Source organism: Lynx rufus, unplaced genomic scaffold (assembly GCF_022079265.1).
Source record: "Lynx rufus isolate CCGP_SWC_20201006 ecotype Redwood Valley unplaced genomic scaffold, mLynRuf1.p SCAF_11, whole genome shotgun sequence".
NCBI classification, from domain to species: domain Eukaryota; kingdom Metazoa; phylum Chordata; class Mammalia; order Carnivora; family Felidae; genus Lynx; species Lynx rufus.
Genome location: NW_025814825.1, coordinates 34,702,491 through 34,968,992, shown reverse-complemented (window position 1 = coordinate 34,968,992; position 266,502 = coordinate 34,702,491). Strand labels below are relative to the sequence as shown.

Genomic DNA, 266,502 nt, shown 5'->3' with positions numbered 1-266,502 from the left:
AAGCATTATTAGCTCATAAGTCCTCGGAGAATCCTCAGAACATCTTAGATCAGCCAGGCGAGTGGCAAGTCGAAGTGATTCTTCCAGAAAAATAACGGAACACGAGCCGCCATCCGCAGCAAGAAGAATCATCGATAATATATCCATTAATGATATTACATTAGCATCGATTGACAATTTGACTCATTTTTTCCATGACAGCTATATGAAGTGAGACTATGAGACCTTGGAAGTGTCTCCTTATTTGTACAGCAACTTTAATGAGCACGTAGGGGAGATAGAAGCATTTAGCATCCATGCAACATAAAATGGAATATTAATCTTTCCTTCTCTTAGAAGTCCTATGATCAAACAAGTTGCCTGGCCTACTTTCTCTAAAACCTTCACCTCTCAATTCCCCTCATTTAAAAGCTTGACCTCGGTAGTGTTGTAAGGGAACAAACCTTAATCTTATTCTAGAAAGGTGAACACGGCAAAACATTTGCCTGGGATCCAAGCCTAATCAAGCCACAACTTAAGCAATAATCCTTGTCAACAGACATGATTGTAAAAAGCAGCCCATGCAGCTGCTAACTGGGTTTTCCTGCCATGCATATTAGTGTGGATTTTGTTTTGAATAGTAATGGCCAGACTCGTGCATTTTTGCTCCGAGACACAGTCTGTTAAATCTAGTGGATAAAACCTGTCTTGTCGGTTTCTTGGATCTCCAGCATCTCAGGGGAGGGGGTGGGGTGTGGGGGGTGGGGTTGTGCGTGGAAAAACACATAGTACTACTTAGTTTGGCTTAATGTTCAGTTTATTAAACTTTTACATCCATTAAGCACACTTTCCCAAATATTTAAACACTGTTATACAACTAATAAGTCAAACAACATATTTCATGAACTGATTTCCTTGAATTTTCTTTTTTTCTTTTTAGAGAGAGAGAAAGAGAGAGAACTCATCACGAGGAGGGGAGGGGGCAGAGGGAGAGAGAGAATCTTAAGAAGCCTCCACGCCCAGGTCGGAGCCTGACTCGGGACTTAATCTCACAACTCTGGGATCATGACCTGAGCTGAAACCAAGAGTTGGATTCTCAACTGACTGAGCCACCCAGCCGCCCCCAATTTCCTTGAATACTTAAATGCTGATTTCAAAGGTAGCCAAGGTCTTTTAAGCATTTAAAAAAAAACTATAAACTTTGTAACAGGTTCTCTTGAGTGAGCCCCCATGTTACAGTGACTCTAGAAGTTACCGTTAGACCCACATTTAAGTCTACTTCAAAGATAGCAACCCTGTGCGTTTCATTTACTGTGCTAAACTTAAAGCTTACCTTGATAGAGTGATAACAGTCTTACCGAAAAAGGAAAAGACATCCACTGAGGTCACAGGTTCTACGTCAGGAAATGAGAGGGTCCTGGTTGGAACATGGTTTTCCCAGAAGAACCCAACTCAGACTGGCACTTGTTGAGCTATTGGCTTCTCATGGAGTTCACTTGCTACCTCGAGGGGCCCTGCAGAGCACACACCTTCTGTCCTCCTCTGCCTAGTCTCAGGAGAGTCTTCCTCAGAGTGCTGTTTACTTCAACATCCTATTAGCATCTCATTATAATCAGAGTAATGCAAGGGTTTACCTCTGAAGAGAAAGAAGCTGAGTCAGCCCACCCCTCTCATGGGACCCTCACCTTCTCACAGTTTGGACACTTCCTACTGAAAGAGCAGACCTAGGCTGGCCGACTAGTAACTATGTCCCCGACATGGCCTCAGAAAGAAGTTCCCGCTCAAACCTCAGGCCACGCCTCCTCCCCTTGAGTAACTTTTGTTTTCTAAGAAAGCAGGCTATCAATTGATGCATTCCTCCGAAGTCTAAGGTGGGAGGAAGGGGAGTGTGAGAGGCATGGAAAATGTGAGTAGAAGAGGGAGGGCTTCTCTCAGGTAGGGGCCAGAGGCAGGAGCCCTCATCCCTGTCCAGGCTTAGAACGACCTGGGAGCATTTTTACCCCTCCCCAAACCAATTAAATCAGAGTCTCTGGGGATGGTGTTTGGTGCTAGGTATTTATATAGCACAGCAAGGCTGACAGCCAATGGTTAATAGGTGACCAGTGAGAAACGTTCTGTATACACTGAGGCCAAACATGTTAGAGACCCTCAGACACAGTGGTTCTTAAACTTCAGGTGCATCAGAATCTCCTGGAAGACTTGTTCAAACACAGATTGCTGAGCCCCACCCCCAGAGTTTCTGATTCAGTGGGTCTGTGACCACCAGGCCCAACATTTGCATTTTTAACAAGTTCCAGGTGATGCTGATAATTGCTGATCTGGGACCACACCTTGGCAGCCATTGTTCTATCCTCCCCCAGCCAATCGGCTGAGGCCACGACCCTTCCCCAGCCAATCGGCTAAGGCCATGATCCTATAAAACCTTTGTGCTCTTGAAACTCTCTCCCCCTCCCCCTCCCCCTCCCCCTCCCCCTCCCCCTCCCCCTCCCCCTCCCCCTCCCCCTTATCTCACCGCTGCATTGGTGCAGGTAGGGGATTGAGCTCGAGCTAGCTCGAATAAAGGCTCTTTGCTTTTGTTTTTGTTTTTTTTTTTTTAATTTTTTTTAAAATTTTTTTATTTTTATTTTATTTTATTTTATTTTATTTTATTTTATTTTTATATATATGAAATTTATTGACAAATTGGTTTCCATACAACACCCAGTGCTCATCCCAAAAGGTGCCCTCCTCAATACCCATCACCCACCCTCCCCTCCCTCCCACCCCCCATCAACCCTCAGTTTGTTCTCAGTTTTTAACAGTCTCTTATGCTTTGGCTCTCTCCCACTCTAACCTCTCTTTTTTTTTTTTTTTTTCCTTCCCCTCCCCCATGGGTTCCTGTTAAGTTTCTCAGGATCCACATAAGAGTGAAACCATATGGTATCTGTCTTTCTCTGTATGGCTTATTTCACTTAACATTACACTCTCCAGTTCCATCCACGTTGCTACAAAAGGCCATATTTCATTTTTTCTCATTGCCACATAGTATTCCATTGTGTATATAAACCACAATTTCTTTATCCATTCATCAGTTGATGGACATTTAGGCTCTTTCCATAATTTGGCTATTGTTGACAGTGCTGCTATGAACATTGGGGTACAAGTGCCCCTATGCATCAGTACTCCTGTATCCCTTGGATAAATTCCTAGCAGTGCTATTGCTGGGTCATAGGGTAGGTCTATTTTTAATTTTCTGATGAACCTCCACACTGCTTTCCAGAGCGGCTGCACCAATTTGCATTCCCACCAACAGTGCAAGAGGGTTCCCGTTTCTCCACATCCTCTCCAGCATCTATAGTCTCCTGATTTGTTCATTTTGGCCACTCTGACTGGCGTGAGGTGATACCTGAGTGTGGTTTTGATTTGTATTTCCCTGATAAGGAGTGACGCTGAACATCTTTTCATGTGCCTGTTGGCCATCTGGATGTCTTCTTTAGAGAAGTGTCTATTCATGTTTTCTGCCCATTTCTTCACTGGGTTATATGTTTTTCGGGTGTGGAGTTTGGTGAGCTCTTTATAGATTTTAGATACTAGCCCTTTGTCCGATATGTCATTTGCAAATATCTTTTCCCATTCCGTTGGTTGCCTTTTAGTTTTGTTGGTTGTTTCCTTTGCTGTGCAGAAGCTTTTTATCTTCATAAGGTCCCAGTAATTCACTTTTGCTTTTAATTCCCTTGCCTTTGGGGATGTGTAAGAGATTGCTACGGCTGAGGTCAGAGAGGTCTTTTCCTGCTTTCTTCTCTAAGGTTTTGATGGTTTCCTGTCTCACATTTAGGTCCTTTATCCATTTCGAGTTTATTTTTGTGAATGGTGTGAGAAAGTGGTCTAGTTTCAACCTTCTGCATGTTGCTGTCCAGTTCTCCCAGCACCATTTGTTAAAAAGGCTGTCTTTTTTCCATTGGATGTTCTTTCCTGCTTTGTCAAAGATGAGTTGGCCATACGTTTGTGGGTCTAGTTCTGGGGTTTCTATTCTATTCCATTGGTCTATGTGTCTGTTTTTGTGCCAATACCATGCTGTCTTGATGATTACAGCTTTGTAGTAGAGGCTAAAGTCTAGGATTGTGATGCCTCCTGCTTTGGTCTTCTTCTTCAAAATTCCTTTGGCTATTCGGGGCCTTTTGTGGTTCCGTATGAATTTTAGGATTGCTTGTTCTAGTTTCGAGAAGAATGCTGGTGCAATTTTGATTGGGATTGCAGTGAATGTGTAGATAGCTTTGGGTAGTATTGACATTTTGACAATATTTATTTTTCCAATCCATGAGCAGGGAATGTCTTTCCATTTCTTTAAATCTTCTTCAATTACCTTCATAAGCTTTCTATAGTTTTCAGCATACAGATCCTTTACATCTTTGGTTAGATTTATTCCTAGGTATTTTATGCTTCTTGGTGCAATTGTGAATGGGATCAGTTTCTTTATTTGTCTTTCTGTGGCTTCATTGTTAGTGTATAAGAATGCAACTGATTTCTGTACATTGATTTTGTATCCTGCAACTTTGCTGAATTCATGTATCAGTTCTAGAAGACTTTTGGTGGAGTCTATCGGATTTTCCATGTATAATATCATGTCATCTGCAAAAAGCGAAAGCTTGACTTCATCTTTGCCAATTTTGATGCCTTTGATTTCCTTTTGTTGTCTGATTGCTGATGCTAGAACTTCCAGCACTATGTTAAACAACAGCGGTGAGAGTGGGCATCCCTGTCGTGTTCCTGATCTCAGGGAAAAAGCTCTCAGTTTTTCCCCGTTGAGGATGATGTTAGCTGTGGGTTTTTCATAAATGGCTTTTATGATCTTTAAGTATGTTCCTTCTATCCCGACTTTCTCAAGGTTTTTATTAAGAAAGGGTGCTGGATTTTGTCAAAGGCCTTTTCTGCATCGATTGACAGGATCATATGGTTCTTCTCTTTTTTTTTGTGAATGTGATGGATCACGTTGATTGATTTGCGAATGTTGAACCAGCCCTGCATCCCAGGAATGAATCCCACTTGATCATGGTGAATAATTCTTTTTATATGCCGTTGAATTCGATTTGCTAGTATCTTATTGAGAATTTTTGCATCCATATTCATCAGGGATATTGGCCTGTAGTTCTCTTTTTTTACTGGGTCTCTGTCTGGTTTAGGAATCAAAGTAATACTGGCTTCATAGAACGAGTCTGGAAGTTTTCCTTCCCTTTCTATTTCTTGGAATAGCTTGAGAAGGATAGGTATTATCTCTGCTTTAAACATCTGGTAGAACTCCCCTGGGAAGCCATCTGGTCCTGGACTCTTATTTGTTGGGAGATTTTTGATAACCGATTCAATTTCTTCGCTGGTTATGGGTCTGTTCAAGCTTTCTATTTCCTCCTGATTGAGTTTTGGAAGAGTGTGGGTGTTCAGGAATTTGTCCATTTCTTCCAGGTTGTCCAATTTGTTGGCATATAATTTTTCATAGTATTCCCTGATAATTGTTTGTATCTCTGAGGGATTGGTTGTAATAATTCCATTTTCATTCATGATTTTATCTATTTGGGTCATCTTCCTTTTCTTTTTGAGAAGCCTGGCTAGAGGTTTGTCAATTTTGTTTATTTTTTCAAAAAACCAACTCTTGGTTTCGTTGATCTGTTCTACAGTTTTTTTAGATTCTATATTGTTTATTTCTGCTCTGATCTTTATTATTTCTCTTCTTCTGCTGGGTTTAGGCTGCCTTTGCTGTTCTGCTTCTATTTCCTTTAGGTGTGCTGTTAGATTTTGTATTTGGGATTTTTCTTGTTTCTTGAGATAGGCCTGGATTGCAATGTATTTTCCTCTCAGGACTGCCTTCGCTGCATCCCAAAGCGTTTGGATTGTTGTATTTTCATTTTCGTTTGTTTCCATATATTTTTTAATTTCTTCTCTAATTGCCTGGTTGACCCACTCATTCGTTAATAGGGTGTTCTTTAACCTCCATGCTTTTGGAGGTTTTCCAGACTTTTTTCTGTGGTTGATTTCAAGCTTCATAGCATTGTGGTCTGAAAGTATGCATGGTATGATTTCAATTCTTGTAAACTTATGAAGGGCTGTTTTGTGACCCAGTATATGATCTATCTTGGAGAATGTTCCATGTGCACTCGAGAAGAAAGTATATTCTGTTGCTTTGGGATGCAGAGTTCTAAATATATCTGTCAAGTCCGTTTGATCCAATGTCTCATTCAGGGCCCTTGTTTCTTTATTGACCGTGTGTCTAGATGATCTATCCATTTCTGTAAGTGGGGTGTTAAAGTCCCCTGCAATTACCACATTCTTATCGATAAGGTTGCCTATGTTTATGAGTAATTGTTTTATATATTTGGGGGCTCCAGTATTCGGCACATAGACATTTATAATTGTTAGCTCTTCCTGATGGATAGACCCTGTAACTATTATATAATGTCCTTCTTCATCTCTTGTTGCAGCCTTTAATTTAAAGTCTAGTTTGTCTGATATAAGTATGGCTACTCCAGCTTTCTTTTGGCTTCCAGTAGCATGATAAATAGTTCTCCATCCCCTCACTCTCAATCTAAAGGTGTCCTCAGATCTACAATGAGTCTCTTGTAGACAGCAAATAGATGGGTCTTGTTTTTTTATCCATTCTGATACCCTATGTCTTTTGGTTGGCGCATTTAATCCATTTACATTCAGTGTTATTATAGAAAGATACGGGTTTAGAGTCATTGTGATGTCTGTATGTTTTATGCTTGTAGTGATGTCTCTGGTACTTTGTCTCACAGGGTCCCCCTTAGGATCTCTTGTAGGGCTGGTTTAGTGGTGACAAATTCCTTCAGTTTTTGTTTGTTTGGGAAGACCTTTATCTCTCCTTCTATTCTAAATGACAGACTTGCTGGATAAAGGATTCTCAGCTGCATGTTTTTTCTGTCTAGCACACTGAAAATCTCGTGCCAATTCTTTCTGGCCTGCCAAGTTTCAAAAGAGAGATCAGTCACGAGTCTTATAGGTCTCCCTTTATATGTGAGGGCACGTTTACCCCTTGCTGCTTTCAGAATTTTCTCTTTATCCTTGTATTTTGCCAGTTTCACTATGATATGTCGTGCAGAAGATCGATTCAAGTTACGTCTGAAGGGAGTTCTCTGTGCCTCTTGGATTTCAATGCCTTCTTCCTTCTCCAGTTCAGGGAAGTTCTCAGCTATTATTTCTTCAAGTACCCCTTCAGCACCTTTCCCTCTCTCTTCCTCCTCTGGGATACCAATTATGCGTATATTATTTCTTTTTAGTGTATCACTTAGTTCTCTAATTTTCCCCTCATACTCCTGGATTTTTTTATCTCTCTTTTTCTCAGCTTCCTCTTTTTCCATAACTTTATCTTCTAGTTCACCTATTCTCTCCTCTGCCTCTTCCATCCGAGCCGTGGTGGTTTCCATTTTGTTTTGCATTTCATTTAAAGCGTTTTTCAGCTCCTCGTGACTGTTCCTTAGTCCCTTGATCTCTGTAGCAAGAGATTCTCTGCTGTCCTGTATACTGTTTTCAAGCCCAGCGATTAATTTTATGACTATTATTCTAAATTCACTTTCTGTTATATTATTTAAATCCTTTTTGATCAGCTCATTAGCTGTTGTTATTTCCTGGAGATTCTTCTGAGGGGAATTCTTCCGCTTGGTCATTTTGGATAGTCCCTGGTGCGGTGAGGACCTGCAGGGCACTTCCCCTGTGCTGTGGTGTATCACTGGAGTTGGTGGGCGGGGCCGCAGTCCGACCTGATGTCTGCCCCCAGCCCACCGCTGGGGCCACGGTCAGACTGTGTGTGCCTTCTCTTCCCCTCTCCTAGGGGCGGGATTCACTGTGGGGTGGCGTGGCCCGTCTGGGCTACTTGCACACTGCCAGGCTTGTGATGCTGGGGATCTGGCGTATTAGCTGGGGTGGGTAGGCAAGGTGCACGGCGGCAGGAGGGGCAGGCTTAGCTCGCTTCTCCTTAGGTGATCCACTTCAGGAGGGGCCCTGTGGCCGTGGGAGGGAGTCAGATCCGCTGCCGGAGGTTTGGCTCCGCAGAAGCAGAGTTGGGTGTTTGCGCTGAGCGAGCAATTTCCCTGGCAGGAACCGGTTCCCTTTGGGATTTTGGCTGGGGGATGAGGCGGGGGAGATGGCGCTGGCGAGCGCCTTTGTTCCCCACCAAACTGAGCTCTGTCGTCCGGGGGCTCCGCAGCTCTCCAGCTCCCTTTGTCCTCCAGCCTTCCCGCGTTCCGAGCAGAGCTGTTAACTTATGACCTCTCAGATGCTAAGTCGCGCTTGCTGTCGGAACACAGTCCGTCAGGCCCCTCCGCTTTTGCAAGCCAGACTCAGGGACTCTGCTTGGCCGGCGAGCCGCCCCTCCGCCCCGGCTCCCTCGCCGCCCTTCCTACCCTCTTCCGTGGGCCTCTCGTCTGCGCTTGGCTCCAGCGACTCCGTTCTGCTAATCCTCTGGCGGTTTTCTGGGTTATTTAGGCAGGTGTAGGTGGAATCTAAGTGATCAGCAGGACGCGCGGTGAGCCCAGCGTCCTCCTACGCTGCCATCTTCCCTCCAAGGCTCTTTGCTTTTGCATCAGACTCGGCTCCCTGGTGGTCTTTGGGAATCACAGATTCTGGGCATAACACCACCTAGTTCTTTTGTGTGCCTACGGCACAGCTCCAACTTCTGCCAAAAGTATGTTGTGTACTCACAGTTCCCTAGTTCCATCCTTCCCTCATAAGCAGAGAGGAAAAAACACATATCTATATTCCATATGCAGATACATAATAGGAAAAACAAAATACCCACAGATGTTAACATTCCTCTACTTATAAAAATAAAAATTAATTTAAAAATGAAACACATTCTATTATTGCCACCATTCTTTATTTTTGCTTTTATAATTACTCCTGATTTGTGATTTGCTCATTCTTTCAACATGTCTATTGATTATCCATCACAAGCCGCCATATTAGCCTCCGTGGTAGAGACTTCATGTTCCCCCTCTTCTTATTCTCTCCTCCTCCTCGTTATATGAGGTTATTCTTTCCTGCCCTCCTCCCCTATAGGGCCACGTGATCAACTTTGCCTATGGGTTGTGGACAGAAATGTCTCTTTCAGGTAAGAACGATTAATTGCCAGCTTAAGACCCTCTACTCTCCATTTTCCTGCTGCCACATCAGTTCCAGATGGAGGGGCCTCCTGATTCCAAGTGAGGATGTCCTGGAACAGAGCCTCCTGCTGACCTGAGATGGGACGTGTAGCATGAGTGAGAAATAAACCTTTCTTGTTTTTAGCTCTGAGAGATGAGGGCTATTTGTTACTGCAGCACATCCAAATCAATCCTGACTGTTACACTTCTACTCAGGGGGGATGCAGGCAACAAGTAAGTCTTGATCCCAATTTCACACACACTTGTGGTATAATACGGGAGTTAAAAGTAATACATAAAGAGTTGTAAGACATGGAACAGAGCATGATAAATGCCAGAAATGAGGTACATACGTATGGCTATGAGAGTTCAGAAAAGGGATTAATGGGTGGAGATGGGGAGGAAATCGAGTGTGTTCCAGATGGTAGTCACAACAGGAGCAATAGCATGGGGTGTAGAGTAACGGGGAAGAGTGAGAGCTGAATATGAAAAGGCAGGTTGGGCTCAGATTACAGGAGTCTCAGAGACGAGGCTGAGGATTTTGAACCCTGGTAAGTTTGGGGGGCAGGAAAAAACATTATGAGGGTACTTTTCCACAAATCTAATCTAGTAGTGCTTAGAAAGATGAGGTGGAGGAAAGAAATACTGGACATAGGGATACAGATTAAGCAGCTTTATTGCATTTTGTTCATTATCAAATACTCTAAAAATGTGTATAGGCTTTGACCCTGCAATTCTGCTTTTATGAATTTATCTTGCAAAAATAATTAAGATTGTATGTGATTAATGTTGTTACAAGGGTGTTCATGAAAAGTACAAATATAAAAGATCAAAAATAGATATTCAACAATAGGAGTTTGAGTAAGTAAATGGCATTGTATCCACAGAATAGAAACTACATTTATTAATAACCCTACTGTAAAGGCCTGTTTATTGACATGAAGAAATATTTACGATATGTAGTAAACTGCAGGATAGTTTTGCCATACAATTCCACTTATATACACATACATGGAGGTGTGTATACCAGCATGGTAACAGTGATTATTTCAAAGTGATGGGATTTATCACATTAAACTTCTTTTTTTTGCCTATATGATTTTTCTCAAGTGTCTATAATGAACATATATAATTTGTGTAATAAATTCATGCATTCATAAAGTTAAAAAAATTTTTTTTAACGTTTACTTGGTTTTGAGAGAAAGCAAGAGTGTGAGCAGGGAGGGACAGAGAGAGAGACACACACACAGAATCCAAAACAGGCTCCAGGCTCTGAGTGGTCAGCATAGATCCCAACATGGGACTGAAACTCCCAAACCACGAGATCATGACCTAGGCCAAAGTCTGAGGCTTAGCCAACTGAGCCACCCAGGCACCCCAATAGACAAAATTTTTAAGGTTATTTTCATAGGCTATGGGTGAGGTTGCTTGGGAATTCTAGGCATCAATTGACAGGAGCAGGCAATTGTTTAAGTTAGAAAAAGCAAGTGAGGGGCACCTGAAGGGATGTCAGTTAAATATCCGACTCTTGATTTCAGCTCAGGTCATGATCTCACAGTTCGTGAGATCGAGCCCCGTGTTGGGCTCTGTGCTGACAATGCAGAGCCTGCTTGGGTTTCTCTCTCTCCCTCTCTCTCTGCCCTTCCCTTCCCCCCAACTCAAAATAAATAAACTTAAGAAAAAAGCAAGCAAGGAAAGAGGGGTCACTGGGGACTACTTTGAGTACTGCATGGCATTTTATACAAAGATTTTTTTTAAGGGAAATTCTGAAAGCCTGCCTATCTCTCTCCTCCTGTCTTTGACCAAGTCCTATTGTCTTCACTGCCCTTGTTGCTCAGGGTGGTTCCTGCAGAGTCCCTGGCAAGTGCTGACAAGAACTTTGTGTTACTTATTGGCTGCTCAGTACAAGGCACTGAAAAAAACAAATGTAAGAAAATAACAATATTTTTTTAAATCACCAAACATACTACTTAGAATGAATTAAAAATTTTTTTAAATGCTTATTTTATTTTTGAGGCGGGGGGAGGGGCAGAGAGAGAGCGAATCCCAAGCAGGCTCTGCACTGTCAGCACAAAGCCTGATGTGGGGCTCGAACTCACAAGTAGTGAGATCATGACATGAGCCAAAATCAAGAGTCAGACGGTTAACTGACTGAGCCACCCAGGCACCCCTGAGTTTCTAATACTACACAATACTTGTTGACTTTGTTGAACTTCATTGTTTAATTTTTATGTCAACATTTCTAAGATATTACAGACATTAATTATCATTTATTTAGATAAAACATCTCTGAAACAACAACTAGGTCAATGTGAAAGCAACATTCCACTTACTCAGAATAATTTTAGAAATATAAGCCGCAAGGTATTGATAATAAAAAAGTGATCATAAGAATAGCTAACATTATAATATATAATCGGTGCCAGGTACTCTTCTAAGACCCTTACATATATTAACTCATTTAATTCTTACAAGAACTTAAGGAGGTAGGTACTGTGATTGTCTGTATTTTACAGGCGAGAAATTGAAGCACAGAGAAATTAAGTTAACTAGCTCAAGGTCACACAGCTACCCCAAACTGCCAGTTTAAATAGGATTAAATGAAAAAGTGTACCCACTGGTACACAAGACCCCATACTAGCTGCTGTAGGGGAATATACAAAGACACTTCCTTTAAGGAATTATATGCACACACACACACACACACATATATATATATATATATGAAAATGTTATTAAACACCAATTTAAAAAAAGTTAAATAAAAATTCCAGGAACTCTTTTAAAAGCCTACAGATGTACAAAAGAATCGTTTCACTTCCTTAAACTTTCTGCTTAACAAGTTTGTGTTTCTCAGTAGTATACTATACTAATAAACAGATGTAATACTTCTATTGTTGCTAACATTTTCTACTGCAGTTGACTTATTTCTACAGGAAGCAGTGCTTATATAATAGCCAAGTCATATGCACATGAGATTGAAGCACCCACACAAAACTAGCAACAATACCCTGGATTAACCAAGTACGTTTCAGATCATTCTACTGAATACACTCTTCAGTTCCACCTCAGCCAGGTTCTCTGTTCCCACTATTGGTCATCACCAAAAGGCACCCCCCAAAGGCAGGGATTTCAGTTACATCCTGGCAGCCAAGTGCAAAGGGCTCCTTTCACCTTACACATCTGCTCACAGGAATCTCTGTACACACCGAATTGATGGGTGGGACCAGGTGTCTCAGGAATAATTCACTTGGGGGGATCCATGTTATTTTCACCTAAATTGAGGACACTGACTGATGACTTTGTAACCACTGAAAAGAAACCTGTTGAAAAAATTAGTTTGACCCTTTGCACCTGAAAAAGTTGGCCGAATAAGTAATCTTTTCATTTTCCCACCAATTATTTTGGCATCTTTTAAAGGTAGTCGGAAGATAAACGCTACCCAATTTCCTTGTTTTTCATTTTCCTTGGCCTTTCTGTCAGGATGTGGATGTAAATGTCAGTTTGCATGAAATGGAGTTGGTTTGAAATGCTTAATTGTTACGAGGGTAAGGACATAAAGTTCTTTGCCTTAGCTTTTCTTTCAATTATGGTAAAACATCTTTCCATATTTCCTAGGAGCTAGTGACTTGCTTGTTGCTGTATTCATTAAGGTTACACTATTCTGTTACAGGTAAACCCCCCAAATCTCAGCAGCTTAACCCAACGGAAGTTTATTTTTCATTCTCAAAAAAGTTAGTCACTGGTGGGGTCCCGGGTTGTGGCGTCTCTGCCGGCTGGCAGATGAGGGAAGAGAGACGGCACGGATGATTGGACAGGCAGCTTTTACAAGCCCTGTCTGGGACTGACACACAGCACTTTTGTCCACATTCCATCCACCAGACTTAGGCATGTGGCTTTATGGAGCTACAGGAAGTGGGGAGGTGCCTTCTGGCAAAAAAGTCTCTTCTCCACAACTCTCCACCATGGAAGAGGAATGCACATTTTTTGCTGGAAGACTAGCTCCCACCTCTGCGATAAGCGCTGAATCCTGAGAAATTATACTGTAGAAAGAATGACCTCTGGCCAAGTCTTTTTAAATAAATCTTTTATGAAGCCTACCTAAAGTGATTCATTTCAATAAAACAAATGAAGTCAATGTCTGTTAAGTGAGTACCTACTAAGTGAAAGTCTCTTAATAAATCTCATGGAAAAGTTGGGGGAGGGGCAGATACCAAGATGAAAGACTCATGGTCTGCCTTTTCCATGAAGTATGGCAGCAAATGAACTTTTGTGTATATCATCTATGATCCATAATTTAAAACATAACTTTACTTCTGGGGGGAGGGAGAAAAATGTTTGTAATGAGAATATTTGTTTTGTTTTCTGATTAAACATTTTCACTCTAGGAAACTCTGGAAAGTACAAAAAGGTACAAATCAAAAAACAAAAAACAAAAACAACCTTCAAATGTCCTTAATCCTATCACACAGAGGTAATCACCATGAACATCTTTTCCTGTTTTTATTATATAGATACACGAATATTTGAAAAAAATTACTTTATGAGGACAAATTTCAAAGCACCAATGTTAAAAACATCAGTTGACCTGTATTCACCTATTTGCAGTCAGGAAGAAATTTGAGAGAGAATGCCAAAATAAACTGTTTTTCTTTGCTGGTATCTGGGACACCAAGGTTCACGACAGATCAATAAAAGAGAGAGAGGAGAAGGAACAGTTACAGCACCTCTTACACATCTAACACATGAAAAAACATGTGGCAGAAACAATCGCCATACAGTGCGCTGAAATTCCCTGCATTTATTCAGCACGTAGCGTGTGCAAGGACCACCAGCACATGTTCTAGGGGAAACAGATGAAAGGGATGCGGTTCCCAGGAGAACTTTTCTGGTAGTAATAACCATCCAAGGGCAGTTACACTCGGCCAAGAGCTCTCCCTCCATCACTGGACCTGTTGGAGAAGAAGCTGGAAGGGCTTGACTCTGGAATGTTGAGGAGGGGGTCCAAGCACTGATTGGACAGGAGAAAGATGCCCGAAAGTCATTTCCCACCCGGGGTGCACATACACTGCCACGTGTACCTCCCCCCACACGGGCCCTGCAAGGGCAGCTCTTATTTGAGCTATTTGGGATGATTCGTCCTGTGATAAAACTGGCCTAACCAGAACATCTCCTAAGTAGCCGGTTGGCCAGAACAGGGCTTTCCTCCCTCTGGGGCAGTAAGGAGTTAAATGCATCATCATTGGCTCTCCAGAGACACCCTAAAGAGTCAAGTTGGGGGAGGAGGCAGGGATGGAGGGCAAGGTGGCAGGTGGAAGCAGAGAACCAGGCAGGTGGATGTCCAGAGAGTTCTAGGAAGGCGCCTGCTTCTTCGACACACCACTAACTCTCATTCAATCAAATGCTGCATCCTCTGACTTCTTTGACCCATGCGAGGAACGCTAACTTTGAAAGATACGACAAAAACATGGTCAGTAAATGGTACCATCAGGTAGGCAAAATAGCATAACGAGTCACAGCATTTTGCCTCAATTGACCATAGAATTTTGTTCGCCTCCCAGCTCCTGTCCACTCTTCAGCGAACTCACCTTAGGTATTTTGAAGACAAAACAAAATTCCACTATGGCTTTGAAATAAAATTGCATCATAAACAATTGGTAGACGTGTTTCAAAGCGGTTTGAGCGAAGTGCCACAGAGTAAGTAGGCGACCACCGAGGTTGCTCAAGTATTTCCTGCTCTGACCAGGGTTCGTTTCTGGAGAATATTTAACAGGGAGGATTTTAATGCTTCTAAAGATGTTGAAACTAAAGAACAAATATTGACCCAGAAAGTACCACAACTCTCCCGAAAGAGAGTAAAATACGTCCTTTATAAAATGAAAAGCTCCTTGGCCGAAATATCCCCAACCCCCTGCACAACTGGCCGTCGGAGGTTAGAGAGGCCAATCTGGCACGGGCCCGGGGCGCGGGCGCCGAGGCACCGGCCAGCATCCCGGGGTCCCCCCTCCCCCTGGGAGAGGCCACGGTCTTCCCGCCAGGCCGACCTGCGCCTGCAGCCAGAGCCACCGGGCCCCGAGGCCACCCCAGGCCGCAGCTGGCGGTCGCTGGCACGAGTGCCGAGTGACCAGGCCAGAGCTTGTATCCGCGACTCGGCCGAGGCCACCCCGCGCGGCAGCCCCACCGCCCGCGGCGGCCCCGGAGGTGAGGCTCCCGCCCAAAGGGACCCTCCCTGCCCCGGGCGGCGGTGAGTCAGGTCGCGTTATGCAAGTGCTGGCCGGCCGGCCCGGCGCCTCCCCTCGGTCTTTCACCCCCGGCCGTTACGAAAGCGCGACCCCCCTCCCGCCGGGGCTATAAAGCGCCCGGGCGGCCCCTGCGGCGCGCTCGTCTCCCTGGCTCCACGCGCACCACGCCGCCACCAGGCTTGCGCGCAGCTCCGGGCGGTGAGCGGCGGCGGGGCGGGGGCCGGGGCCGGGGCCGGGGGCCGCGAGCCGGCCGGGGGTCGCGGGCTGGCGGGCGGACAGGGCCGGGGGTCGCGGGCGGGGGTGGCGGGCAGGGCCCGGGGGTCGCGGGCGGGCGCTCACGGCGCGCGGTACCCGCAGGACGGACTTCTGGGCACGATGGCGTGGGTGTGGGCGCTGGTGCTTCTGGCCGCGCTGGGCAGCGCCCGGGCGGAACGCGACTGCCGGGTGAGCAGCTTCCGAGTGAAGGAGAACTTCGACAAGGCTCGGGTAGGTATCTGCCGGGCGGTCCCCGGTGCCCCGCGTCCTCCCTTCCCGGAGGCCGGCCCTGCACGCCGAGCCTCCAAACCCCGCACTCGCCTCTTTCGCAGTTCTCCGGGACCTGGTACGCCATGGCCAAGAAGGACCCCGAGGGCCTCTTTCTGCAGGACAACATCGTCGCCGAGTTCTCTGTGGATGAGAATGGCCAGATGAGCGCCACGGCCAAGGGCCGAGTCCGTCTTTTGAAGTCAGAGCCTCCCTCAGCCCCCCATCTCCAGCTGAGCACCCAACCCTGACTAGGGAGGGCGGGGGGGGGGGGCAGCCTCCGGGTGGGATGGTGGGAGGAAGCCCTTTGTCGGCCTGGCTCAGGATCTCTTTGGCTTTTGCAGTAATTGGGACGTGTGCGCAGACATGGTGGGCACCTTCACAGACACTGAGGACTCTGCTAAGTTCAAGATGAAGTATTGGGGCGTAGCGTCCTTTCTCCAGAAAGGAAGTGAGTAGTCAGTTCAGTAGGACTCTCAGGGGATGGGGGGTCATACCTGGCCAGATTGCCGAGTTTCTTCTTCAGCGGCACCCTTGGAAAGAATGGTCTGTAAGTGGCAGGAACCCTGAGCAGGGCCTGAGGTTGGGGAGGTGAGATTGGGACTGACCAGGCCCCCTCCCTGCCCACTTTCCCTACCTCCAGCTCAGAAAACCTGGCCCAAGCTCAAAAGGACTTTGGGCTTGTTAGGTGACCTCCTTCTGCCATTTTCCTATCCAGCCACTGTGCCAAGGTGTGTAGCCTTCTCCATGCTCAGACTTCCCACCTCCCCAAGACCCATCCCACCTCACCATTCACCCTGGTTTTGTATTTCCTCCATTTCATTGGGCTGAATCCCTGAGACAGCTTGGTTACTTGGGGCCCCAGCAGAGGCTGGGAGACCTTTATCCAAGGATGTGGGGAACACTGTGCATAGGGTTGGCTGACTCCGGGGTGCCCTGCCTGCAGATGCTGAGATTCTGAGCCAAGCACAGTGCTCTGGGTGGCACTGATCTCTCTGCTTTCTCCCAAGCACCAAAACTCAGATGGGGGACAGACAGGGTGTCGAAGACTCAGAAAAACATCCTAAAATCTAGGCTGATCATAAGAACACAACATTTACCTGCCTTTTTGACTTTCTTTCCATTTCTCTTAAATTTCACATCTGGAATCCATTTGGTACCCAGGAAATAATGCAGGCCAAGGGGGACATATCATGGGATCTTAGGGAGTTACCCCTACAAAGGGGGTTTAATATACAGATGAATAAACTGAGACCAAGAGAAAGTATTGATTTGCCCACGGTCATACAAGCTTGTGGGAGCCAGTGTCAAAAGCCAGGGATTCCAACTCCCAGGTAAGTAGTAAAAAAGTATTTTAAATAATGCAACAAAACTTTCTAGAGTGATTCATTTAGTGTGAAAGATATGCTTTTCTGGTAATGAATTACAAAAATCAATACTGGGGGTACAAGATTACTAATTTTTAGTAAATGTAAACACATAATGCTCTGTTGCATTTTGAGATCCACTCTGGAAAGAACTAGGATTCTGCTGGTAGTGCATTTGGGAAGAGTGGGAGAGAACCCGATGAGGAGGTGGGGTTTGCTTCTTGTGTCCTACCCCCTCCTTTGCTACCAAACCAGATTAGTCTTGCTTTTACCTCTGGTAGGTTGAGATTCTACCTAGGATTTCATCTGGAGGCAAAAAACCAAAAACAAAAACAACTTAAAATCTTTAAAGCGATGGCTATAGATATTCAGTGAGATGACTACAATATGGAAGGCTCAGAATTCAGTTCCTTGTGAGATTCCCTTTCAGGAAAGAAGCAGTGCTGGATAGTGGTCAAGCATGCAGGGTTTAAATTTTTTTTTTTTAACGTTTATTTATTTTTGAGACAGAGAGAGACAGAGCATGAACGGGGGAGGGGCAGAGAGAGAGGGAGACACAGAAGAGGGAGGGAAGCAGGCTCCAGGCTCTGAGCCATCAGCCCAGAGCCCGACGTGGGGCTTGAACTCATGGACCGTGAGATCATGACCTGAGCTGAAGTCGGACGCTTAACCGACTGAGCCACCCAGGTGCCCCGAGCCTGCCGGGTTTAAAAGTTAGACTGCCTGAGTTCAAATCCTAACTCGACCCACTACCTGTGGGAACTCAAGTGTGTTCCTTATCCTGTCAGTGCCTCAGTTTTCTCCTCTACAAAAGGAGGTGATCATAACCCTTGCCTCATGGAGTTGTCTTCTGGATGCAGTAAGTTGACCTGCAGAAAGTTAGAAAAATGCCTGAGATGTGTGTTCTCTGCAAGTGTAGATTATTAGTGCTTCGTTTTCTCCCCAGGCATGAGTTATATTTCATCTTCTGGGCACGGGATGGGAGGTCCCACAGAGACCATCAGTTCAAGCCTCTCATTTTACAAGTGAAGAAACTGAGGTATCTTTTAGAGAAGTGACTAGCCCAGGGCCACGTGGCTACTTAGTGGCACTTAGTGATACCTCTTTGCCCAGGGCATGAGCTGCCCCAGTGTTTTCTAAGTGTCCCACAGACCGTATGATTTGTTGTTTCTACCTTCCTGTCTCTTACATGCTTTGGGGCCTGGGGAGGTGGGGGGCTTTTGCAAACTCTACCATCTCTCCTTGTGCCAATTTCTTTCTTCCTTGATCTTGGTCTGGCATTAAACCCTGACTTGGTCAGGAGGGTCTGAAGCCTCAGAGAGTGACCTGCATTCTTAGTCTCTCCCCCTCTTCACATGCTGCATTTCACCAAACAGATGTGTTTAAAACGAGGTACACTTATGCAGAGAAAATAGCTCAGGAACAAAGGCTCGCTAAATTTGTTGTCATGTTATTTTAAAAATAAATGCAGTAAATCTCTCAAGTTGAATATTAAGTGTCAGTGTCAGCAGACTCCAACATGGCTTGCTGCCCCAGCCTTGGGCATGCTCTATCCTGGCCTCCTTCTGCCCCAGCTCTGCCAGCAGCAAACAGGATGTCTCAGGGGTTAAGGAATGCCATCATCAACCGATCTCGGTGGAATGTAGGCTTTACCATTGACTAGCCTCTCTGAACTTTGATTTCCTTAACAGAAATGGGGATAAAGAATAGTTCCTATTTCATAAGATTGTTGGAAGGACAAATTAAGGTAATGCATGAAAAATGCTTAACCTGATGCATAATGAGTGCTCAGAAAATATCAGCTTTGGTCATTATTGTTTTGGACCATTCCTGAAAGACCTGGACAAAGACTCTCCTTTGTCTGTCTTCCAGATAAAGTCTATCACTCTGCTGGTAAAGGAGCCTGTGCAGGCTACATAACAACATTATGTACATCAGTTCTTGAAACCTGGGTCCCCAGACCACCTACGTCTGGATCAGCTGGGTGCTTGTTAAAAGTGCAGACTTGTGAGCTCAAACCCAGACTTTCTGAATCAGAAACTCTTGGGGTCGGGCCCCAGAGTTGGCAGTTTTGGTATGGTCCTTAGGTATGCTCCTTCTGCACAGTGAAGCTTGAGAAACTGCTCTAGATAATTCAATCCAAAGATTATCTTTGCTTACTCAAGTTTCAAGGTCTCAGACTCCATTCACTTTGTCAGGGCCTGCTGGACTTTGGTGGGGAGTGGGGGGGGGCAATTAGAAATAGCATCACACCCACCATCCGGCTCTACTGGACTATTAGACCGAGAACTGGAGGGAGCTTTTCACCTGTTTGTTCACTTTCGATGATGGGAGGACACAGGTGTAGGATGCTGAAGGGACCTGTTCCTGGCCCACTGCACTGAGCAACAGATCTGCAAGGGAACCAGGTCACTTAGACAGCTCCGTCTACTGAGTGTTTTCTTTGTTTTTTGGACTGGCATTTAGTTAAAACCTCTAAACCCGTCCATGTGGGTACAGTATAGAGGCAGCTGCGGGGGCTCCTGGCCATATGGCCGCTGCCTTGATCACTCTCCCTCCCCAGCTCTGTTGCATGCAGACAGCTACTATCCAGAAATGTCTGGGGGATTCTGGCTCTACAGGGTGACCCACCCCCAGCTGCTGGGAGGGAGGAGGCTGGAGGACCAAGTTTATTCTTTCAAGTGGCGCTCAGGCAGTTCATCTCTTGCCTTAGGAGGGAGAATCTGGCAAGGATTGTTAGGATTTAAATTCTTCTTCTTTGAACTATTTAGCCAAAAAGAACCTGGAGATAAACCAAACCAACTTAGGCCTTTTTTTAAAAAAAAAAGTCAAGAACAGTAGTCAATTTTCTTAAAACCAAGCATTGAAAACTATTTAGTTCTTAAGTCAGAATTCACATTCTGGCAACAATCTTGGAAAAACAAAATTAAGCTGCAGATTTGCTGAGCTGACAGCTGCCTCGATCTCGAATTGGGGCAGCATTTCAAAGGAGAGCACATTTGTGTCTGAGGGGTTGGCCGCTGGGGCACCTCTGACAGACACACTGAGCCCCATCACCAGGGAAGAAATGACTTCATTTGCAGAGGAAGAAGACTTTGCCCAGAGGCTGGGGAGCCAGTGAGGGAAGGCCCTGGTCAGGGTGAGGCCCAGCAGCCGGCCCCATGGCTTCTGTTCCTGGCCCAGCTCCTGTGTCTGGGCACCCTCAGCTGTGGCCTCGGACCCTGTCCCGTGGGAAAGCCTGGAGGTACAGCAGTGGCTCACTCTTCCTCCTGGAGAGCCTGGAGTGAGCTGAACTGCGGGTCTGGATTCACACTGAAGCTGTCCTGCGGGTCTGGATTCACACCATCCTGTGGGTCTGGATTCCCACTGAAGCCCTCCTCAGCTGGCACTCTCAGGGTTCTCCGAGCTGAGAGGCACACCCTGAGGTGGCTTAGGTGGGTAGTAGAGGTCCCCCTATGCTTTCTGAGGCCGGGGGACCCGGGTTCCTCTGCATTCCTCTCGTATGGAACCAACATAGAACAGGGACCATCACCTGCTTCACGGCTTGGGCAGGAAAGAGATGGAGACACAGAGGCTTTTCGTTTCTTGTTTCTTGTCCCCTCTTTCCCCAAGTTACCTACTGCCTGGAATTAATGTGGTGTAGATGTTAGGCCTGTGGGCTCCAGCTCTGTCCTGCTCTTTGTGATCTTGGGTAAATTATTTAGTTTCTCTGTACCTCAGTTTCCTCATCTGTAAAATAGGAATAACAGTGTGGACTTTTGGGTAGACGGGAGGAATAATTGTTTACACAGTGACCGATGCATAAGTAATTGCTCAGAAAGTCCTAGCCGTGGCTACATGTTAATGAGAATGTTAAATTAAGTAGAGATGTGGCACTTTTTAAAAAAGTTTTATTTTTAAAATTTTGTTCCTTTTTTAAAGTTTATTGATGTATCTTGAGAGAGAGAGCATGCCCGTGCACACAGGAGAGGCAGAGAGAGGGAGAGAGAGAATCCCAAGCAGACTCTGAGCTGTCAGCATGGAGCCCAGCACAGGGCTTGATCCCATGAACTGTGAGATCATGATCTGAACTGAAATCAAGAGTTGGATGCTTAACCAACTGAGCCACCCAGGCACCCTGGAGATGTGGCACTTTTTACCAAATATAAGGTATTCAGGTAAACCTGAGCATTCATTGTTGTTTCCCCAGTCCAAATCTCTCAAACATAATTCTTATTAATGTTATTTCTCATCCAGCCTTTGTTGACATTTATACCACTTTGTGTATACTTCTTCATGGCTTATTACCTCCCAGCCTTAGGGCTAAACAAAATCTAAATTCTTCAAGGGCTCAGCTCTGCCTCTGTCAGGGGAGATCCGAAAAATACAAGCTTCTAAGAATGAATATGTGATGTCAGAGGGTGGGCACCTTGTGTCCTCAACACAAAAATTACTCTCTTTTGCCAGCATGAAGAAGCATGTCAGGTTTCTAAGCCAGAATTAGGGTGTAGCAGAAAAGCCGTGAAGGGGATCATCAGAATGGTGTCCTCCAGTGGATCGGGGGGCGGCAGGGCAGTGAGAAGACATCAGCCACAAAGGCACAGACATTGTTAGAAAATGGATGGAGAAGACAACAGTAGAAAGGTCTATTTTGTGGTTTTCGATGGGCCCACATTCTCTGTGGTTCTTTGGATAGATACAATCACATTTATTGTCAGGGTGGGAGATAATCGTTGAAGTGAACGCGGCCCCCCACGCCCTCAACTCCAGGGTTCTTTTCTGCAAAGAACAAAGGCTTTCTCATTTTCCCAGCTTTGTAAAAGCCATCAGAATTCTCTGTAGTCTCCTGTTTCCTAATGAAATAAAACCAGTTTCAAGAAGTCACCAGTTTCTTGAGCCTGCTCGTCAGTTTCCCTGGCACCTGAGTTGGCTGAGGGAGTGGCACTGGCAGTGTGGCTTTCTGGCTTGCAGATGATGACCACTGGATCATCGACACCGACTATGACACCTACGCGGTTCAGTACTCCTGCCGTCTCCTGAACCTTGACGGCACCTGCGCTGACAGCTACTCCTTCGTGTTTGCCCGCGACCCCAACGGCCTTCCCCTGGACGTGCAGAAAATCGTGCGGCAGAGACAGGATGAGCTGTGCCTGGCCAGGCAGTACAGACTGATCGTTCACAACGGTGAGTGGGTGAGGGTCAGGGCACCGCACACTCTCCTGAGGGGTCAGTGGGCAGTGAGTTTGGGCCACATGCCAGTGAAATACGGTGCTTCTGCCAGAGAGAGAAAACAGGGAGTCTCAGGAGCCCTGTTGGGCCCAGTTTGGTCCTTCTTGACCAGATCTTTCACTGGCCTTATCATGGGGCTGTTTCAGGAGGGATGGGCAAAAGCCCTTTTCCAAAACCCTGGCACTTTTAATTAAATCAAACTGCAGAGGACAGGCTCTTCCTTTATATCTGCTACCCCAGGCCCAGTCTGTGTGGCTACACTGCCCAAAACACCATTTTGACAAAATTAATATTGTTTAGGGAGTCAGTAGCCCCAGTGAAGAGCCGGGCAGCAAATAATGGCCATTGCTGCCAAAGTTAAAGAGAGGGGTGCCTGGATGGCTCCGTTGGCTAAGCATCCGACTTTAGCTCAGGTCGTGATCTCAAGGCTCGTGAGTTTGAGCCCTGTGTCGGGGTCTGTGCTGACAGCTCAGAGCCTGGAGCCTGCTTCGGATTCTGTGTCTCCCTCTTTCTCTGCCCCTTCCCCACTCACACTCTGCCTCTCTCTCTCTCTCTCTCTCTCTCTCTCTCAAAAATAAATAAAAACAATTTTTTTTATAAGTTAAAGAGAGACTTCACCATAGCAAGTTTGAAACAGAACCATTTCAACAAATGCTCTTTTTCTCATATGGAACTAGAGTGCCATGAAATTGACTAGCTGGTTTTCCTCACTTATGTTTTTTGAGATTCCCCAGAACAATCGTTGAATCTTTTTATAGATGTTACTCTTATCTGATCTTTTTTTTTTTTAGCATATGTGCTGCCTAAGCGAGCACTACCCCTGTCTGATCTTGCTTTAAAAACCAGTAACATTTTGGAGGAAAGTGTGCAGTCTATTTTGAAATGACACTCACTCCCACGGGAAACTGAGTTTCAAAATCCAAATAGGGTAATGTTAACATGTAGAAAAAGAGAACAGAACTGAACTCCTCCATCAGTCATCTAACTAGCTGGCCCATACCACACCAAACAGATATGAACCTAAACCAAACACATTAAAAAATAAGATTTTGATGCTCTACCCTGGGGGCAGCCTAAATGGAGGGTGCGCAAAGGATCTCACCACAGCCGGGCCCCACACCAAGTCCTTTCCCTGAATTATGTCACTTAATCCTCAGAGACACCTCATGAAGTAGATACTCTCATGATCCACATTCTACAGATGAGAAAACTCAGGCTATGAAAGATTACACAGGTTGCCCCAAACCTCCCACAGGTAATTGAGTTGGATGCAAACCATGGTTGTTCTGTGACCCCGACCCTCCTTGTAGAACCGCCTGCTGACACGTGACAGAGGACATGGTGGACATTCTATAGAACCACCCACAGAGTGACTGAGGCCAGGCTGATTTGGCCTCCACTTCCTGAGATAGGAGGATATGCTCCCGATCCTTTGAAATGCAGTGAGGCGGGGCACCTGGGTGGCTCAGTCAGTTAAGCCTTCAACTTTGGCTCAGGTCATGATCTCATGGTTGTTGAGTTTGAGCCCCATGTTGAGCCCTGTGCTGACAGCTGGGAGGCTGGAGCTTCTTCAGATTCTGTGTCTCCCTCTCTCTCTCTCTGCCCCTCCCTAACTTGCACTCTGTCTCTCTCTCTCTCTCTCTGTCTCTCAAAAAAAAAAAAAAACAGCAACAACAACAAAAAAACCCCACTAAACATTTTTTTTAAAGAAAAGATTCAGTGAGGCAATTTAAGGGCACGTAAAAGGAAAACTTTAAAACAGCAGCTCCTATGCTGTCCCCTCTGTCTTGCCCCCGGAGAAATTCAAAGGATTTCAGAAAGCCTTAAGGATGCCAATGAATTACAGATGAATTACTGCCACGTCTAGCTGTAACCCTACAAGAAACATTTGAATAAAGCTGAGCCCTAAGGCCATCCTGACATACCCCATGTACTTTTAACATTGGGTCCAACTTTCTGTCATTGACTTTGTTTTCTGTATTTCAGGTTACTGTGATGGCAAATCAGAACAAAACATTTTGTAGCAACGTGGAGTTTCATTGGAAAAGTTCCCATTAACTCACTCAGCCTTCAACTCTGTCTTACCTTAGGAGTTTAGTTTCCCTGCTCTGCTCCCCTCCCCTCAGCCAACATGGAACCTTAGTACACATAAAAATATATGAGGTGGTAAGTGAATCTGCACTCGAATGAATGTCTGCCTTCCTGGAGTGTCCTAAGGAATCGTTTGAGGCTTAGGATTCCAGACTTTGATTTATTAAAATATAGTCACTGGTTTGCTGTGATCTGGGTTTTTATTTGTGTTGTGTCTGTGTCAAAGTGAGAAGTCCTGCAGATGGTTGGGTACGGTGTGCTTTAATATACCAGGAGGGGCTCTTGTCTCCCAGCTCTTCATGACTTTTGGCCTGTTCTAGTGCCCAATCTCCATTATTAATGACTGTGGCTTCTCTTGACTTCCTGAAAAAAACGGGTTTCCCCATTAAGTGAGAAAGGCCTTAACTACTAGCCTGGCCAAGGCACTGAGGCCAAAAGAGGTGAGTGTTGGTAGGCCAGGCCAGCGAGCCGAAGGCCTCAATGTACCCAAGGTTCATGAGGTAGGTAAGATGGTGGGCTCACCACCAACCCTTCATTATTTCTAGCACTTAATTTACTTCTTTTTATTTTTTTTTAATGTTTATTTATTATTGAGAGAGAGAAAGAGCACGAGCAGGGAAGGGGCAGAGAGAGGAGGAGACACAGAATCCAAAGCAGGCTCCAGGCTCAGAGCTGTCAGCACAGAGCCTGATGCAGGGCTCATACCCACAAACTGCGAGATCGTCACCTGAAGCGAAGTCAGATGCTTAAACGACTGAGTCACCCAGGTGCTGCTTAATTTAGTTCTTATTTCAGGCATGGCCAAAATATTGAGGGACAGGTTGCTGTGGGCTTCCCTGGGGGAGTTAGGAGAGGGGGCCCTGGAAAAGAGATCTGTGGGAAGATCATGGCGCCCCCTACTGGAGTGCCGGGAAGGGGCTAGCTGGGATAGAAGTAGTGGGGCTGGAATGGAACACCAGTGTCCCACACTGTTAGTAGCACTTGTGAACACAATGCCTAACCTCATTCAGAGCCATTTGCCTTCATTTCCCAGGAGCTCCCAGGAACTTCAGTTTCTTATTTGGAAAAGGCATCAAGGCTTTGGTACCAGAGTCTTGGTTTTAAGTCAAAATCCAGCTTAGATATGTATTAGCTGTGTGATTTGGAGCTGGTTATGTGACTTTTCTGAGCCTCACTCTTCTCTTGTGAAATATGGGGAAATAGTATTTGCTTGATAGGGTGCAGTGAGGGTTCAGTTAGACCACTCAGGAACTGTGCAAGCCCCGGAGATGATGCCAGACTGATGTTCATGAACTGGGTCTGGAGGTGGGGAAGGGCACATATGTGTAGAGATCTCTGCTTGGGGGCTGGCATATCACAGAGCCAAAAGGGGCTTCCGGGTCCACCACTTCACTGTGTGTTCTCCCATCAAAGAGGCAGATGACAGGTAACCCCGTAGGGGTAGTCCCTGCCTGTCGTTCACACGGAACAACAGGTGTCAGAACCGGGCTCTTCATCTTCAGTCTGATGATTCCAGACATCCATAACGTAGCCACACATCACATCAAAAGACAGCTTTAATTTACCAAATCTGTCAACCAAAGATGAACAAAAGATCCCTGTCCTCTTGTTCTCAAGCTTGTGATCACCATAAATCTTCGTTCGGAAGCAAGCTACTCAATAAACTTTGTAAGCAATGGCAACCAGAGGCACTGATTTACTCTGCAACAAAGATTTGTTGAACACCTACTGTGTGCCAGTACCTGAGCTCTTGTGCGGTCCTGCCATTGCCCAGACTGTAAGTGATGGCATATCCCTGGGATCTCTTTGGCTCTTGTTTCTCCCCTCCCCCCTCCACCGCCTCTTTGTCGCAGAGATAATTCATAAAAATGGAGACCTGTAAACACAATGTGATGACTCCTAATGTTGTATCTTTGGGCCCAAGTTCCCCATCCCTGCCTCCAACTGCCTACTTTCCATTGGATCTCATTGGGATCTCAAATTTATCCCCAAATGAAACTCCTGGCTCTCTCATCCCCCATTCTTCTCCTAGTCTTTCCCCATTTTTCTGGCCTGCTGGATCATCCAATCATTGTTCATCCAAGAGTCACCTTCGAATCCTCTCTTTCCCTCATGTTCTACATCCTGTCTGTCAGTAAATCGGGCTTACTCTGCCTTCCCAAAGTAGTCCCAAGATCTTATCTCACAACCCCCTACTAAGGCCACCCACCTCTGACTTCCCATTTTTTTTTCTACCTCAGCAGCCACCTAATTTGTCACATTTTTATTCTTGCTCTTCAAAGTCCATCCTTTGCACATCAGCCAGAGTAATATTTAAAAATAGATATTAGGTCATATCAGTCTCCAACTGCAAACCTCCAGTGGTTGCCCATTGAACACAGAATAAACTCCCTATGTGGCCTCCCAGGCCCAACATAGTTCAGCCTTGTCCCTTCTCTGGTTTCAATCAATGGGCTCCAGCAGGGCACCCTTCTGTCCTGGCATCAACAACAGTGTGTAACACAGAAGAAGATCAGTCAATAGTTTGCTTTGCCTACACCAGTCTTCTTTCTGTTCCACAAGTATACCAGCCCCTTTGCACCAGGACCAGTGTTGACAATGTCTGCAAAGCCCTATTCCCCTGGATTCTGATGGTTGGCTCTTCCTGGTGGTTTATCTTTTGGCCCAAATATCAACCCCAGAAAGGTCTTCCTAGACCCCTCCCCCCATCCCATCCAAATTGCCATCAGTGTCCTATTTAAAAATTTTTTTCGTGTTTATTTATTTTTGAGAGAGAGAGAGAGACAGAGACAGAGCATGAGCATGAGCAGGGAAGGGGCAGAGAGAGAGGGAGACACAGAATGTGAAGCAGGTTCAGGTTCTGAGCTGTCAAAACAGAGCCTGACACAGGACTCAAACTCATGAACCGTAAGATCATGACCTGAGCTGATGTTGGACGCTTAACCGACTAAGCCACCCAGGTGCCCCATCACTGTCCTATTTTCTTCATGATGTGAATCCACTCTATAATGCTATATTATTTACTGATTTCTGTTTAGTGCTTCTCCCCCAAAATAGAAGGTAAGTAAGCCCCATAAGGGCATGAGCCATGGCTGTCTGGTTCACCGCTGTGTTCCCAGCACCGAGAACACTGGCCACACCATGGGCTTAAGAGGCACCTGACAGGTGGATCCATGGAGGGAATCACTTACGCTCTCACTCTCAATGTTTTGAGTCATTCTATCTCTTCTCTGATTCCATAACATGGCTTCCCCTAAAGAGGTACATGGCATTTCTTATAAGTGAAAAACTAAAGTCACTTTAATTTTTTTGAATTTCTTTGGAAATTCCTCAAGTTTTGTTGACATTATTGAATAGTCTTGAGGCCTCGCAAGTCCAGGGTGGGGACCTACAGTGGTAGTGAACCTTCAGGGAGAAACCTGAGTATCAGATCACTTTCAAGACTCACTCCAGAAACCAGCATGGTGTGGCTTTATATGTAAGAGATGTGATTGCTGAACAGCTATAAATAAAAATTTATTAAACTCAATCATATTACAAACACACTGGAAAAAGTTCATATTTAAAGGGAGCCCATAACAAATCCTTTTATGAAGGGTAAAATTGTCATACTGAATGATCACCCCTTAATTTACTGGTGCTATAAATGTGTATTTGCATAGGTTACATTTTCTTAAAGCAGGCTACAGTGATGTGATGGTCCTGGAAATAAACTCCCTTTGAAAGCGTATCCTAGCTTTCCAGAGGGTGATAAACTCTGCCTATAGAGAAAAATTTAATTAGTTGGAAATAACGGACAGATCATTTCTTCTGACAGATGTATCTGTAAACATGGCTCCCTTTTCTGGGTAGAAGAAGCAGTGGAAAATTTTCCTCCATTCATTCCTAAACAGTGACATGTTATAGAGAATGGGGTTCAGGGCTGAGTTGGCAAACGTGAAGGCCACCACCCAGAAGAAGAGGGATGGCCAGATGACCAGGTCCTGCTTGAAATTCTGGATCAAGATGAGGAGGATGGTGATGATGATGGGGCTCCACATAATGAAGAAGGAGATCATGAGCAGGAAGAGGGTACGGAAGAGCCGGAAGTCCTGCTGGGACACGCGGATATGGTGGCTCTCCGAGGAAGCCAGGTTCACCGTGAGCCTTTTCCTTGATGCCTTTGTGATCTGCAGGAACACAAAACAAAGCCAGAGCCACAATTTACTGCAGGATGTAGGGGGTTTGGGCTGAGGAGGAACAGAGCATCTGGGAGTTGGAATCTGCCGTCCCTGCTGCCCTGGGGCAACTTTGGAACTTTGTGTGGAGAGGGCCGGTCTCGGTGGCCTCGCAACTGCCCATACTTAGGATGCTCTGGGGAATAGGGCCCCTGGCTGGCCCCCTGGATATACGGCCCCCATCCGTATTGTAAATAGAGTTGATGCAGAGGAGTGGAAAGGCTGAACTGAATGGTCTAGAAGAGAAATATGTGAATGGAAGCACATTGCTGTGGTCTGAATGCATCCAAGTTCATATGGTGGAACTAACCCCCAAGGTTACGGTATTAGGAGGCAGGGCCTTTGGGAGGTCATCGGGTTATGGGGACAAAGCCTTCATGAATAGGGCCCTTAAGAGATACGTCCCAAGACAGCTCCTTCAGTCCTTCCACCGTGTGAAGACAGCAAGAAGCTGGCAGTCTGCAGCCAGAAGAGGGCTCTCATCAGACCTGACTGGGCTGGCACCCTAGCCTTCAACTCCAGCCTCCACAAGTGTGACAAATAAACTCCTGTTGTTTTTAAGCCACCCAATCTGTGGTATTTTTTATGGCAGCCCAAACAGGCCAAGACACACATTTCCCCTATTATTGCTTTTTTTGAAAGTGGTAAGTAACTGTATAAAAGCAGTATGTGTTCGGGGCACCTGGGTGGCTCAGTCAGTTGAGCGTCTGACTCTTGATTTCGACTCAGGTCATGATCTCGCGGTTTGTGAGATTGAGCCCCGCGTGGGGCTCTGTGCTGACAGTGCAGAGCCTGCTTGGGATTCTGTCTCTCCCCCCCCTCCCCAGGCCCTCCCCCACTCATTCTCACTCTCTCAAAATAAATAAACTAAAAAAAATTTTTTTATTTTTTATTAAAAAAAAATTTTTTTTAACGTTTATTTATTTTTGAGATAGAGAGAGACAGAGCATGAACAGGGGAGGGGCAGAGAGAGAGGGAAACACAGAATCTGAAGCAGGCTCCAGGCTTCTGAGCCATCAGCACAGAGCCCGACGCAGGGCTCGAACTCACAAACCGTGAGATCATGACCTGAGCCGAAGTCGGACGCTTAACTGACCAAGCCACCCAGGCGCCCCCCTTTTTTTTTTTAATTTTTTTTAACGTTTATTTATTTTTGAGACAGAGAGAGACAGAGCATGAACAGGGGAGGGGCAGAGAGAGAGGGAGACACAGAATTGAAACAGTAAAAAAATTTTTTTAAATAATAAAAAAAATTGAAAAGCAGGTGGTGTTCAAGGTATAAACTCAAGCAATATGATGCTGAAGGAGAGCAAATTAAAAATATAAGCAAGGCTTCTAGCTTCCTGCACCATCCATGGTCATTCCCTGGAAGGAACCCGTGACCAGTGTCCTGTCTGTCCTTCTGGGAACGCTCTCCCATCACACACATGCCTAGCAATGGGAACACAGACGTCTGCACTGTTGCTTTTCCCACAAATGGGACCACGCCATGCAGCCCACTCTTAACCCTTCTTCCTTTCTGCTCAGCAGCAGGCCTTGGTGCTCATTCCATATAAGCCCAGACAGAAGGCACCTCATCCTTGTTATCTGGCAAGTGGCCGCATAGGTTCCACACTGTGGCTGCACCAGGATTTATCTAGGCCCCTATGGATAGATATTTTACTTATTAGCCTTTTTGGGGGGGGGGGCGCGAGGGCCCTGGTTTAAGTGGCAGTCCACACACACTTGTCCCTTTCTCCTCCCCTCCAGGTTGTTGGGTGGCAGAGAGGGCAGTGGGAGATGGCGTGAGGGTGTGGCCAGTCTGGGCAGACAGGGAGCACTGAACCCCCACATCTGGTTCCTCTCCTTCCACAAGAGCAACTGAAATGGATTCTAGTCTTGCCGCAGGCCGCTGAGGTGGGGCCATGGAAGGCGGCCGAGACTGGAGGCTGCTCATCTGCCAGGCCACCTGCTGCCGGGAGCCAGCCTGAAAGCGAAGCTGCTCTGGGAAGGGCCCACGATGCCTGGCGTGCACGCCATTTGGGAATGAGTCCCTGATCAGTAGGGTCTGTTGGCACCACCAGCTACATGGAGACCTGAGGCCATGACCAACCGAAGAGGACGGTCACCTTACAGGGGGGACACATAAGGGATGACTCCATTAGCGGCCTCATCGTGTACGCTGTCCACATTGCCCTGCCAAGAAGGATGGAGTCCCTCATACCGTGTCTTACACATATTTTCGAATGATGTTGATGTAAATTCATATTTATTGAGCACTGACTTTGTGCCAGGCTCTGTACATATCACTTGGCTTATCTCTTTACATTCTCCCAACAATTCTGGGACATAGGTACTTTGATGATCCCCATTTTATAGATGAGAAAACTGAGGCTCAGAGCGGCTGAGGAACTTTCCCACCAGTACCCAGCTAAGCAGTTGCAAAGCTGGGCTTCAAACTGGGCAGCCTGACTCCGGCCCATGCTCTTTTTTTTTTTTTTTTTTTTTTAACGTTTATTTATTATTGAGAGACAGAGCATGAACAGGGGAGGGGAAGAGAGAGAGGGAGACACAGAATCGGAAGCAGGCTCCAGGCTCTGAGCTGTCAGCAGAGCCCGACGCGGGTCTCGAACTCACAAACTGCAAGATCATGACCGGAGACGAAGTCGGACACTTAACCGACTGAGCCACCCAGACGCTCCACTCCGTGCCATGCTCTTCATCTTAAACGAGTTTCTTCCTACCCTCTGCTAATCCCCACCAATGGAAATCCTTCTGCCTGGCCTATAACTCCATGCTCTGATGCCAGAAACTCTGAGAAGCCTTCCTAGTTCATCTCCCACAAGGCATCCTGCAGTACTTTGTCTCCAGCATTCACGTGGCCCTTGCCACGTGGACCATGTGGTAGGTGCTGAAGCGTCATTGTTACCTCAGCCACCAGACTGCAGGCTCCACGGGCAGCCCTGTGGCTTCTGTGGCCTGGGGCTCTAGCAAGTGCCTGACAGTGACTATGAACAAACAGACAGAGAAATGGACTGACTCATGGGTCGAGTGAATAAGTGGTCGGGTCTGTTTTTAGCACTGACTGATGCCACCGTTTCCTCTGCCCATGGTTCCCATGACTTTCAGGGCGTGAGAAGGAAAACGGGCTCATTATAATCCAATGTGGCTCCTTGCTGCTTCCCACCCCACGTTAGATGACAAGACTGGGTGACTTTTATCCAGGCTTTAAAATGTCTCTGTCATTGCACAGAATGCTTCATGTGTTTTAGGGGAAATGAAATGCTCAGCTAACTTGAGGATTAACTTTAATCCTTAAAACAAGCCTAGGGGGCAGGTCCTGTCATTACCCGACTTTGGGTATGCAAGATGAAGGCTCTGAGAGGTGAAGGAACACGCTCAAGGCCTCATGGTCAAGGTGGAGGAGAAGTGCCCCTCTGGGGAGGCATCTGAGCTCTTCATCATGGGGCTACGGGGGAGCACAGTGCTCCCAGGGATGTGGTCCATGGCCACCTGTGTCAGAGTCACCAGGCGAGCACTTGGGACCACCGTCAGATACTCACTTTTGTGGGTCTGAGTGGGCCCAGAAAGCTGTACTTCTCACAAACTCTGAGTGATCTTTGCTGACTGAAGTATGGGAACCACTTATACAGGACAGCAGATTTGGAATTGCCCCACAGTTCTTCATAAAGAGTCACTTTTTAAACAGTCCTTTTGAGATGGTCCTGAGGGAACCTTCTCTCTATCTCACACCTCTGCCACTCCAGGCCACCACACCACGGTGCTGACAGGTGGGTGCAGGGGGAGGTGGTTCCTCACTGACATGCTCGGGACCTGGGGGTTGGCTCTCCTTGGGGTGCTGCTTGGTCAATCAGCAACACACAGATTGAATCTTCAGACAACAGACTCCATCTTTCTAGAGGGCCCACCTCCTTCTCCATCACTGCAAGCAGGCCCCAAACCTGGGGAATGAGGGCCAGGCATGGAGAAGGGGCTGAATGTTCATTACCTAACACCTTGGTGCTTAGCTAAAACAGAGTTCATTTCTCAGTTGAGCCCTGAGATGCATGAAAGTTTTCCAACTTCAAGCAGTACCCTCATTCTCTCATGCGGCAAATATTTATTGAGCCCCTGCCATGTTGTGCCGAGTACTCTCATAGGTGCTGGATATACAGCCGGAAAGAAGGGAGCCCTGCCCCACCCCGCCCCGCTCTCCCATCCTAGTGTGTACCTGGAGAACGAGGAGGGGAACAAGAAAGGGTAGAAGCATCTCCTCTTGCCATGGCAGTGGTTGCTGGGTGACAATGTAAACCAAGCCCCAGAAGCTAGCATTGCCAGCCTGATTGAAATCACTTGGGAGTGACTGGGGGACTATTACCCTGGGAAACTATTGATTGGAAAAATCCACTGGAGATGTATAGCACGCTTGAGTCATGAGGAAAGAGGAAGCAGGGAAGGCAGAACCGTGGATAAGGCCACTGCCCTGAGCACGTGAGGCAGCTTTGGAAGGGAAGCGCCCAGGTGAAGCCTGCTCTCCAGTCCTTGCCCAGGGCAGAGCCAGCAACCCCGGCAGGGACTTTAGAGCAGTGTTTCCCGAAGGAGACCCATAGAGCATCAGTGCAAAGAGATGCTCTGTGGGGAGAAGGGGGTCTGTGGTCAGATTTAGTGGTGCTGCCTCCTCTATTCCTGGGTTGGAGACTCTCAAAGAACATTAGCCTGAGGCCTCCCAGACGTCCTGCTGCAAAGACACCTATTTAACATTGACTCATTGGTGGTTCCTAAACTCATTTGATCACGGACCCCTTTTTGATATCTAACAGCCCATGGAGACCTAGAGAGTGCTTTAGGGGAGATGCTGCTTTAGAGGAATAAAAGATCGGGGTGATTTCAAAGAGGCACTTCTCACGCCTATAGATGGAAACTGAGGCAGAGACAGTACCGACAGGTAAGAGGTAGACCTGGTGGGAAAGGGTTGGCGGATGCAGTTATGTGTCTTATGGTTTCTGATGATTTGTTAGTTGGGTCTCTATGAAAACAGCTGATTCACGCTGATGGTCAATTCATTTTACAGAGTTACGCTCATAACAGAAAAATTTCAGCTGGGAAGCTGATCCAGTGTCTCTGAGTTATGAGTATCATAACGAGTATGAGCTCGTGGGGTGGAAAGTCCTTTTTTAAAGTCTTATATTTGCATTAACGTGATTTTCAAAATCACATTACATAGCTTTCAAATTCAATTCTAGCAGCCTGTCCAAAATATTATCATATCTACACTCTCATTTTACTGTGTTAAACAACCCACTGAGGCCTGTCGACCTCCAGACAAAACTGAGGCCCGCAGTAGTTAAATGACTTGCCTGTGTTAAAGTCACACAGGAATAAAGCTTGGACTAGAAGCTAGTCTTAGGACTTTTTGTTCAGTGGTTTCCCCACTGTGCGAAAGGAGAAGGTAGAGTTGGCCGTTTCACTGTGTTCCAAAGTTTGTCTTACTCATTCAGTGAATGTTTGCTGAGTATCCACAATGAATAAGCCAGGCTCTGTGCTAGGCATGGAGCTACAGCAGTAAACATAAGAAAGTCTCGGCCCTCATGGAGACTGCATTCTAGTGTGCAAAACAGATGCTTTACAAATAAATACACATAAATGGAATATGACAGCCATGGTAAGTGTACAGAAGAGAAATATATCAGGGTAATGAGGGACTAGAGAACGATGAGAAGGCACTCTGGGGAAGAGCCTTCTCAGCAGAGACCTAAATGGAGTGGGGGAGTGGCCCACACAGAAATTGGGGGAATGGAGATCCGGGAGAGGAAATCACAGGTGCAAAGGCCCTGAGGCAGCTGTGTGTCGGCATGTGTGAGGAGTAGCCGCCAAGGTGGACACAAGAGAGAGTGAGAAGATGGTGTGAGAGGGCAGGCAGGGGCCAGATCACACAGGGCATCAAGGTGAGGGCTTTGAGTTTTGCTCCACACATGAGGGAAGTGATGGGGTCTAAATGGTATCTTCGAGTCACTACTGAGAGCACTGTTTCATAACGGTGAGTCATGATAGATATTCTCTTTCACCCAGGAGCTGTCTTGGGGTCTGTGACAGGAGGAACTGAAGGCTGGCCATGGGTTTATATCATAGTGTCCGGAAAGTGATGAACAGGAATCTAAAGGCTGATGGATATGAGGACCCCTCCCCCAACTCATCAGGGCTCTTGGGGTCTCCCGGAATGTTTCCGTGTGGGCCCTGGCCTGAGAAAAAGATGGAAGAGGGTGGGAAAACCTTTCCGTGGAATAAGTCAATCCTCCCTCAGAAGGCAGCTGAGTCATCTCAGGTGAAGTGCAGTGGGGCAGACCGGAGCCCTCGTGGCCTGCAAGGAACTCAGGAGCGTGACCGCCCTGCCCTAGCGTCGGCTCCTAGCTCTTGCCATGCTCCAAATCTGGACTCTGCAGTTTATTCTCTCAAAAAAATCTCAGGGGTACCCTTTCCCAGCATGCTCTGAGGGTAGGGTCAGAGGAACAGCCATGCCTAACAAATAACAACAGATGTAGTCTACTCACCCCCCGCTACAGGCAGGCACGGCTCTGTGGGTCCCCGGTAGTATTCCTGACATGTCTCCCAACAACCCTACACCATCTGAGTTATCATCACCATTTTGCAGATGAGGGAGCAGAGGTCCAGAGAAAGTGAGTAACTTGCTAAAGGCCACACAACAAAGACTCAAAAGCCAGGTTACTGGAAGAGCCCTTTATGTCTCCATGTCTGCCTTTCCTAGCCCTCTCCTCTTCTCTCTTCTCCCCCTTATTCACTTCTTAAGTCCGTGCAGTGTTCAATGGTTTGCCAAGCATTTTCACACTGAGTTCTAGCATCACTCTGTCCTGTGTACTAGAGGCTCACCGCATCGAGCAGCAGTCCTGTTGTCTGTCTCCCCTTCCCCTTCCTGTGTTGGAGCTCCTTCTGAATAGAAAAACGTGACCTGCTCACTCTTGACCAATCTCCACTCCCCACCAGCACTTTGCAGAGAGTAGATCCTCAACAAATGTCTGAGGAATTAAAGTGTTGGGACGCTGGGGCCAGACTGCCTGAGTTCAAATCCTGATACCACTGCTTATGAGCTATGTGATCTTGGGCAAGTTACTTAGCCTCTCTGCATTGATTTCTTCATCTGTAATTCTTATTAGGATTAAATGAATTCATTCCTGACACATTTTAGATACTACACAAGTATTTGTTAAATCATTTTTTAAAGGATTCATTTTAAATTTCTCTTCCTTATTCCCTCACTTCTTTTCTTTTAAGGTAATAATAGCTAACACTTACATAGCATTTACACATGCCAGGCCCCTACTGCAAGCGCTTTTACAGACCTTGGCTCCAGGCCTGAATCTGCCTCATACCCTTGAACAAGCCCCAGGCTGGATGTCACTAAAGTGGGTCACAAGTCAATCGGTGGGGAACAGTCTAGGGAATAGATTGGGGATCCATCTCCCACAGGACCCAGGATTAACAGACCCGGATAGAGGCTGGCCTGGTTCTGAGCAGCTAAGAAGGTTCTAGATCCTCAGCTACAAAGAAAAGGCCATAAAAAGTAGCCAGATAACAAGCAGGACCTACAGGGCCCCGCTTCGATAAAATTGTTTGCCAGATGATCTGTAACATGCAATAAAACCAAGATTCAACAACTGTAAACCTTCAGGAGGACTCAAGGTTTTGCATGAAATCTTCTGAGATGAGCATAAACATATATGTACATGCTACTTGCCTGAGCCAGAGCCATACATGTGAATGGGCCACCTCAGGAGGTGGGACACAGGCTGGCAGGGTCCTTTTTACATCCCTGTACATACCTCCAAAGTAGACATTACTTCCTGGCTCAGCGCACTTTTGAAAAGCACCTTCCCTGGGAGTGTGGGGTAGCAATGGGAAGGTACCAGGAAGGGGCTTCTGGGAATATTCTGTGTCTCGGTCTGTTTCTGGAAGCTGCTTCTAGGAGTCAGCTGTGCACGCATGCTGGGGATGCTTTTCTGGATGTATATTATACTTCAATAAAAAGTTTTTAAAAGTGTATGTTCTCTATCACCGTATTGCTATCTATGATGGGGTAACAATGGACTCAACCCAAAAGCCCATAAAGTGAATTATATCACATCTGTATGATGGAAGACCATGAAGCCATTAAAAAGAATGAGGCAGAGATATAAGAGCAAACATGGAAAGATATTCCAGTATAGTGTTAAGCCGATAAAGGAAATTACAGAGCAAAGAGTGTTATCTCAAATCTGAAACAAACAAACAAACATTGGGTTGACCCATGGTGAGTAGTTGATATTCGACCATTTTATATGGTTTATCATACATATATAACATACATTCATTATACTCATGGCATAAAAATATGCATATAGGCACATCTATAAAAAAAGTAACCTGAAAAATATACTTTGAACTGTTAATGGGAGTAGATGTTTAGTTTCTGTATCACACATTTCTATATGTCTTTAATTTCTTTTAATTTTTTTTAAGTGTATTTATTTTGAGAGAGAGCACAAGCAGGGGAGGGGCAGAGAGAGAGGGGAGAGAGAGAGAACTCCAAGCAGGCTCTGCACTGTCAGCGCAGAGCCCTGATGCAGGGCTCAAACTCACAAACCGTGAGATCATGACCTGAGCCAAAATCAAGAGTCAGATGCTTAACTGACTGAGCCCCTCAGACGCCCCTTTAGTTTAATTTTTTATAATGAACTTTGTATTACTTTAGTGATCAGCAAAATTAATAATAATAATAATAACAATCACAAAGATATAACTTTAAAAAAATATTACATTCTCACTCCTTGGTGTTGCAGAGGGGGTAGACCTGGGCAGCGAGCCAGGCTTGGACCAGCGTGAACTCTGAGGTAACTTCGCCCTGGAAAGGCTAAGATTCCATCTGAAATACCCCCGGCTTCGGTGCAGTTCAGCTGTGGCCCTTGAAACACACATACCTGTAAAATCTTGGAGTAGCTGATCACAATGAGCAATCCCGGCATCAAGAAGTTCAAAGTAACAAACGACACATCCCAGGAGATTTCTCCAGCGATGCTGGGCCAACTCAGTGTGCAAATCAGAATTTCCTGGTTACAAGAAGGAAGAAAACGTCAGTTAAGTGGTGGCTTCTTGTTTGGCTTGAGCTCAGTCCCAGCAGGAGGGTACCTAACCCTGTTACACTGTTGTGTCACCATTACACAACCAGGTTGACAGGAAACCCCCGCATCCTTTCCCCTGCCCACACAAACACCCCTACAGGCCCTCAGAATACCCGCAATTATTACTCCCGTTCTCCAGGAGACTCAGCTGGGTGTCAGGGTCCCATGCAGGTAACAGCTCAAGTTAGCTGCAGGCAGGACTCCAGGCCCAGTGCTCTTTCCCCTCCTGAACTGAGCTGCAAAGAGCCCTTGAGCCTTCTCTTCATTTTACAGGTGAGAACCTGAGCCCTGAAAGGCCACACAGACTGGAAGCGACACGCATATGAAAACAGGCAAGAGGTTCCGGTGCAGTCACACTGGGACTGCTGAAGGCACCAGAAACAACATTGAGGCGCTGAGTGTTCATTTAGGGGAATGACGATGTCTAAAATGTGTCAAGCCGCATCAGAGAAGGCTGGGGCTTACTCCAAGACAATACTGGTGCCCAGACTTGGAAGCTCTTTCCTCCTGTGTCCCTCCTCCAGGGGAGCACGCTACAGTCTCATACAATTCTCCATCATTCAAGATGTAAAACCACTGGAAAGGGGTGGAAAAGCATGCTTTGTGGCCTTTGCTGCTGTCAGTAGGCTGGGCTGAATTCAAACGTTTGACAGTAATTACACACCTTGAAGCATATAGGGACCTTCTTACATGGTTACTAGGAGCTGCTGGAATAATCCACTCCATCGATAGTCAATGGTCGGCCTGTCTGTCTGTTTGTCTGTCTCTCCTCCCAAACAAACTCCTCATGCATGCTTGACTGTAGGAACAGAACTTTAGAAAGCAAGTTGCCCTAAACACTTCTGAACATGTAGAACAGACTTTTAAGAGCACATTTTGTGTACAAAGAGCACATTATTGACCTCTGGTGGACAAGGCATCTTAACCAATGGCGTAGTAGTATTTTTTTAATGTTTATTCGTTTATTTTGAGAGAGAGTGAGTGAGCAGGGGAGTAGAGAGAGGGGGAGAGACAGAAAATCCCAAGCGGGCTCTGAGCTGACAGCACGGGGCTTGATCTCATGAACCATGATATCATGACCTGAGCAGAAATTAAGAGTCAGACGCTTAACGGATTGCGCCACCCAGGCGCCCCAATGTAGTAGTATTACTTATAGCATCATTCATTTATTCATTCAGCCTATATTTATTGAATGCTACACTAAGTAAAGGCAAAGAACTTTCATCATGTATATCACAACTGAGTGGTCAAATTCAAAATGCAGCCAAATAGTCGCTTCTTTTCCTATTAACAGAAAATAGTAAGTCTGATATTCACTGAGCACTTATCTAAGCCAGGAAACACTTTAAATACATTACCTCATTGAATGTTTGTAGCATCCATATTGAAATGCATATTACTATTTTTCCCACTACACCGAGCAGAAAACTAAGGCTTAGAAACACCCTCCTAAAACAATAGTTTAATAGTACTTTTTAATCATACAATATCTTCCCATGAGAGCTAAGTAGTTATAAAAGAAATCCAGAGACATACCAAGAAAACTCTAAGGCAAGTCAAGCAGGGAAGAATGCCCAAGGGCCCCCAACTCTTTCCAAAAGCCTTCTCCAGAATGTCTACCAAAATCTCTCCAGGCTTAACATGATTTTGTAGAAGAATACGTAATGATAGAGCTGGGTGTTCTCCCTTCAACAGGGACAAAAAACTAGATCCTCAAACAATCTGCTTTGCCCAGTGCTGTTGAAGAAAATGTGTAGGTGTGAATGAACAGATATACACCTACGCACGTGCACACACAAACACACACACACACACACACACACACGCATATGCATAGAAAAAAGACTGGAAGGATACAATCCAGAAAATTAAGTGTCTGTTTCCAGGTGGGACTCGAGTTATTTTTGTTCTTTCTAAATCTTCTAGAATGTGCCAAAAAAGGGCGATAAACGTTAATTTTTTTAAAAAAATGATGATCAAACATGAAACCATGATAGTTTAGCAGACCTAACCAGCTACTTTTTCAACAAAAACAATGAACCCATCCCAATTTCATGACTCTGAGGAAGATGCTCTTTCACCTTTTGATTTGTAGCACTCACCCCAGGCCCAGAGTGTGATAAGGAAGTGAGATAAGAACTTTGCACAGCACCTCACACATGACCGAAGAGACAGTGTGGCTGGCCTGTGTGGACTGAATCATTTATATGCTCTTTAGAAAGCTTTATATGGTACCATTGTTTACGCGCAGAGTTTATTCTCATTAAGAAATTTAACAGCAGGCGCCAGGCCCAAAGTCAGTGAGCTGGCTTGGTATTATAATTGCGTTTTTGTGGGAAAATCCATCTGACTTACGTTATTTTGATTCTAGGTATTCTGACCCAGGCTGTGACTTAAGAGGGAGTGTGGCAGTGAGTCAACTCTGGACGGTGGAGACATGAGTCTTATAATATTCTCTGTACTTTTTCTGCACATTTTGGAAGTGTTTCCTGATTTTAAACAGGAAATTTGAAAACCAGAAGTGCTAGGCCCATTTATGACTGAGCTACAGAAGCAGAGTGGCCAAGTCAACAACTCTCCTTTAATTGGTTTGTTCAATCACTCACTGACTCCAGCCACAGTGGCAGCCACAGTGAGGATGGGCAAGGTGAGGCCCCTGCCCTCGAGGAGGCTATGATGTGCTTAAGGAGAGAGAGAAGGGCTAAGAAACTTCAATACAGGGCAGCGAGCTGGCAATGCCCAGAGCTACGGATGACAGGAGAGCACAGTCACCAGGGAGAGTGGCCTCCCGGAGGGGTTGTGTTCACTGTGCCCAGAGGCATGGGGCTTCGGTCAGGAGAATGGGGAGGCTGGAGCTCAGGACAGGACAGGAAGGGACAAAGTCAGGAGGCCACGTACAAGGGTGTTATGTGGTTAAGTGTGACTTGTATCCCCATCCCAACCTCTACCTCTCCCTGGCAATCTCATCCATTGCCATGGCTTCATTTCCAAGTTGCAGCTGCTTTTTCCAGCCCTGTCTTGTTCTGTCTTCAAAACAGGTCCCAGTGTCCTGAGGACATCTCTGAAGGATGCCTCACAGGTATGACAAGGCTCCAATGTCCCACCCCAGAAGGCTCCACCTCCTGCCGTCACTGACTCAGGGCCTGGAGAAGCCATTCCCAATGCTGCCAGCAACCTGAGTACGGGCCTTCTGCCTTCTCCTCCCTACCTTCTGCCTTCACAGATACTCAGTGGACCCACGTATTTCATTCTCACCGGCCCACCCTTCCCGGACCTGGTCCATCTCTCACCTTGGAAGTCCAAACTCTCTAAAGGGCCACAGCTGGCCCTTCTCCAGCTGGCCTCCACCAACCCTTCTGGCACCATGTCTTGCCAACCTGTGGACTATTTCCTCTGCTTGTAATGTCCCTCCGGTTCCCCACGTCCTTGTCTGGCTAACTGCCTTTTGTCTTCACACGCAGCTGAGACATCACCCATTCTCTTCTAAGAAGACCCCCGGTGGATGGGGGTATCTGTCTACAGGCACCGCTCCACGCTGACCCCTCTCCACACTGGCTAACTTATTTGCAGATGCCGCCTGATTCCAGCTGTTCCCCATCATCCTTCTGTAATGACGCTTCTTGGAGTACCGTCGAGGATCCCTTTGTAAATCATTCTCCCTATTCCACCTCTTCAAACAAAATGGGAGACTTCGAGATCACTTGAAGGAACTGGGAATCCTAGTGGATATCTCCTTGTCTCTCCGCTTCCCAGCCAGAAAAGAAAGAATATATCAGTGCACGAGATGAACTTTCTTATATCTTAAAGGATCCTCTACTACTAACAAAGGCAAGCAAATTGCGTTGATCTCCTCAGCTAGTTTGCACTCAGCAGAGACACCGTGACCTGATTGGCCTGGTGTTAAAATGGGGCAGGGCAGAGCGTTAGGACCAAGGGCTCCCAAGGAAATGTGAACTTGCAGGAAATGGCACAGGAGTGGGGTGGGGGGAGGTAGAGGAGGGACACAGAGCCAGGCTAAATTCTGGTTCCATCCCTTGCCTGCTCTGGGACTTTAGGCATTTTCCCCTTCGGAAGATGAACAAACACCTGTTTGTAGGATTTCTGTGAGAACCAAACTGTGCCAGGATCCGAGACCGTCTGCATTCTCATTACCTGCACCTCCTGGAACAGGACAGTGTCTCGGTCACATGACTCATGATGAGGGCAGGGGGCACGGGTGCTCAGTAAATGTTTGTACAATGAATGGGCAGCACATTCTGGCTGGGGTGCACAGCCCCCCCCAACCTGCCATTGAGGCCGGCGCCCCGCCGGGGCCACAGCATACACAGGCAGGAATCCCACTGGACCAGGCTGAGGTGACCTGGCTGAGATGTCTGTGTTGCCAGGATGTGCCCACCCCCTTAAAACGGCAGCCTATTATCTTACTGCAATCAGAAGAATTACACTATTTGAAGAATGTTTGAAATATTTATAACCAAAGATAAGGAAACTAATAATAGCTGGCAATTCTTGAGTGCTTAACTGTGTATGTGCCAGGTGGTGGCCCATTTACCGAACATTAGTCCCCATGGCAATCCTATGTTAGACTGTTATCACGCCCATTCTGCAAATGGGGAAAGGAAGGTATAGAGACGTGGGACCGCTTGCCTCTGGCACACAGTTCCTAAAGGGCTGACATTGGAATTCAGACTCAGAACGTCGGACTCCAAATCGCACGCACGCTCCTAATACCGAATTATCTAGCGTTTTCAGCATGCCTATTATTTCATCATCCCTTCAGGGAAGGGTTAGAGAGCCTGGTCACCCTGGATTGTGGGCACCCGCTGCCCAAATGGACAAAGGTACTCATGTTCCTGTTTTGGGGAGGAGGAGGGGTGCTCAGAATAGCAGAAAGCTCTGAGACGTACTGTTTCCCTGGCCAGCGCTCCTTGAGAGGAGGCAGCCAGTATGTGCTTGGGGTTACTTAGTTTCCTCGGCCGGTGGTTTGGGTAGGAAAGTGTCTCCCATCCAAAACCTCCATATTTAGTGTCCAAGTGGGAAGGGGCAGGCAGAATCTAGACAGGAAGCTGGGAATAGAGGATTGAGAAAACAAGCTTTTGCTAATTTTAAATGTGAGACTCCATTCAGTCTAGCCTAGATCCTTCTCTCTTTTTTAAAATGGCCACACTCTGTCCCCCCCCATTTCTTATTCTTTCCAACTTATTTTTTCAACCCTTCATCCTCAGTTTGCTCACCTATAAAATGAGTTGTTTCGTACATGCTCAGGTCACAGCCCTTGAGGGACAGGGGAGTTTTTCTGTTCCTTGGCTTACTGGCAGGTGCATGTGGTGGGGGTGCAGGTGGGGCAAAGACAAAGAGGATGGAGAGCTGGAAAGGACCATGCTGGTTTTTCATTCCAAGCTCCCTGACCCCACTTCTACTAATGTCAGGGAAGAGGGCTCCTGCGGCCGACTCACCCGGCGCCCAGTCTTCTCTGGTGCTCTCCCAGTGGTTTTGTCCAATCCCTCTCCCTCTCTTATGATCAAGGAGGTGTTTCTGCATTAATACAAGAGGGGTCTGTGTGCTCAGCCCCAAAGGAGACGGAGTGAAAGCCACCACAACACGAGTCTCCATGGAAGCACTTTGCAGCACAGCTCTGGTCATCCCGGAAGTGCTGGAGAGGGCTCTGACCAGAGGTACTTTCCACCAGAGGTACAACTACACAGTGACCAAACAAGGAGGATCCCTCCATCTGAGCGAAGGCCTTCTTGCTCAACAACCACCTGTGTCCATGTAGGCAAGCAGTTACAGTCTGGGCTTTTGGCTGAGAGGGGCCAAGAACCTCACTTTTTTAGTGCTATTTGCCAGTTAAGTATAAGTGTACCTGAAGCAATTGTAAAAGGCAAGGGCATAAGGCATATGTCTGGAACATGAGATGCCCGTAAGATATATTCAATTTGATCTTTAATTTCCTGAGTGTCATTTTGTCTGTAAGAAGAAAATGGGGAGAAGTCCCTCAAGATCTGTGAAAATGCAGAAACACTGTGACTCAGTGAGAGAATAACTTAAAAAAAAAAAATCCAAAGATTGAGGGCAGAACCTTAGCCTCCAGCTGATCCAGTGGATCTGGGGTGAGCCTGGCCTTCCATTTATTCTAGAAGCATCTAAGTGATCCACCCTGATTCTCAGGTATAGCTGGGTTGAGGAGGACAGGGCTGCCCACTAAGTTAGGGTCCTTGGCCCACCACACCAAAGGCACCCCACCAACTCAGCCGATCCCAGCTATCCTGGCCCCCACTTGAGGGGTATGGCCACAGGCTTACATGTTCTTTGATGAAGTGCCATGGGCCTGACATGGTTCCTGCCTATTAGTCATTCAAGGCCTTAAAACAAAACAATCAAATAAAAAGCCCACAATGTATCCCATGCAAAAAACAAACTATTAGGAAAGAGACTTGTAGATTTCATCTGTGTGAAAAACAAAAAATAAAAAAGGATAGTGCTTATACAGGATGCAGAGTTCTCCCCACACCCCACTAAGAGGAGTGTGTGACAGACTGGTCTGGAGAAAGCCCCAGAGAAGCCCATCTCTGTGTCCATGCTCCAGAGGATACACCCAGCGGGACATCCCCTGGTGGGACTGTCCACTTCCGTAGTGAGAAGCCTTCCCCCCGGTTACATCTCATCCCCGTGCCTTCCTACCTTCTCACTCCCTTCTGGTCACTGTGCAGGCCTCTCTTTGGGACTGTGGTTTGTGAGGGTTTTGCTCAGGCCAGAAACCCAGCGAGTTGTAGAGAAAGGGAGGGGGTGAAGAAACCAGCTTAGGGCAGACCCTGTGAGAGGCTGAGCCCGGAGCAGGACTCATCCCTTCCTTTACGGTGCACAGACCTATGTCCTCTCCCTGTCCCTCCCCATGAGGTGTAGAAAACCCAACACACTGGGATGACAGCCAGAACAGGCGGCCACTGTCCTACACCCGGCCCGCGCCCACGAGTCATGAGCTGAATCAAACTGCAACAGTACAGTGGGGCAGCAACGCCGACAGACCTGGACCTCGATTCTGGACTGCGCACCTGGAGTCACCCTCGAGCCAATGTCATGAACTGTCCGCAGAACCTTTGTCAGGTTGTGGACCCCCACTGAGATCCTAATGACAACTCTGGGCATACTACTCAGAATAAAGCTCTGGCAGCCTCTGGAACCTGCAGGACGTTTGGGGCGCCCAGGGTACTCTGAAGCCACCTGTCCCCCAAGGCTCCCAGGGCAAGGTCTTGTGGTCTAGTGTAATCCTTCTGTCTTGCAGTTGGAAAAGCTGAGGCCCTGGGAGGGGGAGTCACAACACCCCTGGTGGCAGTGTTGGGTCTGGGGTCCCTGGGTCTCCAATGCCCTTTCTCCCTGACTCTGCAAAGCAGGACACTTACCCAGCCTGTACTGAATCTGCCGTGCACGATCTCAACTCCAACTCGCACCAAGGATGACATACCCTGAGCAAGTCATTCCCCTGTGTGCCTCAGCTTCCCCATATGTAAAGTAGATGTGATAGCAAGAGTACCGTAGCACCCTGCCAGGAAGCAGAATTCAACATACAGCAATGCGATTAGCCATTCCGGACCCTCGAAATTCCATCTGGCTGGCCGCTAAGCTCTCCGTTATTTCACTGACCTCGAAATGAAGGGTGCACTTTACAGGCATTTGGGGGACTCCACTTACAAGGTTTTGGAGGGCGTTTATGGGACCTACGTCGCTGCGGTGAAATTTTAAGAGCTAAAACTTCAGAGCGCCGGGCACAGTGTCACAACTATTAAGCGCAACAAATGGCCTGTGATTGTTTTGTTGTTACTGTTATTCATCGTCCCTGGTCGCCGTTTCCGTCGGACCCCCGCCTGCCGGCCCGCCCCAGACACCGGCGGGGCGCGCACCGCCCGGCGCTCACCTGGTCCCGACCGGAGAGCCGCTGCGGAACGACTTGGAAGAAGACGCAGAGGGGCAGCGCGGCCAGCGCCGAGTAGCCCCAGATGAGCGCCAGCAGCGCGGCCCTCGCCCGCCGCCCCAGGCCCCGCACGCCCCGCTGCAGGCGAACGATGCACACCATGCGCTCCAGGCTGACGGCCGCCAGCGTGAGGATGGTGACGCTGCCGCTCAAGCTCATCACGTAGAAGAGCAGGTGGCAGGCGACCGGGCCCAGCAGCCAGGCCTCAGTCCATCGCACAGCCAGCACGGGCGGGATGGCGCTGGTGAAGAGCAGGTCCGCGCAGAAAAGGTTGAGCACCAGGCAGGCGGTGGTGCCGCGGCGCCGTCGGCGCGCCACCAGCACCAAGGCGCACACGTTGCCCAACAGCGACACCGCGAAGATGAGCGCCAGCACGACCGTCTCCACAGCGGTCAGCACCAGCCGGTGGTCTCCCTTGACGTCGGAGAAGAATGGGAAGCGGGTGCGGTTGGCCCGCTCCAGGCTGCGCGGGGACCCAGTGCCCGCCGCCTGCGCGCACTCAGGGGACATGCCCTGTGCCCGGCGGCCCGCAGCCGTCTGCTAGCGCGCTCATCTGGGAGGCGACTGAGCGCCAAGGCGGGGAAAGAGGGAGGGAGGCGGTTGCGACATCTCCCCTCTGGCCCCCTCCCGCCGCAGGAGCGCCGGCGCTGGGCGTTGTGAGCTGAGCCTGGGGCGCGCGGGAACGAGGAAGTGCCAGGCGTCGCCGCTGGAAACACCCCGGCCTGGCGAGAGGCGGCGGCCCCTGCGGAGGCCTCACGCCGTCGGACTGTTGGGCGAGCGCCCGAGGGTCCTGGAAACCCCACTTGGAGAGCCCCCAGAACCCCTGCAGGACCTTCCCAGCTTCCTTCATCCTCCAGGGGCATCCTGTGTCCGAAACCTTGAAACCACCGATTTAGGTAAAATTGATTTAAGAGCGTCAGAGCTGGACTGTGGAGATCATTTTGTCCTGTGTTGCCCAGACTTCATCAAAGAAGCCCCTCGGGTCCGGGGGTGGACTCCAAAGCACTTTGCAATGGGGCCACACCTTTTTTTGGGGGGGGGGAATCGTTTGTTTTAGCATTGCTTAGTAACATGTGACATTGGGGTGAATTATTTTATTTCTCTGTTCCCCAGGGTTGTTTTTTTTTTTAATCTATAAAAAGAGAATAAAATATCTCATCGAGTAATTGTAAGGATTTTATAAAGAGATTAACACTTGGCATATAGTAATTGCTCTCACACACAATTATTATTTACTATAATAAATTATTAGTCTTCAATTATTAGTTATTATAATAAAAATGCATGTCAATTTTGCATTCTGAGCAACGAGCGATGATATAAAAATGCTCTCGTGTAAAAGGAAAAATCTTGAATAAACTTGACACCCCAGAAAGGCAAACTATCCTAGACCTCGAGGTGTATACACAGGCTGTGACTATGTCTCAGCACCCCAGTTTGAGAAGCACTGGGCAATCCAGGGCTTACAGATAAGGAAACTGAGGCATAGCAAGAAGAGACTTGTCCAAGGTGGCCCCTGGTTAGTAATAAAAGCCAGGACCCCTGCCCCTACCCTGCGAGTTTCCACCACACCCGTCATGTCTAGTTTTCTGTTAAATTAGGCCGTTAGAGAATGAAAAATGTGCCTGTGGCCCTAGACCCAGTGACCACTTCCCTGGCCAGCCACCCCCCCTCCCCTTTGCCACACTGCTAGGCCTCTCCCAGTTGTGCATTCTGTCTTGTAGTTGTCTGTGTACTTATTAAGGATTTGGCACAGCAGCCTGAGGTGCTGTGTGGGGAGGAGATGCAGTCTGCTTATCGCTGTGTCATGTGTGTCTCAGTTGACAGTGTGACCTCTGAACTGAGGATCTGTTTGATTGCAAGTCAGTGGAAGATGTTCAACTGGAACCTTGAGTAAATTCAAGTTGTAAAACAGAACGAGTTTGTTTTCTGACACTGTTGGAAAAGGGCAAGAGATTGAAATAAAGGGAACTCATATGGAATTTGGCAACTCTCTGGGGTCAGGGTATGTTAGCTTTTTGTGTGAGGGAAAAGGGAGTTGTCTGTGTTGAGAGGGAAGGAGAGGAGGGGGGTTGGCAGAAGTGGGGGGGATCCCATTATCATAGGCTAATGTGCCACGAGGACAGGATAGGTTTCCTCAGAGTGGGCAACCGGGGTGGGGTGTCAGGGCTAGAGGGCTTTCTCCATAATTACTCTCCAGAGTTCTTCCGATGGCAAAATGGTGAGTGCAAAGCTTCCCAAATTTTCTCCTTTTACATTGCCTTCATGGCACCCCTCAGGCCAAAAGAAATACCTAATTTTTGAATTTATTAAGCAGCTGGATCCAAATGACTTACTAAGAATTTATGTCTTAAGAGCTCAGTAGCCATCTGTGAAAACCAAAAATAATTTTTTGTTTCATTCTTAAGCAGACATGGTGACTTCCCAGTGGGATGAGCGCACCTGTTGAGCTCTACAAAACTGGGAATCAGATTGGGCACTGCCACTCTCATTTCCTGCTCCACACTGACTTTCATGTGTCTGCTTTTTATCACAGTACCTCTGAAAACTGAGCTTTTTAAATGGGCTTCACATTGCAGCTGTGAATGACCTAGAGCTAGTCGTTCACATGGAGACCAATGGATGTTGAGCAGCACCGTGTTTCCCTGGGCACCCAACCAAGCACATGTGGGCATGTGGCTAAGAACACAGACTTGGAAACTCACCTGCCAAGACCAGAATTCAGACTGTACAACTCACCTTGGGATGTTGGGCAAGTTAGCTTCTAGTGTCTCAGTCTTTCCATATACAAAAAGGGAATAATAATAGAACTGATCTTGCTGGGTCTTGAGGGGATTAAATGAAGCTCCTACAAGTAAAAGCACTTAACACACAAGTCATCCAGTGCTCGACACTGTTTATAGACTTAAGGACTGACCACACATCCTTGTTGGCTGAGACAGTCTCCATTTATGAAATTATTATTAGAACCCTCATTCTTTCTCAAATTGCCCTGGTTTGGAGGATAAATTCTGTGACCATGGTACCCTTACATTTATTAGCTCGTTGGGTGCTCATTAAGTCACCACAGACACTGGGATTTAAATTTAAGTGGTCTGACTACGGGACCCCTGCTCTTAAACACCAGAGAAGTGCTTCTTCTTTTTTTTAAAAATGTTTATTTATTTTTTGAGAAAGAGATACAGTGTGAGCAGGGGAGGCACAGAGAGAGAGGGAGACACAGAATCTGAAGCAGACTCCAGGCTCTGAGCTGTCAGCACAGGCTTGACGCGGGGCTCGAACTCACAGACCGTGAGATCATGACCTAAGCCAAAGTCGGACACCTAACCAACCGAGCCACCCAGGCACCCCCAGAGCAGTGCTTCTTAACCAGGGGTGATTTTTAAATACACACACACACACACACACACACACTGTGGCTGTAGAGACATTGGTAATGTTTGGAGACACTTTGGTTGTCACAACTCAAAGGTTGCTACTGGAATTCAATGGGTAGGGGAGAGGTGGGAGCTACTGCTGGACACTGCACAAAGCACAGAACAGCCAATTGTCCAGCCCCCAAATGCCAATAGTGTTGAAGTTAAAGAACCCTGTAACAGGGGCACCTGGGTGGCTCAGTCGGTTGAGCGTCCGACTTCGGCTCAGGTCATGATCTCACAGTCTGTGAGTTCGAGCCCTGCATCGGGCTCTGTGCTGATGGCTCAGAGCCTGGAACCTGCTTCCGATTCTGTGTCTCCCTCTCTCTCTGTCCCTTCCCTGCTCATGCTCTGTCTCTCTCTGTCTCAAAAATAAATAAAAACATAAAAAGAAAATACAAAAAAAAAAAAAAAAAAGAACCCTGTAACAGATGCTATTGCCTCACCAGACTTGACTTCTGTTGTAAAGTCCCACCTACTGGCAAAAGCCAGAAATGGTATTATTTTCCTTGTTGAGGTTTCCTAGGAAACTGTAATCCCTCTAACCACAGGTGAGCCTCAGCTTTATGCTCTGGCCCCAGGTGTGCATGGCTGCAAACTATCCTTGGTCCGTGGGACAGGATGTGAAGTCGTCAGGGTGAATTGACCTCACAAGTTCTTCAGAGTCAACATGGCCCGAAACTACAGGCTGAGCCCTCATTATGAGAGTTGCTTTTATTGCTCATGGTCATTACTTGCTATTATTACTATAGCTTTGTAATACAGCTTGAAATCGTGATGCCTCCAGTTTTGTTCTTTTTTCTCAAGATTGCTTTAGCGAGTTGGGTCTTCCGTGGTTCTACACAAATTTTAGGATTGTTTGTTCTATTTCTCTGAAAAGTGCCATTAGAATTTTGATAGAGATTGTACTGAGTCTGTAGCTTGCTTAGAGTAATGTGGCCATTTTGACAATATTAACTCTTCTAATCCATGAGCATGAACTATCTTTCCATTTATTTTTGTCTTCTTCAATTTACTTCATCAATGTCTTATAGTTTTCAGTACATAGGTTTTTCACCTCCTTGGTTAAATTTATTCCTAGGTATTCTATTCTTTTTGATGCAATTGTTAATGGGATTGTTTTCTTAATTTCTTTTCCTGGTATTTCATTGTTAGTATATAAAAACACAACAGATTTTTTTATATTGATTTTGTATCCTGCAATTTTACTGAATTTGTTTCTTAGTTCTATCAGGTATTTTTGGTGAAGTCTTTAGGGTTATAAATAAAATAATGTTGTCTGCAAATAGTGACAGTTTTACTTCTTACTTTTCAATTTAGATGCCTTTTATTTCTTTGTTCTGGCTAGGACTTCTAATACAATGTTGAATAAAAATGGTGAGAATGGGTGTCCTTGTCTTGTAGTGGTATTATAGGAAAGGCTTTCAGCTTTTCACTATTGAGTATGATGTTAGCTGTGGGCTCGTCATATATGGCCTTTATTATGTTGAAGTACATTCACTCTATACCCACTTTATTGACAGTCTTTATCGTAAATGGATGCCAAATTTTGCCAACTGCTTTCTCTACATCTATTGAGATGATCATATAATTTTTATCCTTCATTTTGTTAATGTGATATTTGATTGATTCATGGATATTGAACCAGCCTTGCATCCCTGGAATAAATCTCACTTGATAATGGTGAATGATTCTTTAATTTATTGTTGAATTTGGTTTGCTAATATTTCGTTGAGGATTTTCACATCTATGTTCATCTAGAATAGTGTCCTGCAATTTTCTTTTTTCATGGTGTCCTCCTCTGGTTTTGGTGTGGGATAATGCTGACCTCATAAAATGAGTTTGGAAGATTTATCCCCTCTTCAATTTTTTGGAAGAGTTTGAGAGGGATAGGTTTTAAATCTTCTTTGAATGCTTGGTTGAATTCACCAGTGAAGCTTTCTGGGCCTGGACTTGTGTTTGTTAGGTGGGTTTTAATTATTAATTGAATCTCCTTACTAGTAATTGGTCTAGTATAGATTTTATATTCCTTCATGATTCAGTCTTAGATGATTGTCTATTTCTAGGAATTTATGCATTTCTCTAGTTGTTCAATATGTGACATATAATTTTTTATAGTGGTCTCCTATGATCCTTTGTGTTTTTTCAATAGCAGTTGTAACTTCTCTTTCATTTCTGATTTTATTTATTTAAGCCCTCTTCCTTTTTTCTTAGTGAGCCAAACTACCATGTGATGTGGCAATTCTACTTCTGGGTATTTGTGGGAAGAAAATGAAAATTCTAATTTGAAAAGATATAGGAGTGCCTGGGTGGCTTAGTTGGTTGAGCATCCTACCCCTGATTTCAACTCAGGTCATGATCTCAAGACCTATGTCAGGCTCTGCACTGAGCAGGGAGCCTGCTTAGCATTCTCTCTCTCTCTCTCTCTCTCTCTCTCTCCTCTCTCTCTCTCTCTTTCTCTCTCTCTCCCTCTCCCCACCACCCTCCTCTCTAAAATAAAAAAAAAGTAAAGATATATGCACCCCTATGTTCACTGTAGCATTGTCTACAATAGCAAAGATATGAAAACAACCTAAGTGTCCATCAATGGATGAAGTGATAAAGAAGATGTGAAAAAAAAAAAAGATGTGAGATACACACGCACACACACAATGCAGTACTTCTCAGCCATAAAGAATGAAATATTACCATTTGCAACAACACGGATGGACCTTGAGGGTATTATGCTAAGTGAAATTAGTCAGACAGAGAAAGACAAATACCAAATGATTTCACTTATATGTGGAAGCTAAAAAACAAAACAAATGAGAAAAACAAAAACAAATTCACAGGGAACATAGTGGTAGTTGCCAGAAGGGAGGGGGCTTGGGGAGTGGGTAAAATGAGGGAAGGAAATCAGGAGGTGCAAATTTCCAGTTATAAAATAAGTAAGTCATAGCGATATCATGTACAACATGGTGACTGTAGTCACCAATATTGTATTGCCTGTTTGAAAGTTTCTAAGAGAGCTGAGCTTGAAAGTTCTCATCATAAGAAAAAATATTGTAATTAGATGATGGATGTTAACTAAACTTATAGTGGTGATCATTTTGCAATGTATACAAATATCAAATCATTATGTTTATACACCCAAAACTAATATATTATTTGTTAATGTTATTTTTTAAATTTTTTTTAATGTTTATTTATTTTTGAGAGCGAGAGAGACAAAGTGTGAACGAGGAGGGGCAAGAGGGAGGGAGACACAAAATCCGAAGCAGACTCCAGGCTCTGAGCTGTCGGCACAGAGCCTTATGCGGGGCTAGAACCCAGGAACCGCAAGATCATGACCTGAGCCGAAGTCAGACGCTCAACTGACTGAGCCACCCAGGCACCCCTGTTAATGTTATTTTAATAAAAAATAAAACAAAATGGTATTAGGCTTAAAAAATACTATTATTATCACGCTCCTCTGCTTCTTCCACTCTAGATAAAATGATAGAAGTGGAGACGAGGATTGACCAAGTGTAAATATGAACAGTCTGGTTTTGGGGCTAAAGGGAAGACCACATTGAAGGATGACTTCTGTGCCTGTTTATTTTATATTTTTAACCAGACAGGAGCAGAGGACTTTTTCTGCATGTGGTTTTTCAAATTTTCCTCTAGAAAAAGTTTACAAAGTTTGTATAAAAATGCTTGCTGGCCCATCGCTTCCTTTGCAAACCTCTCCTGTGAGTAGTCTATCCGTCATCCGTCATCCGTCATCTCCCTATTCACCTGACTGTATCAATCCGAGTTGAGACATAAGTCCTTGCAGACATCAGAGTGTCTCCTGCAAAATCAGGATCTACTCCAGAGCAGAATGCAAAGGGTGTTGCCCTCGTGTAAAGATTTTAAGTCTTCCTCCTACCTCTGTTATTCCTATCCTGCTAAGGAGGGTTCCCGCCGCACCCCAGACCCAATTGCCCTGACCATGCCCAGCTGGGTAACCGCCTTGGCCAGGCCAGGCCAGGGTGGGTGGGGGAGGTGAAGGCCACCTCGTGCTCTGAGAAAGGCCCCTCGTGCTCCTTCTTCCAGGCCGCCCCAGAGTTCCCAGGTAGACAAGTTCTGAGCAGCATTCCGGCACATCGGAAGGCGTTGGAGACCAAGCCGCACCTGGGAAAGGGCAGGTGCTCTCGTGCGCCTCAGGCCTGTGGTCCTCTCCACTGTCCGCCTCATACCTGTGAGATGGAAGAAGGAAGCCCAAGTAGGAGCTGGAAAATGGAAACGCTAAACCCCAGAGGGACAAGTAATCAGCCCCCGGTGGTGAAATACTCACATACCAGAGCCCAGGGCAGGGATCTTTAAACAAGATCTGGTGGCCCAACCACAGCTAGCACATGCAATGTGTCCTATAAATTAGAAAAAGTGCCCCCTCTGAGCAGACGGTTAGGAAAAGGCACCTCTTCCTCAGGGTTGATGCAGCCAAGGCTCCGGGCTTGGCAAGCGGGGCCTGGCTGGGTTTCAGCCTGTGCACGCGCCCCTCAGGCAGGCATCCTCTGCAGGGAACAGCCCGCTCGTTCATTCGCTGTGGCTCTGCCTCAGAGCATGTGGGCTTGTGGCAGCAACGGTCCTTCCCGCTGGCTCTTCCTGCCCACTGGTTTCTGTCCAGGCTCTCAAAGGCCACCCCCTACCCTATCACCAACTGGGCAAGGCCCCGCGTGTGTCTCACTGGGCCAATCAGTTGCCCGGGGAATTTCCTCCAGCTCCCTGTTGCGGGTGTCTCTCCTGAGGAATTGAAGAGCAGGAAGCAAGGGTCGGCCTTGCAGCAGCTGTGAGGACTGAGATGTACAAAGGGGCTGACTCCCCTGTGCTGAACAGCCAGGCCTGACCACTGTCATTGGAGTCTCAGCGTGACTCTTTCCTGAGGTAGATAAAAAGGGTGGGACCGGTCCGAAAGCAGCTCCTGCTTCCCTGAGGGAGACTTAGGAGCCAGTAAAGTCAAGGATCACCTCCACTTCTGAGGTAACTTTGGAGGAGGACAGTGAGGAACAGGCCGACTGGCAGGGTGGGTGGGGGAGAATAAGAATATTACTACTACTACCAGCAATCAAACATCTATGTGGTAATTACCATATTCTAGGCGCTATCCTAAACACTACTATTAACTCATTTAATCTTTGTAATGATTCTGTGAGGTACTGTGGTGGTTATAAGACATGGCTGCAAATTTTTTCATATACCTCCCTTCAAAAGGTGGAGGCTAATTTTCCTCCCCTTGCACGCTGGCTGGACTTACTTTCTTCTAAAGAGTGACTATAGCAGAAGTGATGTGATGTGATGTCACGGGCTAGGTCATACAAAGGATGTACCTTCTGCTGGCGCTCTCTCCAGTATCTCTTGCTCTGACAGGTGAGGCAGCCACCATGTTGTGAGGATCCTCAAGCAGCCCAGTTAGGGAGAAACTAAGGCCCCCTGCCACCAGCTGGCACCAACTTACCAGCCACAGGAGTGAGCCACCTTGGAAACATCTTCCAGCCCCAGCTGAGCCTTCGACTACTGTATCCCCAACCTACCTCTGACGGAACCTCAGGAGAATTCGTGACAGAGTCGCCGAGCTAAGCTGCTCCTGAATACTTGACCCGCAGAAACTGAGGTAATAAATGTTTATTGTTGTTATAAGCCACTGAGTTTGGGGGTAATTTGCTTCATAGCAAAAGATAAGGAATGCCAGCTGGTACTTTTATTATCTCTATTTTACAGATGTGAAAACGGAAGCATAGAAAAGTCATGGAATTTGCTTTAGGTCCTGGTAGATGGGATCTGAGACCAGGCGGTCTGGCTCCAGGGCCCGTGCTCTCAAGCCCTACGGTAAATCTGTCAGGACTCAACATCATAAGAAGACTGAGACCTGTGGCAGAGACACAGCTCGGGGGACTCAGCAGTGGTCCCAATGGCTTGGGTCCTGCTCGTTTTACCAATGGGCTCTAGTCTTCCTGTCCAAACTGGGAGTTACCAGAAGGCTTTCCAATGCATTTCTTGCTTGCTTAAATTGGCCGGAATGAACTCCTGTTGCTTGTCAGCAAGAAGCCTGATGAATGGGAAGAGACCTATCCTCCCCAAACCCTGCTGCTGTTTTAAGGACAGAGACTTTTCTTTCTTTCTTTCTTTCTTTCTTCTTCTTTCTTTCTTTCTTTCTTTCTTTCTTTCTTTTTTTTATGTTTATTCAGTTCCTGAGAGAGAAAGACAGAGCATGAGCAGGGGAGGGGCAGATGGAGAGGGAGACACAGAATCTGAAGCAGGCTCCAGGCTCTGAGCTGTCAGCACAGAGCCCAATGCAGGGCTCAAACTCACGAACTGTGAGATCATGACCTGAGCTGAAGTCAGTTGCTTAACTGACTGAGCCACCCAGGCACTCCGAGACAGAGTCTTTATTTTAATGGCAGCGGGAAGAAGGAATGTTGCTGGTTACCTCATTCCAGGCTTCTGAGGAGAGAAGCAATCAAAGGCTTCAGACACACAATTTTAAACTCAGAAAGGAATGCAGTTTAGGGATGGCCCATCCCTACTTAAGTGGCAGCTTTTCTCTGTGGTCCCCTCTTGGCCAGGAGCCACCCTGGCCCTCCTAGGAAGGAAAGTGGTCCACTCGGCACACACAGATGGGGCACTTACCGCAAGCCAGACACGAGGCCCAGCCCGAGAAAAGCAAAGGCAGGAGATGAGTGGTGCCAGCCCAAGCCCAGAAGAGCCTTCTACAGTCCAGGATGTGGCTTCACTGAAATTCTGCAGGTCCCAAGGAGACCGAAGTCTCACACAGAGGGTGGCATAATTCATCTTGCGTCATTTTTCTTTCTTTTTTTTGGCTACTTTATTTGTTCTAGGTTTCTGATTACAAAACAGGAAGATTTGGAAAATGCAAGAAATAACTCAGAGAAAATAAACCCAGACATCATTCTTCCATACAGAGATAACCCCATGGGATTTTGCTGTATAGCCTTCTGGTGGTTTTTTGTTTTTGTTTTTGTTTTTGTTTTTGTTTTCTGTGTATTTAAGGCTGCCTGTTGGCATACAGGCACTTTACAAATTGGGGGGTTGGGAGTTCATTCATGCTGCACATGCTATTTTTTTTTAATGTTTTTATTCATATTTGAGAGAGAGACAGAGCACAAGTGGGGGAGGGGCAGAGAGAGATGGAGACACAGAATATGAAGCAGGCTCCAGGCTCTGAGCTGTCAACACAGAGCCAGAGCCCGACGCAGGACTCCAGCCCACGAGTGGCGAGATCGTGACCTGAGCCGAAGTCAGACGCTCAACCAACTGAGCCACCCAGGTGCCCCTGCACATGCTATTTTGTAATACACATTAAAAACATTTCCTGGAACTCATTTTTCTATTCTGTCCTTCAGTTCTCTCACGCACGTGGCTGCCCCATGACGTGTTTAGTGCACCTCTCGCTGCCCAGGGAGGGCTTGACTGCAAGATCCAAGAGTGCCCCTGTAAACTACATACACTCTCCAGCGACGGCTCCCAGAGGTCAGTCCTTGCTTCAATTCCCACTGATCTAAAGCGAAATGAAAAAAATATAGACCACATAGTTTTGTGGGGCTTTTTAGTTTTTGCTATTTTTAATTTTAGAGAGGGAACGCACGAGCAGGGGAGAGGGGCAGAGGGAGAGAGAAAGAGAGTCTTAAGCAGGCTCCACTCTCGGCGCAGAGCCTGACTCAGGGCTGGATCCCACAACCCTGGGATCGTGACCTGAGCCAAAATCAAGAGTCGGATGCTCCACTGACTGAGCCACCCAGGTGCCTGTTGACTGCATAGCTTTTCACGAGGCTAAATACATCCACTTTTTTTGGAGGTTATATCCTGCCTACTTTTGTATTAAACTTCTTTTTCTTTTAGAGCAGAGTATTTATGGCAGTCATTTTTAAAAGGAAGCAACGCCATGGAACTCATGGAGATTCATAACAAAAAATTATCCTGACCTGTGCAGTCCTGAAGGCTAGGAACAACTAGGCCTCCAGGGGACCCAATCAAAACACAGCAGCCCAGCTTGTGGTGATAATGAGGACACACGGATTATGTAAGGGCACGTTCACACTCATGCTCTTATCTCATCTTGAGGACAGCTCTCCGGGACACGAAGTATATTTTACATGGGATACTATAGTCTTACAGATGAAGTCTTATATACTTACAGATAAAGCAGAAGGCCATGTGGCAAGAGGAGAGGGTCCAGCTCAAGCGGCTTGTTAGGTCCCAGTCAAGCAGACCCAGGTCCCTGACTCCCATCCCAGTGACCCTGGAGGGACTCTGAGCCACAGCTTTGAGGTGATGCTGGGTCCCACACAGAGTACTAATACACAGTTGCAGAATTGAACTTGTTGGAACATTCTAGAATTCTACTTTAGGAGCCACAAAGCTATAACATACTTAAGTGAACACAGACCCAGGTCTGGAGGTCTCTGCAGCTCTTGCTCATCCCTTGAGCCTATGTGCTTAACTGCTCCCCAGCTGCCTGCGAAGGTGCAGACTCTGGGAGGATCCTGGGCACAAGCAACCACAAGCCCAACAGTGAACTTCAACAGAAATGCCTGACCATTTGGGTGGCCGCCTTCATGGCTTGACTCCTGGTTCTGTAACTCAGTCAAGTGACGTGATTGTTCTAGACCTTTGCTTCCTCATCTGTAAAATGGGAATAATAACGTCTCCCTCACAGGCTTGTATAATAAGGATAATGACTGTCAGGCCTTTAGCGTGGTGCCTAGCACATAAGTGCTTAAAGGCTTAACAGACATAAAGATTATATATTTTTTCAGCACCCGACACATAGACGATGCTTAAAATATTTTTTAATAATTGAGTAATTAAATAGATGAATGAACGAACGAATGAAAAGGAAATTTTGAGGTTTTCTGTGCAGTCTGGATATCTCCCTCTGCTAAGGCATGGACCTCAAGAGTCTGCTGTGACAATGTGTGGACAGCCAGGAGGGAAGGGAGTGAGCCATCACCATATTAGCATTCTCTCCAACACCCCCCCCCCGCAACACACAAAGAGATAGAGGAAATTAAAAGGCAGGGCTAGAGGACAAGGTACACAAGAGAAGTAAATTTGAAGAGGAGAAGCATAGTGTAGGACATGCTCTGAGCGTGGGGGCCTTCTTTTCCTGAGAAATATAAGCTCAGGTGATGAAGGTCTAAAAGGACAGAAGAGACATGTCAAGGAAAGAGGGAGTTTGGTGGGGGCTCAAGTCACCAAAGATGGGGTCCCGCTGAGAGGCTGGAAGACACAGTTGGCCCTCCCTGAATGGCGCACTCAGTGGTCCATCTCCTCTGTGATGCACAGGTTCACCACCAGGGGCCGACAGGCAGTCCCAGAAAGGGCTCCAGGGGTACAAAGCTGGGGGAGGATTACCAGCATGGGGGCTGTCAGAACCCAGGGAGCTGGGTGTTCCGTAAGGGAAAGATGCCAGACCCACTCAGGTGGCCAGCTCAGGAGCTGTGTGTCCTTGCACAAGCCATCAGGCACCAACTCCTCTCGCAATGAAAATGTTGAACAAAATAAGCTTCTCTGGAAACCTCACCAGCCAGGGTCTGGTAGAAGAGTTTGGGAAGACCTTGAAAAGCTTCTCCATACTGCCCCCTAGTGGCACTTGGCTCCAGAAAGTTTGTCAAAGCTCAGGCGTCTGTCTGTCCCACCCACCCATCCATCCATCCATCCATCCATCTTTCCTTCTTTCCACTCAAAAACACTCTGCCAGTTGTTGGGGACCCCATAGCAAATGATATACTGTCTCTGTCCTAAAGGGAAACTCACAGAACATGGATAAATATAAAACCATTAAGTAACTATTCCACAGGGATCTTAGACTGAATGTTGTGGGAGGTTGACGGGGATGGTAGCTGGCTCTCCTAGGGGCGCAAGCAGAATTCACAGAAGAGCTGGCTGGTCATTCAGCAGACAAGAACTGAGTGACAAACAGAAATGCCCTGGGGCGGAGCATGGCAAGTGCTAACTCAGGCAGCACATGAACATCACCAGAAGGTGAATAGCAGACCCAGGAATGCAGTGGGAGGGTGAAGCAGGGACCACTCTGGAGCATTGCCCTAATCTGCTTTCTAGGCTTTTCTTCCTCCCTTCCTTCCTTCCTTCCTTTTCTTTCTTTTTTCTTTCTTTCTCTCTCTCTCTTTCTCTCTTTCTCCCTTCCTTCCTGCCTTCCTTCCTTTCTTTTTTAAATTTTTATTTATTTTTGAGAGAGAAGGAGAGAGACAGAGACAGAGACAGAGGGCTAGCAGGGGTGGGGCAGAGAGAGAGGGAGACAGAATCCTGAGCTGTCAGCACAGAGTGTGGTTCCAACTCATGAACCACGAGATCATGACCTGAGCCGAAGTCGTATGCTTAACCCGCTGAGCCACCCAGGTGCCCTTAGGCTTTTCTTAAGGAAAAAACTATTAGAGCAGTTTCTCAACTCTCTCCCCCCAAATGGGGTTTCATTTGGGACACACAAAAACCCAGTGTTTAAAAAACATTTCTTCTGTCCTGGTATCTTAGGTTTGGTGGCTGAATTCACTTTTGAGGCCACTTTAAAAGGTCTTTGTTTCTGCAGAGGGAAAACCAGAGGGAAGTCCTAAGGGGTCTGTGACAAATCAGAGCCAACTCCTCTGGTGTGTTAGGGGAAGTGTCTCCTCCCAGGGGCCTGGTATGTCTATGAGGACTGTTTCAGCTCTCCATATGGAGGGGGGTGGGGGAGGGGGGAGAGGCCAGGGTCCATGTCTTAGGGACAATAATGACCTGAAAGAGCAGAGCCACAAGAAGAAGGGGGTGACCAGATGGTCCCTGGAGCTGCATTTGAAATTGGAACTCAGAGGTGCTGAGTGACACCCAAATGAACAGACTGGGCTCTTGTTGCTGGTGGGGCCTCAAATGAGTTTTTAAGGACGAAAGCACCTTAGAAAGGGGACGTGGAGGCGCGGACCATATGCACTCCCACACACTATAGAAACGCTGCAGGAGGATGCATACATCCCTGTTGGTTGTCCTTTCCAACTCCATCCTGTGACTGGTAAATTTCCCACATTATGAGTCCCACCTCCCAGGATCAAAGGCTGATTGACGCTGGCTTTCCTAACTCCCTTGTACCAAGGCATAAACCCTAGGCTTACCCATTCAGACATTCGGGATAGACTTGGCCTCCAGGGGAGGACAAGAGGAACTCGAGGCTGCATGGACTCCGTTCTGGGGTAAGGGTTAGGGCACAGTTGTGGGGTTCCTAGCATCCAGGGGCCAGCATCAACGGTGCAAGCCAGGCATGGTGCCTGTGCCCTGGGGTAGTCCCCGCCGTGATGGCGTTGTCCCGGGCTGGAGGTCTGACACTGGTTGTCTGGCCCTCCCCTCCAAGACCCTGCGAGCTGCATAATGCCTCTGCTGATGAATCCAGCCGACTGGGCTCCTGCGGGAACGCTGCCCCCATTGTGCTAACACACACACACAGGTTTGCTCAGCCTCAGAGCCCTGTGGACTGGCTTCATCCCAGTCCCAACCGCCTGGGAAAGCAAGCAGCCTTAAATGAGCATTTTCTGAGTGCAGGCAGCGTGTCCCTTCTTTCCGCAAGCGATGCAGGAACGAGGCTAAGAGGCCTGGCTAACTTTCTCCCAGTTTGCTTTCCCTCTGTCCAAACTGTGTTGCAAAATCAGCCGTTTCTGTCTTGCCAACCACTCACCTCCCCTTTCCCCTCCTCTCTGGCAACCCTTGCTGTTTCTAGCAATTGCCAGCAGAATGGGGCCCAGCATCACCTGGCCTTGAAGAGGGGCCCTGAGGGAGTGTGTGAGTGAGTGTGGGGCAAGGTGGGGGCGCTGGCTCACACCCCAGGAGATGGTGGCTTCCCCAGGCTGCCTCTGCCTGACCACAAGTTAGGAAAGAGCATCTCCCTGGAGGAAGTTGCTGACACGGTGCTTTCTCTTTTCTTATCCTGGCTTCTCTATGGTTTTATGCATGGGGCAGTCTTGTTCTCTTTCTTCCTTTCTGGGATGGGAGAATGAGATTTTCTGGATTCAGTTTCTTCTACCTCCTTAAAAATAACACATACCATTTACTGCCCTTCATGGTGTGACAAGCACTATATGTGCACCCACTGATGTAAATCGCATGACAATCCTGGGTGGGAGGTGATCGGTACCATTAGCATCTTCATTTTACAGGTGAGAAACGGAGATGGGAGACTGCACCTATCAGGAGTCTTTTGGTTACAACTAATAAGAATCCAACCCAACTTGAACAAAAAGAAGGGTAAGGAGGAGGGCGAGGGGAGAAGAGGGAGGAGGGGGAAGGAAAGAAAAAGAGGGAAGAGAAATGTACCAGCTCAGGTAAGCAAAAGCCCAGTAGGTAGATCTAGCCTGAGGCACACCGGGACCCTGGTGCCCAAATGACCCTTTTGGGCATCTGTTTGTGCCTCTTCTTTTTTTTTTTTTTTTTTCTGATTGACTTTGTTTCAGGCAGCCCATCAGCCCCCCAGCAGGAGCACAGAGGCCCCAAGCAGCTCTTTCTACTTCCTACCAACTCATCATGCTCCTTTCTGGCACTTTGGGCAGAATTCCCAAAGATGGCTGTCATGGGCTGGGTTGGGGTCGCATGCCCAGCCCTGGGATCGGGACTGAGACTGTGGGAGGGCAGGTTCCACAGAGAAGAGTCAGAGAGCTGAGACCAAAGACAGGGTCGGGGGGGGGGGGGGGGGGGGGGAAGGGGGTGGTCCACAGCAGGGGATGGTGGTAGGGGATCCGCAGCACCGCGGGGGGGGGGGGGCTTACAAAGGGGGGAAGGGGGGGGGAGGGGTCTGCAGCAGGAGCAGAAGGGGGGGTGGTACGCAGCAGGGGGTGGGGAGTGGGGGATCCGCAGCAGGAGGTGGAGGGGGGTCCGCAGCAAGGGGTGGGGGGGGTCCACAGCGGAGGGTGGGGGGGGGTCCGCAGCAGAAGGTGGGGCAGGGGGTCTGCACCGATGGGGGGGTGGTCTGCAGAAGGGGGGGTAGGGGTCTGCAGCAGGGGGTGGTAGTGGGGGATCCGCAGCAGGGGGTGGGTTGGAGGTTCCGCAGCGGGGGCGGGGGAGTGGGGGGAATCTGCAGCAGGGGACAAAGTGTGTGACTGAGCATCTGCTGCTATGACTTCATCTCAAGTCCATGAACCACCTGGGAGAGCCAGACTCTAGTTCTGTTTTTGTCACTAACTAGCTGGGTTACCCTACGGACTTCACCATTTAGAGCCTCACTTGCCTCCTTTGCAAAATAAAGATAATACATCTCCAACCGTCCTCACAGAGTTGTTGTAGATATCAAGTTAGACCTTGAATTAAAAAGCACTTTGAAGAGTTAAATGTAAAGTATCATATTATTCTTTTGTATATCTTCCATTTGGTTTGTTGAAATTAGCTTAAAACTTTCTATATTTTCCTAACTCCCCTTTCTTATTTCCCTTTTTAAAAACTCATTGCATTGGGGTGCCTGGGTGGCCCAGTTGGTTAAGCGTCAGACTTGGGCTCAAGTCATGATCTCACAGTTTGTGGGTTCGAGCCCCACATCAGGCTCTGTGCTGACAGCTCAGAGCCTGGACCCTGCTTCAGATTCTGTGTCTCCCTCTTCCTCTGCTCCTCCCCTGCTCACACTCTCTCTCTCTCTCTCTCTCTCTCTCTCTTAAAAATAAATAAATATTTTAAAAGAAACCTTTTTTTTAAAAAAACTTGTTACAAAAGCAACCTACACTACAAGCAATTTTTAAAATTAGAGAATAAATTAAAGGAAAAATGACTTATAATCTCACTGTCTTTAAATAACTACTAACATTTTGGTATTATATCTTCCTTGTCTTTTTTTTTTTTTTCTGTGTGTAGGGACACATGTATGTTTTAAAACAAAAGTGGCACATTATAATACCCTTTATAAATCTGCTTTTTCCCGTAAGGAATGTTGCACACATTGATATGTGGCATTAAATATTTTCCCACAACATTAATTTCATAGCAGAATGGTCTTCCATTTTTCAGCAGAACTCCTCTTGTTACACATTGGGATTATTTCTAGTTTTTCCCTAATAACAAAACTACTACAGAATACATCCTAATAACTAAATACTTGTCCATATTCATGACTATTTCCTAAGAAAATTTTCTAGATGTGGAATTTCTGGGTCAAAGATTTTGCAACACTCTCAGGCTTTGGCATCTATTATATACCCAGAAACGTACCAACTTATGCCCCTGCAAATTGGAGATCTGTGTTCATTCCTGCATCAGCTATTACAATAGGTGTTGTCATGTTTTTTTTTTTTTAATTTTTTTTTCAACGTTTATTTATTTTTGGGACAGAGAGAGACAGAGCATGAACGGGGGAGGGGCAGAGAGAGAGGGAGACACAGAATTGGAAACAGGCTCCAGGCTCCGAGCCATCAGCCCAGAGCCTGACGCGGGGCTCGAACTCCCGGACCGCGAGATCGTGACCTGGCTGAAGTCGGACGCTTAACCGACTGCGCCACCCAGGCGCCCCAAGGTGTTGTCATGTTTTAAAACTCTTACAACTTTGATATCCTTTTTCTTTTTGAATTTAGATCCATGATTACTTCCCCTTGATTACTTTCTGCTGGTGGGAGGGCCTCAGAAGACCAAAGTTCACACCCACGTTTAGAAGCTGTATGACTTCTAGTAAGTTACTTAAAATTTTTTTAACGTTTATTTGTTTTTTGATATAGAGAGACAGAGCGTGAGCAGGGGAGGGGCAGAGAGAGAGGAAGACGCAGAATCTGAAGCAGGCTCCAGGCTCTGAACTGACAGCATGGAGCCCGACGCGGGGCTAGAACTCACGGACCGTGAGATCATGACCTGAGCTGAAGTCGGATGCTCAACCGACTGAGCCACCCAGGCGCCCCTCTGATAAGTTACTTAATTTCAATGAACAACAGTGTCCATGTCTATAAGATAGAAATCAAGTCCTGCCCTTGGCCTGCTTGCCTCACAGGCTATGAAAGATCAAATGAGAAGTGGGTGTGGAAGTCCCTTTGAAGAAGTCGGTTCCTGCACACCTGCGCAGGACGCTTCATATTTACGCATTTGTCCACGAGGGAAGTCAGTCTCCCAGATGGCCCCGGGGAGGGATGCTTCCTGGTACTCATTCTCTAGTGTGTAGGCATCTCCCCTTGAGTCTTGGCTGGTCCTGAGTCTTATTTCTAAGTGGTAGGTGCAGTAGAGGTGACACCGTGTGACTCCTGAAGCTGGCCACGAGATTATCTAAAATTATAAAAGCGTCTTCAAGAGAGAACCACCCAGCTGGCCCTATCAGTCCACAAAACCATGAGAGGTAGTAATAAATGTTTGTTTTAAGCCACTAGGTTTAGGGCTGTGTTGTTACACGGTAATGATAAGCGAAACATCTGCCAAATCTTCCAGTACTTTGAATCTGGGAGCAAGTCTAAAGCTTAATGGTTAAAAGTGGCTTTGGAACCAGACAGCCTGATTCTCAATTTTTGCCAACAATCTGTCTGCAGCTACATCATCTTGGGTAAATTATTAAACTCTCTCGGCCTTACTATACCAATCAGTAAAATGGGCATGACAATAGGACCTGCCTCATGGCACTGTTGAGACCATCAGATCAGATAATGCACATAAAGTCCTTAGCACAATATCTGGCACATGGTCCTCATACATTTCAACTATAATGGTGGTGATAATCCCTGCTGATGAAATGCCTCACTTACTTGGCTTCCTTAATTAAGTTTCTTAAAGAGTATATATCAAAATACCCTATATTTTTATCCCCCACCCCCCACCTGAACCACCATCCCTGTGACGTCTTCTCTGGGCATTCAGGGAATATTCAACATTTCCAACCTTGGAGATATAGTTTGGGTTAATGTCCCAAGACCAGACTGAAGGTATTTCTAAATGAGTTTCCAAAAATCAATTTCCTTAAAGAAATGTTTTACGTTTGTTGACGTCATTGATCAAATATTTACTTGATTTATGGTCACATTCTTGAAGTCTGCTCTGCATTATCTTTCGCACCCATGTTTGTTTAAGGGCTGAATCATACTTCTTGTTCCTCAGTGATTCTTCTGCAAATTCTAAAGTTTAGGTATTTAGGGATAAGCCAGGTATTTCTTAAAGACAGTCAAACAGCTGTTTCTAAAAGGCCCTCATTCACTTGGTCTAAAAACATCTATTGAGCACCTACTACGTGCCAGACCCTAGTCTGGGCATAAGAGATGGAAAGGGATGATGACCCAACCTCTGACCTTAAGAAGCTCACAGTTTGTTGGGGGTGGAGTAGATGGAGGGAGAGAATGACAGGCAAATGAAAGGTAATCATAATACTGGGAGGAAAGGGCAATGGAAGAAAGGCATAAGAATCATGGAATCCCAGAGAACACTGATGGGGGGAGCAGATGGACATGAGACCTGGTGGCAGATTCCCACCCAGCAGCCATTCCCAAGCCTCTCCTTCTCTGGCATCGGGGGGGGCCTTTAGCAAAACACAATGCTCTGTGTTCTTCACACTGTTTCCTTTGTGGGGCCAACTGTCCTTCCTAGCCATCTTGCAGGTGGGCCATCAGATCAAGTTCAACTAATAGGAATGTGAACAGAGTACGTCCCAGTTTCATGCAATTAAGAGCTGGTGCCCTCGCTTTTCTCCCTTTCCCTTGCTGCAGTGACCTTAGAGGTCTCATGGTCCCAGGGGTTTGGCCACAAGACAAAGGAGGGCCACCAGCTCACAAAAATTGTGAGGTGAGCAAGAAGTAAACGTATATTGTGTTAAACCACTGAGATTTCAGGGTTTACTTGTTACCTAAGCTTCGCCTGGCCTGTTCTAATATGCTATGCAATCCCATGCTAGTTAATGAGATGTAGGAAAGTGCACTGTGCAGTTTCTAGATGGATATTTCCCTTTCCAATACATTTTCTTTTATTGGAAAAAGGAGATCGGCATATAGGAGAACTCATTCATTACCCAGGCTAGCTGTTTCTTGGTTTTTGAAAATACATCTCATTAGAGACATGTGATGTTTGGAACTGCAGCAGCCATTCTGTGAGCATGAGTACAAGACCAAGGGAATTATAGAGATGACAGGCCACAGTCTTCATATTGTGAACCTGGAATTGTCTGGTTCCATATTTCTTTTAAAACAAACAATAAATGTCCCGATGGTATTAGCCTTTCTTGTTACAAATATCCCCACTTTTGAAAGTTCGTGTTACAGCCACTTTGCTTTCATGAAGGACCAACTTTAGTATCTGTTTTTGATGACTGAAAGAAAGCCATTATAGAGGCAGCACACCCCCCTGAGCAGTGAGAGTGGCACCACCAGGAGCTACACTCAGCATCTCGGCATCATGCTGCCAAAACTTGCATCTGGGAACATCTCCGCTCTGTCTCAATTGATTTTCTGCATCCGTTAGCAGGATGTGTCCTAAGGTGTCAGAAAAGCCTAAGAAAGGTTGTTTTTTTTTTGTCTGGGAATGCTTAAAAAAATTTCCATATAAATTAATGGTAATTGCTTCTTCACTTACCACCATTTTGGCTTAGGAAAGGTTTCATAGGGCCCCTCTACTTTTGGAAGTGGGGGAAAACCTGTATCTGCATCTGGATGCATCTGCCCTGATACTAGTTGCAAATGAGGATGAGGAGTTGGTTATAATGGATAAGTAAAACGAATGGAGGTTCTTGGGGGTAGGGAACGTCACTTTCATCTCCTGTCTTCTCTTCATCCCCATCCGCACCACAGTCATTGCTGAAAAACAAAAATAATCCCGGACAGTATTTCTCCAGCTGTGATGTGCTTTCAAGTTCATTTTCTGGCTTTAAGATGAGAGAGGAGTGGCAGCATTATGTAGGGGCTAAGAGCTCAGTCTCTAGAGGAAGACACAGTCAGGTTCAAGTACTGGCCCTGCCACTCTCATTGCTGTGTGACCTTGGACAAGTGACCTAAGCTCTCTAAACCATAGCTTCCTCATCTGTATAATGGAACGATGATAGAAACTCCCATATACATAGTGTTACTGTGAGGACAAAATGACATCACACATAGGAAGTTTTAGCATATTGCTTGGGACACTAAACATGCTTAAGACACAGGATTCCTTACAATAAATTGGACTTTGGTTTTGATGACATCCTAGCAGGCCGGCTAGGGCAGGTGCTGCCATTCCTAACGCAGAGTGAAGGAAACTGAGGCTAAGGGAGGTTAAATGACTTGCTCTAAGTCAGAGCCAGATTTTCATCCCCCAGTCTGGTGCTTCCCATTTCGGGGGTCTTTCCGTACTAATGCGCTTCGTTGAAATTGCCAAAGACGTAAAACCAAATAAGATTTAAATGTTGAGATGCTTCATTTTTGATTTCCAATGAACAGAATCATTTCCATGAAGTTCACTCTTTCAAGAGAAGGGAGTTTTTCCCATAGCATATGTGCAAATGTGAGGTTGTCAAATTTATATTGAAAAATAATATACTCTGGATGTTGTTCTTAGTCCTCCAGTATCAGCTCCCCGCCACCTACCGCCACCTTATAAAAATCAAGAGAAAACGCACACCTTCGCAAGAGTCTATGAAAGGAGGCAGAGGTGCTGTCTGTAGAATTTGTGAATCAAACAGCAAACCTGCCACTTTTCTAAGCCTTTTTCTTCTCCTTCATTAAAACCTTTGTTTATTATCTCCTTCGATATTTTATCACTCGAAACAGTCTGCTTTCTGTGGCTTTTGTGGCTACGTGACTCTGGACAGCAAGTTAGGAGGATATGAAGGAACGCCTTTTACTGCGTCAGAATCTGGATCCACGCTCCTGCCCTTCCTCTACACCCTCACCCTTTGTCATCAGAAAGTGACCAGTATAACCCAGGCCGTTTTCTTTAAGTTCTGCTTAATGATTCACTTTCAACATAAGTCCAGGAACAAACACTATTACAACTTGAATATTATTTGTTTTCTTAAACTTAGCTCAGTCATCACCTCCTTTGGAAAGTCTCTCCTCTTTCCACAGTGGGTGACTTCTAATGGGGCACTGACGTCACTGTGCTGTAATTGATCTGCATTGATATCCGCCCTGCCTTGGCTCTGCTAAAGGTGGGCCCTGCCATACCCTCTCTCCACCTCTAGTGTCTAGCAAGGCATCTTACCCGTTGCACATGGGCTAAATGTTTGCTGAATCAAGTAAGGAGATCAGTGCCTAGTACATCCCCTGAAATGGGTAAGATTTCTTCAGGAGACTTACCTGTAATACCTGTTAAAACATTGTAGCGGAAGATGTGCTGATCCTGGGGTTAAATCAATATACTGAGTCTGGTAGGTAAGAAGGTGAAGGTTATTATCAGATGCGAACTCATTCTCTAGGGTGCATACCATTCCTTCTTTCTCTGGTTGCTTCGTTTGGGAGATACAACGTTAATTAGATTCTCTCTGAGGTCTCCTGTCTCTTTCTGGACTGCAGCAAGCTCCCCAGGACTCAGTGTTCTTTGATCCTTTCTTCCTGTCTCCAGATTCTATGCAAATCCTTGACCTTTCACCCTTGGTTGGGTGCCACCACTAAATTGGCCACTTGGATGTCTTGCCAGTATTTCCCACTGAACTGTCCAAAGCCAAATATCATTAGATTCAAAGCAGAGAGCACAACACAGAGATAATAAGGAGAAATAAAGACACTCAGGCCAACAAACCACTGGATTTGCCTTAGGAAGACAGAGCATTAAAGATCTTGGAAAGGGTAATTTTGCTAGAATCACAGTACACAAGCCAAAGTGGTAAGAGCTCTCATGACCACTGCCTTTGAAAGCTGGGCCTCCCTCGCTTTCTTGCCAACCCACTATGGACAAGCTAGTCCCCTCTCTGGGACTCTGTTTCATCAGAAAGTCAAGATTGAACTAGATGAGCAGTTCTCAGCCTTCAGTAAAACACCACAATGCCCTGGACAGCTTGTTAATAATGCATATTCCATGCTCCCCACCCCCAGACATTCTGATTTAGGAAATAGAACTAGGAGAGGCCAAGGATCAACATTTTCAAACACGCTCCGAGGGTGAGGTGATTTTCCGGACCAAAAATGCTCAAGTAGATGATCTCCTAGTTCCCTTCCAGCCTGGACATTCTCTCAGTTGCCATGTTTGGGAAGCAGAGGGTAGCAAGGAAATGCTGTCAGCCAGCCAGTTCTGTTTGGGAAAGTAGCCACAAAAAGAAAGCCAGATGGCACGTGGAAGGAAACGGTCAGGGAGGGCCATATTCCCTGTGTCTAAGAGTGCCTGTTTGAACAGGACTTGGGGAGACAGACCTCAGTCTCAAGACAGCAGACAGGACCAAAAGCCTGCCTTAGCTTCCTGCCTATCTCAGGCTAAGCTAACCACCACTTACTTCTTTTGCCCCTTTGAGATGCTCTAAACAAAGTTTACGGACAGGAAATGTGGCCCACGTAGTGTTGTTTTTAATTTTCCAACATTTAAAAATTGGAAGGTTTCACATTTAAATATTCCAGATCTCTATTGGAAAATCTGAGAGAACAGCTACATTTGACTCACCTGCACAAGACATTGGCTGGAGCGGAGCAGCGGGTACCTCCTTTCCGTAAAGGCACCATTTTCCGGTCTCGTTTCCGGCTGGCCAGCTGCCTCACTCACATGACCCAGCTCCTGTCAGAGGGGGCTTTTGAGTCGGCTCCCCTGACTCTAAAATTTGCTCTGGGATAAGCAAGAGCAGCAGAAAGCTACGTACTGGGAGAGTAGGACATGGCCTGCCCTCGAGGATTATGGAATGGCCTCTGGGCACGACCTTCTTCCCCAATGCAGAAGAACACTGGTGAGAAAGCAGCAAGCTGGCACCATTGCTGTGCTTATGGTGACATTGTGTTGAGGCTGTGGACCTCTACCTTACATGGTTTCTTCTCCACAAGCGCACACGGGAGAAATCTCTTTCTACAAATCTCTACAGCACCAGGACCACTGTAATGGTGTTTCCCTCAGAGATCAGCTCTTGTTTAAATCACGCGAATGGCGTGCAGGACTGTAGGTGTGCAGGACTGTTGCCCTGTGCTCAGCACCAGGCTCATGGCTCAGAAGCACTCCATGGCCTGCCTTTCAGGGGCTACCCTTAGGAGTGGCTCCATTTTACTTCTTAGTCTACCCTTACTCTTTTTCCTACTGTTTTTTTTTTTTTTAATCTTCATATAAGATTTGCATCTTTCAAGAGTAAGACCTTGTCTTCATTAGAATAAGGCAGTTTCTGGGGCACCTGGGGGGCTGTTGGTTTGGCTCAGGTTATCCCAGTGTCGTGGGATCGAGCCTGGCATCAGGCTCTGCACTGAGCGTAGACCCGGCTTAAGATTCTCTCTCTCTCTCTCTCTCTCTCTCTCTCTCTGCCTGTCTCCCCTGCTTGCGTGTGCATTCTCTATCTCTCTCTAAAATTTAAAAGCAAAAAATGAATAAGGCAGTTTCTGTACCCTCCATATACCTTGATTATAGCACCTCCTACATGTTATATGTATCTGTTAACATGTTGGCCTCCTCTACTAGATGCTGAAGATGGGGCTGCATTTTATTATCACTGTGTCACTAATACCTAGCCTCGGGACTGGCACATAGATGGTGTTTAATAGGTGTTTGGAGAATGAGATTAAAGATGTTGGAGAACTGGCACAGCAGAGACCCATGGAACAGGTGGAGGGGTTCGACAAGGCAGGACTTCTCAGACCAGAGGGATGGAAGAGACCAGTTGGGATGTTCTGCTCTGCTGTTTCCCTAACTCAAGGAACATTCCATTACTCTGGTTATAACATCACCTGACGTGTACTGAGTTTGGAGAATTCACAAAAGTTTTCTGGCAGGGTAGAGTGAAGCTGGGCTTTGGGGCTGATTTGGGAGTTTGAAACCCGAGAATATGTTTCTCTTTTAAGTGATTGTGGGGATTTTGCTTTATCTCTCTGAGCCTCATATAGTTTTTGGTTCCCGTGGATCCTTAACTCTCTTATCCCTTTACACTGAAGTGAATCCGCTGTTCTCTGGCACACCCCTCAGGACAGAAATCTTAGACTTCCTGTGTACATATACACAAGACATATTAAAACTTATTAAATAATTTTATTCTTTTCTCCTTTATATTACTAACAGTAGCCCATATTCAGCATTTTAGAAAATCTGAAGAAATAAAAAAAATTGGGGGTTTACACACACACATATAAAAATATATATTCAGATAAGCAAATGTTCATCACATTGCCCAACTTTAAGAGTGCCAAAAATAAATAAATAAAATACCTGCAAATCAAATGAGAGGGCTAGATGGCTTTGTTAAAATTCATTTTAACAACTTTAAGTGAGCAACCTGTGCTAATGAAATTCAAGTTAAAGTTACAGCCAGTTAATATGAAAGAAAACATTGTGTGTGGCTACTGAGGAGTGTTGCTTAAGCAGAATCTGCCTTGTGCTTCTATTAGAACACAGCTCTGCAAAAAAAGACCAAGAAAAATTCCAACTTTTCTAATAACCGCCTTATTATAGAGAGGAAAAAATGTAAAAAGTATTACCAGCTTTTAACAATGGACATGAAAATTGGAATTGTAGGTTTATGAAGTTTGAATAAAAAAACAAAAAGCCAACAAAGATCCTGGGTAATTAACTTTGACTTTTAAAAACCTACAAAAAACATAAAATATTTGCTTGCTGGTGCAACAGATTAAGCCCACAAGCAATAACCTGAACTATCTCGTCCTTATCAAGTACTTTAACAGTGCAAAATGTTAGTTGTCTCAGCTCACCTCATTCCGTCACTGAAGCCTGAAGATGAACCATCTCAGAGAGGTATCACTACCAAGGAAAATGCAAAGCAGCCAAAAAAACAAAAAAAAAACAAACAAAAAAAACAATGATTCACCCCTATGCCAGAGTCTCAAAGGTAGAGAGGCAGTTTCTTATAGAAGAGGTGAAATAAGTAATTCAAAATGTCCATAAGCTAACAGAAGATACAGTATTGAATCTTTTGCCACAAAAACAAAGAATAATTATATTGCTATTTTGAACAGTATTCAACGTGGACAAGTAGATCTCGATGCTCGGTGGCTGGATACTGTATATTGCACTTGGGACATTCCACCAGGCTTTCATTTAGTGCAGCAGTGGGACTTTTTGGTGAGGCAACTTTTACCCTGTTTTCGGACTCTCCTTGGAAAGTGACTAATGGCTCTGTGAAGGCAAATTCACGAAGCTGCTTCTGAAAAATAAATGTATACGAGGTAGTTATAAATTACCCAAATTACCCACGAAATACCAGGATTGGGTATTTACATGGATAGAGTTTATTAAAATGCTTAGAGCCAGGGATGCCTGGGTGGCTCAGTCAGTTAAGCATCCAACTTCAGCTCAGGTCATGATCTTACCGCTTGGGAGTTCGAGCCCTGTGTCAGGCTCTGTGCTGACAGCTCAAAGCCTGGAGACTGCTTCAGATTCTGTCTCCCTCTCTCTCTGCCCCTTTCCTTCTCATGCTCTGACTCTTTCTCTCAAAAATAAATATATGTTAAACCATTTTTTTAAAAAATGCTTAGAGCCAGATATAAAGGTAGACCTATATACAAAGGCTGACAAAATTTGATAGTTTTGTAAAAAAAGGGCAAGTTCAGCAAGTAAAAAAAAAGGAAACTACATAGAATTAAGAGTAGCAAAGAATGTTAGCAGATCAAATAGGTTACACATAGAAATCATAACAATATTGTATAATATCTTTGTGACTTTCCTTCTTTATGGCTTTTTCCTCCCCTGAGGAAGTCAGAATAGTCAATACAGCTTTAAAATGAATATTTTACAGCATATTCTAAAGATGATGGACAGCAGGAAAACAAAGAAAAGTACAGGAAAATTATGGAATCTTTTTTATACCCTCTGGCTTCCTATACTTTAAAAAATAGTCATTAACAGAAATGAATTATAAACTTCAATTTCAAATATTATATGTGGTCAAAATGAATGACGTACTACTAAAGAACAGAGTCAAGATATATTTTGTCTTTTACTCATAAAGAAGCTACAAATGATTTTTTTAACAATTGTTTTTTTCCTCTTCCAAAAACTGAGGAATTCTATTTGTTACATTTTACCATCTGCAAATACTCTGCAGTACTAGGCATGAATAAAATATGTGCCAGGGTGTGTGGGTGGCTCAGTCCAACTTCGGCTCAGATCATGATCTCAAGGTTTGTGAGTTCCAGCCCCATATCAGGTCCCACACTGACAGTGCTGAGCCTGCTTGGGATTCTCTCTCTCCCTCTCTCTCCCTGCCCCTCCCCCACCCATGCACGCACGTGCTCTCTCTCCCTGTCTCTATCTCAAAATGAATTAAAAATAAATAAAATATGTGCTAATGGGACATAATATGCACACACAGTTACCAACAGGTTTGGTTCAAAAGCTTCTTAGTGAGATGAAAATAGTAAGTCAAAAATCACTTCCTCATAGAAACAATCTTATTTAAAAGGTTTATGTTTTAAAAGATTATGTGTTCAAGGTAACCCACAAAATGTGCTTAACTCAACATGCCTGCAACAGTGTATTAACAGAACCATCCATTGTCACTAAAAACGACATTTCTTTCTTTCTAAATAGAAAAACACAGTTTCAGTTCAGGATTTACAACTGCCCTCCCTTACCCCACCTTGCCCCAGGCCAGCCCGTTTAGTGAGTCCAGAGTCACAGTAGGGAGAGGTGATCCCGGGCACCAGTAATGTCATTGTTACACAGAGGCACACAGGGCCCCTCCTTCTAGTGCTCTGGGCTGATGCTCAAAGGGCAGGTGCTTCCAACGAAGCAGGGTTCTGCCTGTTGATTTGAGAAATAGCCATGCTTGAAGCTGTATCCTCTCAGTCTGGGCACTGGTTTGATATATAAATGGGAAAATGGCAGCCAGAGAAAGAAGAAAATAAGTTTTAGTTTAACCATTCCAGACTCACCAAGGATTCCAACTGTGTTATTTGATTTCTTGCTTTTCGCAGTTCTTTAAGAATTATGTGCAGTTGGTGCTGCATATTTTGACGGTCAAGTTTTTCATTTTCGAAGTCTAAAGTACATGCGTGCATCTGGAACAAATACCCAGGCCGAGACAATTATGGTTAGTATATACTGTTGAGTTCTCTTGACTGGATGCTTGCATTTTTTTTTTAGCACAAGAGGCAAACATTTGCTGTGCCTTCACAGCAAGAATTCATCCGAGTACAGTGAGATGTTGATAAATAGAAAAGCTTCTGGTTGGGGGTTTGGTTTATCCAAGGAGCAAAGCCAGGGCTTGAGGTGAGTGAGGAGCAACTTAAGAAGTTGCTGGTTGGGGTGTGTCCTCCCTGAACCCCCTTCTGTTCTGGGGCAGGGGGAGAAGGGAAAGAGACAGCTGTTCCCTGGTTTGGAATACACTAAAAATCTCTGGTCTATATCCTGAGAACAAGTGGTATCTCTCTGAGTTCTACTTGAAGTTATAAGATGGCCCTCTTGGGGAGATCCTGCTCACTTGGAGTAGGGACTACAGAAGCCACACGGGGAACAGTAAGATTTACCGAGGCAAACATTACCCTGTCAAAACAACTGCCATCCCCCCTCAGGATCTGGTTTAGCCTAAAGATAGGAATAAATGGCAAGCACAGATGGTCACTTATATTTTTTGCTGTGGTTGTTAAAGTTTATTAAAAACATTTTTCATGACTTTCAAATGGTTCTTCATAGACTAGTGTAAACATGAGGAACAATCCCATTTTCTAACAAGTTAAGCTGAATTTAGAAGCAGCCCCAGTCAGTACCTGTTGTTCCAACAGAGCTACCCTTGTTTGTTCTTCCTGATGCTTTAACAGAGATGTGTAAAGAAACTGGACCTGTAGGATGGAAACAGAGCCAACGCTGTCATATCCACTCTTCTACTGCTTGACTTGGGATGCAGGGGAGGCTCACAAATCCATCTCTATTCCAGACGACACCTGCTAGTTGGGGTGAGTCCTGGCAGCTGGTTGGTTGATGGCTATCTGTACAAGGGGCTGAGCAGCACCACCCTGGCTGAGGGTTCCCTGAGGCAGAGACCATGAGTCCATAAACAGCACTGAACTCTGCAGTGCACACACCACTTTCCTGGAGGTTCTGACATCTGCTAATATTTCTGATAGGTTAACAAAGCTGGAGGTGCCCTGCCTCCTTGCCTGCAGAGTTGGAACAAAATTCCCCACCATTTCTTTTTAAAAATTTTTTTTAGTGTTTGTTTATTGTTGAGAGAGACAGAGCGCGAGCTGGGGAAGAGGCAGAGAGAGAGAGGGAGACACAGAATCCGAACCAGGCTCCGGGCTCTGAGCTGTCAGCACACAGCCAGATGTGGGGCTTGAACCCACAAACCGTGAGATCATGACCTGAGCCAAAGTTGGATGCTTAACCAACTGAGCCACTCAGGCGCTCCCTCTCCAGCATTTCTGGTTAATCTTTTGTAAAGATCACTGCTCACACCTGCAGGCACAAACCAGGGTGGTAAAGACTAAGAAGGCAAATGTTACAGACTGCTTTGTTCTCCCTCTCAACTTCTGGATGATTAAAAAAAATTACTATTCTAATGGCAGCAATAACGAACATTGACCCCAGCCCTTTATTTTACAAAGCACTTTCACATTCTCTCAGTTGACCTTCACAAAAGCCCTACGAGGCAAAAAAAAAAAAAAAAAAAAAAAGACTGCTGTTATTAACTTGGCATCAATAATCTTCAAGTCAGGGAAGTTAGCTGATTTTCCTAAGGCCATACATCCTGAACTAGAGACCAGGTGTGGACCCCAAATAATGTTTTTTTCATTATTCCATGCTGCCAAGAAAGATTTAAATTAATGAGTTTCTGTTGAAGTAGTATTCAATTCTAACAATCCTAACTTAGTAACTCCAATGTTACTGGCACAGATATCCTGGCAGGAGGTCATGAGCGCAATGAGAAGGTGGACGGTATCAGGTGAAGGAATTAACTTGAGCACGGTATCATCCAGATCAAGGTGCCTGCCTGGGAACCAGCACCAATTCCCCTCTTTGCTTCACACCTTTCGGCTCCTCACACATACCTGCCTCCTCTTCCCCGAGGGCCTCCGTACACGAGCTCCTCCACAGGAGGGAATTCCCAGTCACTCTCTTCACAGGCTCCTTCTTCCCAAAAGACCTTCGTGCAAATACCGTCTCTGCAGTAAAGCTTCCCCCGGCCCCCAGTTCTTGTGTCATATTGCCCTGCTTTATTTTCCTGAGTTTACTTGGTTATTTAGGTACTGGTTTATGGTCTGTTTCCATTCTAAATAAGAATCCTAGGGCAGGGCATTTGTTCCTTGTTGGTTCCCTAGTGGTTAACATAGTTCCTGATGCTTGGTAAGTACAATGGCAATTCTGAATTCTGAATCACGGAAAGTCTTACTAGTTAGGCTCACCTGAGATAAGAGCTCCTCAGATCTCTTCTTCTCTTCTTCAAGCTTTTCCCTCGCAATATCGTTCTCTTCCTTAAGCCTTTGTATTTTCTCTGTCTTATGCCTATCGTCTTCCAGATGTTGTACATCTGCCTTTCTTTGTGAACACAGCAGTTGATTTAAATCTTGGACTTCTTTCTGGGTTTCTTCATATTTTCTTCGAAATTCACTAAGTTCAAAGCTCAACTGAGTTATGGTCTGTCGTTCAACCTCAAGATCTTTTTTTGCATTTGCCAAGAGATGGTTGTAATATTTTTGCTTTTCTTCTTGAAGATAACCTATGACAAACACATTGGGTCACAACTCACTTTATAAAACATAATAATCCTGAGAAGTTAAAACTAAACACATTTCTGTAAATAAGTTCTTATGAAACGAAGAGTCAAGAGATAGGGTAGACATCCGATGGAACAAGAAACAGAAGCTCAGGAACATTATTTGAAGTTAAACTAATAAACAGAAGAACTGAAAACAGTAATATAGCTATTCTATGGGAAGGGAAAATCAGCAATGTCTAAAAAAGATAAATCAACAAATAGAAATATAAGCTCATTATTTATAGGTATACTCACCAAAATCAAAACCAGAAATGTTAAAAGCGGCTGCCCTAATGGCAGGAGGAAATAGCAACTGGGATGGACTATGAAGAGTGGGGCAAGCCCTCTTATACTACTATTAAATTACTTTAACAAGAGCTTACATTACTCTGATAAAACACATATACACATAGAGAACATATTGCCAAAGAAGAAATTAGACTTAGCCCACAACTAAAATCTTACTTTTATGTGTAATAAACTTATAAAGGAATTACAGTTAAGTAGCTTTGTGCCCAATTCCTTTTATATTTTCTTTTTCAGCATTAGCTTCATTTTAAATATTCAAATGTGAAGCTCCAAGATTAGGAGTCTTGTCTCCCTTTCTTTAGCCTTCTGTTTATATAATTCAAGGCTTCAGTCCCATTAGGGCCATCAGTCTTTTTTTTTTTTTTTTAGGATTTTATTTTTAAGTAATCTCTACACCTAATGCGGGGCTTGAACTCACAACTCGGGGATCAAGAGTCGCACACTCCACTGACTGAGCCAGCCAGGCGCCCCGTGCTATCCGTCTTTTAACAAGTGCTTTGGAAGGGGGTTTCTTTTCTCTTCTTAGCTCGTCACCTGGAGCTGCTGAACCTATCTTCCCATCTGTAAAATGAGAATAATGTCCCCTCCTGCCCCACCTCTTAGAGTTCTTGTGAAACTCAATGTCAGAGAAGCTGCGAGGAACTTGACAAAAAGATTGAATCATCCTTAGAAGCCTTCATTTCAATTCTGTGGGAGACTCACAAGACTGAAAAATCATCTATAAGAGGTATTCTTTCTCCTGGGATTGATATGAATACATGCAAGGAAGCAGAGTAAAAAGCTAATCAGTAACAAGGCTGACCCTGGGGGAAATAAAGCTGGAGAAGATCTTTGAAGGCTGAGAAGGACATGCATGAAGGAGAAAATTTAATGTGCCTTCAGAACTGCCACAGACCCATTACTCTGTGGCTGTGCCCCCTTTTATCAAAAAACAATGAGAAAACAGACTTGGTAACACAATATTTCTTACTTCAAGGTTAGAAGATTTGCTTAATTTACTTTCTAACACTTATTTATAAAAATCTAAATTTGATGAATCTCTCCTTTTGGAAAATGTCAGGCAGGCCTACCCCAAAAGAACATTTTTACACCAGTACCTTCTGATTCAGCCTTTTTTGTCTGCTGTGGGAGTGAATGAGCAGCTGTTTCTGATTTCTGTTCCAACTCGAAGATCTTGGCTAAAAGTCCTTTTACGTAGACCTCCCGCTGCTGATCATACACAAGCCACTGCTGATTTTTCTCCAGAGCCTTGAAATGAAAATGAAAGCAAACCATTAAAACGAAAAACCAAAATCTTAAAATGGAGAAGGGAGCCAAAGTGATGTAGCCTTTCTCAGTGCACAGTCTTGTGGTTCACATAGAAGTCTGGTCCGCCACCGCATGGCTTGCAACCTCGAGATCCATTCGAATATCAGGCTCCTTCAGAGCACCTAACACCATGGCAAAGTCATGTTTCCATGGGGTCAAGTTCATTTCTCTGCTGTCTCCTATACACAACTTGCTTTGTATCTGTGTCCATGTCATTCTCTGTAAACTAGGATGCCTCTGTGGCAGAGGTGAGGTGCACTGCTCGGGCTCCCTTTGAGAAAGAGGGATTTCCACTCAACACATAACTCTGCTCAGGAGCTCTCCATGGGGACATAGACCCTGTCAGGCTTGCAGCCTGGTGCTCCTGCCCAGTCCTGCCACCTTCCTTCTACTCTCACAGATGTTGCTGCCCAGTAAACTGACCTCTGAACTCCATCTCAGTGGCTGCTTCTCGGAGAATCAACTTAAAGAGCCGCCCCCCTTTTGATCACCAATTTTCATCCTTTACATCTCTTACAACTCAAGCAAAAATCCCAAGCTGGGATCATTCACTTGGTTTGTATAGGGGCTTATGAAGTCAGTTGTTACATAGATCTACATATTTTTAAAAAGTATTTTACCAAACATCTTCAGATGTTCATCTGTGCTTGCTATGTCTTTCAAATAGTAAGTTTCTTGAAGTGGTAGACCATGCTCTTCTCAGAGGATTCCTCTGAGGAATCTGCTTTTATGTACAATATGTATACTCAAGAAATTATTTGAGTGACAGGGTAATATTAATAAAATAGGCAGTGTCTATTTAAGTTAGCTGGTAACAAGGAAACTGATTCACTTTACCATTATGGCTAACACAAGTTTTTCATTTTGGTTACATCTTTCCCTCAAGAAACTAGATATGCTCTGATAGCCTTACCAGGCTACCTAGCTTAAGTTTGAAAACCTGACCCCACCTGATCTGTGGCAAGACACTAGCAAACACTCCTATAGGAAGCTACATTAGCTTTAGTGGGTAAACAAGCGTTAGTGGGTAATACATGGACAAAGGTATGCAGATTTCTAAGGTGGTTCATTATTATCAATCAGGACAAGTTCATATCCCCTCTGATTCTAGCTCTCACTGTTCTTAACCACTGGATCCTTGGAAATTCAGTGAAAGGCAAAGGAGTCTGCCAGGACAGCCTAGTATCCCCAGCAATCGCACACTACCCCACCCCCTTGACCCCTGCCCTAGTTTTGCCAGGGGAGGTGGCAGTTTTGTTCATGAAAGTGGGGCCCAGATTCAAGTTGAAAGCTAGGAAAAAAGATAACTCATCTGCTGGCACTGGGGGGAAAAGTCTAGAAATTCTTAAATAGCACCGCTATGCAATGAGATAACTCTTCTCTCCTTTCTAATCTAGAAGTTCAGTCCAAGAAGACGGGACTGTCCCTTTCTCGTTCTTTGCTCCTAAGAGGCTGGCTAGGGAAACAAGTCTCAATGACTATTTGTGTAGAGACGCCGTGCATTATCTAAACCTGATGTCACCTGTGCAAAATGTTACAGATGAAGGGTCCCAGAAGGGGGCACACACAGAGATGTGAACATCTGTTTCTGATAGCCAAGCTCATTTGTACTGAGTCCTCTGGCCCTGGTGCTCATGCTATGACCTGTCTGCCCCTGTCGGAATGCCTACTTGAGCAATTATTCACTGTTGGATCTTGGTAAACCCTGGAGATAAGAGGATTAAGAGAAAAAAGAAAAAAATGTGTCCATTTTTTGCTCAACAATAAAGATCCTCAGTTTGAAAGTGATTTCCCCATTAAAAGAGTATGAAGAGGCACAGGTTAGCACCAAAAGCTTCAGGTTAATCAATACCATGATTACTCTGTGTTTTGGGGAAAAACAGCTACTCCTAATAAATTCAGTTCAACCTTTCCCTTGGTCCCCCAAAGTGCTAAATTGCTTTAATTATATTAGTAACAGAATTTTTGAAAGCTTCATAACACCATTTGCTAAAACTGAAGCTATGTTCCCTTAGGCTAACATTAAAATGGTCCACAATTTGCCTTTTCCCATCTCTTCAAGTTACAGCCTGGCCATTTCTGGCCTCCACTGCCACCTTGCTGTCTACAGAACTATACACACTCTGTGCCTTGCTTAAACTCTTCCTTCTGCCCAGAATGCCCTAGAACTCCTTCCTATATCACCTGCTCACTTAAATCCCACCTTTTCAGCAAGTTCCAGTGTATCCGGGCTTGTCTTTCAAGACTCCTCACCGTAACTGCCCTCACCAAGTTCCCTCTCCTTTGTAAGCCAACAGTGATTTTAATGTCTATTCAATCTATTTGGCATCTTACACTCATGATCTTGATTGCCTCCTGACAATAGTTCTTATCTGAACTAGAACATGAGCCCCCAGAAAGCTGAGCCCAGGCTTGTTTAGAGTCCATAGGTTCTACTCATGTGTTCGATGTTTCCATAGCAAGCAGCTGCCTGATGAATGTTCATGAATGATGGTGACGACATGGAGTGGAGAAACAATGATTGACAGAATCAGTCAAGCATCCAAGGAGGCTTTTAGACTCAGACTGAAGTTTGAGAGTATTCAGGAAAGGGAGGAAATGGCATGAAAGAACCTAGTAGAAGTTCCTTACACACAGTAGAACAATCCATTTAGAATGATTCAAAAAGAATCAAACACCCTCAAGAATCTATTACTCATTAAGGAATGTATGAAAATGTAATCAAACCTCTTTGTAATGGAACTATCACAGCTATTTCTGTGATTTTAACAAGTGCATAATATATACACCTTGTGTCATAATTCATCCCAGACCTGTTGGAATTTACTATTATCAATGGTTGAAGTGACAGCCAGGATGTAAAATTTCATATCCTCTGGGGTGCCAAATAAAGATGGTACAAACGTAAAGTTCTTGACAAAAATGTTGCATGGTCCAATCAGACTGAAGTAAAACATACATACTGGAATACATCTTCAAAAGTGCTCAATTCTTTTTACTCACGCTGCATTTGTTGTAGGTGTGCTGAAAAAGGAGGGGCTCCCCTTCCCTACAAGCTGGCATCTCCCCCGGGGAGCGAGATGGGAAAGGTGGTAAGGAACATACTGGACGTTTTTGGTTGTATATCAAGGCATCTTCTTTCAGATAAGAATTTCTATCTTTAAAGACATAAACGACTGAGTCTCAAGTCTAAAAAGATCTCTCTCTATAAAAACCCTTAAGTCTATAGAGTTCCTCTAAACTTTGCTAGGCTCTTTCCATGAGCATCCTACAAACTCATGAGCATCTAGGCATAGGGCTTAAAGAATTTTCAGTGTCTTGTTTTCTGTAGAACTAAGAAACGGATTACAAAGACAACGATAGCATCTGGAATCAAAGACTTAGTCCAGGGCCCTCCAGTCACTTGACCACACACTTTTCTCTCTGCACCTGTCATGCAGTTACAACATTAATTCTCCTCACAGAGCTTAAAAGCTCTGTACTATATACTCAAATTTAGTTGCCGAAAGAGGTATGACTCAAAAAGCAGGCACATATCCAAATACTTAATAAATCATATTAGTTAGATGCTAAAGATAACCTAATTTTATTTCAAATTTTAAATTAGTCCATCTTTAAGAAATATTTCAATATAAATAATCCAAGTTAACATTGGATGGTCATGAAAATTTTCTTCTTTTAAATGAACCCAGGACCACCTAGGTGGCTCAGTTGATTGAGCGGCTGACTCTTGATTTTGGCTCAGATTATGATCCCAGGGTGATAGTATTAAGCTCCACATCAGGCTCCGTGCTAAGCATGGAACCTGCCTAAGATTTTCTCTCTCTCTCTCTCTCTCTCTCTCTCCCTCCCTCCCTCCCTCCCTCTACCCATCTCCCTTGCTCACACTTGCTCTAATATATATATATTATATATATTAGTATATATATATTAGTATATATTAGTATGTATACTAATTAGTATATATACTAGTATACTAATTAGTATATATACTAATATATATAATATATATATAATAAATGAACCTGTCCATACATTACTTAAGTATGAGAAACAGAACTACAGGTTAAGATTTGAGGTGCAATATTCTAAAAAGCCACGTGGTGGCAATATTACTTTATTAAAGTAGCAAACATTTCTTTACTCGGGCCTCTTCTCACTGACTCTGCATTTGCTTTCTTCTCTAAATAGTATCAATAATTAATAGATTTGATGGCTATCAATAAATGCTGATATTAGTTTTGCATCTTTAGAGTCATCATTATATTACTATCTCTTCCAGCTTTGTGTCTTCTACACATTTCTAAGGCATCCATATAACATTTCTACTCAAGTTATCAATAAAAATATGGGACAGAAGTGGGCAAAAGAGAAGCCCTGTGGAATGCTACTAAAGTTCTTCCTCTTGGCTTCCCAGAGATGCATTACATAATTCTTGGCAAAAACTGAAATGCAGGTCGAAAAGTTAGCCTATACTGGAGAAATAAAAAATGTGGGTCAATTGACAAAACTGGAATATGGGTGGTAGATTACATAGAAGTATAGTGTCTTTGTTAAATTTATTAAAGTTGCTATCTGTACTGTAATCACATAAGAGAACATCCTCATTCTGAGGAATATATATTGAAGTATATAGGTTTAAAGGGCTGTAATATATGCAACTCACTCTCAAATGGTTTAGAAAAAAATATTATATGTGGGGGGGTATTGAAAGAGAGGTATAAGGTGGAACAAAATGTTAACAATGTTTGAATTCTCGTAATTAGTATTGGGTGTTCTATGTATCGTCTTCATTCTTGTAACTTTCCTGCAAATTTTATTTTTTTCCAAATAAAAAATTAAATAAATAAATATTACCTATGTTCCCTAAATTGTTTAAAAATCAGATTTTTAAAATTAAGAGCAAGAAATGCCTATTCCAACTGCCTCTTAGCTATTTGATTTGCAAGTTAATGACATTGTATGTTTACAGAATGAATGCCATGTAATTATTTCAAAATGTCAGCCAGACCTAAATGGCAGCTGAGAAAATGATACAGCTAGGTTTTAAGAAAGGTAAACATGAGTTTTTAGGGCTTCTTTTAGCAAAACAAATACTGATTCTTAAAATAGGTGGGCAAAGCACTCCAGGAAGCTTTGCTCCAGGAAGCTTTGCAGGAGACTGGAGGAACGGTGAGGGATTGGAACTGCTAGGCTCTCAAAGCAGAATAATGCCACAGTGCCTATGCTCAGAGGAGTGACAGGTCGCTTTCTGCGCTCCCTAGTCTCCTCCTGGGCTCAGAGACAATCAGAGCTAAACCATCTCTTGCTCCTCAAACATGTAAGTTAATACAGCAGCAGCTGGGAATTTGTTGGAAATGCAGAATCTCAGGCCCTAACTCTGACCAATGAAATCAGAATCTGCATTTTATAAAAATCGCGTAGTCTCATCTGCACATGACAGTCTGGGAGGCATTGCTCAGTCTATTCAAGGTGAGTTGGGTTAAATTTTACTCTACTTGTCTAAAAGCCTTTTTAAGGTAAACAGAGCAGAGAAGTACAATGTGATCCTTAAGTAAGCCAGGAAGATAACACAGAACAAAAAGACTGGGTATACATGCATAACATTTCAAAGTTACTTTAACATAAAGAATTGCCATTATCTAAAAGTAACATTAGCTGATATTTGAAGCAGTTGGTGCTGAGACACCTAAAAATTACATAGAAGTTTAAGATGATAGCATATTTTTTCAGGTACTAATAAAATTCAAATGTTCTAGATAATGGGGATATAGCAGTGAAAAAAACAGAAATCCTTCCCTCATAAAACATATACCAATGTATAGACAATGGAATATTACTCTGTGATCAAAAAGAATGAAATCTTGCCATTTGCAACAATGTGGATGGAACAGAATGTATTATGCTAATTAAAATGTTAGAGAAAGACAAATATCATATGATTTCATTCTCATGTGGAATTTAAGGAAAAAAACAGATGAACATAGGGGAAGGGAAGGAAAAATGAGATAAAAAGAGAGGGAGGCAAATCATAAGAGACTCTTAAATACAGAGAACAAACTGAGGGTTGCTGGAGGGAAGGAGGGTGGGGGGATGTGCTAAATGGGGGATGGGCATTAAGGAGGGCACTTGTTGGGATGAGCACTGGGTGTTGCATGTAAGTGATGAATCACTAAATTCTACTCCTGAAACCATTATTATACTATATGTCAGCTAACTTGAATTTAAGTAAAATGAAAAAAATATATATACCAATGTAAGAGTCATGTAATAAAGTGAGTAAAACATATTATAAGTTCAACAGTTATAGGTGATGAGGGGAGAAGTTACAAAGCAAGAAAAGGGAATAGGAATTGTCTGGGAGCTATAATTTTAGAAAAATGGCTAGGTAAACCTCTGGCCCTACTCCCCACCCCTCCCCCTTCCAAGAAAGTGACAATTGAGTATTATCTGGTGAGGTGAGGAAGTGGGTCATGAAGATATCTGAGGGCAGTGAGCCGGGCAGAGAGAAGAGAAAGACAAAAGGCAGTGTAATGCAGGAGTAGCTAGAAAGCCAGCACAGCTGGAGTGGAAAAAGGGGAAAACTAGAGGTGGGTAGGTAAATTATTCATAGATATGTGCATCTGGTAGGTACTGATATACACAGAATGATAAAGGTCAGGGTAACATACAACACAAATAACTTATTTTGATAGATCTTTAAAAATTGTGTTTCTTCTTTATCTTAGTTACCTTTAGGTAAATTACTTTGATAAGGCTACTATCGTACTCTGCTATAAAGACACTCAACAGATTTAAATTCTTTTGAAGATCAAATAGACTGCAAGGTACACATGCCAGATGAAATAAAACAGGAATCTTAAGAGCAACTTAGAGCAGGGCAGACATGCCAGTAATATTTCTGGAATCAAAATACCTACCTACTGGCCTAATAATTAACTCAAGAATTTTATACTTTGTGTACCTGATATTAAAACTCAAAAAAATACAGTCCTGAATTTAGTCAATTCCTAATGAAACACTTCTTGTATTTAAGACATAAGTTTGAAATAATATAGCTTTACCATATATGTAGAATAACCTCATATCATATTCTACAGAAGACGTACTGAGTATACTAAGAATGTGTTTCCTTTTCAAACTATGAAAGCAAATCCTGGTTCCAAGGGAAGAATTTTAAATGAATAGGTACATCTTGCATGGATAAACAAAAAGAGAAAAAACTATAAATTAAATTATACCATAATAATAAAATAATTGGGCAAATCAGATTGGGTGTTTGGGTGATTTCTAGGGCTTTCTAGCCTATTCGTGAGACCATGATTAGAGGAACTGGCCCTCTTGAATGTCTAGAAACAGATTTAAAGATAGTAACCTAGGGAGATGATCTCAAACCATTCAGTTCTCCGTCTTAACAGATTGTTTTTAAGCCACAGAATCAATGCTGTCAATTTCCATGAAATTTAAGAATGAATGAATCAGACCTCTTTTCCCATAACTTAATAAAAGGAAACTGAACTTACATCTTTCAGCTGTATTTCCATTTCATGAATATTACTCATTGATGAGTTGAAGCAGCTTGTGGCCACAGTCTGAAATAAACCAGTATTAGTTAATATCACAAATTTAACAACAGAAGTTTCCTCATTATATTTAGTTCTATAATAACACAGTATACTTCACAAGGGCATCCCAAAAATCCAGATCTAGTATATGCTGATGAGCCATCATGTCAGGTCATGAGTACCAGAAGAGAATGAAGATCTGGAAGCTTCCTCAGCACACTGGAAACCCTGAGATTTCATAACTAATTTGACTTCTTAGGGCCTCTGGATCACTAGAATACCTCAGTGCATATGAATTGCCCAGTGCTTTTCACCAAAATGAGATAAAACACATAGAAGTGGGCTCTTAGATCAAATCTGGAAAATACTAAATTTTCAAAAGATAAAAGTTGTTTTCTAGAATTATATTTATATTAAAAATATTAATTAGTATTAGTTAAACAGATTTTACGAAACTCAAAACATAATTTCTCTCCTCTTTTTTTTTCATTTTCTTATAGAGGAAAAAAAAGAGAGGAAATAGATGGTTAGGTACCCATGCTAACCAACAAAACTCATAAAAAGCTATATTTCACTCTTTTTAACAGCTTAAGGAAACAGATCTGTGTGAACACTGGCAACAAATCACAAAATATTTTTCTCCAAAGGTACTCTAGATACTCTAGTGTGTGGTCCTTCCTCTCTCTCAATTTAGTCCTCTTGGTAAAAACTAGGACAGAGATAGCTCACCAAATCCCTTTCCATTTTTCCCTGGGCATACCTGGACTTCACATTCAGCCTTCGCTGTGCTTAGTGAGGCCATAAGACTGAATTCTGTCCAATGGAACGTGGACAGAAGTGAAATATGCCAATGCCAGGCCTGGCCCCCAAGCCCTCGCCTGATGCTCCACACAGTCTTTCTAGCTTACATAGCTGTACATAAAGGATCTGGTGGAAGGACGGAGAAGCCACTAGAAGGAAGGAACCTGGATCTCAGTGACCCTGTGGAGTAAGGCCTCCTCCACTCTAACCTGCACTAAATTGTGACATGAGGGGAAAAAACGAACGTTTATTGTGTCAGACCGTGAGATTTGGAGGTTGTTTGTTACGGCAATAAAACAGTCTGACTAATACAGAAATTAATAGTGGACAGCCTACACAGTTACTATAAGAATACATTTTTTTAAAGTTATAGTTTATACCAGGGTTTGTCTTTCCATATTTGAGGGCAGAGAAACTAATTCTTGAGCTTTAAGGAAAAGTATTAGGCAACCACTTTGGATCTGATTATAATTTTCATGAGTTTTAGCTGCATGGAAATTCTCTAGAAAAACTTAACCTCTTTGAATTCACCTGTAAAAATACTCAACTGCCATTCTATGAGAGGGCACATAAAGGTGCATAATTACACATAAATGTATATGTCTGATCACTCTGACTACTCTAAATGGGAGAAAAAGTGCAAAGACCCCAAATAACATTGAGGTATTATATCTGAAAGCAACAGATTTTCTTCTATAGGTGGTATTAATAGTTGTAACATTAGTATTATCCAAGTGTCCAAATTTATTAAAGAATCAAAGATCTGATCAACAAGAAACTATTTACAGAGCACTTTCTATATACCAGGCACTGTGCTAGGGGATTTAGATATATTATCACACTTACTTTATTTTCTTTTTTTTTTAATTTTTTTTTAATGTTTATTTATTTTTGAGACAGAGAGAGACAGAGCATGAACGGGGGAGGGTCAGAGAGAGGGAGACACAGAATCTGAAACAGGCTCCAGGCTCTGAGCTGTCAGCACAGAGCCCGACGGCTCGAACTCACGGACCACGAGATCATGACCTGAGCCGAAGTCGGCCGCTTAACCGACTGAGCCACCCAGGCGCCTTTATATTATCACATTTAATCTCCAGTATTCTTTTGCCATTTTAGGACCTCTTTATCTCCATCACCTATTTTAATCTCCAGTATTCTTATCTTGATTTTACCACTGTGGAAACTGAGGTTAAGGAGAAGGGTCTGGTAAATTCTCTCTAGCACTGCCTCTAAGACTAGAAAGGTTACAGTCACACAACTAGCAAGTGGCAGAACCAAAATCTGAACTCAGACCTGCCTACCAACAAAGTCTTGCTCTTTCTGCTACACTAGAAACTTTAAAACAAAAGAGGGGAGCAAAAGCACTTGTAGTTTCAAAAAACATGCTTGATATTATCATTGTATATCTCAAATTTGAAAACAATAACAAAAGGAAGCCTATTGTCTTCATGATACAAACTACAGAAAAAAAAAAAAAAAAAACAGCCCAAAAAAATCTTCTTGGATGTTGTAAATACACAGTGGATTCTGTATTCCGAATATTCCCTTGTGCAAAACAATGGTCTGGGGAATGGAGGGAGCCATGTTAACTATTTTTGCTTATGGAGAGGGTATCAGGCTATAAACAAAAAATAACCTGTTGGTATACTATACTGTTTCAACATTTGACAAGTGTGTTTTAACAAACTCATTCTTCACAAGAACTACAAATTGTATCAGAAAGGAAAAAAAAAATCTGGATTTAAAGAAATGGCAAGTACCTGTGATAAATGAAGTGTACTGGCTTTGCTCTCAAGTTCAGCAAGCCTTGCAGTTGTAGCAGACAACTGTTTTTTCAATACATCTGTCTCTTCAGACAAGGATTTCAACAGCTGTTCCCTCCTTTCGCCTTCCTTTGTTTTCTCTTCCAGCTGTTCAAGCAATGCGGTACTACTGTATTTGGCTTTCAGCTGCTCTCTGAGCCGCTGTATTTCTTTGTCTTTCTCTGTGAGATGATAAGCATTCTTCTGCCTCTCAGCTTCCAGGACTCGAATTTTCTAGATATAAACTAAGAAGAATCTTAGAACAAAGCCAGGTCAAACATGGAAATAAACAACATCCAACAAGCATTTACAGAGGGTTTATCACACATCAAGTCAGCATTACACTAGACACCAGGGCCAAAAAGAAAATGAAGCCAAGGTCTTGTGCTCAGAGAGCTCCAGAGAGGGAAACCAATACATTAATGCAATATGGTCGGTGCTGTAGTTAAGACACATATAAAATGAATGGGAGAAACCAACTCTGTCAAGGGTGGTAAGAGAAAGCTAACGAAAAGCTGGCTCCCACATGAGTATGTGATAATCACCCCTCCATCATACCAGTTCCAATCATCTTAAAGGCTAAAAGTGAGTCCTAAAAGAGATACATGCTCATTATTGAACTCAAAGCAACAGAACCTAAAAATTACAGAAAATTACAGCTGGATAAAAATGCATTCATTAATTTGTTTTTGTTAATAAATGATTTGGTAACAAATCTAAAAGCTGATCTTCAAAGGACTGTTCACATTTCCAAGGATTTAAAAGATAAAGAAGGCACACTTATTAAGCGGCTGCTGACAGAGGCGGGAAAGCATCTATGGAGAGTCCATAAAAAGTTAACTGACTTTACATGCTAACAAGGTAAAAACAACATAAAACTTCAAACTTGCATGAGGATGAAGGGGAGAAGCAGTTGTTCAAATATAATGGGGAAACTGAGTTAGGTGACCTTGAGAAAATGAGGGGATTTAAGTCGCCTCAAGCTTAAGATAAAGCAGTAGTATGATACAGTTACCAAAACAAAGCCCACATAATTTTAGGCTTTTGTAGAAAACAACATCCAAATTAGTAGAAATAATACTGCCTTTTCAACCCGTGTTCGCCACTGTGCACGATATTGGGTGCATAATTCAGAAGGAATATGAACACGTCACAAAATGTTCAGGAAAGTAACCAGGATGATAAGAAGCTAGAAAAGCTGAAGAAATGGGATTGGTCTACAGAAATGTAAGATGAGGGCTGCCTGGGTGGCTCCCTCAGTTAAGTGTCTGACTCTTGACCTCTGCTCAGGTCATGCTCTCACGGTTTGTGAGTTCGAGCCCTACATCAGGCTCTGTGCTGACAGCTCAGAGCCTGCTTGGGATTTTCTCTCTCCCTCCTTCTCTCTCTCTGTCCCTCCCCCATGTGCACACACGCTCACTCTCTCGCTCGCTTTCTCAAAATAAATAAATAAACTTAAAAATATATATTAAAGAAAAGTAAGAGAAAGCAAGATTTCCTCAAATATCTGAAAAGTTGTCAAATGGATAAAAAAATAGACTTGTTCCATGCAGCTGTAATAGGTACAATTAGAACAAATTGGTAGAAGTTACAGGAAGTGTAATTTCAATTGATTACAAAGGAACAAAGTTTTGACAACCAGTGCTTGTTTAAAGTGGAAAGAACTAGAAAGAGATCTCTCAGAGAAGCTATTAGATTCCATCACCAGATTGCAAAATAATCTTTGTGTTTAAGAATTGGAGATAGAGACGCCTGGGTGGCTCAGTCAGTTAAGCATCAGACTCTTGATTTCGGCTCAGGTCATGATCTCACAGTTTGTGAGTTCAAAGCCCACTATTAGCACAAGCCTGCTTGGGATTCTCTCTCCCTCTCTCTCTCTCTCTCTCCCTCTCTCTTTGCCTCTCCCCTGCTCACACTCTGTGTCTCTCTCAAAATAAATAAATAAACTTAAAAAAAAATCGGCGATAGATCATTTCTCAATGCTTCAATAAGTATTTACCTCAATATGTGTTGTTAAAGAAATAAATTATTTGGTTTTAGGTGTGCCTATAAAATAAAATTTAAAGAAATCCAATGATACGATTTAATATAGGTCATTTATTTTCTAACTATGAACAAGGAAACAGCTTTTGCAAAATAAAACTGCTTTATTGACTAGGCCATAACAAACTGTAAATTAGAGAATCTGAAATATAGTTTAACAGAATGCAAAATGCCAATATATGTAATGATTTTATCTCAAATATCTGAAAACAAGGATTATTTGGAAAGCAACCAATATATACGATAAAATGAGTTTTTAAGCATTCACATTAAAATTTGAACTCCATTAAACACTTTGAAATTACTAGTTTTGATTTTTTACATTTAGTGAATGAACAGAATAACCAAATTACATAATTACTGGGAAAATACTTTCTCATCTCCTACAGTAAGGCTTATTATACTTTAAAAAGGTTTATGCGGCACCTGGGTGGTTCAGTCGGTTAAACGTCTGACTTTGGCTCAGGTCATGATCTCGAGGCTTGTGAGTTCGAGCCCGGCGTTGGGCTCTGTGCTGACAACTCAGAGCCTGGAGCCTGCTTCGATTCTGTGTCTCCTCCTCTCTGCCCCTCCCCTGCTTGTACTCTGTCTCTGTCTCTCAATCATAAATAAACGTTTAAAAAATAAAAAAAAAAAAAAAAGGTTTATAAGGCCACTCACCTCCAAAAGTCTGTGTTTGTCTTTATCAGTCAGCTTTCCTTTTCCACTTGTGATTTCATCCACTGATGTTTTTAAGGCTGCAATTTCTCCCCTAAATTTTTCTAATGCAGTTTCTGATTTGGAGTTACTAGGCTTCGATCCCCATTTACCTTTAATTAAACTTTTGGGACTTCTGGAAGACATCTCTGAAACTGTAAAAATAAAAATACAATTATACTTTATTAGTCTAAGTTTGAAAGGCTTGGAAAGGTAATAACCTATTTGCTAAATAGAAGAACTTTTCTATCTCAATAGAAGAGATACAGCCAAACCAAGGCACTAGGAAAGGCTTCTGGCTTGCTGGTAACAATACCGATTCTTTAATCTGGGTGGTGGATACATGGGGAGAATTCACCTTTTAAAAATATGTCAACTTACCTTGATGCTCACTGAGTAATGTACAGAATTGTTGAAACACTACATTATACACTACATTATACAACTAAATAGCACTATATGTTAACCATACTGGTATTAAAATAAAAAAGTTAAAAAACATGGACACATGTTTGGTGCAGGATTCTGTATGTGTCATACTTCAATGAAAAAGTTTCATCTAAAAAAAAAAGGATCAATGATTAAACCATCAAATGAAGTCTGAATGAAACAGATCACAATCAAAGATATTTTACCCAGGAATAAAAAGCTAGTGATAAGTATATAATTCTGAGCACACAGGCATTGAAATATCAATACCTGACATAATGATATGTCCTGTTTTAGAAGATAGGCCTAGTTCAGATCTACGTAGTCAGTTGAGAGAGTACAGTGGGGCAGAAGTGAGGAGAATCTAAGATCAGACATTTCTAGGAAAAAGAGGCACAATATTCAAGAATTAAGAACAGTGGCCATATTGAGTAAGAAACTTAGAATCTGCTAACAGTATCTGGTAACAGTGTAGAAGAAATGTATAATATTAACTCTAGGAGCAAAATAGTGAAAGATACTGCGCATATAATAAAAGTAGCTTTAATTAGGGAGATTAAAAAGCATTTTTCTACATTATGGATCCCAAGATAAAAATAGTGGTGGTGACTAAGGTAAATTAGAGGGATGTGTGACCATTCATGCATTTAAAAAATACTGGCAAACCTAATTTACCAGGCAACATCATAGGTGCTAGGTATAAATGGGCAAAAAAAAAAAAAAAAAAAAAAAAAAAAAAAAGAAAGACAAAGAAACAAAAGAAAAAGAGACATGTTCCCTTACATAATGGAACTTTCAATCTAGTAAAGGAGGCAAGGACACAATATAGATTCTCAAGTTGTAAAGTCGATGTTCTATAGGAATAAATGATTCTGGTAAAAAAACAGGGGAGACCTACTCGGTTAAGGTGATGGGGGAAGGCCTGCCTGTGGAAGTGACTTTTACGGTCATCCTGTATGAAATCAGTCTGAAAACACCAGAGCTGTGAAAACTGAGTGGAACAGACCATCTAGCGAAAGGTTAGTCCTGGATTTTTGCCCACTCTAAGGTGAAAGGCTGAGGTAACTAGTAAACTGATTAAGACCAATGCAAGGTTATGGCATCTTGAGAACCTGCCGCCACAGGAAGTTCTTTCCTACATGCTTCTGTTAGTAACACATGGTTGACTTGCTATAATGGGTTGATATGACAGAAAACTACTTTTCACCAAGTCACTGAAACACAGAATGGTGGAACCACATGCATCACTAGAACGGGAAGAAACCTATGGACGTTCGCTTCCTGACCTCTGGACAGAACTTTGGTCACAAATGACTATTGTTTCTAGCTTCTGGACTAGATAGACCCTGCTGGGATCTCCCAGCTCCCCACCATTTAGTCCTCCCAACCTCCTTTCCCTGTTTTTTTTTTTTTTCTACTTCCATCAGGCCAATACTCACAGAGTTCACACTGTTCAAACTTTATCTGGCCCTGCTGCATCTTCTCCAGGACGCCTTCCCTCTGTATAAGCTACATTGGTCACAGGATACAATCTGGTACTCGATTGTTTACTCCCACCCTACACCCACTTCTTAAATTTGTTCAGCAGTTGTTTCAGGGGCTGAACCTTGAATAATTTTTGTCACTCACAGAATCTAACAGCCGCTGTTCAATAAATATTTATTGACTGGCTGAAGTGATCTAAGGCATCCTGGACAGGAGATGGCCAAAGAAATCTTGCAACCCAACAACCTGCTTGGGCTCCAAGTGGAGGCGAATCTTACAAAAACCCTCACATAAGATCTACGTGGGGAAACACAGAAATAATGAAAAACTGCAAAACGAGGCACTTTTTTTTCCCTCACCTCTAAAGTGAAGATGTCTGTAGAACAGACATGAACGTGCTTGCTAGTCGGCAAAATGCTGTACTCACGAAAAGACCTCGGCCAAGTCACTTGGCCTCTCCGCACCAAAAAAAAAAAAAAAAAAAAAAAAGGCAAAGAGGGTGATGATACCCACCGCAAAGATGAAAGGAAGGATCGACCCGCTGACGGTCGAGGCTCCCAACCCGGGGCAGGCACGAAGTGAGCGCCAGGGAAAGGGGACATATATCAGGGCGAGCAGAGATGGAGTCCAAACGGACGCGATCTGCCCGCTGACCGCGCCTCCCTCGCGGTCCAGCCTGGCCCCGGGGCTGTGGACCCTGGCCGCCCTCGCCACCCTCGGCTGTCGTCTCCTCGCCGCCAGCCAGCACCTGAGGCGAAGCGCGGCGCTCGAGTCCGCCCAGTCACACCCTGCGGCGCGGGCGCCGCTTCCGGGAGTTTGAATCCCGCGGCTGCGGGGCGGGGCACGTCACTGCCGGCGGGGGCGCGGCCGGCAGGAAGTGGGGAGCGGCATACGCGGCGAGCCCGCGCCTCCCCGATTGGCTGCGGCCTCCGAGAGGCGGGGCCTAGACCGGACGAAGTGGGTCCGACGGGGCGGGGTCAGGGGGAGGGAAGGAAGACTGGAACTCCGGCCCAAAGCCCCGCAGTCCTATTTTGGGTTTTTTTTTTCTGGGTTTTTTTGAGGTCTCAAACCTCAGACTCGGTGTTTCTTTGTAAGCAGCGGATTTATGTTTATCTGCTTTGGGGATGAAGTACATTACTATGTTCAGTGAGTTAAACCCAATAACTGAACGGGGACTAACTCGTCCTGTGTCCTTGAGTGTCACTTGCCCTTCTAGGTACCAGTTTTGCCCTTTGTGGAATGGGAGAACTGCCTTCCCCGAGAGCACAGCCTGTCTTCCCATTGGGCTGAAGCTTTCTCCTGCCAAAAGTCAGGGGTGGAGCATTGGAGAGTGTAGCAGGTGGGAGAACTGATAGGCACTCCCAGACTGAACTCCTAGATTATGAGTCTTGCAGGAGACCAAGCAGCCCTTTGCTCCAGATTGCTGCCCTCCGGCTTGATGTCTGTAGGTCAAATCTGAGTCATTCTTAGCTGCCTACAGGGCTCTATTGCTGCAAAGGGGCACAAAGAGTGTTTGGCAGAGCCTAACATTTCTCTCTTAGACCAAGCATAAACTCACCAAGATTTAATAATAGGATACAGTAGCAAAACGTCCTGGGAAAACAATGTCACACACCAGAACTCTAGATTACGACTGCATCTAACTCCTGGCTTGACTGCCTCTTACTGGATGTGTGATCTTAAATAAGTTATTTAACCTCTCTGAGCCTCAGTTTCCTGATCTGTAAAATAATATAAATAATAATATCTACCCTCTAGAATGGATATAAGAATTAAATGGAAGAATCTGTGTAAAGTGCTTGGCATTTAGTAAATGCCCAGTTGACATTACCCATTATTACACAAAAAGTAACAAACTCCTATGTAACTAAATAAAATGGATGAGAAGCCATGTAGAGAATTTTAAGGATTTTTTTTTTTAATAATGCAAGAAGATAACATTTGGTCCCTGCTTCCAAAGAGCTCACATTTCTGATGGGAAAGTGAATAGAATTGAGCTCTTTCACATCTGTTGTGTTAAAGTGTCAGATGGGATTGGGGTGGGAGGAATTCCTGGCAAAATAAGGGAGGTTGTGAATGATATGCATTGCCCACAGTTGCAAGGACAAAATTAGTTTCCATAGAAATTTGCAAAAATTTTTGGAGTGACAGAGAAAGAAATCTCCCTGCTCAGTTTAGAACCAAAATGGGAATAAAGAAGAGAGGGAGTTGGGGGGGTGGGGAGACAACTCTGTGAAGAGGGGTGGCACTTGGCAGGCTGGCAGTGGGGGACCTGCTGGGCCAGACACCTCAATTACACATTCTTCTGGTGGGAGCTGTGACTGGGGACCCCAGAGGAAGAAGAGCAGGCAGGAGACTCACTGGCCCCATGGCTTGCTGAATTTTGTAATTTTGTAATTTCTTAATTATTAGACCTGAAAGTCAACATTTGCTCTTCACCAACAGGTGCCGCCAGGCATGAAGTGTGAGGAGCTGTAGTTTGTATAAGGCCTCAGAAAGGTGCTAGGACTTTGATGCTGACTTCACTCTGAGGAATCCTAGGGCAAGGATTCAGAGAGCAATCTAACAGCCAAGCAGACTGGATATTTATTTCAGCAGGTTATTTTATTTTCTTCCCAGTAGGAAAATCTACTTGTGAAACCAGAATGGTACCAACAGCCTGCTGAATATGTTTAGCCTTAAGAAAAAGAAATAGTGGGGCTGTTTGTTGTAGGTGAGTATGATCAACACCTTTGAAAGGTTAGGTCTTTCCCAAGACCTAAAAGGATAGTAATGAATGCCCAGGGCCTCACCAGCAGATACTACGTACTTTCCAAATACAACTTTCGGCAGTGATGGAAAAGTTCCTTCTGCTCTGTCCAATATGTGGCACTAGACATACAGCTGTTGAGTGCTTGAAATGTGGCTACTGTGATTGAGGAACTGAATTTTTCATTTTACTTAATTTTAATTTAAAACCTGGTAGTTGATTCAGTTATTGGAAAACTTTTAACTATGTTTGGAACAACTTGGGTCTGCAAACCTATTTTTTTCAACTGTAAAGTTTATGAAATCTAAATACAGATGTATTTCTAATGAAAATTTCATTTCTGAATTGGGATGTGTGAACTACACAGCAGATTTCAAAAACTAGTATGAAAAAGAGAACATAAGGTATTTCACTAGTAATTTTTTATATTTTTACATGCTGAGATGGGGATGCCTGGGTGACTCAGTCAGTTAAGCATCCGACTTCGGCTCAGGTCATGATCTCGCGGTTCATGAGTTCAAGTTCCGCACCGGGTTCTGTGCTGACAGCTCAGAGCCTGGAGCCTGCTTCAGATTCTGTGTCTCCCTCTCTCTCTGCCCCTCCCCTGCTCTCACTCTGTCTCTCTCTCAAAAATAAAGAAACATTTAAAAAAAGTTTTTTATATGTTGAGATAGTATTATTATAGATATTTGAGGCAAAATCAAATATATTAAAATTAATCTCACTATTACTGTTTTTTACTGTCTTTACTGTGAATCTTAGAAAATTCAAAACAATAAATGTGGCTTCTGTTACATTTCTATTGGACAGTGTCGATATGTACACGATAAATGTTCTTTAAATGCAAGAAGAAAAGGGCCAAGTAAACTCTTGCCTCCTTCCAATCCAATTTCCCTTCAGTAGGGATTTTTTTTGGAATAAGTAGATGTAATCATGTCACACATTCCCCAACACACTTGAAACATTTTACTGACCCACCTTTGCTCTTGGCATAAAAAAGCAAATCCCTCTTTGTTCTCTCGGGCTTAGCAGGGCTAAGCCTGGTCTCAAACTTGACACCTTCCATTCCTTGACCAGGCAGGTTTCTTCCTGCCTCAGGGCTTTTTCCCAGGAAGCTCCCACATCTGTGATGCTGCCACTATTATCTTTTCCTACTTCCCTTTCAGATCTCAGCTTAATCCTCACTGCCTTAGGAAAGGCTTTCCTGCCTCTGAGAAGGAGATTTTCCTTCTTTACCAGCTACTTCTTCAAAACATTCGCTGTAGTTATAATCGCACATTTATTTGTTAATGATTCTTTGGTGTCCTGTTTCCTCACTAGACTGCAAACTCCTTGAGGAATTTGTCTGATTTTGCTCACCATCATATCCTCAGCACCTACCATCACCGTGCTTGAACAAATTAGGAAGCTAATAACTATTTGCTAAGTGAATGAATGAATAAATAAATGAATGAATGAACTGACCTGGGTGTTCTCTGCCCTAGATTACCGTGGAGAAATAGACAAATTCTTTACTCTCCTCCTTTCTGTTCTCAATATTCCTTAACAGGCACAAAAAAAGCATCATTTTAGAGCCCGGCACTTTTCTGGGTCGACCCACTGCTCTTTCCTGGGTTAGATAGAGTTCATAGTCAGCCACGAAGGGCTGCGTTCTAAATCTGTAAATAAGGAGACACCCTTAGCATTTAGCTGAGATCAAAGCAGCCCTATCAGTAAGTAACACGTTTGAAAGCCATTTCCGGGGCAGGTTGGCAGATTTTCTCTGCTGACTAATCTCACTTGGGAGAATTCTTACCAGCCAGTCAGTGGTCCTCCTGACATGGTTTTCAGTTCCTGGTGCGTTCTGTTTGATGAGAGCAGCTCCTTGAGCACTGACAGCTCTGCCTGTTTTAGCTCCTTTTAAATTAATTTTCAGTCTGTGGGGTTATTAAAATGTTTCATTTGTATCCAGAGAACTGGCATGTAATTTAATCATTTTGCTTCCCTGCAGAAAAATGCATCGTTAGTAAGTCCCCACTGCCACTGAGGCATGGTGTAAGGAGGTAAGAGCATGGAGTCTAGAGGATAACTGCGTGTGTTCACATCCCGGCTCCGCTTGCCGGGAGAACTTAGGCACTACTTAACCAAACTGGGCCTCAGTTTCCTCATCTGTAAAATGGGGATGATAAAGTGGTAATTACCTCATAAGATAGAGCAGTGGATGGATTAAATGAGACAAAATAAAAGGCTGAGGACAGCGTCTGGCACAGAGTGAGCACTCATTAGATGTAAGTTGTTATTAACAGAGCAGACAAGTGTCTCTGAGCTGCTGTCTGCCTGCCTGCCTAGGCTCACTGCTTGACTGCTTCACCTCACACGTGATGTTCTGCCAACACCAAATGGCTTGAAGTTTCTAATGCTCACCATGTGTATTTGTTTAATGCTAGTTCAAATCATACATATGTCGATTCAACCATTAATACAGAAGTCCCCGACTTAACAGCTTTACGATGGTACAAAAGTGATATGCATTCAGTAAACACCACACTTTGAATTTTGATCTTTTCCCGGGCTGGCACAATCCATTGCAATCCTCTTTCATGATGCTGGGTAGCAGCAAGCCACGGCTCCCAGTCAGCCACACCATCACAAGGGCCAGCAACCCATACAAATTACAACCATTCTGCTCCCATGTAACCACACTGTTTTTCACTCTCAGTAGTGTATTCAGTAAATCATACGAAACAGTCAACGCTTTGTGTTAAATGATTTTGCCCAACTACAGGCTTGTGTAAGTGTTCTGAGCACATTTAAGGTGTGCTAGGCTAAGCTATGATGTCTGGTCGGTTAGGCATATTAAATGCATTTATGATATGTAAAGCATTAAATATTGACTTACGATATTTTCAACTTATGATGATGGGTTTATGGGACTGTAACTGCATTGTAAGTTGAGGAAGATCTGTATTCAGTCCAGCTGCCACCTCCTCCAGAAGCCCACCCTGTTTGCCCTGGCCTGCCCTGTTAGATACCTGTCTTCTCTGTCTCCCTCTATCATTACACTCACCCCACTGGACTATAATTACCTTTGAGCTTCTTGCAGAGAGGACACGTGTGTTATTCATCTTTGTAGTTAACGTTGTACTTGGCACCAAGTGGATTTCCAGTAGCTGTTAGCTGAATAAAGGCACATGTGCATGAATGAAGCATCCTTACAGAAGAATGATTGGGAGGCACTTGTCTATCAAACATTTTGATGAAGAATTGTTATTTCCAAAAAAGTGAGCACAAGGCTTAAAATGATTCCACTTTTCCCCGTTCTGTTTTTTTTTTTTTTTAGGTTTATTTTAGAATATGTTAATACTGAATTGGAGAAGTTCAGATTCATTCCTATCTTGTATTTAGCTCCTCAGTTGCCTTGAATAATGACGATATAATGGTGCCAAATGTTATAAAATATTTTGTCCTCTCCTGCCCTCCATGTAGATTTAGGTCACTGCCAGGTACTTTTTTAAAGAAATAAAATTTAAATATACTATATATTAAGTTATTTAAAAGTATCATTTACTCCTGTGCAAAACCCTATAATTAAACTACAAAAAATAGCATTTTTGTTCTAAAAATCATTTTAGTTATCAGCTGAAATAATTCTTTTTTTATTAAGGTTTTTTTTTTTGATGTTTATTCATTTTTGAGAGAGAGAGACAGAGAGACAGAGCATGAGCAAGGGAGGGGAAGAGAGAGAGGGAGACACAGGCTCCAGGCTCTGAGCTGTCAGCACAGAGCCCAATGCAGGGCTCAAACCCACGAACTGCAAGATCATGACCTGAGCTGAAGTCAGACACCCAACAGATTGAGCCAGGCAGGCACCCCTGAAATTAAAAAAAAAAAACTTCTTAAAGAAGTATTTCAGCAAAGAGATCTTAACAATGGACCCTCTGTGCGTGCCAGTTTGAAAACTGCTGTTAGATAATACCTAACGTTCTGCAAAACTGGAATTGGAATAAGATATTATGAATCTTCATTTCTCTTCCACTAACCCCTCTTTACTACCCCTTACTTTGCTCCTTACATCTAGAGTTTTTGCGAAGACTTCCTCTTTTCTATTTCTTTTTCTCTGGTGAAAGCAGTAAATGATAGACATGTGAAAGCTGGCATGTAGTCCCCACTATAGTTGGGGAGCTCCATCAGGTCAGAAATTCAGCTTATTCTCCACTGAAGCCCCAGCCCAAACCCCCCAGAAACATAGAAACAGACCCACACATCTACATATGACCTAGATTTGGGGAAGGGCAAATTCTTCAATAAATTGTAATAGAGCATTTGAATATTCATATTTGAAAAGATGAAACGTGACCTCTAACATAGTCAATTACAAGTAGAATATAATCAACTACATAGTGGAATGCATGCACTCTTTGATACAATTCCACTCATAGGTTAGATCCTAAATATGCTCATGCACATTTGTAGCAGGAAACAGGCACAAGGATGTTCACAATAGCCCTGTTTGTAATAGCCTCAAACTCTGAATACTCCAATGTCCATCAAAAGTAGAGTGGATTAATAAAATGTGGTATGCTCACACAGTGAAATGTTAGATAGCAAAGAGCAAACAAAGTAGTTACCTGGATGAACCTCAAAATGTAATGTTGAAAAAAATAAGCCAGGGGCGCCTGGGTGGCGCAGTCAGTTAAAGCGTCCGACTTCAGCCAGGTCACGATCTCGCGGTCCGTGAGTTCGAGCCCCGCGTCAGGCTCTGGGCTGATGGCTCGGAGCCTGGAGCCTGTTTCCGATTCTGTGTCTCCCTCTCTCTCTGCCCCTCCCCCGTTCATGCTCTGTCTCTCTCTGTCCCAAAAATAAATAAACATTGAAAAAAAAATTTTTTTAAATAAAAAAAATAAGCCAAACACAATTCATACTATATGATTCCTTTTATACAAAGGTCATAATACAGCCAAGAATTCATTCTGTATGAATATATGTATGTGTGTATTACATATATAGGTATAAATATACATGTATACAAAATTCATAATGTATAAAGCAATTCATATTATAATATAAAGGTCATAATCAAGCAAACTATTTTGGGGGTAAACACTATGAAGCACAGAAATTGTTACCATAAAAATCAAGATAGTGGTTACCTCTGGGGGGAAGGGAAGAAGGTAGATGTGACATATGGGTTATAACAAAGGGCTGCTGGAGTGTTGGCAATGTTCTCTATCTTCCCTGGATGCTCATTTGTTAAACTGTCACATTTATGTTCTATGAATTTTTTCAAAAATATATTTCACAATGAAAAGGAGATATAAAAACGAGCCAAGCAAAATAAACACAATTTTGTTTATATTCCACCAAAATGTAGTCTATTTAGTCTGTGTGTCTAAATATATTGAGTCTAATATGGTCCCTTTCGTCAATAATGTATATAGCGTTGGCTTCATTGGTTGTTTGTATAAGCCATTGAGAAACTCACAGAGATAGAATTCCAATAGATAAACCATGTTCTTTCAATGCACTTGAAGCATTTGCTTACAAATGGTCTTGTTGGTTATATGTTCAAAAACAGAAATAAACCCTGTGTTTCTTCACCCTAAGTTCTTAGCCTTTTCTTCTGAAACACAGTGATTTAAAGCCAATTTACTTTATGGGACATGCTATGAAATCATGTTCAAGCATGAACTTCTGGTTCTGTACGTGTGTGACTTAGTGCATGCTCCGTGCCAGGACCCCACACTAAGACCTTTATCTTATGACAACTTTACCTTAGATTAGATCACTGCAGAAAAGAGGGGGTTAGAACCTTGTAAGGTGACATAACTCAAAGTGAAGCAGGGACCCATACTCAGGTCTGGCTGGCTACTAACCCCAGGCATCTTCTAGGATCGTAATCATCAGGTTACACCACCCAACACACCCTCAGGGGCACAAAGAGTTTTATTTGACCAAACTGTAGTCAGGCTCCTCTGAACCTTCCCATGGGCCTATCTGTGCACTTCCTTGTAAAAGTCACTTTAACCAGAACCCCCCACCTTCCGTATCTGATCACTCTTGACATCTGATGGGGTTTCTCATTCTCTCCCATCACCCAGCTGATATCTGGCCATCCTGACCTACCTTCAGCAAGAATCCTGTTAGATCTGTTTAACCAGAACCCCCTTTCTGACATTTCTTCCTGGTAACTTTCCATCCTGGCCCCCCACCCTGACTATGAATTCCCACTTGCCCCTGATGTACTTCAAGTTGAGCCCAATCTCTCCCCTCCACTGCAAAATTCCATTGCAGTGGTCCCTATACCTATTGCAAAGGTCCCCTTCTCTTGAATAAAGCCATATCATGCTTTAACAAGTGTCACTGATTTTTTTTTTTCTTTAGCAAAGGAATGGAAGACACTGCTAGGGATTAGCTGCGAAAGAGGGGAGAGTCACTTCTCCGTTTCCATTGAAGACTATTAGCAGCTTTGGATGGGCGAGGAAAACTTAAGTGCCCAGCTTTTTTTTTTTTTTTTTTTTTTTTTTAAGAAATCCTAAGCCGAATCCTTTTGTAAAGGAAAAGATCAGCTTCTACTACACCAATTTTGCAAACCCTCCGGATTGGGTTTGCTTGGAACAAACTCAGTTATTCCTCTGCATTCCAACAGGGGGCATCCTTTAACTGATTTTTTTTTTTTTTTCCCAAACCTTCCTCTAAGTGATTACTGAGTGGGTGTGTTCAGCAGCATGAGAGAGAAAACAGCAAAAGTAAAATTCCAAAAAAAAAAAAAAAAAAAAAAAAAGACTAAGCAAAGTTTTAAAACTCCACGAAGCGCAAAAAAGAATGAACGGGGTGGTGTGGAACACCAATTAATTCGGCTTTTGCCGAATTAAAAGTCAGAGGCGTCTTGGCGGTCTCCTGACCTGGCTGCATTTATTAGCGCCAAACCACTTCGGTTTCATTTGTTGCACATAATTATTTTTAGTTGAGGTTTCGCCCTTTTCACTTCCACATTTCCCAAATTCATAAGCGGGTGCCTGCAGCACTGCGGGGGCCCCGGGAGTTTGGGTATCAGTTTACACGTAGCCTTCAGTACACAATCCGTCAGAGATCCACCCAGTCGCCTCCCCCTACCCCACCCCTGCGCTCTGGACTGGAGAAATCTTACCTTCTCCCCCCGCGGCGCGCAGCCCCAGCGCACACTCCGCGTCAACTCGGCTGGCTGGCACTTGCCTTCTGCCCACGAAGAGCCATGCTTCGCGTGATTGTGGAGTCTGCCAGCAATATCCCTAAAACGAAATTTGGGAAACCGGATCCTATTGTTTCTGTTATTTTTAAGGGTAAGGAAGAGTTTTCTTCTTTTTCTCAGGTCCTGCTTTGGAAAGTTAGTTTCGTGGGTCAGTCTTTAACAGGCTGCGTTTTGTCCACGGATACAGCAAAACCTCTCTGGCTTTAAGCTGGATTGCTACCTGTGCAGGTGAGCGGAGAGGACCGATTTCTGTGGAAGGCATTTCATTTTCTCCAGAGTTTTGCGACTCATTGAATGACCGGATGTTTTAATTCTAATAATGTGATTTCTGTAAGCCCTTGTAGGGAAATATGTACTTGTTAATCCCCAAGTTTTAAGTCTTAAAAAGGGCTGTGTTGGTTCAAAGTAAGTTTGAGCAGTCTTGTGTGCATTTTTATTGTCTGTTTTCAAGAAGTGGGTGACCGAGGAAAAAGTGCGGTTGAGTTGTTCTAGGTACTGTTACTGCCTAACACAGCCCATTTGCCGCTACTTTGTCACCGGCTTTTGGGAGGTGGAGCGAAGTTATTATTTTGGATTAGGTTGTCTTCATGTTGTTTTGTGCCATTTTGTCTTCGTCTCTCCAAACTTGGAGAATGTGGGTTCCATAGCTTTTAAGTTGCTCATAGAGGAAATAGCTCTGAACAAAGCAAGTCTGAAGTTTGGGCATCTACTTTGGTTCTGCTGAATAACCTTGAGCAAGTGACCTCCTTTCTCTGGATGTCAGTTCTCTTTTCTGTAAAACAGTGAGAAGGGTTTAGATTAGATCATCTTTAAAAGGCCTACTGTAATTCCAAAAGGTTATTTTTTTATGACGTTGAATTACAGTGGAAGGGGACAGGAGTGGCTAGTGTGAGAGTTTGCTCCCGGGCATTGTAAGTGATTCCAGTTTGGGCCCTGGTGATGTGTCTAAATCTGAGTTTAGCAGCTTTATCATTTTCTGTTTATCCAAGGTCACTGGCAAGGTATCCAATTTACTTCTTGGCAGGAGGGATGAGAGACAGAGGGGAGAACAGAGAGAAGGGGAGGCTTGATGGGCACAGGGTTCCTGACCACGCCTCTGACCACACCTCGAACATTTCTTTCTTCCTCCAGGAACCAACTACTTCTCCCTTCCAGTTTCTGATTTATCTATGCCTCTCTCTTTTCATTTGTCTATTTTATCTATTTCTCTTCTCAAACCTTTCTCCATTAGAATGAGCAAGAAAATGAAATGAAACCCAAAGTGGTCAATGGTTGTTTAGTTTATAAAAAAAAAAAAAAAAAGATTCAGAGAGCAAAAGTCCAATTCTTTTTTTATTTTTTATTTTTTATTTTCTTAATGTTTATTTATTTTTGAGAGAGAGAGAGAAAGAGACAAAGTGAGAGCAGGGGAGGGGCAGAGAGAGAGGGAGACCCAGATCTGAAGCAGGCTCCAGGCTCTGAGCTGTCAGCACAGAGCCCGACGCGGGGCTCAAACTCACGAGCCATGAAATCATGACCTGAGCCAGAGTCAGATGTTCAACCGACTGAGCCATCCAGGTGCCCCAAAAGTTCAATTCTTAAAAGACAACCTGGTTTGAGAATCTGTTTAGTAAATATCATGTACTCATGTTACAACCATGTTCTCTTACATGTATTAGTTGATCTTAAGTCTTTTGTTTTTCTTTGAAGTAATTGCATAACAGGACGTAGCATGAAAAGTTTGTACCTTCACCATTGACATGTAAAGACACATAAAAATATATTGGGTTCAACCTGGTGATGTCATTATTTGAGGCAAGTCACATAGATTATAGAGAAATTGGAGTTTAATACTGTATTGAAATCTGACTTGTATTTTGTCTGGAAAGTGTGTGCATTGGTCCAAACTTTTAAATGACTAAAAATATGCCTGAAACTATCAACATATGCACCCAGTTGAAAGTGGAAAACTTCAGTTAAATTGGGCAAATGTAGTCTCTCCAATTATATTTATTAGATCATTTAACTTGAGTCTCTTTTCCAGTTTCCTTTGGTTGTGCAAATTAAGTGGGAAAGTCAGTCAATCGTTCATCTGACCAGCAACCTAGCAGCAGAAACTCTGAACTCAGAGTAGGAACACCCGGACTGTGGCTGATATTTCCAGAATGACCCAGATTTAACCACCCGGGCCTCACCTTTCTCAGCTGTGGAATGGTGGGAACTGATCTCCTGGAGGTTCCTTCTGGCTGTAAAATCCTATTATTTTATAGTTCCATGTATTGAATACCTGTGCTCAGCAAGATGTGGAAGGCAGAGACTTAGGTACTGGAGCATATATGGTAACAGATTGAGAACACTGGGATGGCAAGCCCTTCCCAGGTGTGCGTCCCACTTTTGAGCACTGTAAGTGCTGACAGGACTAAGGATGCTTATTACAATGAGATGTCCTTCAGAGGGAACAGAGCCAGAGGCGCTTCACGATGTGGTGTGGAGGGGTAGAGTGTGGAGAGTGAGATGTAAAAGGCCCTACGAGAAGATCAGAGAAAGCCCCTGTGCTTATTCAAACGTGTAAAATTCTGACTATCAAGTACATCACATAGTAAGGTCAGGGCAAAAGGCAACTCTCCTCAAATTTCAAGATGGTAGGAAGAATGTCCAAGTGATGGGTGTTAGCGGCGATGAGTGTATAGACGCTGAGGACCTGGGAGACTAGTTACACTCCAGCAGGAAATGTGGTGCACTGACAACCAACTGGTTTAGAGTTGACCTCAGTCCGTGGTGTTCACTCCTCTTCTGAGGTTGACTACCGAACTTCTTAGGACCTGGTATGAACCAGGAGGATTTGGAAGTTACTCGAATCCCCATTGAGATATCATTGATATTTTCCAGTTCAGGAGTAGATTATGAAAACCACAGAGGTTATTTGATTTTTCACATCCTTGGGGTGCACCAGCTTCTGTAAACTAGCTCTGAATCTTAAGGCCAGAGCACCTGCAAGCCAAAAGTGGCCATTCTCTCTTGAGTTCTATGCCAAGAGCCAGGCTATGAAGCTAAATATGGCTGAGATTAGACTAGACAGATGCTTGTGGCTTCTCTCAACTCCAAGACTTCGTGATTCTCCCAAACATAACAGGTTTGAAAAACTTTTTTTTAATGATATTTAAAACATTTTAAAATAACGCAACGTAAAAACACAACAAACAATCCAGAAGGGATTGTACAACTCAAAAGTAAAAATTCTCGCCACGTTCTTCCTATTCTTTCTCTCCCTCCACTCTTACTATCTAGGAATAACTACTTAGAACAGTTTGATTTGAAATCTTCTTGACTTTCTGCTTTAGATATGTAACCTGTTCCAACATCTCCCTGTTAGCAGTGCTCTTACTGCAATGGATGTTCTTTTTTTTTTTTTTTTTTAATTTTTTTTTTTCAATGTTTATTTATTTTTGGGACAGAGAGAGACAGAGCATGAACGGGGGAGGGGCAGAGAGAGAGGGAGACACAGAATCAGAAACAGGCTCCAGGCTCTGAGCCATCAGCCCAGAGCCTGACGCGGGGCTCGAACTCACAGACCGCGAGATCGTGACCTGGCTGAAGTCGGACGCTTAACCGACTGCGCCACCCAGGCGCCCCTGCAATGGATGTTCTTAACAGTGCACATCTTTGTGAATGTGTGCATTACTGAAGGACAAGATTCTCTTTTTGGTAGTTGTTGCCTTTTGGGTTATGGGTTTGGGTTGTATTTTTTTTCTTTTATCTTTTTAAGTATTTATTTATTTTTCAGGATGGGGGGAGGGGCGGAGAGAGAGGGAAACAGAGAATCCCGAGCAGGCGCCACGCTGTCAGCGCAGAGCCTGACACGGGACTCAAACCCACGAACTGTGAAATCATGACCTGAACAGAAATCAAGAGTCAGACACTTAACCAACTGAGTCATCCAGGCACCCCTTTCTTTTTGATTTTTACAGATGGTTTTGTAGATTATTGCCATGGGTTTCCATTTTCCTTGTGTCTCATCTCTGGCTTTGGTGTCAAATCTCTCAGCATTAAATTGATTGAGAGGAAAGTTTCTTGCAGTCCTTTATATTGCTGTGCTTTTCCAATGTGGCCACATTGCATTCATATGAAACATCCAACTCTAGGGAGCATGATTGTTGCAACTGTAGCATTTTTCTCATTCCATCCTTGTGATATTGTCCATTCTGTCAGCTGGAATTTTTTCTTCTGGTCTTGTGTAGATCATTGCCTTGTGAAATGGCTCTGCTATTGTCCAAATGGTCACCACATAATTGTCCTATTATCACCTATTTTTCCAGGTACTTGTTGTTTCATTTGTACATGTTTTTGGAGTGAAACCTAGATATTTCTAGGAACTCCTTTCAAAGAGCTTATCGACTTTATAGCCTTTAGGAGACCACTTGACCCCTCTAAGAATCCTTTTCTTTTCTCATTTGAAAAATAGAGTTTTAATGGCTTATTTGAAGGGGAGTAGATCTGCAGAGATCCCCCAAGGCTGTGATTTATGTAACAAAGAATTTTCTATTTTTAGCAAAAAGTATTTTACTATTTGAAAATTTACAGTTAAATATTCAAAAATAACCTTTTAAATAAGCAGAAAAGGAAAATGAAATTCTATTTAAGAAGGAGGAAGCATGGTGGGAAAAAGATCCAATGGTTTTCATTCACTGTCATCCGTGAGGGCGCCTGATGAGCAACCCACAGGTGACTTGGTTTACCCAGATACACCATAGGACGAGTCAGGGCTCAACTGACAATCATGCTGTGCTGGTACCCCCATAGAACCACTGTCCTGCATTTACTAAACTCTCGGGAAAGCAGAAGTGTTTAATTTACTGAGTCATTTCCCTCACTTCCGGGAGTACAGAACTTGGAGAGTCACCGCCTAAGGAAAGTGTCCCCACTCTAGTGAATGAAGCATGGGAACTCTCAAAGGTATTCTTCCTAAAGGCACATTTTACAGGTCCCAGTCATTTATAAAGCCACGAATGCCTTTTAAAAATGAATTAATGTGGTTTGTTTTTCTTCTCCTCTTGCACAATGTATCTTACTTACATGTGTGCCCTCAAGGCATGCCCAAAGTTGCTGGTATTTGTCTGGTTTGGGTTTACTGGTGAGTTTCCCCATCCCTATGGGATTTGGCCCTGCTGAAAAGGAATGAGATTTTTATATCCTCTGCAACCTCTAGCACATCACTGATGCTGAATATGCATTTTAAATGTTGACCATGGAAGCAAGAGCTGGCAGAAGATTTGAGTCAGCTTAGTGCAATAAAGTCATTGATTCTTGGTCCTGAAAGGGACCTTCAGAAGCCTCCCCATCTCCCTTCTCTCAGGAAGAATTAAACTTAATATTCTCTTAGGTGCTTTGTGGATGAGGTTTGGCAAAGGGTCACTTCACACATGTCTGAACACTGAGCATAATCAATTCCTAGTACCTGCTACCCAGGGGCAAACCGGTGTTGTAGTACTTTTTTATTCAACGTTTATTTATTTATTTTGAGGAGGGGTGGGGAATAGAGAGAGGCAGAGAGAATCCCAAGCAGGCTCCGCGCTATCAGCTCAAACCTATGAACCACGAGATCGTGACCCGAGCTGAAATCGAGAGTTAGACGCTTAACTGACTGAGCCACCCGGGCGCCCCGGTATTGTAGTGCTTTTTGCATTCTTGATCTTGCAAGGAAAATGTGAAGTTGTAAGCTTTTATGTTGCAAATTCATACGTGAACTGTGCAGTGGTGTATACCAGATAATGCATGTACCACGATGTGTCAACGATCACCTATCCTCTGTATAATTTCTATTGAACAACTGTTCTGTTGAGTAGGAGTGTGCTGTCAGTGTTTCTGAGCACCCAGAAACAACTTCTTGGACATCTGGCACCTTAAGTTTTATCAGCTAACAGAATTAGGCATTAGATTGCAAAGCCTATCGGGCATTAGGGTGCAAGGCCTCTGGGCTTTGGAGCCAAGGAGGCCTGAACGAGAATCCAGTCTCCCGCCCCTTACTTCCTGCGTGTTCAGGGGCAAATGAATTAAAATTTCCAGCTTCACTCTTCTTAATAACTGCCCCCCCCAACCCTGCAGCGTTGTTTGAGGGTTAAATGAATATACATGTGATATTGCACATGGGAACCCCTAAATTTCCTTCCGCATTTGATAACATTTACTTCCATGGAGATCTACAAGCACCAGACAGTATGTGAGGAATAAGTCTAGAAAAATATACATAGCATGGTTAGGCCTCCTAAGCCTAGCAAATCAACTAGTTAGAACACGAGAACGAGATACAAACCAGAATAGACATAGGGAATTACGATGCTAGAGCAGATGGACGAGGAATAAGCTTTGCAGGGAAGTATCACTTGACTCAGTCTTAAAGGATGATGTAATTTGACAGAAATAATGAAAAGGAAGACATTCTAGGCTTTGGAAGAACACAGAAAGGCCAGGGAGCATGGGCCTGTGTGGTGAGGTTTCCAGAGGGTAATCCGGTGTGGTTAGGGATTGCACTTTGCTTATAAACTAGTGGTGAGACACTAGGCAGCACTGTGAGATTAGTTCTAGTCAAGGTGACTGAACAGGTTTACTGGTTGAGGCAAATGCTTTGCAGGGCAGAGGGAGCTCATCCCAGGGTTAGAACGAGAAGGAAAGGACTGGCATGCAAGATACTAAGAAAGCAATCCGACTGAATTAAATTAATAAGAAAACTGCCCTGGGCAGGCTAATTCTTCACACTCCTCTCTGAAACAGAACATCAGCCTGTTTTTCCTCCCAGCCAGGGTGTTCACCCTGTAGGCGAGTGTGGGGCTGGGGGTGGGGGCGGGGGGTGGAGTGGCTCTGCAGAAGGCCAGCATGAGAATGTTAGCTACCTGAGACCGGTGGGAAGGTAGCCACTAAGAGAAGAAAAACAGAAATAAAAAGTGGCGGGAAAGACAAATTTCGCTGTTTTCCCAAAGGCCAACAGGGTGCATTTCTTCAACCAAGCTGAGCTGAGGTCTCATTCACATAAAGTCCTTCTCCCCCTAGCCAAGTGTCCTGCCTGAAGGGTGAGGTGTCATGGCCAGCAACTGTTTAATTTCAAGGAACACATGCCCACGAGCTTGTTCAAGTAAAGCGTGGTTTAGTCTTTCTGTTTTTTCCCCAAAGCTAGAGAGAAATCTCATGGAATCTAAATTACGGGCCTCACAGGAGCCAGAATGGTGTTAGGCAAGGTGGCATTCACTCTCTCTCCCCAGGGGACTATCAGGCCTCATGCCTCTGTTCCTTCCTGCACAGGGCTTCCATTTTCTCTCTGCACATTGGCTGCCTTCATGGAGTCTCTTACTCCTGCTTCCCTGCAATTGGCAGCATGCATGGGGCTTTGGGTTACCATGGAGGTGACTTGGTCCTGACTCTACATCTCTTATGGCCTCAGTGTCTCTTGGTGGGGATCTTTAAGAGAAAGATACCAATTGGCTCTGTTTTCATCAGGTGTTCACTTCTGGTCCAATCAGCTGTGCAAGGGATACATACACACACAAGGTGGGTATCCCAGATGTCTCTACTACACAAGATGAGCTTTGATGGCCTAGACCATGAACTGTCTGGCCCACCTCCCTCCAGCTTAGGCATTTGACCTGCTTTGCCATCTTTGGTTACTATCTGACCAACCCCACCACATCCCCTAAAAGAGTCTCCTTCTTTCTGTAATCAACACAATTCAGGTAAAGTGATGAGGTTTGGACTGGGCAGACCAAGTTTCACTCTTGGATGTGTCATTAGGAGCTAAATATTTTGTATTTTGTTTGTTTTGAGAGAGAGTTCGAGCAGGAGAGGGAGAAAGGAAGAGAGAGAGAGGGAGTGAGAGAGAATATCCCAAGCAGTCTCCACACTCAGGGTGGAGCTGGTCATGGGGCTCAATCCCATGACACTGAGATCATGACCTGAGCTGAGATCAAGAGTCGAGAGCTTAACCAACTGAGCCACCCAGGCACCCCAGAAGCTAAATATTTTTGAACAACTATATTTCTGAGCCTTTATTTCTTCATGTATAAAATGAGGAGAATGATATGTACCTCACAAGGACATTGTAAGGATCAACAATGATAAAATATCTAAAGCAGTATCATAGGGTCTGGCATATAATACCAGACCGTCCTTGACCTATGAGGGTGTTACACTCCATTAAACCCATCCTCAGTTGAAAATATCGTAAGTTGAAAATGCATAGGGATGCCTGGGTGGCTCAGTCAGTTAAGCATCCTACTCTTGATTTCAGCTCAGGTCATGATCTCACAGTTGTGAGATCTCCCTTTCTCTCTGCCTCTCTCTCTCTCTCTCTCAAAATAAAGAAACACTAAAAAAAAAAAAAAAAGAAAATGCACTTAATACACCTCATGTACAGAACGTCATAGCTTAGCAGAGCCTACCTTGAACATACCCAGAACACCTACATTAGCCTTCATCATCTGGACAAAATCATCCCACACAAAGCCTATTTTATAATACAGAGTTGAATATCTCATGTAATCATTGAATACTGTACTGAAAGTGAAAAACAGAATGGCTGTATGGGTGCAGAACGGTTGTAAGTGTATCAGTTGTTTCCCTGTGTGATTGTGCAGGTGACTGGCAGCTGTGGCTCGCTGTCCCTGCCCAGCACCACGATAGTATTACACTGCATAGGGCTGGGCCTGGACAAATCCAAATTCAAATTCAAAGTACATTTCTACTGAATGCATATCGCTTCTGCACCTTCATAAAGTTGGAAAATTGAGTTGTACCATCGCAAGTTAGGAGACATCGGTCGCTGTACGGCACTCACTTCCTCCCCCTTTATATGCCCCACTCTTTACCCCACTGCTGGGGGGGGCAATGCAAAACGCTGGGGGACACTTGAGGGGTGGCCCAAACTTAGAGGAATAAATGGGATGCCCAGTAGCTAGGATGCACAAACAGTTTGAAGGCAGAGCCAGTGTTAGATTCATCTGTGGGAGCACGTTGTAACTTCTTGACCAGGCCCACTATACGTTCTTTGTTGGTGGTGGTGTTTGAATTGTGGTTCAGTGTATACAGCATAAATGTTACCATTTTGACCATTTTAAGTGTGCGTCGAATAGCATTAAGTACATTCGTGTTGTTGTACGGTCATCACCGTCTTCTGTCTCCAGAACTTTTTCATCTTCTCAAACTGAAACTCTGTAGTATTCATTAAATAATAATTCCTCATTCCCCCCTCCCGCACCCCCAGCCCCTAGCATCTATCATTCTATTTTCTGTCTCTGTGAATTTGACTGTCTAGATACCACATCTGAGTGAAATCATTCAATTTTTGTGACTGGCTTATTTCACTTGGCATAATGTCCTCAGGGTTCATCCATGTTGTAGAAGGTGTCAAAATTTTTGTCTTTCTTAAGGCTGTACGTATATGCCACATTTTGTTTATCCATTCATCCATCGATAAGCACTTAGGTTGCTTCACTTTTTGGCTGTGGTGAGTAGTGTAGCTCTGAACGGTACTGTTTTTGAGTTCCTGCTCTTAATTCTTTTGGGTATATACCCCGAAGTGGAATTGTTGAATCATGTGGTAATTCTATGTTTAATGTTTTGAGCCACTACCACACTGTTTTCCATACTGACTGCATGATTTTAAGAACATTCCCACCAGCAGTGTGCAAGGTTCCAATTTCTCCATATCCTCGCCAGCACTTATTTTTCTGGTTTGTCTTGTTCTGTTTTGTTTTTGTTTTTGTAATAGTCATCCTAATGGATGTGAACATACTAGATTCTTAGCAACTCTCGGTTGACTTGGATTTTCAACCCGCACTTACGTCAGTAACTCCGAATAAGGGTCTCTGCCTTATTCTGTATTCTGTAGCCTCGGTGGCCAGCATCAAGGCAGCCCTCTTGTGAAGGGACGTCTGCCTGGCAGGGGCCCAGCATCCGCCTGAGAGAGGCTGATGGCCTGTTAGCCAGTGGAGCCCTGACCCTGTGATGTCTGTGGCTGAGGTCGTGCCAAGAGCTATAGCAGGGCTGAAGGCAAATGGAAAATAGCTTTGGTCTCCTGCAGTTCCAGGACTTCTGGTTGGTCGGGGCTCCCCAGCCCAGGGTTGGAACCAGCGGTCACTCATCTGTGCTTCCCAGCAGCACATCCTGACAGGTCCCTCTGTATTTATTTCTCATAACATCCTATGCTCTTTCATGGCACCTATCAGAACATACAGTTGTACATTTGCTGGCTTATTTGATTTCTGTCTGCCTCCTCCATCGGGCAGTAACCTTCTTGAAGGGCAGGGACTATGTCTGTTTCCCCAGCACCTAGGTTAGTGCTTGGCAGACGGTAAATGATCAAGAAGGAGTTACTGAATGAGTGCTTCTGGCTTCTCCCCTCGTTCACTCAGGTCATGTCACCAGACCAAAATGGGTCCCCTCCTTGGGGAGTTATAGACAAAGACTGTACATGTGGAGTTGCCTCTCAACATCATCTTTGTTTGTACAAATAAGGAGATCACGGGAATAATTCCATAGCCATGGCAGACTCCTTTTATTAGGGCTTGGGATGAATATTCAGGGGGAGGGGATTTTAACATTATAGTGAAACTGAGGCAACTGTCGGGCACTTTCTGGCTCATCCCTGTAGGCATCCTCCTCAACTGTTTCTTTTCCTGTTTCAGCATTTTGTTAGTTAGCTTCTAAAAGATGAAATCGACAGTGAGGCAGAAGCTTTTAGGAATGTGCTGAGTTCAGAAAGTCAGTCCTGAGTTCAGGGGGTCAATGGTGAATTCAGGGGTCAAAGGGTCTTATCGGTGACAGGGTCTCACAGACCAGATGGGACCAAAGGCGACCAGATCCCTCTGCCCACAAAGTACAAAACTGATCTTGGGTTCTTAAGGCTTCAGAGTTTCCACAGGCTGCACCTCAAAGGAAGCTGGAAGGCAGAGGAACTGCAGCCTACCTCTGACTTTGATATTGGGCTTTGGTCTTATTAATGGCAAGAAACTTCTCTGAACCTCAGTCTTCCCGGCTGTGAAGTGGGTATAAGACCTACCTCTGAAGGTTGTCAAAGTCAAACAAGATATATTTAAAGTACTTGGACTAGGCGCATCTAGGTTAAGTATCTGATTCTCAGTTTCGGCTCAGGTCATGATCTCACAGGTTGTGAGTTCAAGCCCTGCATTGGGCTCTGCACTAACAGCATGAAGCCTGCTTGGGATCTGTCTCCCTCTCTCTGCCCCTCCCCCACTTGCTCTCTCTCTCTTTCTCTCTCAAAATAAATAAGCATTTAAAAAAATTGGGGCGCCTGGGTGGCGCAGTCGGTTAAGCGTCCGACTTCAGCCAGGTCACGATCTCGCAGTCCGGGAGTTCGAGCCCCGCGTCAGGCTCTGGGCTGATGGCTCAGAGCCTGGAGCCTGTTTCTGATTCTGTGTCTCCCTCTCTCTCTGCCCCTCCCCCGTTCATGCTCTGTCTCTCTCTGTCCCAAAAATAAATAAACGTTGGAAAAAAAAATTTTAAAAAATAAAAAAGTACTTGGACTAAAAGTATATGTTTACTGGAGTGCCTGACTGGCTTTAGTGGGAAGAACATACAACTCTTTTTTTTTTTTTTTTTCATGCAACTCTTGATCTCTGGGTTTTGAGTTCGAGCCCCACATTGGGTGTAGAGATTACTAAAAATAAATAAATAAACTTAAACTTTACGCTGATCTCACCTCTTGAAGTTTGGCTCTTTTTGCATGTGGAAAAGTAAAAAATTAGTGGTGTAGGTTAAGGACTAAGGAAGTATGAAGCTTGCGAATCAAATGAGGAGAGCTGATGCAGGACATTTATGTTCTCCTCTTACAAGGTGAAGCTACTAATCTAGGAAAGAGGTCTAGGTTGGGCTCATTATTTTGTCAAAACAATGAGTCAGTTTGGTGAAAATAAAATAGAGCTGTACTCATTGTATTTACCTCCTTCGGCAGTCACTTATTTGTGTGCTCAATTACTGAGAGCAGAACTGTCTGCTGAAACGTTCTGGGACAGTGGAGATGTTCGAGGTCTGCCCTGTGTGTTATGGTAGCCACGAACCACATGTGGCTGCCGATCACTGAAACGCGGCCAATGTGACTTGAGGAATTAGATGTTTAATAATACTTGATTTTCATTAATCTAGATGGACACAGCCACGTGTGGTTATTGCACAGCACAGATAGCAGAAGACAGTCACAGCCGTGAGGGGCCTGGGACTTCCTGTCACTCACTGCTGCCCACCATCTCTGAACCTCAGTTGTCCCATCTACAAAACGGACAGGATAGCAGTCCCCACCTCAGAGGGTGGCTGTGAGGGTTAGCATGATTAAAGGAAAGCACTTATATAGAAAGTGCTATAAGTGTTCCTTGCTACTTAGGTCTTCCGGAGATTCTGGCATGGTGGGAGAGATAGCCTGAGTACCAACCGCCTGCTACACCACCACCACCATTTATTAAATTCTTATACTAGGCCCACACCTGTGTGTATTATCTTATTTAATCCTCATGGCATTTTTTAGGAACTAAGTCTTATTATCATCTTTGTTTTACACGTGGGGAAACTGAGGCAGAGGCCGGTCAGGATTCAACTCAGGACTGTCTGATTCCAGAGTCTCCAATGTGTATTCCCTGAGGTCAACATGGGTAAAGAGGTAACACACACCCTGTGCCTTAAACAACCAAGTCAAATTATGAATGCTTCCTTTCCACTCTGAATGGATTGCGTTGTTCAGTGTGTGGAGATCGTTTCAGACCCAGCCTGAAAGAGGAAGAACATGTACCAAGAACACAAAAACTTTTAAAGAAGAATAAAAGTAAAACCCAGCCCTCTTGGGGTGAGTTTCCACAGGGTAATGAAAGCCTTTATGACTTTGTGACTCAGAAGCTCAGAGCTGAAATAGCTTAGCAGTGAATCAGTTCCTCTGATAGTCAAGTTGGAGCCATTTTATTAGTGGAGACTAAAACTCTAGCATATTCCAAGTAAAGTATTAAAAACCTAATATCTGAGGGGCACCTGGGTGGCTCAGTTGGTTAAACTTCCGACTTCAGCTCAGGTCACGATCTCATAGTTTGTGGGTTTGAGCCCCGCATCAAGCTCTGTGCTGACAGCTCGGAGCCTGGAGCCTGCTTCGGATTCTGTGTCTCCCTGTCTCTCTGCCCCTTCCCTGCTCATGCCCTGTCTGCCTGTCTCTCTCTCTCTCAAAATAAATAAACATTAAACATTTTTTTTAATCTAATATTTGAGTGGAAGGGGAGTCTCCACTTAACCTCACCTCAGCTCTCTGGTTTATTACCTTTTACATTCCAGTGGCACAACTTATAAATTTTTTTAAAAATCCTTTTCTTTATCTCTCTCTCATTATCAAAAAATAAAAAAGGCTCTTTTTGCTGACCTCTCCTCATTGTCGGAAGTGACTGCCTTGGACGGTCCCTATTTCCCTCCCTTCTCTCTTTTGCTGTTGTGTCTCCTTACTGCTTCTCCCAAACATAAATTCGTTCAACAAGTGTTGACCAAGAGTGTACTCTGTTGGGTGCTCAGCACTGCAGGTGGGATCGGGAACTAGCCAGACTTGCCCCTGCCCGCACAGCTCCTGGTGCAGCTGTGAATCCAGCCAGAAGTCAGTGAATTCAGAGTTCAGTGGGTTTAAACTCCCGGAAAGTTAAAAAAAAAATGTTTTTCATTATTTGCAGATTCTATTGATGATGAGAGCTACTAAGTTCAGCAAGGTCTTCATATATATTTATTCTTACCGAATAAATGAACTCCCACTTTTTACGGTTGAAGTCCCACTTTTTAGGGGTTTGGGGAGGGCACGCGGCCTTGGTCAGGGTCCTGGAGCAGGTTCTATGCACATGCCCACTGCTGAGACTGTAACACCCCATGTGAGAGGCTGGGTCTTGGCCAAGGGTCCGGCCCACCCTGCGGTAATGCGCAGAGAGGCTCAGGGTTCAGACCCCTCTGCTTGGCATCCAGGCGCTCTCGCCTTCCCATTGTATTTCCTTGGCTAGAGTCAGCCCTGGGGCAGGTAGCCAGAGCAGTGCCAGGGCCTGGGACATTGGTGCCTTGGGGCCTCACACTTATGATCTCAGAGACCTTGTCTGGGGCTCCTCTGGTTTGTCCCAGTGTGCTGGACACATTATGGTGGCGTCCCCTGTATGACATAGCTTGAGGAAGGGCCTCCTCCCGGGGCCCTGAGACTAAGTTCTATGCTCTCTCCCACTGCTGTGTGCGTGTCTGGCTTTCTTTGTGCTTCATCTCTCTGGGCTAAGTCTACTTCCATCCCCATCCCAGACAGTCCCAATTCCCAGCTCTACCTTGTACCTGTGGTGACTGATCAGCCTAGCTTGCTAAAGAGCCCAGATGTCAAAGCCAGCCCCAGTTTAGGAAGGAGCACTGGGGACAGTGGATTAAACCACTGGCGATGGCAAAAATCCCATTGAAAGAGGTTATTTACTATGGGACACCGAGATCTCAGCTTCAGCAAAGCACAGCTAGAAGCTCGTTGCTTAGAAGGGATGGAATTGAATTATTAAGATTTTGACTCAGTGCTTTCTGCTTACTTTCAGAGTTCTTTTCTGTGACTTTCGTTTTCTCTTGATCTTGGAATCAAGGAAAGCAGAGGAACATGATCCTCTTTATATTGTTTGATGGTGGTAGTTTGTGATTCTGATTCTGATCCAACACAAAGGAATGTCTCCTGTGTCCTAGACAGCCTCAGGCTTTCTCATCTGATCTTCAGTACAGCCGTGCCGGGGACTTCTTCACCCTCTTCTACAGGGTACCCAGGCATTGAGAGGCCCTTCTGAAACTCTAGGAACTTTCCACCTCAAGCTGGATTTGAAGTGAATTTGCTCAGTACCAGCCTTCATTCATTCTCTAGCAAATTGTCTCAGAAACATACCAGGCAAAGGAAGGAGAGGTTAAAAAGCTAGGAGCCAGGATACCAGCATTCAAATTCTGGCTTTGTTTCTTAGTAGCAGGTGATCCTGAACAAGCTACTTAATTTTATTATGCCTCAAAATAAAGATAATAGTAACAAGTAACATATACCAAGCCCATAGAAGAGTGCCTGGTATACTATGAGCCCTATGGATGGGAGTTATTATTCCTGGGCATCTGGTACCAATACTTATTAATAACAAAATGTAGATACAGAGATCTGGAGAGCCAGCTCAAAGTCACACGGCTGGTAAGTGGTGAAAATATACAGCAGGTCACTTGACATCCTCAGCCCTCGGTGGAGGTTAAGAGCACAGGTCTGGAAATGAGGCAGGCTTGGGGCTGCAGCTCAGTTCTGCCACCCACTAGCTGTGTGGTCTCCGGCAAGTCGCTTAACATCACTGAACCTCAGTTTCCTCATCTGTAAAATGGCAATACTGATACCTCTGTTGTAAGAATTAGACGTGAATGTGTTCAAAGTGCCGGGCATGGAGTGGATGTTCACATGCAAAATAAACAGACAAGCCCAAGAGTCACACAGTTCGGTCCTCTACCGAGGCAGCTAATCCAGGTGCCTGGCCGACCTGGTATCTCTCCACCTGCAGCCCTGGCAAAAGGCAGAGCTGGAACACAACCACCCCCAGGGGCAGCTTTTTTTTTTTTTTTTAATTTACATCCAAATTAGTTAGCATATAGTGCAACAATGATTTCAGGAGTAGATTCCTTTATGCCCCTTACCCCTTTAGCCCATCCCCCCTCCTACAACCCCTCCAGTAATCCTCAGTTTGATCTCCATATCTATGAGTCTCTTCTGTTTTGTCCCCCTCCCTTATGTTCATCTGTTTTGTCTCTTAAAGTCCTCATATAAATGAAGTCATATGGTATTTGTCTTTCTCTGACTGACTAATTTCACTTAGCATAATACCGTCCAGTTCCATCCACGTAGTTGCAAATGGCAAGATTTCACTCTTTTTGATTGCCAAGTAATACTCCATTGTATATAAATACCACGTCTTCTTTATCCATTCATCCATCAATGGACATTTGGGCTCTTTCCATCCTTTGGCTATTGTTGATAGTGCTGCTATAAACATGGGGGTGCACGTGTGCCTTCGAAACAGCACACCTATATCCTTTGGATAAATACCTAGTAGGGCAATTGCTGGGTCGCAGGGTAGTTCTAGTTTTAGTTTTTTGAGGAACCTCCATACTGTTTTCCAGAGTGGCTGCACCAGCTTGCATTCCCACCCCAGGGGCCGCTTTTAGGAAGAAGATCCTGTAGGGGGTTGTCCAGATCGTTTGGGCTTCACCGCAGTTCCCTTGGAGGATTTGGTTTTGATTCAAGAGCTCAAATGCCTGTCAGGAGATCTCAAGAGGCTGGTGGGGGCACAGGCTATGGAAAGCAGAGTGGTAATCCTGCCTGCCTTTTTGTTTGGGCCTTTCTGTTTATCAGCAATATCAGTGACTATGTCAGAAAGGTACCAAACAGCTTTGCTTTTTATCATAGTTGCCGTTTGGCCAAAATAAATGCCTTTCCCCAGAACTCGTTTGACAACATAGCCTGGAGCAGTAGGGCAGCCAGGGTGGAGACGCAAAAAGTCAGAGATCCACATTTAGCCAGGTAGACCTGGATGGGCCACATGTCTCTGTGCTCCCCCCAGGTCCCTCTACATCCTGAGGGTGGGAGGAATCTCCTGCTGGCCCTTCCCAGAGCCTTCTCTGACCTCTCTGCTTATGGTGGAAATTCTCCCAGATGCTCGTGGCTGCCAGACTGACTGCCAGGGAGGAGCGGTCGCTGCCCGTCTGGCAGCTGTCCTGGGCGGGCCTCGGAGGTCTGGAACCGAGCCACGTGAGAGAACTGCTACACCAAGCCTGGGCCTAGCGTCACTGGGCGCTTCCTCTGGTCGCTGGGCCCTGCCCTCCAGGGCGGGCTCCACAGCCTGGGAGTGCCCTTGGGGCATGCAAGGGGTGCTGCCCAGGTGCCATAATACAAAATAAAAGCTCCTGGTTCAATGCTTCCTGTATGCTGGGCCGTGTGCTGAGCACTCTGTATTCGTTTTCTCACTTAATCATTAAAGCAACCCTAGTAATAATACATGAGCTTACGAAGTCAAATGCACTCAAATCATGGAATGATTACGCTGAGAGGAATACCAACACTATAAAATACAGTCCCAGCCTTCAAGGAGTCACCGTCTGGTCTTAATCCTCATAAGACTGTTCTGGGTCCTGTCTGCCAGAGTCTGAATCCCAGCTCCACCACTTAATAGCTGTGTGACCTCTGATAAATTGCTTAACTTCTCTTGTCTTGGTTTCTCCTTTTGTAATTGGGGAAGCTTATTACCTTTTAGGGTAGTTGTAAAGATTAGTGAGACAATCTATAGAAAGCTCCGGAAACAATGACTAGTTCAGAGCACTTAGTAACCGTTAGCCATGATTGGATGGTTTCAGGAGGTCTGTGATATTCTAGGTCAACTAGCAGGTGACTCTCCATTTGTCTATGAATGTTTCTCAAGACAAAAGTGGCCACAACCCAGGAGCCAGAGAAGATGAAGAAGTATTTCTGAATGGGAGGTCAAGTTTAGATGCATGGCTGGACCTAGAGATCTTGTTAATCTACTTTGCCTACCAAAAAGCTGAGGTACTTGGGGGGGGCTTTGTAAATGCCCTCTGACCCCCACTTCTCCTGGGGCCATGTCATAAGACACAGAAATCTAGCTAGGGAGGACTGGGGGGCTTCATAAATCACATGTTCCACTAGACCTGGAGGCAGACTTAGAGATCATCTAGTCTAAATTCCCCGGTGTTTACAAGAGGGACTCTGAGCTCAGTGGTTGAGCCTATGTCTCTCTGAGATCAAATCTCAAAGAATTGGAGAGTTCACTGATTTGAAAGTCCAGTCAGAAGAGCTGGGCCTGGGTGGCTCAGTCGGTTGAGCGTCCGACTTCAGCTCAGGTCATGATCTCACGGTTCGTGAGTTTGAGCCCCGCGTCAGGCTCTGTGCTGACAGCTCAGAGCCTGGAGCCTGTTGCAGATTTTGTGTCTCTCTCTCTCTCTCTCTCTGTCCCTTCCCTGCTCACGCTCTGTCTCTCACTCTCTCAAAAATAAAGAAACATTAAGAAGAGCTGGGCCAAGTCCTGCACTTTGCCCTGAAGGAGTATGAGGATCAGTGAGATGGCATGTCTTTGGAAGTACTGAAAAAGTGTTACCATTGTAGATGCTATTATTTCCATGGGCACCTGGTGGTACTCATTGTAGTAGAATTCTCCAGAGAAATGGAACCAGTAGGGCGTGTGTGTGTGTCTGTGTGTGTATGTGTGTGTGTGTGTGTGTGTGTGTTGACAGAGAGACTGAGAGACTTATTTTAAGAAATTGGCTCATGTGATTATAGAGTCCGGCAAATCTGAGATTTGAGGGGCAGTCCTGCAGGCTGGAAACAGGTAGGAATTCTATGTCACAGCCCCAAGACAGAATTCCATCTTCCCTTGGAAACCTCAGTTTTTACTCTAAGGCCTTCAGCTGTTTGGATGGGGCACATCCACCTGATGGAGAACAAACTCTTTCACATAAAGACAATTGGTTGTAAATGTTAATCACATCTATGAAATACCTTCGCAGTGACTTCTGGACTAGAGTTTGACTAAACAAGTGGCACCATAGCCTCGACAAGTGACACATGAAATGAACCGGCCCTCTCAGCACAAATGTAGCAGTCCGGTCTTAGGAGTCATGGTGGCTCCTCATCCCGTCCTGGAGAGCCCAGCATGGCTTGTGGTGTGATAGGCGCGCAGCAGAGGAAATGTTTCCGTGCGGGAGGGCGCGGTGGCTTGGCAAGGAGTGCTTGCTCAGTTCTCAGGGAAACCGTATTCAGAGGTTGGCATGCAGGTTAATTACTGCAGCGGTGACCTTCAGCGAACTGAGAGAGAAGCAGGCAGGCGTGACTTATCAAAAAACAGGAAATGTCCCAAAGAATGCCTTGAGTCATGGTCCAGAGTGTATTCTGCTTTTGAATCCGTTGTTATGTTCTGGGTTGAAAGTATTTAATTCCTTTCCATAGGAGGAAACTGTCATCTTAATAAAATTAGAGATGAGAACAGGGGGAGGTAGGTGATGTGGAAAAGGGGAAAAGAGCTTCCTGTAATTTAATCTGATGATCAGCCTCTGCAATTTAGACCTTTAAAAAAAATGTGGTGGAATTGAATAATTAAATAATATAAATATGTGACTCTGTGGCTATTGGTAAGAAAGAAATTTATTGGGGTGCCTGGGTGGCTCAGTCAGCTCAGCGTCCCACTCTTGATTTCGAGTCAGGTCATGATCCCAGGATCGAGGGATCGAGCCCTGAGTCCAGCTCCTTGCTGAGCGTAGAGCCTGCTTGGGATTTTCTCTTTCTCTTCGTCTGCCTGTCTCCCGTACTCTCATACTCTCGCACACACACTCTGTCTCTAAAGTAAAAAGAAAGAAAGAGAGAGAGAGAGGAAGAAATTTACCTTTGTTTTTTTTTGGCTGACATTTATGTGTGAATAGGTTTTCAATAAAATATAATGTGCACACATTCTGATAAAAAATAGAATCTCCTTTTTTAGAAGAGGTTGAGCTGGGTTTCTCCAGAAGGATAAGAGCCAATGTTAGCATGTAATCTTTACTTATTGACCAGGGAGAAGCGAGGAACAGCGGTTGAATGCATGGCCTATAGAATTAAACTAGTCCTGAGTTAGAGTGTTTCTTCCTAGCTCTGTGATCTTGCGCAACTTACCTAACCATTCTGGGCTCATTTTGCTCATCTGCAAATTCAAGATGCGTGGGCTTGCTGAGAAAGTTAAATGGAATGACCTATGGGCAGGATTTAGCACACGCTTGGCCAGAAGAGAGCGCCCCCTATCGAGTGGCACCCTTGGCATTAATGCAAGTGTTTGAAGTGGCCTCACGTTCCACTTGAACAGTCCCACCTGGCCCTGGTCAACCTGCACCTGCCAGGATTTGGCTGGTTCCCTTTGTTCGTCAATACACAATGGAATCATGTGTTCAGGAGCATATATTGGAAGAGTTGTTATGCAACTTGGTTTTTCTCATGGGATTATGAACCTCTTGAAGCCATAAAGCCCAGTGTCTAACACCCTCTTTACTAAGTGGCTTGTATCCGCCAAATGAAGCTTAGCTTGGCATTCGTGGCTGCACAGTGTGACCATAACCTTCCCACACGGCTTGGTTGCCTCTGCTCCCTTCCATATTCCCTTGGCTCCAGCCAAATGGAGGGCAGTGTCCTCCCTCCCACAGAGTCCTCCCCTACTCTCACACTCGCTCTCGCACACACTGTGCAGCCACGAATGCCAAGTGTGCAGTGTCCCCAAACATGACTGGTTCTCTCTCCCCTGTGATTGACCTACTCACCCTTTTGCCCCCACCTGGAATGACCTTTTCTTCCCAGCTCCACGTTTCCAATCCATCCTTGTCTTTCAAACCCCAGCTCAGCCTCTGCTTCCTCTCTGAGGCCTTATCTGGTGCCCTCAGCCTGAAGTCACCTCCCCTTTTCATTTGTACCCCCTCTGATGGCAGCTGCCACCTTCTTTCTATATCAGTCCCCCGTGGCCACATCTAGCTCCCTGCTGGAGCACCTGAGGGCGAGAACTATATCTTGGGTACCTTTGTATCTCCCATAGCGTCCAGCTCAGTGTCTGGGCCAGTGATACTTCAAAAATATTTGTTGGATAGAAGAATGAGGAAATGCTTTACTGCTGGTGGAAGAACTCACTTAGTGGACCCTTTCCATGGGCTGGACTACGAGCTCCCTTTGCCTGACCTGGGCAGGCTTTATTCCCATTATCCCCCTCTGGCAGCAGGAAGCTCCAACCTAAGAATGAAGCAGACAAGAGCATGGTGGGCTTTTTTGCCGTGTGCTGAAAATAGTCATCAAGATTCATTTGGGTCTTCTATGCCATAGGCCATGACCTCCTTTTGTGGAACGTTTTAAGACCAAGAACTATCTTGTACTCTTCTGTTTCCCCAGTTCCTGGCACACACGCAGGTGCTTAATAAATGTTGGAAGATGAATGAATGAGCAAGTGGCACTCCCTTTTTCACGCCCCCCAACTGCTGACTTTGGGACAGTCCTGCCCCTGTGGGGAAGGGGAGGGAGATCAGTACCAGGCTCAGCACCAAAATGTCCCAGTGCAGCATTTCTTGTATGCTGATTCCCAGGCCAGTAACCAGGCTTGGGATTCAGCTCAACTGGACAAGTACTCGCTCTTTCCACAGCCTCTCTGGAGCCCTTGTCCTTGCTTTAGCTCCCTGCCTGGAATCTTGGGGACTTGGAGACTGAGATTTTCCTTCAATACCATCCATCAGGGACCCACATTCTGCCTCAAGCCCCCGTACCCAATTTCTATAAATGATTTGCTGCTTTCTCCTTGCTTTACTTACTCTGCAATGGGCTCTTAAAATTTTCCATCTTTTCTCTTGAAGATCTGCTGTGGTCCCAGGGTCCAGAATCACTCTTTCCTGACTCAGTTCTCCACCCGCCAGGCCTGGTTATGGCAGCAAGGATGGTGGTGAGCTGGAGGGATATTAATGGTACCATTTCATGCTTGTCGAGGTCAGGAATTTTTAACTTCCTTTAACTTTTAACTTTAACATTCATCATGCTTCTGACACCAGATGTATGGTGGGGCGTTCCCCAGCCAAGAAATTTTCTGTGACACCAGCTGGGTGTTTTACAATTTAACTCAATGATGATACTATGTACCTGGAGACAGCGTCCCGCAGGTTAAGGGCTCAGAGGACAATAGCAAGTCCACGCTGTCACCTGTGCTTCTGACCTAGCAGGCTATAAATCTGAGGTTCCCATAACCCCCGTGCTGGGTTCAATTAACTGGCTAGAGCAGCTCACAGAACTCAGGAAAACATTTATGATTACTAGTTTACTAAAGGATAGGACAGAGGGTACAGATGAACAGCCAGATGAAGAGATATATAAGACAAGGTCTGGGAACATCCTGTGTACAGGAGCTTCTGTCCCCATGGAGCTGGAGTACCTCAACCTCCCGGTACATGGATGTGCTCCTCACACACCTGGAACCCCATACTTCTGGGATTTTTGATGGAGGCTTCCTCACATAGGCAAGATCAAGTATTAACTCTATTTCCAGTCTCTTTCTCCAGTCTAGAGAAGCCGGGAGGTGGTGGGGGCAGAGCCAAAAATGCCAAGCTTCTCATCATGGCTTGGTCTTCCTGGTGATCAGTCCCCATCCAGGAGCCATCCAGGAGCCCACCCAGAGTGATCTCATTAGAACAAAAGATGCTCCTACTCTTCTCACTTAGGAATTTATAAGGGTTTTAGCTCAGTGCCAGAAAGTGGTGGGGGAAACTCATTTGAGAATCTGATGAGGGAATAAACTGTCTCCCCAGAAAAACTCACAGATGTCACATTTTGTGTGTTGGAGCAAATAGTCTTAGAGAGTCTCAGGATACTCTGAAATCTGACCTTGGACTTTCCTGTGGCCACTGCTCAGGACGTCAAGCCCGTCACTCATATTATATTCATGCATTTTCTTTATCCAGTGTTTCTGACAGCTTCCAATGAGACACTGTGGTGTGATAGTGAACACACACTCGGGTTATGGAGCCAAGGAGACGTAGGTTGTTTCTGACTCTCTTTTTTTATTTGCTGTGTGACCTTAGGCAAGTTAACCAGCTTCTCTCAATTATTTGTCTATAAAAAGGGGATGAGAATGTTACCCTTGCAGGGCTATCGGAACGACTTAGAGACACTGTAGTAGAATGTACTTCCGGGGCGCCTGGGTGGCTCAGTTGGTTGAGTGTTGAACTTCGGCTCAGGTCACGATCTCATGGTCCGTGAGTTCGAGCCCCGCATCAGGCTGGCTGTTTCAGATTCTGTGTATCCCTGTTACTCTCTGTCCTCCCCACCCTTGTGCTTTCTCTCTGTCTCTCAAAAGTAAACAAATAAACAAACATTAAAAAAAAAACACAAAGGAATGTGATTTCTGGCACCTGTAGATGGTTATATAGAACAGGCTGCTCCAATTGTGCAAAGAAGCCATGTGTCCCATTCTGTCAGTTTAAACTTTGCCTGGCCCCTCTTACTCTCAAAAGTACTCGCTTGTGTGGCAACCAGAGAGGAAAATTGGGAGGCTTTTCATCAGATGATGGGAGGGGCAGGTGGGGTCAGTATGGAAATGTGGGAGGGACAGGACAGCTTCTAGGTGATATCAGAGTCATATGCAGGGAGGCGCTCTGTAGGCCACATAGAGACCACAGTTAGAACGCATCAGTACAGGCCCCGGCATGAGCCGATGAGCAGGGTCATGCTGAAGTTTAAAAAGGGAAGCCGGTTGGGCTCTGGGAGCTGCTCAAGTGGAAAAGTTAATGCTTAGCAGAGTAAGGGTGATGATTCATGCTTTGTCTATGCTGAGGTCTTGGAAGAATGAGGTGGTTAGTCCCACAACTGGCATGTGCTGGGAGCCTTCGCAACATGACACTCAGCTGAACGGAACCCACTACCTCCTACGTTCCATAGCAGCAGAGGGGTAACTGGGGAGTGGTTCCCAGTGTGGCCACCAATGTGAGGCTGCTATCCCTGCCACTTACCAACTGGGACTTTGAATATGCCACTTAACTTCTCGGTTTCCTTAGCTCCAAAAGGGGGATGAAAATTATTATACATATCTCCTGGGGTTTTTAAAGAGGTTAGATGATACGAGATGAGAAAAAAAAAAATATGTATGTTGGTCTCTGCTCCTTTCCCCCACCACTTTCTGGCACTGAGCTAAAACCCTTATAAATTCCTAAGTGAGAAGAGTAGGAGCATCTTTTGTTCTAATGAGATCACTCTGGGTGGGCTCCTGGATGGCTCCTGGATGGGGACTGATCACCAGGAAGACCAAGCCATGATGAGAAGCTTGGCATTTTTGGCTCTGCCCCCACCTCCTCCCGGCTTCTCTAGACTGGAGAAAGGGACTGGAAATAGAGTTAATACTTGATCTTGCCTATGTGAGGAAGCCTCCATCAAAAATCCCAGAAGTATGGGGTTCCAGGTGTGTGAGGAGCACATCCATGTACCGGGAGGTTGAGGTACTCCAGCTCCATGGGGACAGAAGCTCCTGTACACAGGACGTTCCCAGACCTTGTCTTATATATCTCTTCATCTGGCTGTTCATCTGTACCCTCTGTCCTATCCTTTAGTAAACTAGTAATCATAAATGTTTTCCTGAGTTCTGTGAGCTGCTCTAGCCAGTTAATTGAACCCAGTACGGGGGTTATGGGAACCTCAGATTTATAGCCTGCTAGGTCAGAAGCACAGGTGGCAGCGTGGACTTGCTATTGTCCTCTCAGTCCTTAACCTGCGGGATGCTGTATCCAGGTACATAGTATCATCATTGAGTTAAATTGTAAAACACCCAGCTGGTGTCACAGAAAATTTCTTGGCTGGGGAACGCCCCACCATACATCTGGTGTCAGAAGCATGATGAATGTTCTATGTGATGGTAAAGAATTCACACGGGAAGAGAACTTGTTTTATTTTTCTCCCCCTGAAAACAGATAGCTCATGCCTCCAAAGCATTCGGTACTCAAACACTAGCTTTTATTTTGATGAGTATTTGGGGACTTAGAGATCCAACAGATGCCTCTCTGTGCTTTGGACTTCTCTAAGGAAACTTTGAACACTAGCTGGAGGAACATTTATTCATGCAGGAAGGTCTCCGACACACAGAGAGAAAACCCATGTCTTCAGAAAAGGTGAACCTGTTATAAAGGAAACCTTACATTCTTTGCAGGTCATAGAAAGTGTTCATCTACTAATTACCTTGTGCCGAGGCCTATGGGAGGGAGTCCAGCTCAGTCTTTAAGCTGTGGGGTCTTATCACATGCAGAGGCAGCACGGGCGTCAGAGAGGAAATTGCAGGTTATATAGGAACCAGTGCCAAGTATTAGCTCAGACACATTTCTCAGTTCCTTTGAGTCTCAGTAGCCACATCTATAAAATGGTGACACCTTTTAGCAAAGGTTAGCTTTGTTGGCTTCTTTCTGCAACACACTGGAGACACAGAAGCCCTGGGTAACCTTGGTCTATAGGAACTGGTGAGAGAGATTCAGGGGATCATGGCATTTCCATGATTGTGAGTCCTTCATTCCCCAACATCTCGTAGACCTGGGGTGGGAGAAATGTTTTAGGTCAAAAAATGCCATTCAGTTTGGAGAACCTTGACTCTTGTAGTCCTCACTCTAGGCTGATGAATGGGGAAATGCAAGCACACGGTTGGCCCTCAAGGGAATGCTCTTTGAATGGACGAATGAATGGACAAGTTCTAGAAATATTTCTAATTGATATTTCATATTTTTTATTTGCAGATGAGAAAAAGAAAACAAAGAAAGTTGACAATGAACTCAACCCTGTATGGAATGAGGTAACTTCATTTTTTTTTTTTTAACATTGTTTCAGTGGATAAGCCACATCTGATTGTCCTATCTTCGGTCAAAGGTTAGCTTTTCCCTTTGAAAGAAGAATCTCCACATTGCATCCCCCACCACTCTATCTCTCTTTGTGGCCATAGAGATAGCAGAACAGTTCAAGGGGACATACCACAATGACATCTCCTATATAATAGTGGTGTAAGTGAAGTCTGGAAAGGGAGTGGGAATCTTATGTTCTAGCCGGGAGCAGCTTTGAGCATGCTGTGTGACCTCGGTCCAGTTATGTTACACATCTGGGGCACATCTGTAGAGCAAGGGGTGGGCTTAGATCATCTCAAGAGTCGCGGAGGGAAAGCTCCATATTTAAAAATGTATCTGCACGTGACTAACCAAGAGTACATTACATGACACTGTGTGTCTGACTGAGTAATGACGTTTACTGTGTTTTATGCTGATAAAGTAGAATATCCTTAATGTAGACATTTTGAAAGCTTTAGATAAACAAAAAAATTTACCTTTGGACCCACCATCCAGAAGCAATTACTGTTAACATTTGGGATATAGCAATAAATGTTTATTGAATAAGTATATTGTAATGTATAAGTAATTATTATTTATAAATAAATTAATAAAATATGATGTCTTGACATATAGCAGATACAGCTTCCTCTCCTATTTTTTTCTTACTATTATATCCTAAGCATATACCATATCATTCCATTCAGAAGTATCTTTAACACTATGCAACATTCTATGGAAGGGCTATAATATATTTACTTACCCCAGTGTTGACTTTATATCTATTTTATAAGCAGTTCAGTGTTGAATATATTTATAGATATGTGAAAGTTTTCATTCTTTCCACTGAGTAGATTTTCCTATGCTGACTAATTTTTTAAAAGATGATCATCAGCCCCATTGTTTTTCCCAAAAGCTGGTCAAACTTTCCTGGATAAGCATAGTGATAAATGTCTTTGTTATTGTCACTAAGTCACCAGGCTGTGAAGACTTCTCCTCCACCAACTGTAAATTCCCCTCCTCTCCTAGTCCCGAAACTAAAATAAAGCCATACCTTTTCATTGAATGAGGTGAAGATGAACTGTCTTTTTAATGCCTTTCTGAGAAGCAGAAAGTTGAAAGGCAGTTCTGCTTCTCTGCAGTTTCACTGGAACCCAGAACCCAGCCAGCTGGACTACCAGCTCCGTGAAAGCAAGAGGCCAGTCTGGTTGGTCCCGGTGGATGCTGTGTGTGGATCCTAGCACCTCACACAGATCTCCAAGAATAAACCAAATTGAAAGTACATTATGTATGCATATAGTGCTTCCGGTTTTGAGTAATTCTCACATGCTTCTTTATATCTGGTCAATCCATGTAGCTGATGGCAGAGGTGGAAATGGTCACGTGAGCAGACATCCTCTGCAGGGTATCATCCGTCTCACCCCGTTTTGTTTCTAACATGTATTTTCTTTTAATGTTTATTTGTTTATTTTTGAGAGAGAGAAAGAGTGTGAGCAGGGGAGGGATAGAGAGAAAGGGAGACACAGGATCTGAAGCAGGCTCCAGGCTCCGAGCTGTCAGCACAGAGCCCGACGTGGGGCTCGAACTCACACACCGTGAGATCATGACCTGAGCCAAAGTTGGACGCTCAACCGACTGAGCCACCCAGGCTCCCCATCTAACATGTATTTTTTTCTAATTGCAATTGTATTTATCAAGTAAACTTCCCAACTCTAGTTTTATAATGGAAATCTAACCCAAATGAAATGCTAACCCCAAACCTATTAGGGTTAGGATTCTAATATGAGCTCTGACACATTCACCACCCACTCCAAACCCAGTACAAGGAGAATCAAATCTTCAGTAGGCTCTGCTTTATTTAATTCATATGTTACATGATCAATCAAAAACATCAGCGGTGTTATGTTAAATTATTTTTGTGTGTTTGCCATTAGACAGCAATTTATTGCCTTAAGATGAAAGTCTCATCTAATTGCAGACTAATCATGGTGGTGCAGACTAATCAAGCCTAAAATAAAAGGCTGATGCATTTTAGAAAATGGTTTTTTAGATTATCTATCTCTTTGATAATAATATGACTAGGAAAAGCAAATAACTTAAAAACAATCAATGAAGAAAGCATTTTCATTTTATTTTATTTTTATAACCAATTGTGGTAAATTCTCTGACTCTGAGATGGGTTTGGTGACTTGCCCATAGTCACAGAGCCTAGAAAATGGGAAGCCAGAGGTCACCCCCAGGTCCTCTGAGGCTGTCTGGTTTGCCTTCCCACAGCTCTCAGCAGCCTCCAGGTTTGGAATTTGGTCACTTCTACTAACTATAGAATTGATGATTCACAAGACTGACATTGGTTAAGATAATGACATTTAGTCATTTAGTGTCTGTATGTCTTATTATACTATACTTCCTGACCCTTTTAAACAACTTTTCTGTTTTTATAACCTTTCCATGGACAGATTTTGGAGTTTGACTTGAGGGGTATACCACTCGACTCTTCATCTTCCCTTACAATTGTTGTAAAAGATTTTGAGACGATTGGACAAAATAAGTAAGTTGATTTCAACTATTTTTCTCATTTTACGTATTATATTACCATTGTTTATTTTGTTGAAGGAACGTATCGTTAATAACATTTTATGATATTTGCAATATAATCGTGCTTCGGTTCCATGTCCTCCCCCCACCCCCCATGCACACAACTTTCTGAGCCAATATCAGATGTGATTAATGATCACATTGCTTTCTCCAAACTTCTGTATAGTAGTCCCCTCTTACCTGTGGTTTCTGTTATCCATGGTCAACTGAGGTGCAGAAGCAGATGATCCTTCTTCTGAAATAGTGTCAGAAGGTCAATAGTAGCCTAACGCTACGTCACTGTGCCTACATCATTCACCTCACTTCATCTCATCACTTAGGCATTTTATCATTTCACATCATCATGCATAAAAGGGTGAGTACAGTACAATATATTTAGAGAGGGAGAGAAACCATATACACATAACTCATTCAGTATGTTGTTATAATTATTCTATTTTATTATTAGTTATTGTTAATTTCTTACTATGTCTAGTTTATAAATTAAACTTTATCATAGGTATGTATGTACGTATGTAGGGTTTGGTACTATCTGCGGTTTTGGGCATCCACCAGGGGTCTTGGCACATATCCTAATGCATAAAGGGGGAACTACTGTATTCCTAAGAGGCTGCAAACACTAAGCCACCATTACTGTATCCAATTTGGCACTTGTTGTGAAATCTATTTACATTCCTAAAACATCTTTGTTGACTGTACTTAGTCACTTCCTACCCCGGGTGGTTTATCTGAACGGTAGCTATATTAAACACAAGCAAAATCATTTCTTCTTCCACTTATGTGTGACCATTCAAGTTCTACTTGCAGCCCCAACATCATTTTAATGTCTTATTGGCCTTTTAAACTCAACAGATCTAAGTCAGATTCCTGTCGCCTTTACTAGTTTCAAATGGGAAGGGTCACGACGGTGCCCATGGTGGGACTGAGGGTTGTCCCCTGAGTAAAGCTTGGGGATTTCCAAAACAGGTCTCTATGGGACAGAATGACCTCAGTAAATTCACCCCAGCCCTTGATCTGGACTTTGGCCTTACAGACTCAGAAACCAGTCTTAGGTTACCAATTCAAACTAACCAAGCTTACAAGAAACCAGTGCTTAAAACCAAGTTACTTACGTGTTATTTTCCAGTGGAAATAAATGCGTGGTGGGAGGACATTCTCTGATTAATGAATTCTCCTTTGTGTCATCCTGCATGGAAAGCCAAATTACTCTGTATCCTTGATTATAAGATATCATTGACCATAGATGTATTATTAAATTAATAACAGGTTTGGGGTGGGGAAGGAGCCTGGTATTAAATGACCTTATCAATTGTAAGAAGCATCCAAGTTTTTAGAAATGTCAATACATTTAAAAATATGTCTTAGGGGTGCCTGGGTGGCTCAGTCGGTTAAGTGTCCAACTTTGGTTTGGGCTCAGGTCATTATCTCATGGTTTGTGGGATTGAGTCCTGCATTAGGCTCTGTGCTGACGGCATGGAGCCTGCTTGGGATTCTCTCTCTCCCTCTCTCTGTCTCTCTGCCCCTCCCCTACTTGCACTCGCTCCCATGCACTCAATCTCTCTCTCAAAATAAACTTAAAATAAAATAAAATTTAAAAAATAATAAAAATGAATACCTTAGCCTTAAGCACATTTGGTATAAGTAGAAGGCTGCAATGAGAGGCATAAACCAGAAAGAATTAGTTGAAGTGCAGTGACCTTATGTCCTGACTTGCTTGGAACAGTCCTGGTTTATTGTCCTAGCACAAGGGTTAATAACACCTCTTTTGCTGTCAACAGTGACTTGGTTTGGACGGTAAATTAGATAGTCACCCTAATGACTGGAGTCTTCTACTTAATGGTGTCAGGCTAAGAGATCCTGGACAGACATTTACCCCCTGGACAGTGCTTTGATAGGTACTATACATGTTCACCTTTGATGAGATCCTTTTTTTCGTGTTCAGTTGCTGACCAATGCCCCTTATGACTGATGCATTTTTTTCTTAAGCTACATAAATATACTCTGCAGGTTCTGGTCCTACTACTTGGACTGATCTGAGGGTCTGTTTTTGTGCCAGTACCATACTGTCTTGATGATTACAGCTTTGTAATACAGCTTGAAGTCTGGTGTGATGCCTCCAGCTTTGGTTTTCTTTTTCGAGATTGCTTTGGCTATTCAGGGTCTTTTCTGATTCCATACAAATTTTAGGATTGTTTGTTCTAGCTCTGTGAAGAATGCTCGTGTTATTTTGATAGGAATTGCCAGGAAGGTCTTTTTAATTGGGAGATTAATTGTGTGTCCTACAAATTTCGCTGCATAGTTGTTGACCATCCTCCAGTGAAAGCCGACCCCGAGTCTGCTTTGGAATGAACAGTGCGAATGATAATGCTTACTTAGCTTACTGTGCTAAGCTTCATGCTTCTCCACCATCAGCCAGGAATTGTGAACTTTGACCTTGCTGTCACCAACTAAACAATGCATACACCTTGGTCAAATTTGCCCGTAAGTACACTGGAGAAAAAAAAAAATTAAACCCATCTGGGAATAAGCTGTATGTTTGTCCAAACTATTTGTGTACTTTGGTCCCAGATTTTTTTCTTGGCTTTTTTACTAAAAATTTGGCCTTCGGGGATCTGCTCACTGCTCAGTGTGGGAACTTGCTTTCACTTGGATGTGCAGGGTGGGGGCAGAGGATTTTTCTACCAGCTTAAGGAATCCCTTGCCTGTTGACGTTCCTGTTGCCATGGAAACGGGTTGTGCAAACAGGGCTCTCACTTTGCATCTGCTGCCTGGGGCCTGGAAACAAACAGCGCTGGACTGCCTAGGTTTGCCTGTGCACCCATGCCCACGCCCACAGCGGACTGCAGGGTCCAGGTCATGCAAGCATAGCACTGGTGCGTCAGCAACATCCCTCCTCAGGCACTGGGAGCCGGCTGGGCTGTTCAGTGCAGACTCTGTTCTTCCCCCCGCCCCCCCCCCCCACCATAGTCATCCAGCCAGCCATCCAGGCTGAATGAGGGTGAGAGAAGAGCCAGAAATGCCTCTTGATCACGTGATGAAAATGAAATTATTTTTAGCCGAAATGTCAGAGTGGAAGGATTTTCCCAGCCGCTGAAGAATCGGAGTTCCCTCTGCAGACAGCCAATACCGCTATAGCTTAGTGAGATCTTAGGGAGTGCCAAGGGCTATGCCAAGCCCTTTGAATGCATTATGCTACTTAATCCTCACAGACACCCTCTTTTTCCCCAGAGAGGCTTGGTAATCTGCTCAAGGTCACACAGCAGGCATGTGTCAGAGTGAGCATTTATGTCCAGGCCTGTGTTCTGGACTTTCACATTATACTGAAAACCGTGAACCACCTGCAGGAACCAAAATGTGGATGCAATTATTGATTAACTTTTGGCCAGAATGGAAGTAATTTTTCTTTCTAATTTTGCAAAAAAAGAAAAAAAAATGGACAGTCATTATCAGAGTATTGGCAGTCCCTCCCTACGTAACACTTTTAAGCAGGCAATTTTATACTATTGAATAGTAAGTCACTGATACTCATGTTCTACAGTGGACACGAGAAATTTGGAGAGCATATCTCATCTCATGTGCTCTTCACAGTAACCTTGAGTGGTGGAGATGAGATTTGAGGCTGGGACCCTGATTCCTGGCCCTGCTGTCACTTCACCTGAGTTCCTAAAGAAGAATCGGCTTCAGGAGCCTGGAAATGTAGGAATGAAAGGTGTTTACAGGTTTTCAGGTGTGTGTGTGTGTGTGTGCATGCATGCGTGTGTGTGTGTGTGTGTGTGTGTGTGTGCACATGCACGCATGCCAAGGAGGAAAAAGAGTTACCATTTCAGGCTTTTGAATTTGCTGTTCACTCTGCATGGAATACTCTTTCCTTCTAAGTGCAGTAGATGTGAAATCTTGTCATTCGGCCTCAGCATCTCAGACCCTCCAATCTAGAGCAGAGCCTACCGTTGCTTTCCATCTCATTGCCCTGCTTCATTTCCTCAGAGCCCTGCTTATTAGCAAGCTTGTGTGGGTGTGGGAATGGTGGAGGGAGCCCAGCTGGGTGTGTGGACATTTATGTTGGGTTTTAGATAAGTACTCAAAAATATGTGCTGGCCCGCATTCCTGCTTTGCCTAGCTCAGCGCTCACCACCATCTGACACGTCCGTATCTGTTTTGTTATTCACGCGGCCTTCCCCTACTAGACAGTAAGCTCCACACCTGTCTGGTTCACCACTGTAACACCAGCACTTAGCATAGTGCCTAGCACATAACAAGCTCTCAGTAAGTGTTTGTTGGATGAATGAGCAAGTAAGTTCACAATACTAATACACGAATAGTATCTAAAGCGCCTTGCATTGGACAGTTAGCCCACTAGTAACGAGCCATTGATGTGGAATCTGTCCAACCCAGCTCTCTGAACAGCTCTCTGGTTCCAACTCGGGTTTAAGCTGCAAAGGAGTCAGAACACAAAGGGATCAAGTCACAAGGGAAACAAACGCCAGTCCCAAAGCTCATGCATTTTTGTAGAGAGACGTGGAGCTTACTCCTGAATTCACAGGAAGGTAGCACCTCATAGTGCATAAAAGCTGAGATTCGGGAGCCAGACAGAGGCTGCTTTGAGACTCCGCTCTACTGATTGACTACTGATGACCTCAGCCAAGTGACTTAACCCCTCTGGGCCTCAGAAGTCTTATCCTTAAAGTGACCATAGTTTGGAAGTTCTACTCGTGCTAAGATAACATAACAGGGACCAGATCTACATACTCACCTGATACACCAAAAAAATAGATAAAACATATGTAACCATGGTTTCAGATACTGGACTGGTTAATGACCCCAAGAAAGAGGACATAAATGAAATGAGCCCTTTGAGTGCCCAACTTAATGCCTGGAGAGCATTCCAGGCTGCAGTTCAGGGAGAGAGAAGTGAGGCAAGTCCCAGTTGTCTCCCAGAGTTGGGGAGGTGCAGGTGGGAGTCTGGAGCTACACACACACACACACACACACACACACACAGAGTGGTAGTAAGGGCTACAGAATTTAGAAAAAAAAAAGACAAGTTTGGATTGTGAAATATACAAACTCCCTGAACAAAGGTGTGTGGGGTGTTTTTTTCTGTTTTCTTTTTTGTTTTTGTTTTTTATTAATAAAAACAGATACTGTAGTTTGGAATGAAATTACTATGGTGAAGCAGTATGGTAAGGCTTAGGAGAAATTTTCATTCCCTCATATACAAAAGACCTTGTCCTCATACTTTTAATACTTAAAAAAATTTTTTTTAATGTTTATTTATTTTTGAGAGAGACAGAGACAGAATGCGAGTGGGTTAGAGGCAGAGAGAGAGGGAGACACAGAATCTGAAACAGGCTCCAGGCTCCGAGCTGTCAGCACAGAGCCCAATGCGGGGCTCGAACCCACGGACGGTGAGATCATGACCTGAGCCAAAGTCGGACGCCCAACCGACTGAGCCACCCAGGCACCTCTAAGATATTTCATCATAAAACAGACCCGTAAGATATTTCATTATAAAACAGACCCGAAAACAAACCTTTAAACAAAAACCCTACCTAAACCAGACACAAATATTTACACACACGTACACATACACACACACTCTGCCTCTCTCTCTCATCTTGTCATTTCTCCTCTCTTCCCCTTCAATCTTCTTCATCACACTAAACACCATCTGATACACTGCACATTCCGTCCACTCAGATGTAAGCCCCATGAAAGGCATGGAGTACTCCCAGTGCCTGGAGTAGTGTCGGACACACATAAGCATCAGCAATTATTTGTCAGATGAATACATTAATTGATACATCGCTGAAGGTAGTCCAATAACCTTGCAAATGACCTACAAGTTGTAAAGCTTCCTCTCCTAAGAGATGGTCCTCCAAGTGCAATTAGAAGATAATTATAGCTCTTGTCATTATGAAATGCCTTTCTCTTTCAGTCTCTCTGGGCGTCTTTCTCCAAAGCTTTGGCCCACCTTTACTTACTCATGAGATGTTGACAGACATCAGCAGGACTGTGGCACCTACTTCACTGGCCTCCCCAAAACGCTGGGGTTCAGCTTTTCCAGTACCCAGACCCAGCCAGCCCAAACCAATTGTGATCTTTTCATACTTTTGCCACGCCACTGAAAATATGGAACTAAAAAGAACTGAACTGAGAATCCTGTTCCACAGTAACACTGGCCTCTGGTTTAGATGTCTACACAGCCTGAGAAGCTACTCCAATCAGAAAGCCTTGGGGCACCTGGGTGGCTCAGTCGGTTAAGGTTAAGCATCTGACTCACTCTTGATTTTGCCTCAGGACATGATCTCACTGTGTGATGGAACACAAGGGCTCTGTGCTGACAGCATGGAGCCTGCTTGGGATTCTCTCTCTCTCTCTCTCTCTCTCTGCCCCTCCCCTGCTTGCTCCCTTGCATTCTCTCTCTCTCTCTCAAAATAAATAAATAAACTTTAAAAAAAAAAAAAAGGAAAGAAAGCCTGTCTCAACCCGTGGGCTGTCCATCCCTCCTGACCAACCACAGCTGGGCCACTTCAACAAATCCCATGGCCATGATTACATGTGGCAATGTCAGCAGGAAGTCTTGTCACTAGGAGACATAAAAGTATTAAAAGTATGGGGGCGCCTGGGTGGCTCAGTCGGTTGAGCGTCCGACTTCAGCTCAGGTCATGATCTCACAGCTCGTGGGTTCGAGCCCCACGTCAGGTTCTGTGCTGACAGCTCAGAGCCTGGAGCCTGCTTCGGATTGTGTGTCTCCTTCTCTCTCTGCCCCTCTCCCGCTCAAGCTCTGTCTCCGTCTCTCTCAAAAATAAATGAACATTCAAAAAAATTTTATAATGAAATATTTTATGAGACCTTTAAAACCTTTATTCAGTTTCCACTAATTGGATTTTATGAGAATTCAGCTATAGCTGAAGTTTGCTTCTGGTCTAACCCTGAAAATAAAAAATGATTTTCCAAGCAGACTCTTGGTATATACAGCATTGACGTTGGGGAGGGAGTTGTTTCATGTATGTAAGAGAAAGGACTGGTTTTAAGAACTTTGCACAATTGATTGCACAGAAATGGAAGTGGGTACCTACCCACTGGCTACCTACCCATATCCTTGCATAGATATCCCACCTTCCTGTGATTTAGACTGTGCATGAGTTCAGACCAGCTTTCCCTGCCAGTACTGGCCTGGGGTCACATGCTTTCTTTTGATTCCTTTTTCTAGAGTAGTGTCTGAAATAATAAAAAGTAACTGTTAAGCACTTACCACATCATCCTTTTGATCCTTACAATACTGTTAGGTAGTAGCTGTCATAACCCCATTTTACAGATGAGGAAACTGAGGCTCAGAGAAGTAAAACAACCTGTACCTGGCCTCTAGTACAAGGATGAGTCCGAATTAGTCAGCCCTGCCTAGCTCCAAATTCTTAATCACTGTTATTCTGTCTCCCTTTCCTTGTTAGGTCCAAGTTCTTGATGAATGAATGAAAGAATGAATGAATGAATAACAGAAAACTACTACCTTGATTCCAATGGGCCAGGGACAGAGCCAGAGCCTGGGAGTTGCTCTAAACTGTACAAGCAGACAACCACAGATTCAGACCCTTGAGGACTGATTGAACAGGAGAATTGGTCAGGTTACAGATTATAGTCACTTATTCTAGAAATAATTATTGAGCATTGCCTGCATGTCAGGCATTAGGCTAGTTTGCCTGCTCCTTGTAGCCACAGGGTGACTGACTCTGGCCTAGGTGCCTCACCTGCACCTAGGTGCAGAGGCCTGGGCTTCTACTCAGCTCCTTCCCTTGTTAAAGTGACGCCATTGGCCTCAGGGCAGGGGGGTTGGGAGGGACTGGAAAAAAGGGAGTTGTTGCTGGCCCTGAATCCTGCTAAACCTGCCACAGCCTCTAGAGTAGGTGAGTGATTCTGAAACCCAGGAATGGAGTTTGCTAGAAGTACAGAGCACTGCCTTACCCTAGAGGGACTGGTACACAGCCAAATTTGGGAACCACAATTTGGGCCAGTGTTTCCACATTTGATGAACCGGACAAAGGCCCCAAGGCTCTCTGACAATCCTGGTGGCGAGTAAGGAGGAGAGGTCACAGGAAAGATACAGATAACGAGGCTGGCCGAGTGGTTTTAGTTGAGTTTTGCTTACTACTTTGTTCTATTAAATAATTGGATTTCTATGCTCATTTCTCAAATGTGAACCGTGTTATCCTATTAAATGTGCTTTTAAAAACTGCACATGTCTCCCTGTCTCCAGATCTAGCTTTGCCAGCTGTCTTTCCTACCTCCCCCCTCCCCCCCCCCCCCCCCCCCGCCCCCTATCCCTCTACTTTTGCCCTGCTGCCACTGAGAATCACTGCTTTAGGCCATTGTTTCTCAGACTTCCTGGGTATAAGAATTAACTAAAGAAAAAGTGTGACTCAGGGTCCTGGGAATCTGTAACTGCCCTAGCGATTCTGCTGCAAGGAGGTCTGGGGAAATACAATCCCAGAAACGGTTTATGAGCTAATCCAAAGGGCCAGCGTGGGCCAGTTGGGAGACTCAGGAAGGTTCCCCACTGGTGAAGTGGATGGGAGACTCAGATTGTGTCCTTTGAGGGAGTTTTTGCTTACACAGGGCTTCCTGGGATAGGATTTGCTGTCATGGCTGCCCCAGCTCCTCCCCTCGCACCCCCCCTCCCCCCCAATCTGGTCATAAGGAAAGTGTAGGCCTGGCTCTCCCACCTTTGGGTTCAGCTGGGGGTGGGGGTGGGGGTGGAGCCAGGAAAGAGCTTGACGGATACTGGTCCTGGGGGAAGGAGAAGTGTGGGGATGGGTGATGCTGCCCAGCCAAGGAACCAAGGCCACACAGACCTGGTAGAAATGACAAGGCTCAGCTGGCTGAGAGCCCAGTGCTTCAAAGGGTGGGCAGGTCTGGCCCTTTCTACAAGGGACCCGGGAGCAGCTTGGAGAAGTATTTGTGCTCAGCCCAGCTGGGGATTTTTATTCCCTCCCTGAGGAGGGGAAGTGAGATGTGCTGCAGTCCGTAGGGACAGAAACAGTACAACATGTGATTTACTTTCCAGAGTCCAATGTATTTTTCCTTTCCTTCATGAAGGAATTTCCAGTAAACACTCCTCCAGTAATCCGTGTGGGCTGTGCCCCTGCTGCACAGAACAACTTGATATATGCGAGCTCCCATGATTAAGAGCTCAGCCAGCAAAGCCCTTACTCACCACAGTGGCATGTGGCTGTTAAGGTTTGTGTCTGTGCTTACAGGGAGAACATTTCCCATTTCTCTTTTTGAAACACGCTAGACTCTGTCTTAACAAGTTAAAGAAGTTCTTAACTAGCCCTCGCATGACTAAGTTGACTAGTTTGCAGTTCCGCTGCTTAGAACTAGTTCCATGTCGCATGGAGACCCAACTCAAAACCACTAGACCTTCAAGAACTGTAAGGGATGAGAGCAGGACTGGCTTTTTCTTCCCCTCAGAATACATCTGCAGTTTATTAATTCTGCAAATAAAGCTGGAGAGCTGAAGGACTTTGAGATTCTTTTCACTGTAAAGCTTCCTTTTGAGACATGGTCCATCTGTTTTAGTGTTGGGTGGAGTCCATCAGGAGACTCTTGTTTTTCCATGAAAATCCAGGGCAAAGTGTCCACATTACTGTCACACTGTAACATGTTAGCATATTTATAGCATTAGTAATATGAAAGAAAAAGGGTTCTTGGTTTAGTGTCACCTCCTTTAAAGGAAACTGGCCTGACTACACTGTTCTTGTCCTCTGTGTAGGAGGCTGGGCCATCATTTCCTAGCCTCTCATGGTATTCTGTATCCAGGCAACGTCACAGAAAACAGCCCACGACAGGCTGCCGGGGGCCCTCGGAGACCTGCGGAGCTCAGACATGCCCATAGGGGGCGCTTTCTCCAATTTACAGGGAAAGGTGTTAGAAGTTGTAACTGCATTTTTCTTCAACACAACCTAGCTGTTAAAAATTTTGGGGGACTAACATCTTTCCAGGCTTTCATCTAAACACACTATCTTTACTTCAGAAAAAAGAAAGCGAAGTTTTCTTTTAAACCACCTCCCTCACACACAAACACAAAAGCATCAGAATTGTATGATGAAAAAGCAGATTTAAGAAATGGGACTAAGGGTTTCTGAAAGAAGGAACTGAAGTTTGAGTTTATAATTGGCTGCTTTTATTTTAGTCCATTCCTGGTCTGTTATCCGTTACCACCCTCTCAAACCCTCTGGGGGGTGGGGGGGAAGGAAAGCCACAGATATTGGTTGAGTCACAATGGAGGGTGTAAAACCATTCAGGACCACGAAGGGCCAGTGATGGGATTTGTGTTTCAGGTGAGCCTGTTCCCTCTGGTTAGCACAAGTCACCACTCCCTACTGTCTTACACTTATTCCACATTTCTGTGATTGGCCTAACCTTTCTCCTGACACTCTGTGTGAATTTAAGCTTGATCCGTGAAATGGTAGGTCATATTGGTGGAAGGAGGAAACTATTCCGGATTGTCCAACGTGGACAGACTTTAGGATATATTCTTCCTAAATCAATGAACAAAGAGAAAAGAAATATTTAACATGAGATAGTGTCCTATATAGAGATGTGTAGAAAACATCACACGTACAAGCCTAGCAGGACTTTAATAGCTGAGAAGGGTCTGAGAAATGATTTACTTCAGTCTACCCAGATAATGAATGAAGTGGGCTCAGAGAGTTGAGTGACTTAGCCAAGGCTTGGGGGAAGTTGGGACACCGAGTTAGGGCAAGAACAGAAATCATCTAATTCCATGCTTCTCAACCTAGGGCTATGTTGCCCACCTGGTCACAATTGGCAAGGTGTAGAGTTGTCAGTGGGTTGCGGCCAAGGATGCTGCTGAACATCTGACAAAGCACAGGGCAGACCCCCAAAACAAAGAACTGTCCAGTTCAAAATGTCAGTAGTGCCAAGGTCAATAAATTCTAGTCCAACCCCAGGCCAGCCCTCTTTCCACATTGTTCTGACATGCTACACGTTGTTTTCTTCTAAGAATTATTTATTGCTGATAGAGTTTCAGGTCATCTTGGTTTCAGCAACAGCAAATCTGTCCATGTCCAAGTGTGCAATGTTATTATTTTTTTTTAATTTTTTAAAGCTTATTTATGTTTGAGAGAGAGAGAGAGAGACAGTGTGAGCACGGGAAGGGCAGAGAGAGTAGGAGACACAGAATCTGAAGCAGGCTCCAGGCTCTGAGCTGTCAGCACAGAGCCTGATGAGGGGCTCAAACCCATGAACTGTGAGATCGTGACCTGAGCCGAAGTCGGACGCTTAACCGACTGAGCCACCCAGGCACCCCACAATGTTATTATTTTAATCATACAGTTAGGTTATGAATCAGGGTATGTAAGGGTATGTAAGAAAAAAAAATCCAGTGTATTTCCATGTCTTTCAAGGCGAGTACCTCATTTAGACATTTAATACCAGTCAGATGACTTTTAAAATTGGAGTTTTCACATTTTGTCCTTAAAAGCTCAATTAGCCAACCTCACAGCTTACTGTGCTATTTTTAAAACTTGGAACAAAATTCTCATCAGGCTCATATTATGTGGGGCTGAGGGAGATATGGAAGAGATTTTGCCAGGGCCCTCACCTTGTGTGGGTTTCCTTGTTTCATCTGGTGGAGATGGAATCACGTGTAGACTCTTTTCCTCAATATGTCAGGGGAGTTAAAACCCAAGTAAGGAGAAAACTTATACTCATGCACAAAAAAAAAAAAAAAATTCTAGCAAACTTCGTGAGTGAACATACTTATCTAGAAATTACTTTATAAAGGTTCTGTCATTTCCCAGTGTTGACTGAGAGCCCTAATTTCTGTATTGACCTAAAAGTGCTGAAAAGTTTACTCTTAACCCTCTGGAGGCAGAATTTTTCTTTTCCATTTCCAGTAACTAACTCTACTGTGGTATTGGAAGAGATGAGAACCCATCATGGTTGTTGAGCATCTTTTGCAGTGTTCTGTCCAAGGAAGTGTATTCTTCCAAGAAACCATATGCAGTGCGTCATGCCATGGGGTAAATCAGGTGACATCAGGTGCCATAGCAGTTTCCTGGTCTTGTGCAATATGTCTATTCACAGAAAGTGAAGTCATTTATTCATATTGTTGAGTCAGTGGATGTATGTAGTTGGGTGACAGACTCCAGATCTACAATCTAGTCCTATTTCTGGGGTCTGAGTGGAGAAGGAGAATATGGATATTTGTCAGTTCAAAAATGGCATTTCCATGTTGACATCAATTTTCACTCCTAATTTTTAAAGAAACTACTACATGTTAAAATACAATAAATATTTCTGCACAAGATGAACTCTCCAGATTATTATTTTTTCCCAAAAGCCTGGTTATGTTTTATGCCCAACTATGGTTTCTTCACCTGGGTTGTTTGCAGAGCTCGATGTGGGGCTTGGTCTCATGACTATGAGACCATGACCCGAACCAAAATCAAGAGTCAGACACTCAACTGACCAAGCCACCCAAGTGCCCCACACTCTGGGTTTTTTGATGTAAGGAATCTCTTCTATGACTTTGAGGACTTGATGCTTAGTTTTCTATTTCCATGCTAATGATATTTATGCTGTCATAGGTGCCATTTATTAGTATCAGTCACTGCAAATGTAGGCTACGTATAAGTAAATAACATTTTTTAAATCTTCTTGTTTTTCTTTTCCTTTCTCAGTATCCATACTGAGAGCACACCCCTGGGCTTTCTTTGCTTTTTGATTGAATTTCTCAGAGGGAACTTCTTCAGTTCCCCAATCTGATGCCCCATTGTCACTATAACTCCCAATTTACAGACTGTATTCTACAGGTTACATTTTTATATTCACTAACTCTCAGGGAATGCGTGTTTTATGAACTTTGTTGATCATGTGCCCTAACCACAAAAATGTTTTGCAGATTCAGGGGCACCTGGGTGGCTCAGTCGGTTGGGTGTCCGACTTCAGCTCAGGTCATGATCTCACGTTCCGTGAGTTTGAGCCCCGCATCAGGCTCTGCTGACAGCTCAGAGCCTGGAACCTGCTTCGGACTCTGTGTCTCCCTCTCTTTCTGCTCCTCCCCTGCTCATGCTCTGTCTCTCTCTGTCTTAAAAATAAATAATAAAAAACATAATTTTTAAAAAAATTTTTAAATGTTTTTATTTTATTTATCAAAAATAAATAATAAAAACATTAAATTTTTTTTAATTTTTTTAAATGTTTTTATTTATTTTTGAGACAGAAAGAGACAGAGCATGAGCAGGGGAGGAGCAGAGAGAGAGGGAGACACAGAATCTGAAGCAGGCTCCAGGCTCTGAGCTGTCAGCACAGAGCCCGACATGGGGCTCGAACTCACGGACTGTGAGATCATGACCTGAGCTGAAGTCAGACGCCCAACCGACTGAGCCACCCAGGCACCCCTTAAAAACAAAATAAAAAAAAATGTCTTGCATATTCATTTTTAATGTATGTCGACTTATTTATTCTTTCCTTCATTTAGTAAATATCTATGAACAAGTGTAGTATATTCCAAGCACTGGGGTTAGAGCACGGAAGGAAGCAATCCTGGCTTTCAGGGGGCCTAACCATGGTGAGCAGGGACACATGCATACTTCTGTACCAGTAGGTTATGTGCACTATAAGGTAGATGGGGAGGCAGTAAAGGCTGAACAGAATCCTTCAGTGTCTAGGAAGAGGGAGACATGCGCATATCCAACTTTTGAATTCTGCTCCAGACTATGCATGTTAGTAAGCTGGCCCCGACAGTAAACTGGCAACCTATTGACAAGTGCAGAAGGTCTCCTTGGGGGGGGGGGCATTTTTACAGTGGGCCATGTGTGATGGGTTCTTTTACATTTTCATTACAGAGGAATGCCTGAATTTTGTCCTAATTTTCTCTCTTCTTGGATTCTGAGGGGGTTATTCCGTCTTTGTCTGTCACCATTCACTGCTCGTCTCATTCATGACTTCAGATTTCATAGACACCATAGTTGGATTCTCGAAATGACTACATGTTGTGGAAAAGTGATGTTTACTGCCAAAATTCCCCCCAATTCATCTCATTGTGAGTGGTTTTAATGGTGACATGAATAGGCAGGGAATCGGGAGGCCCGCTGAGTGCATGGAAGCATGTCCCTCACTTAGGTTACTGTGTGCTTTCTCATTTCACCCACAGATTAATTGGCACGGCCACGGTATCCCTGAAGGACCTAATTGGCGACCAGAACAGATCTCTGCCATACAAACTCATCTCCCTGCTGAATGAAAGGGGTCAAGAGACTGGGGTGAGCATCTTCTGTCTTATTGAATGGCTTTGAACTGAGATAAGTAAACAAAAGTTCATTAAGAAGAGTGTGACATTAGGCATGCCTGGGTGGCTCAGTCCATTAAGCGTCTGCCTCTTGATTTCAGCTGAGGCCATGATCTCATGGTTCGTGGGATCAAGCCCCGCATCAGGCTCTGCATTGACAGTGCGGAACCTGCTTGGAATTCTCTCTGTCCCCCTCTCTCCGCCCCTCCCTCACTCGCTCTGTCAGAATAAGTAAACATTAAAAGAAAAGAGAAGCATGAAATTATATTAGATCACCACACACACACACACACACACACACACTTACAGGTTTATACTTACAATCACAGAACTAGTGGATTAGATAAACTTGACTTTCTTCGACAGAATGCTCTAGAGTTAGGTGGCACCCTTTCTTGGTATAGCTCTGTGCATATCTGCTCAAGTATTTATTTACATTTGTGTGGTGAGTATAGCTCTGTGTATCAGACACTCTTTGAAACACTCTGTAGAAGGTATTTCATTAGTATTGCCTTGGAACATCAAGATGTGAATATTAGCTATTTTCTGATTACAGCCTCTAAATGAGTACATATTGATGTTGTCTGATGTCAGTCCAGAATTCTCTTTCTCAAGTGCACTTAAAAGAAACAAATGGACTCAAGGCTCATAGCTCTCAGATTTCATGTTTGCTAACAAGTGCTCATAAAGCTACCTACCATGCTTATCCCATTAATCTCTATCACCTTCATTTTCCAATCAATTTATTTTGCTTGGGAGCTAGGACAAAGGGAGAAGATTTTATACTAAAATAGGCCATCCCTGGGGCACCTGGGTGGCTCAGTCGGTTAAGTCTCCAACTTTGGCTCAGGTCATGAACTTGCTTTTGTGAGTTCAAGCCCCACGTTGGGCTCTGTGCTGACAGCTCAGAGCCTGGAGCCTGCTTCGGATTCTGTGTCTCCCTCTCTCTCTGCCCCTCCCTTACTCATGCTCTGTCTGTCTGTCTGTCTGTCTCTCTCTGAAAAATAAACATTAAAAAAATAATAATATAGGGGCACCTGGGTGGCTCAGTTGGTTAAGCGTCTAACTTTGGCTCAGGCATGATCTCGAGGTTTGTGAGTTCGAGCTCCGCATTGGGCTTTTGTGCTGACAGCTTGGAGCCTGAAGCTTGCTTCTGATTCTGTGTCTCCCTCTCTCTCTGCCCCTCCCTTGCTCACACTGTCTCTCTCAAAAATAAATAAAGATTTAAAAAATTTTGAAAATAGGCCATCCCTGTTGGCAAGAATATATAGGTGAGGCTTCTCAGAGCCCATTCAGAATATCGGTTTGGTTGGTCTAGGCTCCAAAACTTATGGGCTTGCTGTGAATCTTTCTAATCCTAAAATGTAAATTCAGAATGTCAGCTGTCATCTATTTGTCCAAAACCTGGCTGAGGGAAATGATACTTAGGAAAGATAGTACAAGTCAGTGATGTTTCTGGCTGTTTGGGGTTTTGCTTTCTTTTTTTTTTTTTTAATTTTTTTTTTAACGTTTATTCATTTTTGAGACAGAGAGAGACAGAGCATGAATGGGGGAGGGTCAGAGAGAGAGGGAGACACAGAATCTGAAACAGGCTCCAGGCTCTGAGCTGTCAGCACAGAGTCCGACGCGGGGCTCGAACTCACGGACCGTGAGATCATGACCTGAGCCGAAGTCGGACGCCCAACCGACTGAGTCACCCAGGCGCCCCGGGGTTTTGTTTTCTTAAGCACAGAAGAAAGCACATGTAGAAGCCTGAAATGGCAGTGCCGTGGTGATTGAGTGGAGTGAGGCAGATGAGGGGCTTCAAGTCCTATCTTCTGGTAGTTCCTACTCATCGTTAGGGAGCACTTCTGGGAATCCTGACGTTATTGGAAAATCATTGATCCAGAAGTTGAGCCATCGATGATCTCTTCTAAGTTTTGAAAGTTTGATTTTTTACTTAAGTTTAGCAGTTGAGCCCCTCTTGCTCCTTGCATTCGGCCTTCGGGTTGTGGCCTGGGTCCTTAGCATGGGTAGCCGTGAGGTGCTGCTCTCACGATTCTTTACTTGCCATGAAACTGTTGTTCGGGGCCCCATTCATTGTTCTGTTCAGCGTCTCCTAGATCTGTGGTTCCTAAGTTGGCCACACAATGTGCTGATCCATGAGGGAGTATTCACTGATGAACAGACAGATGAGAAAAAATAAGGACAATATAGTGTGTGCGTATGTGTGTGCGTGTGCGCACGTGCACGTGTGTATGCGCTCATGCTAGAGTTTGCACATGTAGCAAAAGTGGCAGTTGAAAGTATGGGATGCCCATTGCAATTTGAATTTCAGGTAAACAATGAATAATTTTTCAGTATGTGTGTGTGTGTGCAAGCCATCCTTATTTGCAAGGCTCCTTTTATTCTGAGATTTGTCCTTTCTTGTTTTTGCTGTTAAAATTCATTGCTTTTGTGAAATTCTCATAATAGTAGATAGCAGTTGTGGGCTTAGGTTAGCATCCCTATGTCTACTCCCCCTAGCATAAACTTGCTTGAAATTTTGTAGGTTCATGAAATATATAAGTATAGGAAACTCTGCCCTAAAATAAGGTGAGAAATTTATCTCAGATTTTAAAAATGGGAATAACTTGATTTCCTATCAGGAACTAGTATGTTTCTTCCTTTCCGATAATGAAAGTTACACCACATTTTCTGCCCTCCTTCTTGCCTTGGCTCCTAGCCATCTTGGAGTCACATTTTATGCAAGATGCAATTATCTTGAACTTCATGATTTGCATATTGGTTTCCTCTTTAATCAGACTCGATTCCCTTTTTTATCCTGTTTTATGAATCACATTGTTATATAATTTTTGTTAGGCGCTCAAGTTCTTTTTAGAGAGAGAGAAAGAACAATAATTTTCAGCAATGAATAAAGAGGTCAGTGTGCAAACAAATAACTCAACCATTTCAAATGAGCCTCTGTGACTGGAAGCCATCTCAAGTCTCAGATGGAGGCTAATTTCAAGTTCATGCTTGCTTGTCACAACTTTGCTCCAGTTTGTGAGTTGCCCCTTGGCAGTGGTACACTTGGCAACCTGTAACAGGTAATTCGTTTCCCAGGCTTTCCTGCCTGCCTGGCTTACATGAGGGAGGATACAATGGAGCATGTGTGACCTTTCTCTCCTCTTCTCACCTTCCCTTCCCCCTGCCTATTCCATCCAGAACTTTTGCTCCTGCTGATTTGGTTTGCTTTGAGTCTGTTACCCTGCACTGATTCTGTCTGCAATGAATTATTTCTACCTAGGCTACCATTGACCTGGTGATTGGCTATGTTCCACCTTCGGCTCCACATCCGAATGACCCCAGTGGGACCAGTGCGTCAGTCATGGAAGGTAAGCTGACCCTTTTGAAGGCCCAACCTATGCCAGAGGCCATCTATTAAAGACACACAGGGAGTCTCCAAGAAAGCCTTCTTTGTCATTATTCTGTCGGTAGCACCCTGCCTACCTAGACAGGGCCCCGTGAGGCAGGTGGAGCTGCCCCAAACTGGGACAGTACAGTTGTTTGTGAAATGCCCTTCAAGGGAGAGGAGAGGGGTGAGACAGCCCCTGCCTGACCAGCCTCGCAGTGGGCCTGTCCAGCACACACAGACTCTAGTGGAAGGTCCCTAGCAAGGCTTTGCTTCACGTTTGTACCTTCTACCGCTGGTTGGAATGTCCCTGGTGGTAAAGCTACATGAGTGGCCTCTACTCTCTTCGTGTTTCTTCACCTCCTAAGTGTGTGATCAGCACTCCATTTCTTAGTAGTTACTACGTAAAGAAAGTGGTTGCTGGCTTTCTTGAGCCATTGCTGGAAGCTGAAGTGCTGGGTGATAAGGGCATGGCTCCTGCCTTCGGAGGAGTTTAGAGAAAAACATTGACTCCGGAGTTTAGAGAAAAAACTCTTTTTATCCTGAAACTGTAACATTATGAATAAGAACAAGGGCTTTGGGGTCAGAATGGCCTAAGTTGGATTCTGTGTCTATTGTTTATTTGCCGTGTAACCTTGGGTAAGTCACTTAGCCTCTCTGAATCTCAGTTTTCTTTACCGTAAGGTAGGGATAACAGTGGCACTTAGATCAGAAAGTTGTGGCAAGGATTCAATGAGATAAAGTATATAAAGTACTTCGCCCAGTACCTAGAATGCTACCTTAATGGTGGCTATTGTTATTATTATGATTTTTCTTATGATGTATTGTTTTATGATTTAGTGTTTTTACAAAAACAACTCCTGGTGATATGTAGTCATGAGTTCAGTTGGGTGGCACCCTCTGTATGAACGTTCGGATTGTTGCCTCTAAAAATCAGAGCTATTGGAAAAGAATGATCTGGTTTGGCTCAAAGTCATGTTGGGATGACTAAATGTTTATTTTTAAATATCTTTTAAACAAAGGAAAAGAAAAAGATTGTGTCCTAGTGGACCAGAAAGTCTGAGAATAAGCAACTTCTCAAGTTATTGACAGTGTAGGGGGAGGTCCCATCTCCTGAGACAGACTGAGGTAAGACCAAGCTCAGAAACCATGCAATTTCCCTGGAGCCAAGGCTGCTTAAAAATGAGAAAAGCACCAACTCTTGAACTTGTAGACCCAATGGGGAGAAAATCCTTGCCATCTAGGCTCCCTTTGCTTGAGGCTCCTTCTCCTCAGCTCCTGGATTGTCTTGGCAACGCTAATGCTCCAGCAGTGTTTGTGGACTGACAGCCCACCTATTCCCTTTGGAAGCTCGCTCCCAGCAGGCTCTGCCATGGCAGTTGGCAAAGGTCATCCTCAGAAGTTCTATAGAACGCCTGATCATGCTGGATAGAGATAGGAAATAAACCAGAACCTGAGTTCCTTTCATTTGGATCTCAAACAAAGGGTGTGTTACTAGGTGCTGGCCAGGAAATGAGCAGTGTCTGCAGGCCAGTTTCATTTTCAAGTGTGAGATGACAACACGAAACTTTTTTATTTAAAAAACATACAGGGTTCTTTGCCCTGAAAGTACTATCTTTGTTGTATAAGATGACTATTCACCAAAGTTGGGTCAAGGGAGACATTCTGGGGTGCCTGGGTGGCTCAGTCGGTTGAGTGATTTCCACTCAGATCATGATCCCAGGGTCATGGGATCCAGCCCTGCACTGGGCTCTGTGATGAGCGTGGAGTCTGCTTGGGATTCTCTCTCTCTCTCTCTCTCTCTCTCTCTCTCTTTCTCTCTCTCTCTCTCCTCCTCTGTCCTTACCCCGCTCTCCTTCCTTCTTTCTTAAAAAAACCCAAAAAACAAAAAACAGTTTTAAGGGTGACATTCTGAATGATGGCTTCATAATCCCACTGAAAGAATCTTTTCTTCAACATTTAAGAAAATCTTTCAGTATCCTGGATTATTTGGATGTTTCAAGGGAAAACCTTTTTTTGTCTTAATAAGACAATTCAATTCAACTAAGCAAAGATATCTTTGAGTATTCACTACAACTCTGTGCTAGGGAAGACACTAGGGGGAAAAAACCCAACAACTTGCAGTCTTGGGGGAAGATAAGACAAAGAAATATGAGGCAGAGAAATAATGGTGAGAGAGCCACACCTTCTGCCGCCACATACTTTAATAACCAAAACAGAACATCTGGCCCAGAATTTTTTTTCCCTTCCTTTTAATTAACTCTTTTAAAAAACTTTACCATTCCATGTAAAAGTAATGAGTCGGCTTCCTCTAATTTATATAGATCTTTACAAATTTCAAAAAAGATTTGAACTTGTTGATCTTCTTTTTGAGTACAAAAGCAATACCCGTTTGTAAAAACGTAAACATTGCAGAAATATAAAACACAGAAAGTGCACATCTTCCACACTCCACCCTCCTGAGATAACCACTGTTCATGATTACCAATATCGTTTGTAAAGATTACCAACAACATAGTGAGTCTTGCATAGAAGAAATTTGAAACACTAATGATAGAACACAAAAGTGAAGATTTTCAGGAAGATTCACCGCTGGAAATTGAAGAAACTAATTTCTTCAATAATAACCACAGATCCCAGGAATTGGATATAGGAGGTGTGTGTGTGTGTGTGTGTGTGTGTGTGTGTGTATGTTAAGACTTGTTTTCTTTTAGAGCAGTTTTAGGTTTACCACAATATTGAGAGGAAGATAATAGAGATTTCAGATACACACCCTGCCCCACACATACATGGCCTTCCCCGTCATCAATGTCACTCATCAGAATGATGACATTTTGTTTTACAAAGGAAGAACCTATGTGGCTCACAGTGAACACATGTGACATCATAGTCACCCAAAGTCCATAGTATCCCTTAGAGTTCATTCTTGGTGGTGTGTACTTGATGGGTTTGGACAAGTGTATAATGACATATATTCATCATTATAATATCATACAGAGTATTTTCAGTGCCCTAAAATCCTCTGTGCTTTGCATATTCATCCACCTGCCCAACCTTTGGTAACCCCTGATCTTTTCATTGTCTCCATAGTTTTGCCTTTTCTAGATTGTCTTTGAGCTGGAATCGCATAGTATGTAGACTTTTCAGATTGGCTTCTTTCACTTAGCAATGTGCATTTATGATTCCCCATGTCTTTTCATGGGCTGATAGCTCACTTCATTGTCTGGGTACATCATGGTTTATTTATCCGTTCACCTTCTGAAGGACATCTTGGTTGCTTCCAAGTTTGGCAATATGAATAAAACTGCTCCAAACATCCGTGTGTGGGTTTGTGTAGACATACAGTTTCAACTCCTTTGGGTAAAGACCAAGGAGCATGATTGCTGGATCACACGGTACCAGTATGCTTAGCTTTGCAGGAAGCCCCCAGTCTTATAAAGTGACTGTATCATTTTGCATTCCTACCAGCAACGTATGAGAGTTCTGTCACTCCACATCCTTGCCAGCATTTGGTATTGGCAATGTCCCAGATTTTGACCATTTAAATAGGTGTGTAGTGGCACCTCATTGTCTCAACTTGTATTTCCTGATGACATCGGATTTGGAGCCTCTTTTCATATTCTTATCCGCTATCTGTGTATCTGTATCTCTGGTGAGCTGTCTGTTTAGGTCTTTGACCCATTTTTTAATCAAGTTGTTTTTTTCTTGTTGAGCTTTAAGAATTCTTGCTTATTTTGTATATATAAAGGATAATCGTCCTTTATCGATTGTGTCTTTTACAAATACTTTCTGCCAGTCTGTGGCTTGTCTTCTTATTATCTTCACATTGTCTTTTGCAGAGCAGAAGTTTTTAATTTAATTTAATTTAATTTAATTTTATTTTTTTTTTTCAACGTTTATTTATTTTTGGGACAGAGAGAGACAGAGCATGAACGGGGGAGGGGCAGAGAGGGGGAGACACAGAATTGGAAATAGGCTCCAGGCTCCGAGCCATCAGCCCAGAGCCCGACGCGGGGCTCGAACTCCCGGACCGCGAGATCGTGACCTGGCTGAAGTCGGACGCTTAACTGACTGCGCCACCCAGGCGCCCCAGAAGTTTTTAATTTTAATGAAGTCCAGCTTATCAATTATTTCTTTTTTGGATCGTGTCTTTGGTGGTATAGCTAAGGGTTTTGTTTTTAAGGAATGCATTTCTGGAACTCTTATATCAGGATGACAAAGATTACAGACCCAGGGCATTGGTGGTTTGACTGAACATGTATAGTATCAAAGTTATTTGTTTCACTGACCCACCTCTAAGACTGTTCCTGTGACAGAGGGGTGGGATGACCCAGACTTCAGGCTTGACTTCCCAAAAACATGTTACCTTCCCAACTTGATTCACCAGATGTCAGTTAGCTTGAATGGAGCCTACATTCTTGTTGCCGGAATGAACTATTTTTAAAATCTCACATCTATTTTTGAAGAGCCATCTGTTAAATTTGTGCTGTGTTCAACAACGGAAGGGCAAAAACTCATTTATCATTAGACATTGCCACTTCGAGCTTATTTTTTTCCACAAATACTAAAGTCACTGTGCTTAAGATTAAATTCAGTCCAGTTTGGGGGCACCTGGGTGGCTCAGTCAGCTGAGCGCTGTGACTTCGGCTCAGGTCATGATCTCACGGTTCGTGTGTTCAAGCCCCGTGTCAGGCTCTGTGCTGACAGCTCGGAGCCTGGATCCTGCTTCACATTCTGTGTGTGTGTCTGTCTCTCTCTGCCCCTTCCCGACATATACTCTCTCTCTCAAAAATAAATAAATAAACATTAAAAAAAATTCAATCCAGTTTAGAAAACATTTACTGACACCTGAGGCGTACAGAGGTGATAAAGTCATGGTTTGCCACCGAGGAGCTTGCATTTCAGTAAAAAGGTGAGATATCAGCACGAATAAGTATAGGTCAGAGCTGAATAAATTCCCCAACAGAGGATTAAGCAAATTATTACATGGAACATAATTTTTTTAGAGAAAGTACTTTTTCAGCTATTGATTTCAACTGTGTATTCTTAGCGCCTACCACTAAGTCATGATTGCTCACTAAATGCTTGGTTGGTTGAGTGAGTAAGTGAATGATGGATGGGCAATGGATATTGTTTAAATGTTTCCTTTCAAGAAAGGCATTTTGGGGGGAATACTAGTGAATAGACAAAAGGGACGAATTCATTCAGAGACGTAGTCAAAAGGCAGCGTGTTCCCAAGGGCTGGGAATGCCAAGCCGAGACATTTGTTCTGGGACACATCATGGGGATCCATGGAGCATGGTGAAGAAGGGACTGACTTCGTCAGAACTGAACTGGAAAATTACCAGTTTGCTAGAAGATTATTGGAGGCACTCTTTCCAGGATTGGCCTCTATTTGACTTTGTCCAGCAAACTGATTGTATTAAGCCTATCTTTCTTCCAAGTTATTTCAGAAAGCCAAAGTGATCATAATAAACAAGGGGTTCTTAAACTTTAGACACAGGGAAAATCATCAAGGGAGATCTTTAAATGTGCAGACTTCTGTCACCGACTCCCAGAGAGTGTGATTTAGCTGGTCTGGAGGGGACCCCCTGCAATCTGTGCAGTTGGTAGAAACTTCCAGGAGATCCTGATGAGAGCAGAGTTGGGAACTCACTGTAAGAAGTCCCAGAGTTGAGCATTTTACCTCATTAATAGTATCTTGCCCAGATGCAGCCGGAGCTTTTTGGGCAACGTTTCCTAGACTGGATCACAGGTCAGTTAATTCAAGCAGTTGCTGCCAAGATTACCCTGCAAGCCTCTCTTTGCATTACTGTATGGTTAGAGGTTCTTCCATGACACCTGTGCTCTGGGCTACGCATTAGAACCATTCCAGAAAATTCGTGGTGCACATATAGTGCTGTTTACCCAAGAATCGGGGTGGAGGGTAATGAAGTGCTTATGGTTGAGTGCAGATGTGTATTTATATAACTTCTGTCGGGTTAGAAACCCAGAAAAGTTACTATTCAACATCGCAGCTAAATCAGCACGTTATCTCCGAAATGTTTTCATGTTTAAAGACGTCCTCTCTCCCATTCTGCTTTGTACGTTTTTAACTTACACTGATGATATTATACCAGCCCTTTGTGCTGACTTAGCAGTGACCTTTGGCCCAAGGTAATTAAGTTCTGCCTTAACCACTTAATAAAATTTTGTCATTAGAAGCAAAATTAATATCACAGGCAGAGATTGGCATTCTAGGACTCTAGAGAAACAGAGTTGCTATGACAAAAAAAAAAAAAAAGGAAAGAAAGAAAAAGAAAAGGCATAAAATATTCCAGAAAGGACTCTCATCAAGGAATGGGAGAAGATTAGATGGAATGGTGGCCCAGTTAGAGCCTAGGTGGAAAGATGAGGGGCGTGGAACAGTGTTTGGAGGCCTGCTGGCCAGGGCACAGGGTCTGTATTTCAGGCCAGGAGAAAACCAGTGGCGACTGGCTAAGTGTCTCTCTTCTTTAGCCATTCCTAGGAATTGCCTTCATTGGGAAGCTCTAATAGGATGAGAGCGATGGCAGGGAAAGGCTGGCTTGCATATCTGGTGCCATCTGAGTGACTGATAGCTCATTCTCTTACGCTCAGAAAGGGTAAGTGCTAGAGTAGGATAGCATGAGAGCTTGGTGGAGGGAGAGAAGCTGACCCCTGCTAGGGAAGGGCACAGTTGGGCATGCCGGAGGCAAACTTGACTGTATCCTAAGGTCCCCTAGGGGCTGCCAACTCTTCAGCACTGGGTGGACAAACAGATGCCCTCCAGGGAAGTGTCACTATCACAAGTGATGACATACAGGGGCAGTTGGCAGGAATATTGCAACTGAGCTTCTGGAGAGAGGCCAATATTACATCTCAGGAATTATGAAGACGTGTTTTGTTGAGCTGCTGGAGTTGCAATGGAGAGCCATTCCTAAGTGTTCATTGAAGCTCACTTATAACCAAGGGTGAGTCACATAGAGGGTTACTGACATTCAGAAAGGAGACAGGCCAGTGTTGGCTGCACTCAAAAGCTTGGCAGGATTTGACTGAGTGGCATGGTAATTGTTGGAGAGGCAGGATGGTGTTCATATAAAGAAATTGTGTAGAGGTTTTCACTGCCAAAGTGACAGATAAGGAGAGCAGAAAAATAGTGACTATAGAGGGTGCTATGGAATCAAGGACAGATTTTGGTTTGTTTTTATTGTGGGCAGTATTTCAGCACATTTATATCTTGATGGGAATGATGCAGCTGAGAGGGAGAAGACTGAGGAGTACATACAGAGGCAGAAATTGCAGAAGCAAAATCCATGGGAAGGTGGAGGAGAGGAGATGTGTGCACATGTGGAAAGATTGACCTCAGGTTGGGAGCACAGACCGTTCAATGATTGTAGCAAGAGAGGAGGCAGACAGCAGGTGCGGGTAGGAAGGTTGCCTTGGCATGGGACGATGAGGATATTCTCTTCTGATTGCCTGTTTTGTCCATGAAATAAGCAAGGTCATGAGCTGGCAGTGAGAAGGATACGAGAGGGTGTTAGAAGCTTTCAAGGTGCAAAAAAGGTGGGAGTTCAGAAAGGTAAAGTGATTTGACCTTGTTGGCTAATTAGTGGCCTTCTCAGACCAGGGTCCAGGAAAACTGTGAATAGATGCCTTGGAAGTATGATAGATGGCCAGGGAGTCCTGCGAGTCCACTTTGGGGGTGTGATCATGACATTTAAGTGGGAATAGTCAGGAAGGTGAGTGTTCAGCCATATGCAGCTCCCTGGGTGAAGGCGCGGAGCAAGGGGAGGTTGAATGAACCAGGTGAGCACAATAAGTGAGAGAAGGGAAGGGGTTGAGGAGCACAGAGAAGAGAGATGGCAGTGTTAGATCACAGACTCCAGCTCAGATTAGGAGAAAAGGGTGTGAACGCAGTGAAGGAGGATGGGAGGGGATGATGTCCATAGATTGGGGCTGCCCATGTGGCTGCAGACTGTGGACTGGAGCAATAGATGGAACGCACTGGAAAGATACAAAAAATGGCCTCTGGAATGAGTTGAATAGTGTCCCCACTGCCCAGTTCCTACACGGACCCTCAGAAGGTGACCTTATTTGGAAATGGGATCTTCGCAGGTGTAATTAGCTAAGATGAAGTCGTGCTGGGGTGGGGTGGGCCCTAAATCCAGTGATGGGTACCCTTACAAAAAGAGAAGATACATGGACACACAGGGGAGAAGGCCATGTGATGACACACGCAGAGGTTGGAAGGATGCAGCCACAAGCCAAGGAATGCCGAGGATTGCCATGGGCCACCAACTAAGAGGCAAGGAAGGACTTTTGTCTAAAATTAATATTACAAAATTTCACAAAATTACAAAATTAAAATTACAAAATTAATTATAAAGTTAATATTTACAAAATTAACATTACAAAATATTACAAAATTCTGGAAAAACTGGGTCACTCTGACACCCCCCCCCCCATCCAAAGAAACATAAACTATTCCGGAAAGGACTCTTCATCAAGGAATGGAAGAGGATTAGATGGGGTGGTGGCCCTGAGGGACCATGGTCCTGCCAACACCCTCCTTCTAGAGTTTGGAACTGTGAGAGAATATATTTCTCTTGTTTTCAGCCACCCAGTTTGTGGTTCTTCATGCTAACCAGTAAAAACAAGCAAATAAATACACGCAGCAGCTTTCTGTTTGATCATCGGTTCCCAACTCAGTGTTGCCCTCTGTGGTCATGAAGGGTCATCCTTTGTAGGTCCACTTGGCTGTGCATCGGATGCATGCCTGGGTCTCAGTGATGGCGCATGCCCACACAACCACTCACATTTGGTAACAAAACAGCTTGCACAGAAGGGTGTGCCTGGCAGGGCCTAAAGGAACCCCCTCACTGTTTGTGGAACACGTAGGGTGGTATTGTTTAACCCCGTGCAACTTCCTGCCACCTAATGGGGCGATTTCCTGCTCCAGTATCCTTCTGTTCTACACAGAGATGCTGGCTGTAGTCATGACTTCGGCTGGTTTCCTCTGACGCATCGCTGAGCCTAAAGTCTGAATGGCAGAAGGTATTTCCTAGAAGAAACTGGCTCTTCATTGCCTGCTGTCTTTCTAAAGTATCCATCAAGAGTTTAATGAGGACTTGTACAGAGTCCAGCACCGCGAAGGGGTACAACATACCCCTCCTTCTCCTGCTTGCCACCATACATAACCACCAACCCCGAATGGAACAGTCCGCAGCAGGGAGGAAGCCTTGCTTAGGCCCAGGACGATGGAAGGGAGTTTGTGTTAGTTGTCAGAGCATCCAGCCCAGCCACTGCCCAGTCCAGAACAGGTTTGCAGCAGGGGGGGCCTGGCCTTCTGGGTTCTCCTGAGAATGGAGCAAAGGTCGGAGGAGCACCTTCTAGTGTCCGGGCGCTCTTCCCTGAGAGCTGTGCTGCCACTTGTACAAATTGCTCAGGAACTCGGGAAGGCAGGGGCCCATGTCCCCTCATTCATTCTGCATTCACCAAGCCCCTGACTAGGACGGTGTGTGGTGCTGTCCAGAGACAGGGTATTCACCTGGGGCTTGAGGGAGTTGAGGAGCTCACTTGGTGAAGAATGGGAGAGACATTTTGAGACCCGGGCTCCCAGAGATGGGTGGCAGGCAAGCCTTGCTTCTGAAGCCTCTTCAGGGATGGGGAAAACGAGACCCAGGTTACCTTGCAGAGGGCAAAGGTAGCCCTTCCCTGCCTTCAGCCTCTCTGGGGTATCCTGGTGTCCTGACAGAGGTGCTGAGGAGCCAGGTGGACCGCAGCTCCTTCACCCACAGCCTGGTTTTAGACCCAGTCTCAAGCCATTGAGGTAGGGTGAACACCCGGGTGCTCATTTCAGCTCAGCTCCCAATGACCTCACAGCTCGTTCAGCTTTCCAGACTTTAGTTGTCTCGTCTGCACACCGTGGGGAGGGGCACATCCAACCCAGGACCTCTGAGGCCCCTCTAGCCTAACGCTCTGAGGGGCTGTGACTCCAAAGCGTAGATCCAGAGGGTGTCAGGGCAGACCTCAGAGGGCTGAGGAACAGAGGGGGAAGTCACACTTGGGGAGTAGGACATGAAAAGGGGACCATGCAGAACCTGAGAAGGTTCAGTCAGAGTGCCAGGAAGAGAGTGGCATGATGCAAAGAAGTGTGTGTGGGTCCCAGTGCCCAAGGCCATGTTAGGTGGAATGTGAGGACTCAGAAAAGGGTCCTGAGCTTAGTGAGAAGAGGTCATGGTTGACATTCATAGACAGAAGTGGGTGGATAGGCGAAGCGCGAATGAGGGGTGGTGAGGAGGAGGATTCATTCTGGGCTGAGCTCTGAAGCAGTATGTGGTGTGGGTGGGGGGCTTTTACTTCCTTGTAACTGCCCCTTGCTCACGCTGAGCCCCCCTCCCCCATGCTGCCTACTGACTGTTCCAGCCCTCACCCCACCTCATGACTGCTCTCCAGGAAGTGTTCTAGAATCCTGCGCTCCTACAAAAACTGATTCATCAACGAAAGTTAAAAAAAAAAAAAGATGAATTTGTAGGCTGGCTTTTTGCCATGTTGAAGGTTTGCATATACATTAATTTTATCTTTACAATAACCCTGTGGTAAATACTATTATTTCTCCCTTCTTACAAATGAGAAAACTAAAACAGAAATTATAAAACTTACTCAGACTCACATAGCTGAAAATTGGGATTTGAACTTAAGCCATATGACTCCAGAGCCCAAGTTTTAAGAGCTGTGCTACACGGCAGTTTGATTGAACTAATTCATACTATCATGTGAGTGACTGACAGACATGTTAGCATGGAAATTCAGTCTCTTGCATGATTTCGCATTGTAAAGGAGGAGTTTCAGAATCCAAGGTAGGGAGTGCAAATGCCGGTACTTTTTGGACAAGTTAGTCTTCTAGGATCTCTTAAATTATACTGCACAGGTTAGCAGGAGTTCACACTTTTTGTCTGTTAAGAAAAACTGAAATTTGTCAACGAGTCTAAAAGAGTCTGTGAATAGAAGAAAGGGGAGACATAGTAGGCAGAAATTAGTTTTTTGTTTTTGTTTTTGTTTTTAAGGAGATAAAGATCTGTGCCTGTGTGAAGGCAGAGGGGAGGCCCCGTTGGGAAGGATCCTCTGGACGTACTCAAGAGAGTGAGGGACACTTGGGGTGTTTTCCAAAGAATCAGAAGGAAGTAGGCTCTCACTATGTCAATCAGGAAGCACCTCCCCCACCCTGCCCCGAGTATGAAGGGAAGCTAGGGGGATAACGAGGAGACAGATGTGTGTGGAAGTGACAGACTAGGTGGGCAAAGGGAGAGCATGAGACCACCTTGGTCTGCCTGGCAAGAAAACTGGAGTTGAAGTCTCCTATGCAAAGTTCCAGTTTCCCCCGGCATTTTCTCACCTCTGTGTCCTAACTGCAGGAAGGTCCCTTGACCTCAGGGGGGGTTCCCAGATCAGAACCGGGTGATTTCTGGCTAGGTCTGACTGAGGCTTCTATCACTCTCCCCTTGGTCTCTGGTGTTCTCTTGTCCACTCTGAATACAGCCCGAATGAGCGCCCTGATGCCCCATGAACACATTTTCCTAAGAAACTGTATCCGAGTCAGCGCATCCCAAATAAGTGTCACCAAAGGAGCGACTCCTTCACCACCTGCCTCAGGAACACTGAAAACTCTCGGAGTCCAGGAAACCTGAGTTCAGACATTTACGGTGTGAGGGCCATCTCTGACGGCATTCCTTTTTGGTGTTTTAGGAGAAGAAGAGGAAGATGGAGGTGATGAAGACAGATTGGACAATACAGTCAGGACCCCTGGGCCCAAGGGGGCAGGTGGGCTGGTGTCGGAGGCTCAGCTTGCCCGGAGGCTCACGAAAGGAAAGAAGAGCCGGCGGATGCTGTCCAACAAGCCCCAGGACTTCCAGGTAGGAACAGCCAGCGCACCCCACGTTTGGTTTACTGCCGTATTGTCCAGCTTCTGTTAGTCGCGGTGTTCCGGGAGAGACCCATTGCTATGGGCAGCAGCTCAGCTAGCAAAAAGGGACATCAGGGCATAAACCCGAAAAGAAGAGCTGTCCGTCTCTGTTCTGCATGCAGAAGTAGATGTAGTCAAGCCAGATGAGGCTCGTCAGAGAAATAAAACTATACCGCTCCTTCCCTTTGGTGGTAGGAGAGAAGAGAATCACAGTATTGCATTTTCGTAGCTCTAGGCACCTCATTGGCGGACAGCCGTGGAGTGAGTTAATGCATCCCAGGCTCAGGCAGACCAGGGAGGAGGCTGGGGTTGGAGCAGCGGCCTCTGCCCTGTCCCGCCCTTTCCCAGGGCCAGCTCTGGACTATTCCAGTCCCACTACTGCTCTCAGTTTCTGGAACCCAGTTCCACCTTGGGAATGAGCATGGGGGCCACCCCAGTCCATGCACGCCGCTGTGTGGCAAAGCTGCCCTGGCCTACTTTCAGCGGTCCTTACAGGCAGGCGAGCTGACGGGGATCCGAGGACTCCTTACTGGGGAAGCATCAGTAACAACACCCCTTCTGTGCTTCCAGATCCGTGTCCGGGTGATTGAGGGCCGGCAGTTAAGTGGCAACAATATAAGGCCCGTGGTCAAGGTCCACGTCTGTGGTCAGACACACCGGACGAGAATCAAGAGAGGGAACAACCCATTTTTTGATGAGGTAAATGGGCATAATGCATGTTTCTGCTCAATGAGTCTGTTCTACTTATATGCACCTCCCAGCGTTCTCTCTCCTGTTCCGTGTGGGAGGGGAACTCGTGGACAAAGATCTGGTAAAGACAACGAAAAGTTCCCGCGTTAAACATTCTAAGGACCACTGGGTCTTGAAACCACATGTCCTGCTTCATCATTGGTTCTCAGAGCTGCCGGGGTCTTGCTGGCGTTTTTAGACCACTTCCCCATGGCGCCTCTCCTGATGGATCCTCGTACCCCTTAGGATGGAGCCCGTGAAGTCACCTACATCTGCCTTTGCTCTTTCTAATCAGCAGGGTGTGTCTGAGGGATGAGTCCCTGTGACTGAGTCGTTTCTGTGATTGCTTTGTTACTTTTAAAACAGCATGCCCAGCACATTTTCACAGTTAAGACCAGTTGATGCTGGACGCCCATGAAAGAAAAAAATACCAAGTTTCAGTCCCAGCTCTAAGGCAGATGTTACAGTTTTCACAGGGACAACCATGGCTGGCTTTTTAAAGATGTCAAAACCTACATGGCTAGAAAAATAATACATGTTAAAGGAAAGCAGTTAGGAGCCAAAAGGTTTTTCTTGTCCCTGAATATCGAGAACATAGTCCTTCTGTTGACCCCTTCTGGAACACTCCTCAAAAACACTGAATACCTTGATAGTCATCTCAGGTAGCACAAACCCCACGATCAGGGCTGTGAAGAGAAATGATAAGCTTGGGGACTTTTCCAAGCCCAGCCTTGCTCTGAGGAGATTCATTTCTGAGATTCCTCAGGCGTGCGTCCCATTGCCCATTCTGTGAGCCCAGGCCTTCTTTCCAGGGTTTCCTATCCCCGTTCCCCTGAGATCCCTCCCTACAGCTTCCAGACCTAGCCTCAGCTCCACTTTTGTTCTTTTCCATACCCCTATGTGTAAAAGGAACCAGTTGCTTCTGTCCTGTGTTCTAGTTTCTTCCCCTATGCTCAAGGTGGCTCTACCTTCATTCACAGAAGACCTATGTTCTTGCTTGTCACTTCTCTTCCTTGGATGAACTGTAGACACCAGCACGCAGCTGAGTAGTGTCAAAGCAGACATGAGACATGGGTGTGCACTGAGCACTTCCGGAAAGTGGACTTTGGGAAAGAGGTTCACTGTGAAGAAGACCAGACTGCAGGGAGGGCAGGCCGCGGGTGACTGGACACCTAAGGTGTAATGCATTCATAGGCAGGATAAATATTTACTCAGCCACATTCTCAGGAGCCTAGCAAGAATCTCCACCTTAGAATTTCCCATTATAATGAATTTTTTTTTGAGATGAGAACTCTGGGCAAAAGGGAAAAGATCAAATACCTGAGGCTCCAAGCAGACCAATTCAGGAATCAATAAAAGAATTTTACTAAAAAAAATCCCTGGTTTACCTACATCTTCTTAACCAAGTGATTAAACTTGGTATCACTGATAATGGGACTGAAGTGTGTGTCCTGATGTGATATAATGGAAGTATCAACATCACCTGTGTTATTTCTTGTCAAATGACCAATTTGAATCTAACAGCGAGGAAATATTCATGCAAATCCAGAGCGTGGGATGTTTTATAAGACAACTGATCTTGATAGAAAAAATAAACCACAAAAATAGGCAGGAGTACAGTTCTATATAAAAGGAAACTAAAAAGACACAACAACCAAATGTAACGTATAATCCTTGAGTGGATCCTAGATGTCTTTTAAAAAAGCTAAAAAAGAACTTTTTTCAGGACAATTGTAGACATTGTAGAAATTCAGGACAATTGTAGGGAATTCAACTCAACTTTCCAGGTCATGCAAGCCCTAAGCACCCATTTTAGTGGGATTGCAACATGCAATAACCTTAGATCTTTATGTGAGCTAGTATGTTTCTGGCCCCAAAGGAACAATTCTGTTTCATTACATAAACACTACCGTTGTTACTTAACCCTTTTTCCTTTTTCTGACATGCAAAGGTGAGTTTGCCATGAAGCTCAAGAAGCTTAAGCTTATGGGTCTTTCTGAAGGCCCTGCAGTGTGTTCTCATGGTCACACCTATTTGGGGGTTATGTTTTTATAATTTCTTAGGAGGGCCCTCAAATTATAGCATTAGATCACACCAAACCTGAGTCCACCCCTGTAAACGTTCAAACATTTTTCTCTTTTGTTTTGACAGTTGTTTTTCTACAATGTCCACATAACTCCTTCTGAACTGATGGATGAGATCATCAGCATTCGGGTAAGGGGGCTCCGGAGTAGGAAGGTGGTGCTCTCTAACTGCCGGATAAAGCCGATAAGCTTCTCATGGCTCTTCTTTCTTTCAGGTTTATAATTCCCATTCTTTGCGGGCAGACTGTCTGATGGGGGAATTTAAGGTGAGTGCCAACAGTCTATTTCATTCAACTTAGATGGGCACTCTCATAATGAGGCATCAGGTTCCTGGCCACATATCCGGCTGTCCACCTGGGTGATCTTAAAAGTTACGTGTGAGGGATTCATGTCACGGTCTTTGCTGAGGGCTGGTATGTCAGCAGGACACAGATGCCCTTGGGGCCAGAAACCAGCTGAGTGTCCTCTGGCCTGGGTCTAGTCAACTTCCAAGTACAACACGTGCGATACCTTAAAGCAAATACCTGAAAGCTGCCACATCAGGGCCCTTGCCAGCACTCCAGCTGCGGATGGAAGCCAGTGCAGTGCTGCAGAGGGAAGGGGTGCTTGTTGATGGCAAGAAGCCCATCACCCAGCTCCACTTACCGGCAGCCCCAGAGCTCCATCTACAAAGCCAATTATTGTAAACCTTGAATATGAAAGGCAAGCAAACCAAGAAAGAGAATCGGGGTGCTTTTCCAAGTAACCCATCTTGGAATTAAAGATAAATACTTGGTGGGTGCTTCTCAGCAATTCTGCGTGGAATGGACTACCTCTCAAAGCCTCTCAGGGCTCCCAGTCATTAGAAGTCCTAGAGAATGATTTGGATCAGGCCTGAATGTGTTCATACCTGTCTGCCACCAACTAGCCACATGCCAACTGATCCTTAGTTTCCTCTGTAAAAAGGAGTCAATGTGAAGACTAGTACACTGTTCGGCACATTGAAGTGCCCAACTGATGGTTATATTAATATTAGCATTAGCATTAGCATTAGTATTAGCCAGAGGAGAGGAAGAGGAATATTGGATAGGAAATTGGGCCAGGTGACTTCTCATAGGGTAACCAAAGTCCAGGTTTGCCCAGGACTGAGGGATTTCACAGAATGTGAGACTTTCTGTGCTTGGGGAAAAGTCCCAAGCAAACCAGGACATACTGGTTATCCTACTTCCATGGTCCCTTCCAGTTCTAAGACTAGTTAGTTCATTCATTCGAAATGATTGATTGAGGGTCAGGCAAGGCACTGGAGGTATGGAGAGGGTAAGAAGGAAATGTTCTCAAAGAAACCGAAGTCTTGGCAAGAGTCTTATATTTAATATATAATAATGGGGGCACCTGGGTGGCTCAGTCGGTTAAGTGTGGGACTTTGGCTCAGGTCATGATCTCATGGTTCGTGAGTTCGAGCCCTGCATTGGGCTCTGTGCTGACAGCTCAGAGCCTGGAGCCTGCTTCAGATCCTGTGTCTCCCTCTTTCTCTGCCCCTCCCCTGCTTACACTCTGTCTCTCTCTCAAAAATAAAAAAAAAAAAACATTAAAAACATTTTTAATATAACAATTATGGTTTCTTTGAAATGACTAAACTGATTTTAAAATCTATTTGAACTATTTTAAATTATTTTTTCCCAGATTGATGTTGGATTCATTTATGATGAACCTGGTAAGTAATATTTTTTCTCCCCATGAACTTGAACATTCTGGGAACCAAGAAAATCTGAGGGATCAAAAAGGGAATAATAAAAATGTTTTCTTGATTGAGGAGGGGGAAGTATACTTAGGAATGAGTAATAGCTTAATATGGACATCTTTTTTAATCTGATAGTAATTATCCTAACATTCACAAGTAGGTAATTTCTCTGTTTTGTGACAGTATTTTGATCTTATCAAAATCAAATTATAAAAACAGTTAATAGAGCTTAGAGAGAGTCTTGAGTCACACCAGGGCAGGATTGGGGTTGGGGGCTAGTCAGCGCAAAGCAGAGGACATCAATCTAGAGACTCATCTGGCAAATTTGGTGTCATTATGATATTTCAGAGAAAATTATTGTTTGTCTTATAGCAGATGAAATCACAGACCTATCAACTTATCTGTAGTGGGTCCCTGTCCTTTTAATCCTTCTTTATTTTAGGTCATGCTATCATGAGAAAATGGCTTCTTCTCAATGACCCCGAAGATGCCAGCTCAGGAGCTAAAGGTTACATGAAAGTCAGCATGTTCATCCTGGGAACCGGAGATGAGCCTCCTGTAAGCCCTTACATTCTATACCTTTTACATGTTTTCACTAAAAAGGGAGGGCCAAGAGCTAAGCAAGTGGGAGTCAGTAGTTGTGAAATGCAACACAACTTCCAATCAATAACCCCAACCTTCCAGTTCCTCCTATTTTTTGGAAGTTGTTCTTTTCTCCATGGTAGAACTATTATTCCAGCTCACTTGGACTCCTTCCTGGTGTCCAGGAGTGGATTTTTCATTTAGTAAAGATATGTGTGTTTTCAAGAGTCCCTTGCATCATTTGACCTATAAAGTATGGCTCACTTGCAAAACCAGGCATTGCTACCTAAAGGGACAGTTGTCATTCTAGGAAACTAGACAGCAAACTGGGAGACAGGTAGTACCCAAGAGAAATTGGCAAAACTTCAGGAACTGTCTCTCTTTTTTTCTCCTATTTAGTGCTCATAAAATTACAAAAGGTCACGTTATTTTCTTGTGGAAGAGACATACGAGCTTTGATTATGCAGACTAATTTTGACATGGAATTGGTGGCTGAACTCTTAAGCCTGAAGCACAGGAAATCCTAATGGAAACAGTTCCAATTGGTTTCATTTTACAAGCATCAGTTTGGCTCCTTCCAAGTGCTGCTTTTCTATGGGTATCATTTATAATCATGTTTCCCCAATAGGCTGAGAAACGAGATCGTGATAATGACAGTGATGACGTGGAGAGTAATTTGCTACTCCCTGCTGGCATCGCCCTCCGATGGGTGACCTTCTTGCTGAAAATCTACCGAGCAGAGGACATCCCCCAGAGTACGTATGGATTCAGTCCTTCCCCAGGATGACCAGTTATCTGCACGATCACATGTGCTAACATCATGCTCTAAATAGTGATTGGTTGCTATCTATCCTTGGTTTTTCTTTGCGAAGGCCTTCGTGGACTTCTTTCCATTCATTCTGGCCCCACTGAAAGCTTCCTGAGCAGGCTGATGGGGAAGCCAGTTGGTCATTGGTCCTTGCTCCTAACTGAGCGTTTGGCCCATTCTGTTCCATTTGTGTTCTCCATCTTCTCCTTATTCTAGAGGATACAAAAGAGTGGCCAGCAGTCAGCACTTCCGACTCCTTTCATCACAGGGGAAAATATGACATTTTTGAAACAAATAATGTGTTTGTTATTGGATTATTAAAAATAGCTGAGCAAAACATGGTTAAGTGCCAGTAACTAGAAATCTGGCAATACTGCGTGGCGAGGTACGTGTAACAAGAGATTGGATGCATTTAAGAGAATCACTTATGGTGATTTTACTCATAGACACTGGCCCAGCCACTCCTTTGTCATTGCCAAGGACCCAGCAACCTTCTGCCTTGTCCAGCCTATCTGCTTCCCGCTGGGCCCTGGGACATGGGAACCCTTCCCAAGTCCCCAGGAGATAGCACTCTGTGTACAAGCCATGGATCTCTTCAGGATTTGCTACTTTCCCTGGGAACCTACCCCGTCTCTTTTTTAACATCCTATAATGCTTAACATCCTATAATGCTCATCTCTGCTCAGAGATATCTTAAATGAAGTAAATAAATTAAACCTCACATTGTACTGCCTACACGGACTATTTAATTGATCTCCATTCATTTCTTAGCTTGTTAAAACAGAGACATGGTGTTTATAGTTGCTTAAATGTGTTATTTATGATTATGTTATGTGTGATCATGCCAAAGTTCCTTGGATTTCTCTGAAAAAGAAATAAGCCTCGACTAGGCTTATAATATTTTGACCTAAAACGTATTTCCAAGTTGAAACCAGGATGAGTTTTTGAACTGCCTCTGACCTTATATGGATGGACCGTCTTTATTCTACTTTTTCTTCATGGATGACTGATTTTCAATATAATAATTTATTGGTTTATTTTTCAAGGTGCTCTTGTTTTTTTTTTTTAAACTTTGTGGGGAGAACACATTTTTTTCTCTTAGCTAAGACAAAATTTCTGCAATACAGTGCTACTCCTGCTTGCCACTTTTGAGAACAATTCTTGTTGCAACTTGTCTTCACGTTTAGGAGAAAATTTTTAATTTTGCTGAGTGATTTCTGTTCCTTTAAGAAAATCAAATTTAATCTCTGCTGTGCGACATGTTGCTTTCTAGTGGATGACGCCTTCTCACAGACGGTAAAGGAAATATTCGGAGGCAATGCAGATAAAAAAAACCTAGTGGATCCTTTTGTAGAAGTTTCCTTTGCTGGGAAAAAGGTTTGTATGTGATCTAAATGCAGACGCCTTTAGGAAAAAATATTTAAACCACTGTGCTTTCCTTGGAGTGAATTCCTGTTTATTCTTTGTGAAAGTAGCTGACTCCTGATGATCTGGGAAGTCTGCAGGAACACAGATTATTTGAGTCGGAACATGCCAGACTTCTCCACAGGTTTATTTTGGAGTGGAAAGTTTGCAGGACTCAAATTAGAAAATTCAGTCTTTTGAAAGAATAGAATGTGAAAACTATCACTGAATTATTTGGATTACTTCTCAGACCCAAACCTTGTCTTTGTCTAAGGCAAGCTTCCTCGCTGGCAACAATCCTCAGCAAATGTTGGGGATAGCCCCCCGACGCCCAGCTGCCCGCTCCCCACATGCTTCTCACTTCCCAGGCCCCAGCCAGCTGCCGGAACTGGAGAGCAGGCAGGAGAGCTCCATCCCAGCCCACAGGGATGAGCCGGGAGACTCTTGGTATAGGCACATCCGAGACCATCATGCCTAGTTATAGGCATGAAGACCTAGCGTCTTCTGTACAGTCGAACCATTTACTTATGAAAGCGATATTTGGTCAACCACACGCATATGGACCAGGTGTTGCTTTCTAGGAGAGGCAGTGCGTGGTGGAAGGGAGGCGGTGGAAAAGCCCTCTATTCTGGAGCAAGATTTACGGTTTAGACTTGAGCCAACTCCAGAGGCAATTAAGGCAAATTCCTTTAGCTCTCAGTCTCAATTTCCTGAGCTATAAATCAAGATAATAATAATCCCATAGGATTGTTGAAAGTGTTAATTAATTAGGCTAAGTAATTATTGTGAGCTTATTAAATATGGAAACTGTCCCGTGTGCTAGGGATAGAGAATTCAGCTCTCATGGAACTTCCCTTGTAGCAGAAGGAACAGCAATAAACAAGCAAATAAGTATTTGAATCATTTCAGATAATACCATGTACGACACAGAAAAGAGGGCAGAGGACAAGGAGTGATTGGTGCTGGGGGTTGGGGAGAGGAGGTGGGTTTTGCTAGGTTAGCAGGTGGGACACCTTTGAGGAGGTGACATTTGAGCAGAGGCCTGGAGGATGTGAGATCTGGAGGGCAGGGGCTTCCAGGAAGAGAGAAGAGCAGGTGTAAAGGCTCCCAAGGAGGAGACACATTTGCAGTGAAAGACACCCCATGTGGCTGGGGTGCAGTGAGCCGGGGGAAGCTAAGAGCTGAAGTCAGATTTGGGGTGGGGAAAGGTAGGCAGGGTTTTATGAGCCAGAGTAGGGTCTGGACTTTAAGCATGCCTGAAGAGTTCACTGAGACTGCTACACAGGGAGTGCCATGAAAGTAAGGAGGCAGGAGAGGGTGTGTGCATCAGACAGGAGCCAACGGCAGGCACCCCGGGGAGATCAGCATCTGGACAAAGCTGTGGTTTCAGGAGTGAAGCATGTCCGGGGAAGAGAGATGTGGTGACTGGTTCTAACAGGAGCTGGTTTTGGGAGCAGGGAGAGGGGCTTGTGGGCAGGATCAAAAGATCTGTGTGCATATGTTAATGAAGAGATGCTCACTAGATAGTATGCAGTAAGTGCTCAATAAACATTAACTCTTACAACATGACCCTAATCCAATGTTAGAAATCTGACGATTGAAAAGTAACTTTTAGTGCATAGATGAAGCAAAGATTAATATTAAACCCATGTTATATTTTACCTAATAGAAGAGAAATAAACTTTAACCAGGTTACTAAGTATGTAACTGGCTAAATAGACTGCTAGAGTCATAATGTAGTATGCATACATGTGAACTTGCAGAAATTAGAATCTTGAATATCTACTGTTTTGTTTTGATGATTTTACAGGTTTGCACAAATATAATTGAGAAAAATGCAAACCCTGAGTGGAACCAAGTCATTAATCTTCAGATCAAGGTTTGATGTTTTTTTCTTGCAGAAAAATAAGACTATTTACTTTAATAGTTACTGAATAAGTTGAGAAACAACTACTTTATTCTGTTTCTTTTTAACAGTTTCCTTCGATGTGTGAAAAAATAAAGCTAACAATATATGACTGGTGAGTTAAAAAACAAATTTGTGTCTAATTCAGAATTAAAGAATTGAACACTTGGATATTGCAGAACATTATTCTGATGGTCTAACTCTTACTTTTCAGCCTGTTTCTTTTTCTTCTAGAGGGAGGTGATAAACTGCTCCTGGAATTGGGTGTTTTCTTTTTAAAAAAAAATTATTAATGGTATTGCTACAGAAAAGCTTTGTGTATCTTCGTTCCATTGGCTCGTAAACAAAGAAGGGGAAAATAATCTGAAAACGCCCCAAGATAAGAAATCAAGGATTTAAATACTGTTTAGGCTGTCCAAAATAGACTTCAGAAATGGAGTGAACCATTGCTTGAGAAGAATCACCAAAACATTTCAACAGCTATTCTCTGTTATTGTTAGAAAGGAAAATGGAGAAAGCTACCTGTCTGATTGAATGCAAAGAAAATTCATTGAGAGGTTCTGATGGAATTTTAACTAGATCACCCTCCTAGCGGGGATTGGCCATAATAAGGCCATTCTTGTGCATGTTCTAGCTGGATGAGGCATTCAGTTGGCAGTCCTTAACTCCTTGAGATTGAAAATGGCAAATACCATCATCATCCTCATCATCAGCGTTTATACTGGTGTTAGCTACCATTTTTTGGGCACTCTAAGTGCTGTACCATGTGACTTAACTGTAATATCCCATTTAGTCTTTAGAGTAACCTTTTCAGTTGGAGACTATTATCAGTTCATTTTACAGATGAAGATACTAAGGCTCAGAGAGGTCAGGTAACTTGCTCACAGTCACTCAGAAAGTTAGAGACTGAGTTGGGCCCCGGCCCTGTCTGGCTGTCCCCATAGTTTTTCCTTTGACAGAATGTATTTGGCTTTTGCATTGGCACCCTCCCAGTACTATGGCAAAAGGGCACTTTAGGAGGAGGTAGTAAATTTCATTTTGTTCAATGACCACATCACAGTTTATTGAGGGTCATGGAAGGGTCGTGAAGACAGAAAACCCCTTCCAGTGAGTGTAAGCTTGATTTTAGCACTTGAGACCCTCAGGCAACATTCTGAATGTGTTCCATGGGCCTCAGGAACTCTCAGGATTGTGAATGTGGACCTATAGAGTTCAGGTGACTACTCTGGCTTACTGGCTTTGCAGTGAGTGGTTGTGGATTGAGCCATCCCAGAGTCGTCTGTGGTCACTGCAAATGTGGTTACTTTCTGAACTAATCTGCCCCCTCCAAAGCAATAGTGTAGACTAGGATGCAGAGACAGGCCCTGTTTAACTAAGGAATCCTTGGATCCAAATCTCAGGTTACATATTTTGTAGGGTAGTTGCACAACTTGGGGGAAGCTAAGAGTTCTTTAAATGTAGTCTAGATCCTTTTGGATGAACAGAAAAGATTCAAGAACCATGCTTGTGACTTAATATCCTTAAGTAATACTTCTTCTCAGGAAAACTGTGTTTCATTAGTCATTCTTTATAGTCTAATACTATTATACTATACAATGTATAAGATTGTATGTAACATAGACCATTACTATAATGCAGTATAATAATATTACACTGTAGTATTGTCTTTCCCCCAAATACTGAACCTTTCCTCTCTCCCATGGGGTCTTAGATTTCAGAGTGGGTATACTATTAGATTGAATAAAGGAGAGCCTGAAATGGGGCACCTGGGTGGCTCAGTTGGTTAAACATTTGACTCTTAGTTTCCACTCAGGTCATGGTCTCATGGTTTGTGAGTTCGAGCCCTGCATCAGGCGCTGTGCAGACCCTGCTTGGGATTCTCTTTCTCTCCCTCTCTCTGCCCCTCCCAATCTCTCTCTGTCTCTCTCCCTCCCTCTCTCTGTCTAAAAATAAGTAAATAAACATTAAAATTTAAAAAAGGAAGAATAGGTTGAATTAAGCACAGAGATGTTATTCATAGAAACCTCATTTTTTTACACCTACTGTTGAGCCCATCCAGAGGCCACTTCATGGGTTAGACTTGCATACTTTCTGTGATATCCATGGAAAGATTAATAATAATGTATTTACTTGTAGTGGGAATATTTGTCCCTACCATACAAATAAGATTTAGGTTCTAGGCAAGCAACTGCCCTCAGCTGCCCTCAGCTGTTACACAGTAGGTGCTCAATAAATATTTGAACCGAATTGGAAGGGAATTGTTCTCCCTGTGAAAGACCCATTCATTGTAGTTGTTAAACCATCAGAGTAATCTGTATGAACATGATAAAGTCAGACACACACACTTATCCTATGTAATGTGATTACATTACACCCATTAGATAACGTACCTATAATTGTTTCATTCATTTTATGACAACGGTATTGAGTGGCCATAGGCAAATCCCTTGACCTGTCTGTAAAAACCTCAGTTTCCATAGCTGAAATGAATTGCCCAGTTAATGTTTCTCAATAGGTAGTTGGAGGACCATCCATATCAGAATCAGTTGAGATATATACTTGTGTAAATGCGGGTACTTGTTCTCCACCCCTGCTTTTATTGAATCAAAAGCCTGGATAAGAGATGAGTGCTGGGGTTTCCAAGTAATTCTTAAAGTACAGTAAAGCTTGAGGCCCGCTGGACAGGATGATTTCTGAGGTCTAGCATCTTTTCCAACTCAACCTTATTATTGTTGAAGTGAAGCTATGTCTTCATAGGTAGAAGCCTTAACCTGTTCTTTTACACAGGGACCGTCTTACTAAAAATGATGTCGTTGGAACAACATACCTATACCTCTCCAAAATTGCTGCCTCTGGTGGGGAAGTGGAAGGTAAGTCTGTCAGCAGACCTGGAACTAGACAGGGTGCAGAACTTCTGAAGCAGAATGAACTGGAATGGCCACCTGGCAATGGAGTTGGTTTCTCAAAAGCCAAAAGTGATGAGCCAAGTGAACTATTTCAGTGATGTTTTGGTGATGACCAGCAGAACAATTAATTAGTAACTAATAATTAAGGCAACTAACAGTTTGAAGAATTTGGTTTTCTTGCACGCATCCAAAAACTCTTCCCAGTAGCTATTTTATAAATTTTTGACTGTCAATACAGAGTGTTGGCAACCTATCTGTTAGAATGGTATTGACTCCAGTCCATCCAAATATAAAATAATACTCCCTTCTCCACTGACTTCTTTAGCAGGAACAAGGATGTCAGGTAGCAATGAGCCATAAAATCTCCACTCCTTAAGATAATGTGTATTTTGTTTTCGTGCTAAAAGCATTGATAACAAATACACTTTTCTTTCTGTTGTTCTCCATACTGAGAATTACTTGCCTATACCTGGCATTGGGATTCTGTGTATACACCAGAAATTGTAACAGGAAATGAAGGAGAAAAGCAAAGATTGTAAGAGAGAAAAATTTAATGCTGACATATCAATAATATCAGCAGCTGATTTTTGTTACCAAAACAAAAATAACAAAAATGCTTGTAATTACTAATGTATTCAACATATTGAGTTGAGTAAATTATGTGAGAGAATTCAAGACAGAATATGGTCTTGAGAAACTCAAGCTTCCTCTCATCCTCATTTTGTTTAAGAGGAAACTTTATAGGTTTTAAAACATATATTAATCTAAGCAATGCATAGCATGGATAAGAACCTGGAAGATATTAGAGATATCGTGAAGAAAACAGAGATTTCCTCTCTCTAGAAGAAAAAAAAAGGCAATTTGAAATTCCAAGAAAAATAAAATACTGAACAAAGAAGATATAGTTCAGACATAAAGTCATATGTGGCCGTTATTTTAAGCAAATGCTAGAAACTAATAAAGCTCCTGTCTGCATGCCCTCTGCTGAGTGGCAGAGGGGACCATACAACTGGAACTGTAACAAAGGAAATGTAATCACGACTCTTTCCTCTGCAGAGAACAGTATTTATATGGCTGCTATACTGTTAGCACTGTTTTTTGAATTTTTTCTTTGATGCCTATAGCCAAAGCTCTGAGCAGAATGTAAATGTTATTGCCCATTGCAATGTAAAAGTATGGAAGATAGAGACTAGAAGCAGAAGGAAGAAGGCGAGTGGAGGAAGGGTAGGCATGGTGGTAGCCTTGTCTTATCAAGTGAGGAATCCAGAAATAAAGACTAGATTAAATCATAATGGTAACCCACAGAGTAGTTAAAAAATCATATCAAAACTATGTGGGTGGGGAGGGTCAAAATGAGTTACGCCCATTTATCATTGGCAAGAAGTCATTCAATAATACCTGGAGGTAATTATTCAAAATTTACTGGCATAAGCATTTTTCTTAGTGATATAGCAGTAACATCCAGAAGAATTAAAACCAGAAATTGTTACATGCAGTTTTCAGCCTTGTCTCTGAGGCCTTCTCTCCTTGAAAGCCCTGCAGACCGTTATGGGTCTCAAAATAACAAGAGGCAGCAAGCATCCCCCGCCTCCCACCCCCAACACACACACAAAAGAAACAAATAATGTACCATGAACCGCAAACTCTGACCTGCACAGCCTCAGACTAAATTAACTTGGGTTTTCTGGCCTTGGTCCCAGTTAAGTCAGATATAAGACAAGTACACGTTTTATTAAAAATATGAAATGTTGGTAACTTCACCAGGCCCTCCTTTGGTGGTGAGAAGCTAGCTCTTCTCAGATGCTTCACTGCCTTGGGACCAGAGGGATTTGAGTTATTTAATGTGTGGTGCTTCTGCCAATTATCACAAATGTTTGAGCCATTTTGCATATAACCGGTGAGATTGGTATAAATTACAAAAGGGTCATGTCACTTGGGTCTGAAGTTGGTGTTTTTCTGGTGTTGCTAAACCACTTACCTAGCATTGGATTTGATTAAGTTTTTCAATGTCTCTTTTATAATGCCCATGTTTCTCTTGTGGTTTAACCAGTCGTATTTTTACTACATAGATTTATCATCTTCGGGATCTGGGGCTGCATCGTATACAGGTTTATGCTTTGTAATTTTGCTATCTTCTAGATTTTCCTATTTACTATTGTCTTATTAAGAATGTATCAATTGACTATCTTTAGAACGTTTTTTTTTAACATTTTGCTGTCTCCAAAGTAGTTTTGCTATAATTTTAATTTTTGTATTTGTGCTCTATGGTTGTCCTGCATGGCTAAAATTAAAACAGATGTGCTAATCAGGCTTTGCTACCATCTCGTTTTCACCTAGATGCATATCATCCTATTGGGTGCCATTGTAAATAACTGTGAGAGATAACTTTGTCTGTTATTGTTGTTTTTGTTCAGTAGGTAGAGATATGGGGCGTGAGATCAGTTGTTCAAAATGTATGGAGTAACTGTCCCTCACTTTGAACGTGGATCTCTAGGTTGGAAGACACTGAACGATTGTACATTGAAGGGCTTCATCTTTCAAACAGGGGGGATCATAACATGTTCTTTCGTCTGCACAGCACTGGCCATTCTTTGCAAGTTTGCTCAATGGTCTCACATTTGACCATCACAACTCCCCTAATGTTATTGTTCCCCAAATAGATGAGGACTTGAGGCTTACAGAAATTTGTCATTTTTCAAGTCAACACGATAATCCCTGCCGTGCTAATTACCCAGGCTTGTGGTGAGAAGGGAAAAGAGATACTGCACTGAGAAACCTTTGCAAACAGAAGTTCTGTGCGAATACAAAGCATTATTATTGTCTGCCTTTGTGTTACTGGCACAATGCCCCATTCATATTTGTTTTTAAGAATCAATCTTAATATCTTATACTCGGACTTAACATGAATATAAAGTAGTCCTTTAAGTTTAATTTTTTTCAATGTTTATTTTTGACAGAGAGAGAGAGCATGAGCGGGGGAGGGACAGAGAGAGAGGGAGACACAGAATCCAAAGCAGGCTCCAGGCTCCGAACTGTCAGCACAGAGCCCGATGCGGGGCTCAAACTCACAGACCGCGAGATCATGACCTGAGCCGAAGTCAGAAGTTCAACCGACTGAGCTACCCAGGCGCCCCTGAAGTAGTCCTTTAAGTTTATAACAAACTTGGCAGATTTGGTAACTCTTCATTCCTTCATTCATTTTTCCAATCAATCCAAGAATATTTACGTGGTAGTTCCCCATGGTAGAACCAGTTCTCAGTGTTTAAGGAATCAAAATAAAATATATTTGAATCCTTCCCCACTCACCAAATGAATTTATAATGTAGTCACAGAAATAGGCGGCTATTTAAGGTTCAAAAATTAAAATATAAAGTGATACGTTATACAAATCCAGAATACAAAGGAGTCTCACAGAGGTGAATGAAGTCTGAAAAATAATGTTTGAAAAGCAGGTCAGAGGGCTGCCTGGGTGGCTCAGTCGGTTAAGCCTCTGACTTTGGCTTGGGTCATGATTTCACGGTTCCTGAGTTTGAGCCCCGCATCAGGCTCTGTGCTGACAGCTTAGAGCCTGGAGCCTGCCTCAGATTCTGTGTCTCCCCTTCTCTCTGCCCCTCCCCAGCTTGCATTCTCTCTCTCTCAAAAATAAATAAACATTTAAAAAAATTTTAAAAAAGAAAGAATGAAAGAAAGAACAAAAGAAAGAAAGAAGAAAGAAAGAAAGAAAGAAAGAAAGAAAGAAAGAAAGAGGGGCGCCTGGGTGGCGCAGTCGGTTAAGCGTCCGACTTCAGCCAGGTCACGATCTCGCGGTCCGTGAGTTCGAGCCCCGCGTCGGGCTCTGGGCTGATGGCTCAGAGCCTGGAGCCTGTTTCCAGTTCTGTGTCTCCCTCTCTCTCTGCCCCTCCCCCGTTCATGCTCTGTCTCTCTCTGTCCCAAAAATAAATAAACGTTGAAAAAAAAAATAAAAAATAAAAAAAAAATAAAAAAAAAAAAAGAAAGAAAGAAAGAAAGAAAAGCGGGTCAGAGGAAAAGGTTGATGGCCAGGCTAAAGAATTTTTGTTTTATGTAGTATAGGCTTTTGAGGAAGGTCTTTGGAAGTTTGATGTGACAGTTGTGCAGGAAAAGTTTGGTGAGGAAAGTTTGGAGACAGGAAGAGACTTACCTTGTGAGAGAATAGGCTTTCCCTGGAGACCATGCTGAGGCATAAACCCAGAGAAGGAAGGTTCTCCATGTTAATGCATAGCCAGCAAGTCAAAGGGTATAAAATACCTGAAAAGAGATTTGCTTGGACAAAAAGAATTAAGCTGTTGATATCACGGTAACTTGCAGTAGATCATTATTGACAATGATTGTCTGTATCCCTGGAAATCTTTAATGAAAAACAAATACTCATGACAAACAACATAATAAGTCACCCATGGGAACTGGCTGGGGGTGAGGTAGGGCTAGGCCAGAGGGATGGGTGGTGTAGTAGAACTATGAAACTCGAGATCTGGGTCTCAATCTGTCATCTTCAGGGACCTTTGACTAGTCATGTCACTTCTATGGGCTTCAATTAGGCCATCCATAATGTGGCATGACTATGGTGCAAGAGTTTTAATGGCCATTCTTACTTGAACATTCTGTGATTGAACTCCTGAAAGTGACTTCCTTTTCTCACTTTGGATCTCTGCTTTAGTCCTCTGCTGTAGTTCCTCACAATGGATATTCTAGCACAAGGAAAGCAATCAAAACCCTGCTTATTAATAATCAAGTAGTCCTGTGTCCATGTTCCATATGGCAGATTAGATAAAGCCAAACCAATCCATATGTCCAGATATAATATTCCTTTTACCCTGATCATTTGGTAACAGGATAGCACAATCCAGAGAAATCTCTGTTGGAAAAATTCTTGGTCCCCATTTGGGTTTCACAAGAAGTTTCCAAACAGGTGTGAAGTATGGCACCCCAGGGCATTACCAAGTCTCACCCTTAGGCTGTCAGTTGTTACTTTCCTAAATCTTAATTTAAATGTTTCTTTTCTCCTGCATTCTTCACGGAGATTGCACTTTAATTAATCTCTGCCGGTGTGCATGGTTCCTACCTCTTCTCAAAAGTGCCCAAGCGCATTTATACATGGTGTAAGAACCTCAAATAATAATTTTTAAAAATTGCAAGAGCACATTTATATATGGTCTGGTCAACTGTTCACTAATGGGCATTCTGCTCAACTGCTAATCCACATTTATCTTTCTCCCTTACATATAATCATAGAGTTGGAAAGGGCCATAGGAGTGATGTGGTTAACTTCTCATTCATAGAGGACTTGTCTTGATGATAATCCTGAAAACCGTAGCCTCAACATTTCCTCTGTCACCAGTGTGATCTGTCCCATTGTTTGACATCTCTAATTCCTACAAAGATCTTCCTTATATTGAGTGAAATAAAGAATACCTCCTCGTAGCACCCATCAGTGGCCCTTACTGTGTTTTTGGAAACAAATCCATCCTTCTTCCATATGGGAGCCATTCAGATGGTTGGAGACATTTCTCCATCTTCACCCACAGTCTCCCTTTGACTCCATTTTTTCTTGCATTGCCCTCAGTTCCCCTCACTGCACTGGGGAGCAGTCTTGGCTAAGACAAGGTAGCAGAAATATGGACCATATTAGATGCTCATCAGAGATAGAATGTTTGAATGGGGACTTTATGTTGCTTATAAATATCATATGGTCCTAACCAAAGGCAGGCAGTTCATTGTTATATATAAAAATTTTTAATGTCTCGTATTTTTAATAGCATCTGCCATATTTGTACTAACTATTTTAGTCTAAGTGGAATTTGGGGGGAACAAATGCAGTTCATCTGGTATATATCATTTAAATGACTTCCCCAAATTACCAATTACCCCAAACTATCCCAATTACCAATGACACATTTAATACAAGGCCAATTATAAACTTGCAAAAAATGTGAAGATCAACTCGAAAGCCTTATTATTCTTTCATTTGCATAGCATTATCTTTCTGTAATAACAACATAAGTTTACCTGAACTATCCCCTGAATTTTTTGTTTAATGTTTTATAGCAATAAGAAAAGGGAAATACTGCAAGTCTCACAAGTGCTTGTAATTTGCATTAATACAACTAACTCACAAATTAGAGGAAAATAGTCTCACTTAGCTAACTAATAACTAATATTTATTTAAATAGATTAATTGGTAAAAGCCTAAAATCTAATAATGATGTTATCTCTCAGCAAATACAGGAGAAACAGAGGTGGGCTTTGTGCCAACATTTGGACCTTGTTACCTGAACCTTTATGGAAGCCCCAGAGAGTACACAGGATTCCCAGACCCCTATGATGAGCTAAATACTGGCAAGGTTAGTGTCTCAATTAAGATTTATTATTAATGGAATACTTATTAATGTGATTCTTTCTTATAATTGTTATAATTAAGTCTCATATCTAGGGAATCTCTACACACACACACACACACACACACACACACACACACACAGATAGACCCGACATGTGACTGATCAAGTGTTGAAGGACAGAAGTCCCACACTCCTCAAGTCTTTGAATACAAGGCTAGGAAAGGATCCTGGAGACCATCTAATTTGGCAATTACAAATGCACAGCATGGCCATTCCCCCTGTCCTGCACTTAGGGCAGATGTCAGTGATCAATGCTGGCTCTTTCCTAACAAGCAAATGTGCTGCCTCAGAATCCTGTTCGATACTGTGTTCTAGGAATTTACCAAATGATTGGAGGTGACATGCCTGAAGAAACTGCTATCCCTGATCCAATCCAACATCTTCATTTTATAGATGAGGATATGGAGGCCCAGAGATGGGAAATGCTCTTTCCAGCATATTAGAAGCCAAAGTAATGTCTTTGAGTCAGTTCTGAAGGCCCAAGAAAGGGACTGAGGTAGAGATAAACCCCTGAGGGAGCAGGGGTAATGGACTGGCTCTGAAAGTGGAAGCCTTCCCTTCCTCTCCAGAAAATTCTGTTGCCAGCACTGCCAGATATGGAGAGAGGAGTATCCGCTCTTCATCTTTATGCTTAGCTACACCCAAAACATCTTCCTCTTTTATTTCCTGGCTGCTCCGAGACTTGCCCTGGTTGCCAACATGGCAGCCTTCCCTTCCTGAGAAGAGTAGGGAAGGAGCCAAGTTGACACAGATTACGTAGAGTTGCTCTACTGAAGTAGGGTGAGGGAGACTTTGAGTACCTTCCACTCCCACCCCCAGCCTCCGGGAACCTCTTCAGGATCCAGAGCATGGCTTGAAAGCCTCTGACCTAGTCATAGCTAAGATCCCTTTCAGCCCTGGCTCCCCAGATCTCTTTGGATCCCTTCCTGAAGTCACTGACTTTTCCTTCAGCTACCAAAGACCTGAACCCAACTGAGAGAGTTGTTGACCGATTGAATTTGGAGGTTAGGGCCACAGGAAGGAAACACTAAACTGTAGCTGCATTAGCCTGACTAGAGAGACAGTTCTTTTTGCTGTTGTTCAGGACTGCAGGAATGATTTCGTGTTATTGCCTTTCAGGGGGAAGGAGTTGCCTACAGAGGCAGAATCTTGGTTGAATTAAGCACTTTTCTTGAAAAGACACCACCAGACAAAAAACTTGAGCCCATTTCAAATGATGACCTGCTGGTTGTGGAGGTAACTTTGGAGTGTGGATGATGCTTGGTATGGAAAAGGGGGTGTTAGGGGATTGGCGGTGGGTGGCTAGTACTGGCCTGCCTGAGCAAGTGGGGACATCGAGGGACTGCAGGATCAGCTGTGGCAGAGTTGGAGAGCTGAGTCATAGCAAGTACCTCTGGATCTATTTAACACCCTCTTGATCTATCTAGAACAGCTGTATGGTGAGTGAGGCTTGCTTCATCTTTTGTGATGTTAATACCCTACTGAAAATTGGCAGGAGCAGTGATACCTCTGAACCAAGTGGCCTGTTTGCTAACTGGGGTTGTGTGGTCCTGGGGAAGTGGCCGCAAGAGCCATCCCAAATGGCATTGGTGCCACCATTAATCATTTCCACTTTCAGAAGTAGGCATATCTCAAGCTTCCCAGCATCTGGGGGCACGTTTATATTAATTCCTCCTTGAAGACAGAAGTCTTCCAAATTCACCTCCGCAACTGTTTCGTTCTTTCTTTCTTTCTTTCTTTCTTTTTTTCTTTCTTTTTTTTTTTTTTCCAATCAGCTCTTTCTCCTCTATGGACACAATTTAAGCGCCCATGATCCATATGGTAGAGAGCTACAGATGTAGTTTTTTCCTAGTAAATTCAAATGCCAGTGTTACTAACTCAAGGTAATAAATCCCAGAAGAAGAATATTACTATCATTAAGCTGTAAAATGCTCATTTTTTTTCCTTGTCAATTAATTGACATCTGCAATACAGATTTGTTAACATATGTGATGGATAACCCAATATTAAGTTAGCCCCGTCTCTGTTGCCCACTGAATCATTTCCAGCACATCCTATACCGTTATTATGAGTTTTAAAAATAAATATGCTAGTTGATTAATATTTTTATTTTTTGACTTCTAAAAAATTAACACATAGCACTGTGTAAGTTTAAGGTACATGGTGTGTTGATTTGGTATACTTACATATTGCAATATGATTACCACTGTAGTGTTAGCTAACACTGCCATCATGTCACATAATTATCATTTCTTTTTTGTGGTGAGAACACTCCAGATCTAGTCTGTCAGCAACTTTGAGGCATGTAATATGGCATCGTTGACTATAATCACTACGCACTGCATTACATCTCCAGAATTTGTCTTCTAACTACAAGTTTGTACACTTTGACCAACATCTTCCCAATTCCCCAACCCCTGGTAACTGCCCTTCTACTCTCTGTCTTTATGAGTTTGACTTTTTTAAAAAAAATTTTTTTAACGTTTATTTATTTTTTGAGACACAGAGAGAGCATGAATGGGGGAGGGGCAGAGAGAGAGGGAGACACAGAATCAGAAGCAGGCTCCAGGCTCTGAGCCATCAGCCCAGAGCCCGATGCGGGGCTTGAACTCACGGACCACGAGATCGTGACCTGAGCTGAAGTCGGACGCTTAACCGACTGAGCCACCCAGGAGCCCCAGAGTTTGACTTTTTTAGATTCCACGTATAAGTGATATCATACAGTGTCTCTCTCGGTCTGGTTTATCTCACTTAGCATGATGCCCTCCAGGTCCGTCCATGTTGTCACAAATGACAGGATTTCCTTCTTTCTCGTGACTGAATAACATTCCATTTTGTATGTGTACACCACATCTTCCCCCACCTATTTCTGAGAATCCCAGGTTGATGCTTATGTGTTCCAGAAATCTGAACTGTTTGCCAGAGCATCCAGCTCACTTATGGCTCTCTGCCCAGGGCCACTCTTTGCTGGATTCCACCCCTGACCCAACAAGCTTCTTGAAGCTGTCTCCTTCCCCTTCCCCTCCGTCCCAGGCCTGGGATAGACCCTTCTCTTATGTCTCCACATTACGTCAGAAACCAAACGGCAATTTTAGAAAAACTTTTACCTCCAGTAAGAGGTAAGAGTAGGGAAACCGTGAAATGAGTAACTTGAAATGGCTAATCTCAAAGCTCTGGGCTCAGACCAGCTTTCTGGGTCTGTTGCAGTTGGCCTCCCTGTCTCTCTCTAGCCTGCTTACTGTGGCAGGACTCGGCTATTCCCAACACCACCCTGTACACATGGCCACCTCAACGTCCGTGTCAAGTGCCATGAATTCCCAGCCAAACAAGGCCTTCTCCTTTCTAGGAGTTTCATGTCTGCCTGTTGTGAGATTTGCCCCTTTCAGGATGAGTGACAAGGAAAATATCTACTCCCTTTAGAGGAAACTCTCCCTTCTCCCCCAGACCATTGTAGCCTTGTTCATGGACTCCCAAGAAGACAATAGTAGGAGGTTAGAGTCCAAAGCAGTATATTCTGAAATTTTCGGTCCTGGCGTGTTTGGAACATTAGGAGTCCAGTTATTCATGAGCCACACAGATTTCAATCCAGCGCCTGTGTCTTCCCCTGTAAGAGAAGACTGGGCCACACATTCTTTCACAGGTTACCTCTGTCTCCACCCCTCAGCCTCAGGAAGGAACCTTACACCTACCACCGGCAAGCCACAGGGCATCAGTCCCAGTTCTCACAGGGAAAGGATCACTTCTCCCCCTTCTACGAGCACAGATTATAACATAGTTCTGGCTAAAACATACACTTAACAGTGCATGTGACCAAATGGAACAGTTGAAGTCAGGTTATTTAAATGGTGAAAGAACCCCGGTAGCTGTGTGTTTTATATTATAGTTAAAGGTCCGTCCAAAGAAGTTTCCTAAGCAAAGCAATGGTCTGCCTTGAATGTGAATTCATATCTCGACTCCTAGAATCAGAAACTGCTTAGAAATTTTAAGTCATAGTTTTCCCAGTTTTTATACATTAATGTATCCAATAAAAAATTCTAGGGCACTTGCTTCTATTTCCTGAATCAGCCTATCAAACAAGTGGATATAAAGGCCAGATTATGTTAAAAACTCTTGGGAGATAAGTCTTCAAGAAATTATCAAGTGTCTCTCCATCACTCTACTCCTTGTCATCCTACCTATTCCCACTGATATACAGACACATAAATAATACCATTTGCGACTTATATCATGCCACCAATGGTGCCATAATGCCATTCTTGGATTTAGCATTAATGGCGTTGACCACTCTTGAGTTATCCCGGAGTTTCTGATGTGTAGCGAGGAGTGATTTTGCTGAGGTGAGAAATTGAGTCAGGTGTGCAGAAAAGCAGGTGTGTGAGTGCTGGTCAGTGCACCTAGCCATCACCCAGTCTGCATGTCTATGAGAGTGAGGCTCTGTGCTTCTCTATTCCTGACACCGGTGCACAACTCTTACATAGGGTCTGAAGCAGTCCCCCAGAGTTTTCAGTTATTTTGTTACATTTCATGGGGGTAATGATAGAATATTGTGACATTATTGACTTTCGGGATTTGCTATAATCTCAGGAACATAATCCTTGCAAATGATAAATCTACCATAACATAGTAACAACAGGGGACACTTGAAGACCTTGAGTGCTGGACTTATCCTGACTTTTCCAACCTTGCTTCTGCAGATGAGGTCATAAATCAAGACGAATCTCTATAAGAAGTGTATGTTGTGGGATCATGTAATGTATACTCATTTTGTTTTGGTTGTTTACTTGTTAAAGAGACACAGAGTCAAAACAAATTCCCCCAGTCAATAAGATCCTGGTGTGAGTCTTTCTATCCACCCCATACCGCCATCAATTCTGAAGGTGAGGAATCGTAACACATCTTAAGAACAAATTTAGAAAAAGGAAAAAGAAGAGAGGTGGGTGGGAAAGTGGAACAGCTTACATGCCATTTACTGCCAGGATCGTGCAAGAAAATAGCTAAAAACCCCCCAAAGGCCTCTATGGAGACATATGGTATGGCATGGGTGGTTCTGGACTTGAGTTGTTATAGATTGGCTCTTGAAGAGTCCAGCTACAACTTGGGTTTAGGCAGAAATGCGGCCATGGGTTCTCAGCAATTACAGTGCCTCTTTACTTTGTGCTGTCATCAGAACAGAATTTAAGTTCATGGCCTTTCTTTTTATTTTAAGCACTCGTAATAGAGAGGGGGAGAAGGAAGGGATAGGAAGAGACTCAACAAAGTATGATAGCTAGAATGCAAAACTGAATTCTTTTTTCTTTTTTACTCCAAATAATTAAACACATACAGAAAAAGAAGCCTGTGTCATAGATTTAGTAAAAATAAAACCAAAAAGAAACTCAAAAAACAAAGAGCCAACGGTATACAGTCGCCACAGTATATGTCAACAGTATAAAAGAACAGCTTTTTATAAACTGAAATAGAAAACAAAGTTACTTTTCTTTGATCCAAATAATTAAACCCAGATAGCAAAATGGCTTATGTCATAAATTTAATAAAAGCAAAAACGAAATCTATAAACTAAAATCCCAGTAACATTAAAAAGCAGGAGAGGAGCTGAGATTCTGAAGACACAGCCACAGTGCAGGCAACCAGGAGCCTGGTAAGAGAGTGAGATGAGCAGATTTGTGTAACCACTGGGAACCATCGGCCTTGAAGATGATCCTGACCCTTTTCCCATTTCCAAAGATCCCGTGTTCCAGGTCATACGCAAATAATGAAATTTCTGGTCGTGTTCAAGAGGGCAACTTGGTTGCTGCGAAATAATAGTGCTAGTATTTGCTCTTTGACTCTGGTTCCTGACGCTGAGCTCCTAAATCTCTTGGGACTTCCTGGGTGGTAGGTGAATCTTTTGTTCTAGTGAGGTGACTCTTATGGCTCCTAGTTTGAAGCTGCTCATGAGAAAGACCAAGCCATGATTAGAAGCTTGGAACTTTCTGCCTTACCCCCTGTTCTCCTGAGAGGGGCTAGAAATTGAGTTAATGATCCATCACACTTATGTGATGAAACCTCCATAAAAAATCCCCAAAATACAGGATTCAGAGAGCTTCTGGGATGTGGATACATGCATGTTTGGGGAGAGTGCTGTGCCCAGAGAGGACGTGGAGGCTCCGCATCCCTGCCACATACCTTGTCCTATGCAGCAGTTCCATCTGGATGTCCCCCTGTAGCCTTTATCGTATCCTGTTATAATAAACTGGTAACCAGTAAGTAAACTGCTTTCCCAAGTTTTGTGAGCTGCTCTAGCAAGTTAATCAACTCTGAGGAGGAAGTCATGGGAGCCTCCAATTTATACCCGATCGATCAGAACCTGGACTTTCGACTGGGATCTGAAGTGGGGATGGGGCAGTCTTGTGGGACTGAGACGTTCTGTCTCTGGGTAGATAGTGTCAGAATTGAGTTCAACTGTAGGACACCCAACTGGTGTTGCAGAATTGCGTGGTGTGGGAAAATCCGCTACACATCTGGTATCAGAAGTGTTCGGAGTGTGGTAGTCCTGTGAGAGTAAAGGAGGAACACAGGAGGGAGCGTGAATTTTTCCTACTCAGTCGCCATAGAGCTGCCCCACCTCCTTAGAGCTGAACTGGCTCCAGTCGAGAGACCCTTAAGAGATGCAGCTGGGTTCCACCTGTGGCCACCTCCCTAAGGAATCAGGCAGGTAGAAGAAGATGAAGCGTGGCATCCCAGTTCTATTCAGACACCTGCTGGCTTCTGGAACCTCTGCCCAGTCACTAAAGGACGCCATCGTTTTGTCTCCACCATCTGGGATCTGTTCCTAGACCACTTCCACCCTACTCCTTCCCAGTCTTCTCGTGTGTGACCTAACATATTTTGGGACCATTTTATGAACATGCATTCTGTCTTCTGCTCAGTTAGAACCTCCTTGAGTTCTCCCATTCGTCTGGCCTACGTAAGTGCTCAACAAATATTGCTTGAAATAACACGTTCAGATTCTTCCACCAGCTCCGCTAGTTGTCAGCCGCCTTTAGTAAATAGACCAAAGGTGGCGAGTCGGGCAGTTTTCTTTGGCACAGTCTCCTTGTCACTGATCCTTAATGTCCCACTCCTGGTGGTCCCCCGGCCACTTTTAAGAGCTGTTACTTGTTACCCCTTTTTCAGTATTCTGCTTGACAAAAATCACACCTTCTCCAGATTTACTCCTAAAACTCTGATACCACCCGCATCTACCTACCACACACACCAGTCTTTGGAAAGAGAGCCCCAAGGCCCTACAGAGTCAAAGAAACATCCGTCAGTGTTCAGTAGATTATAATTTACATTCTTTAACTTTCCCCATTAGGAGCAGTTTTGCCCAAAGGCAACACAGGGAACAAAAGCTGAGGCTCCTGACTTTTCTAAACTATGTTGCTTGTACCTTCTTCTCTCCCCCTCTTTGAGCCCTGAGGCACAGGGGAAGTGAGAAGGGGCTGGGGGGAGGGCGGAATTCTAGGCTTCACAGTCCAGAGCCTGGCTCTGGGGCAGGTGAGCAGATGTAGATCCCCTGCCCCTTGTGGAGTTTGGACCTGGGAAGCGACCCAGTTTGCAGCTCCATCTTGAGCGGCTTGCTCACAGAGTGGGCCGCTCTGTTGGGAGGTGTGGTGATGGCCAAAACCCAAATTACTGTCTTAGAGCTCAAACTCTTCAGGGTGAGGGTGCTACCAGGGTGCAGGTGACTGCGAGCTATGCTCAGGAAAACCCAGGGAGATCTAATGGAATCGTGGCCACGTAGAGGTGTGCAAGGCAGAGCCAGCCCAGCCGGAAGTGGCATCCCCACCCCTTCCACAGCCTCCCCATGCACTTTCTCTCTTCTCTGCACCCTCTGTATTAGCAGATGGCACCAGCTTAAATGCTGGTCATTTGGGGGACCCCTGACTTAGGCCCCAAATTATGTCTCATATTTTTGCTCCTTCCCTTCTCTTAGATCATCCCAGATGGTTTACAAAGAAGTTATGCTGTATATAGAAGTTCTGACTAATACAAATAACTTCCTGCTTTCTAATTTTCACACAATTAAACCAAACCCAGAATTTCCACAGCATTCCTGAACCATGGATAGATAGTTCAGGAGGCTTAGTTGTGGATAGTTAAAGGGACTCCTGACAAGTGATAAAAGTCTCCAACCCCCTCTCTGCCAAAGTGACGGTGGACTAATGTAAGTAGGAAAAATTTTTAATTCACAGTGCTAGGCAGTCTCTGGGATGTGGCACCCAGCTATAAGAATATTTCAAAGCCCTTCAGGTGATTCAGTACGCAGCTAAGTTTTCAAACCAATGTTTTGGAAAGACTTTCAAGAAAGATTGAAACCCAGAAGGATTTCTGATGAAATCCTATTGAGGGTTTCCATTGTACCATGTCAAAAATCCTTTTAACCAAAACAGAGACTTTGTAATAGTGGCACGTCCTGTGGTTCTTCAAGACAACAAACTACAGTCCCTGTCAGATGTTCTTAAAACAGTCCTCAAGAAGTTAAAAGTAGAATTACCATGTGATTCCAAAATCCACTGCTGTGTATAGACCCAAAAGAATTGAAAGCGGGGACTCAAGTGGATATTTGTACACCCATGTGTATAGCAGCATTATTCATAATAACCAAAAGATAGAAGCCATCCATTGATAGCAATCCTTCGATAGATGAATGGACAGACCAATGTGGTATATACACACTGCTAAACTTATTAAACAAGGATGCCATTAGACAGAAGTGGCCATAATGCCTGGGCAGCCTACATAAGCAAACCAGAACTTAGGCCTGTAAATGCTTCCAGGTTAAGAAATCAAAACCGGGGTGCCTGGGTGGCGCAGTCGGTTTAGCGTCCGACTTCAGCCAGGTCACGATCTCGCGGTCCGTGAGTTCGAGCCCCGCGTCGGGCTCTGGGCTGATGGCTCGGAGCCTGGAGCCTGTTTCCGATTCTGTGTCTCCCTCTCTCTCTGCCCCTCCCCCGTTCATGCTCTGTCTCTCTCTGTCCCAAAAATAAATGTTGAAAAAAAAAATTAAAAAAAAAAATCAAAACCAAAGGACAATGAAGCGCAAATAACCAACTAGACTTTCCCAAATAATGCAACCACTTAAGCCAGCGCCAGTCAAATAATTTCCTTGCCTTCCTTCCACATTTGCTCTCTGAAAGTCTTTCCTCAGCTCTTGTAGGTGGAGCACTCTTAACCGCTTCTGCTTTGTCGCTGCCCAATCCAATCTATGTTTGCTCAAATAAAATCTTAAAACTTTTCAACATGCCCCAGTTTATCTTTCAACAGTACAATGGAGAATTCTTCAGTCTTAAAAAGGAAGGAAACTCTGACACGTGCTACCACATGGTTAGACACTGAGGGCATTGAACTAAGTGAAATAAGCCAGTCGCAAAAGGACAAATGTTGTTTGATTTGACTTACATGAGATACCCAGAGTAGCCAAACTCAGAGAGACAGAAAGGAGGTGGGAATGGGGAGTTGGGGTTTAATGGGTACAGAGTTTCAATTTTATAAGATGGGCAGAGTTTTGTGGATAGATGGTGGTGATGGTAGCACACCAATGTGAACGTCCCTAAGGCCACCGAACTGCACACTTAAACATGGCTCGTGTGGAAAATTTTATGTTATGTGTGTTTCACCGCAATTTGAAAAAAGAAATTTTTGATACTGTCGTCCAAGCACTTCTGTGAATGAAAGAACATATTCTTACATCATACAAGGCAGAAGAACTGCCCATGATTGTGATACATTTAATAGAATAAAGGCCATGGTATGGATGAATAACAAAAGAAAAGGAAATCGGTTGACAAATATCCTACTGGGATCACGTAATTTTTGTTAGCTTCTTTTGAAAAACAATTTTTTTTAATGTTTATTCATTTTTGAGAGACAGAGAGAGACAGAGCATGAGCGGGGAAGGGGCGGAGAGAGGGAGACACAGAATCTGAAACAGGTTCCAGGCTCTGAGCTGTCAGCACAGAGCCCAACGCGGGGCTCGAACTCACGGACCATGAGATCATGACCTGAGCTGAAGTCGGACGCTCAACCGACTGAGCCACCCAGGTGCCCCAATTTTTGTTAGCTCCTTAAAGGTGAAGTGTGTCATTACGTTGCTACGTAGATTATGCTGCACACATTGGTAGCAAGGTGGGAATGCAAAAGAGCAAATCCAACGACAATAAGATTCAGCATATGCCAAAGTTTGATAGCAATGTGGCCTCCAAATCTCAAATTGAAGGACTCCAGATCTGGGAGTTCCTTCTCTAAGGGCTTTCAAAGTAAACTTGCCATAGTGAGAAATTCGTCAAACAATTTGAGTATTATCACTCATGGGTCTCCATGAACCCTCTAGTGAAGCATGTAGCCAAGTGTAACCACTGGTATTCTCACCCCTAAGCTTGACAAGTGTCTACAGAGATTGGATACCGATGGAGATCCGGAACAGAGTCTAGATGTGGACGGTATTAAGTGGCAGTATGCCTAGAACGTAATGAGGTACAGCAATTTCAACCACTGCACGGCTCTGTTTGACTAAAGAAGGCAGAGTACCCAAAGATCAGTGAGGATATGATCCACAAAGAAGGAGAGATGCCATCTGAGCAATCTGTGGATTCAGGAGACTTTATGTGCTCGGATTAAGGAAGGCCTGAAGGGCTCATGGTCATTTCTGCCAGGCTGAAAGATCCTCGCGGTCATTTTTGGCCCTATGTTCAACCCCCTCACACACACACACTCAATAAACCAGTAATCTTTTTTTAATGTTTATTTTTGAGAGAGAGAGACAGAGTGGAAACGGGGGAGGGGCAGAGAGAGAGGGAGATGCAGAATCTGAAGCAGGCTCCAGGCTCCAAGCTGTCAGCACAGAGCCTGATGTGGGAGCCCGATATGGGGCTTGAACCCATGAACCGTGAGATCATGACCTGAGCCGAAGTCGGATGCTTAAATGACTGAGTCCCCCAGGCGCTCCCCCGGTAATTTTTTTAAAAAGAGAGAAAGGAAAAAATAACGTTTGATTTCTGTTTCAGAAAACAGGAAAACAAGTTCACCTAAATTCAGTTAATTTTAAAATCTGACGTTAAAAATCTTTATTGTTGTTTTTTATTTGAAAATTAATACTAAAGGAGCACCTAAGTGGCTTAGTCAGTTAAGCGTCTGAGTTCGGCTCAAGTCGTGATCTAAGGGTTCATGAGTTTGAGCCTCGCATCAGGCTCTCTGCTGCCAGTGCAGAACCTGCTTCGGATCCTCTGTCCCCCTCTTTCTCTGCCCCTTCCTCACGCTCTCTCTCTCTCTCAAAAATAAATAAACATTTTGTTAAAAAGTAGAAAAAAAGAAAATTAATACTCAAGCAATTCAAAAAATTAAAAACATATAAATTAGAAAGTACGATTAGCCATAATCCTTTTACCTTCCCAATATAACCGTCAACAATTTTATTTCTATTCTACACATTCTCCATGCATATGCCAATATTAAAATATATAATTAATGAGTTCACTTAAAATACATTTGCACATATGAATCTACCTTTTTACTAACTTTATTGCATTATATGGATGTAACATAGTTTGTTTAACCAGTGACCTATTGCTAGACATTTGTATTGCTTTCATTTTTTTTTTTTTCTCTCTATTTCAGTCAACACTGCCGTGAATATCCTGGTACTTCTATCTTTGCCCACTTGTATGAGTACAAGAAAAACTGCTAGATTTAAGAACATTCTCTACTGGCATTTAATTCAATACTAATTATTAGTTTTAGAATTACATCTGCTAGACACCCACATATAAATAAGAGCAAAAGGAGTTTCACTGAGCCTTACGTCTGTCCATACTTTACAGAAATACCAACGAAGGCGGAAGTATAGCCTGTCTGCCGTGTTCCATTCAGCCACCATGTTGCAAGATGTTGGCGAGGCCATTCAGTTTGAAGTCAGCATTGGGAACTACGGCAACAAGTTTGACACAACTTGTAAGCCTTTGGCATCAACTACTCAATACAGCCGTGCCATATTTGATGGTAAGAGTGCCTCTAACCATCCTCTTCTCATAAGTTTATGGTGGCTGCATCACAGGACAAGAAGCATCCAACATATTCTCCCTTTGGCAGCCATTATCTTCAGCATATGCTTAGTGGAAAGAAAAGATTAAATGGGGAAGACAGGTGGCTAGAGTTCGAGCACCTTCAAGACAGGTCAAACCCAAGAAGTTGCAGGCCCTTTGCCAGGGTCTGAACCCCAGCCCCCTTGCCGTGTTCAGCTTTCACACTGGCTCTGTTTTGTAAAATCACAAAATGGTGACTTGCTGAACTCTGAGGTCCCCAGAGTTCCCACCTGGTGAGAGTCAGCTCCCACCCTGCCCAACTCCACCCTACCAAGCCCCAAACTGCTCTTAGATTAAGTAGTTGAAATGGATGGGACACTGGCTCAGGTCCTGGAAAATCAAGCTTCCGGTCTTCATTCTGTTACTCTCCAGCACGCATCACTCAATTGACCTTAGCCACATCACTCAATTCTTACCTTCAGTTTCATTATCTTCTCCAGAGCTCCTGTGAGGATTAAATAGCTGTGTTTGAACAAACATGGATGAGAAACAGTCTCTACTTTTAAGGAGTATACATTCTAGTGTGTAAAATAACAAAGTGGAGTATGAGAATGCGCAAGTAAAGATATCAACAAATGGTTTAAGAGTATATAGAAAGGAGAGAGACATTCTGATCAAATGTTCCAACAGTATTGCCATAATTTTCACCTAATTTTTGTACAAGCAGTGTGAAAATATAAAATGTACTAGAAAAAAGTTGGCTGGTAATTGTTAATCCCTGTAAGGTTCTAAGTAATACCAAACCCCATGAATCCATGCTTTACAAAATAGAAAATCATTTTTTTTCTTGCCCCAATTCCAACAAAAATATTTAGGATAGCACTTTTCAGGTACAAACACATATAATCTAAACTCCCATCTCTATTTTCTGCTGCAGTGTTATGTAATCATCGGTGATCCTGAACCACTGCAATATCCTAAAATTGTTGAGTTCGGCTTACTAGGGTATTTTAGAGAGATTTTCACAACAGGTTGAATGAATAAAAAACTTTCTGTCTATCCCTTGGTGGCTTCATTGGATAGAATTTAAAAACAAGGTCACCCCAAACCATTCCCCAAGCATATGGATGGATTAACCTGTAGCCCATTTTGCACATCTCTTAATAGACATGTTGTTTAAGTGTCCAATGTTCACTGACCCTCAATGTTCTACACCAGGAAACTACTATTATTACTTGCCTTGGGCCCACACAAAGCCAGTTGTTACCCTGACTTCATACTGGGAGGACATTAGTCATCGCCTGGATGCGGTGAACACTCTCCTAGCCATGGCAGAACGGCTGGTAAGTTTATCTTTTCTATATTTCCTTTCCACTGGACAGAGTGAATTATGTATTAGTTACAAGGTAGGCCCTGTAAGTGACATCAGAATATAGTGATAAGCAAGATAAGAGCTATTTCTTTAGTAACAGTTGACATCAGCGATCCCAGGCTGGCATGGAGGTTCAGAGATGTTGGGGACCTGCACTCCTTCCCTCTTGTTGCTCTGCCATCACTAAGGAGTTGTCATTGTCTGCATGGTTGAGGCTGCTCACCACTAAGCCTGCCCTCAAGCCTGAGGGAAGAGGAATGGGGAAGTAGATGGCACAGGCCTTTCCCTTGGAGGGAAAGACCCAGAAGTCACACACTTGATTTCTACTCATTTTCCATTGGCCAGAATCCAGTCATACAACTACATCTCACTCTAAGGGGACGGGGAAGTGCCGTCTTATGCTTGGGTTGGCATAGGCCAGATAAAAGTTCTCTTCCTGAGGAAGAAGGGGGTGGATATCGAAGTGGGAGGACAACCCACAGGTTCTGCCACAGTTAGGAGTGGTGTGGAGAATGGCTCATGCCAACAGAAATATGCAGCCCTTAGAGCTCTATTGTTGAGTAAAAATCTCCACTGTGGGAAGAGGTGGGCTCAGAGGAACCAGAGCCTGACATTTTATGCTCTTTTTGTAAATTAGAGGGAACTTTCCTTGTTTGGAGGTTGGGAGTTCCCTCTGGCAGAAACTGCATAGATGTGGTATCTGTAATTTTCCATCTAGTTGATATTGATGAGGAGGGGCACATGGTTGGGATATTTCTAAGTCAAAGATACTAAATTGGTGTGATTAGTGTTTTGATTTCCAGATTATATTAGTATTAATTTTTTCTAAGGTCTAACCTCTGTCAGGGTAAGACCAATACATGTGGGGGTCCTGAAATATACCTGATCTAAGATTCCACAGCAAAATCTAAACATATTGTTTTATGGGGGTGCCTGGGTGGCTCAGTTGGTTAAGCGGCAGACTCTTTTTTTTTGTTTTGTTAATATAATTTATTGTCAAATTGGCTAACATACAGTGTGCAGAGTGTGCTCTTGGTTTTTGGGGTAGATTCCTGTGGTTCATTGCTTACATACAATACCCAGTGCTCATCCCAACAAGTGCCCTCCTCAATGCCCATAACCCATTTTCCTCTCTCCCATATCCCCCACCCCATCAACCCTCAGATTGTTCTCTGTATTTAAGAGTCTCTTATGGATTGAAACAGCCAACTCTTGATTTTGGCTCAGGTCATGATCTCATAGTTCATGAGATTGAGCTCCATGTCTCTCTCTGCACTGACAGCACAGAGCCTGCTTGGGATTCTCTCTCCCCTTCCTCTTTCTGCCCCTCCCCCCCATGTTCATTCTGTGTCTCTTTCTCTCTCAAAATAAATGAATAAACATTAAAAATATATATTGTTTTATATTATAAAGATGATATTGAAGGAGAATTGTAGTTTAAGTTAACTTAAGCATAATTGTTCACCTGACATGCAGCCTGGTTGTGGTATTAACTTCCAGTCCTCCGTCTCAAGGAAATTAGTAAAGAACTGGTCACCCCTCTATTCTGATTATGTTTTGGGTATTCTTCAGGCCTTTTTCTTCCTTGTTCTTCTCCTCAGCATTGATCAGGCTATCCTTATTCCATGCTGATCTGGACAACATGGTGGCTTTCCATAATCAGGACTTTTGATGATCATGGTGGGCACTCTCTCAATCTGTGTCAGCAGTTGCTCCAAGTGACACAATAGTATGTTCTGGGCTCATCTTGTACTGCTCTGCCCTAATTCTCAAATCGCCAATTTTCTGAAGAATTCTGTTTCCTCTTAGCGGGAATATCATATGAAAACCAAGATCTGGGTATTAGATGCTCACTACTATTTAGATGCCATTGCTTCTAGGCCTTCTCAGTGGACAGACTTAATGATGGGCACATGCACACACATATTCACGTGTGATTTATTTCTAGATCTATCAATATATGAAAAGCAATGAATTTATAAGCCTAACTCCAAATCCATTCTAATGTCACAGGTTTGTTCTAGTCTTCCCTATTTCTATATTTATAACTCTTTTCTCCAACAGTGAGAAACGTCATTTGCTCATTTGTTCAATCCTAATATCCATAGATAAACCACTGCAACAAACAAATTTAGAGTTTGATATGTTCATGGTTCTTTTCTTCAAAATTTTTTAACGTTCATTCATTTTTTTGAGAGACAGAGAGAGTGAGGGGCGGGGGCAGAGAGAGAGACACACACACAGAAATCTGAAGCAGGCACCAGGCTCTGAGCGGTCAACACAGAACCCCATGCGGGACTCGAACTGACCAACTATGAGATCATGACCTGAGCCAAAGTCAGCCGACTGAGCCACCCAGGTGCCCCAATGGGTTAACCGACTGAGCCACCCAGGCACCCCAATGGTTTTTTTCTTTAAACTGAGAGTATATGATCAAAGTACTGTGTTCAAAAGTTATTTGGATTAGTTTGGTGTAGTCATATAGTTCATTTGTTTCTGTTTTATATTCCATGGTAGGATTCCTTCTCCCATCTTTATTGGTTTTATTTTATTTACTTTTTAAATACATAAAATATTTACATGGTTTCAAAGGTCAAGGATATATGAAAGATTGCCCTGTTACTTATAGATGTCAGCGTTGATTGCCTTTTGAAGAAAAGTAAATAGTGCTAAGCTATGGTGAACATTACTAAACGTAAAAAATTAAATGCACTGGTTTTTCTGTTAAGTCTTTTGTGTATTTTTTCTTGAAAAGAAACATTAAACCTTTACTAGGTTTAATGGCATGATGCACAATTAACCGATTATTTCCTCTCTTTCCAAACTCTCCAGCAATCAAACACAGAGGCTCTAAAATCAGGGATTCAAGGTAAAATTCCTGCAAACCAGTTGGCCGAATTATGGTTGAAGCTGATCGACGAAGTTATAGAAGACACAAGGTACAGTGATCTTGTTCCTATCTCAGAATTCCCAGTCATGCTCTCCTCCCTGAAACCGTAAGGAGAGCCTCTAGGATTGTTCCCAGTGTTGGCCTGAAAAATGAATTTGAACTAGTCAAGCTTCTCAAAAGGCCCTAGTCACTGGGAGGAGTCTCTGAATCACCACCAGGAAAAGTTCTACTTTCTGATTTGGTGCCAATTCTAAAGCAGCCTGGGGAGGCTGAGGGCCCTGAAGGAAACATCCCAGGGCAGCCTCAGGCAAGCGGTTGGGGACAAGGAAGGAGGATGCTGGCCTGTGCTTGTGGGCCCCGCTCCTGGAGAAGGGTGAAGCCTGGCTCCCACAGAGAATGGGGTCTAGGGGTGGAGCATTGATTTTGCCATTCAGAATCACATTCCTAATGCACAAACACATTTTTAGAAGTAGCCTTTTTACTTGCTTTTTTTTGCTGAATGCCTAAGAGACTGTATCTAAGGCTCCCTTCCCAAAGCCAGTAGATTTGACTTGAGCCGGAGAACCTTTTAGAACTGTGACTTAGAGAAACAGCTCAGAACTCTGGGCATTTGGAACTCAAAAGGGGAAGTGATTCATTCCAAACTCAGTTTAAATATTGGCTAATAGAGCAGTGGACAGGAAAATTCCAAAAGAAAAGCATATTGAAAACGTCTCACAAGCAGCAAGAAACAGGACCGCTTTTTTTTGTCCCCCTCGGGGCTAATGCCCTCAGTCTCCAGGTCTTCTTATGCCTTCTAGTGGTTTAGCTAGGTCATTGAAATGCAGCTGAAATCAAAGCACTGGTGGGCTCTCGCTTAAATTCAGAAAATTTAAATCTGGGTCCTAACAGGTCATCTCTCCCAGTCCCCTTTATTTTATGGATGAGAAAACAGAGGCCCAAGGGGGTGAACGATGCATCTAACGTCCAGGGTGGGGTTTATCCACACAACTTTTCCTGCTACATGCTACACCCAGTCAACTTCTATTTATTGAACGTCTCAAATGTGACTTTTGAGCTAGCTGCTTCCATATGCATTTTTGCCTCAGATCATCCCAGGGACTTAACCTTTCCAATGCATTGCCATAACTACTAATGTGACCAAATAGAAACATTTGGTAATACCTTCAGGTAGAAAATTCTATGAATTTTAGGATTTGCTGAGCAAAACACAGAAAGACCTATTTACACAGTTTTTGAAGTACCCAATTGATGTGAACTGTGTTTTCAAAATCAAATGGAATCTTTTTAACTTCATGTATCAGGAAACGTATGTTTAAAAGAAGTCATGCTAGGATTTCCTCCATTTAAGAAGCTAGGGGAAATTCAAACCAATGGAAATTCTTAGTAGAGACAATGTGAGTAGAACTTCCTGGAATTGATGACAACCTCACCCTGTGGCCCCCACCAGCTGCCATAGTGAGAGGAAGACCCTGCAGAAGAAGGCTAATTCTGGCCCCAACTCAGCCATTCTAGACTTCTCACTTTAATGGGAGCTTTGCCTACACAAGTGGTTCTTAACCTTTTGGGAGCTAATGGGCCCCTTTGAATATCTAATGAGACCATGACGGTGAAGAAGACAGTGCTTGATGACCTCATTCAGACCTTACTCTGCAGTAGGGAGTGTTCTAAATGCTCTCCATATATTAATTCATTTATTTCTCACAACAGCCCAATATTTTCACGCATTTGAAGATAGGGAAAGAAGAGATTAAGTAACTGCTCAAGGTCACATCACGGGACTAGTAAATGGTGGAGCCAGGATTTTTACCCAGATAGCTGCAAAGCATGTCGTCCTCATCATACATCACACTGCCTGACTTTTTAAATAAGTTCCAGGGATTTGCAGACCTCCTGAGCACCCCGCCCCCCCTCCACCCTAGGACTGCCTAGGGGTGTATGGTCCTTAAGAACCCTTCTGCTAAATGCTCTGTAATCTGCCTTCCCCTCCTTCATTTTGTGGGTCTGCACAGTAGTTTTAAGAAGCAAAAGAAGGGAAGGCCTGTTCCTCCCAAAGGCTGCAGCTGTTGCCATCTTCTCTCCAGTGACTCCATGGGCCTGGAGTCAAACCCAAGAACTTGCTTTGGAATTTTAATCCCCCTGCATTCCTCGTGAGAGTAAGGAGGGTTTGTGTGACAGGTCTGCTCTGCCAATGCCACATACACTCAACTTCAGCTTAAACCTGGTCATGCTTATGAGTCAGGAAACTGGTGTGGCTTGCAAGATGGAAATCAAACATAAATGACTTTGACAGTTCTGAGGCCTGAAAAGCTATTCTACAGATTATCTGTTTCTTTTCTTTTTTAGGTACACGTTGCCTCTCATGGAAGGAAAAGCTAATGTCACAATTCTTGACACTCAGATCCGAAAGTTGCGGTCCCGATCTCTCTCCCAGATACACGAGGCAGCTGTGAGGATGAGGTCTGAGGCCACAGAGGTGAAGTCCACGCTGGCGGAAATTGAGGACTGGCTTGATAAACTGCTGCAGCTGACTGAAGAGGTAGGACTTTTAAACTACACAAAGGTCACTTGATATGGAAGAGGGATTCTGTGGAGGGGCACCAAGGATAGAGAAGGTGGTAAGAGAATGTAGTATATTATCTTGGATATTGAGCAAATCTGACAGAGGTGAGACCAAGAAGTTACTGGGCTGGGATAGTAATGGGTAATGGGGTGAATATCACTGAAGTGAGAACAGAAGAATTTTGAGTTGGTGGTTCTGGAAAGATCTTCAAAGTGGACAGATCAGAGAGTATGTCAAGTAGAGGGAGAAAGTAGCAAATCTATGTAGCACAGAGGATTGAAGTGCCACCTTTTCTTGGGACCGGGAAGACCTGGTTTTGAATCTTGGATCTACTGTATGTAACCTTGGGCAACCTCTCTAAGCCTCAGTTTCCCATATATAAAATGGGATAATTGTAGTACTCACTTCATAGCATTGTATTTAGATGATGAGTATGAAGGGCTTAGCATGGTGTAGGGCACATCGCGGTGCTGGGTAAATATTGGCTGCCGTTAACCTCTGTGTACTGGAAAAACGAGAGTATAAGACCCTTCCTATTGACCTTCAGAGATTCGGGTGGGCGGGGATCATAATATATTTGTGGATAAAAATACATTTGAAAAAACATGCGATTATAAGTAATTTTTATTTTCTACTTTTTATGCTTTGGTACTTTCAAAGTTCCCTATGGTGACAACTTATATCATCTTTATAATCAGAAAAAAAGGGGATTTAAAAGACTAAATTAATATTTCAGATTTGGCAAATATTGGATTGAGGTGGAGATACTTGGTCAGTGTCCAGTGAAATATATGAAACCAATAACCCTTGACTACTGATGGCAAGAAAAGAGGGGGTATTTCCTAATCTACCTCTCAGAGCTGTGTAGGTCAGACTTTTGGCAGGTGAAGCCACCGCCCCCACCCTGCCTCACTCTATTCCCTTTGGACCAGCCACAGCCTGCCTCCCCGCCCTACAGACTCTGTGGTCCCAGAAGATGTGCGACTCAGGAATTCAGACAGAGCCCTAATCACAGAGTTTCTAAGGGGAGCCCTGAGGAGCCAGCCTGCAGGGTCTCCAGTCCCTCTGTGTTTAGACTAACTCCAGTTTTGCATACTTTTCCATCCACCCATGTGACCAGCCACAGAACAGTATGCCTGACATTATCATCTGGATGATCCGGGGAGAGAAAAGACTGGCCTATGCACGCATTCCTGCACATCAGGTTTTATACTCCACCAGTGGTGAGAATGCATCTGGGAAATACTGTGGGAAAACCCAGACCATCTTGCTGAAGGTATGGCTTCAACACCGCGTCATGTGAAATACATGCAAACCCCACATTCCCAAGAAGGGGCTGCTTTATTTTCTGACCGTTGAAGGACTACTAGGGCAATCATGATCAATTCCTATCCCTTCTGGCATCTTCCCCTGGAGTGATAATTCCCAGAGAGTAGTCTGATGCCTGGCCTCACAGAAATATAAGTGGATTCTCATATCCGTTCGTACATTCAACCTGATGGAATAAGTTGTTTGGTTGAAGTACATGAAGAGAATCAGGCCTCACATAGATATGTAATTGGAAAAGGGAGGAGTATTTTAATATCTTTTTCAGATAATTGTGGATACATATCTTTGATACAACACCAGACTCAAGTAGTAGCTTCTAAACGGCTATTTGCAGTATGGAATTGAAACTGTATCAATGACCTTTTCATTCTCTGCTACATTGAAATCCATTGGTTTTTCTTGTACTTTGAATGGTTCTTTTATCCATCCCTGATTTTGTAACATTTAGCATTGATCATTTAGAAAATATTAGTTCATGAAGTTATGCAGATTTTCCTAATGTTGACACATTTTATCTTACGACATTGGAAAAAATCACATTTATTAATATTACTCATCAGGAAAGTCTTTATGTATCAGGATGCTATGAAGTTCACCATGACAGCTACAAGTTTTAAAAAATTCTTACTTGTTTTTACTTGGAAGACTGACTTCTATCATTGGCTATAGAATACAGTCAGTCATCCTCCTTGAAGTGACAGGTTCACTTGGTTTATGTTCAAAAAAACGTCTGCCCCACACCTAAGTCTGAGTGGCCGTTTTTGTCTGTCAATCACTGTTTCTTTTTTTTTAAAAAAAATTTTTTTTTTCAACGTTTATTTATTTTTGGGACAGAGAGACAGAGCATGAACGGGGGAGGGGCAGAGAGAGAGGGAGACGCAGAATCGGAAACAGGCTCCAGGCTCTGAGCCATCAGCCCAGAGCCCGACGCGGGGCTCGAACCCACGGACCGCGAGATCGTGACCTGGCTGAAGTCGGGCGCTTAACCGACTGCGCCACCCAGGCGCCCCGTCAATCACTGTTTCAAGTAAAAAAGGTTTCCATTAAAAAACAAAAAGGGGTCATCTTGGTAGCTCAGTCATTTGGGCATCCAGCTTCGGCTCAGGTCATGATCTCATGGTGCATGGGTTCAAGCCCTGCATGGGGCTTTCAGCTCTCAGCACAGAGTCCAATTTGGATCTTCTGCCTCCCTCTCTCTTTGCCCCTCCCCCTCTGCTCTCTCACTCTCTTGCTCTCTCTCCCTCTCTGTCTCAAAAATAAACATTTTTTAAAAAGGCTAATTCAGATGAGCACTGGGTGTTGTATGGAAACCAATTTGACAATAAATTTCATATCAAAAAAATCAAATAAATTTTTTAAAATAATAAATAAATAATAAAAAAATAAAAGGGCTAATTCAGAGGTGCCTGGGTGGCCCAGTCAGTTAAGCGTCTGACTTCAGCTCAGGTCATGATCTCACGGTCTGTGAGTTCAAGCCTTGTGTTAGGCTCTGCACTGACAGCTCAGACAGCCTGGAGTCTGCTTCAGATTCTGTGTCTCCCTCTCTCTCTGCCCCTCCCCTGCTCGCGCTCTCTCTTTCTCTCTTTCAAAAATAAATTAACATTAAAAAAATTAAAAAGTAAATTTAAAAAGGCTAATTCAGTTCACATTTCAAACAACTGCATAAGAGATTTTTCGCAAGCTATACAGTAATATGCAGCAGAAATAATTTGTGTATACTTTCCATTTCATCACACAAAATATTTTAAAAACGTACTCAAGGGGGCGCTTGGCTGGCTCAGTCAGTAGAGCATGTGACTCGATCTCAGGGTCATAAGTTCAAGCCCCAGCTTGGGCATGGAGCTTACTTAAAAAAAAAAAAAAAAAGTTAAAAGAAAAAGATATACTCAAGGATCGTGATTTGATAAGATTAGTAACTTTTACTGATTTATTTAAAACTGGCATTTCTTTTCTTTACTGCGAGTGAGGAAGAAAACTATCACCACAGGTTCAGTTTGGTGTTACTGCCCCAGTTCCTGCTGCAGTGCCCAGAGTCTTATCCACCACTGCTGTTGTGCCCTCAGTGCCCATGCCAGTACAGCAGAAAATGACAAGTAACACGTTAGTATTATTAGGAAAATAGTTTCACTCCGTGAACCTCCTGAGAAGGTCTCAAGGACACACAGGGGTCTAGGGATTACATTTTGACAACCACCGCTTTTGTTGTTATCACAATCTCTGCTGTAGGGTCATTTGGAAACATTTTAACTAAACTGACTTAAAAGTAGGCTGGGGAGAACAGGAGAATAGTGATTGGATGTTCAGTCTGTTTGTGGCTTGAACTTAACGTCACCGCGTGTGCTACAGCCAGTGTTATTGTGCATCTCACAGTATCCGCGGGAAAACAACCACGGACCCAAGGTGCCTGTGCAGCTGCGGGTGAACATCTGGCTGGGCCTGAGTGCCGTTGAGAAGAAGTTCAACAGCTTCGCAGAAGGAACATTCACCGTCTTTGCTGAAATGGTACATTTCATGACATGACTATCTTTTCTTTCTGTGGGGGAGTCCTTTTACATGTCCTCCTTAGAGAAAACACTCACAGATCAAAAACAGCCACAGGCATCAGCACTACCTAGAATCCCATCTGAGGGACCTTTCTCTGGGGGAATAGGGAAAGATTGGCTACACTGGGACGGACCCACCAGAGTGATTCATACACAGACAACCCAGGAATGAGGACACTGGGCAGGTGCAGACCTTGAGAGGTGTGCTTGGGGAGTGGGGGTCTTTGCACCACAGAAGACTCATTCCTCACATAGGGAAACCTCTCTAAGTGATGGTAAAACTGGGTATCCTGTTGACCATGCGGACTGCCAGGGCCACCCGGGAGATTCTGATTCTATAACTGAGTTAGGGATGAGCACCAGCAGTGATTCCAGGGTGGGTGGATATGAGACCTCAGTGGACCACTTTGAGAAACAGTGAGATACATAGGAAACACACAGAGCCCTTACAGAGCAGGCTCGGAAGTGCCACTGGAGATCAATAGAGGGTGTGCTGCATCAACAGGGCACATGCAGGAGACGCTTGCTCCAACATTCATGTAGGGTTTCTTGGCATCGGCCTGTCTCCAGCTCTGAGGCTGGAGCTCAGCTGGGAGAAGCTAGCTAGCACTGAGCAAGGATCAACCAGTCCAGGGCTCCGTTTCGCCCTTTCTAGATCTTTCAGACTAGATAGCTCAGACTCTAGTTTCAACTCACATTAAAGAGGTGATCCACACATCTTAGTTGCGTGACTAGTTTCCTTAGATTCTCACAACCTGTGAGTACCAGTAGGGGCACGTTAACGACAATAATGGACATTTCAACTGGTTCTTGCCCTCCTGTGCTAAAACCACACCTCTGTTCTCTACAGAATCCACCATCACCCTGCATCCCCTACCAGATTTCTGGAGGTCTCTGAGGTGCTTCACATGTGTTAACAGTCTTGCCAAATTCCTTGCCTGGATTTTATTCTAGCCATGCTTGCCTCCAAGCAGAAGTAGTGGGAACACCTTGCTCCTCCATTCTGTGTCCTTGTCACTTAGAAACCAGAGAAGCCATGTGCATGCCCCCAAGTCTCACAGCCCCTTGTAACAATAGCTTCTTCAGCTACTTCCTGAAGCTTATCTCCTTTCAAGGCTCAGAGCCCATATCTGAGACAGGTACTACTGTGGTTGCTTGAACCTAATTTCCCCATCAAGCCTCTATTCAGACTTGTTCCTTCCTTCTTCAACCTCAGTCAAATTTCCCTGTCACTTGCAAATCATCTTTGCAGTGGGCTCATCAGCAGAAAAATGGAAATTTCAGCTTGCACCCCAACAGGGACACTCACCACTGGCAAATCACAACCTTTTTGATGGTTGACAGAGTGAAGAGCAGACCTTTGTAGATTTATAAGTTCCAACTTAGAAAGAAATGCCCTGTAAACCAAAGTCTGTCATTGCCACTGAACCTGGGCTTCCAGAAAGATCTTGATCTTCATCCCCACTATATTCCAGAGGGGATGAAGGCACAGAACTTTTAGGCTCCATAAAGGCTGGGCCCTTAAAGGACCTTCATATGTCAGACAGGTTCTTTGTAGAGTGCCTAGGAAATGTACCATCAATTATAATGTTGATTCTGTGGGGAAATGGGCCCTAAGTTCTAGACAGTAGACTGTTTGCAAGTAAACTCTTAGAAGCCTGCACATTCATAAATTGATGACTTTTGTGGGTATTTTAAAAATTAGGTTGACTAAAGAGACTCTTAAATACAGAGAACAATCTGAAGGTTGATGGGAGGTGGAGGGAGAGGGGAAATTGGGTGATGGGCATTGAGGAGGGCACCTGTTGGGATGAGCACTGGGTGTTGTATGTAAGCCAATTTGACAATAAATTATATTTAAATTTTTTTTAATTACAATAAAAATTAGGTTCAGAGAACCATTTGGAGCCATTCAGTATAATAATGGAAACAACTAGTGTGATATACCACTGTTCACAATCATTTGCACATTTGAGCAATTCTATGAGAATTGGTAGTATTATCCCCAATTAACAGATGGGAACACTGAGTCTTAAAAAGATGAGTGATTTGCCCAAAATTACATAATCAGTAGCAGCTCGAGTTAGGTCCCTACCTTCTAGGTATAAAGGTTTTTCACTTTCTATCATTGTTTAGCTTAAATGGGCTTAAACATTTAGAGGCGGGCTTTATTTCTTGCTCTCTGATGGTGTTTCTCTAATTTGTTTTTAACAGTATGAAAATCAGGCTCTTATGTTTGGAAAATGGGGCACTTCTGGATTAGTCGGTCGTCATAAATTTTCGGATGTCACAGGAAAAATAAAACTCAAGAGGGAATTCTTTTTACCTCCAAAAGGCTGGGAATGGGAAGGAGACTGGATAGTTGATCCTGAAAGAAGGTAAGTTTTTCCACTTTCTAAGAAAACAGGGATGACAATGAAGCCTTTCCCTAGAAAGTGCTAAATGAATCTTCTCCATCATCATTCTTGGAAATATTTATGTAACACTCACTCAACACAAGTCCATAGAAACTTGAAATATGTCATTGGTGCCCCATAATAAAACAAGAAAATACAAAAAGCACCTAGTGCTAACATTTGTTGAGAACTTATTATGTGTGAATGTGTCAAGCAGTGTACTAAGCACCAGTGTGCTAATCACTTTGTTGAATCTGAACTACAGCTCTACAAGGTAGGTAGTGTCAGAAATTATGAAGGGTCTGAGATTTTTAACAAGCAAACAAGGTCACCTGCTATACTTCCATGGATGCTGGAAGGAGATTCAGGACTCCTGGGTCAGAGACAAAGGACTTCACAGCCAGCCCCAATAGCTGTACCAGAATTAACATTTGCTCTAGTCACTCTGTGGGAATAGGGAGTCAGTTCCCACAGAGTGACAAGGAGATGGTCAGATGGTACTTAAACATGAAGTGGTTTGTGTAACAGGAGAGGAAACTGAGCTTAGGGAACTAGAATCAATTGGTTAGCAAGCCCGCTGGCCCTTTGCTCCAGAGAGAGAGACACTCTCTCTGTCTTCCAAGATTATTCCTCATATAAACATCCTTAACTGTGCAGAAACACAAGAACTCATAGAGAATTATCTCCCAACAAATAATAGCATTATCTCCACTTCACAAGTGAGGAAACTGAGAACTACAGAAATTAAATAACTTACCCAAACACACATAGGTTGTGAGTGGTACCAGTCCAGCCTGGGCACCAAAACCAGCACTCAACTATTTTTCTGGAATGTCTGTAAGAAACAGTAGAGACTATGCTTTAAATGGGTGAATTGTATCGCAAAAGCTTGTTAAAATGAAAGAAACAGTAGAGGGGAGGCAAGCATGTGTCCCCGGGAGTTTGGGTTTCTGCAAGTTGCCAACACCCTTGGAACCAGAGCTCCCCTTCCCCACCTCATCACAGCATACTTGACTTTGGAGGAAACGAGCTTGTGAAGCTGGATCTTAAGGCCTCAAGCTGGAGTTCTTCCTCTCTGTCCACATTTGTTTCCTGTGATCACAGGCATTGGGGAAGGAAGCCAATGAGCATGCTGGGTCTGGTCTGGTCTGTCAAGACCGGATGATTCCACATGATTGCTTTTAACCCACAACAGCTTGCTTTGGATGGGGTTGGGGTTGCTGGTGAGGAGAAGCGAAATGGGATCTGAATTGGACAGAAGGAAGAAAGGTTAGTGAGGACAGGGAAAGGCAGAGGCATTGTGTTTGGAAAAGTAGAAGGGTCAAAGCATGTCAGGGGTTGACGGGACCTCAGAGGCGGCAGCCAGGTCTTCTGTTCTCCTTCTCGGGGGCCCAGAGAAATGACGGGATGAGCTCAATTTATACAAAGAGTTGGGACTACTTGCTTTCTGATTTCTTTCCAGTGCTTAATTCTAGGGGAGGATGCAGCAGGGAAAAGATGTAGGGCCACGGTGAAAGAAAAAGAAACCTCACTTGAGTGGGTACCTGGCAGAACACTCCAGTCAAAGTTGGAGCCTCCATACTTTCCATTATGGGTTGTCAAAATAGTTCCAACTCCAAGAGGAAAATTGGCCTGGCAGAGAGTCAGTATGGATTTCTTAAGTACCTAAATGGAGTCCGGAGTCTTAAATGACCTGGTTTGGCTGTCGACCTAGGAACTATCCAGAAAATGTAAACTCCTCCCTTCAGTTTGTGTTACGTAGACCGTGCAAGCCATGAGTAAAAATTTCCACACTTGGCCTCATGAGACTGTCTCCCCTCAATTTTTTAAAATAGGGGGAATGAGGGTGGACAACATCCTATTCTTTTGAACTGTTAGCCAGGAGTTTTGCTAGGGGAAAAAAAAAAAAAAAAGCTGAACGGTCCTGAACTGAAACAAAAATATGGAGCATAAGATCTCTATAAGGAGCTGCCCACAGAACTGTTTTCCCAGTCCCCACCCTAATTACTGAGAAGGAGCAGGCCTGCTAACTGGAGGAGTGCTCTATAATTTAGGTCTCCTTGTTCCCGCAGACCCCTTCTTCAAAGGAATGTCAGAAGCTATTAGCAGGAAGAGGAGTTTGGAGTGGAGAACCCAAGGGGTAGAGTGAGGAGGGAACCTGTGTAGATGTTTCCCGACCATCGGGCCGAGCTCGGGGTGGTTGGCTTCCATTGCTCCTTTGGTAACCCGAGCCTCACCCGCAGCTTGTTGACTGAGGCGGACGCAGGTCACACGGAGTTCACGGATGAAGTGTACCAGAATGAGAGTCGCTACCCCGGGGGCGAGTGGAAGGCAGCCGAGGACACCTACACCGATGCGGTGAGCGGGCTGCTCCCCAGAGAGAGCCTCAACCCTAGCTCTTTGGAACCACGACCCGTGAACCCGCCGACCATGAGGCGCGGCCTCCCCCCTCTTCTGCTCTGTCCCGTGTTCTGAACAGCCTTACCTTAACTTTAAGCCACACAAGTGCACCTATAAATTATTTTCTCTGGAGAAGTCACTGGGCCTGTTTAGATGTTGGTACAAGGTAAAATTTGAGTTGCGCAATAAATAAATATTTATCATTTAACTCGTTTTAAGAAGCACAAGTGGAATGTGTATGTCTCTAAAATATTCAAACAGCATAAAATGAAATGAAAAGTAATTCTCCCAGATTTATATTCCACCCCCACCCCGCCCCGTGGTAACTACTGAAAACATGTTTCTGTTCTTGCTCAACTATATAACTTTTTCCTTCCTCTCTCTCTCTCTCTCTGTCTCTCTCTCTCTGTCTCTCTCTCACACACACCTAAATAGAATTGTGTTGTGTGCACAGTTCAACAACTTGTATTTTCCATATGACAGTGTATCGTGGACATCTTTTGATATCAGTACATGTAGAACTGTGAACTTTTTTAAAAAAATGCCTGCAGAGTGTTTTATTATATGCACCCTCTCTAATTTATTTAAATGATCCTCTCCTTGTAGACATTTTTTTTTCTAGTCTTAGGTTTTTTTAAGCAATGCAGCAGTAAATGTTTTTATACGTACATTTTTATTCACTTGTGAAAATTTATCTCCAGGAAAGATCCCTGGATTGGTTTGGTCAGATTTCAGTACATCTGCAATTTTGATAAGTATTGCCAAACAGGTTTCAAATAGGTTGTATAAGTTTGCATGTCCAGCAACAGCTTCTTAGAGGGCTGTTTTCCTAAACTGCCACAGCCTTGTCACTGCATGATCAGTGGTACCCTGATGTCATCTCCATTTTCTCACTCTTAATTTAAAGTGAGGCTGGGTAATTTTCCATGTGTTTATGGACCACCTTTACTTCTGTTCTTAGGAACTTTTTTTTCATAACTGTCGGTTTTGCAGTCAGTACTTAAGTGAGTATTTAACCTAAACCTTGCTTAATCTTACACGATTAGCATCTAGAACCTCCAGTGACATTCCCTTGTACTTAAAAACATGTTTTTTTTCCACACTTTTTCCATCTCTGATGGTTTCTTTCCTACTAGCTCCTCATAAAGACAGTTGTACCATTTCATAATTTTAAGCTGAACACAGGAAATTGCTGATATTTGACCATTTTTGATGGTCAAAGCAATTCCCATGGTTCAACCCAACATACCCCCTAACAGTGGAAATAGAAGGTATTCTAAAAAAACTGATTTCGTGTAGCAGTTGTGCATAGAGATTAAAGATTCTTCTGAGTGTAGCATCTAAGTTAGCACGTGAATACCATTGTTAAATGTGAGGTACCATCTCACTTTTGCTTCTTATTGGACCCTATGACTTACTTGTCTTCATATTTTCATTTTTGTTTTAAAGAACGGTGATAAAGCAGCATCGCCCAGCGAGCTGACATGCCCTCCAGGTTGGGAATGGGAAGATGACGCATGGGTATATGACATAAATCGAGCAGTGGATGAGAAAGGTAACATTTTAGATCTGTTACACGCCGGGCTGTCTGCGGCAAGGCCCTGCTTAACCAGAGTAAAGTTTCCTTGGCAGGGAGGAGTCTTACTTCTGTTGGTTTGTGACAATCAGGTCTTGGATATTAGCCGTGACTCTTCAGATGCAAAATCTGAAGGACAAGCAAGTGCTTGGACAGGTGTGTGTGGGGGCATCAAGAGTGAAAAATACAAGATCACAGGGGGCCAGGTGGCTGCACGTTGAGATGCTGGAGATCCAGGGCGAGAATTTGGGAGGGAAGTGGAATTTGGACTTTCCTTTCTCTTTTCTAATCACACCCATAGCTTCCCTGGGAACATCACACTCAGGACCCTGTAGCTCAGGAAGAAAGACTGTAAAATGCCTTAAAAGTCAACCTATTCAGCAATAATGCAGATTGTTGTGGTTGTTGTTTTTTTTTTTTTTTAAGGAAGGTTGACATACAATAATGTAGATTATTGACATAGATTCTGTTAATGGTGTTTATCCTTTTCTTTTTTTTTTTATTTTTTTTAAATTTTTTTTTTTCAACGTTTATTTATTTTTGGGACAGAGAGAGACAGAGCATGAACGGGGGAGGGGCAGAGAGAGAGGGAGACACAGAATCGGAAACAGGCTCCAGGCTCCGAGCCATCAGCCCAGAGCCTGACGCGGGGCTCGAACTCCCGGACCGCGAGATCGTGACCTGGCTGAAGTCGGACGCTTAACCGACTGCGCCACCCAGGCGCCCCGATCCTTTTCAATGAATAGTAAAGTAAAGTTAAATGACTATAATATTTGGAAATATCAAAAGAGAAAATCTGATTTTTTTTCCCTTATGAAAGAAAAAAACAACCACAATACAGAAGGGTTCAACTAGATAATAAATTTCTTACTGATCTTGATGCACACGCCAGGCCTTATAATAATAGCTAGCACTGAGCACAAACATAGTCCTAGTTATTTGCATGTATTATTTTGATGAACTCTGTTTTAAAAAGGTATTCTTTACCGTTATTGCTGGGGAAACTAGGCCATAGGCAGGTTTACTAACCAGCAAGGATGTTTTTTAGTGAACATCCGGTGGTGGTGATGCTGGGATTTAAACCCTGGCTGTGCAGCTACACAGACGACACCCTTCAGCACTGTCCCCATCTGCCTCTTGCGCTGTGCTTTATTCGTAGATGCACTAAATTACCATGAGTGATTGGAGGGAGAAAGGGGAAGGAGAACCTCGTGGGCGCAAAGGAAGCAGTTTGAAGAGGGATCCAAGGGGACAGAGCTGTATTCAGTTTGGCTGAACTGCAGCAAAGTGAAAGGGGCAGTGGCATTCCTTGTCACCACAGAGAATGTTGATGGGGGAGCAGAGAGATTGACTGGATGTTTTCTGGAAGTTTATCTAGCAATCTGGCAAATGCATCTCTTTGGGATAACCGTTTGCAAACTCTGTTCCAGGCTGGGAGTATGGAATTACCATTCCTCCTGATAATAAGCCCAAATCCTGGGTTGCAGCAGAGAAAATGTATCATACTCATAGACGGCGAAGGCTGGTCCGAAAACGCAAGAAAGATTTAACACAAAGCGCTTCAAGTACTGCAAGGGTAAGAGTTACCATGGAGGAAGCTACGTCCGGGGAGTCGGGGCCGGGGGGGGGGGCGGTGCACACAGAATTCCAGTGACTCTGCTTTTTCTACAGAAACCATTCGCCAATCAAGGGCCTAATGCCTGCTCAAAGAAGTTTGCAAAATGTGCCCCCCACCCCAACCAGCAACAACACATTACCTGCGAGCTTGTTAGAAACGCCTCACTCCAGACTTACTGATTTAAGAATCAGGGGTGTGGCCCAGCAGTCTGTGCTTCAGCATGTCTTTCAGGTGACCCAGAAGTAGGCTGAATAATGAGAACCACTCTAGAGGTAGCAATAGAAATTATTTTGGTGGCATAAGAAAGTAGTGGCAATAGTTCAGCCCTTGGAATAAGATACACGAGGACTCAAATCCTGGCTTTATTTCCTTTCTCATCTGCAAAATGGGTATAATACCATGCTTTTAATTAGGGTAGTATAAGGCTTACGTGGAATAATAGTAAGTGAAATGGAATAATACTGCTCATAATAATAAGTGGAATGTGTTATGTGCCTTCTCTAATGCTGGGTACTGAATACGCATTATCTGTAATCCCCGAGATACACATTTATCCTCATTTTTTAGATAATGCTCACAGAGGTTAAATGGACTCTAGGCCACATGTCTAAAATGACTGAGCCAGCCGTGTTTGAACGCAGGCAAGGCTGTTCCACAAAGTGCCTGACTCATAGTAAGTGCAATGAAATTACTTTTTATTAGACAGGGAGCTCCTTGGACACAAAGAGGGAAGCCGTCTACTTTGTATCCTTGCCAGCTCAGAAACTAGTTCCTAACAAGTAATGGAGGAGAATGAATAAACTGATAAACGAATACCTCTTATTCAACTACCTGTATTCTGATGGGGTGAGAAGTTCCTAGAGGCACTTGGCTCCCTCCTGCCTGCCACAGGAGAGCACCAAGAGGGGGTGGGAAGAAGACTAGAAACTTGGTCCGGTCCTACCAAAAAGCATTGTTGAGACTTTGATCCTGTTCCCTAACCTCCTCACTCTTGGCTACCTGAAATATTTCAGTGCCACTGTGAATACTACTAGAGCAGTGATTACAAGATTGTGCTTGACCTGCAATTATGTTTATTCAAAATTGAAAAACGAATCTCTACAATGGTTATAGCCTCCATAGAGCTCTTATTTCTGAGATCATAAATAGGATTCAGTATTATTTTGCATTTATTAAATCTAGTAATACTTTTAAGGTATTTACAGAAAATGTCCACCAGTAAAGGTCAGCCACACGAAGGCACGGACCCTGTCTTGTCTTGTCCTTCACTGCCTCCTTGGCGCTTAACACAATCTCTGTCACACAGTAGACACGCATATTTGTTGAACTGCATACAACATTGAACACTGAGGGCATTTTTTTTTTAATTTTTTTTTAACATTTATTTATTTTTGAGACAGGGAGAGACAGCATGAACGGGGGAGGGTCAGAGAGAGAGGGAGACACAGAATCTGAAACAGGCTCCAGGCTCCGAGCTGTCAGCACAGAGCCCGACGCGGGGCTCAAACTCACGGACCGCAAGATCATGACCCGAGCCGAAGTCGGATGCTTAACCAACTGAGCCACCCAGGCGCCCCGAACACTGAGGGCATTTATGTAAAAACCGTTTTGAAGATGAAAAGTACTATACTCATAAGTTATTAGTTATTACGGAAGTAATATATCTGATCTATCAGTTATGCCGGCTATCAGCTTAGATGAGACATTTAAATCCTAGGGACCGTGGTGTCACTTTTTCCTATATAAAGTGGAGATAATAATGTTTTATAAACCGTATCACAATTGCAATGTCTTATGAGCTAATGAAAATGACAATATAGAAAGCAAGTTAAGAAAGAATCCATTTTCCTTAACCCTCCCCAAATCTGAATAAGGTGCCTCTCCTGCAATGTCTCATTCCATTGCAATTGCTTGCAATTGCTTGGAACACTGTGTTCCCACAGTCCCACGTGTTCCCACAGTCCATCAGCTCTGCAAGGACAGACAGCGTGTCTACTTCTTTCTTTGTTGTATCACTGGCTCGTAGCATAGGGCTCGGAACAGAGTAGATTTTCAATGCGTATTTGTTGATTGACCACATAATCTGCCTTATCAATTAAGGGATATTATTATTGTTATTATTATGATTATCATTAGCATTCAAAGTTTTACTTCTGTTCTAGGCCATGGAAGAATATGAAGACCGGGAGGGCTGGGAATATGCTTCTTTAATTGGCTGGAAATTTCACTGGAAACAGCGTAGTTCGGATACCTTTCGCCGTAGACGCTGGAGAAGAAAAATGGCTCCTTCAGAAACACATGGTGCAGCTGCCATCTTTAAACTTGAAGGTGCCCTCGTAAGTAATAAATACTCAAAGCTCAAAAATTTTGGTGTAGAGAAAATAGATGAGTGTTGGATACACCTGGGACTCCATGGAGACCCCTCCAGTACTGCAGGACTGCAGATAATTTGGGAGAAAGCTGCACATCCTAGATGCTCAGTAACTCTTGTTGAATGAATAGACCATTAATATAGGAAAGATTCTAAGAAGTTCTACTGCAGACACACCTGTTTAATGTTGTTTCATCAGGCATTTTCCAAATACATCTGTTCCAAAACCCTGGTCGCAGGTGACATCTGTTAACATTCCTGGGCACAGGTTCCTTGGATTATACCTTGGAAACTACAAATGTTCAACAAATCAAGAGTGTTAAATATACCGATGTGAGGGGGAGGAAAACAGAAGGATGGCTCACGGAATTAGAGAATAATTTATATGGACTCACAGTAATGAAGGGAGGGAGGGAAAAAGCAGAATGGTGGAAGGAAGGAATAAGAAAATGGCAGTGGTCCATCTAAAACAACATGGTGGTCGGGAGCCATTTCCAAACACAGCCTGTTTTTATATTTTTGCACACTGACCCTGCTGTGTGCTTCCACTGCTTATTCTTGTCTTCCTCCCACCTTTTTAATCCCCTTATTTATCCTTTATGCCTTTCCTTTTTAAAATTTTCAGCATCCGGGTTTGGTAAGGCTGACCTTGAGGCAGAAAGACTGGCTTCAACTTCATGCTCTGTTGCTTTCCAGCTAAGTGACCTTGGGCAAGTCACTTGCTGTGCTGGGCTTCATTCGTCTTTAAAAATGGAGTGATCGGATGAAAAGAGTCTATTTTGAAAGGCACCATTCCAGATTTTTGTAATTCTTGCCTCTTTGTTTGTCATGAGGCACCATTCATGGACTTTTCTGCCTCTTTAGGGTGCGGACACTACTGAGGAAGGAGATGAAAAGAGCACAGAAAAGCAGAAGTACAGTGCCACCACCGTGTTTGGGGCAAACACTCCCATTGTTTCTTGTAACTTTGACAGTAAGTTTTAAACATGAATTTGTGCCTTCCACTGCTATGACTTATCTCTAGAAAACTCTTTGCATCACCAAACATGATTAAAATGTCTTCATGCAAGTGTGACTTCCATTGCCATCACCTGATGAGAGGATTTTTTAAAATATAGTTTTAAAAATTGTATTTGGGGTGGAGGGTTGTCAAATCATCGACTTTGACAGAGTCTGTACTGATTCTATCTGTTAAGCTCCCCCAAAAGATTATTTTAATTAGAAAAAGAGGTTCAAAAAGTTAAGTAAAGGTTGGCTCTGATGATAATCTTTAGGCATTCTGGGATGAGGCAGACCTGCTGTGTAATAATAATAATAATAATAGCAAATGCTTATCTAGGGCTTAGCATGTGCCAGGCACTGTGCATATATTAATTCGTTTAATCCTTGTAACATCCCGAGGAAGTAGGTGTTATTATTGTCCTCGTTGTAGACATGCAGAAGGATTAAATAAGTTGCCCCAAATCTTACAGCTTGGAAACACTATAGACAAGATAGTCTGACTCCCAGATCCGTGCACCGAATCACAGTGCCCTACTCTCTCTCTCAGATCACGTGTGTGGGAGGTGGGAGGGTATACACATTAACACAATAAGGATAAAGAGTATAAAGATTTTGAGCTATCAAAGCAGCTTTTAGCAGATAACTGTCTCCTAGATCTGGGGCTGAAATAGTATAGAAAGCCCTATTTCTATAACTCCTGGAAACCAAGTTTCATTTTAAAGGTCTGTGATGACAAGCAGTAGCCTAAATCCAGGTATTCTACAATAGGAGTAATGTTCTCCTGAGTGATAACACTTGCATTGAGCTTATTATAGTATTTTTTAAATGTGTATTTTTAAGAGAGAGAGAGACAGAGTGCGAGCAGAGGAGGGGAAGAGAGAAAGAGAGAGCGAGAGAGAGAATCTGAAGCAGGTTTCAGGGTCTGACCTGTCTGCACAGAGCCCGACGTGAGGCTCAAACTCACAAATTGTGAGACCATGACCTGAGCCGAAGTCAGATGCTTAACCGACTGAGCCACCCGGGTGCCCCAAGCTTACTGTAGTATTTTTAAAGTTGGTTTTGTTTTTATAGGAAACAGAACTACTTTGGGAGCACGTGTCATCAGCAGTCTATGTGTTCTTTACTGTGGAGAAGTAGATCTGAAATATGTATTATCTCCAAATATTCCAGTGTTCTGTTTCTTGTAAGTAACCTCCATCCTGTTCTTTTCAGGAGTCTACATTTACCATCTGCGCTGCTATATCTATCAAGCCAGAAACCTCATGGCTCTAGACAAGGATAGTTTTTCAGGTAAAGACACAAAAGTCTCCATCGTGCATGTTGTTACATAGCAGGCTAGCTTGTGGATGCTTTTAGTGATTTCTCAGAGAACAACTAAAGGGCTTTCCATATTGAGATTAGTTCGATTTGTGTGAAGTAAACTGCTCAGTCATTAAACAATCACTGAGTATGTCGAGCACTCCTGCTGGGTGTTGGAGATACACAGAAGAGATGTGGTCTTTTAATACTAATAATCATTAACTGATCAGGTAATAAAAAGCCCCAAGAAGAAAAGCAGTTTCTGCTCTCTGCTTATACACACAGCTATATATACATATACCCTGGGCTCTTGGGCTGATTAGGAAGTTAAGATCCTTTATATATTTTTTGTAGCTCTCTCAAGTTGACAGATCACAAGTTCACGCGTTTGCCTACAACACCAGGCTTGAGGTCATTGGGAGTCCGTTTCGACCTCTCCAAAGCCTGTTCCCCCAATTCCCAGCAGCACCATAAAGCGTGAGACCCGGCTGGTTTTGTGTCCTTTGGACTGGATCTAAGGGGAAAGCTGTAGGCAGGGCTGAGGAAAAGGTTGGTGGGAGTTTTTGCTGTAGCTGGTGGGATCATGAATAGTTCAGGGGCCATCTGGGCTACTTGGGGCAGATTTCTCCTTCAGGACTTGAACGGAGCAGAGCCTCTATGGAAACAGCTCTTAAAGCAGTTGCCTGACACTCTGGCACGCTCACATCAGTTGTGAGGTGTGTTCCAAGCACTAATGTAACCAACATTTGTGAGTGGTTTCCTTTTCTGACAAATGAGAGGAGATTCAAAGCTATCTCTATACTACGGATCTCCAAATGGGGTTTGAAGACATTTTTGAATATTCACCACCAGAGGGCACTCAGTCATTGAAAGTTGAAGTTAGAATCTTCTCCAAATTCTTGACTGAAGTTGCCTAAAACTCAAGCACATTCTTTGCAGTTGGAGACATAAGATATATGATCGGAGCAGAAGCAAAGAGCCCCATTCATGTGATACCGCAATGCTAAAAATGAAGCAGCATTTTCGATGATACAACACTTTCAGGTTAGATATTAGGCTATTGCTCAAATAGATCAGCTCCCAGGCAATTGCAAAAGTTTTGGTGAAGTTAGTTAGCATGGAGGAGAAACAGATTCCTTCTTTTTTTCCTTATCTTTTTTCAGCTTTGTTGAGGTATAAATTACAAAGTTGCACACTTAAAGTATACAAAGTGATGATTTGATATACAACTACGTGATGGAAGGGTTCCCACAATTGCATTAACACATCTGTCACCTCACGTAGTTACACTTGTGTGTGTAACAGAACACTTAAGTTCTCCTCGCCTAGCAAGTGTCACTTATACAATACACTGTTGTCAACTGTAGTCCTCATGTTACACATTAGGTCCTCAGGCCTTCTTCGCCTTATAACTGCAATTTGTACCCTTCTACTAGCCTCTCCCCATTTCACCCCCCTCCCCCCCACACATACCCCCCAGCCCCTGGCAAGCACGATTCCACTCATGTTTCTATTAATTTGATTTTTGAAGGGGTGTGGGGGAACTTCTACATGTAAGTGATACCATGCAGTATTTGTCTCTCTCGGTCTGGCTTATTTCACTTAGCATAATGCCCTCCCGGTTCCTCCATGTTGTTACAAATGACAAGATCTCTTTCTTTTTAAAGGCTGAATTATATATAGATAGTACACACATACACACCACATTTGCTTCATTCATTCATCCATCAGTGGACACATAGGTGGTTTCCATACCACAGCTATTGTGAATAATGCTGCGGTGAACATGAGAGTGCAGAGATCTCTTTGAGATCATTATTGCATTTGCTTTGAATATATATGCAGAAGTGGGATTGCTGGATCAGGCGATAACTCTATTTTTAATTTCTTGGGGAACTCCCATACTGCTTCACACAGTGGCTCCACCAGTCTGCATGTTCACCAACAGTGCACGAGGGTTCCCTTTTCTCCACATCTTCACCAACGCTTGTTATCTCCTGTCTTTTTGATAATGAGACATCCTAACAGGATAGAGAGGTTACTTAATATCTCACTGTGGTTTTGATTTACATTTCCCTGATGATGAATGATGTCGAGCACCTTTTATTGTACCTGTTGGCCACCTATATGTCTTCTTCGGAGAAATGTCTATTCAGGTCCTTTGCCCATTTTTTAATTGGGTCATTTGGGCTGTTTGCTCTTTTGTATGAGTTCCTTGCAAATTTTGGATATTAACTCCTTATCATATATGTGGTTCACAAATGTCTTTTTCCCATTCCATGGGTTTTCATTCAGTTTATTGTTTCCTTTGCTGTGCAGAAGCTTTTTAGTTTGATATAGTCCCACTTATTTATTTTTGCTTCCGTTGCCTTTGTTTTTGGTGTCAAAGCCAGAAAAAAAAATCACTGCCAACACTAATATCAGGGAGCTTACCCCTTACACATTCTTCTAGGAGTTTTATGGTTTCAGGTCCTATATTCAAGTATTTAGTCTATTTTGAGTTGACTTCTGTGTATGGTATAAAACAGGGCTCCAGCTTGATTCTTCTGCATGTGGCTATCCAGTTTTCCCGGCATCATTTATCAAAGAGACTATCCTTTCTTCATTGTGCATTCTTGGCACCTATATTGAAAATTAGTTGCTCACATATGCATGCATTTATTTCTGAGTTCTCTATTCTGTTCTGTTGATTCATGTGTCTGTTTCTATGCTACTACCATACCATTTTGATTACTATAGTTTTGTAATATAATTTGAAACCAGCAAGTGTGATGCCTCCAGCTCTGTTCTTTTTCATGATTGCTTTGGCAATCTACCTCCCAGGTGGTGGTGAGGGTCTGTGATCAGTGCACCTGGAGGAAGAACATGCAATTGAAACGAGAGGTCCTGAGGAGCTGGACTTTAGCCATGGCCTCACTGTTACTCTCTTCTTCTGTTTTAGTTCTTATTTTTATTATTTTTGTTTATTTATTTTTTGTTTTGAGAGAGAGAATGTGAGCAGGAGAGGGGCCAACGGGGAGGGAGAGAGAGAATCTTAAGCAGGCTCCACGCCCAGCACGGAGCCCGACACAAGGCTCAATCTCATGAATCATGAGATCATGACCTTAGCCACAATCAGAAGTCAGACGCTTAGCCAACTGAGCCACCAGGCGCCCCTCTCTTCTTCTGTTTTAGATCCATATGCTCATGTCTCCTTCCTCCATCGAAGCAAAACCACTGAGATCATCCACTCAACTCTGAATCCCACATGGGACCAAACGATTATATTTGATGAAATTGAAATCTATGGGGAGCCCCAGACAGTCCTACAGAACCCACCCAAAGTTGTCATTGAACTTTTTGACAATGACCAAGTGGTAGGTAATTTAGAATTTCTAAGATGGCTTGGGGAATAATGGAAGTTTATAGGGATATTTGTTGGGGAATTTAAGGATTGTTTGTTTCTCTAGGGCAAAGATGAATTTTTAGGACGAAGCTTGTGCTCCCCTCTGGTAAAGCTAAACTCAGAAATGGATATCACGCCCAAACTTCTCTGGCACCCCTTAATGAATGGAGACAAAGCCTGTGGGGACGTCCTTGTAACCGCAGAACTGATTCTGAGGCACAAGGTACTTACTGAGTTCTCACTTACATATTCTTTCATAGCAACTGCTTAAAATACTTGTTAACAACCCGCGACACCATTCCCTTGAACTAAAGAGAGGCACTGACATTTCCATGTTTGTTTTACAGGATGGCTCCAACCTTCCCATCCTTCCCTCACAAAGGGCGCCAAATCTATACATGGTTCCCCAGGGGATCAGACCTGTGGTCCAGCTCACTGCCATTGAGGTATGCAGCTCCCTAAGTTTTATGGATCAAATCAAATGACATAGCGACAGAACTGGAATCCTTCACCTGGGAAATGAAATCTCGTCACCTGTTCTCTTGCTGTGTCCAACTTCCTAAAGCATTTGTCCAAAAATCTGAAATATTCATGGACATAGAAGGCTTGTTGAAACAAGAAGAACAGGTCGATCCCGGCCTTACTGAGGGAATTTGGGGTTCTCATTTACTAGGATCCAGGAGATTTCTCAGTTTCCCGTGTCCACTGGAGAGCTGGGAGAGGGAAGGCAGACAAAGAGCAGTGTGTGTGTGTGTGTGTGTGTGTGTGTGTGTGTATGTGCACGCTCGCGCGCACAGAGAGCAGGAGACTCAAGAGGGGACTCAAGGTGGAGAGAGGCATGGGAGTAACAGGAAATGCTGACATGCCAGACAATCAGGGCAGACACAGGCTGATGGAGCTAACAGGTAGCTTGATGGACAGGTCTGGTCCATTCTCAAGGTCTCTTCCTTGATGTTACCTTGAGATTTCCATCCTCAAGCTGTCTTGGTAAGAGTTTCCAGAGACCAAACAGATGGCTTTAAACAACAGCTATCTTTTTTGAATGCTTACATGTCAGATGCTGTGTTAAGAAGTTTACACTTGATCCTCGGAATGACCCTGTGATAGATAATGCTGTCAGTCCTGTTTGCAGATGAGACATAGAGAGGTTACTAACTTGCCTGGGTTCACAGCCAGGATTTGATTCCTGCACTCTTCACTGCTCTGCTTTTTAGCAGCTCAGGCAGAGGAAAAGGGGCAAAACCACTTTCTCTGCATGACCTACAGGCTTTCCAGAGTAAGAGTCTCAGAGATTTTAGGCAAATCTGCACCAGTCAACCTTAAAGAATTTCTCAGTTATTAAGGAAGAATGTTTCCTTCGAATATTATTTTTAATATACTGGGTTTTCTATCTCTTTATATTGTTTTCTTAGATTCTGGCTTGGGGCTTAAGAAATATGAAGAACTACCAGATGGCTTCTATCACATCCCCCAGCCTCATTGTGGAGTGTGGAGGGGAAAGGGTAGAATCAGTGGTGATCAAAAACCTTAAGAAGACACCCAACTTCCCAAGTTCTGTTCTCTTCATGAAAGTGGTACAGTATCAAGATTGAAATAGTCCATGTGTGTTGAGTACCTGAGTTTTATCCGAAATATGGAGATATATATGTATGTATATATATATATATATATATATATATATATATAATCACACACACACACACACAAAGTTTATATATTTCCAAACTCTGACAGCAAATAGAAAAACCTTGCCTTGGATTCACCTTGCCAGTGACTTTTGTCCCTTAGACTCTCACACCATAGTGATGATTTCTTGAAGCTTTAGACATCCCCAGTGATACAGAAATATTTATGAGAATACGTATTTCTAGAATAAACTTTTCATCTGCTCAGCTACCAGGTTCAGGCTTTGGGTCAGTTCCCTGAGGGCAGAATACTAATAACCCTCAGTCCTGCCCTTGCAAGTGTGTATGGACTGGAAGCCTCCAGACAGGCACTGGCTGGCTGGGGAAGGGCAGGTGCGGAGCCCATTTGGGGCAGTGAGGCCATGCCCTAACAGCCCGTGACTGCGCCCCTCCTCCAGGTGCTTCTGGAAGGCACCCACCTTGCTCCACGGGTTGTTAGGAATATGGGACAGTGTCAGATCCGGTTCACGGTTCTCCATCATAGGACCCCATAGGAGCAAGAAGAGGTCACCCAGTCCTCCTGCTTTTAAAGCAGTTAAATCCTTATCCTACTGTACTATATCAAAGAGATAAAATCAAGGCATTTCCTTGCCTTTGGAGTAGAAAGCCCAGGACCTTCACATTCCTTTTCTCTCCCTAGTCATTTGGTGTCGCTAGCACACCATTCTCAAACTCTAGGGTCCTGTGATTTAACGTGGGCTTTTACAGATGAAGAAACTGAGGCCTAGAGAGGGGGACACCTTATTCAGGTCCTGCAAGTGAGTGTCAGGCCACACCTTCTGTGCGGCAGTGGGTATGTGGAGAGGCGACAGCAGCAGCCCTGGGTGCCGGCTGCCTTCATACTCCCTGCCTTTTGTCTTTGCTCTCACCCTGCAAGACAGGCATTTTTCAGTCCTTAAACACCCACTGTAGCGGAAACCCAGAAGATAAGTAATTTACACCAGGGACATAGCTGGCAAGTAGGCGGCCAGAGTTTGGACTTAGGTTCCTCCGGCTGCAAAGCCCATCCTCCTCCCCCCTGCAATGTGCAGATGGAGTGCCACCTGGGTGCTGCAAACCCGATTCCAATCGGGAAGTGATCGCCCCAGGCCACTCCACCCACCCTTGCCTGCTCCCCAGCCCCTCCCCCACCCCCCACGTTCTAGTCTGAATCTAATCTCAGTCAGCAGGAGAAAAGCCACTCAGTCAACCCCAACTTCGATTCCTTTGCAAGGCCAGAGATGGAAATGTATCTGAACCACATACCAGGCAGACCCCAAGACCAGCCCATGATTCCCTAATCAGGCAATGTCATCGAGGCCACCAAATTCCACACAGAAGAACAGGAGGAGTCGAGGAAAAATGAGCATTCCATTCGGACACCGAACTTCCAAGACTAAAAGATTCCCAAGCCACAGTTATTTCCCTTGGAGATTCAGTTTGATCTCAGTTACTTTTAAATGCTGAGTCTGCATCCTGTGACTGGGCACTGAGACCCTATTCTAAGCAGTTCACACACATCAATTAAACAACCCTCCTATTACTGAGGAGATAACTGGGGCTTTGAAAAGTTGCCTGAGGCCAAGCGACTCCTAGTAGCAGAGCCAGGATTTGACCCCAGGCAGCCTGGCTCAGCTCCCGTCCTGAAGCACTATGCTGTTTGCCTAGCACATAAAATTCCTGAACTAAGTACTGTGAGTCCCCAGGGCTATACCAATCAGGCAAAAAGTCTGGGTTGGTCCCTTTGGGAGAATTTACTGGGAAGTTCTGCTACAGAGAAGTGACGCCTACCTCTGTGAATCCCCAGTTCTTGCCCAAGGAAGAATTGTACATGCCTCCGCTGGTGATCAAGGTCATTGACCACAGGCAGTTTGGGCGGAAGCCTGTCGTTGGGCAGTGCACCATCGACCGCCTGGACCGCTTTCGCTGCGACCCTTATGCGGGAAAGGAGGATCTTGTGCCACAGCTAAAAGGTAAAATTCACATCTATAAAGGGATATCCCTTTGGGTTTTTCATGTGAGATTTGATTAAATCTTCACAGACCTCCTCAAGATAAAAAATATTCATGCAGATGAAGAACTCATTTGATATCCAGTGGGCTATGTAACTTTCCCAAGGTGCTATAGTTAGTAGGTGGTAAAGTTAGATTTGAATTCCCACCTTGTTTGGGTGGGGGGGCGGCATCCAGCGCCCAAACTGTTACCTTCTGAAGTAACCTATCCCTGGCTGAACATAAGCTGTCTCTTCGGGAGATGTTAAGTGCTTCATAATGTTTTCATGTAGTCAAGCAGAGAAGACAAACAAGGAAATGAGTAGTTGCAGTCAGTGTGATAAATGCTTTGAGCAAGAAATACAGCGGTCCCCTCCTGAGCAGTGAAGCGGGGGGAGGATTTTCATTTCGAATTGCTTTCTGTCTGTCGTCCTCATGAGCGCATCCCGTTATCGCAATGTCATTGGAAAGATACTATTTCATTGTTATATCCGCGGAGGAAAAGCTGGGGACTTGTCTGCCGTAGGTCACATGATTCGTAGGTAAATGATAGTGGGGCATGGTGCCGACCTTAGGGCTCCAAATAAATAACAGCGAATGAATAGCATTTTGCTATTGCCCATTCAATAATGACTTGTTTTTAGCTTACTGTGTGCCAGGGTCCGTGTTAGGGGCTGGGGAGTGGGTCAGCATAGTGAACAAAGTTCCAGGGCCCCTGGCTTCATGAGATTAGATGCCGTGGGGAACTATCACACATTCATTCAGCTGATCGTCGGTGCCCCAAGACTGAAACAGATGTCTTCTGTTTAAGCAGCTGTCCTGCTAACCAGTTCTATTTAATCTTCCAGAAGGTTTGGTATTGATTTGACAGAGCATCTGAAACTCATCTGTTTCAGCATCCTATAGCCCTGATTCAGAGAAGAGGCTAAAATAAAATCCACAATCACACGTGGGCAAAAATAAACCTACATGAGTTTATCCAGAAATTTCCCATGCCAAGCATTTTGTGTGGAATTGATAGTACCTAAAATAGCAACATATTTTATAGCAACAAGGATTACTATAACTGCAGCATTGTTTAATTTGGGGTTACTCAATGGAGAGAAACCATTGTCCTAGCGTTGCCCCTGCTGCTTTCATGAGACAAAGTTCTTTGATCCAAATACGTGAAATCACAAATTCTGCAATCTTTCTCTGGCCTCTGAGTGTGGACTTGTTGGTGTCTATGGGGCGGGGGGGGGCGGGGGGGGGGGCAGGGGAGGCGGGTAGGATGGGGCTCAGGCAGAGGTCTCCGGGTTAGTGACTCTGTAATTAATGTGAAATATGGTCAAGGTTTCAGAGAACTCTTCAAAAAGGAAAATCCGTAAGGAGTATGGGGTGGGCAAAGCATAATGTTCCCAAGACTAGAATCTGGTACTTTCTTAAAACCAAAAATAGAGTAAGAGTTGAGGAATGTAATTGGCTGGCCTAGTGTCAGAAGCATACAGAATAGCTTTCCTCCTGTCCTTGAGGCTTTGTTTACGTGAGGCTGGTAAAGCAGAGAACTGCTAAGAAGGAGCTTGCATACAGTTGTGTTCCCGCACACCTACCCAACTGGCTGTCACGTCCTGTGTTGTAGCTGGCAGAAGTTTTGGGGGGAGCCTGTTTTGGAAATGTAGAGACTGCTGGTAGGGATGGGGGTGCTGCGTGGATATAGAATGAGCTGGCACAGCAAGTGGAGTATCGCAGATGTTCAGTAAATGTCACTCTCCCTGTCTCCCCAGTGTCCCCCTAATCCTTTCCCATTTCATTGAGCATTTACTCTGCCCTGGGCGCTGGCGTGTTAAGACACAAGCTCTGGGGTCAGACAGCCCTAGGTCATCTACTTCCACTTCCTACTGGCTGTTTAACCTGAAGCGAGTAACTTGGATTCTCTTAGCCTCAATTCGTGTTTTAATCTTTATAATGGGGATAATGGTGCATATTCTACAGGATTATTGAGGGATTAAATGAGATAAAGTACGTAAAAGGCTTAGTCCACTCCCTGGCACGTGGTATGTACCTAAAATATGTGTCTTCCCTCCCCTGCTTTTGGTCCTACACGGGTGGGTTAAACAGAAAGTTCTTTTGGCTTTGCAGTTTGTTCTGTCTGGGTGCTGGCCTCCCACTGAATGTCTGACTGCCCAATGCCGTCTTCCATAAAGGGTAGACATACTCCTCACCCACACCCGTGCCCTAGGCTGAGGCTTCATTGGAAGCAAACCTGGTGAGCCCAGGGGCTACCCCTGAGCCCTTGCACTAATCCCAAAATCCAGAGCCACAAATACAGTTGATCCTTGAACAACGCAGGGGTTAGGAGCACTGACCTTCATGCAGTCAGAAATCCATGTACAACTTTGACTCCCCTAAAGCTTAACTACTAATAGCCTCATGTTGACCAGAAGCCTTAAATACCAATAACATAAACAGTCCATTAACACATTTTTTGTATGTTGTATATTTTATACACTGTATTCTTACAATAAAGTAAGCTAGAGAAAAGAAGACATTAGGAAAATCATAAGGGGTGCCTGGGTGGCTCAGTCGGTGAAGCTTCTGACTTCAGCTCAGGTCGTGATCTCGCAGTTGTGAGTTCAAGCCCCGTGTCGGGCTCTGTGCTGACAGCTCAGAGCCTGGAACCTGCTTCACATTCTGTGTCTCCCTCTCTCTCTCTCTGCCCTTCCCCCACTCATGTTCTGTCTCTCTCTCAAAAAATAAACATTAAAAATTAAAAAAAAATACCATCATAAGGAAAATAAAATATATTTACAGTACCATAGTGCATTAAAAAAATTCCACACATAAGTGGACCTGCACAGTTCAAACCCGTGTTGTTCCGGGTCAGCCGTATTCTGGGAATTGCATAAAACCAGGGTGACGCCTCTTCCCTGTGCTCCCACCGTGGGAACCGGAGCCAAATGAGCCGCCTGCAGCTTCAGGCCTGAAATGTGCAACTGTTTGCCCTGCTTTGCTTTGCTGTGTCTTGGGAACAGATTCTAAGAAGCTGAAGCTCCTTCCGATGTGAGTTTCCTTCTCCGCTCATGTCCTCTAAAGACATTGGTCTTTCTTGATACAATTGAACCGTTCTTTTTTGAGCACTTCCTGTGTACAGGCCCTGGGCTAATTGTCCAAGACAAGAGAAAATGTCTAAACCTACATCACGTTTTGGGAAAAGTGATGAGTTACTGGGTCACCTTCTCCATTCAGGGATGGTCCTATACACTCAGTGAGTCCTACCCATGAGTAAAGTCTACTTTCCACTGTGGCTGCTGAACTTGAACTTCAACTAGAATGTTCAGTACTGTTTTTTTCCTAAGTATCTTGGGTGAGAAATTGTTTGTCTTGCAGCCTCCCTTCTGTCTACCCCACCCTGCCGGGACGTCATTATTGAAATAGAAGACACCAAACCATTACTGGCTTCAAAGGTAGGTTTCAGAACTGATCATCGGATAATATCAGTTTTATTTTCCAGGTGCCTAGGCATTGGGCGAATTCAGGCAAACCGCCATTCAATGCAATTAAAATAATAATAACCAAGCCAATTTATGGAGGTAGAATAAAGAATCTGAATCTTACACTCATCAGTAATTAAATGACGTCGTGTAGATTAATGTCCTCTACCCTGGGTCACCCGGGATACTTAAAATAATACCCAGGACCAGGCCCCACCCTCCAAGAGGAAGAGGGACCTAGTAAACATCAGTATGTTAAAAAATCTCTCCAAGCGCTTCCAATGTGCAGGCAGGTCTGAGAACCATTGGTGTGAACAGTCTGAATGATACCATTTGCTAGAAAGAGAAATTTCAGGAAGTGGTTTGTAGCACTGAACATTCCAAAGAAGGGGTGCATGCATGAAGTAGAAATGTCATGGATTTTTAATGACCCTATTTGCCCGTGTGTGGGTTATCTAAGATTTTTATATTCACTGTGGTTTTGAGGTGAAGAAATTGGTGGAAATGCTCACTCAGGACCCTATTTTAGAACCATTGCAGCCAATTCTACAAGAAGGAAAGGGAGGATGGGGGGAAGAAAGGTCTCAGTCCAGAAAAAAGAAAACATCAAATATCTCCCTGTTTGTGTTGGCATTTAGGATGGACTTTCACAGCATGTTTTAATGTGCAAACTGGCCAAAAAATGCACATGATTGCACTTTAATATGTTATGTCCATAAACAGTGCCTTTTAAAAAATTCACTTCCTTCCCACTTCATTAAGCTCACTAACAACTGGACCATATGAAATGTGGTCTCCACAGCCAGCTCTGTGTCGCAGTGCATTTGATTCTGTTCCCTGGGAATCCTCCACAGTCATAAATGACAATATCAAATCTGTGAAACACCACATTTGCTTTGCAAACGACCTCACATATTCCCACCAAAACAGTGGTGGCCTAAGGAGAAATTAAGTACTGTATACTTAAGAACCTTGATTGATAATACATTTTCACAACGGCCCAGGAAAAAGGCAGTTTTAGATCCTGTTCTGTAACCTGTCTCCAGTTTTCTTACTTTCCATCGCCAAACAATTCTTATTCGTGCCTGCTGTGTCCTCGGTAGCCCTACATATGGGGGATCAAGAAGATCAAGGCCAATCTATGCTGATATTGTCACTCATTTCGTAACAGTAGTTGACCGATGACTGGGCTACTGGAACAACACATTGTGAAAGGTTAGTTTACATCATAGAATCTGAGTTGCAGCGGAACAGGATTGGAGGTGGTAGCACTGGGAACCGCCATTGTTCAGTGCCCCCCCCTCCCGATCTGAGGTTTCACTTTCCCTGAGGTCGACTGCGGTCCCAAAACACACGGTCCTCCTTCTGACGAAGTGTCAGAGGGGCAATAGTAGCCTGACACTGCGTCACAGCCCCTACGTCATTCACCTCACCCATCTCATCACTTAGGCATTTTATCATCTCACATCATCAGAAGGGTGAGTTCAGTACAATAAGATACTTTAAAAGAGAGACCATAGCCACAAAACTTATTACAGTATATTGTTATAATTGTTCTATTTAATTATTATTGTTGATCTCTCACTGTGCCTGATTTATACATTAAACTTTATCATGTGTATACAGGAAAAAGCATAATATATATAAGGTTCAATTCCACCCGCAGTTTCAGGCATCCACTAAAGGCTTGGGACGTATGCCCCGCTGATAAGTGGGGACTACTATACTGTACATGACTTTAATCAGCTTGTTCTGCTAACACCTAGCTGAGGCATACTGTGTTAGGAAAGGCCGGTTGGAATCTCCCCTCAAAAACTGACTCCACCCATTCATTAGGGAAGACAGTACACATCTCGGCAAAGGCAAATGAATGAAGTTGAGCTTTGGAAGAGCAAATAATAACAACTTTGCTGATGTCCTATATTACATGTACATGATGTGCATGCATTACATGTACATGTGATATATGTGTAATGTATGTCCGTTACCACTAATCTGGGTAAATTGAGAGAGTAAGTCAAAACTAACTGCTGTTGATGTGAGCTGGAGGCTAGGGCTTTGGGTGACTGTCCTGTGCTCACAGAAACTCACACCGTTGCCCTGTGAGATCTCTGGGAGTTCCTTTTTATCTATTTATTTATTTAATTTTAATGTCTATTTTTGAGAGAGAGAGACAGAGTGCGAGCGGGGGCAGGGGGGGCGCAGAGAGAGGGGGAGACACAGAATCCAAAGCAGGCTCCAGGCTCAAGCTGTCAGCACAGAGCCTGACATGGGGCTTGAACTCACAAACCATGAGATCGTGACCTGAGCCAAAGATTCTTAAGCGACTGAGCCATCCAGGTGCCCCGGATCTCTGGGAGTTCTTAAGTGGGCTCAGCATTACCACAAGAAAGGTGGTGCCTGGGGCAAATTGGTAAGTGCTAGCTGGATAACATGGGCATTCCTACATGGCCATTTCAACAATTACCTTCCAATTCCAGTGTTTAAGCAGTATGTCAACAGCACTCAGCAAAATGGCTTCTCCAACGACAGTGCATGTATGTATGATGAGAAAATGCATGAAGCTGCTTGGGACCATGGGGACCTTGGTCTAAAGACTTGAATTCTCCTTTCAGATTCCTTCTAATACTAGATTTTGGAGTGAAAGGTGATCTTTAAGCAAATGTGATTGTTTGAAGCCCGGGGAGATTCTTGCCATGCAGATACCATAAAGCAAGCTTCTTGAGATGCTCGCATCCCTTTTCCACATGAACTCTTGAGTAAATGGGCGTGAATAAATTCTCCCATATTAATCCTAACTTTTAAAACCAGACATTTGTTTTGAGTCACGCTTTTTAAACCATGAACTATTCTCTTCTTGGAAATGATTTCAAATAGCTAAAAATAGATGTGAATAAACAGACTTTAAAAATCTTTTTAAAAAATTCAGGAACCATTCAGAATGTGAATGTACTTTTGGCATAAAGTCCCTCTCTCCAAAATCTCAATCTGGCTGCGATTTAACCTTCAATCCTGCTTTGGTATGAATCTAATATAACAAACTGTTACATCTGTCTATCTCTCTGCCTCTCTTGGCAATGCTGTGTACTGAATAAACGCCAATCAGAAAACACCAAGGGGCACTTAACAGAGGAAGCCCTGTGGCCGCCTCATACAACAGCTGCAGGAAGGGCCTATAATGAGGAGCTACTGTCTCCTCACATAAGAAATGAAGTTAGGATTTCAGGAAGGGGGTCTAGATAGCAGTTCCTCAGACTGCCCCTGAAGGTAAACTTGGGTGACAACCAGCAGGCACGGAAAGAAAACTCAAGCCCAGCATCCGAGCTCACCATTCCCTCATCTGTTGGATGCACCCTGAGGTCAGGGGTGGATTCTCCATGCAGAAGCTCAGATGGAAGCATTTGACCATGAGAAACTTGACATCTTCGAACAGTGTTGATGGACGCATCTGTATTTGGTGCTGTAACAGAGGCATGGGGAAAAAGCAAGGAAAGGCAGCTACATGATGATGTTGCAGCCATGCTAGACATGATTTTCCCCTGACAGGAGTTTTTGAAGGGATAAGAATAAGGCCAATTTGGGGAATACTTTAGGAGCTAAGTGAAATGAAAGGTTGGGGGCAGACTGATGAGTGGCCACACTTCCATGCACCCCCATCCCTCCCGTCTTGTGACCACTGTGCTGGCAGACAATGAGATTATCTAACCCTTGAGAACATGGGATGTGGGTGGCTACCTCCAACCCTTCCATTTTAATACTATTTGTAACTCATGTGCACGTTTTCAGAGAAGAAACCAGGAAGGTGTTTAATTATGAGATCATCTTGAATACGTTAAATAATCCATCAAAATGTTGATCATCTAAGCATGCATGAAAATTAATTTCTCCTTCTCTCTTTCTCTTTAAACCTGATGCTCATCGGGTCTCCATATCTGTGTGACCTGGCACGGTTTGCCCTCTTCCTGTGCATATATGTGATAAACAGCTGACAGAAAAGGTAACTATTGTACACGCTTTGCTAGATTTAAGATTCATTTTAGATTTTCTGCCTATAGCTGATATGTAAAGAAACTTTTTAAAATCCAGGCTTAGTTTACTGACTATAAAGGGGAAATAATTCTGTATAGTGTGTGTGTGTGTGTGTGTGTGTGTGTGTGTGTGTGTGTTTGCATGTCTATGGTACACAGAAAGGAAATAGCTTTTCTTGAGTGTTCCTTCCCTGCCCCTACCCAGACTAAGAGTCTATGTTACAGGTGACACTGTTTTTTTTCCCCCCAGCAAGATCACTCTTTCCCAGGTATATTAAAATAAGCAACGGGTGGGTCTGATGAGGCTCTATTCTTGTTAAAAATTTGAGTGGAACTTATAGCAGCCTTTAATAAACTATAGGCTTCTGCAGTTTTAAATTGTTGTACAAGTGACTTGATATGCTATCCCCTCTGCCCAACCAAGAGCCACCCATCTAAACCAGAGGTTCTGAACACTGACCGCACAATGGGATCACCTGTGGAATTTAAGAAAACGTTCCTGAATGCCCAGGACTCCCCCAGGCTGATTGAATTAGAAACCCCAAGGACAGGTTGGGAGCCACTTGTCTAAATGACCCATAATGCCTCCCTACTGTGTTTTACATTTTATCATTTTTAAAGCTCTTTCTCCTAATGATCTTTTTTTGATTTCCAAAACAACTCTCTGAAGTAGATGGAGACAGGTAGTGCTCTTACCCACTCGGTGGATGAAGAAATTGATGCTCAGAGATGTTGGATAACTTGCCCAAGCCAATGTGGCTTATAATGTGAGAGTACAGCTTATCACGTAAAGGATGGGACTGGAATTAGAACCAGTTTTTCCACCTCTCAGCTTAGCTTTGTTTTATAATGCATTGCTGGCTATAAGGACTAAAGAAATGAAATAGTGGAAAACATATAAGGGACGTTTTATCTAATTAATTTGTATATATAAATATTAAGTCAACAGGCTAAAAGAGTAAAATCAGACTAATGAATATATTGCGTCTATAGGCTGTAAGAAATCATCTAGGGGCACCTGGGTAGCTCAGCAGGTTGAGCATCTGACTCTTGATTTCAGCTGGGTCATTCATGATCCCAGGGTTGTGGGATCTAGCCCCATGTGGGGCTCTGCACTGAGCATGAAGCCTGCCTGAGATTCCCTCTCTCCCTATCCTTCTGCCCCTCTCCGCCACTCATGCTTTCTCTCTCTCTCTCTAAAACTAAAATAAATAAAATAAAATATTTTTTAAAAAAAGAATCTATTATAGCTCTGGGCATTAGATCCCACCAAGGATGGTCATTTCACCTGTAGCTTCTGGGTAGAAGAATCATGAATGCTGAGTCTGAATCTACATGTAAACAAAAATCCTATCATCTCCCCTGTTTCAGGTTCAGAAGTACCTATTACTCTTACCTGTTACATATGGGTTTTCCTGCACTGATTGGAAATCCACGTCAATACTAAATAAAGGTTTTTCCATTTTGATGTCTTTCATTAGGAGGAAGAAATCGTTGACTGGTGGAGCAAATTTTATGCTTCCACAGGGGAACATGAAAAATGTGGACAATACCTTCAGAAGGGCTATTCCAAACTCAAGGTACCTGGGCCTGTGCTGCTGTGGGTGAGGGAATGGCATCCATTGCAACTGACCATGGGCAGAGCTAAGTAGAAGACAAAAGGAGGTGATGGGGAGGGGCCCGGGGCACCTCTGGCTTCCCAGACAGTCCTCTTGCAATAGGCTTTGGCTTTGCCAAGATTCCAGGAGCTTGAGGACAGCTGTTGATTTATGGTTATGTGACTGCCACTTTGGGGCTAGGGGCATCTGACAGAGGGTTGGGAATGGGTTGGCACCACACTAATTAGGCCAACAATTATCCAGTTCAACCCAAGGAACCCTAAAAGTCATGCTCTTACAGAACAGTGTGAAATGTCAACATGCCTGTCCTCCAAACAGGCATCCATTTCACCAGCTGAAAAGTTGATTCTGTTACATGGGTATAACATACCATCACAACCATGGACACATGTGTCCAGGAGGAAGGTGAACTGTTGAGCTAGGCAGATCTGGCTATCTGTGACCTCCTGGTTTAATGTTTTGAGTTTCCAATTCTTCATTCCATGTTTCAGGCTATAATTAATGCGCTTAAGTAGAAGCAAATGCTGAAGTTTTCAGAACATTGCATGGGAGGGAAAAAAAATTTAAATGAGAAATATCTAGCCATTAAAATGATTTTCCCCATCAAAGTAGTAAAACCTCCACATATTTTCACCTTATTATCATAACATCTCAGTGCAGCTCAAGAAACACCAGCATGTAAAGAACCACTAATTTGGAAAAATGATCAAACTGGTCGGGTAGATCAGTCCCCGAACCACCCTCCCTTCCTCCCTCCTTTCTTCCCTCATTCTCATTCTTGTTCCTCCTCTTCTCCTGTTTCTGTTATGGAGGTATAATTTACGTACAATAAAGGAATCCATTCAATGGGTTGTGATAGTTGTATGTGTCTACGTGTAAACTGCCCCCCAAAACAAGGCAGAGAACATTTCCATCACCACAGAGAGCTCCTGTGCACCCCTTCCAGCCAATTATCCACCATCGCCCATCCCTCTTGGAGACAGCTGATCTGGTTTATCACCATAGACTGCTTTTGCCTGTTTTTACACTCCATATAAATAGGCTTATACCAGATGTATTTTGTGTGTGTCTGGCTTTTTTAGCCCAACACAGTTGTTTTGAGATCCATCACGCTATCCTGTGTATCGGTACTCTGTCCCTTCTTATTGCTGAGTGGCAGTTCATTGTACGGATATACTGCGATTTGTGTATCCATTCTCCTGAGGATGAAGCTGCTTCAGACCTTCTCGTATCATGTGGACGTGTTTTCATTTTTCTTAATAAACACTTAGGAATGCAGTCTCTGCATCATAGAGTCACTGGGTATTTAACTCAATAAGAAACTGCCAGATGTTTGCCCCAAGTGGTTGTGCCCTTCTACATTCCTGCCAGCGATGTGAGGGTTCCCGTCGCTGCATCCACACCCTCTCGCCCACTTGGTATTGCCAGTCTTTTTGGTTGAGACCCCACCTGCATTTTAATGAGAAATTAAGAAGCTGTTGATGGTTTTCAGGTATATGATTGTGAACTGGAGGATGTAACAGAATTCGGCGGCCTGACCGACTTTTCAGATACTTTCAAGCTGTATCGAGGCAAATCCGATGAAAATGAAGATCCTTCTGTGGTAGGAGAGTTTAAGGTGAGCAACGTGTGTTTCTGTTCTGTTTCAAATCCACCTTTAATTTCTTTAGAGACCTAGGATAATGGACAGATTACCAGCCAGCCTCTGGGGCAGGGACACGTCCTCTGACATCTGAAGGATGCTACAAGGTGGTGACAAGTAAACGGGCCATGGGGTGGGGGCCAGAAACCTCAAAGCCGTTCTCAGTACATTTCCGTCATCCTGCCTGTGCCATCCAAGCTTGAGTCCTGCAGATTCAGCGTTGTCAAGACCTCATTTCTGCTCCGTGCCCCCACTGCCTCCTCCCCGTCTTCCAGCAGGACCACCAGGCAACTTCCTGACCTTTCTGCCCTACTCCAGTCCATTCCCCATGCAGCCCAACATGATCATGTTTCTTGACTCCTAAAAGATGTCGGGTTTCCACGATGGCTCAGGTCCCAACTCCTTCCTAAGGTGGAGCTGGCCTTCCTCGAACTCCTCTGCTCCCTCGCCCTGGTGCGCTGCTGCTCAAGGACCTCTCCCAGGCCCCAGACACACCTCGTCTGCTCACAACTGGGAGCCTTGGGACAGGCTCTTCTGCCTTCCCTCTCTGTGGTCTGACAAACTCCTACTCATCCTTTTCAAGGTCAGCTCAAGTGTCACATTCTTTGTGAAGTGTTCCCTGGTTGCTTCTGGCAGAGTGACTCACTCCTGCTCTGGGCTCCCACAGGTCTGCTTCCTGCCACCATTAAAGCGCCTTTCACACTGGGAGTATCGGCTTTCGTGACCGCCCCTCCCACAGCCCGCAAATCCCAGGCACCTGTGCTGCTACTTCCCAACCCTTTCCAACAGCAGACATTGCTAATCGATCAGAACACTATACCCTACCTACCCTACCCATGTTCTTGGCATCCTTCTCACTGCGGCTTCCCAGCAAGCAATCAAAGAAGGCCTAAGAATCAAACCTATCTAATATCCCTGTGCCAGACCGGGTTCCTTGAGTTCATTTTGGGGTCCCTGATGCCCAACACATAGTAGTAAGTGCTTATTACTTCACACTGCTTTGCTGGATGAGTGTAGCTAGAACTAAGACCCACATGTTTGGAATCCAACTTGAGTGCTTTCTCTTGTACTTAATTAAGCTCATTTCAGGATACGATGTATGGCCTGTCAAGCTGGCCTGATGGCTCACTCGTTGAAAAAACATTTATGGTGCCCCATAGACATGCCCGGCCCTGTGTTAGGTCTTGGAGACAGAGTGATAAACAAGACCCAGTCCCCACCCTCAGGAAGCTCCCAGTCTCATGAAGAATGTAGACAATAAGTAAACAAGCACAATGCAGAGGTCAGTGCTGCAGCAGGGGTGAGCGCAGAAGACACATCCAACCCAGAGGCAATCAGGGAGGTTTCCTGGAAGAAGAGACACTTTTTAGTTGAGACCTGAGGGATGAACAGGAGTTTGCCTGGGAGGTGGGAGGGGGCTTACAGGAGTGACACCAGAAAAGGGAAATCACCCTTAGCACTTTACTCGGTTTAAAAAATAATCACTTTTGGGGCGCCTGGGTGGCTCAGTCGGTTAAGCATCCGACTTTGGCTCAGGTCATGATCTCGCGGTCCGTGAGTTCGAGCCCCGCATCAGGCTCTGTGCTGACAGCTCAGAGCCTGGAGCCTGTTTCAGATTCTGTGTCTCCCTCTCTCTCTGACCCTCCCCCATTCATGCTGTCTCTCCCTGTCTCAAAAATAAATAAACGTTAAAAAAAAAATTAAAAAAAAATTGTTTTAAATAAAAATAAAAAATAAATAAAAAATAATCACTTTGATTCCTATCTTCAAAATATGTGCAGGGTTTTACTCCTCACCACCTCCTTTGCCACCATACCGGTCCAGCTCTGGCCTCGATTTGTGCCTGGTCTTCCTGTTTCTGCCCTGCCCTTTCTTCTCTGTAATCAGTTAAATACTTATTTTATCATCATTTTACCTTCCCTACTGGAAACGTGTATAGTGTAATAGACACTGTTCCCTTCACGAAAGGCAGCCCCTGTGGCTGCTCCAGAATGTACGTGGCAGGGGAAGGCAGGAGTCCTCCGCCCGGGTCACCAGGGGCCTTGTGAGGATATCTGTGTGTCTCTCTCTTAGGGCTCCTTTAGAATCTACTCCCTGTCGGATGACCCCAGCGTGCCGGCCCCTCCCAGGCAGTTTCGGGAATTACCTGACAGCGTCCCACAGGAATGCACGGTTAGGATTTACATTGTTCGAGGCTTAGAGCTCCAGCCCCAAGACAACAATGGCCTGGTAAGAGTTTGGGTGTGGGGCCTTCTCCTGTAGCAAGATAATTACAGTCATCAGCCACAATAATTGTCATGTTCTTTCTTTTGGGGCGTCTGTTATCTCACTAGGGGAAAGATACTCTATCCAAGCAATGTATTCAGGAGGACTGTCCCAATGGGGATTTATCCGAAAGCTTGAAGGGGCTTTGGTTCCTCTGGTTCATGCTTCTCATTTTACAAATGTGACCTCGAGGAGATTTGCGCGGTGCCTCCTCCCTGCCACCGCCCCTTCACCCCTCACCACTTCTCCGAAGGCGGCTGGCGGTCTGCTGCACCAAGGGCCGTGTTGCTCAGACCTCAACTGAGGTGCAGACGCCACCTTTTCGTCAGTGTGGGAGCGGGTGTGGAGGCTACCTGAGTCTGCCCTGGAAACTGCCTTGAACTTGCACCCGACAGTGACACGGCATGCCATCTGTTTTGTCCCCACAGTGTGACCCTTATATAAAAATAACACTGGGCAAAAAAGTAATTGAAGATCGAGACCACTACATCCCCAACACCCTCAACCCGGTTTTCGGCAGGTAACGAACATTTCTAAACGTTTCTCTGCCCTTTGTTTCTCCACGGCTTTTGAGTTAAGGATGTGACATGTGCCCAGCTCTGTTCTAGGCCCCAGGACCGTGACTAGGAACTAGACACATATTCTCGTCAGCAGAGCAGGCAGTAAACACGTAAGGTCACAAATGCAAGTGAAAAGCGCCATGAAGAAAATAAAGCCAAGTCATAAGATGGGCTTCTCTTAGAGAGATCTGCTCTGAGCCTGGGAGGTCAAGGGGGCCAGGGCCCCGGGAAGGGGGAGGGGACAAGACCCAGAAGTCCAATACGCTTGTGGGTTGCAGACCAGAAGGACAGGCAGTGACTCGCCTGTAGCCACGTGTTGGTTCTCACTCCCCGAATCCAGTTTGTGCTTGTTCTCTGGGACATTCTAATTCCACCATTTTGGTCCAGTGAATGTATTAATGTGCCTGTTACCAAAACTGAGGAGGGGGCAGAAAATGATGGGGTCCAAATGCCCCTCCGTCTTCTGTTCCTGAAGACTTTTAAAAAAGCATTAGTTTCTCCACCGTTACCACATCAGACTTGTTTCTGGGCTGCTACACCGATCTATCTCTTCAAGGAGATGAGGTCCTTCTCAAGGGGAGGGCACATCCAAGTCATCTCTAAATAGGACCTGGATTTTTCAGCTACCGGCTGCATCCACATTTAATAAAAGCTAATAACTGCTGAACTTTTCCTGGGTGCACGCACCCTCCGGAGACATTTATATGAAACATCTCAACTTCACAACTCTGGGGTGCTAGCGTTCATCCCCATTTGACAACAGAAGAAACTGAGGCACAGGGAGGAAGAGTCTAATGTGCCCAGCTGGCAAGAGGTGGAGTCAGGATTCGAACCCAGGCCATCTGACCGTAGCATCTGTGTGGTATCCACGTGAGGCTCTCTGTGGCTGCCACCATCTCATTCCATGGTCAGCCTATCAGCAGGGCAGGGCAGGGCAGAGGTCAGCAGCCCCACATTACAGGGGAGGGGCATGGTGCCAGAGCTCTGTCGACAGAGCTAGTACATGACAGAGCCAAGATTTAGGTAGGAATTCCTGACCAAGCCCCAGGCTTTTTTCCAACACCCTTGGTAATGCTTCATATTCATGGCAAAGCCACCACCTGTAGAATAAATGGTCTTTGTACAAAACGTTTGTGAAAACAGTGTTATTTTCCCAGAACCTTGCCAAACGGGAGAATACTTTGTTCTTGTTTGATGTGTGGCCTATATTTTAATTTCTGGCTTTATTATGTTGCCCATCCTCCTCTTTTCTACTCGTTTGTTGGTTCGCGTCCTTACGCGCTCTCTCGTGTGTGCGCCCATATGTGTGCACACACACCCGTCTTCATCACAGTCTCTCAGGTTCGCACGCACTGTTCTCCCTCACACACACTCACACCTTGTGACACACGCACACAGGACCGCACTCTCACTCAGCTCCTGAGCACACGCGTGCACACACCTGTGCACGCACGTGCACACACACACACACACACACACACACACACACGCTGCCGCACACCCCAAAGCTGCCTGCCGGGGCCAGGGAATGGAAATAATCCTCTGGCACGGCAATATGATCATTTTCCTTTTCTTCCGCTGATCCAGCCCTGAGGTCTAGACAGGAAAAGGCACGCAGGGCAGGAAGGAGGGCTCCATGTGAGGGAGACAGGGAAGCAGGGGAAAGCCAGCTTTCACGGGAGAAAGGCGGCCCTGTCTGAATCACGCGTCTCTGAGGAGCCAAGCACAGGCTTAATTAAGTGGCAGGAAAAGTCTTGCTTGGAGCCCCCCCGCCCCCCCCCCCCGGGAGGAAGCGACGCTGTCAGGCTGTGCTCAGCCAATCTGTGCCCGGTGTGTGTGTGTGTGTGTGTGTGTGTGTGTGTGTGTGTGGAGCCCCCTCTCAAAGGAGATGCCGCCTCTGCAGGCCCGTGGATGGCTCTTGGTCCCTAGGCTGATTCTTAGGGGGTGACTTTCTTCTCAGCGGAGACCCTCAGGGGTTCTGGGACAGGAATTCAGAAAGGGGCAACCTTTCGTGTGTGCTCAGCCATCGTTCAGTATATTCCCGTCACATCATAGCAACATCCAGGTCATGTTCAACAGAATGTGTGTCTTCTATAGAATGTTAATTGGTGTTCCAAGAAAAAAATTATTCCTTCGTCAAACTAAGACACCTGGGTGAAAACAGGTAATAACTGCAGGACTTCTCAAAGCCTTTAGTTTGACCAGAGGAACTCCAAAACAAGTGGTTTTCTTTTCTTCCTTTCTTTCTTTTTTTTAATATCACAGCTACTGGGTTTTCAGCAATGCAGTCATGCCAAGTGCTTTCTAAACATTTCTTTGCCTGACCCTTATAACAACATGGGATGGTAGGTATTGCTGTCGCTGTTTTACAGATGAGAAAACTGAGCACAGAGAGGTCAAGTAACTGGCCTAGGGTCCCACAGCTAGTAAGCAGCAGGGTTAGGATTCAGACATATTTAAACCCGAGCTCTCCCCCTGAGCAAGCATGTAACCTTGCATTATTCTTACTTCTAACACGTACTGCTTCTCAAGTGCTCCTACCCACTGCCACCCACCTGGCTGTCCCAGTCACCATGTCCTCCTCCAGCAGCCACAGTCACCGCCTGGGGACTCTCTGCAGAAAGCCTTGATTTGGGGGTGGGGGGTTAATTAATTAATTTATTTTGAGAGTGAGAGAGCGTGTGTATGTGAGCACGCGTGGGAGAGGGGCAGAGAGAGACAGGAAGAGAATCCCAAGCAGGCTCCATACTGTCAGTACAGAGCCTGACACGGGGCTTGATCCCATGAACTGTGAGATCATGATCTGAGCCAGACTCAACAGTAGGTTGCTTAACAGACTGAGCCACCCAGGTGCCCCAGAGCCCTGGGTTTTTTGTTTGTTTGTTTGTTTGTTTTTGTTTATTTGTTTGTTTTGTTTTTGAGAGGTCTGGATAGAATCATGGAGATTCTAACATTGCATTTGCTTATTTAGAATGTATGAGCTCAGCTGCTACTTACCTCAAGAAAAAGATCTGAAAATTTCTGTCTACGATTACGACACTTTTACCCGTGACGAAAAGGTGGGAGAAACAATTATCGATCTGGAAAATCGATTCCTTTCCCGGTTTGGGTCCCACTGCGGCATACCTGAACAATACTGTGTGTAAGTTGTCCTGGCCATAAAAGTAGACAATTTGTCCCATCTAACGTCAATACCTGGGGAAGCCTTGGGTCCCTACTTCTGTGCCTGACTTCACTGAACCACTCTGACTCAGATATATACTGTTTTTAATAACTGGACTATCTTCGGGAGAATAGGGCCACAGCATTGCCCAAGTCCAAGGCAATGCCCACCCCACCCCCCAATCAATTCTGTGATGTCCCTCTTTCCCTAAGTGTTTTCTATGGTATCTAATGAGATACAGCTTGCGTTTTCTGGTTTATGAGCTTGCCTATTACGATTACAGTGATTGCAGTCAAACCCCTCATTTTGATGGAGGAGGAAACTGAGGGGGGAGAAAAAGGATTAACTGGCCAGGGCCAAAGTAATTGTGGATTTTAGGATCTCTGAAATAGATTTCTAGGCAAAAGCCAAAGGGTAGAGCCCATTCCCTGCTCCGTCACTACATGGGGACGCCTGTAAGAATAAATAGGAGTGTATGTGTATGAATCCAAGAAGAACCTCTCTGCCCCGTGATAACTCTGAGTGTGGACTGTTATTCACAGTTCTGGAGTAAATACCTGGCGAGATCAGTTGAGACCAACACAGTTGCTTCAAAATGTAGCCAGATTCAAAGGTTTCCCACCACCCATCCTTTCCGAAGATGGAAGTAGAATCAGATATGGAGGTCGAGACTATAGTTTGGATGAATTTGGTAAGTGCAAAACCATAGGCTGCAAGCTGGTTACAAAGTATAGCAACTTTGCTGGGTCTGCTTTGGGAGGGGGATGGGCAGAGCAGTGCCCTAATTATACCACAGGAGACTCCGCACACATGACTATCTAACAAAAGCCCCATTATAGCAGGGTTTTGCTGTCTTGTCAAGTGTCAAAGTGTACACATTTTCTTGTCTGTCTTAGGTTTCACTTGACCTTTTTAGGTCACAGCCACTGGAGCTTTGAACACAAAGTTCTAGTAATTAACTAATTTCTATGTAGTGCATAATTAGCTCATAATTTAGCTCAAAAGTGCTCAGATGGTAGTGCAAGAATTTCTCTTCCAGGCTTATTCCATCATTCTTCCAGCCCTTCTCTGAGAAGGCTCGGGGATGCAGGCGGTTTGTTTGAGGACTCTTCTGAGTTCACATCTGGCTCACGTCTGAGCTTGGGGTCTTGCTCTTTCTCCAGCAGTAATTTATAATACAATCGGTCCTGACACGTAGCCAGCTAGCTGCGCTATGACAAAGCCTGAAATAAGCTTAATAGAGCATAAGAGCTGTGGCATTATTCACGGTGTTGCAGGGAGGGAGGGCTTCCCAGAGGGGGTGGCAGTGGAGCTTGCCTTGAAGGGTGCACAGGATACCCAGAGAAGGCTGAATAAAGACAGACAGGGGTGAAGGTGCCTACCTGATCCTGCACTGTTTATTCCTGACATTGCAAGAAACTATGCTTTGTCTTCCTATTTGAAGAGGACTTCTGCAAAAGGGATAAGGAATTAACTGGCAAGCAACGTGGCCCCATAGTTAAGAGTACCCCCAGATAATCAAACAACTCCCCCCAAAACTGTCTCAGTCACGATCATTCCAATTACTATTGTTACCTAACAAATCACCCCAAAACTTAGCAGCTGAAAAATGTCCATTTTGTTTTGCTCCCAGTTTTGCAGGTCAGGATGGGCTCAGCCACTGGGCAGTTCTCACCTGAGTACCTCATGTGCTTGGCTGCTGTCAGATGTCGGGGGAGGAGCCAGGGGACAGGCATTCAGGCTCCACGGAGCTGGATGTCCAAGATGGCTCGCACACATGGCTGGCAGTTGATGCTGGCTCTTGACTGGGGCTAATGATCAGAGCACTACTCAGGCCTTTCCAGAAGGGCAATCTCTAGATACTCATGCTCGTTCCAGGGCAGATGGCTTCCCTCAAAGCAAGCATCCCAAGTGGACCAACCACAAGTCACGTGGCCTTGTATGCCCAGCCTGAGAAGTCGCACAGCATTCTTTCTCCACACTTCAGTGGTCAGATATGTCTCCAGACTCAAAGGAAGAGGACATAGACCCAACCTCTCATGGGAGAAGTGTCAGAGAATTTGAGGGCTGTTTTTAAAATGCCACAGTAATGCTAGCTGCTATAACAATTAAACTTCCAAGTGTCGGCGGCTTAACACAATAGAAGTTTACTTCTCAGAAATTCACAACAGGTATTCCGATAGGCAACAAGCCCTTGGCGTTTTGCAGCTCTGCCATTCTTCAACGTGGGCACCTAAGGTTGCTGTTTCTTCTGCATCCAAAAGGCAACAGCACATAGAGTATCTTTCACGAGAGGGCTTTATTGTGCCCCATCTAGAAGTGACACACGTGTCACTTCTACCTGTGTTACATTCTAGCCAAACTAGGTTGTGTGTCCACACCTAACTGCAAGGGAGGCTGGGAAACAGAATCTGGCTGTGAGCCTCTGCCAGAAAAGTAGATACAGGCTGCTCTTACTTACACATTCTGGTATGTTCTGGCCCCTTTGGTGTTGGCAGCCCACAGGTCAGGTGTGAGACTGGTTGGGGTAGGGCCCATGGTCAAGAGCTATTACTATCAGTGACTCCTTCACAAATCAAAAGTTCGAACACTGGCCCTGCCTGTCCAGTTTGCAGAGTCTGGTTGGAAGGGATACATGCCCCTCAGGGCAACTGTTTCAATGCCACTTTCTATTCCAGAGGCCAACAAAATTCTGCACCAGCACCTGGGGGCCCCCGACGAGCGTCTTGCCCTTCACATCCTCAGGACTCAGGGACTGGTCCCTGAGCACGTGGAAACGAGGACTTTGCATAGCACCTTCCAGCCGAACATTTCCCAGGTAAAAGAACGCTCCGTCTGAAGACCCATCCTCCGCATCCCAAACGCAGTGGCAACAGCTGACACAGATCTGCCTCTTTTATCTCTTTCAGACACTTTTAGATACAGAAGAAATAGAAGGGCAACTCAGATTAGCTTTATCCCAAAGGGGAAATAAATTGTCAGAATTTCCAGGTAGCTCACTAAATCCAGACAGGAGGGTGACTACAGCTCAGGATCTCTCCCTGTCTCTTACCTGTTTCTCTCTCTGAGTTTCTGTTGTTCTACGCACTTCCTGTGATCCCCTTCCTATGAATCGGAATATTGTAAAGAGTTTCTAAGGTTTTCATGTTATAATGTAGCCCCAATCTACTTCCAAATGTGGAAGGGATTGGTTGCCCCAACTTGGCCCAACTCTCCACCACTGGACTACTCAGCTGCAGCCAAGCAGGTGGGGTCTGGGGAAGCACTGTACTTGGCCCTACCTGGGTGAGGCGGTACTCTCTGAGACCAAATTGCCAGGGAGGAAGCTGGGCTCAGTGCACAAGATGGCTCATCACAGGACCACATGCATAATGATGGGGGAGAATTAGTTTCCAGCAGCTGGGGAACAGTTTCCAGAGAAACCAGGAGAGACATGGCAAATGACAGAATGATCCGGGTGGAAGCTTGTTACAAGGAAGCCTCCTGGGATGTGCCTGGGAGATTTGGATTCAGTAGGTCTGGGGTGGCTGGAATCTGAGTTTTAACAAGTACCTGGAGGGGTTCTAATGCAGGTGGCCAGGAAATCACACTTTAAGAAATATTAATCTAATGGATGCAAATCATGTTGACCCCACACAACTGTGGACGAGCTTATCTATAAAAAGTGGCCGCAGGTGCCCTGGGCTTACTAGTTTGTCACTCACTCCTTGCTTTTATTCTGTTCTACATTTTCATTTCTTCCTTTTCTTATTATTCCTTCCCCCAAAGAGCCCATTCCTCCTCTTCTGTCTCCTCCCACACCTTAAATAAAGTCTTAAGAAATTACAAATTTGTAATTACAAATTACAATCCACATCTCCCCTACACCCCTCCCTCAATCCCTTTTACCTACCAAACTGGACAGACTATAGCTGGGTCTTAGGAGACACTCAAATGCCTCATGTTCTGCATCATGCTTGATGTATTATAGAACCTTGAACCCTAGAGGTTAGTTAGAACAGAGCCAGGATTGTAGGAAAATGTATCCTTTTTAAGAGTTCCAGTTAAGTCATTTTGATCATAGCGTATTAGGAAGCCAATCTAGTTTCCTTGGTAAACTTCTTATAGACCAGTCTGAAGGCAGAGTCAACAAAACATCTGAAATCAGTTTGTGAAATTTAAGTTGCTTCATGGGGTGGATATAGTTTGTTAATGGCACCCCTAGCCCATCTGGAAGAACATTCTAGTCAGAAAGATGGACCTGGTCTGTGGCAGGGGAAGACCTGCTCGGGACCTCACCAAGATGGCACCACAAGGGTCAGTTGGGCTTTCAGCCTCCCCCTTCTTGCGAGCCTCCTCCCAGGTGGTGGGCACTAGCCAGCCAATAGCAGGGAGTCCTCAACTTTGGGGAACAGTAATGTTCTTGTCGTTGTTTGGGTCTTTACTCTGAACGTGCCACGTTGTAAGTCCTTCTTTAACAAATTAAATACCATTTTACATTATTTTGATTTTCTATCCGGAGGTAAGTGGAGAAACCCTTGGATGTTACAAAACTGGGATTGATAGCAAGTAGGCAATGTGATGAATAGAGTTCTGAGTGAGGGACCCAACTTGAAGTCATTGTAAGAGGGTATGTGAGCATGTTTGGGGTGGGGGGGGGGAGGTGTTAGTGATATGAAGCCCCTTCATTAACCAGGGAACACTCAGACGATGATAGAGTGGGCGCATGCAGTCATCAGAGGTTTCTGGTGAGAGTGGGAAGTGGGTGCCCTAAATGCCATTGAAGATAGATGACTTATCTTGGTTCGCTCTCCTACTCTACTCTTTTTGCCTTCCATATGGACTAATAGTTAGCAGGCCCAAAGAAACAGTTTCACCTAGAAGACATGAAAGAAAGCTATAGGCTTCACCACTCATCATATAACTTAATTTCTCTTTTCATTTTTAAATGATCTAGGGGAAACTTCAGATGTGGGTGGATGTTTTCCCCAAGAGTTTGGGACCACCAGGCCCTCCTTTCAACATCACCCCCCGGAAAGCCAAAAAGTAAGTAACCATGAGACCCTGCTCTATCGGACTGGGGTCTGGGTGCAAAATCACCTTCAAAATGTGCTCCTTTCAGGTACTACCTGCGTGTGATCATCTGGAATACCAAGGATGTTCTCTTGGATGAAAAAAGCATCACAGGAGAGGAAATGAGTGACATCTATGTCAAAGGGTAAGTTTAGCATGCTAGTTTGCCTCTGACAGACTCAAGGAACGAAACAGATGCTCTCCTTCATGAGTCATCATTATGAAAGGTGTCCATTCTAGGATCCTTGGTTATTTGAAGTTCTTCTATTCCATTAATGCAATCTGCTCAGGAGACTCCAGCAGGACAAAGGGAGAGAGAACAGAAAGAGAAGAGGAATCTCTGTGGATCTTGCTTATGAGCAATCTAGTAAACTATAGGAACTGATAAGCAGTTCTACATTTCTCTTTTAAGAAAATGGGTAAAGTTTATTAAGCCGACTTATTATTTCCTTTTAGTCATTCTTTTAGTCAGCTCTTTAGTCATTCTTTTTAGTCAGTTCATTTTTATTCCTTTTTGATACCTTGAGTAACTAGCCCTAGAACAGAAGTAAGGCTTGTTAAATTTCACTTTGTATATATTTTACTACCAGCAGCTAAAGTCCATGGGAAAGAAGAAACATTAGCATATTTCCAAAAAAAATCATTGATTCTACCAGCATTTATGGGATGCCTGCATCCAACATGTGAAGTGTCATAGCTGTTCATGATTCTGTTACTCGTAGTATTCAATTCCAAATAGTCCATGTTGATGTTAGTTTCATGTTATGCCCTGGATCAAAGATGTTGAGTACAAAATGGCATAGATGATTAAAATGCCAGACTCAAGCCAAACTACCTGGATTGAAATCCTGGTACTTTTCCTACCAGCTGGGCAAGTTAGTAAACTCACTGTTTCCCATCGTAAAAGGCAGATAATGATAGAACCCACTGCTCTGGGATATTCAGAACATTGAGTTATTCAAAGCATTTAGGACAGTGTCTGGCAGATAGTAAACACTGGGTGTCTTAGGGTTCTCCAGAGAAACAGAACAAGTAGAGAGCAAGAGAGAGTGAGTGTGTGTGTGTATAGAGGGAGGAGGGGGAGGCAGAGAGAGAGGGATTTATAATTAGGAATTGGCGTACATGATAACGGAGGCTAAGAAGTGATTCTGCCATCCATAAGCTGGAGACCCAGCAAAGCCCATGGTATAGTTTAGGATGAGTCCTTCCTCTGCCTTTTGCTCTCTTCAGGCCCTCAACAGATTGCACAAGGCCCACCCACACGGGGGAGGGAAATCTACTTCACCGAGTCCACCAGTTAAGATTCTACCTCATGCAGAAACACCCTCACAGACACACTCAGAATAACGTTTAATCTGGGCACCCTGTGACCAGTCACATTGACACAAAAAATGAACTATCACCCTGTGTAAGTGTTAGCTAGTATTACTACTATTCCACATAGACCAGGTTTGGTTCTTTGATATGTGAAAGATAAGATTTGTTGAAATTTAATGCATTCATAAAGTGATAACAAAGTTTCCCTTACGATCCCAAGTGGCCCTCAGTCAAAACTTTGTTGAAGACATAATTACTATCATTTGGGCTTACTGTAAACAAGGAATGTTTCATCAAGTTCTTCATTATTCTTTCTCATTTCAGAAACTTATTACCATTCCCCAAGGAAAACTAATCCTAGCTAATTATATATATGCAAATTTATTTGACTATCATAAGCATTATGTTTTCTCAAATCACGGAAACAAACTCAGGTAATACTGGACTGAGAGAAAACTCTTCTAATCAAAGAATAAAAGCACAACCAAAAGTACCATGTCCTATTTGCAATTAAAATCCAAATACTATATGTGAAAAGATGAATTATGTGTAAATAGCATGCCTAGCACCATGCACATGTGGGTGTTACACACAAAGTTATACGCATATGCACACAAATACATGGAGTAGTTCAACTTGTTTTAAAGTAAAAAATGTGAAAAGATTCCTATTTAAAACTAAATGTGAGGAGTGCCTGGGTGGCTCCGTCGGTTAAGCGTCCGACTTCGGCTCAGGTCATGATCTCACAGTCCGTGAGTTCGAGCCCCGCGTGGGCCTCTGTGCTGACAGCTCCGAGCCTGGAGCCTGTTTCAGATTCTGTGTCTCCCTCTCTCTCTGACCCTCCCCCGTTCATGCTCTGTCTCTCTCTGTCTCAAAAATAAATAAACGTTAAAAAAATTTTTTTTAAAAAACTAAATGTGAAAAGATTCAGGAAAAAAAAGAGCAGGAAGAGCTTCAGAGGGTAAGCAGTCTGGGGAAGGAAGACGGGAGCACTTTCAGGATGTTATCAGGAAGCGAAGCCATTGACATCCTAGCCAAAGAGTGTGGACTCTGTTCAGCAAGTTAATTTAAAACCTTAAAAGTGAAAAAGAGGAATCTTTCAACTCATCTAGCTAGTCAGTTAATTAACTAGCAAAAACTACAACTATTGTAGTTGAATGATATTAGTAATACCACTACTAATAATAGGATCTAATGTTAGCACGTGACCTTACGTGACCTTCTAGTCTCCATGGTCCTTTGAGGCAGAGTGACAGGCCTGGACTTTGGAGTCAGACCAACAAAGGCTTCATAATTCTTAATTAAGACTTAATTCTGTCTGTTGCTGGCCGTATGACCTTGTGGAAGTTATCTATTCTCTCTGAACCTCAGTTTTCTCATCTGTAAAAATGGAGATAGTTATGCAATTGTTGGGAAGAATAAAACAAGGCATGCTAATTAGTACTGGTTCACAGCAGATGATCCGTAACACAGTTAAGGATATCCCTCTTCCCGTTCTGGCCCTTCTAAGCCATGATCTTTCCTTCTGTCCCCATGTCGACCAAGTGAAGGGAGCACAGATTGTTAACCACATTTTACAGATGGGAGATGAAGCCCAGAACGTGAAGTGGCAGATTTCATAGCCAGGCCTGCCTCCTACTGAGAATCTCTATCTGTGGGGTCCAGGCATCAGTATTTTTTAAAAACTGCACAGTCGATTCCACTGTGATTCTAGGTGCCGTCAGCCTGCAGAACCATGCATTCTACCCCTTTACCAGGCTAACCTCCAGCATTCCCATGGTTCCTAAAACACACACCCTCCCAACAGCCGGCAGATATGACAACAGTTTCCTCCCTCGTGTATTCATTCATTCATTCATTCATTCATTCATTTATTCCTTCACTGGACCTACTACATGCCAGCCACAAGGCAAAGGAAACTTTTCCGATGTCAAAAGTTAAGATGTTAAATTGTTTATGGAAGTGAATTTTCGTAGATATGCAGATGGAAATAACTTGGCTTACGTCTCCCTTGCTAGTCTCGTTAATGTGATCATAGTGCATTTAAGAATAATAAAAAAAGGAAGCTGTAAGATTACTTGAGTCATGCCTGTTTTGTTTGCTTAAATGAAATATGGAAGAGGAAATGCTAAAATTTTGAACTAACTCATATTCATTAAGCCTATCAGCAGTGATGACAGACACTGATGAGTTATAGTTATAAAGACCAGCAGCATAGCCAGCAAGCCTCAGCGTTCCCAAAATAGAAGTTGTTGATATTTTCCAGAAAATGTCACCTTATCCCTGTTAACTGAAGTCTAAAGGGTTTCCTGCTTTTGGTTTTAGGGGAATTATATTTTATTTGGCTACAACCTGTGTTGGATGCAACAGAGCGCCTCCCCTTAATAAATCACCCCCAGCTCCGCAGATAACTGGAACCCGCCCAAGAAAAGTGCATTAATTTCTTCTGCCCTTCACTTCCTTAATCACTGCACAGTTTTGTGGCTAGATTACCTGTCAATCCCGTGAAGCTAAGTCTGTTTGCTTCTGCTTTTCAGCTGGATTCCTGGCAGTGAAGAAAACAAACAGAAAACAGATGTCCATTACAGGTCCTTGGATGGTGAAGGGAATTTTAACTGGAGATTTGTTTTCCCGTTTGACTACCTCCCAGCTGAACAACTCTGTATCATTGCTAAAAAAGTGAGTTCTGAAATAGGCACATGGGAAGTGGGTGTCATGGACAGATACAGGGCATGTAGGAGCTGCTCAGCCCCTTAGGGGTCATGGGTCCAGCTCTCTTGTGATACAGACGGGGAACCTGGAACCCACAGAGGTGCAGATACTTGCCCAGGCTCACAAAGCTAGGACAGCTATTTGTGCAATTAGGAAGTATCTGGAACACAACTGTCCTTCCCTAACATGTTGGCAGCAGGGTGAAAGATCTAGTAAAGGGTAGATCCGGGGGTCTTGTATTAATATAGGCAACCACCTAAGTGTGTTTTTATATCACAGGGAGACTGATTTCTTCCCACGATAAGCAGAACTGTTTGACTCGTTAACCAAATAGGTGAAATATTAAAGTAGGTGTAATTTAGGGGTGCCTGGGAGGCTCAGTCAGTTAAGCGTCCGACTTTGGCTCAGGTCATGATCTCACAGTTCGTGGGTTTGGGACCCGTGGAAGGCTCTGTGCTGACAGCTCAGAGCCTGGAGCCTGCTTCAGATTCTGTCTCCCTCTCTACCCCTCCCCCGCTTACTCTCTGCTGTCTCTCTCTCTCAAAGTAAATAAACATTAAAAAAATTTTAAGTAGGTGAAATTTTCCTTTTACCTTCTTTATTAAAACTGAGCATCTCTTTTACCTCCCTCAGAAGCACTTCCCTGAGGGTTCAGGGCCCTCGTGGTCTTAATGATAAGACTCTAGTTACAGAACTCAACTCAAACTAGCTTACACCAAAAAACTGATTTATTCGTTCACATTACTAAAACGTCCAGGGATGGCTGGCTTAGGAATGCCTGGATCCCAAGTTGAACTGATGTCTTTAGAAATTGTTCTCACTTTCTCCACCCCTCTCTCTCTGCCCTCTCCTGTGGCCCTCCTTCTCTGGTGGAGGCAAGATGGCTGCCAGCAGCCCCAGCCACCTCCTGCCCTCCCAGAAACCTCAGCAGAAAGAGAAGAACTAATCCCCAATGGCGCCAACCAGAGTTCTGGAATTGGGCCTCAGTGCCTCTGCCTGTTTGGGGTCACGTTCCCATCCCTGAACCAACCAATGTGGCCTGGGGATGCAGTGCTCTGACTGGTTCTGGGGTTAGGAATGGAGTTAGTTCTTCCCAAACTGCAGGACAGTCCCCAAGGAAAATCTGGATGCTTTTTCTTTTCTCCAAAAAGGAGGCCTGAGGTCTGGGCAGGCAATAATAACAGATGTCTTTTATGGGTCCCCTGTCCCATTCCTGTCCCCCACATTCTATAAACTTTTCCTAGCTCTGCCTGCTCACCTTCTCTCCCCACACCTGATCAAAATGCATCTGCGTCATGTCCCATATAACCAGACCCATCCCTCTGCTGGCCCTGCTCAGTGCTGACACTGTGGGGAGCGTTTTTTCTGTGCCTGGTGAGAGAAATGCCTTCAAAGGGCACTGTCTAGAGACCTACTGGTTCAACCAGATGTCAAATCCTGCACACTTCCAGATGGTGAGGCAGACTGGCGAGAAGGGGAGGGACTTAGGGTCAAGTAGGCCTTTCTTACTTACCCACATCTACTGCTGGACCCCTCAGCGCCCTGAGTGTCACCTGGAGCCTGACCCCACACAGGACAGTCAGTGGGGCCAGGACGAGCTTCCTAGCCCCTCAGAGCCAGGCCCCCTGAGCCCTGCAAAGGGCAACATTCATGGAATGTCATCTGAAAAACAAGAAACAATCCAACCATCTTTTCTTCGAATTCATGAATCACTGGGGGATTCCCATTACGTAGGTGTGATTAGGCTGTGGAGGTGTTATTGTGGTTGGCTAATATTGTTTGGGCAGAGGCAGAGACCAGAGGTGAGAACTTAGAGGACCCTTACCCAGTCCTCCCTCCACCCAGCTTTAGAACGAGGAATCCGGGGGTCTTGGTTGACCGCAGCGTGTAACAAACAGCAGTATTGTCAAAAGCCAAAAATGTCAGGACATTTTAAACCTGCACTGAGAAAAGGGAGAAAGCTGGGTCCCAGTCTCCTCACCATCATGTGAAATGATGTGCTCAGATACCCACATGGGGTGGGAAGAAGGTCACCGAGCAAATGTGACACCCCAGTGGGTGATATTGTGGGCTGGCTTCGGACAGCCTGGCTGTTAGTCTGAGCTGGCCTAGTGGTCTCGGGGTGGGGAAGCAGAAATAATCACTCCCCAAACCCCAGGAATGGCAGCAGGAAGTCACGCTGATAGGAACATGGCAGGCAGGAAACCTTCTGTTTGGGGATTGCCTGGGGCAACCTTTTTGTCACCCAGCTGGTGGCCTTGAGACTTCCGGGAGAGACCGGCTGCCCTCCATACCATGGGGTAGAGGGGTGAGGGCAAGGGAAAGGGGTGTTAGAGGTGGGATGCAAAGGAGCGAAAAAGCCCCATGCCCTGATGCTGGCGTCTCCAGGGGCCCAAAGGGAAGGTTTCAGAGTTCAGTGGTGTCATTTGGTTTTTCTGTTTATCTTGTCATTTTAGGAGCATTTCTGGAGTATTGACCAAACTGAATTTCGGGTCCCACCCAGGCTGATCATTCAGATATGGGATAATGACAAGTTTTCTCTGGATGACTATTTGGGTAGGACTTACATTTGGATACTTTTCTCTAAGAAATTTTACTTTGATTTAGTGAAATCAATTAAAATTTGGAGTCAATTATTCAAGTCTCCAATACTGTGGGTAATTAAGGGTTGGGGCACACTCACTGCCTGGATGTCCCCTGGGTGGTGTGGGCTGCCTGTCTTCTGTCCCAGGTCCTCCGAGAATTTCGTGCAGTGAACGTCACCCTTTTCTGCAGGCCCCATCTACTCTCAAGGGCCCCTAAGGAGGCTCTTGCACCAGCTCCTGTCTTGCCATGAAGACACAAATCCTGTCTTCACAAGGGGATCCCACACCCCTGCCTCCACTTCCAAACTACCCACTCTACCTCCTCAGCACCTCAGAATTGGCTCCCTCCTCCATGCTGCTCTCCAAGATTACTGAGGTTCCCTAATGTCATCAGCCATTGTTCCTTCCCCCAGGTCCATCCTCCTCTGTGGTTAAAGGCACTTACTAAACAACCCCCCCCCCCCCCACCACCACCATGTTCCCTTTCTTGGCACACATGCTCCCCACCCCCACCCCCAGTGCATATTGCTCTTCTGATTTCTACTTTCCCAGGCCCGGGGTCTGCCTGGTTGGCCAGCTCTGTTTTTTCCTCCCCCTCTTTAAATACAGGCTTTTGCCTTCCCTGGGGTTCTCTGGCCCTTCCCCCAAACAATTTACACTCCCCACTCAGTTGAAGGTAAAGCTTCAGTGTTCACCTGTCAGCAAGGTATGACTCCTAAACCAGCACAAGGAGCCTGACCACTCACAGTGCCTCTGTTCAGGGCAGCTTGAGACCACTATGAGCAAATTTAAAATTTGCATTCAGTGGATGTCTAGTCTAGTCTAGTCTAGTCTAGTCTATAGATGTTTAATTATTTTGAGCTTGTAGAAGAGCTCAGTTTATGTTTGTATCTTTGAGAAATAAACCGTGTCAACCTCTGTGAGATGCAGAGTGGTGGGTAGACATTTCTCTACCACTTTCCATCCTATCTGGAAGGAATTTTAAATGTCTACCAGGATCCCTTTCTCTAACTCACCCATCACCTGCTCAAGATCATTGTGTGCCTCTCCTCCGACAAGAACATTGTGTTCGCTTGTGAACAACGGCTGATCCGTGGAAGCTTATGTGGATTTAATTGTTTCCTTGGCTAGGTTTCCTGGAACTTGATTTGCACCACACCATCATTCCAGCAAAATCATCAGAGAAATGCAATTTGGACATGGTTCCAGACCTCAAAGCCATGAACCCCCTTAAAGCAAAAACTGCCTCACTGTTTGAGCAGAAGTCCATGAAAGGATGGTGGCCATGCTTTGCGGATAAAGATGGCTCCCGTGTGATGGCTGTATGAGTATTTCCCAATTTGGGGTCATTTATTTCTTTCATCATTCAGGCTTTGCCCTCTATCAATCGATTTACTCCAGATAAAGAAGTGTTACATTGATGGGGCCTTAAGCTACAGAAATGGTTTGTACTGGGATTACAAGAGAAGGTGGCAGATGCCGTGAGTGTATGTTTGGGGTTGCGGGGAAAGTGGAGGGATTGGAATGGTAGAAAGCTGAGAGCCCAAGTGGTTGCACCATATTTCTTTAGGACCCTCCTTCCCTGAGAAGGCTAATTTATCCAGAGTTCCAGTACAATTCAGTACAGGAAAGGGAACTTCAAACTCAAACTCTTGTTTAAAAAAAAGTAAATTTTAAAAAGGTGGAAGAAGCAGGGAGCCCTGACATCCACTGAACAAGAAGGCCATAACTTACAATTTGGAGAATTCAAGATAGATTGTGGTAGAGAAGCAGAAGTCTGGGTTACCATGCCATGTCACCAAAAACTACCTATTTCATCATGTATTATTGTCATTCTTATAACAGCTAACATTTTAGATCACTGATGATGAGCCAGACAACATGCTAAGTGACTGCTTTAGGCTCAAATCTTGTTTTTAAAAATAACTTTGAGGTATAATTTACATAAAATCAACCACACCCATTTAGAGTGCACAATTCCATGTGTTTTGACTGATATAGACACTTAAGAAGCCACCACCAGAATCAAGGATCCAGAACATTCCCACTGCTCCAGAAGTTTCCTTGTGCCCTTTGCAGCCTACTATCCCCTCCACCCCTGGCCCAGGAAACCACTTATCTGTTTTCTACAGAGTAATTTACACAGAATCTCATTTCGTTCTAGACATTATCTCCAAATTGTAGATTTAAAAAACAGGCTTGGATATAATATTATAGGTCAATTATACTTCAGTTAAAATTTTTTTAAAGTTTTCTTTATCAAACAAAAGAATAAAAAATATTGCTGAACTAAGTAAAACAAAAACAAAAGCCCCCAAAACGGGCTTGGAGAGATGTAGCAACTTGCTGCAGGCAGACACCTCATTTTGTCCGACTCATTAGCATAGGAGTCATTTGGCTCCACCCCCTAACCAAGTGCTGGGGTTGGGGGTTCTTAGGCTGCCGTGACCAAGTGGGCGTTCTGGGGTCCTAGAAAGCCCATTACGAGCCTGTCCATAGAAGTGGGCAACTTTCTAGACGTCTTTCAGCTTCAGTGTCCTTGGGTGCACATGAAGGAAATAGCAGTACCTGCTGTATAGGGTTGCTGTGAGCCTTACATGAGATTATCCACGTAGAAGGCTTAAACAGCATCCAGTGCATCACTTAGGAACCTGCATAAACACGAAGGCAGCATTCATTCGTTCACTCATTCATTCATATATTCAGCTAGTGTGCATCGAGTACCCATGAAGTGTCAGCCCTGCTCCAAGCAGTGGGGCTACCATGGTTAAGCAGGAAGCATGCAGACTCTCTGGGAGCCTACAGTTAATGCTCAAGAAGTATTAGATATTGGTATTAGCAGTATTTAGGTTAATCTGGGTCCAAATAAAGTTACGAAGGGTAGTGTGTGAGAAGGCAAGGAGATGGCTATGAGAGAATTAGATGATGGGGTACAGAGAATGAAAAGCAGGGACTGCGGGGCGGGAAAGCAACTTTTCCTCTCAGTTTCCCACAAGGAGTCAGTTCAGAAACACATGGAAGAGGAAATGCGATGAAATCTCTTGAGGAAAATTTAAGGCAATCTAAGGATTGTTTTACAAGAATAAAAATCATTGCTCAGGGAATACTCCTTGGGTTGAAGTGAAAATATTTGTGAAACGTGATGTCATGTGTTTAACCTGTTCTGCTTTACTGAAGGGGAAAGTGGAGATGACGTTGGAAATCCTCAATGAGAAGGAGGCAGACGAGAGGCCAGCCGGGAAGGGACGGGATGAACCCAACATGAACCCCAAGCTGGACCCACCAAAGTGAGAGGCCCTCTTTGTTCTTCACAACGTCTGATCCCCAAACACCTGCAGTCTGAAAAGCCCCCCTTCCAATGCACTTAATGGACTGGATTCACTGTTGTCTTAATTTTGTACTTAATGGGGGTGGGGGATGGAAGAGCCCGGTGATCTGGCTTCATTTTAACCCTTGTCCCTTCCCACAAAACCAAAGTGCAGAGTATCTTCAGCATCTTAGGAGGCTATAAAATGTTAAAGAATCTTTCTCAGCCAACTAAGGGGAATAATATCTTTTCTTGACTTTATAAATGTTATTTATTAATTATTCTCCAAACTGTGTTAGGTTCTGAGGTAAAATTCCTGTCCCACCTGAACTGGGTAGGTAAAACCATTTCTTTGCAATGCAGCCGGCCAGAAACCTCCTTCCTGTGGTTCACCAACCCGTGTAAGACCATGAAGTTCATCGTGTGGCGCCGATTTAAGTGGGTCATCGTTGGCCTGCTGATCCTGCTGATCCTGCTGCTCTTCGTGGCCGTGCTCCTGTACTCCTTACCGGTGCGAGTCCTTGACCTCTCGTCTTGGCGTTTTGTGTGTGAATCACAGTCTGTCATCTAACTTGGGTCTGGCCTTGGTTGCTCTTCAGCAGACTGACCTACTTCGTGGTTGTGGTGTCGCAGCCCTTCAACATGTGGAAATTCTGCAGTAATGCGTGTCGTGATAAGCATGACATTCTTAGGGTTTCATAATTACAGGCAGAACTTCCTGGTTGGAAGAAAAAACTTTTGGTTTCAAGAATTCTAGGAGAAACCCCTCAGACCTTTAGCAGTATGTACCAGGACAACAGCCAGCATTTCTGACTGATCTTCCTGCCTTCACGCTTCCTTGGTCCAAACCATCCTGTAGGCTAACTCCTTATCCTAGCATTCACAGATTCCCCCCAGTATGGGCTCATTGTAGGTCTACGCTAATCTTGAACTTCACTCAAACTAGCTAGTTCCCCCAACCCCCAGCAGGTATTGCCCTTACCTGACAGGATGCCTTTGCCAATGCTATTCGCTTGCCTGTGTCGTGTCTATCGAAACTTTCTTATTTGTTCTTTAAGGCCTGCATCACATAACCTGTCCCTTAAGTTTTCCTTAACCACCTCAGTCATAAATGGGAGTCTAAATGGGAGGTTTGCCAGTGTGCCTAGAAGTAGTACCTCCATTCTTTCATTCAAGGAATTTATTAAACATCTACTATAGGCTAGGAATTGGGATGTCGAGATGACCAAGGCATGATTTCTGCCCATGAGCAGTTCATGGCCTGAGGACAAGCAGACATAGGAACAAGTCAATTACTATGAAAGGCAAGCTATTATGGACATATGAACAGATTATCATAGGACCCCATTGCTGAGGATGGTTTCACCAAGGAGGGGGCATTTAAGCCCATTTTGCCAAGTGGAGAAGGGATAGTCCAGGCATTTAAAGACCCTTACTTCGATTCATATTAGTAATAATACAGCTGTTTTTGTGTAGGGTGGCATAGTCACAACCCCAACAGCAGATATTTTAAGTCTCTATTTTTTCCCAGTATACTTTCTGTTTGTTAATGCACACACACACTATTTTCTAGTTATAAGTAGTCCAATCTGTCTTGACCATTTAAAAAAAACTCCTCAGTTATTTTTACTGATTTAGATTTTATTGACTTAAACAAGTGGTTCCCAACTGGGGGCAATTTTGCCCTCAGGAGGATGTTTGGCAATGTCTGGAGGCATTTTGGTTGTCACACCTAGGGGTGCCCGCGTGCCCCTGGCATCAGGCAGACAGAGGCCAGGAAAGCTGCACATCTTGCGATGCCCAGGACAGTCCCCAGCAATAAAGAATCACACAGTTCTAAATGTTGGTAGTGCCAATGTTGAGAAGCCCTGACTTAAAATATATACATTTTTTAACATTTTTGTTTCCTTTTCAGAACTATTTGTCAATGAAGATTGTGAGGCCAAATGCATAATGAAAGCAAAGGCTTCTTTTCAAGTCATCCAGCAATGAGGGAATCCTGTCTCTGTTACGGACCAAAACCAAGAGTGATTTTGTATCTGAGACAACATCGCCGTGACTTGTCACATTACTTCACCGAGGCCATCAGTTCCCGCAGGGTCTAGGTCCTGGAAAGTCAGGCCAACAAGCAACATTTTTATTTTCTTATCTTGTGAAGTATTAAAAAGTTTTAACCATGTTTTTCAGGATATTTTTCAAGGTGGCTGGTTCCATTTAAAAAAGCATCATTTTTACGTGTCCTTAATTTTATAATTCAATTTTTAGAAACTGCTGAAATCAAAGTGGAAAAATTTCTGCACCTTAACTTCATATGCTTATTTGTAATCAACAAAAAGGACTCTGCGTTATAAAATATTTAGCATAGCTAGAGTAATTCTTATTTATGCCTGCAGCCATTGTTACGATATTTTATACGGATGAATGTCATGAGACTCTATTCAACCTCTGTGATGGACTCAAATAAAAACATTTCACTTTTGACACATAGCTGTTTATTGTAGCTGTGGGCTGAGTTGGGAAGGACGCAGTTTCCAGTCCTCTGGGTCTCAGCAGATGGAAGGCCATAGCATCCCACTTGGCTGTAAACCTTTTATATATGTGTGTTGCCAAATCCTAGCCAGTGGGCCAAACTGAGGCTAATATAATAAATCACAAAAGCTAACAGTTATCAGAAGTACTCACTCTGGGGGTGCCTCGGTGGCTTAGTCGGTTACGTGTCCGACTTCGGCATGTCATGATCTCACGGTTCGTGAGTTCGAGCCCCGCGTCGGGCTCTGTGCTGACCGCTCGGAGCCTGGAGCTTGCTTCGGATTCTGTGTCTCCCTCTCTCTCTGCTCCTCCCTTGCTCATGCTCTGTCTCTATTGCTCTCAAAAATAGATAAAGCATAAAAAAAATATTTTTAATTAAAAAAAGAAGTCCTCACTCTGTGCACAGCATTGTTTCACATGCTTTATGTTTATTAACTCATTTAATCCTCCAGATAATCCTATAAAGGTAGATAACATCAACTCCATTTTACAGTTGAAGAAATTGAGGCACAAAGGTTAAGTACTTTGCATAAGGCCACACAAACAATCAATGGTAGAGCTGGAATTGGAACCCAGGCAGTCTGGTTTCTTTTCTTCTTCACTTCTCTTAACCACAACATGATACCACCATGGGAAGGCTATCAAGGGGAGCACAGGGCCGAATGGTCAGGTGATGAATGACAGTAGCGACCCAGTGTGGCTCCATGCCAACACCAAACACAGCGTGCCTTCTAGAACATTGTCCTGATAATATTTGAGACCACAGTGACATCGTCAGATAGTTCTATTCGAAACACAGAGCCAAGGGGAGCAAGAAATGGTACAATAATGGTGATGCTTTTGCACATTTAGACAACATTATACCACAGTGGTGACTATCTTAACATCATTGCCGAGTTGTTTCATATTTTGAGCATTTTATGTTCTCAGAATTTTAACATTCTAGTGTGCTCAATACATAAAATGGCTGACAGAGCACTAACTAAATCAGAATGTTCACCCTTCCCCCAGGCGCCTTGTATTCTGTCCCTTGAGTCTGGTGATGGTATCTCCCACCCGAAACGCCTCCACCCACCTGCACTGGTGGGAGCTGTGCCCACCCTTGAAGTTCTTGTTCAAATGCCACTTACTTCTTACACCTCCTAGGCCTCAAAGTGATCCTTTGATATCAGATGCAAACATATTAGTACAACCTTCCTGGAGATATGTTTAAAAGCCTTAAAAATGTTTGTGCCCTTTGACCCGGTAATTTCACTCCTGAGTATAAACTCCAAGGAAATAATCAGAAAGACAGCCAAAGGTTCATGTGCAAAAATGGCACATTACAGTGGGCTTTCTAATGGCACAAATCAGAAACCTAAATGCCCAACTACAGGGGAATGGTTGAATATATGGTGCAATCCCTATATTGGTGCACAAATGAAAACATATCAACTTTTAAAATTTTGTTACTGACATAGGAAAATGCTGATATGTGAGAAACAAAAAACAAAATCACAATACAAATATAAAATAAGCCCCCCAATACATGTGTGTCTATAAGGAGAGGCATCAAAATATTAGCAGTATAAGGAGTTTACGCGAGATTTAGATTTGGGCATATTTAAGTCATTTATAAAAGCAAATCAACATTGGAGGTTCATAACAATTTTTTTTACCTAAAACTAAGGGATCAAGCTTTGACAAATATTGCTGTACTTTGTTTCACCTTATAGCTCTATAGGTGTGGCTCGTTTTCACAACCAACTGTAAGCTCCTTTAGGACAGAGGGTGCCATGAAGCAGCAGGCCTGGATTTGTATCCTTGGTCATGCCTCAGACTCCTCTGCAACCTGGGAACAATAGTGCCTGCCTCACTGGATTAAGGTGAGGGCTAAATGAAATCCTGTGTGTCAAGTACCTTTACAATATCTGAGGCCTGGTAGGCACTCGATGCACGGACGTTCGGTATTATATCAGATGGGTAAAAATCTGATGTTCTAGTTCCAAAAGCAGATAAAAGCCGACTGTTTTCCTTCTAAGACTCACCAAATAGGAGAGAAGCAAGATCTAAGACTATCTGCTACCTCCTCAAGGCCGAGAAAGAAGGAAGTAGGGGTCTCAAGGTTGGGAGGTAGGAAAACAAGTCAGTTCTCACCAATTCGGGTGGTTTTGTAGAAGTGGTGTGTGGGTGATGGCAGGGACACCTGCGGTCTTCCAGTGGTTTCTGCTCCCGTCTGGCGACCAATGGGCCCTCCCTGTTATAGGGTTGACAGATGTCATCACAGCTCTCATGAACAGTCACGGGCTAGCCTCCTAACCCTTTGGAATTATACTGTACCCACACCCAAACTGCTACTTTCTTACAATGTCACATCATCTTGCTTATAATGAACAGAAAGAAGGTCAACAGCTTTCACCTAATTTAGGAGACACTCTAATGATTTAAAGGATACAAATGTATTTAAAATGGAATTGTCTTGGAGAAAAAAAAATAGGCTCCAAAGAAGACCACTGTTCCAGGCAAGGTTGTTATTTTGAACATTTAACAATCAGTATGGCATTGACACCAGCCAATCAGAACAAGGTGCTTTACCCCATCACAATGGAGAATGGCTAGTGAAAGCCTAGAACCACCATACCAATACGTGCAGGTTGAATATTAGCTTTCCTTCCAGGGAATCCCACCAATATGTTCTCCCACAGTGCCTCACTCAAGGAATACAGGCATACCTCAGAGATATTGCAGGTTTGGTGAATGTAGCAATAAAGCGAGTCAAATGACTTTTGTTGGTTTCTCAGTGCATATAAAAGTGAAGTTTCCACCATATTGCAGTGTATTAAATGTGCAGTAGCATTATGTCTAAAAAAATAATGTATATACCTTAATTAAAAAAAAAACTTTCGTGGGGCGCCTGGGTGGCTCAGTCAGTTAAGCAGCCGACTTCAGCTCAGGTCATGATCTCGCGGTCCGTGAGTTCGAGCCCCGCGTCGGGCTCTGTGCTGACAGCTCAGAGCGTGGAGCCTGTTTCAGATTCTGTGTCTCCCTCTTTCTCTGACCCTCCCCTGTTCATGCTCTGTCTCTCTCTGTCTCAAAAATAAATAAACGTTAAAAAAAAATTTTTTTTTTAAACTTTGGTAAAAAAATCCTAACCGTCACCTGACCTTTCAGAATCCTAATCTTCTTGCTGGTGGAGGCTCTTGCCTCTATGTTGGTGGCCACTCACTGATCAGGGTGGTGGTTGCTGAAGGCTGGGTGGCTGTGGCACTTTCTTAAATTAAGACAACAACGAAGTTTGCTGCATTGATGTGCTCTTCCTTTCATGAACGATTTCTCTGTAGCATGCGATGCTGTTTGATAGCCTTTTACCCACAGCAGAACTTCTGTCAAAACTGAAGTCAGTCCTCTCACATTCTGCCTTTGCCTTATCACCAAGTTTATGCAATAGTCTAAATCTTTTGTCGTCATGTAAACAATCTTCACAGCATCTTCACCAGGAGATTCCACCTCAAGAAATCGCTCTCTTTGCTCATTCCTAAAAAGCAACTTCTCATCCAAGACAGTTTCATCATGAGATCGCAGCCATTCAGTCCCAGCTTCAGGCTCCACCTTCAGATTCCAGTTCTCTTGCTCTTTCCGCCACGTCAGCAGTTACTTCCTCCACGCCAGTCCTGAGCCCCTCAAAGTCATCCCTGGGTGCTGGAGTCAACTTCTTCCAAACGTCTGTGAATGTTGCAATCTTGACCTCTCCCCATGAATCACAAGTATTCTTAATGGCATCTAGAATGGTGAATTCTTTCTGGAAAATTTTCAATTTATTTTGCCCAGATCCATCAGAGAAATCACTATCGGTGGCAGCCACAGCCTTACAAATGTATTACCTAAATAATAAGAATGGAGAGTCAGAAATGACTCCTTGATTTATGGGCTGTGGAACAGATGTAGTGTTAGCAGCTATGAAAACAGCATTAATCTCATGCATTTCCATCAGAGCTGTTGGGTGATCAGGGGTACTGTCAGTGAGCAGTGATATTTTTGAAGGGATCTTTTTCCTGAGCAGTAGGTCTCCACAGTAGACATAAACCATTCAGTAAACCCTGTTGTAAACAGATGTTCTTGACCGAACATCTTTGTTGTTCCATTTATAGAGCACAGGCAAATTCAGCGTAATTCTTAAGAGCTCTACGAGTTTGGGTATAGTAAATGGGCAGTGGCTTCAACTGAAAGTCACCAGCCGCGTTAGCCCCCAACAAGAGGGTCAGCTTCTCCTTTCAAGCTTTGAAGCCAGGCACTGACCTCTGTAGCTACGAAAGTCCTAGGTGGCGTCTTCTTCCAATAAAGACTGTTTCCGGTATACGGACAAATCTGTCATTTAGCGTGGCCCCCTTCACAAATTACATTAGCTAGATCTTCAGGATAACCTGCTGCAGCTTCTACATCAACACTCGCTGCTTCACTTTTATGTTACGGAGACGGCTTCTTCGCTTAAACGCCATTGGCCAACCCGGCCTCAAACGTTTCTTCTGCAGCTTCCTCACCTCCCTCAGCCTTTATAACACTGAAGAAAGTTAGGGCCTTGCTCCAGATTAGACTTTAGCTTAAGGGAATGTTGTGGCTGGTTGGATCTTCTATCCAGACCGCTAGACCTTTCTCCGTATCAGCAATGAGGCTGTTCTGCTTTCTTATCCTTCGTGTGTTCACTGGAGTAGCACTTTTAATTTCAAGAACTTTTCCTTTGCATTTGCAACTTGGCTAGTTGGCTCCAGCCTCTGGCCCCTCTCAGCTTTTAACAGGTCTTCCACACTGTGCGTCACCATTTCTAGCTGCTGATTTAAAGGGAGAGACATGCCATTCTTCCTTTCACTTGGAGGCAACTATAGGGGTATTAGTTGGCCTAACTTCAGGGAATTGAAATTATTGTTGTGTCTCAGGGAACAGGGAAGCCTGAGAGAGGGCGAGAGATGGGGGAACAGCCAGTCGGTAGAGCAGTCAGAACACACACGTCTACTGATTAAGTTTGCTGTCCCACATGGGCGCAGTTCATGGCGCCCCCAAAACAGTTATCATAGTAACATCAAAGAGTGCTGATCACAGATCACCATAAAAAGTAGAATAAAAGTGAAATTGTTTTAAATTAGCAAAATGTGGTGCAGAGACACAAAGTGAGCAGAGGCGGCTGGAAAAACGGTGCCAATAGATATGTTCGATACGGGACTGCAACAAACCTTCAATTTGTGCAAAACTCAATACCTTGTGAAGAGCAATCAAGTGACATTCAGTAAGACAAGGTTTGCCTGTAGTTGCTGAGTGGATAAGTGAACGGCTATAAGGAAAGTCTTTTCCTCCTTTGCCTTGAGCAACCGGAATGCACTAGTGTGGTTCCTTTGAGTAAGTGGCTGTGAAGCTCCATTAGGAATGAAATAATTCCCAGAGAGAGTATTAAGCTGGCTTTCTGGGTAACACCCTGCCCCCTCCTCCCATCCCCCCCCCCCCCCGAAAATGCTTCATCTTGTCAAAAGATAATGGTCCCTCATTTGAGGTTGTTAGCCGCCTGGTGACCTATAAATGATAGCTAAAAGCTGGAACTAATCACAGTCCAGTCAGATTGTCGCTTCGCTGTGAATTAAATACCACTTAGTCCTAACTGATTCTAGCAAGTGCCACCATTACCGTTGGAACCTTCATTAGGAAAATAAATCTCCATCAATGTCTTGGGGTTGACAGGGAACTGAAAATCCTGACAGGCTAACACTTGATTTTGGTTTTGTTCCTCCTTTCTCATGTATATATATATACATACACACACACACACACACACACACATATATATATCACAATTAGACCTGCGTGTTGCTTTAAGGAGCTATTTAAAAGGTGGGCTGAAAATGGAGCCCATTTTGGAAAGGGAGTGGAGGGGAGCTGAGCAGTCTGGTTTTCCAGCTGCTGTGGCCAAGTGGCAGTTCTTTGCCCCTCTGAGTTCACCCCAGCTCAGAGGATTGTTTGTCCAAAGACTGGAGCTGACTTGTTTCACCACTGTTGAGCAGATGTTATTACAAATACAAGGAGAAGGCAAGGGTGCTTTCCAGAAACTGCTGTTCAGTTCAGAGAAAGTACAACCTGACAGCCATATGGGGAACCAGCACTGACAATGATTTCAAAGTTTAAAAACCCTCTACAGTTTAAATATTTCATGCTAAATAGATTTCTTTGTGCGGCCAATACGTTCAGGACTGGGGACCACATGCACGTAGGCTCCTCAAGCAGATGAAAATCCCGTTCCAAAGAATGCTTTTCAGAGTCTGCTTGGTATGGAATTAGTTCATAATGGAGTCGATGTTGTAAATAGATTAAGCACCCGCCATCTTTGCAGCTGAGTTTTGTGTTTGTTTAGCGTTGAATGGCAACTCCCTAATCTTTCTTAGGTTAAACATAATGGTGTCCCAAGGAAGATCAAAGGAAGGCTGCTTTTCCCTTGGATATACATCCCCGAAATGAAATGCCAGAGTTCATGAAGTTCAAGAAAAACACAAGAGAAACGTGTAGCACAGACTAACTGTGAGACCTGACGAGTAAGGGAATGTAATGAAAAACACAGGCCTGCCATATGTATGGTCAAACTCATAACTTCAGGGGTTCAGCTTCGTAGGAGATACAGACTCCAGATTTTTACTATCTAAATAAACTTAACGGGAAAGAAAAATTATAATTTTTTTGGGCGACTCCACGGTAAATTGAATACTTCTCAGGGCAACCTGATTTTGCCAGAGTTTATCTTGACTCCTTAAAAAGGCCCATTCAGCCCTTGACTAATATTAATGTGCTACTTCCGTGTGTTTTCACAAAATCTGAGAGCCAAACCCGTAATCCTCTCCCCGTCATATTTCAGCTCAGTCCTGCCCCGGTAATGATCAGGGAGAGGACCGGGAATATCCAGCTGGATCCCGATGCGGCACGGCAGCCTCTCAGAAGAGGTTTCACTTGGGTCGACAGGATAAACAAAATGAACGGGTGGAATCCTGTCTTCGAGAACATGAGGCCAAGGGGTTGCAGACGTCTGGAAGCCTGTGAGCTCACCCGGTCGGTCACGGCACAACGCTGTGACTTTGGACATCTCCTCGTCGGCCTCCTTTCCCTTGTTTGTGAAAGTCAATGCTGAATGAAATGAGCCTGTCTGTCCTGGCACTGTTTACGGTTCCACTTCTCTGTGGCTTGGTTTCCTCACCTGGAAAATTGGGACAATAATCCTCGTAGAACGATTACGAAGATAAAATTATTACAAATATACGCAGAAGTGTTTAGAACAGTGTTAGGAACAAAGTAAGTATGCAATGTATTTTAGTTAGTATCGCAAGTATCATCGATCATGGTCATTACCACAGGACAAGAAGAGCCAAAGAGATATGGGCCCAAGCGCTTCATCCATGTTCTGCTTTTGAAAAATGTAGCTGGAGAAAGGATGTGAGTTGCTGCTATCCCAAACGATGCTGATTTCCTTCTGAGTTCTAACTGCATATCTGAAGTACAGAAAACAGGTAAAACCGCTAAGAGACTAGGACCGTTCCCTCCACCAAATTAGAGAGAATTACCATATGATATAGCAAGTGCACTTCTGGGTGTCCACATTTAAAAATTAGCAAAATTAATAGTAAAAAAAATGTTTTGAGCTTTTCTTAACAAATTGTAATTGTCAATACTTCACAGTGGGAAGAAAATAAAAGAATCAACTGGAAGTCCCCAGGCTGGGTAGCTCTCTCAGCCTGTATCCCCCAACACAGCCATGCCCCTGCCCTGTCCACTCAGGGCCTCCCTCCCTCCTGGACCCTCCTCACTCTCCCCAGCTGCCCAAGTCAGCCACAAGACCAAGGTTCCAGGAAAGTACAGTTAGCTGCTTTTTCAAACACACTCCTCTCGGAAAAGAACATGTGAACAGCCAATATGGAAAGAAGCTTACTCTCGTTAATAAGAAGGAAAATACAAAGTAAAGCCACAATGAGGTGTCCTTTCCCACTCCCCAGATGGGCAAAAATTCGAAAGTCTGACATCAAAGATTCATGAGGGATTGAACAATGTATATATATATTTTTTTCAACGTTTATTTATTTTTGGGACAGAGAGAGACAGAGCATGAACGGGGGAGGGGCAGAGAGAGAGGGAGACACAGAATCGGAAACAGGCTCCAGGCTCCGAGCCATCAGCCCAGAGCCTGACGCGGGGCTCGAACTCCCGGACCGCGAGATCGTGACCTGGCTGAAGTCGGACGCTTAACCGACTGCGCCACCCAGGCGCCCCTGAACAACGTATATTTTGACACAGCTGGTGGGAGGATAAATTGGCAAAACCACTGTAGAAAACAATGTGGCATTATCTGCTAACAGTGGCATTCCCTGCTCCGTGACCCAGAGACTCCATGCCTCAGTTTGTATCCTAGAGAAATGTCGACGCTCAGGCACCTGCAGACAGACGGAAGAATGTTTGAAATAGCAGAACCCTGGAGAGACCCCCATGTCCATTAATAGTAGTTGCCTAATACAGTGAGGTGTAGTTCTGTAGCAGAATACTGCAAAGGCCGGAGTGAATGGATTGGGAATGAATCACAGCCGCACAGGAAATGCTTAGTAACAATGTTGAGTAGAAGAACAAGTCAGAGAAGAATACCTGCAACATTCTTTCTTTTATATACAATTTAAAAACGTGTTTCTCCCGTAGCCACATGGTAGATCTGCTAAGACAAAGCAAAGGGTTGACGGCCTGGGGAGATGGAGATCTTTGGGGAGGGGAGGAGGAGACCAAACCAGGGAGGGGTTCACTGAGGGGTCCAAAGATAATGATAAATGTTTCTTTTAACTGGGCAGCGGATACAGGGATGTCTGTCCATTGAAGCATTATTCTTTTTTTTTCTTTTTTTCTGTTTTTTGAGACAGAGAGAGAGAGACAGAGAGGGAGGGAGACACAGAATCCGAAGCAGGCTCCAGGCTCTGAGCTGTCAGCACAGAGCCAGACATGGGGTTCAAACTCACGCACAATGAGATCATGACCTGAGCTGAAGTCAGATGCTTAACCGATTGAGCCACCCAGGCGCCCCTTTTGAATCATTATTCTTTATGTTACATACTTCGTATAGACATATTCTTTTGGAGCCAATATGTGATTTTTCAGAAAATTTAAAAGTTGCTTCTTCTCCCAAAATGATTGCACCCTGAGGTTAAATATGAGGAGCGGCTTTTTGCAGAGTTGATCTGTGAACAAACACACAGTAAGTCTTGTAAAAGTTGTTTATCGTGGTCATTCAAAACCGCAGGTAGAGCGAAGGTCAGAAGAGTGGCGGAGTCCAGACAGGAAACAGAGTGCACATAGGGAGTTCAGGTGATGTACCTCTGCCAGGAAGTGAGGGGCGGAGGAGGCGGTGGGCTGCCCTGGGGGGACAGGGACCTCAGGGGCGATGCGGGCACGGCCAGCCACATTGCCCAAAGCAGAGCAGGACAGGGAGAAGTGCCTCATCTCTTCCTGCCTCCTGTCCTCAGTCTCCCGGCAAGGCCTCCCACGGGCCAGCTGTAACTTGACAAACAGAGTTTGCCTCGTTTGGCCCCTCGCATGGAGAGGAGCACAGGGCAAGGGCGGGGAATGGAACTGAGTGGGGATGGGCAGGACGGGGAGAGCCACAGACAAGCCACAGCACCTGTCTACTGTGTGCGGATTCTCCTGTTTAATCTCGGCAACGACTAGATTGGGTAGGTGATACATTGTTCCCCTTTTACATAAGAGTAAGGTTTCAGAGAGGTTAAGGAACTGGCCCAAGATCGCTCAGCAATGCAGTGGTGGAGTCAGGACTGAGACCTGGACGATCTGACTCCAGAGCCACTCTATCTGTGGATTCCACTTCTTGATATCCCACTGAAGGGCGTAGGTCAGATGAAATAGTAACAAAACCTAACTGGGGGACCAAAACCTTAAGGACTGAATGAAACCATTTCATGACTGTCTTTCTCCCCACAGGGCCACTTTTTTACTGTAATGTTCATCCCATTACATCTGTCAATCCTACACCACATTTGTCTCAGGGACTGAGACAAGGGCTTTCAGAGGAAAACCAGGTGACCTTCCTCGTCACACGTGTGCCCTCGGTGAGTGTCCACTCCGGCTCCCCCTGGCTCGCAGCGAGTTAGTGAGGACCCTGGATGCGAGCTCATGTCAGCCCTGGAGGGAGACACTGTGAGGGAGGCTGCAGACAGGGGAAATCTGAGCGGTGATTCTCCCCTTA

At 44.2% G+C, this 266,502-nt stretch overlaps 4 protein-coding genes across 7 annotated transcripts; 2 read left to right on the top strand and 2 right to left on the bottom strand.

The window, feature by feature from the left end:
- The first annotated feature begins 15,440 nt into the window (after positions 1-15,440).
- RBP4 (retinol binding protein 4) lies at positions 15,441-24,714 on the top strand. The gene is made up of 6 exons (XM_047072650.1): positions 15,441-15,544; positions 15,704-15,832; positions 15,934-16,070; positions 16,213-16,319; positions 22,186-22,398; positions 24,430-24,714. Exons 2-6 carry the CDS (start codon positions 15,722-15,724, stop codon positions 24,465-24,467), a joined length of 606 nt encoding a protein of 201 aa, XP_046928606.1. The 5' UTR covers positions 15,441-15,544; positions 15,704-15,721; the 3' UTR covers positions 24,468-24,714.
- A 3,313-nt stretch (positions 24,715-28,027) lies between these two features.
- Positions 28,028-46,435, bottom strand: FFAR4 (free fatty acid receptor 4). Its single transcript, XM_047072649.1, has 3 exons — positions 45,813-46,435; positions 37,700-37,828; positions 28,028-28,703 (listed from the first exon to the last, which is right to left on the bottom strand). The coding sequence occupies exons 1-3, from the start codon at positions 46,377-46,379 to the stop codon at positions 28,314-28,316; spliced, it is 1,086 nt and encodes a 361-aa protein (XP_046928605.1). The 5' UTR covers positions 46,380-46,435; the 3' UTR covers positions 28,028-28,313.
- A 24,916-nt stretch (positions 46,436-71,351) lies between these two features.
- On the bottom strand, positions 71,352-94,135 carry CEP55 (centrosomal protein 55). The gene is made up of 9 exons (XM_047072648.1): positions 93,967-94,135; positions 91,504-91,694; positions 88,759-89,034; positions 86,156-86,224; positions 78,422-78,572; positions 76,663-76,976; positions 75,028-75,099; positions 74,194-74,319; positions 71,352-72,464 (listed from the first exon to the last, which is right to left on the bottom strand). The coding sequence occupies exons 2-9, from the start codon at positions 91,684-91,686 to the stop codon at positions 72,264-72,266; spliced, it is 1,392 nt and encodes a 463-aa protein (XP_046928604.1). The 5' UTR covers positions 91,687-91,694; positions 93,967-94,135; the 3' UTR covers positions 71,352-72,263.
- A 9,124-nt stretch (positions 94,136-103,259) lies between these two features.
- Positions 103,260-256,217, top strand: MYOF (myoferlin). 4 transcript variants are annotated; one of them, XM_047073184.1, is made up of 55 exons: positions 103,260-103,500; positions 128,697-128,752; positions 131,234-131,325; positions 145,552-145,660; positions 148,955-149,042; positions 160,805-160,971; positions 161,592-161,720; positions 163,902-163,964; positions 164,050-164,100; positions 165,497-165,527; positions 165,997-166,112; positions 166,765-166,891; positions 168,218-168,321; positions 170,159-170,227; positions 170,326-170,369; positions 173,042-173,124; positions 175,230-175,268; positions 179,395-179,519; positions 180,696-180,812; positions 191,417-191,594; positions 192,836-192,960; positions 195,822-195,928; positions 198,226-198,418; positions 199,563-199,718; positions 202,142-202,273; positions 204,529-204,692; positions 206,954-207,068; positions 208,560-208,665; positions 210,117-210,262; positions 212,467-212,640; positions 213,540-213,648; positions 214,890-214,967; positions 218,151-218,332; positions 218,426-218,584; positions 218,709-218,807; positions 219,774-219,935; positions 221,833-221,998; positions 225,383-225,459; positions 227,967-228,023; positions 229,472-229,483; positions 230,996-231,094; positions 232,626-232,751; positions 234,849-235,004; positions 235,469-235,560; positions 238,572-238,742; positions 239,306-239,454; positions 241,442-241,581; positions 243,700-243,788; positions 243,865-243,960; positions 247,670-247,811; positions 250,301-250,400; positions 251,561-251,751; positions 253,607-253,716; positions 254,100-254,247; positions 255,652-256,217. In XM_047073184.1, exons 1-55 carry the CDS (start codon positions 103,413-103,415, stop codon positions 255,688-255,690), a joined length of 6,243 nt encoding a protein of 2,080 aa, XP_046929140.1. In that variant the 5' UTR covers positions 103,260-103,412; the 3' UTR covers positions 255,691-256,217. The 4 variants fall into 4 exon arrangements, with proteins under 4 accessions (XP_046929140.1, XP_046929142.1, XP_046929143.1 ...); XM_047073186.1 differs by lacking the exon at positions 175,230-175,268; XM_047073187.1 differs by lacking the exon at positions 227,967-228,023 and having other exon boundaries at positions 103,261-103,500.
- Positions 256,218-266,502: the final 10,285 nt, after the last annotated feature.

What these genes read in the sequence shown, in the direction of transcription:
- RBP4 (XM_047072650.1), top strand. Translation starts at nt 15,722, where the DNA reads ATGGCGTGGGTGTGGGCGCTGGTGCTTCTGGCCGCGCTGGGCAGCGCC. An exon ending in GGCCGAGTCCGTCTTTTGAA is followed by an intron (nt 16,071 to 16,212) that starts GTCAGAGCCTCC and finishes TGGCTTTTGCAG; the next exon opens with TAATTGGGACGTGTGCGCAG. An exon ending in CAGACTGATCGTTCACAACG is followed by an intron (nt 22,399 to 24,429) that starts GTGAGTGGGTGA and finishes TCTGTATTTCAG; the next exon opens with GTTACTGTGATGGCAAATCA.
- FFAR4 (XM_047072649.1), bottom strand. Translation starts at nt 46,379, where the DNA reads ATGTCCCCTGAGTGCGCGCAGGCGGCGGGCACTGGGTCCCCGCGCAGC. An exon ending in GGCTCTCCGGTCGGGACCAG is followed by an intron (nt 37,829 to 45,812) that starts GTGAGCGCCGGG and finishes TCTTGTAACCAG; the next exon opens with GAAATTCTGATTTGCACACT. An exon ending in GCTACTCCAAGATTTTACAG is followed by an intron (nt 28,704 to 37,699) that starts GTATGTGTGTTT and finishes GTGTTCCTGCAG; the next exon opens with ATCACAAAGGCATCAAGGAA.
- CEP55 (XM_047072648.1), bottom strand. Translation starts at nt 91,686, where the DNA reads ATGTCTTCCAGAAGTCCCAAAAGTTTAATTAAAGGTAAATGGGGATCG. An exon ending in ACAAACACAGACTTTTGGAG is followed by an intron (nt 89,035 to 91,503) that starts GTGAGTGGCCTT and finishes GTTTATATCTAG; the next exon opens with AAAATTCGAGTCCTGGAAGC. An exon ending in TAACACAGTTGGAATCCTTG is followed by an intron (nt 72,465 to 74,193) that starts GTGAGTCTGGAA and finishes TTTATTTTTCAG; the next exon opens with AAGCAGCTTCGTGAATTTGC.
- MYOF (XM_047073184.1), top strand. Translation starts at nt 103,413, where the DNA reads ATGCTTCGCGTGATTGTGGAGTCTGCCAGCAATATCCCTAAAACGAAA. An exon ending in ATTCATTTATGATGAACCTG is followed by an intron (nt 165,528 to 165,996) that starts GTAAGTAATATT and finishes TCTTTATTTTAG; the next exon opens with GTCATGCTATCATGAGAAAA. An exon ending in AGCAGAGGACATCCCCCAGA is followed by an intron (nt 166,892 to 168,217) that starts GTACGTATGGAT and finishes GTTGCTTTCTAG; the next exon opens with TGGATGACGCCTTCTCACAG.